The sequence below is a fragment of the Salvelinus fontinalis genome, chromosome 41 (assembly GCF_029448725.1).
Source record: "Salvelinus fontinalis isolate EN_2023a chromosome 41, ASM2944872v1, whole genome shotgun sequence".
Taxonomy (NCBI): Eukaryota; Metazoa; Chordata; class Actinopteri; order Salmoniformes; family Salmonidae; genus Salvelinus; species Salvelinus fontinalis.
Window position 1 is genome coordinate 16,283,106 of NC_074705.1, and position 288,358 is coordinate 16,571,463.

Genomic DNA, 288,358 nt, shown 5'->3' on the forward strand with positions numbered 1-288,358 from the left:
GAAAACCTCGGAAATATACCAGCATTTTGCAACCATACCTACAAGTCACATTATGCTGGCTTGCAAAGTGATGTGTAATTCCTACTGGAATCCAGCCAAAGTTAAAATTTCCAACAGTTGAAATATTTATTCACCCACAAACTGCATTCATAATGACTGCCAGTGATAGGACACAGTGTGAGGAGACTACCTAAGCCATTTCAACTGGAACAACCATTTCAGTAACGGGTGCAAAAATCTAACTAAATAGCATGTGTAGCATAAGATTAATGAATCAATCACTTAATGTACAAGCAAAAACAAAGATATTAAATACAATTCCCAAAAAAATCTACCTGCAATAGCACATGCTAGGAAAAAAAGTTAATTTGTTATCATAACTTAAAAAAATATAGTTGATGTGACTTCTCATTTAGTTTTGAGTCAGTACCACATAAACAATTTAAGCGCTAAGGACTTTTGATTTACTTGGGGTTCAATTTACTAGAAGTGTTTGAGTGAGAAATGCCTTGGGGCTTACAGTGTGGGGGAGAAAAGGTCCAACTCCGAGTCTACAGTGGTCTAAGTTTAAGATGGCATTAATTTCTTGATTCACAATCTAACAGTGACATATATGTCTGTACTGTCCCTCATGGGCTATATTTATAATGCTGTATTGACATTGTTTTAATGTTGTATTACTGGTAACATAGTTATAATCCTGTAAAGCTGCCCCCGACAAAACTCCTTAAGCATATCTACTTATCTGCTCGTTGGCTGGTGGTGAGCGACAGATATGCACGGCTTTAGAACCAGACACCAAATGACACAGCAGCACAAACCTCTAATTGTGTCCTCCTCGGCAACTGGCTACAGTGCCAAGTTCTCCAGCAGCTTGCATGTCTAAAACACTTAGGCCTACAATATTACGCGTTATATACCTAACTTATATTATAGCCCTACTGTAAGGTGTTGAGAAAGAGACCTTAGCTACTACACCACAGTGCCAATTTCTCCAGCTGGTTGTATTTCTAGAACAGTTCGAATAAGAGAGAGTCCGGGGCATTATTCCATAAGGTGTCAAAGCATAACAATAGCCACAGACCTATACAGAGCTATACCATACTATGCTATGATTGTTTAACAGTATTTCCTTTAGAAGTAGAACGACAAAAGGCTGGTTTAGATACCAAGGGAGACATTTGTTCCACCTCCCCCAAAAGCAACCCAGACTGTAACTGTATGTATGGCTATAATGATTTTCAGCACTGCTATTGTCTGCGGGTGTGTCCAATAAACTGCTGCTTTCTTACCATATACCGCAATATCACACTGTCTTAAATCTGATGCAGCTGTCTGACAATGGAAAAGTTTGAGAAAATGTTCTGATCCTCTCAAGTCTTATCTATGAATTGTTATGAAAATGTATCTGGAGGAGTGACAGAACACTGAAAATACACTTTATATTATTCCCTGGACCATAATAAATAATCAAAGTGCAAAGCTCTCATCAGTCAACAATTGTACGCTAAACTACATTTTGTTATCTTCCTTTTTATCAAGGGCAATAGTCGAGGCATTCACGTGTTACTGTACTTTTAAAAAAACATGATTTATTCGACTTACCTAACTGGGCGAGCGCTCTCAACTGCATCAAACAGAGAAACACAATGCGCAGAGATCCCGGGATTGACGCATGTGAGAGGCTGCAAACTGCGCAATCCATAGTAGCGGTTCACAATTTCACTGAAGGAAAAGATGCCACAACATTTCACAGATGTTAGATCCCATTTGAGAATCCTCGAAAGTTTTCAAAATGTTCTTGAGTGACAAAAGTGTTATCGTTTAGTTGTTTCAGAGCCGTGGTTCCTCAGGTTGTATTAACGGTTAAATCCGTGGGAAGTTTTAGAGCGTTCTTTTCTTTTCAACCAACTTTTCTAATCAAGACACAACAAGTTGCTCAGTCTTACAAGGAGGAGGGAGGACAGCACATCCCGCCTTCAAGTCCACATACTAACCCTTGGGGTGTAGGAGGACCCTCTTGAAGAATCCATACTGTGACAATAGTCTTTGGTAAATTCAACTGAGACAAAGCCTCAAATATTTTTTTGTGGGAAATCTAAACTTTTTTGTGAATAGACATGTTATAATATAATATTCAAAAATATAATTGACCAATTTATGATATTAGCTTAATTATCATTTAGATAATGTTGATTGAATCCAGGTTGTTGGTGTAATCTCAAAACTGATTTAGCCCACAGCTAAAGCCTAGACATTCATTCTGGGAACTAACCTGAGTCTTGGGAACTATTCCCCACATGCTCCTTTCTCCTTCTGATTTAAAAATGCTGCAGCTATGTTGTTTATTCTCACCCTGACTGACCAGCCAATAACACCGTAATCCCCTAAATGTATGTGAGCAGAATAGAGAGAGATAGGGTCATCCCACTGTCGATGCTGTGCCATAGAATGTGGCTCTGTCCCAATTTATAGTCATTGCTTTGTCCAGATGCCATCTATTAGACTTGGCTTGCCTTCATTCTAGCCTGCTCTGGAAGTAGAGCTGTGGCTCTGCTGAATGGCATGGCACTGCAGTGGCTCTGGATTCTCCCAGCCTCCCCCAGAAAGATGCCCTGGATTAATGGTTGGAGACAGTGGCCTGGGCTGGTCTAGCATGTCACAGCTCAGCCAACGAAGCACACATGTATGCCGGTGCGAGGATGGGTTCAGCTGTCCAACATGGTCTCTGTCCAATAGAACGTATGGAGGGAAAAGGGTTGGAGACATACTGCAGGGCAGGTGCCTCCCTCATCTTTCGTCTGCCTCTAACCCGATTCCACAAACAAACTACATTGAGTCAGAAGTTGTGTCCAGGCAGTCTCCCTGAACGAGATGCTACATGCCCTGTCTTAAGGGTTGGTGACAAACTGTAGGGCAGGTGCCAACTTCCACTCCTGTCATCCTCTGGATAACCCAGGCCTGGATGGAAACAGGACCAAAACATGGTTGGACAACTTGAATCAGAATTTAGTTTTTTGTTGAACGCAGCGGCAGCGGCTTGTGGCGCAGCGGTCTAAGGCATTGTATTGCAGTGCTAGAGGCGTCACTACAGACCCGGTTCGATCCCAGGCTGTGTCGCATCCGGCCGTGACCGGGAGACCCATGAGGCGGTGCGCACAATTGGCCCAGCATCGTCCGGGTTAGAGGAGGATTTGGCTGGCCGGGATGTCCTTGTCCCATCGCGCTCTAGCAACTTCTTGTGGCGGACCGGGCGCATGCCCGCTGACTTTGGTCTCCAGCTGTTTCCTCCGACATATTGGTGTGGCTAACTTCCCGGGTTAAGCGAGCAGTGCGGCTTTGCGGGGTCGTGTTTTGGAAGACACATGGCTCTCGAGCTTCGCCTCTCTCTCTTTCTCTCTCTCTCGTCCATACAGGAGTTGCAGCGATGGAACAAAACTGTAACTACCAAATGGATACCACGAAATTGGGGAGAAAAATGTCTGTTTGTTAAGAAATGCGACCCAGGAGCCACCCTCCCGTCTGCCTCACCCAGGCCTGGAACTGACAGCTCTACCATGAGTCAGACTATATACCTAACAGCCCATCTACCATGGGTCGTCCCAAATGGCACCCTATTCCCTACATAGGGCACTACTTTTGACCAGGGCACATAGGGCTCTGGTCAAACGTAGTGCACGATATAGGAAATATGAGGCCTTTTGGGATAAAGCCTTGAGTCAGACGTGACGTTGATGTGAGCAGGTCATTGGGTCAAAGACGAGATGAACCCTAATAGAAAGTTTACTGTCCTGGAGCAGGTTTTACTGGGATTGCTGCTAATCTTTACTGCTTTTCCTGTATGTGGACTTCGCAAGTCTGACAATACATACTGCTGCTGTTGTGGACTTGAGTCAACCTGCTGCAGAGGAAAAGCTCAATAGAGTACCCAGCCTCAGAAATTGCAGCCCAAATAAACGCTTCACAGAGTTCAAGTAAGAGACACATCTCAACATCAACTGTTCAGAGGAGACTGCGTGAATCAGGGTTCATGGTTGAATTGCTGCAAAGAAACCACTACTAAAGGACACCAATAAGAAGAAGAGACTTGCTTGGGCCAAGAAACACGAGCAATGAACCTTAGACCGGTGGAAATCTGTCCTTTGTTCTGATGAGTCCAAATTTGAGATTTTTGGTTCCAACCGCCGTGTCTTTGTGAGACGCAGAGTAGGTGAACGGAATATCTTTGCATGTGTGGCTCCCACCGTGAAGCATGGATGAGGAGGTGTGATGGTGCTTTGCTGGTGACACTGTCTGTGATTTATTTAGAATCCAAGGCACACTTAACCAGCATGGCTACCACAGCATTCTGCAGCGATATACCATCCCATCATTTGTTTTTCAACAGGACAATGACCCAACAAACCTCCAAGCAGTGTAAGGGCTATTTGACCAAGGACTGTGATGGAGTGCGGCATCAGATGACCTGGCCTCGGCAATCACCCGACCTCAACCCAATTGAGATGGTTTGGAATTAGTTGGACTGTAGAGTGAAGGAAAAGCAGCCAACAAGTGCTCAGCATGTGGGAACTCCTTCAATACCGTTGGAAAAGCATTTCAGGCGAAGCTGGTTGAGAGAATGCCAAGAGTGTGCAAAGCTGTCATCAAGGCGAAGGGGGGCCTCTTTGAAGAATCTTAAATATAAAATCTATTTTGATTTGTTTAACACTTTTTTTGGTTACTACATGATTCCATATGTGTTATTTCAGAGTGATGACTTCACTATTATTCTTTAATGTAGAAAATAGTAAAAATTATGAAAAACCCTTGAATGAGTAGGTGTGTCCAAACTTTTGACTGGTACTGTAAAAAACAATAATATAGGAGCAAGGTGGGCACTGTATATATTTTTTTATATATACAGTATACATTTTGCTTAGAAAACTTCTGAGGCCAAATAATATCACCAGTAGGCTGCCTATTGGGGAATCCTGCTATAGTGGCTAACCACTGATTTTACTGATGTCTAGCTAAAGTGAAATTAGACCCGTGTCTGGTGGAAATCCACACATCTCCGAAGATATTGCTTTTGATTTCCATCAGAAGAAACTTCATAACATGTTCATAGCAAAGAAGGTGTCTGATATCCAGCAGATGTCCTCCTGTAGCCTACTGTGTGGGTCTTCCTACCTTATGCCAAAGCTACTTCTCACTAGAACGAGCAAACGAACAAGAAGGTTGTGACAGGTTTTACACAGTGCCCACCCTGTGCCTACCTCCTTTCAAAGTGTCAGCTCCTGTTGTGTTCAAAGAAATGAACGCACCCTCCTCATTAGTTCACGTGTGAGGTCCGTTCTTGAGTGTTCGTTTAGACAGTTACTTTTCCTGTTACATAGCCTAAGTAGGGGAGACTGGGGTAGTTGTAGCCCTTTTGGGCTTTCTATAACTTGGTCCTCTCTAATGGTGTATCTTCACTAACTGTAACCTATACAATATTTACAAGCCTTGTCAATTTACACTCCAATTATTACATTATATCAGGGAAGTAAAACATTACTACAAAGAACATGACGTACTGTAACTCTTTTTTTCACCGGCTGCATAATCTCCTGTGGACAGATTCTGCTCAGTTGACCAAATTACACGAGATTTTACTTCTGGGTTATTACGAAGTTTCTGTCTGCATACCAGCAGCCAATTAACACAGCAAGGTCTGATGTTTCCATAATACACTGGAGTACATTCCTGGATCCGGTCTTCTGAAACAGGATCGGAAAGCAGAGCAGCATAGCCACCCCATATGATCTGAGGGGAATAGGAAGTTCGACTGGGGCGGATATTGGAGAGAAATGCTGCTTGTGTTCCTAAGGTTATATTCAAGATAATCTTTGAAAGACTGCTACTTTAACTTGAGCTGGCCAGGTTCTGGATTCCCGAGAATATATTCCAGAGGAGGTTTTGGCTCTGTCTTTTTAATCCACATTTGTGATCAAAATGGAGTTGTAGACTGGGGAGACGTACTCTCAAAGGAAGTATTATCACTTAACGGTAAATAGTGATTGTAGGCTTCCTGCTTGGCTGAGGAGAATAGCACTGTATAAGGTGTGTTGTGGGTGATTTAGAAAATAGATGCCTTTAGTCTAAGTATAGGGCCCATGACAAAACCCAGGTGTTTCTAGCCTTTTCATTCAAACGTTTGGGTCCATGTTTGTGATAATAGCTTATTCATTTCAGAGACTAAAAGTAGGTAGGTAAGGTTTTGCATTATTCATTAAAGAGATACTTCATAAGAAACCTTGAACTATAATTGACTCTTCCACAGAAGTCATTATATTGTCTTCTAACAATACCTCTAATTGGGGATAGATCCGGTCAATGAGTCCTGTATGATCATACGTTAAGTTCCCTCTCCTCGGTGCCTTGAAAACGTTGCTCCTCTCGACTGTGCTACCTAAAATAGTAGCCTACTCATGGAAGGTAAAGCTAACTTTACTGTCGAGAAGGCATTATCTCGAAGCCAATTGATGTCCTCTCGCTCCCTGAGAACGACAAAGGAGCTCCCAGGGCTAACGTTAGACCTTGAACAATGCCAGATGTCACATCGTTGTTTTCTCACAGTAAAAAGCTGACTGAATAATGGAATGTCAATAACAGCATTTTGCAACATATTGGATGTCAATTGTGCACGTGTAGTTGTTTTGAGTGATTTACAAAGTGGCATGGGTGGATTGATGAATCCACGTTGATGGATTTCTTCTTAGTTAGAAAGGAAGGGACGAGCCTATCTTTCAACGATTGAAAGTTTTCAAGTAGTGTTTACTCCCATGAGCGTCACCAACCAATGAAAAGTCAGCATTCAAGAGTAGCCTTCCATACAGCAATACAGGGTTCCCATCAAATAAGTACAACGTAAATATCACAACCCAGGCTACTTTCAATGTACATGTACATTATATAATAAGGTGTCTGCTAGCCATGAGTTTCTCTCACCTTTTCAAATGGTAAACTCCGTGACAGATTCTCAAAACTGTTTCTGACACAATCTGGATACTCTGCGTGGCCCTTGGTTAGAGAGGGTGGGAAAATCACAGGGAGGCTGACAACACAACCAGCCCTCTGCAGTGTGTGCTGGCAGGTGTGCTTTCAGATAAGGAGCAGCTAGTGGAATATAAACTGTGCCTAGTAGAATACAGAGGAGCTGTGAGACTAATTCCCCGAAGGAAAACCCAACCGATGTGCATGCAGAGCCGAGAAAATTATTCTGATCGCAAGGATACAGTACATTGAATATAGTAGTGCCCCACACAATCTCATGAGTGCTCATATTGCTGAAGTAATTTACTTTTCTCCATTGCTTTTGAAAATATCTGTTCGTGGAAACAAAATGTGATAATGTACAGTTTCCTGGTTTTGGTGCTGTGGCTTAACTGATGCAGTGATGCAAAACCACTTAGGGGACACATAGTGCCCCCTACTGACCCAACAATTACAACCCCCAAAGACAATCAACAGGTAAAGGAACAGTTCTGGGCCCGGATGCTATCGTTCTGATGATGAACTTAGCCTTAAGACGCTTTTGGGAAACTGGGCCCAGACATGTTCACTCAGTTGCAATGTTTTTTAAGTCTGAGCAAAAGGTCCTGTTTGCAATCAAATTGGGGAACCAGAGGTATACAACAATACATTTTTATATAAAAAACAGCAACACAATATATATATATATATATATGAGCAGTAGTGTATTTGAAAGGTCAAGAAACCACCCCATTTATTACATCTCGATGCACTGTACAGTTTTGTATAAAAGTACTACACGTAATATCTTGTCAGAAAATACAAGCCAAACTGGACATATATAAATCATATATAAAATTATAAAACCTCCGTTACATCTTTTATCGTCATTTGAGAAGGTAAATACTGTATACATGAATGTAGGCTGTGACACCATAGTACACTTTTTTTGTGGTCCTATCCTTGAAACACATTGATTATAGCGATCAGGTGGTAACAGTTGCGAGCTCAAAGCATCATAGCAGGGACTACTTCAGTTGAAGGAAAGCATTGAAGGGAAGGTCGTTTTCAGGTGCTGCTTTTTCAGTGCAATGCAAAAGATACACATCGCAGTGTTGCCTGATGATGCCTCAGACATGACACGGAAACAGAAAATTCTAGTGTGATATGGACATATAAAAATCCTTCTTTTCATTTTGTACATTTATACAGCTCATATAAAATATTATACCAATAGCGTACTGTAAAAGGCTATGCAACTGTCTCTCGTATAGTTGCCTCCAGTTTCTTTGGGAGTAGCTCGCTTCTCTCTTCGACATTGATGACGGGCGTCCGACAGTTCTGTCCCTGATCAAGGTATAACTTAGCGTATACTGGGTTGGAGTTTATGGCCTGGGGAAAGAAAGCACAATAACCAAAAGAGAGTATTACTTTTACACTAAACATGGCCAGGAGGAGCTAATAACCATTTCATTGGCCTACATGATTTACATTAACTAGATCAATTAGTTATTAAAATATTTAGTATCTTTCAGATGCCCAGCCTATTTGGATATATACAACAGTTGACAGTGTTAACGTGATAAAGTATTTTGCAGCACGCCCAGAGCCTATTGTTGCTTAACAAGCAAGACAAGGACACGGTCACCGACATCCCACCAGGTGACTGTAGACAAGCTCTAGCCACGTGGAACACCAGCAGATGGTTCCTTTCAATTATAAACTGGGTGGGCCGAGCCCTGAATGTTGATTGGCTGACAGCAGTATATCTATCAGACCGTATACCACGGGTATGACACAACATTTATTTGTACTGCTCTAATTACGTTGGTAATCAGTTTATAATAGCAATAAGGCACCTCAGGGGTTTGTGATATATGGTCTACATACAGTATCACAGCCCACTGGGCCTTATTGCTTAATTAAAACACATATTACACACATTCCGGGAGGAAGCCTTCACCGTGGCTTTCATGAATACAACATGAGATCCTGAATTGTCTCATAAACCCCACTATGACCCCAATGGCCATGGCTTTGTATCAATATACAGTAGGCTTTTATACAGCATCTGTCCCAGAGAGGACGGGAAGTTCACAGGGAGTTTACCTGTCCAGGAAGGATCTCCTTGGGGAGATGAACTCCTTCAGGGTGAACTAGCAGAGTGTGCAGGTGACTGGACCTCACACCAACACACCAACCCTACGACACACAATGACAACATGAACATCACACACAAACCCTACAACACATAATCATTACAGTTTAACCTTCCAGAATAGAATAGGATGAATCTTTGTCTATTGGCTACATGCCAATATCCACACTGGCATACCACTGAATCAATGTATCAGGCATGCGTTCAATGTAGTACGCCAGTGTGGGTATTGCGCAGCCCTTGTTAGTAACTCAGGGAAAAGGGAGGATACAGGAGTAAGCGTTTCCAAACCTTGTGCGGGTCCAGGGTGAAGCTTGGTTGAAGGTGATTCCCAGCATCAGAGTGATTGTCGTGGTCCACCTCATACATGTTGTACGAGGGGTTACCGATCTCTACGTTTAGCCCACCATTCGCCATGGGCTGCCGCTGGACTATTTTCCCCCTGTAAATCATAACATTGACGAGGTTAGGAGAGCATTATAAACCTTCATGACTGCTTACTACGATTAGCATGACCATCAATCACACAACAGAACATGTACAGTGCCTTCGGAAAGTATTCAGACCCCTTGACTTTTTCCAAATTTTGTTACGTTACAGCCTTTTTCTAAAATGAAATAAATAAAAAAAATCCTAAGAAATCTACACACAACACTCCATAATGACAAAGCCAAAACAGGTTGGTAAAAAACAGAAATACATTATTTGCATAAGTATTCTGACCCTTTGCTATGAGACACAAAATTGAACACAGGTGCATCGTGTTTCCATTGATCACTCTTGAGATGTTTCTACAACTTGATTGGAGTACACCTGTGGTAAATTAAATTGATTGGACATGATTTGGAAAGGCACACACCCATCTTGATAAAGTTGACGGTGCATGTCAGAGCAAAAACCAAGCCGCGAGGTCGGACAAATTGTCCGTAGAGCACCGAGACAGGATTGTGTCAAGGCACAGATCTGGGGAAGGGTACCAAAATATTTCTGCAGCATTAAAGGTCTCCAAGAACACACTGGCCTCCATCATTCTTAAATGGAAGAAGTTTGGAACCACCAAGACTCTTCCTAGAGCTGGCCGCCCAGCCAAACTGAGCAATCGGGGGAAAAGGGCCTTGGTCAGGGAGGTGACCAAGAACCCGATGGTCACTCTGACAGAGCTCTAGAGTTCTTCTGTGGAGATGGGAGAACCTTCTAGAAGGACAACCATCTCTGCAGCACTCCACCAATAAGGACTTTATGGTAGAGTGGCCAGACAGAAGCCAATCCTCAGTAAAAGGAACATGACAGCCAGCTTGGAGTTTGCCAAAAGGCACCTAAAGCCTCTCAGACCATGAGAAACAAGATTCTCTGGTCTGATGAAACCAAGATTGAACTCTTTGGCTTGAATGCCAAGTGTCATGTCTGGAGGAAACCTGGCACCATCCCTACGGTGAAGCATGGTGGTGGAAGCAGCATGCTGTGGGGATGTTTTTTAGCGGCAGGGACTGGGAGACTAGTCAGGATTGAGGGAAAGATGAACGGAGCAAAGTACAGAGAGATCCTTGATGAAAACCTGCTCCAGAACGCTCAGGACCTCAGACTGGGGTGAAGGTTCCCCTTCCAACAGAACAACAACCCTAAGCACACAGCCAAGACAACACAGGAGAGACTTCGGAACAAGTGTCTGAACATCCTTGAGTAGCCCAGCCAGAGCCCGGACTTGAACCCCAACAAACATCTCTGGAGAGAACTGAAAATAGCTGTGCAGCAACACTCCCCATCCAACACTGACAGAGCTTGAGAGGATCTGCAGAGAAGAATGGGAGAAACTCCCAAAATACAAGTGTTCCAAGCTTGTAGCGTCATACTCAAGAAGACTCAAGGCTGTAATCACTGCCACCGGTGCTTCAACAAAGTCCTGAGTAAAGGGTCTGAATACTTAAGTAACTGTGATATTTCAGTTTTACATTTTTTTATGAATTAGCAAACATTTCTAAAAACCTGTTTTAACTTCATCATTATGGGGTATTGTGTGTAGATTGAAAAAAAACGATTTAATCAATTTAAGGCTGTAACCTAGCAAAACGTGGAAAAAGTCAAGAGGTCTGAATACTTTCCGAAGGCATTGTCTGCTTAGAAGTCAAGACATACCTTTGCTTCCTCTTGCATATGAAAACCCCCAAGGCCATGGTAGTGATGAGAATCACAAGCAGAACCAGTGGGACAATGATGGCCATGCTTCCTGTAACACACAGAACAAACTATTCGAGTTATGTTCAATACGTAACATACTTCCCTCCTCTCTGTAGTGAAACAATACAATATGTTAACATTCAAAAAAGCTTCAGGGGTTGGAAAAATAACTTTCCAACAAGGTTCTTCATATGGGGACTGCATTTCTATGTTAAAGTCAGTCTATGGGGGTAAAAGGCTCAGTCTGCGCAGTTAAGCCTTGAGAGCAAGTCGACAGTGAAATGTCAGACTGCAGACCAAGATCAAATACCAATCTCTGGGAGGGTAGAGCGGTTCAAAGAGTCTGAAAAAGGTCTCCAAATCCAGACAACAGCACTTTAAAACTGAAAATAGACTGTTTTTTCTTGAAGGGATTTTGTGTCTATGTTTGTGTGTGTGAATGTGTGTGTGTGTGTACAGATGTAGGATCATAATTTGAGCCAGTTTGCTACAGCAGGAAAATAAACCTGCAGCAACAGGAAATATGAATTATTATCTGGATTATAATTAAATTTACGTTTTTTGTAGGGGTTGATACATTTTCCGTAAGGGCAAATCAAAAATGAATTTTCAAAATGGACATTACAAACTTTTTAAAACTCAAATACACCACAAGTTTGCAAATTCTAGGCAACAAAATAGTGATCAAATTAAGCTTTTACATCAATCTGTATGTTTCTGTGTGTATGAGAGAGAGCGAGCAAGCAAGAGAGAGAGATAAAGAGAGAGAGTCTCTTCACCACACTTTCCAATAACTACTCACCCCCGCTGATGTTGCCAGACAGACTGTTCTTGGGGGTAAGTCTCTCACACTGTGTACCTGACCAATCAGCTGGACACCTAGAAAAGTCACAATGAGTATGAATAGCTGTCTGTTGGTCAAACCAAGTAGCTTTAAAAGAAGGCTATAGTGTACACACACACACTATCAATTAGGGAGGACGGGCTTCTGGTAATGACTGGAGCGGAATCGGAGGAATGGTATCAAATACACCAAACACATGGTTTCCAGGTGTTTGGGGAAAGGGGGATTAGAGGTTGACCGATTAATTGGGGCCGATTTCAAGTTCTCATAACAATCGGTAATCGGCCTTTCTGGACGCCGATTATATTGCAATCCACGAGGAGACTGCGTGGTAGGCTGACCGCCTGTTACGCAAGTGCCGCATCAAAAGGACCTTGTGGCTGCAAGGAGACAAGGTAAGTTGCTTGCTAGCATTAAACGTATCTTATAAAAAACAATCAATCTTCACATAATCACTAGTTAACTACACATGGTTGACGATATTACTAGGTTAACTAGCTTGTCCTGCGTTGCATATAATCAATGCGGTGCCTGTTAATTTATCATCGAATCACAGCTTACTTCAACTCCGCTAAACGGGTTTAACAAAAGCGCATTTGCGAAAAAAGCACAATCGTTGCACAAATGTACACAGAAATATATATTTTTTTACATGCATATTTAGTTAAAAGAAATTCATGTTAACAGCCAATATTAACTAGGGAAATTGTGTCACTTCTCTTGCGTTCAGTGCAAGCAGAGTCAGGGTATATGCAGCAGTTAAGGCCGCCTGGCTCGTTGTAAACTCTGTGAAAACCATTTCTTCCTAACAAAGACCATGATTAATTTGCCAGATTTTTACATAGTTATGACGTAACATTGAAGGTTGTGCAATGTAACAGCACTATTTAGACTTAGGGTTGCCACCCGTTCGCTAACATACGAACGGTTCCGTATTTCACTGAAAGAATAAACGTTTTGTTTTCGAAATGATAGTTTCCGGATTTGACCATATTAATGACAAAAGGCTCGTATTTCTGTGTGTTTATTATATTATAATGAAGTCTATGACTTGATGTTTGATAGAGCAGTCTGAGCGGGGGTAGGCAACAGCAGGCTCGTAAGCATTCATTCAAACAGCACTTTACTGCGTTTGTCAGCAGCCCTTAACAATGCTTGAAGCACAGCGCTGTTTATGACTTCAAGCCTGTCAACTCCCGAGATTAGGCTGCCAATACTAAAGTGCCTATAAGAACATCCAATAGTCAAAGGTATATGAAATACAAATGGTATAGAGAGAAATAGTCGACGCATCATAATTCCTATAACTACAACCTAAAACTTCTTAATTGGAAATATTGAAGACTCATGTTGAAAGGAACCACCATCTTTCATATGTTCTCATGTTCTGAGCAAGGAACTTAAACGTTAGCTTTCTTACATGGCACATATTGCATTTTTACTTTCTTCTCCAACACTGTTTTTGCATTATTTAAACCAAAGTGAACATGTTTCATTATTTATTTGAGACTAAATTGATTTAATTTATGTATTATATTAAGTGTTCATTGTTCATTAAGTATTGTTGTAATTGTCATTATTACAAATATATATATATATATATGTATATAAAAAAAATCGGCAGCTTAATCGGTATCTGCTTTTTTTGGTCCACCAAAAAACGGTATCGGCGATGCAAAATCATAATCGGTCGACCTCTAAGGGGGAAACCTAATCAGTTGTACAACTGAATGCATTGAACTGAAATGTGCCCTTTGCATTTAACCCAACCCCTCTGAATCAGAGGTGCGGGGGGCTGCCTTAAATCGACATCCACGTCTTCGGCGCCCGGGGACCAGTGGGTCAACTGCCTTGCTCAGGGGCAGAACGGTAGATTTTTACCATGTCAGCTCGGGGATTTGATCCAGCAACCTTTCGGTTACTGGCCCAACGCTAGGCTACCTGCCATTCCATTTGCGCAGTTCCGGCCATTATTATGAGCCATCCTCCCCTCAGCAGCCTCCTGTGACACGCACCCATCTCTTAATTTCATCTCCTCATTTGTTAAAGTCTCAGGGAACATGCATAATTCATTCCCGCATCGAGTTAAAGGAAATAAGCATAATCTCACACGAAGTCTACAACCCAAATGGCACCCTATTTCCTGTATGTTGCACTACCTTTGACTAGAGCCCATAGGAATCTGGTCAAAAGTGGTGCACTATGTAGGGAATAGTGTGCTATATGGGACGCAGAAGGTTTGGATGTCATCCAGAGACAGTGATCCATTAGTAGTTACCTCTTTCCCCTCCCTTGCCCAGGGGATAGGAAGACATGCAATTACGCTATATGGAACCTGACAAGGGTGATCGCATGATGATGAAATGATATTAGCTAATATTAAATGGACTGTAAGCAGTATTTAATCAAACTTTCATTAGAGGGACTGCGGCTCGCTGCAGGTACCACATGAATCATAGTCCTGAAGGGACTGACAGCTTGTAGCTGACCTATAGAACCACACCGTTTGTTGCTTGGGAATATGTTCAGCTGCAGACGGACCGGGTTATTATCGGGTTTTCACGACATGTAATTGAGAGGCTAGTGCAAAGAGAGAAACGTCAGGTGCGTTTGTGCTGTGAATGACGGGACGGGGAACATGTGTGGTAAGGAGTTCTATCGTACAATATGTTAGACGAGAGACAAGAGGTGCTGGTGAGAGCCTGAGTTGGGGAGTGATGAGCAGAGCGGATGCTGCTGGAAAGTGAGACAGTGAGGGCTGGTCTCGGGAAATGGCAGGAGAGGAGGAGGGAAGGAGATGAGGAAAGGAGGAAGGAGGGGAAGGGAGTCAGGGAAGAGAGGAGGGGTAAAAGTCAGACCTACTTGCACTGGGGTTTGTTTAAGGCAGTTAACGTGCAAATCCCTGTATTCTGACAGTAGTTATCACACGGATTGGCCCGCTGGTCACAGCGCTGGTTCAAGAACCCAGGCGTGCAGCTGCAGCACAGAGAAATGATCGCCACATGAACGATTCATATATTGAGGAACACAGAGACAAAGTCTGGGTCTGAAATGGCACCCTATTCCTAAATAGTGCACTCCCTTTGACCAGGGCCCACATCTGGAATAGAGTGCCATTTTGGACACACAGATAAAAGAAGATAGAGCACAATACATTCTCACAGTCCACCAGCTCGGGCCATTGGAGGATACGGAGTATGAAATCGAACAGATGGAGCTAGGCCCTATTCCATCCTAGTGTTTACAGAGGATGTGTGTGTGTGTGTGTTCAGGTGAGAAAGCAAAGCGTTGTGGCAAGCAATCCATCCAATGTCACGCCAAGTGGGAGCAACATAAGTTCAACCATAGGAATAGCCTAAGATCGTTGTTTGAGATCTATAGCATGACACATATAGCCCTCTAGGTACGTGTCGTCTTTGTCCACCACCAACCCAATAAAACAAGCAACTGGATGACAAAGATAAAAGCAACAAACGAACAAAAACAATGAGCGGGAAACTGCTCATTCAAAGCTGTAGTATAGGAGGCAGTGGTATGTACAGTATCTGGGCATACAGTTTAAAGCTAGAATCCTTAATTGAAACAATAACAAAGCACCCACCCAACCTCTGTTTTGGTAATAGGCTGAGGAATGGGCCTGGAGAAATGTAACCACTCTCAAATTCAAAGACAGTGGATGCAAAGGCTATGGATGCAATGGCTGACCGTCCATCACAATTATAGTTTAACAATGTTTTAAGGACATACAGTTTGTTTACCTTTACATTGTTTACAAACATTGGAGTAAAATAAGATTATATTTTAGGTTCTGATGGGGTACGACAGTTGAACTAAGCTCATGAGGCATTTATAAGTTATATTATTCAAGAATCAATGGGTATATATTATTAATTTGGCTATGCAGACTGTAACACATGTATATTACTGAATATGATGAATTCCAAAAGTCCAAAAATGGATGACGCAACTAAGGATTGATCAACTTTGAAAAGCCTCTTGAGAGTGATGCAAGCCCTAGAAACAAACACAACCAAACGCCTCTGCATACTTTAATATCATTTGCAAGAGAAAAAGGAACACAAACCCTTTTACCTTGGGAAAACGTGGAACTATGCCACCTCAGTGTGAGACCTCAATGTTTTCTACTATGTCCCCATCTTAGTAGCCTGGGTCTAATCCAGTCTCTACTACAGTACCTGCTCTGTCTCTCACAGCAAAACCACACAACCACTTTCAATACCACTAATTGTATCAGTGACATGTGTGTGTGTGATACAACTGAAAGCAGAACGAAGACAATCACAATGGCTGCGTTTACACAGGCAGCCCAATTCTGATCTGTCGCCACTAATCGGTCTTTTGACTAATCAGATCAGATTATTTTTTCCAAAATATCAGAATTGGGCTGCCAGTGTATATAGCAGCCAAAGAGAGGTACAGTACTTTCTTTAAGAAAACTGATGACGACAATTGAAAGCAATAGAATCAATGGAAATAAAAACGGATTTACTGGCAGAACGGCAGACTGGTCTCAGGGTCCTGGCGACAGGTTCCTCCGTTGTAACAGTATCCATCACACAGCTGACAGGTGGCTGCCACTCTGCCGTTACTGCAGCTGTAAGGAAAGGACGGGAATACAGCGATGACGTCATAAAGCCTTACAAGCATATGTCTAATGCAGTTATAACGCCCTGATTCATTTTTCTATGACGCAATCCCTGAACCATGGAGACAGGAGAATGCTGACATGTGGTAGCATCCACAAACATATAATTCCTACAATGGATATTCCTTTCAAGTCAATGTTCCGTGATGGGTGGACCGGCCGTATTGAGTGTACCAATAACTAGCATCGGTCAAATGTTTCATTCTAGTAATTCTAGTCTGTAACATTGTTTGGATATTCACAGACTATCAGTAAAATGTCAACTAACTTTTAAACCCTAATCCTAACCCTAAACTAATCCTAACCCTAAACTAATCCTTACCCTAACCCCTGTTCTAACCGTAACCGTAGCAAGCGGTTGCTTATCAACAGATAGATTGTTGATAGTCCATCTTTACAGATGGTCATACGATCTGGACTATCTACTCAGATGATGCTTACTTGCAGGACACGTTGTCCGTCTCCGGGTTGACAGTACACGGTGCCCCTCGACACTGGAGACATCGGTCCACTTCACACTTCACTCCCTCGTATCTGGTTGAGCACACACACTCCACGTGGCTCTTGCTTGACAGAGTACAAGCCTTCGAATTGGTACAGTAGTGATGGCAGATATCTGGAACCAAGGTGGAGAAAAAGAAGCGTATTTATTTCATGTGTTACATTCCTGGTCTTCCACTGTATCAATCAGTGTAACATCAATTTGTTCAGCCCTTGAAACTGAGCTGTTTGCAAGAAAGCATCTTCTGGAGTGATTTTCCTGTCAAACGTATTTTAAACCACCAGAGAGAGGGTGGAGGAGACTAACAAAATATTCCAACTCCTCTTTAGTGTTGTGGTAATTGTGGAAACCACAAACCCCTCTCTTCTCATTGCGGAGACTGAATGCAACATGAAATATTGATTGATTGCTTGTCATAAAACAGGCAAATCTTTGTGTGTGTGTGTGTCTGACTCACGGTAGAGACAACGCTCCCCAGTGTACTCGGCCATACAGCGACACACTGGCTGGTTCCCCTTGCTGACGTCACAGGTGCCGCCATTCAGACAGTAGTTATCACACACCTTCCTCTCACAGACCGGTCCTGTGAAACCCACAGCACAACGACACGTAGGCCTCCCTGAGAAATATCGAGAGAGAGGCAGAGAGAGAGAGGCAGAAAGAGAGAGGCAGGGAGAGAGAAAGAGAGAGAAAGAGAGAGAGAGAGAGAGAGAGAGAGAGAGATGGAGGGAGGGAGAGGGAAAAAAGAGGGGAAAGAGAGAAGGGGGAGGAGGGAGGAAGAGAGAGAGAGAGAGGGGGGGGATGTATTTATTTGACATTCTATAGAAATTGGCAAACAATTGTGTTGCTGATATCAATAATCACAAGCATGTCCACTGTCTAACGTCACAATGGAAAAGCAAGCAAATACAAGGCAGATGTGATTTCTCTCACATTACACACAAAGGTGATGCCCACAAAGAGACTCCCGAGGTCCAATGTTTTCCAAACAGCCATGTCTATTTGCACTGGACGGATTTCAACTAGTTTCACACTGGTCCTATGACCGCTTGGAGAGCTTACATCTGAAATACAACATCTGCTGCCCGCTCCTGACTGGGATGAATAGAAACTTACTGTGTGTGTGTGTTTGCGTGCGTGTGTGCGTGTCTGACGTTCTTTCTCCCGCTGTTCCATCTGTCAGCTAAGAGGCAAGTTGTTATTGATATCGCCATGCCAACACTAACATTTAACTGTTATTTCACGCATTAATATTTGACCGCCTCATTTCCTGGCTTCAAACTCCTCCCCAAAAAATGTCCTCAGAAGAGAAAGAAAAGAGAGAAGTTTGATCTGTTGCCATTTATTTATATCTCTCCACTCTCAATTGTTAATTCGAGAGAGAGAGAGAGAGAGAGAGAGAGAGAGAGAGAGAGAGAGAGAGAGAGAGAGAGAGAGAGAGAGAGAGAGAGAGAGAGAGAGAGAGAGAGAGAGAGAGAGAGAGACTCACTCTGCATTTACCGTAACGGAACAGGGGACCTGGAATTTTAGGGACTTCAATGTGCTTTAACAACTGTTCAAAAATGGATAGCAATGCCACACGTTAAGCGTGTCTTGCATATTCACGGTGCTACCGTAGACGTCCTCGCTAATGCAATACCAAAGTGGGGCCATACATACTGCATTTTCAGATACATCTACAGCGTACATCTCTCAGGGGTAGTCAAACTAAAGAGGTTATTCACTGCACTTTCCTATGGCTTCCTGACACAGGAGGCACTGGCAAAAACAAAAAATTGCACTAATGTCCAATCAACAAATCCATAAAGCAAGGGATTCAAACTCATTCCATGGAGTGTCTCCTGATTTGAGTTATTTCCATTGCATTGGTGTCCAATTAAGATCTAGACAACCAGGTGTGGGGAGTTCCTAACTAATCAGTGACCTTAATTGATCCATCTAGTACAGGGGAGGACCTGCAGGCACACTGCCCTCCGTGAGATAAGTTTGACACGTGACGTCGAGCGATAGTTATTTAGAAGCAGATTATCAATCATGCAGCAGAACTGGCATCTGTGGGCAGGATCTCATTGGCTGTCAGGACAGGGGCCTCGGTCCCAACCAGGTCCCAACGCTCATTTCCCACAGTCACGGATGGATGAGCGCCCTCTCCTGTCCTGGAGGTCCCAGTGGAAGAGCAGGGAGCATGGCCACACACACACACACACACACACACACACACACACACACACACACACACACACACACACACACACACACACACACACACACACACACACACACACACACACACACACACACACACACACACACACACACACACACACACACACACATATAGCAGAAGGGGCTTACCTATGGAAGAGCCTGAGCATGTGCCCCCATTCTGACAGTAGTCTTTACAGTGGTTCACTTCACAGCGCTCCCCGGAGAAATTTGGCCAGCAGTAGCACCGCAGCTCCCCCTTCTCGTTGGTGATGCACCGTCCTCCGTTCTCGCAGGCGGGGCGACACAGCGCTCCTGAAAGCAAATGATGTAGGCCCACGTGTTAAGATTGAAACTATGGCAACCTTGACCTGCTCCCATTAATATCTAATGAGTGGATTAACTCAAGTTTCTGAAAGGCTGGAACTCAAATGGGCTTCACTGACTGTTCTATGCACAACTGCTTGTATGGTACCTTCACTTTCACGCCAATTTACTCAGCATATGAAAGATCCAGTCTCAGTTGGATCAAATGAAAGTATTGCAGGTTGACCAGGCCTACTGCACTGAGATGTTAGTGTCCCTGTAGTCTACTGTCCGGTGATGTTAGTGTCCCTGCAGCCTATTGTACTGAGAGGTTAGTGTCCCTGCAGCCTATTGTACTGAGAGGTTAGTGTCCCTGCAGCCTATTGTACTGAGAGGTTAGTGTCCCTGCAGCCTATTGTACTGAGAGGTTAGTGTCCCTGCAGCCTATTGTACTGAGAGGTTAGTGTCCCTGTAGTCTACTGTCCGGTGATGTTAGTGTCCCTGCAGCCTATTGTACTGAGAGGTTAGTGTCCCTGTAGTCTATTGTACTGAGAGGTTAGTGTCCCTGCAGCCTATTGTACTGAGAGGTTAGTGTCCCTGCAGCCTATTGTACTGAGAGGTTAGTGTCCCTGTAGTCTACTGTCCGGTGATGTTAGTGTCCCTGCAGCCTATTGTACTGAGAGGTTAGTGTCCCTGTAATCTCCTGTCCGGTGATGTTAGTGTCCCTGCAGCCTATTGTACTGAGAGGTTAGTGTCCCTGCAGCCTACTGTACTGAGAGGTTAGTGTCCCTGTAGTCTACTGTCCGGTGATGTTAGTGTCCCTGCAGCCTATTGTACTGAGAGGTTAGTGTCCCTGCAGCCTATTGTACTGAGAGGTTAGTGTCCCTGCAGCCTATTGTACTGAGAGGTTAGTGTCCCTGTAGTCTACTGTCCGGTGATGTTAGTGTCCCTGCAGCCTATTGTACTGAGAGGTTAGTGTCCCTGTAATCTACTGTCCGGTGATGTTAGTGTCCCTGCAGCCTATTGTACTGAGAGGTTAGTGTCCCTGCAGCCTATTGTACTGAGAGGTTAGTGTCCCTGCAGCCTATTGTACTGAGAGGTTAGTGTCCCTGCAGCCTATTGTACTGAGAGGTTAGTGTCCCTGCAGCCTATTGTACTGAGAGGTTAGTGTCCCTGCAGCCTATTGTACTGAGAGGTTAGTGTCCCTGCAGCCTATTGTACTGAGATGTTAGTGTCCCTGCAGCCTATTGTACTGAGAGGTTAGTGTCCCTGTAGTCTACTGTCCGGTGATATTAGTGACCCTGCAGCCTACTGTACTGAGTGTCTCTGCTCATTGAATAGCTAGCTGGTTGACAGGTAGGCATACTGTACCCAACACATTGGTGTCCTACTGTACCTGATGTGTTGGTGTCCCTACAGGTCCTGTTGATTAGCGTGGTCCCTTCAGGACAGAAACAGCTGGCTCCGGCAGGGTTGAGCAGACACAGGAAATCACAGCCCATCCTTAGGCACGGATTGGATACTGACACAGCCAATGGGACAAAGGTTAGAAAGCAGGGTCTGTGAGTTTGTGGAGCGTAGAAACGTAAACGACCGTGCTCTCTACCACTGTGTTGATTGAGTGGACCTGGTTGGTTGCAGTGAGCGTATTCTGTGCTGTCTGTTCATTTTACACTATGTAACACAGACAAAAGAAGGAATATCAAGATGACACGCACTAAGAGAAATTCCTGTTCTGTCATAATGAAAGGCTCAAGCTTTTCAAAGTCAAACATGAGATCCTTTAGATTGTGTTTAACTGAGAGAGAACAAGAGTGTGATCCTCTGGGCTGGGGCTAGGGCTAATGATGCATCAGGAAGGGCTTCAACTGGCCCTTAGAAGTGGCATACAGAGGCATGCAGTAGAGTTCCCACCAAATAGATGACTACATTGCCATTCAACTCTCACAGAACATCCACAGAACCAGACGACAGTAAACAAACAACTGTCAGTAGTCATTGGAGAGTGGAAATAGGAGAGGAAAGGGAGAGGGAGCCAGAGAGAGAGGGGAGAGAAAGAGAGAGAGGGGAGAGAAAGAGAGAGAGGGGAGAGAAAGAGAGACAAACACAGACAGACAGACAGACAGAGTGAGAGAGACAGAAAGAGAGAGAATGGGGAAAGAGAAAGCGATTGTTAAGGTGATTGTTAGCCTACCGTCTTGCTGTTTGAATCGGTGGAGGACCAAGATAATGGAGGGTCTCTCTACTCCCAGATGGAGTCGTTCCATTGGCTGTTTTCCGTACTTATGGACCCGGAAGACATCATTCCTCATCCCGATCCCATAGATATAGTCCTCAAAGATATCAATCCTTACAGGCTGGGAAAGACCTTGCGACAGAACAAGTGGAAACAACTGTAACACGACTGGTAAGGGAGAAAATGGGCCCCTCAATAATTCATCTGAATTCCAAATAATATAGAATAATATTTAGCAAAATGTTCTATTGCTCTACCCTCCACCCTTGAAGGGATGAGCCGAGCGCATTTGATAAGAATGACAACAACTTGAGGGAATGGACACTTAAAGAAGATGAAACCTGCAGAGTAGCCCTTTACACTCGTACCTGTATACGGGTTGAAAATGGCAGATTTGGACACTGATCAGCGTCTACACTGGAAAGAAGTGGCTGTCCAGTAACATTAACGTGCTATACAGTACATGACGTCAGAGCTCTGTATGGGTGTTGACTGACAGCCACTCTGAACTTGAGCACCGTACACAATAAGTTTCCCCCATCCCTCCCGCTAATTTGGCAACTTTAGCACATTTTGGGCTGTCTGAGCGAGGGAAATGCTGTAAATGAAGATGAATCAATGTGTTTTGAAAGACGAGATGTTGAGGATTATTAAAAAATACTGCTTTGATGGCAAAACACCTGTGAGTGCAAATGCGCGCTTCACATTTCGATATCATAAAAGTCATGTGATATACAGTGTCAACGTTTATGATCACTATGTTTGATGTACGGTTACAAGATGACCTGGCTTTATACCCGGGTTGTCCTGAACAGAATGACCACGCTGCGAACCACGCATGCAATCATGCCTCCTTCTATGCGCACCAAAATGACGATTTGCTTCTCTGAATTGCCTCGTATTTTATAATTTAGCTCGTCATGTTGGCAATAGAACAAGCTTTCAACCAACCATGCCCACCTGACCCAGATAACGATTTATAATGGACCATTTTTGGATTGCGTAAACAAGAACAGTAGTTGTGTAAAAGTCTGCTTCCTCTAATTCCTCAACGGCATAGCTAGCAGAGCTCAAAAAAGTACCTTAGTTATTTGACTTCATTGAAATTACTTAGGATCTCTGCACACTTTGGAAAGGTGTGAGGCCACTTGGGAACACCAGTAAGACCTCTCACTCAAACCCGTCATGTTTTGTCTTCCGTTGCACCTACCCCAAATTTTCCAAGAATATTCTCATGTTACTGAATTTATCCAGAGCATTTTTAGATTTAGTTACCAACAAAAATGTAAAATGGCCATAAATTTAACAGTGTAATGTTTGGATTCAGTCTTGTGTTAGGTCAACTGCTGTGTCATCACCTTTAGTCTAATAATTTCCCCACAATCTCCAAACAGTTCCCTTTGATTGCTACCATGGTTATGCATTTCCATATTTCTTCTGTAGGAAACATTTCAATTTAGCCCTGTCCACATAAGCCATTCTCAACGAGTGTAAAGGGTTAAGGACATGCATGTCTTCTGTGTTCGTCTGTGCTTTGCTCACCATGAGCACTGCTCACCGCCACCACAGAGTCCGATCCATCGAATCGAACGCTCCCGATCACAGACAACTCTGTATCAGCCCAGTACAAACGCTGGTTGAAATAATCAATGGCAAGTCCTGTGAAGTTGTAAAACATATTAGTCACTCTATATGAGCTGTGGGAAAGAGCAGCAAACTTTGCTTCGGACAAGCGCTGCATTCTATCAAAATGTATCACTCGACACTAAACGAAACAGGATATTGATTTGCCTAGATATGACATGTAGGAAATAAATATACAAGTACACAGCTCCATATTTCCTGCTTATGGGAACTTCCTGAAGGTATTGTTATATGTCACATGACCAGAAGTTTGAGATCACCCACCACTGGGTCTCCTGAGGTTCTTCTCCACTAAGATTCTCCTCATAGACCCATCCATGGCAGCCTCCTCGATGTGGGAGTGGTCTCCTACCACTGTCCAGTACATCATCCTAGAGGAAGTACAGGAAGTAAGTAAAGGAAGAATAGGTAATTATAGCAGGTAATACGGACAGGGCAGAGGATCAGGCATAATTTGCCGTCTGCCCAAATGTGTTATCTGCTCAAAGAAAAAATATAGTCACAAAATTGCCAATCTGATATGTGGTTGTTTTACCTAGCAACTTTAGTTGATTGCACTAATTGTCAATTGATAAGAGCGTCTGCTAAATGACTCAAATGTAATTCATGTAAGGATTAATCTTACCCTCGAGCTGGGTTAACAGTGATAGAGTAAGGCTCCCCGGCGATGTCTGTGATGAGACGAGAGCAGTTTGGCCCTGCCAGCTGGCCCACGTTGATGGAATATCTGAGCCTCCTCCAGTGGGCGTTGTAGTAGCTGAACCAATGCATCCTGGAGTGGTCTGTCCAGTAGATGTTGCCAGTCACCCAATCGGCAGATATATCCCTGGGCCTTCTGAAGTCAGGACACTGGAGAAGAAGAACGTGTTAACACGTTTACTGACATGACTTTCATACTCTAACCTGGACATTGACTTACAAACTGAAAGCATGTAGACACACACACATTCTCTCTCTCCCTTTCTCTCGCTCTCTCTGTCGAAATACACTACATGACCAAAAGTATGTGGACACCAGCTCGTCAAACATCTCATTCCAAAAGCATGGGCATTAATATACAGTTGGCCCCCCCTTTGCTGCTATAACAGCCTCCACTCTTCTGGGAAGGCTTTCCACTAGTTGTTGGAACATTGCTGAGGGGACTTGCTTCCATTCAGCCACAAGAGCATTAGTGAGGTTGGGCACTGATATGGGCAATTAGGCCTGGCTCGCAGGCGGCGTTCCAATTCATCCCAAAGGTGCTTGATGGGGTTGAGGTCAGGGCTTTGTGCAGGCCAGTCAAGTTCTTCTAAACCGACCTCGACAACCCATTTATTTATGGACCTCGCTTTGTGCACGAGGGCATTGTCATGCTGAAACAGAAAAGGGCCTTTCCCATTCTGTTGCCGCAAAGTTGGAAGCACACAATCGTCTAGAATGTCATTGTATGTTGTAGCGTTAAGATTTCCCCTCACTGGAACTAAGGGTCCTAGCCCGAACCATGAAAAACAGTCCCAGACCATTATTCCACCTCCACCAAACTTTACAGTTGGCACTGTGCATTTGTGCAGGTGGCATTCTCCTGGCATCCGCCAAACCCAGATTCATCTGTCGGACTGCCAGATGGTGAAGCGTGATTCATCACTCCGGAAAACACATTTCCACTGCTCCAGAGTCCAAAGCAGGCGATCGTTACACCACTCCAGCTGACGCTTGGCATTGCGCATGGTGATCTTAGGCTTGTGTGCGGCTGCTTGGCCATGGAAACCCATTTCACGAAGCTCCCGACGAACAGTTATTGTGCTGACGTTGGTTCCAGAGGCAGTTGGAACTCGGTAGTGAGTGTTGCAACCGAGGACAGATGATTCTTACGCACTACGTGCTTCAGCACTCACCGGTCCCGTTCTGTGAGCTTGTGTGGCCTACGACTTTGCGGCTGAGCCGTTGTTGTCCCTAGATGTTTCCACTTCACAATAACAGCACTTACAGTTGACTGGGGCAGCTCTCGGAGGGCAGAAATTTAACAAACTGTGCCACATTGAAAGTCACTGAGCTCTTCAGTAAGGCCATTCTACTGACAAATGCTTGTATATGGAGAGTGCATGGCCGTGTGCTCGATTTTATACACCGGTCAGCAATGGGTGTGGCTGAAATAACCAAATTCACTCATTTGAAGGGGTGTCCACATACTTTTGTATATATGGTGTCATTTCAGTTCAAGTGTCAAATCAGTGCTACAGTGCTCTTTGAAGTCACACAGCTCCTGTGCTCTGTCCCCTTCACTCCCTTTCCCAGGGCTCAAATCAAACCAATTAATGTCAGAGATATTGAGTGGCTGTTAGGTCCTGTTCCATTCTGGTCTCAAAGGCAGAGCAATTAAGTAGTATAGAGACCCTCTGAGGAAATTGTCTCGCTTTGCTACTCTCATGGCTGTCGTATGAGTGTGTGGAACTTGGAATTGCTACCATCAAAACGAATTTGATATATTCAAGGTTGCACTTTCAGGAGAAATAACAAAGAATATCAGATATTTTCTGTGAGTTATTTCCAAATGGTTTTAATATCAAATGAACATTTTATTTGTCATATGCGCCGAATACAACAGGTATAGACCTTACCGTGAAATGCTTACTTACAAGCCCTTAACCAACAATGCAGTTAGAGAAATAGAGTTAAGAAAATATTCACAAAATAAACTAAAGTTAAAAAAATTAAGAAAAAGTTACAAGAAAATTACCTAACAATAACGAGGCTATATACAGGGGTTAGCGGTACCGAATTAGTGTGCTGAGGTACAGGTTAGTCCAGGTAATTTGTAAAGTGACTATGCATAGACAATAAACAGTGAGTAGCAGCCAGTTGGTCTGCGCATGCTTTGAGTACACGTCATGGTAATCCGTCTAGCCCTGCGGCGTTGTGAATGTTGACCTGTTTAAAGGTTTTGCTCACATCGGCAACGGAAAGCATGATCACACAGTCGTCCGGAACAGCTGGTGCTCTCATGCCTGCCTTGAAGCGAGCATAAAAGGCATTTAGCTTGTCTGGTAGGCTCCCGTCACTGGGCAGCTCGCGGCTGGGTTTCCCTTTGTAGTCCATAATAGATTTCAAGCCCTGCCACATCCCACGAGCGTCAGTTACGGTGTTGTAGGATTCAATCTTAGTCCTGTATTGACCTTTTTCCTGTTTTATGGTTCATCTGAGGGCATAGTGGAATTTCTAAAAAGTGTCTGGATTAGTGTCCCGCTCCTTGAAAGCGGCAGCTTTAGCTTGGTGCGAATGTTGCCTGTAGTCCATGGCTTCTGGTTTGGATATGTACATATGTTCACTGTGGGGATGACATAGTTGATGCACTTATTGATGAAGCCAGTGACTGAGGTGGTATACTCCTTAATGCCATTGGATGAATCCAGGAACATATTGCAGTCTATGCTAGCAAAACAATCCTGTAGAGTAGTATCCGCGTCATCTGACCCCTTCCGAATAGAGCGAGTCACTGGTACTTCCTGCTTTAGTTTTTGGTTGTAAGCAGGAATCAAGAGGATATAATTATGGTCAGATTTGGCAATTGGAGGGCGAGAGAGAGCTTTGTATGCGTCTCTGTGTGTGGAGTAAAGGTGGTCTAGAGTTGTTTTTCCTCTGGTTGCATGTGACATGCTGGTAGAAATGAGGTATAAAGGATTTAAGTTTGCCTGCATGAAAGTCCCCGGCCACAAGGATTGTCGCTTCTGGAGGAGCGTTTTCTTGTTTGCTTATGGCCTTATACATCTTGTTGAGTGCGGTCTTAGTGCCATCATCGGTTTGTGGTGGTAAATAGATGGATACGAATAATATACAGTAGATGATAACTTTATTGGTAGATAGTGTGGTATACAGCTTAACATGAGGTATTCTACCTCAGGCGAGCAATACTTCGAGACCTCTTAATATTTGACATCGCGCACCAAATAGACACACACCCCTGCTCCTTGTTTTACCAGACGTAGCTGCTCTGTCATGCCAATGTACGGATAAGCCAGCCACGTCTCAGTGAAACATAAGATATTACAGTTTTTAATGTCCCGTTGGTAGATGGTCTTAATCGTAGATCGTCCGGTTTGTTTTCCAATGATTGCACGTTGGCCAATAATGCGGAGGGTAGTGGTGGTTTACCTACTCATAGGAAAATTCTTACAAGGCACCCCAACCCCCTCCCCCCTTTCTTTGTCTTTTCTTCACACGGATGAGCCTTGGGCCTTGTCTCGACAAGCAGTATATTCTTTGCGTTGGATTCATGAAAGAAAAAATCTTTGTCCAGTTCGAAGTGAGTCATCGCTGTTCTGATGTCCAGAAGCTCTTTTCGGTCACAAGAGACTGTAGCAGCAACATTATGTACAAAATGAGTTACAAAACTAACAAAATAGCACAGTTGGTTAGGAGCCCGTAAAACGGCAGCCCTCCCCGGCGCCATTATCACAGATTACTTTTATGAGTAATGGAGTAAAGTAACGCATTACTTAATTTTTTTTTATTGGGTAATATTATTAGTTCCTCGTCAACTAACACGTATGTTACTTTCAGAATCTCTGATTCTGATCCGATCTTGACTTCCTCATTTAGTTTTCGAGCGAGCGGAGAAAGGCTGTTTGGACAAATGTCAGTGCCTCCATGAAAATGTATAGAGGGCACACCTCTGATCGTTGCCATTGATCACTGCTGTAATAGCAAAGCCCATAAAGGGCTTTCCTGTCTAGTGGCAAGTGTGCTCTCTATACATCTATATGGGCCCGTGTAGCCTTTGTGCGGTCTATAACCAGAAGTGGTGGCTCGAGAGAGAGATTTTGAATGAAAAGATAGGAAATCTTTACAGATGTTTGGCTTAAAGTATATATGCCTAATTAAGCAGCCCATATGATAGGGAAGCACTAGCACAGGGAAGGTTTGCATGGCTTCAACATATTGTGTCATTATCCAAGGGACTGCCGACTCAGGTCTACTGGCCGTCTCTCTCTCGAGGGTAAACCCATGTGTCTCCTGGCATACTGGCCTTTTCTATGAATTTTTTTCTGTTGGTTAATTTAATTACACTTTAATACTATAGAATTTGCATGCATTCACAAATGTAGACTGCACGATCAATATGTTGTGTTTTTCTTTCATGTGTCTTGTCTAAACAGTATTTCTATCTCAGCTCCGTGCAAAGCGTTTTCAAATCTCAGGCTCTTGGATATATTTACATCTCAAGCTAACTCATGGATAGACTAACCTGTTCCCCCGCACATTGACTCTGTACCGGTACCCCCTGTATATAGCCTGACTAACCTGTTCCCCCGCACATTGACTCTGTACCGGTACCCCCTGTATATAGACTGACTAACCTGTTCCCCCGCACATTGACTCTGTACCGGTACCCCCTGTATATAGCCTAGCTACTGTTATTTTACTGCTGCTCTTGAACTATTTCTTATTTTTATTTATATTTTTTACTTATCTATTTATTACTTAACACTTATTTTTCTTGAAACTGCATTGTTGGTTAAGGCTTGAAAGTAAAGAGTTCACTGTAAGGTCTACACTTGTTGTATTCAGTGCATGTGACAAATACAATTTGACATGATTTGATTAGTCTTAACTTGTTTAGAGTACTTATAATGTAAATATATTGATTTCCCCTTCCTACAGCAGAGCAATTTGAAAGCCACTGATATCAATAGATTTCAGAACACGTTTTATAAGATACTAGCCTACTCCTGTGCCCCAAACTAAACCAAGGGTGCTATGATTGTACTTATGAGGAATCTTAATCTTAATATGAAGGTGGGGATCTCTGGGGGAGACACTGATAGACAGAATTGTTATACCTCTGTTACTATTAATGGCACTACATTATGTTTGTCCTCCATGTATGCACCAAATGATACATTCTTTTTTGAAGACCCGAAGCTTAAATTGTTAGACATCCCAGACTCAGTGACCATCCTTGGGGGAGATTTTAACTTGACTCTAGATCCAACTATTAATACCACCAGTGTTAATATCTTGGCACTCCGGGCACCTTCAAATTATATTAAGACCTTTTTAGATGACTTGAACCTTGTGGATGCCTGGCGCCTAACAAATCCTAGTACTATAGATGATCTTATTTTCTCCCCAACATCAGTCTTTCTCACAAATTGATTGTCTTCACCTCCCCTGAAATGTACATCCCATGCAGAGATTTTAACAATGCTGTTATCTGACCATTCTCCATTATTGATTTATTTTGAGATTTCTCCAGGATTCACAGGTTTTAAGACATTTATTTTTTTATTTTATTTTACCGTTATTTTACCAGGTAAGTTGACTGAGAACACATTCTCATTTGCAGCAACGACCTGGGGAATAGTTACAGGGGAGAGGAGGGGGATGAATGAGCCAATTGTAAACTGGGGATTATTAGGTGACCATGATGGTTTGAGGGCCAGATTGGGAATTTAGCCAGGACACCGGGGTTAACACCCCTACTCTTACGATAAGTGCCATGGGATCTTTAATGACCTCAGAGAGTCAGGACACCTGTTTAACGTCCCATCCGAAAGACGGCACCCTACACAGGGCAGTGTCCCCAATCACTGCCCTGGGGCATTGGGATATTTTTTTTTAGAGTGCCTCCTACTGGCCCTCCAACACCACTTCCAGCAGCATCTGGTCTCCCATCCAGGGACTGACCAGGACCAACCCTGCTTAGCTTCAGAAGCAAGCCAGCAGTGGTATGCAGGGTGGTAGGGAATTCTTAAACAAAAATTTGACTGGCATTAATGATTTCTTACAGGTTAATGCACAACCAGGGGTAGGCCCCCATACATTATGGGAAGTAACATTTACAACTGAGAATAAGATGGTGACTAGTTCTGGGGCTGAATTTATTCAATTGAAAGCGAGACAGAATGACTATGAGAATGAGGACAGACCGAGTAGGCACTTGGCAATGAAACTGACGCAAACTGAACATTTATCATCTATTGATGTCATTAGGAACAATAACGGTGAACTTTGTACCCCTCCCTCCCAAATGAATCATACTTTCACTACTTTTATTCCAATCTGTATACTTCTGAGTTTCCTAAAGACTCTAGGAAGATGTTGTCCTTTTTAATTGGTAAAGATAATACAAAGAAAGAAAGATGCGTTTTCAAAAAAAAAATGGTTCCATCATCTTTGAAATGCAAGAGAAAGGCCATTATATCATTATATCACTATTATATCTTATAAAAGGTGTTCTGAAAGGCCATTATAATTTGGATTTTGGCCACTAGACAGCAGCAGTGTATGTGCAAAGTTTTAGACTGATCCAATGAACCATTTCATTACTGTTCAAAATGTTGTATCAAGTCTGCCCAAATGTGCCGAATTGTTCAATTGATACATTTTCAAGTACATAGCTATAGAGAACATACAAAACATTTATGGTAATACAAATTTAAGTTTACACACTCACCACAAATGTCATAAACTATGGATAATTAGCTTCCCTACAGAAATGACACTCACCACACATTTAGATGGGAGGGGTGGAGGGGCAGACACAGCAGGAGTTTAAACTGTATAAACCAGTTCCTACATTTGAATATAACAATTTAATTGATCAAACAAAACTATGCTACATGTTATCTCTGGGACGCTCAAGATGACAAATTAGAGCAAGGTTACTGAATGTAAGTACATTATTTCCCTTCAGAGGTGAATGTATCAAACCAGTTGCGGTGATAAAAGTTTTTGTTGTTGTGCACTCTCCTCAAACAATAACATGGTATTTCTTCACTGTAATAGCTACTGTTAATTGGACAGTGCAGTAATATTAACAATAATTTAAGCTTTCTGCCCATATAAGACATGTCTATGCTTTGAAATGTTCTTGTCACTTACAATGTCATGCTAATCACATTAGCGCACGTTATCTCAACCGTCCTGCGGGGAGGGGGGGGGGGGCGATCCCGTAGAGGTTAATAGAGTCAGTCTATTAGATGCCCCCATCTCCTTGGCAGAACTGAAGACGGCCTTAGATTCAATGTCAAAATCCAAGTATCCCTCCTGAATTATTGTTGGCTGTGTGGGATTTAGTCGGATCTGTATTTCTAGACTCAATCAACCACTCGCTGGAGATTGGGACATTCCATAGGGACCCAAAAAACAGCAATTTTTTCCTTGCTATTGAAAGGTGTCAAGGACCCACTTGAATGTTCAAGCTACAGGCCCTTATCAATTTGAAATGCGATTTTAAACTCCTTGTGAAGGTCTTGTCAAAAAGACTAGAGACCTGCATATCATCGTTGGTTAATTCTGACCAATCATATACTGCCTATTCCATATTACAGACTCGCCGCTTTTCAATCACAAGCTTACGCTGTCCTCTCATTAGATGCAGATAAGGTGTTTGACCGTGTAGAATAGGCTGTTTTGGAACATGTTGGCTTCGGGTCATCATTAATTATATTGAACAACAATAAAAACAGAACATGTCAAGTGTTAACACCATGTTAACACCATCATGAGCTGAAATAAAACATCACAGAAATTTTACAGACGCACAAAAAGCTTATTCCTCTCAAATGTTGTGCACAAATCTGTTTACATCCCTGTTAGTGAGCATTTCTCCTTTGCCAAGAAAATCAATTCACCTGACAGGTGTGGCATATCAAGAAGCTGATGAAAACAGCATGATCATTATAGGGGTGCACCTTGTGCTGGGGACAATAAAAGGCCATTCCAAAATGTGAAGTTTTGTCACAGAAAACAATGCCACAGATCACCCGGGCAGTAATTCTGTCTGTAATAAAACTCATTCTGATTGGCTGGGCCTGGCTCCCCGGTGGGTGGGCCTATGCCCTCCCAGCCTCACCCATGGCTGTGCCCCTGCCCAGTCATGTGAAGTCCATAGATTAGGGCCTAATGGATTTATTTCACTTGATTGATTTCTTATATGAACTGTAACTCAGTAAAATCATTGAAATTGTTGGGTTTGTATTTTTTTTCAGTATAATATGGCCAGCACCTTATACACAGGCCCCACTGCCAGTGTCCAGATTGTCCTACAAAGATGCACATGGCAGGGTTGTTCTCTGAGTCCCGGCCTATTTCCACTTTAATTAGAACTGCTAGCCCATTATGCAAAATATGAACATTTAGCCTATTACGATAGGAAAGAAACAGTCCACCATATCTCCCTGCATGCTGATGACATCTTACTCTATTTGTCCAATGTCTCTAATTATACAGTGCATTCGGAAAGAATTCAGACCCCTTGACTTTTTACACATTTTGCTACATTACAGCCTTTTTCTAAAATTGATCACATTTTTTTTCACGTCATTCTACACGCAATACCCCATAATGAAAAAGCAAACAAATTTTTAGAAATGTGTGCAAATTTATGAAAAATAAATACCTTATTTACATAGGTATTCAGACTGTTTGCTATGACACTCAAAATTGAGCTCAGGTGCATCCTGTTTGCATTGATCATTCTGTGGTCAATTCTATTGATTGTACATGATTTGGAAAGGCACACACCTGTCTATACAGTGCCTTGCAAAAGTATTCAGCTCCTTTGGCATTTTTCCTATTTTAATTCATTACAACCTGTAATTTAAATGGATTTTAATTTGGATTTCATGTAATGGACATACACAAAATAGTCCAAATTTGTGAAGTGAAATTAAAAAAATAACGGAAAAGTGGTGCGTGCATATGTATGGTGCAACCAATTACCTTCAGAAGTCACATAATTATGTTAAATAAAGTAAACCAGTGTGCAATCTACGTGTCACGTGATCTGAGTATATACAGTTGAAGTCGGAAGTTTATATACACCTCAGCCAAATACATTTAAACTCAGTTTTTCTTTTTTCATCATTGCTGACATTTAATCCTAGTAAACATGTCCTGTCTTAGGTCAGTTAGGATCACCACTTTATTTTAAGAATGTGAAATGTCAGAATAATAGTAGAGAAAATTATTTATTTCAGCTTTTATTTCTTTCATCACATTCCCAGTGGGTCAGAAGTTAACATACACTCAATTAGTGTTTGGTAGCATTGCCTTTAAATTGTTTAACTTGGGTCAAACATTTCGGATAGCCTTCCACACAAGCTTCCCACAATAAGTTGGGTGAATTTTGGCCCATTCCTCCTGACAGAGCTGGTGTAACTGAGTCAGGTTTGTAGGCCTCCTTGCTCGCACACGCTTTTTCAGTTCTGCACACATATTTTATATAAGATTGAGATCAGGGCTTTGTGATGGCCACTCCAATACCTTGCCTTTGTTGTCCTTAAGCCATTTTGTCACAACTTTGAAAGTATGCTTGGGGTCATTGTCCATTTGTAAGACCCAATTGCAACCAATCATGAACTTCCTGACTGATGTCTTGAGAAGTTGCTTCAATATAGCCACATCATTTTCCTGCCTCATGATGCCATCTATTTTATGAAGTGCACCAGTCCCTCCTGCAGCAAAGCACCCCCACAACATGATGCTGCCACCCCGTGTTTCACGGGTGGGATGGTGTTCCTTGGCTTGCAAGCGTCCCCCTTTTTCATCCAAACATACAGCCAAACAGTTATATTTTTGTTTCATCAGACCAGAGGATATTTCTCCAAAAAGTACAATATTTGTCCCCATGTGCAGTTGCAAACCCTAGTCTGGCATTTTAATGGCGGTTTTGGAGCAGTGGCTTCTTCCTTGCTGTGCGGCCTTTCAGGTTATGTCACTATAGGACTTGTTTTACTGTGGATATAGATACATTTGAACCTGTTTCCTCCAGCATCTTCACAAGGTCCTTTGCTGTTGTTCTGGGATTGATTTGCACTTTTTGCACCAAAGTACATTCGTTCAGACAGAATGCGTCTCCTTCCTGAGCGCTATGACAGCTGCGTGGTCCCATGGTGTTTATACTTGCGTACTATTGTCACCACGAGAACACCATCCCCACAGTGAAGCATGACGGTGGCAGCATTATGTTGGGGATGTTTTCATCGGCAGGGACTGGGAAACTGGTCAGAATTGAAGGAATGATGGATTTCGCTAAATACAGGGAAATTCTTGAGGGAAACCTGTTTCAGTCTTCCAGAGATTTGAGACTGGGATGGAGGTTCACCTTCCAGCAGGACAATGACCCTAAGTGTACTGCTAAAGCAACACTCAAGTGGTTTAAGGGAAAACATTTAAATGTCTTGGAATGGCCTAGTCAAAGCCCAGACCTCAATCCAATTGAGAATCTGTGGTATGACTTAAAGATTGCTGTACACCAGCGGAACCCATCCAACTTGAAGGAGCCAGAGCAGTTTTGCCTCGAAGAATGGGCAAAAATCCCAGTAGATAGATGTGCCAAGCTTATAGAGACATACAACAAGAGACTTGCAGCTGTAATTGCTGCAAAAGGGGGCTCTACAAAGTATTGACTTTGGGGGGATGAATAGTTATGCACTCTCAAGTTCTGTTTTTTTTGTCTTATTTCTTGTTTGTTTCACAATAAAAAGTATTTTGCATCTTTAAAGTGGTAGGCATGTTGTGTAAATCAAATGATACAAACCCCCCAAAATAATTTTCAATTCCAGGTTGTAAGGCAACAAAATTGGAAAAATGCCAAGGGGGTGAATACTTTCACATGCCACTGTATAAGGTTCCACAGTTGACAGTGCTTGTCAGAGCAAAAACCAAGCCATGAGGTCGAATGAATTGTCTGTAGAGCTCCAAGACAGGATTGTTTCGAGGCACATATCTGGAGAAGGGTACCAAAAAAAATTCTGCAGCATTGAAAGTCCCCATGAACACAGTGGTCTCCATCGTTCTTAAATGGAAGAAGTTTGGAACCACCAAGATTATTCTTAGAGCTGGCCAAACTGAGTAATCGGGGGAGAAGGACCTTGGTCAGGGAGGGGACCAAGAACCCGTTGGTCACTCTGATAAAGCTCCAGAATTCCTTTGCTGAGATGGGAGAAGGACAACCATCTCTGCAGCACTCCACCAATCAGGCCTTATGGTAGAGTGGCCAGATGGAAGCCAATTCTCAGTGAAAGGGACATGACAGCCCGCTTGGAGTTGCCAAAAGGCACCTTAAGACTTCCAGACCATGAGAAACAAGATTCTATGGCCTGAATGCCAAGTGTCACGTCTGAAGGAAGCCTGGCACCATCCCTACGGTGAAGCATGGTGATGGCAGCATGATGCTGTGGGAATGTTTTTCAGCGTCAAGGTCTGAGAGACTAGTCAGGATCGAGGCAAAGATGAACGGGGCAAAGTACAGAGAGATCCTTGGTGAAAACCTACTCCAGAGCGCTCAGGACCTCAGACTGGGGCAAAGGTTCACCTTTCAACAGGACAACAACCCTAAGCACACAGCCAAGAAAATGCAGGAGTGGCTTCGGGACAAGTCTCTGAATGTCCTTGAGTGGCCCAGCCACAGCCCAGACTTGAATCCGATCGAACATCTCTGGAGAGAGATGAAAATAGCTAACAGAGCTTGAGAGGATCAGCAGAGAAAAATGGGAGAAACTTCCCAAATACAGATGTGCCAAGCTTGCAGCGGCATACCCAAGAAGACTCAATACTGTAATTGCTGCCAAAGGTGCTTCAACAAATATTGAGTATAGGGCCTGAATAGTCAAGTGATATTTCAGTTTTCAATTTTTTATACATTTGAAAAATTTCGAAAAACCAGTTTTTTCTTTGTCATTATGGGGTATTGTGTGTAGATTGATGAGGAATAAAAACAACTGAATCAATTTTAGAATAATGCTGATACGTAACAATGTGGAAAAAGTCAAGGGGTCTGAATTCTTTCCGAATGCACTGTATATCACACGTACTTGACCTCTATAAAAGAATTTGGCTCCTTCTCTGGCTATAAAATGATCCTAATGCCTCTAACCCCACAGCCAAACAAGTCACATTACCCTCTTTACCTATCACTTTAGAAAATAAGGGATTTACATAACTGGGCATTTCAATTCGATCCAATTTGAAAGTGATGGTTAATGAGAATTTCAGTGCAACATTGGAGAAAATAAAGATCTAAGTACAGTAGATGGTCTCCACTTCGTGTTACTCTTTAGGTTCTTTTTTTGTTGTTACTCTTTCTGGGAAGGCTTTCCACTAGATGTTGGAACATAGATGCGGGGATTTGCTTCCATTCAGCCACAAGAGCATTAGTTTGGTTGGGCACTGATGTTGGACAATTAGGCCTGGCTCGCAGTCGGCATTCCAATTCATCCCAAAAGTTTTCGATTGGGTTGAGGTAAGAGCTTTGTGCAGGCCAGTCAAGTTCTTCCACACTGATCTCAACAAACCATTCCTGTATGGACCTCGCTTTGAGCACAAGGGCATTGTCATGCTGAAACAGGAAAGGGCCTTCCCCAAACTGTTGCCGCAAAGTTGAAAGCACAGAATCGAGATCCACCAAACCCAGATTCGCCCGTCAGACTGCCAAATGGTGAAGCGTGATTCATCACTCCAGAGAACGCAATTCCACTGCTCCAGAGTCCAATGGCGACGAGCTTTACACCACTCCAGCCGACGCTTGGCATTGCGCATGGTGATCTTAGGCTTGTGTGCAGCTGCTCGGCCATGCAAACCCATTTCATGAAGCTCCTGACAAACAGTTATTGTGCTGACGTTGGTTCCAGAGGCAGTTGGAACTCGGTAGTGAGTTTTGCAACTGAGGACAGACCATTTTTACACGCTACGCACTTCAGCACTCGGCGGTCCCATTCTGTGAGCTTGTGTGGCCTACCAGTTTGTGGCTGAGCCATTGTTGCTCCTAGACATTTCCGTTTCACAATAACAGCACTTTTGCACAGCAGCACAGTTGACTGGGACAGCTCTAACAGGGCAGAAATTTGACTAACTGACTTGTTGGAAAGGTGGCATCCTATGAAGGTACCACGTTTAAAGTCACTTGGCTCTTCTGTAAGGCTATTCTACTGCCAATGTTTGTGTATGTAGATTGCATGGCTATGGGCTCGATTTTATACATCTGTCAGTAATGGAAATAGTCGAATCCACTAATTTGAAGGGTTGTCCACACACTTTTTTTCCGAATAGGAAACATCCTAGAATTAGTCTCTACTTTGCAAAGCCCCAAAAATGTTGAAGGGCTCTCTCTACCCAACATTAAACTCTACTATTGGGCATTTCAGCTGTCACTGAGTATTTGGCTTGAAGTGCCTTTGCGGAAAATAGAGGAGGCCAAGTCTCACCCAATTAGAATTCAGGACCTTCCTTCTTCTGCGATAAAGCAAAATACTGCCTCATCTTTTATGGGATCTATTGCAAAAAATACATTGACTGTTTGGTACCAAATTAATAATTATCTGGGCACAACTTGTAATTTTCACGATATCTCCTATTTGCAGTAACACTTTTCTTTATCAGGCTCTATGCCCTTTAACTTCCCTCCCTCCAAGGTAATCATGTTTTGAAGGATATCTTCAACCTGCAAGGGTTTCCTTCAAGATCAGAAAAAGTAATATTCTCTCCCTGGTTCTTCCGATTTTTATTTTATTTGATCTCAGACTCCATACAGTGTTGAAAACCTACAGGACCATGAACCAGGCTACCACTCTTTATTGAACTAAGTGATGTAATAAATGTACCCAATCTAAGGTGGGCAATTATATGCATAAGGTTTTGGAGCTGTGTACAAGTGAAGACTTTGGGTCTTTGAGTTCATGTTGTTGATATTTGATATGTTATTCAAGGCAGGAACATACCTGCAAGGCCCATCCCTCCTCTTGCTTGGTTGTAACCCTAGCATTTTGCTAACTTATGAAGAGAGGCGGATTGTTATGGCTGCAATAACAGCAGGCAAAAAAAAAACTATTCTAACATGCTGACCATAAATGTAACATATACATGTTATTCAATCATTGCACGCATACTGCTTGTGCGCGCCAAGAAGCGTCTGCGTTAGCAAGTGCTAAAATAGAAGTCTGTTCTATTTGTGATGCTGAACGCGGTGCAAGTCCTGCCTCTCCTGTCTCCTCATTGGTTTATAGAAGCAGATACCCACGTGCCATCTGCTCATTGGTTATACCCACGTGAGTGATTGAAATATGAACTGAGGTCGGTCGGTCATCATGGTAATGCTATGAAAGTTAGATGCCAATCGCCATATAAAGTTCAAAGAAGAAAAAGCCTGGAAGGAGGAGAGATGACTAGAAACGGTTGACCGTTTTATTTGTGGATTAATTGTTGGAGTAGAGGACCTTGTGCATTTCAGGTAAAATAACAACTCAACATTTATATCCCAGGACAAATTAGCTAGCAACAGCAAGCTAGCTAAATAGGACAAATTAGCTAGCAATAGCAAGCTAGCTAAATAGGACAAATTAGCTAGCAACAGCAAGCTAGCTAGCTAAATTGCCATACATTTTTACTGCTTTTCGACCTGTCCCCAAATTAATATAATTGGTTCAGAGTTTGTTTTGATATTTCAACCTGCATGTTGTGATCGCGTTTGGTAAGGGAGGACAAAATCAATTTGCGCACGTCTGAGCATGGTGTAAGGAATTGGTTTGAACTGGGTATTGCCCTTTGCAGATTTTGGTTGCTTATGTATTTTGACATTGCACAGCTGGAAAGAGCCACTGCCAGACTGTGCGGGGCCAAGCCCGAAACTCTGGTCAATTGGTCACATGCTATGTCCCACTTGCAAGAGCAAATTTAACAACAATGTTTGGTCTTGCGGATGGGAGATAACATTGTCCTTCTCTGTCTTTTTAAACAGTTTGTTTTCCTATGCGGCTCTGGTTTGGTAGCCTTTGAGAATAACATTTGAATAGACTGATTGAATTTGGAAACACAAACATATTTGTCTTTAAACTGTTTTGTTCTTTTTCATTTGTATGTTTTAGTTTTTTTACATCTTGTTTGTTTGTTTTCCCCCTGGACATATTAGTATGTATTGTATCTTGAAACTGTAATTGTCTAGGACATGCAAGAAAAACAAAACAATTAATGTTCGCAACAAAAAAGTGAAGCATCGCCATAGATGAAATGAGAAATTAGTGATCAAACCTGAGTTAGTAAGTAGCCTGTCTTTGATAGAAGGTGAACAGCTCGCCTTGCTCCCTCCGACTGTCAAACAAACTGCGAGATTTGGGGATTTTTTTTCACGAAAGTATCACAAAGTACTATTATGAGTAATGTGACGCATTACTTTTCATACAAAGTAATATATTACCTGTTCAAGTAACTAATCCCAACACTGTTAACATGCAACAGATTCATATGTTAATGCAAACCCCAAATTTCCCTATAGAGGTGCTGACTGAGGGTAAACTGTATAAATAATAAAGAAAGCCGCACACTAAAATATGCTCCCAACAATTTAATGGTTACAGCCAAATTGTTGGGAGCATATTTAGAGTGTGATTTAACAGAAAATACACAACATTCAGATACAGTAATAAAAATGATTACATTAAGTAATAACCCACCACCTCTAGCCCACTCAAACCATTTACTTACTATGATTCCGCTATTTGAATTGTTGGGAGCATGTTTAGAGTGTATACGGTATAATATACCTCAGCTTTCAGCCAATCAGCATTCAGGACTTGAACCACCCAGTTTATAATAAGTAATAACCCTCCACCTCTAGCCCAGTCAAACCCTTTACTTACTATGATTCCGCTATTTGACTTGGTGAGACTTCTGTCTACGATGTCTTTGTAAAACATTCCACCAGGGTTAAACTGTGTGGCCCAGACAAACTTGTGTCGGTGAAAGAGAGCGTCCATCCCAATGATTTTAGCATTGTCCTCAATGCGAGCATGCAGTTTCTGTCCGTGGCTCTGCTTAAACGGATAGACAAAACTTCGGATTTCAGTGTCATTAGCGACGTAGAGCACCTGATCCTCTGGTCCTGCCCGTTGAGTTCATTAAGGTAGAAGAAAAAACACAAAGGAAATAATATAAATGAAAAAGAGTGTACATTCCAGATTACAACACAATAAGCATATTCAATGTAGCTTCTACACAATTAGCATATTATAATCGAAACAGATAGTAGCAATCAGAATAATTGTGATGCATAATTGATCAAGCCTAATGAAGTGGAATTTTGATGTGATGTGTGAATATCAAATTGTCATGCGTTTGATTACGTACTGTACATGTAATCAAAATAGTCACGGTAAGCTCTTACCTTTGGTTATACATTCACCGTCGATTTCTTTAAAGTTACGGTCACATGTGCATTTGAAGGATCCTTTGGTATTGGTGCAGTAGTGAGAGCACATGCCAAACTGAAGGCATTCATTGATCTCTGAGAAATAGATAAAGAACGAAGGTTGTAATTCCCATACAGCCATACATGATTAAAAGAGGTTCCGTCACAATTCTGTCTGAGCTCTGTCCTTGAATATACAGAGATAACCTCTTAGGAGTAGTACCAATTCTATCTTTGACAGTTCATATCTCAAAACTAGCCCAACACATTTATCAAATAGAAAGAACAGGCAGAGTAGCTACGCTACACATTGCCATTGTCCAGTGGTCAGGAGCTATCGGAGCTTTTCTGCCGTGATAACGACAGACTTGACGCGATGGTGCATGCACTGTAAAGTGGGGCCTTCTTGCTGTCTGCTCTCTATTAGAATGGCAACTTCACATTTCAAACTCTTAGCCGCAAATGAATGCAAAATAAAAACCCTGCGACAGAGAAGATAAAAGGCGACGCCGTAGCTGTACCTTCACATTGCCTCGTCGTCTGGCTCCTCTGAAAGCCAGCCTTGCACTGACAGAGTGAATCTGTTCCTGTGTTATTGCAGAACGCGTCATCTCCACATAGACCCACTCTCTCTCCACATACCCCTGCCTTGGAAACCACTGTAGAAAACACGGACATCACAATAACCCATCACATATGGTGTAAGTTGGATGCTCTTTGTGCACAAAAAAAGGGTTCCAAAAGGGTTCTTCGGCTGTCCCCATAGAATAACCTTTATTGGTTCCAGGTAAAACCGTTTTTGGTTTCTACATGGAACCCAAAAAGATTCTACCTGGAATCAATAAGGGTTCTTCAAAGGGTTCTCCTATGGGGACAGCCGAGGAACCCTTTCATATATTTCTCTCTAAGAGTGTGCTTTGATTAATACACTGAAATTGTAACATGGTGATTTGAATAATAAAAACATCCATTAGCACAGTCAGTACACCACTTCCCTCTCATTCAGCTTTTGTAAATGGAGAATTCTACGTGCTGGGATTAAACATGCCCTGAGTGCACAGATGTTGTTAGAGCTGACAGTTCCCAAAATACATGATTTTATGCATTTTAGTTATGCTTTTAGTTCCGAATGTTCGATCCAGGAGAGAGCATTTATTTGGAAGATTATGTGGGACTTATCCTGCCTTCCTTCCTTCCTTATACAATCTTTCTTGGGAGTACTGAAACTAACTGAGCCTGAACTGAAATGATAGAGACAGATAGAGAGAGACAGATAGACAGATAGAGAAAGACAGATAGACATAGAGAGAGAGACAGATATATACAGAGAGGGGGAGAGACAAATATAGACAGAGAGGGGGAGAGACAAATATAGACAGAGAGGGGGAGAGACAGAGACAGATACAGAAAGCAAGGGAGAGAGCGAGAGAGAGCGAGGGAGAGAGTGCGAGAGAGTGAGCGAGAGAGAGCGAGAAAGCACGAGAGAGTGAGCGTGCGAGAGAGCAAGAGAGTAAGTGTGAGAGAGTGAGTGCGAGAGAGCGAGAGTGAGTGCAAGAGAGTGAGTGCGAGAGAGCGAGAGAGTGAGCGGGAGTGAGAGAGAGAGAGCGCGAGAGAGCGAGCAGGAGAGAGCGAGCATGAGAGAGCAAGAGAGAGAGAGAAAGTGAGAGTGAGAGAGAGAGTGTAAGAGAGAGCACGAGAGAGAGAGAGAGAGAGAGCGAGAGAGAGAAAGTGAGAGAGAGAGAGTGAGAGAGAGAGCGAGAGTGTGAGAGAACGCAAGAGAGAGAGAGAGCATGCAAGAAAGAGAGCGAGAGCGAGAGAACGTGCGAGAGAGAGAGCGAGCGCGATAGAGTGAGAGAGTGAGCGTGAGAGAGCGAGAGAGTGAGCGAGAGCGAGGGAGAGAGAGCGAGGGATAGAGAGAGAGAGTGCGAGAGAGCGAGCAGGAGAGAGCGAGCATGAGAGAGTGAGTGCGAGAGAGCGAGAGAGCACAAGAGAGAGAGAGTGGGAAAGAGAGCGAGAGAGCGAGCGTACGAGAGAGGGAGAGAGCGCGAGAGCGGGAGAGAACGCAAGAGAGAGCACGAGAGAGAGAGCGAAAGCATGCGAGAAAGAGAGCGTGCGAGAGAGAGAGCGAGAGCTAGAGAGAGAGAACGTGCGAGCGTGAGAGAGCGTGAGAGAGCGAGCGCGATAGAGTGAGAGAGTGAGCGTGAGAGCATGTGCGATAGAGCGAGAGAGTGAGCGAGAGCGAAGGAGAGAGAGTGAGGGATAGAGAGAGAGCATGAGAGAGTGAGAGAGAGTGCGAGAGAGTGAGAGAGGGAGCGAGCATGAGAGCCTGAAAGAGAGAGAGCGCGAAAGAGAGAGAGCGCGAAAGAGAGAGAGCATGAGAGAGAGAGAGAGAGAGAGAGAGTGAGAGCATGAGAGAGAGTGAGCGTGAGAGAGCGCGAGAGCATGCGAGAAAGAGAGAGCGAGCGTGAGAGAGCGTGAGAGAGAGAGCGAGCGCGATAGAGCGCGAGAGAGAGACAAAGACAGAGATTGAGATCGATATCGAGGGAGAGATATTTTGAAAGAGAGACAAAGGTCAACATCGAAGAGTGAGAGACTTTGGAAGCCACGTACCACCTTTACAGTCGAGTTCATCCGAGCCCCCGTCTCCACAGTCATCGAACAGGTCACACTGCAGCTCCTGCGCGACGCAGCGATGGTTACTGCAGGTGAACTCCACCTTACCACAGGGCCTTGGGGTCTGCATCACGTCTTCTGATCCAGGATACAGGACAAGCCAGGGGGAGAAGGAGAAGGTAACAGCCATGGGGCCAAAGACAGAACAGGCATGTTTCAACACCATAGCTAGGCTATTGCTATCTCCAGCTTAAATTTTTTACACTAACAATGATGGACGTGTGTGTGTGTGTGTGTGTGTGTGTGTGTGTACAGAACTCCCCTGTAAAATAGATATTGGTCTTAATGGGACTTCCTGCTAAAATAAAGGTGAAATAAAACATGTAGACAAAACAGAGGAGCTTTGTGATTCTGGGTTATTTGTGATCATCTGAATGATTTAAGTTCAAAAGTTAGCAGACATGATTGGACTCACCACAATCGTCTTCATCGGAGTTGTCCCCACAGTCGTCGATTCCGTTGCACACCTGCTCCGAGCGCAGACACACCCTGTCGTTCCTACAGCGGTAGGGTCTGCTCGGTGGACACGGCAGTTTAGCACACATGGCAGAGTCTTCATCAGAGTTATCTCCGCAGTCATCCTCTCCATCACACACCCAGATGTAAAGCTTACACAGTGTGTTGGTACAGATAAACTCATCCGCACGGCAAGAGTGGGCTGCTGCAAGAGAAACAACACAGTAGGAAACAACATGATTTTTCACCTAAATATGATTTTTCACCTAAATATGATTTTTCACCAAAATAGTTTTTCACCAAAAATATGATTTTTGGACTAAATATGATTTTTCACCTAAATAGTTTTTCACCAAAAATATGATTTTTGGACTAAATATGATTTTTCACCTAAATGCGATTTTTCTCCAAAAATATGTTTTTTCACCAACATATGATTTGTCCCCTAAATATGTTTTTTTTTAAACAAAAATAAGATTGACCTATTGAGTATTACTTGGGAGAGTAATACTCAATAGGTCAGAGGAGGGACCAAGTCACTATTGTTTGAGTCACAAGCAAGTCACAAGGTCCAAGTCTCAAGTCGAGCCCCAAATAGAACTGTCAATTAAAAAAAATACACATACAGTACCAGTCAAAAGTTTGGACACACCTACTCATTCCAGGATTTGTCTTTATTCTTTACATGGTAGAATAATAGTGAAGACATCAAAACTATGAAATAAGACACATGGAATCATGTAGTGACCAAAAAAAGTGGTCACTACATGTCAAGGCACACCCTGCCGGTGTGTATTCGTTAGTTGGATTCCGATTTCTAAACGTTTTGTCTGTTGCTAAACGTTTTGCAGTGGAATTAGACTAATGAATACACCCCTGTTATCAGAAACGATATAGAAAGAATATAACTTGAATCCAATATATATTTAGAAATGTGAAATACTGAAAACTGAATGAATACATTAATACATGGGTATTGGCATGTATTGGTCCCACTGAATTATTTGTGTCAGTTAGTTTATATTTATTAGTTGAATTTCATAGATGTAAATGTCAGGTAGCCTAGCAGTTAAGATCATTGGGCCAGCAGTAACCGAGCTGACAAGCTGAAAAATATGTCGATATGTCCTTGAGCAAGGCATTTAACCCTAATTGCTCCTGTAAATCGCTCTGGATAAGAGCATCTGCTGAATGACTTAAATGTAAATGCTTTGACATGTAGTGTCACTACACTACAGCAAAAAATATTTTAGATTTGAGATTCTTCAAAAAAGCCACCCTTGCCTTGATCACCACTTTGCACATTCTTGGCATTCTCTCAACCAGCTTCACCTGGAATGCTTTTCCAACAGTCTTGAAGGAGTTCCCACATATGCTGAGCACTTGTTGGCCGCTTTTCCTTCACTCTGCGGTCCAACTCATCCCAAACCATCTCAATTGGGTTGAGGTCAGGTGATTTTGGAGGCCAGGTCATCTGATGCAGCACTCCATCACTCTCATTATAGGTCAAATAGCACTTACATAGCCTGGAGGTGTGTTTTGGGTCATTGTCCTGTTGAAAAACAAATGATAGTCCCACTAAGCGCAAACCAGATGGGATGGCGTATTGCTGCAGAACGCTGTGGTAGCCATGCTGGTTAAGTGTGCCTTGAATTCTAAAGAAATCACAACAGCAAAGCACACTCACACCTCCTCCTACATGCATCATAGTGAGAACCACACATGTGGAGATCATTCTACTCTGCGTCTCGCAAAGACACGGTGGTTGGAACCAAAAATCTAAAATTTGGACTTCGCCTGAAATGCTTTTCCAACGGTATTGAAGAGTTCCCACATGCTGAGCACTTGTTGGCTGCTTTTCCTTCACTCCGCAGTCCAACTAATTCCAAACCATCTCAATTGGGTTGAGGTCGGGCGATTGCGGAGGCCAGGTCATCTGATGCAGCACTCCATCACTCTCCTTGGTCAAATAGCCCTTACACTGCCTGGAGGTGTGTTGGGTCATTGTCCTGTTAAAAAAACAAATGATGGGATGGTATATCGCTGCAGAATGCTGTGGTAGCCATGCTGGTTAAGTGTGCCTTGGATTCTAAATAAATCACAGACAGTGTCACCAGCAAAGCACCATCACACCTCCTCCTCCATGCTTCATGGTGGGAGCCACACATGCAAAGATATTCCGTTCACCTACTCTGCGTCTCACAAAGACACGGCGGTTGGAACCAAAAATCTCAAATTTGGACTCATCAGACCAAAGGACAGATTTCCACCGGTCTAAGGTCCATTGCTCGTGTTTCTTGGCCCAAGCAAGTCTCTTCTTATTATTGGTGTCCTTTAGTAGTGGTTTCTTTGCAGCAACTCGACCATGAAGGCCTGATTCACGCAGTCTCCTCTGAACAGCTGATGTTGAGATGTGTCTGTTACTTGAACTCTGTGAAGCATTTATTTGGGCTGCAATTTGCGGTGCAGTTCACTCTAATTGTCACGCCCTGACCATACAGAGCCTTTGTTTCTCTATGGTGTAGTAGGTCAGGGTGTGACTAGGGGGTATTCTAGTTTATAATTTCTATGTTGTGTTCTAGTTTATATTTTCTATGTTGGTGTTTTGTATGATTCCCAATTAGAGGCAGCTGGTAATCGTTGTCTCTAATTGGGGATCATATTTAAGTAGCTATTTTTCCCACCTGTGTTTTGTGGGATGGGATATTGTTTTGTGTTTGTGAACCACGTAGTCATGTTTAATTGTTAGTTTATTTGATTTATTTGTTTTTTGCTTTAGTTTCACTTTTCAATAAATATGTGGAACTCAACATCCGCTGCACTTTGGTCCCGTTCTTACAACAACTGTGACACTAATGTACTTATCCTCCGCAGCAGAGGTAACTCTGGGTCTTCCTTTCCTGTGGAGGTCCATGACAGCCAGTTTCTTCATAGCGCTTCCACAAATTAACTTTTAACAAGGCACACCTGTTAATTGAAATGCATTTCAGGTGTCTGCATCATGAAGATGGTTGAGAGAATGCCAAGAGTGTGCAGAGCTGTCATCAAGGCAAAGGGACGCTTACTTTGAAGAATCTCTAACACTTTTTTCTAACTACATGATTCCATATGTTGATTTCTTCACTATTATTCTACAATGTAGAAAATAGCAAAAAATTAAGAAAACCTTGAATGAGTAGGTGTGTCCAAACTTTTGACTGGAACTGTGTTTGTGTGTGTGTGTGTGTGTGTGTGTGTGTGTGTATACATTTGTGTGTGTGTATATACGTGTGTGTGTGTATATATCTATATCTACGGTATATACACAATGACTTGTTCAACTACAAATCTTTGTCTATTTATTGATGCTACCAGACAGCTTATTTTATTATTTTGTCTACAACACATGATGATTATGTAATAATTCATTTTAACAACAAATTCCAAATGCAAGCTTTATGAGTACATTATCAATTTCAAACAATTTTGACATACCAAAAGACCAGTCGTCCTATTCTAGTAATTGTTGCTTGATGCCACATCGATAGTGCTCTTGCAAAATAAACAGTTAATATTCTTTATTATCAAAATGTTTTTGAGTTGCATATTTATTTATGGCAATCCTCTCCATACAATTTGACATTGCTCTGCTCCCGATCCTATAGCTGTACAGCAAATTAGCAATCTGTTCACTAGCACACCCAACCTGTGTTGATTGACCGTTTGCTGGTCCAATCAGTGGGCAGTGTGTGTGTTTCACTAGCCAATCTGTTACACGTGCATTTTGCAAGTGCAATGCTGCGACTACTGTGTCTGACTGTGTGGAAATTAATTCACTGAGACTCTGTGCCTCAAAATGACTGACACACCTGGCCAGGTAATTTAGTCATCAGTCTCTAGTCAAAGTCGAGTCTTGAGGCTCCAAGTCGAAGTCAAGTCTCGAGTTCTTTTCTTTTCTATCAAGTCGAGTCTCAAGTCATGAAATTTGTGACTCGAGTCAGACTCGAGTCAGAGTTATGTGACTTGAAGCCGCAATAGGTTGAACTTGAATGCTTTTCTGAGAAGATGAGGGAACAGCTGTTTCTCTTTATATTGATTTAATACTGCAACCCACTTTCTACTTGCCTCTCCCATCCAGTGGTGTAAAGTACTTAATTAGTACTTATATATTTTTTTTCTTAAGTCGTTTTTGGGGGCATCTGTACTTTACTTTTTATATTTTAGACATCATGTACTTTTTACTCCACTACATTCTTAAAGAAAATAATGTACTTTTTACATTAGTTTTTACTTTTTACATTTTCTGACACCCAAAAGTACTAATGTTGAATGTTTATCAGAACAGGAAAATAGAAAATAGATGCACTTATCTAGAAAAAATTAAAAAACATCCCTGGTCATCCCTATTGCCTCTGAACTGGCAGATTCACTAAACACAAGTGCTTTGCTGGTAAATGATGTCTGAGTGTTGGAGTGTGCCCCTGGCTATCCGTACATTTAAAAAAAGAAAAGAAATGAGTGCTGTCCGGTTTGCTTAATATAGAGTATCTGAAATTATTTATACTTTTACATTTGATACTATATTTTAGCAATTACATTTATTTTGCTACTTAAGTATATGTAAACTAAATACACTTAGACTTTCACTCAATTAACATTTTACTGGGTGACTTTCACTTTTACTTGAGTCAATTTTTATTACGGTATCTTTACTTTTGCTCAAGTACTGTATGACAATTGGGTACTTTTTCCACCACTTTACCCATCAACATTTCCTCACAATTACAGAGAGCACTCTGACTGAAGAGAGACAGCAATGGACACACATTTTTTACATAATACTGACTGAGTGAATAAAGAACATTGTGTGTGTGTGTGTGTGTGTGTGTGTGTGTGTGTGTGTGTGTGATGAGCTTGTGCATGCGTGTGTGCATGTGTGTTCTCGGCTCACCCTGGACACAGTTATGCTCATCACTGTGATCCACACAGTCAGGCAGGGCATCACAGTGCCAGCGGCTAGGGATGCAGTGAGCTCTGTTCAGACACAGGAACTGATCCTCCCTGCACTCCCTCACACAGTCTACCTGTCGGCACAACACACACACACACACACCTCAAAAACAACAAACACAGACACCCCTGTCCGCCACCAAGCCATTCCACTGCCAGGTCTCAATATGGCTTGTCCAAGTCTTAACATTACATTATGATGTATGCGAAGAAGAAGAAACAGGAGAAGAATATTTTGTCCATTGTAATTTTCAGATGAACTGTGAATTAGATTTTTACAAAACATGACAGAGGGATGTGTTATAAACTGTGAGTTATAGGTTGAATTAATCAACACGTCCCCTGGCGCGAAATACTTGGCCTTTGGTGAGATTGCTTTAATATATAATGCATGAGTCTAGGATGACGTTGTTCTCTCCAGGGGACTCTGTTGGCTGTGGAGAAAGACCTTATTAAAGGAGAGGTAAGCTTCCACTGTATGGAGGTGACTCTGAACTAAGCATGGTTTTAATTACACTGAGATCCTACGGGACTCTGATGTTAGGAGGGAACAGGCAAACACTACCACACTACTTGTATCCAGGTATTTGAGAGATAAGGATATTGATTGCCAAAAGTAATCTTTACATTGTACACAGATGAGTCGTGCTGGCAATCATACAACAGCATTTCAGGGGGATTTCCCATGAAAATATGGACCAAGATAATTAGGACACATTTTCATATGTCGATGACCTTATGAACAAATGACATACATTATTAAAGGACAACAGACATGAAAGGTATCCTGAATTATCGCACAGATGATGGGGCTCAGAGGCTACTATCAGGGACTGCAATCAGGGCTTCATCAGAGAGCACTCACCTCATCAGATCCATCTGGGCAGTCTCTCTGGCCATCACACCTCAGGCGGGCCGACACACAGCCTCCCCCGACACACTCATACTCACTCAGGGCGCAGGACGGAAGGACCGCTGAGACAGATAACATAGCACTTTCGTTCAAAATGACTTACGGTACAGTGAGTGCATACATTTGTATTATGTGTAGTTGTTGAACCCACAACCTTGAGGTTGCTAGCGCCACGCTCCTACCGACTGAACCACGCAGGACCACACTAGACAAAAGAAGCTGACGACACAGACAATCCCCATTAAACCGGTGCTGAAAATACTTCTCAACTGGCCCACGACACCACCTGGTATACAAGTGCAACACAATGGCTGCAGATACAGAAACAGAGCTGCTTCAGAGGGTCCATTCTGAGTGCTATTCCTAGCGTGTTTTGGAGCACTTTGGACCCATCAGAGCAATTCAGTCTCATTCCCATCTGGACTCAATGGGAGAGAGGGGGGAAAAGCTTTTTCATGCATCTCGCGGTGTGGCGTTTCCAATTGGAGGAATTTACAGTGCAAGTGCAGCCACAGCTGTCCACAGGTACTCTCCATATGAATATATAAAGAAAGTACTCAGCTAAAATATTAAAAACAAGTTATTATGAGAGAGAGAGAGAGAGAGAGAGAGAGAGAGAGAGAGAGAGAGAGAGAGAGAGAGAGAGAGAGAGAGAGAGAGAGAGAGAGAGAGACCAACAAACCTGCACGTCTTTGTGTTATATATTTTCAACCCCATCAACCACAACCTTGATTTTCCTGTTTGTGACAATCTTAATGATGTTGCTAATGAATCGTTCCATTTCCAAATTACGCTTTGGCAATATGTACATTGTTAAATCATGCCAATAAAGCAACTGAATTGAGCGAGAGACAGACAGAAACAGAGAGAGAGAGATACAGAGAGACAGCGAGAGGGAGAGACAGAGAGAGAGAGCGAAGAGTCAGAGATCATAGGGAATTAGACCAAATTTCTCAATTGGTACAAAATATATAGAGTACTGCACACACTACAATTACTTAAATTAAAAAATAAGCTCAACTGTACACCTTAATGAGGCAGTGAATGAACCGAGAGAGAAAGCACGCAGGGCATTCCACGCCATTAAAAAACAAAATAAAATTGAAATACCTATTCAAATTTGTCTAAAACGAATTGAATGTGTCATTGAACCAATTGCACTTTATGGCAACGAGGTGTGGGGTCCACTTGCAAAACAAGATTTCACCCAATGGGACAAAAAACAAATTGAAACCCTGCATGGAGAGTTCTGTAAGATTCTCCTCCAAAACTACAAACAATGCATGCAGGGCAGAATTAGGCCAATATCGACTAATAATAAAACCCCAAAAAAGAGCAATTACGTTTTGGAAACATCTAAAATACAGTGACCCGCTCTCATATCATTAACAAGCCCTACAATACCAAGAGCTGAGCAAAGAAAAGAGTCCCCTCATCCAGCTGGTCCTGGGGCTGAGTTCACAAGTCTGTTCTACTAATACACTGAAGCCTCAGGGCCAGAACATCCAATCAATCAGAATAAAACAAATTACAAACTACATTACTTACAGGGAAACACAAGCACAAAGCAAAACACAGTGCTATCTGGCCCTAAATCGACAGTACACCGTGGCAAACTATTTGACCATGGTTACTGATCAAAACCTTAGAAAAACCTTGACAAAGTACAGGCTCAGTGAGCACAGTCTTGCAATTGAGAAGGGTAGACAGGAAAACCTGGCTCCCTGTAGAGGAAAGGCTGTGCAACCACTGCACCACAGCAGAACCTGAGACCGAGCTGCATTTCCTGACAAAATGTCAAGAACATAAAAAATGTAGAGAGTGTCAGTTCCCCAAATTCGAAACCCTTATTCAAGGTTTCAAAGACCTCTCTGATGAGAGTAGGCTACCCGTCCTGTTGGGGGAGGACGCCGAGAGCTGTGGGTTGGCAGCGCACTACATTGATGCCTGCCATATGATGAGGTACAGTGTCTGACAGACCAATCAACCTGCATATGTCCTCTATGCTTATTGTTATTGTTCAGTGTATGGTTATTTTGACACTTGATTATTGTTGTTACTGTTGTCCCATTGACAATAATGATTATTACTATTTAAATTGTGTTAATATTGTAAATCTCCAAAGTAAGCTTTGGCAATATGTACAGTACATTGTTACGTCATGCCAATAAAGCAAAATTCATTGAATTGACAGACAGACAGACAGACAGACAGAGAGAATGAGAGAAAGAGACAGAGACAGAGACAGAGGGAGACATCTCGGTGGGAGAGACACACAGCTCATTTTAATTTCACACCTGTAGTTAGCAGACAGGAGAGAAGGCCAGCTTGCTGATATTGCACCATCTGCTCGAGATGTGAAGTGCCTTGGAGCTACTCTGGCCTTGCATTTACTTCTCCACAAGAGTTCAAGTCTTGGCATGCATTCAACTCATGCAATGAAGCACAAAGGGATTACGAATCTTAAAATAAAAAGGTGAATGTCAGGATATACTACAGTGGAGTGAAATCTGTAATTGCGGTCAACTGAGAATTGGTTCACGTGCGGGAATAACTCTGTTCCTGAAGGTATTAAAGGTTATTTCCTAGCTTTCAATGTAAGACACTGTATCTACAGCCAACTGTATCTATGCTTACTGGTGACGTCGTAAAACGGCAACAGTTGCCGAACAGGAACAAGCACAAACGAACACACAGTCCCCCAATCACAAGGTGTGTGACACACACAAGCATGCGTTCCAACAGAGGGCGGTATTAACATGGTTGTAGGCTTTGAGTAAGACAGTGAAAGCAAGTCCCCACCTACAGCCGCAGCCAGCAACACCTATCCAACAGCTATACAGTAAGTAATCAAGTGTGTGTGTGCATGTGTACGTGTGTGTGTCCGTGCGCGTTTGTCTCTGAGCTCATACCAGGTCCTTGACAGTTCCTCTCATCCTCCCCCATCTTACAGTCCTCCCGGCCGTCACAGAGCCACTTGTTGGAGATGCAGAGGTGATTGAGACACTGGAACTGGTCCGCAGGGCACGAGCGCGTCTCACAGCCTTTTTCATCAGAGCTATCAGCACAGTCACTGTCACCATCACAACGGAAACGAGCAGAGATGCACTCTCCGTTGTCACACACAAAGTCCCTGGAGGGGCAGGTGGCTGGCTCTGAGAGGTGTAAGGGAATAAGGAACGACATTGATTTTAGGCGCATGACAGTGAAGCCTGTTTCCCCAGGACATTCCTCATCATACCAAGCAGAGGTATTTGTTGGTAGTTATATTAGGTCGCTTTGTTTTGCAGAGTCATGTCACACGACCTGGATTTGAACCTTTGAAGCGGTTTCATTGAACGTTCCCCTTTTCTTTTCATGTCAGATGATCCAGCATCATACTCAGACAATCGCTTTCATCTTTGGTACAGTTGTCACTTCTGGAGAAGGCTTTCAATACAGGATAACATTTTGCTACGTCACATGATTGCCCAAAACACAATGCTCTAGTTACAGTGTCAGGGAGTATTCAAGTTCTATAGTATTATACAAAAGTTCATTCCAAGTTCATTCCTTGCAGCCTAAACAAGAGACCGAAGGCGAGGGACTTACTGCAGTTCTGTTCGTCTGAGTTGTCTCCGCAGTCACTCTGTCCATCACACCTCCAGTGTTCCGGGACACAGTTGTTGTTCTGGCACCGGAACTCATGAGGACCGCATGTCTTCTCATCTAGGCACAGAAACAACATGACAGTCCATAAAGACGCAAAACAAGCAAAGTGTCTGAAACGGTAGCCGTGTTGATGTTTCGCATAGTAAGACACGACTTTACATCCTGTATACAAACGGCTGCTACCGTCAAGAAGAAAGACTAGGAGAACAGTAACTTTCCCGTCTTCTTTCTAAAAGGACAACCTAGTAATCCGTCTTTACATGTTGTCCCAACGCTGTAAAATCAGCGACGTGATTTCCTCTCATCTCTCCATCAGACTTTTAATCCAACTATCGGGAGAATAGATAAATTCATAGTGCATTATTAATTGACAACCACACAGTACCATGCTCGAGAGCTAATTCCCAGACTTAGTATGACATTAACAGAATTCAAATTTGACCTGAGCACACCGAGACAGTTGAATACTAAATACATTCCTTCCCATGCCTGAAAGATTTATATTCACATTCTAGGATTAAGAAAGAAAAATAGGATGCTGGGAATTCCCGGACTCGTATGTCGTTGCTTCTCGCCAGTGAAGGTACGTCAAAGCCAGTAAGTGTATACAATACGTGCTGTTAGTGTGTACGTCTCCTCTCGTGCTTAATATCTGCCAGGTTTGACGAGAAGAAACCTTTAAATATGACCCATAGAGAAAATTCCAAAAATGGAACGCCGACTGAAAACCAGAGAGAACGACTCAAATCATAGAGAGACCTTACTGTCATCCCCTCAATCCCCCTAAATGTCACCATTAAATGCACAGGCAGCAGTGGAAATGCCAAGGTCAATCCCTAGCAGTCCATTTGATGAGAGGAAGAGCCAGTAAAAAGACTTAACCTCCTCCAGCTAATCTCTGGCTCTGGCCATATTAACAAGTGCTTTATGAGCATATCAAAGACCAGTCAGCATTAATGAGGTGGTCATCAGTAAAAAAAAATGGCATTTGATGTCTGCGTAACGTTATCTATCACGTTCAATTTAACACGTTTGCGTTTGGCTGCTCAAAGATTGCATATAGTACAACGAGACACAAAGTGGAGATACAGATGTCCCCTTAGAGGAGGCCATTCCATTGAGATCAAAAACTGCTACAACAGACTAGACTGGACTACACTCTTAGAAAAAAAAAGTTGCTATCTAGAACCTAAAAGGGTTATTCGGCTGTCCCCATTGGAGAACCCTTTGAAGAAACCATTTTGGTTCCAGGTAGAACCCTTTTGGTGATTCTACATGGACACCAACAGGGTTCTACCTTGAACCAGAAAGGGTTATCTTATGGGGACAACCGAATAACCATTTTGTCTAAGAGTGTAGACTAGAATATAATATAACATGCATTGCCTTCAGAAAGTATTCATACCCCTTGACTTACTCCACATTTTGTTCTTGATTTTTGTTAGAATCAACATTGGCAGTGACACATGGATTGTACAATATTTGCACATTATTCTTTAAAAAAATCTTCAAGCTCTGTCAATTTGCCATTTTTTTATGTCTTGTATGGCAAGACATAAAAAAATACTTTTCCAAGCTATTTTAAGTCAAAACTGTAACTAGGCCACTCAGGAACATTCAACGTTGTCTTGGTAAGCAGCTCCAGTGTATATTTGGCCTTGTGTTTTAGGTTATTGTCCTGCTGAAAGGTGAATTCATCTCCCAGTGTAAAGGCTGTCGCTCTCCTCATCCTCGGACGAGGTGAGGAGAGAAGGATCTTCAGACCAAAACGCAGCTTGTGGGAAATAAGCCATCTTTTATTTATAAACGAAAAACTGATGATGATGGCAACACGAAAACAAACACTTTACCAAACTTTACAAAAAAACAAGAAAACGACGTAGAACGAAACCTGAACATAAACTCACATCACTAAACGTAAACTCACGGACAGGAACGTTACATCAAAACACACGAACAGCCAAACAGTCCCGTATGTGAAAATACATCGACAACGACGAAGACATCACAGGAGACAAACACCCACAAACAAACAGTGAGAACGCCCTACCTAAATATGACTCTTAATTAGAGGAAAACGCAAACCACCTGCCTCTAATCAAGAGCCATACCAGGTAACCCAAAACCAACATAGAAACAGATAACATAGACTGCCCACCCAAAACACATGCCCTGACCATAAACACATAAAAAACAACATAAAACAGGTCAGGACTGTTACACCCAGTGTCTGTTGGAAAGCAGACTGAACTAGGTTTTCCTCTAGGGTTTTGCCAGTGCTTAGCTCTATTCTGTTTCTTTTTATCCTAAAAAAACTCCATAGTCCTTGCAGATGAGCATACCCATAACATGATGCATTCACCACCATGATTGAAAATATAAAGAGTGGTACTCAGTGATGTGTTGTGTTGGATTTCAAATCAAATCACATTTTATTAGTCACATGCGCCAAATACAACAGGTGTAGACCTTACAGTGAAATGCCTACTTACGAGCCCCTAACCAACAATGCATTTTAAAAAATATATGGATAAGAATATGAAATAAAAGTAACAAGTAATTAAAGAGCAGCAGTAAAATAACAATAGCAAGACTATATACAGGGGGTACCAGTACAGAGTCAATGTGCAGGGGCACCGGTTAGTTGAGATAATATGTACATGAAGGTAGAGTTATTAAAGTGACTATGCATAGATGATAACAACAGAGAGTAGCAGCGGTGTAAAGGAGGGGGGCAATGCAAATATTCTGGGTAGCCATTTGATTAGGTGTTCAGGAGTCTTATGGCTTGGAAGCTGTTTAGAAGCCTATCGGACCGCTTGCTGTGCAGTAGCAGAGAGAACAGTCTATGACTAGGGTGGCTGGAGTCTTTGACAATTTTTAGGGACTTCCTCTGACACCGCCTGGTATAGAGGTCCTGGATGGCAGGAAGCTTGGCCCCAGGATGTACTGGGCCGTTCGCACTACCCTCTGTAGTGCCTTGCGGTCGGAGGCCGAGTAGTTGCCATACTAGGCAGTGAGGAAACCAGTCAGGATGCTCTCGATGGTGCAGCTGTAGAACCTTTTGAGGATCTGAGGACGCATGCCAAATCTTTTCAGTCTCCTGAGGGGGAATAGGTTTTGTCGTGCCCTCTTCACGACTGTCTTGGCGTGCTTGGACCATGTTAGTTTTTTGGTGATGTGGACACCAAGGAACGTGAAGCTCTCAACCTGCTCTAGATTTGCCCCATAACGCTTTGTATTCAGCACATGAAGTTAATTTCTTTGCCACATTTTATGCAGTATTACTTAACTGCCTTATTGCAAAAAGGATGCATGTTTTGGAAAATCTTCCATCTTTTCACTTCGTCATTTAGATGAATGTTGTTGATCCATCCTCAGTTTTCTCCTATCACAGCCATTAAATTCTGTAACTGTTTTAAAGTCACCATTGGCCTCATGGTAAAATCCCTGAGCGGTTTCCTTCCTCTCCGGCAACTGAGTTAGGAAGGATGCCTATGTAGTGACTGGTTGTACTGATACATCCAAAGTGTAGTTAATAACTTCATCATGCTCAAAGGGGTATTCAATGTCCCCTTGTTTTATTTATTTTGCCCATAGGTTCCCTTCTTTGTGAGCGATTGGAAAACCTCCCTGGTCTTTGTTGTTGAATCTGTGTTCGAAATTCACTACTCGACTGTGGAACCTTACAGATAATTGTATGTGTGGGGTACAGAGATGAGGTAGTCATAAAAATATCATGTTAAACACTATTATTTCATAGAGTGAGTCCACGCAACTTATGTGACATGTTAAGCAAATCTTTACTCCTGAACTTATTTAGGCTTGCCATAACAAAGTGGTTGAATACTTAATGACTCAGGTTTTTCATTTCTTATTCACTTGTAAAAAGTCAAGGGTGGTGTGTGATTGCTTTCTGAAGGCACTGTAGCACAATAGAAATAGAACAGTAGAACTCACCACAGTTGGCCTCGTCCGATCCATCAGCACAGTCCGGGTCCTCGTCACACACCCACAGGGCTGAGATACAGTGCATGGAGCTCTTACACTGGAACTGGTTGGCAGAACAGGTACTCTCAGCTGGGGAGGGAGACCGATGGCACAGGAGAGAGAGAAGAGACAGGGAGTTAAAACAGGTGTACAGTATGTCAACTCTGAAGGACAAAGATGAAAAGAAACGTCATCACGTATTATACAAAAATGACCAGTTAACCAGTCTATATAAAAATGGCAAAACCTGTAGGCTAATGCAACCGAAGGTACCAAAATGATCAAAAATGACCAAAACAATAGCAATACACATGTATTGTATTTCAATCAAATTCACACAAATCATGTTATATGTGGCATACAAAACTAGGGTGTGGAGCAATAGAGAAAGTACAATTATGAGTAAATTAGAATCATTTTCCCTCCACACCCTCCTTACGCCACAGTACCCTGACACGCAGAGCACAGCTTCCTCTTTCCCAACAGGAGGTGGCTAGAGCTCCAGCTGCATCTCTAAACCCTCAGCCCTCCCAGCATGATTAGCCCTGGTTAAACCTCCCTCTGTCTCACAAAGACATCCCCCTCAGCCCTCAGACGCAGGCTAAACCTCCTTCTGTCTGCCCTAATCTGCACCCTGGGTGAGACTCAGCTCCTGGAATATCCTCTCTGTCTCGCTCTGTCGCTAACACGCGCGCTTCATTTTGCCATGTAAAAACTGGCGCACTGGCATTTTCCAGCCCTAACGCCAGGGTCGACAATTTACCCATGTAATGTCAGCTGGCTTGCGCCGAGGTGGGAGGGGTGGAAATATTTGAGGTGTGTCCTTGAGAACGTGCGCCAATATGCCAATTTCAGTAACTGCACCTAGGGATATTTAAGGCCGACCAAAAGCTGGTTTTAGCGGTAAAGCAATTGGTAATGACATTGATTTTGCCAGAGGATTCGCACACAGTGGCCTTAAGTACATCACCAAGGCTTTATTGAAATATCATGACTATCAGAACACTCAGACATTCCCCTTTTTATTTATCTTGGACATTATTTTTGTCCAGCTTCTGTGAAACAATTGGACTCATTATGTGCTCTGCCCATTGCATGAAAGGTGTCAGCGAACGTAGGAAGTCTGTTTAAGAACACGTTATCAAAAAAAAAAAAAAAAACATTTGCCAAAAAATGTATCTTCCACTTTCCTCTGTTGGAACTTTAAAACCGCGGGAAATCGCGGGGAATTGGTGCTGAATCCGCTTTTAGGCTATATTTGCCTGTTTTGTTACCTTTCACTTGGCTAAGTCACTATGGCCAAATCAACGGCAATGATAGGCTACAGCTATATACATTGTATTTGGGAGTGGACATTCCCCCGTTCTCTTTATATTGGATCTTTATCCAGCTCCTGTGAAAAGTTTAGATGTGCATCAAACCCTCCATAGTCTACGTTGTTGCCTAAAATTCACAGTATATTCCCACGGGGAGCAATTGTGGTGCCTGTAACTGTATTTAGACATATAGCCTGTGTAAAACCAGTTGTTGTTTCGTTTTAGGAGAATTTGATTGGAAGTACTCGCTCTCTCTTATCAATTAGTGAATTTAATATTGCTTATTGACAACGTTTGGCATGCTAATGCATTTTACAGTAGGCTTATATCAGTGCAAATGCTATGTTAACAATATATTTCCAGATCGATGCCATGCAATTACTGTTCAAAACATGTTCAACATATTTATCAAATATGGGATAGGTCTACTTTTTGTTATTTTGTTTCTGTAGGCTATTTAACAAACTAGGCTATGATAGAGTTGATTACCACGCAATACATAAAATACCATAAATACACAATGTGAGCTTGGGACTATAACGTTCTATCTGTATTGTTGTCAACATTTTGTTATTCACGTGGCCTTGTTCTGTTCAATGTTCTCTACCTATATAGTACCATAAATATCCTAAATCATGTTGTTAAGTTAAAAAGAATACAAGATACAAATTGTTGACACCATTCAAGCCAATGAGGGTTTGGAATTCTACTGCCAATCATCTCAGAATCATATTTTTGCAGATATAACTTTATAGTCCCAAGCTCTCGACAACTTGAAGCAACCACATATTTAGCCATGGAGCATGTTCTGATTGGCCATTGAGAGGTCAAGTCTTGATACACCTTCTTCTTGTTTATTTAGTAAAACCCAGCCCTTCCACGCCACCGCCAGCCACTGCACTCATAAATCTGGTTGTGAAAATAGCAACAAATATTTCTGACCCCTCCCCCCCCCCATACCTATAGCTCTATCGCCAGCCATAGATTTACACTTGTGTTAGGTTTGTAGAAACAGAGCCTACAGAGAAACACTTTACTTGGTGCTGTACATTTCGCCAGCCAACCCGCAGCCCCCCCCCCCCCCCCCCCCCCTCACACCCTCCCCCACCCAGCTCCACCTTCCCCCAGCCTACCAGCGTTGCTCAACCCCCTGCTGGTGCAATTACCAGTATCTTCCTCTCTGTTCCTAGTGGCCTCAGGGCAACACGGCTCTACCACTGAGCCAGGCTGGGGCTGAATGGGACTGCAGCCAGAGACTCGGGAGGTGCAGGGAGGGGAAGGGAAGGAGATTAGACTGCTTCTAGGGCTGGAGCTCTGAGACGAGTCATTAACCCACCACTGTGATCTAACAAGGCGTTCATGGATGGTGTGTATGTATGTGTGTGTGTGTGTCTTGAGACCTTGCTCCAGTGTGTCTTAGAGCTGTCACTTTGATTCATGATGACAACCAGACAGGTGTGATTACAGGTACTTACTAAGATCCTCTCTCTGTCTCTCTCACAGACATGAGGAATTGTCTCATAACCTTTACCTGGTGCTGTAAATTTCAGACAAGTGAAAGAAGCACGCAGAAGTTCAGAACTTTAAAATGTCAAGAGAGAGGGATAACAAGCAGGGGATGAAACTCCAATCAACAGCCACAGTGAGGTCAAACGAGGTCAACTGAAAGGAAACACACATCCTTTTCTTATTATAACAAGGACATGTGGCTTTTATTAATAATGGACCTTCCTTGTGTCTATGAACAGAATTAACCAGGTATGGCAGTATGAACATAGAAGGCTGGGGGCTTTCTTATAATCCAAAGAGAATTGTTAACAGGGTGAATCATTGACCAAGAGTTGAAGATCAGAGGGGAAGTCACAGAGTCTGTCTGTTCAGAGTATGAGTTTCTCTCGACTGTTCTGTTCTTTTTCTCATTCGTCAAAGGGTCGTCTCTCCCGCTAAAGAAATGACCAGAGTGCTAACAACTAAAAGCCTTTTCAATACTTTATTATCTAAATCTTGCAGAGGCTCATTTTTTCATGGCCAAGTGAAATTGAAATCCCCCGGCAAAAAGTACAGCGCTGTCAAACTTTCCTCACGTAGTCAGCCTGTTCTTTAAGACCGCGTCTATAGAGATCCATCTATCTACAGACGATTTGATTCTTACGGCAGTCTGTCTCGTCCTCTCCGTCTCCACAGTCGTCCTGTCCGTTACAGCGCAGGTTCAGTGGGACGCACTTCTGACGCTTCCTGCATTTGAACTGTCCAGACAGACAGATGTAGGATTCTGTAGAAGGTATGAACAAAGGTGTTATCCTCAGCCGAAGGTAGTCTACAATGTCGTTTTTGACAGTTGTGGAAACTTTTGGGGCCGGATTCAGACTAGGATGGATCGTGTCATCATTTATTTATTTACTTTATATAACCAGGTAAGTAACGAGTATGCATTATCTTTTACAATAACGGCCAGAAATGTAAAGAAATTCACCACAGTTGGCTTCATCAGAGTTGTCCCCGCAGTCGTTCTCCCCATCACAGATAAACGGAGGCAGAGCACAGAGACCAGTCCCACACTGGAACCTCCCTGGCTGGCATTTAAACTCAGCTGTGAGGAAAGAAACACACACACACACACACACACATTGCACCGACTCCATAGAAACGCAGCTAGTGAACAAAACCAGGGAGAAGAGTTGTAAACATCTTCTGTACTGTGCAGTTAGTGTCCTGCTCCACTAGAGGGCTGTGAATTGATTGTGTAATTGTGCAGCATACCACCCTGCATACCACTACTGGCTTGCTTCTGAAGCTAAGCAGGGTTGGTCCTGGTCAGGCCCTGGATGGGAGACCAGATGCTGCTGGAAGTGGTGTTGGAGGGCCAGTAGGAGGCACTCTTTCCTCTGGTCTAAAAAATATCCCAATGCCCCAGGGCAGTGATTGGGGACACTGCCCTGTGTAGGGTGCCGTCTTTCGGATGGGACGTTAAACGGGTGTCCTGACTCTCTGAGGTCATTAAAGATCCCATGGCACTTATCGTAAGAGTAGGGGTGTTAACCCCGGTGTCCTGGCTAAATTCCCAATCTGGCCCTCAAACCATCATGGTCACCTAATAATTCCCAGTTTACAATTGGCTCATTCATCCCCCTCCTCTCCCCTGTAACTATTCCCCAGGTCGTTGCTGCAAATGAGAACGTGTTCTCAGTCAACTTACCTGGTAAAATAAATTTTTTTTTTTTTTTTTTTTTTGGTGTGTACAGAAAATGTGACAACTCTTACTGAGACCTTGTCAAGTGTATGTGTCTGTGTGTTGATGGTGACTCACGGCAGTCTGGAGGCTCGTCCGACCCGTCCCCACAGTCGTCCACCGTGTCACACTTCCACCAGAAGGGGATGCACTCATCTGTCCCACAGCGGAACTATAGGACACAACAACAGTAGCTTCAGATTTCATCATCATTCAGGAAGATTTTGGGACACTAAAGTCCCTTACTTGAATCTACAAGTACTAAAGTCCGAGTGTGTAACATGTCAAATATAAGCACTCCTCTAATTATTACCAAGGAAATATTCACTTACTATGACTGTGAAATGTAGTTGTCCCACCTAGCTACCTTAAGATGAATTCACTAACTGTAAGTCGCTCTGGATAACAGCGTCTGCTGAATGAGTAAAAGGTCAAATATTTCTGTAAGCAGTAGGAGAAAAAGGCCACTGACCTGGCTGGCTGTGCAGTTGGAAAGGCAGGTCTTGTTGTCTGCAGCCAGGTAGAAGTGGGTGGGGCAGGCACACCTGTAACCTCCCCCGGGGGAGAGGAGGCACAGGTGACTGCAGCCTCCGTTAGTCACCTGACACTGGTGTTTGGGCACTGCAACGAAGAAAGGGAGGGTAAAACCAACATCCACAGCTAGAGCCCTTTCCCCTCTGCTGTCAGCATCATTAGTCTGAGGGCACATTTGCTCATTACAATTAAAAAGAAACACCTCTCTCTCTCGCTCTCAAAGGCATGCAGACACACACCGAGTGTCTAGACAATTACCGTCGGGTTGGCGGAGAGGGTGGTAAACCTTGATGTTGTGGATGGCTCTCCAGTATCTGAGGAGCTCTGCTCCCTGAGCCCCGGAGGTCTTGTGGGCCCGGTTCAGCGACTTGGACTTCTCATCCGTCCAATAGATGACATCCTCAAACAGAGTCAGCGCCGTCACCTCCCGGATGTCTCGACTAGGCACTGGAATGGAACACACACTGATTAATCAGAGTCTGGAATACAGCCAGATCACACACACATGCACGCGTGAACACACACGCACGCACGCACACACACACACACAATGGATTAACATGCCACTTCTACATTACGTCCATCTGATACTGCTTTAGGAGGAATCTGCTGAACACACACACACACACACACACACACACACACACACACACACACACACACACACACACACACACACACACACACACACACACACACACACACACACACACACACACACACACACACAGCTCGTCCTGAATAATTGCTGTGACAAGCTGCCAGGCTCTGTGGTGTTTTATTGCAGGCAAAGAGAAGTAAAGACGTGACTAAATGGACTGTCTGTCTGTCTGTCAGCATGGCTTAGTAGAGCACGGAGTAGACTATAAGTACTACAGCTAATCACAAACTGGCTGTTGAAGATGAAAAACTGAAATTAAATGAATAATAAAAATACGTTGAGAATGTCGTGACTTCACTTTAATTAACCTCTACGGGATCGGTGTTCTCCTCACGGGACGGTTAAGCTAACGTAGGCTAATGTCTAATGTGACTGGCATGAGGTTGTAAGTAACATGAACATTTCCCAGGATAGACATATCTGATATGGGCAGAAAGCTTAAATTCTTGTTAATCTAACTGCACTGTCCAATTCACAGTAGTTATTTCAGTGAAAGATTACCATGCTACTGTTTGAGGAGAGTGCACAATTATGAACTTGAAAATGTATTAAAAAAAATACAATAAAATGCATGCGTTTTTCTTTGTTATATCGTTTACCAGATTGAATGTGTTATATTCACCTACATTAATTTCAAATATCCACAAACTTCAAAGTGTTTCCTTTCAAATGGTATCAAGAATATGCATATCCTTGCTTCAGGGCCTGAACTACAGGCAGTTAGACTTGGGTATGCCATTTTAGGCAAAAATTTATGAAAAGGGTCGGATCCTTAAGAGGTTTTTAAGCCTTGTTTAATAACATGTTTTGTTTGTGAACCAAATAGTATTGGGGGAAAATTGTGTTCGACCAAATGAATAACTCAAAAAAAGGTGAGAAAAACATTTATCTCATTTCTCACAGGTTGAATGCCAGAGATAGATAGCGACTCATTTCAATTAACACCTTGTTTTGAAGTGTATGAAACAGGCATATTAATGACTTGGCTCATGCTCGGTTTCTATGGAGTTGAATCAATCACGAACAAACCGCTTCACAGTAATGTCAAGGTTTTTATCGAAAGTCTGAAAAAGTACACTCAATTTTATTTGTATTTATTTATTTCATCTGTATTTAACCAGGTAGGCTAGTTGAGAACAAGTTCTCATTTACAACTGCGACCTGGCCAATATAAAGCAAAGCAGTGCGACACAAACAACAACACAGAGTTACACATGGAATAAACAAACATACAGTCAATAACACAATAGAGAAAGTCTATATACAGTGTGTGCAAATGAGGTAGGATAAGGGGGGTGGGGCAATAAATAGGTATATAGTGGCAAAATTATTACAGTATGGCAAATTAAACACTGGGGTGATAGATGACAATGTCAATGACAAACTGACCTTAAATAGGCACAAATTATTATTTGCAAAGCCAATTGAGATCAAATGTTGAGAGTTGAGAGATAGATACAGTAGACAGACAGACAGACAGGGACAGACAGGGACAGACAGACAGACAGAGAGCAAGAGAGAGAGACCAAGACCAAGGGCAATACTCAATTCACTGTCCCTTACCTTTGTGTCTTTTTGAACCGTCCATGTTTGAGAAGAGAATTTGATGCGAGTCAGCCCAGTAAAGTCTTTTTGCTGTGTAGTCGATGGCGAGAGCCGCAGGGCTGAACATGTCTGTGTCGCTGATCACCGTCCGGCTGCTGCCGTCCAAACCTATCCTCCCAATATGGGGATGCTCTCCACTGTCGATCCAGAACACGTAACTACAGAGGAATGAATACAGTTTTCAGCTAGATACCTTAGGCTACCACTCCGTTGGTCAAATGGGCTATGTGAACTGTGAATTGTGGTTGTCTCACATAGCCATCTTAAGGTTAATGCACCAACTGTAAGTCGCTAAATGACACAAATCATGTAAATCTAACTGTGTTTACTTCTCGTTATGGAGTAGTTTACGTGAGATATCGAACTCTGCATCAAAATGAGTACTAGACTTCAAAAAGCCTGAGCAGAAAGTTGGCTGCCTCAGAAACAAAAACGGCATAGGTACACTTACACAGTAACAAACTGATTAGCTGGTATTTCTTTTGACAGTCTGTGGTTTCTCTCGACAGACATAGCTAAATCTTGTTCTGGATTCATTCTCTCCAGATGATACTGTGACAGATAGTAGCACGTAGCATGATGTAAAGACAGATGGAGAAGATGGAGAGTTGTACATGCCCAGTGTCTGCATCCAGAGCCAGGTCAGTAGGGTTGTCCAGACCAGTGCTGACCAGTACCACAGGATAGAGTCCGTTAGCCTTGGACACCTCCAGACTCTTCTTCCTTATGTCGCACCAGTACAGGTTCTTACCTATCCAGTCCACGGCTAGAGCACTGGGGGTGGACGTCCTGTGGATTACCTGTGGGTTAGAGGAGAGGAAACAGGTAGGGACATTTTTATCTCAATATCAAATCATTTCTGAGTAACAACTAAGTACCTTAATGTGACTGTTTTCAATTAAATTTGTCAAATTTTTTTGGAGGGGGAAATCTTCGCAAAGAGCAATTTCTCAAGCAAGACTGGCTGCGAGCTGTCAGTGGGGAGTTTGGAAATCTCTTTCTTTTTGGTCTATTAACCAATTTAACGGCCTGGTGATGTCACCGTGACAGGCCAAATCTCCATCCCACCAAAACAGACCGACAAAATCAGGCAGTCTTTTCAAACAGCTGTTACCCAAAAGGACATCATCATTTTCCCAATTTCACAGTATTATTCCAACCTCATAGTGTGGAAGTATATATAAAACACAGGGAAATCATGTTTCCGACTGCACCGGGCCTTTAAAGCAACTCAAGAGGAATCAGAAAGCAACTCAAGATGAATCAGAAAGCAACTCAAGATGAATCAGAAAGCAACTCAAGATGAATCAGAAAGAAACTTAAGATGAATCAGAAAGCAACTCAAGATGAATCAGAAAATCACTGTAACCTGTTTCGTGGAGCCCTCACATTCTAACCCAAACAGTTGGGTTTAGTTACCCCGGGGTTAACAGTTGATCGTGTGAATGGAAGGTAAGCTAGCCCTGGAGTGATTTTGTCCACAATTAAGAAGATAGTGTGAAAAGCCCTAACAACTCATAACAGCCTTCTATGGGTCTGCACTGCAACAGTTCTAATATCTTCATTATAGTGATTACATTGGTCTAATAACTACAGAAACGGTCTCTACTCTGAAGCGTTTCGGCAGCAGTGAGCTAAAGTACGACTCAGACGGGAGTGATCCTGGGTGCAGTAAAGCTATAATGAGTCATTATCCCTGTATTAATGATAACGAGCCAAGGGGAGCCCCCTTAGGTACTCAGGTTCTGTTGGCACTCTAACGTCACCCAGACTCTGACCCTGGCCTTTGAAAAGCTAAATGGGGAGCCATGATAGGAGACCAGCCATGTTCAAGGACGCAAATACATGCACACTGATACGATCATTGACGTTGAGATACTGAGTCAGAGATCTTCCTCTGTGTGCCAATGTCACTGATTTAGGAGTGCAAAATCCCCCCCCCCCCCAGAAAAGGAAGCACATTCTGTACTGTATCTATGGTACATAACATGATCATAACAGGGTTCAGTAACACTTTTTGAACCGTTCGTCATAACAGTATGATGATATTGTCATAGATATGACAAAAACAAAACATTTCATAAAATACAGCTGAACCTAAACCAACAGCCATTGTTCTGTGCCAAACACCGTAAACTAATACTCATGTACGCCATCAACTACATCATGCGGTGAATTATTAACGGGGGGGGGGGGGGGTTAGGTCCAAAACAATAAAGTATGTCCGAGGTGTAATGAAAACAACCTTTTTACGAAGAAGGTGTGTCTAAGGAATTATCCACACTATACTGTACGTTGTATGACAATGGAATGCGTTAAAATCTCATTGTGCATTAGGCGCGACATGGCCATAATCACTCCTATAGAATAAATGTTTCATGTGCCTCGGCTCAACCTTCAGCCGGGGAAGACTGTCACCTTTAGTCACATTTAAACCGCTGCACAGCCAGGGTGTTTAATTCTAGATATATAAAGCACCTATAGACCTTCTCAACGTCTCATCTCTAACAGTGTAATCTTGCCTGGTGGTGGGGGGGGGGGGGGGGGGAAATGAGAGCGAGAGAGAAAATGGATAAAGTGCCTCCTTCCCTCAGGCTCATACATTAACCACTAACACCACAAGAACACTATCTCACCACACGCCTTCCTCGGGCTCATGTAGAACACGGTTGGGGTCAATTTGAATTGAAGACACTCAATTCAGGAAGTGATTTGAATAAATGACAAACGCGTCAACTTTTGAAATAAATAGCTTCTCCATGTAATGAACACGATGGGAGACAGAGAGCTGGTTTCAAGCGCAGGGCGCAGCAGGTGTTTATTGTAAAGGACCACAGGAGGAGGCAGGTAGCTGGGTCCAGGGGCAGGCAGAAGGTCATACACAGGGGGTACAAAAAGGCAACAGTACAGGCAGGGAAAAGGTTAGTAACATAGTCCGGGAGATCAGGCAATAGGTTGATAACAGGAAATCCGATAGGCTAAAGTACAGGTAGGGAATAGACAAAAGGCGTCGTTAGTGAGGCGGGTAAAAACTATCATACACGGGAGGAGTAAATCACAGGGAAACACAGCGCTCCGAAAGACATGTCACAAAACAAACAATACCTCACAGGGATGGGGTGCAAAGAACTGAACTAAATAGTGTGTGATAATGACATGCAGGTGTGTGAACAGGTGATCAGAATTCAGGTGATTGGGATCTGGAGAGTGAGATGCGTTCAGGGGATCTAGGTGTTTGAGAGTGTGAGCTGGAAAGTGAGCTGGAAAGTGAGCTGTGTTCAGGGGATCTAGGTGTTTGAGAGTGTGAGCTGGAAAGTGAGCTGCGTTCAGGGGATCTAGGTGTTTGAGAGTGTGAGCTGGAAAGTGAGCTGGAAAGTGAGCTGCGTTCAGGGGATTTACGTGTTTGAGAGTGTGAGCTGGAAAGTGAGCTGGAAAGTGAGCTGCGTTCAGGGGATTTACGTGTTTGAGAGTGTGCGTTGGAAGCAGACGTTACACTCCTCTTCCGTTTTTTTTGAGAAGTCATTGAAAAGAGATGCCCTTTTTTTCAATTGTTGAATTGGAATCTGTTCACTTCCTGAATTGAATAACTTCAATTCCAATTCACCCCAAACCTGATGTATCAGCCGGTACTCTACTGTACCTTCAGGTCGCTCCCATTCAGTCGCATTCTGTTTATCCTCCGTTGGTTTAGGGCAGGAGAGCTCGAGTCTATCCAGTAAATCAACTCCTTCCTGTAGTCAAAGTCCACTGCTATAATGTTACTGAGGCCCTGCGGGACACAGTCATAAGGTACATGTTGCACTGTTGTTACAAACAAAATACCTCATTACATATAGAGCAATTGCTTTGCATAATTGGTTGGGGAGAGACATAAAGGACATATAAGGATATGCTCAATGTACTCAAGTGAGATGATCAATAAAATGATTCTGTGCATAAGAAACCCATCCTTAAATATTGAGCTGGTTCAAAAAAAGGAACACTTCTCTTTGTGTGTCTTACCTGTTTTAAAGGAGTGTAATTGGATCCATCCGTGCTTATTTTCCTGATGTCATGATGGTCGGCCAGAATTAGGAAGGGCTCTTCAGCTGAAGAAAATACAAGAAGAAAAAAAAAATACAGCAATTACAATACACGACGACAACGACTAACAATATAGTCCGAAGAAATAATCTGATAGTGACGGTCCTGAAGAGTCACACATGCCTATGCAGGGGTGACTGAAGCAGTATGCTCTCAGAGATAGTGGCTTGCGAAAATATTCACTCCACTTGGCATTTCCCCTATTTTGTTGCCTTACAACCTGGAATTGAAATTTATTTTGGGGGGCGTTTGTAATCATTTGATTTACACAACATGCCTACCACTTTGAAGATGCTAAATATTTTTTGGTGTGAAACAAAACAAATAAGACAAAAAAACAGAACATGCATAACTATTCACCCGTCAAAGTCAATACTTTTTGCAGCTATTTTATTTATTTTTATTTTAAATTATATGTCCAGGTAGGCAAGTTGAGAACAAGTTCTCATTTACAATTGCGACCTGGCCAAGATAAAGCGAAGCAGTTCGACACATACATCAACACAGAGTTACACATGGAGTAAAACAAACATACAGTCAATAATACAGTAAAAAATAAGTCTATATACAATGTGAGCAAATAAGGTGAGATAAGGGAGGTAAAGGCAAAAAAAGGCCATGGTGGCAAAGTAAATACAATATATATATATATATAAATATATATATAGATATACAATGGTAGATTTGCAGTGGAAGAATGTGCAAAGTTGAAATAGAAATAATGGGGTGCAAAGGAGCAAAATAAATAAATTGTCACGCCCTGACCTTAGTTATCTATGTTTTCTTTATTATTTTGGTCAGGTCAGGGTGTGACGAGGGTGGGTGGGTATGCTTGTTTTTGTCTTGTCTAGAGTTTTTGTAGATCTAGTTTTTGTAGATCTAAGTCTAGGTAATGGTAGGTCTATGGTAACCTGAATTGGTTCCCAATCAGAGGCAGCTGTTTATCGTTGTCTCTGATTGGAGATCCTATTTAGGTTGCCATTTTCCCTTTTGGTTTCGTGGGTTCTTGTCTATGTGTAGTTGCCTGTCAGCACTCATTTTATATAGTGTCACGGTCGTTTTGTTAGTTTGTTTAGTGTTCTTTCTTCATTAAAAGAAGAATGTATGCATATCATGCTGTGCCTTGGTCTCCTCATTACAACGAACGAGACATAAATAAATACAGTAGGGAAGAGGTAGTTGTTTGGGCTAAATTATAGATGGGCTATGTACAGGTGCAGTAATCTGTGAGCTGCTCTAACAGCTGGTGCTTAAAGCTAGTGAGGGAGATACGTGTTCCAGTTTCAGAGATTTTGGTAGTTCGTTCCAGTCATTGGCAGCAGAGAACTGGAAGGAAAGGCAGCCAAAGGAGGAATTGGTTTTGGGGGTGACCAGAGAGATATACCTGCTGGAGCATGTGCTACAGGTGGGTGCTGCTATGGTGACCAGTGAGCTGAGATAAGGGGATATTTACCTAGCAGGGTCTTGTAGATGACCTGGAGTCCGTGGGTTTGGCGACGAGTATGAAGCGAGGGCCAGCCAACGAGAGCGTACAGGTCGCAGTGGTGGGTAGTATATGGGGCTTTGGTGACAAAACGGATGGCACTGTGATAGACTGCATCCAATTTATTGAGTAGGGTATTGGAGGCTATTTTGTAAATGACATACCCGAGGTCGAGGATCGGTAGGATGGTCAGTTTTACGAGGGTATGTTTGGCAGCATGAGTGAAGGATGCTTCGTTGCGAAATAGGAAGCCAATTCTAGATATAACTTTGGATTGGAGATGTTTGATGTGAGTCTGGAAGGAGAGTTTACAGTCTAACCAGACACCTAGGTATTTGTAGTTGTCCACATATTCTAAGTCAGAACCGTCCAGAGTAGTGATGCTGGACGGGCGGGCAGGTGCAGGCAGCGATCGGTTGAATAGCATGCATTTAGTTTTACTTGTATTTAAAGAGCAGTTGGAGGCCACGGAAGGAGAGTTGTATGGCATTGAAGCTCGTCTGGAGGGTTGTTAACACAGTGTCCAAAGAAGGGCCAGAAGTATACAGAATGGTGTCGTCTGCGTAGATGTGGATCAGAGACTCACCAGCAGCAAGAGCGACATCATTGATGTATACAGAGAAGAGAGTCGGCCCAAGAATTGAACCCTGTGGTACCCCCATAGAGACTGCCAGAGGCCCGGACAACACGCCCTCCGATTTGACACACTGAACTCTATCAGAGAAGTAGTTGGTGAACCAGGCGAGGCAATCATTTGAGAAACCAAGGCTATCGAGTCTGCCGATGAGGATGTGGTGATTGACAGAGTCGAAAGCCTTGGCCAGGTCAATGAATATGGCTGCACAGTATTGTTTCTTATCGATGGCAGTTAAGATATCGTTTAGGGTAGGGTTTGCAGGGAATAATAAAGGTATACTCTTTAAAAAAAAGTATGTATGTCTATGTAGGTATGTGTATGTATATATGTGTATATGTATGCATACGTGAATGGATATATATATATTTACCCCAAAAAATATGGGGGATTGGAAATGATGCAGACAATTACATTGGAAGCAACATTCTTTCCGCAATATTAAGCTGATCCACCCCCTCAAAAAAAATAAAAAAAAATAAAAAATAGATATCGTTTAGGACCTTGAGCGTGGCTAAGGTGCACCCATGACCAGCTCTGAAACCAGATTGCATAGCAGAGAAGGTGCGGTGGGATTCGAAATGGTCGGTAATCTGTTTGTTGACTTGGCTTTCGAAGACCTTAGAAAAGCAGGGTAGGATAGATATAGGTCTGAAGCAGTTTGAGTCAAGAGTGTCACCCTTTTGAAGAGGGGGATGACCGCAGCTGCTTTCCAATCTTTGGGAATCTCAGACGACACGAAAGAGAGGTTGAACAGGCTAGTAATAGGGGTTGCAACAACTTCGGCAGATAGTTTTAGAAAGAAAGGGTCCAGATTGTCTAGCCTGGCTGATTTGTAGGGGTCCAGGGGTTTGCAGCTCTTTCAGAACATCAGCTGAGTGGATTTGGGAGAAGGAGAAATGGGGAAGGCAAGTTGCTGTGGGGGGTGCAGTGCTGGTGACCGGGGTAGGGGTAGCCAGGTGGAAAGCATGGCCAGCCGTAGAAAAATGCTTATTGAAATTCTCAATTACAGTGGATTTATCGGTGGTGACAGTTTCCTATCCTCAGTGCAGTGGGCAGCTGGGAGGGGGTGTTCTTATTCTCCATGGACTTTTCAGTGTCCCAGAACTTTTTTGAGTTTGTGTTGCAGGAAGCAAATTTCTGCTTGAAAATGCTAGCCTTGGCTTTTCTAACTGCCTGTGTATATTGGTTTCTAACTTCCCTGAAAAGTTGCATATCACGGGGGCTGTTCGATGCTAATGGAGAACGCCATAGGATGTTTTTGTGTTGGTTAACTTCTTATGGCTGCATCCCGCTAACGGGATCGATATGACAACAGCCAGTGAAAGTGCAGGGCGCCAAATTCAAACAACAGAAATCTCATAATTAAAATTCCTCAAACATACATGTGTTTTATATAATTTTAACGGTAATCTTGTTTTTAATCCCAACAAAGTGTCCGATTTCAAATATGCTTTTCAGCGAAAGCACTACAAACGATTATGTTAGGTTACCACCAAACCACAATAAGCACAGCATATTTTTCCAGCGAAAGATAGCTTTCACAAAAAGCAGAAATAGAGATAAACTTAATCACTAACCTTTGATTATCTTCATCAGATGACACTCATAGGACTTCATGTTACACAATACATGCATGTTTTGTTTGATAAAGTTCATATTTATAACAAAAAATCTGAGTTTACATTGGCGCGTTACATTCACTAGTTCCAAAAACATCAAGTGATTTTGCATAGCCACATAATTTCAACAGAAATACTCATCATAAATGTAGATGATAATACAAGTTATACACGTGGAATTATAGATATACCTCTCCTTAATGCAACCGCTGTGTCAGATTTTAATTTTTTTTTTACGGAAAAAGCAAATCATGCAATAATCTGAGACGGAGCTCAGAATAATAGCCAAATTAGCCGCCATGTTGGGGTCAACAGAGACCAGAAAATACATGATAAATGTTTCCTTACCTTTGATGAACTTCATCAGAATGCAGTCCTAGGAATCCCAGGTCCACAATAAATGCTTGATTTGTTCGATAATATCCATTATTTATGTTCAATTAGCTACTTTGGTTAGCGCGTTAGCAGTAAACAATTCCAAAGACACAAAACGCATCCACTATAACGTGACGAAATGTCCAAAAGTTTCGTAACAGTCAGTAGAAACATGTCAAATGATGTACTGAATCAATCTTTAGAATGTTGTTAACATACATCTTGAATAACGTTCCAACCGGAGAATTAGATTGACTTCAGAAGAGCGGTGGAACGGAGGTCCTCCTCATGTGAAGGCGCGTGTTCAATGCGTGGTCACCTCATGGCAGTGATTACTAATTCCTGTCTCCTTCGGCCCCCCTTCACATTAGAGTCATCAATTAGAGTCATCAACATCTAGTGGAAGCCGTAGGAAGTGAAAACTCATCAATATCTCGCTGTAATTTCAATGAGAGCTTGGTTGAAAATCTGCCACCTCAGAAACAATTCAAACAGGAAGTGGAACTTCTCAGGTTTTTGCCTGCCATATGAGTTCTGTTATACTCACAGACATAATTCAAACAGTTTTAGAAACGTCAGAGTGTTTTATATCCAATTCGAATAATAATATGCATATATTTACAACTAGAACTGAGGAGCAGGCAGTTTACTATGGGCATCTCTGTGCACCTTTCATCCAAGCTACTCAATACTGCCCCTGCAGCCATAAGAAGTTAAGGGCAGTCAGGTCTGGAGAGAACCAAGGGCTATATCTGTTCCTGGTTCTAAATTTCTTGAATGGGGCATGCTTATTTAAGATGGTGAGGAAGGCATTTAAAAAAAATAACTAGGCATCCTCTACTGACGGGATGAGGTCAATATCCTTCCAGGATACCCGGGCCAGGTCGATTAGCAAGGCCTGCTCGCTGAAGTGTTTCAGGGAGCGTTTGACAGTGATGAGTGGAGGTCGTTTGACCGCTGAACCATTACAGATGCAGGCAATGAGGCAGTGATCGCTGAGATCTTGGTTGAAAACAGCAGAGGTGTATTTAGAGGGCAAGTTGGTTAGGATGATATCAATGAGGGTGCCCGTGTTTACGGCTTTGGTGTAAAACCACGTAAAACCACGTAAAACCAAAATTACAGCTGCAAGTCTCTTGGGGTAAGTCTCTATAAGCTTGGCACATCTAGCCACTGGGATTTTTGCCCATTCTTCAAGGCAAAACTGCTCCAGCTCCTTCAAGTTGGATGGGTTCCACTGGTGTACAGCAATCTTTAAGTCATACCACAGATTCTCAATTGGATTGAGGTCTGGGCTTTGACTAGGCCATTCCAAGACATTTAAATGTTTCCCCTTAAACCACTCAAGTGTTGCTTTAGCAGTATGCTTAGGGTCATTGTCCTGCTGGAAGGTGAACCTCTGTCCCAGTCTCAAAGCTCTAGTAGACTGAAACAGGTTTCCCTCAAGAATTTCCCTGTATTTAGCGCCATCCATCATTCCTTCAATTCTGACCAGTTTCCCATTCCCTGCCGATGAAAAACATCCCCAAAGCATGATCCTGCCACCACCATGCTTGACTGTGGGGATGATTTTCTCGGGTTGAGAGGCGTTGGGTTTGGGCCAGACGTAGTGTTTTCCTTGATGGCCAAAAAGCTACATTTTAGTCTCAACTGACCAGAGTACCTTCTTTCATATTACTTTTGGTGAACACCAAACATGTTTGCTTATTTTTCTCTAGCCACTCTTCCGTAAAGCCCAGCTCTGTGGAGTGTACGGCTTAAAGTGGTCCTATGGACAGATACTCCAATCCCCGCTGTGGAGCTTTGCAGCTCCTTCAGGGTTGTCTTTGGTCTCTTTGTTGCCTCTCTGATTAATGCCCTCCTTGCCTGGGTTTTGGTGGGCGGCCCTCTCTTGGCAGGTTTGTTGTGGTGCCATATTCTTTCCATTTTTAATTAATGGATTTAATGGTGCTGCGTGGGATGTTCATAGTTTCAGATATTTTTTTATAACCCAACCCTGATCAGTACTTCTCCACAACTTTGTCCCTGACCTGTTTGGAGAGCTCCTTGGTCTTCATAGTACCGCTTGCTTGGTGGTGCCCCATGCTTAGTTGTTTGCAGCCTCTGATGCCATTCAGAACAGGTGTATATGTACTGAGATCATGTGACAGATCATGTGACACTTAAGATTGCACACAGGTGGACTTTACTTAACTAATTATGTGACTTCTGAAGGTAATTGGTTGCACCAGATCTTATTTAGGAGCTTCATAGCAAAGGGGCTGAATACGTATGCACGCACCACTTTTCTGTTTTTTTAAGTAATTTTTTAAATTTCACTTCACCAATTTGGACTATTTTGTGTATGTCCATTACATGAAATCCAAATAAAAATCCATTTAAATTCCAGGTTGTAATGCAACAAAATAGGAAAAATGCCAAGGGGGGTGAATGCTTTTGCAAGGCACTGTAGCTCATCATTACTCATAAAGTCATTACTTTTAATGCATCGTCTCATTATCCTACTGCAGGTGCAGTAACGTTACAGTCAGAGGCTCTGGAGCTGTCAATCTTATACAACCACTGATTTCCTCCCTAGCTCCAAGCCCTAGTATATATCACCATCACAGGCTATTATTTGACTGGTCTCACGACAGGTACCTTCCCATAGAGATAGAACAAGTGGTTTTACGTCATGCATATTCTCTTTTATCTAATCAGGATCCTCGTTCTGACGGCAAGATAATTCCCCTGTGATTTCCCGAAGTCCCTGATTTAAAAAAAAGCAGGAAGGTGGGTGAAAGAGGAGCAGACACATGGGCAGATGGGTAAGAAGGAAGAGAGAAGATGGAGAGAAGGAATGGACGAAAGAAGATGGAGAAAGTGGTACCTTAAGCAGCAGAGGCACAGATACAAGGACGAGCGAGAGCGAGAGAACAAAAAAAGAACAGAAGAGAAAATGATGGAGGTAGAGAAAGAGGTATACCTGAGAGAGACCTGCAGCTGTGTGAGTTCTTAGCTGGCGCCTCGTAGCCGTCTGCACACAGACACTTGTAAGATCCGTATGTGTTGACACAGAGCTGGCTACAGGGGAAGTCGGATGAACACTCGTCAATGTCAACACACGTTTGGCCATCGTTCTTCAAGCGAAATCCCGGCCAACACTTGCACTGGATCGGACGTGAGGGAGAAATTGAGAGCCATTATTTTTCTAACAGAATCCATGTGTGGGCACTGAGGCACTGAATGAATCAATAGAAAAGTCACGGGGTACTGTCGCCATTGGGTTGGAGTGACTATGGACTATACAGGGATACAATGACACAAAGGGATTTAATAGGTTCTGAGTACAAAATCCATGGTTTGTTTTGTTGGCGAGCCACTCTGGTATGAACATCTTACAGAGTATGGATTTAAATAGATTTTTCTCTGACAACCTATGGTTTACAGCAACCAGGCAGATCCCAACCTATATACTGTACTGTATGTACCAGGGTCATGGTTATTAAGTTTGAATAGCACAAACAAACACATATGGTAAGCCAGGAGCAAAATGTTCTGGAAAACAGAACCTTTTCCATTCTGAGAAATATCAATTCCAAATAGTATGTTGATTTAGGTTCTGTTTGTTTTATTGTTAAACATGATAATATATGGAATGTAATAACAACGGTGAGAAATTTGCAAAACATCAATAAACAGTTTTCACTCAGCCTTAGTTTTATGTTGTAAGAGCTTAGTGGTTTACCATACTTAGAGCTATATCGTGTGTGTGACTCTGAGAAATAACCTTGTAGAGTTCATGACTTGTGATTCTCTCTGTGTGTGTGTGTGTGTGTGTGTGTGTGTGTGTGTGTGTGTGTGTGTAATTCTAAGAAAGCGAGCAGGGGTACCTTCCTACCTTGTAGCCCACAGGCAGGTTTTCACAGTCCTGTGTGCATCCACTGACTCGACGGTTCAGACACTCATTGACGTGACAGTTCCTCTCGTCTGACGCGTCCCCACAGTCGTCCCTCCTGTTACACAGGCTGGCCAGCGAGACACAGCGGCCGTTGACACACATGAAGAAAGAGCCGTTGCACAAGCTTTCTACAGGACAAAGTGGTACGTGTTAGATTCTAACTTTCTGTGAAAGCCAGGAATGCAAGACTCATGAATTCCCGGAACCAGATTTAGCCTAGTCCGAGACAAAAAAAAATAAAACCAAAAGAACAAAAAATGTTTGTTGTTGTTGTCAAGTACTAGGCTTAATCTGGGTCTGGGGAACCGGCCAACATAATTAAACAGTCAATTAAACATACTTCTATCAACCAGGAACGTGTACACATAGGGGTGTACCTGTGCCAGAGCACCTGCCCCTTTGCCCTCCTACTCGCCAACTTCCCGTCTGGGTGGTGGTATTTGTATATATTTTTGTACACAGTTTTAGACGTTGTTGTTCTGAACCCACTGTCCGAAATTCGTTGTGATGTCGTCAAGTTCGCCACCCCGCCAGTTGGTTGGTTGCGCCTGTTTGTCGGCCCTGTACGGAGTTCGTGCCCGGATTCCAAACATGTATGGCTTGAGATGCAGTCACCGGTCGAGTGTGTTTAGCCGTCTACCAATTATTATTATAATAATTGTTTATATATATTTTTTGCACTTTTACACTTTTTCCCCCCTAATTTCGTGATATCCAATTGGTAGTTACAGACTTGTCACATCTCTGCAATTCCCCTATGGACTTGGGAGAGGCGAAGGTCGAGAGCCGTACGTCCTCCAAAACATGACCCTGCCACACCAATGTGTCGGAGGAAACACCATACAATTGGCGACCGAAGTCAGCTTGCAGGCGCCCGGCCCGCCACAAGGATTCGCTAGAGCGCGACGGGTCATGGACATCCCGGCAGGCCAAACCCTCCCCTAACCTGGACGACGCTGGGCCAATTGTGCGCCGCCTCATGGGTCTCCCGGTCACGGCCAGATGTGACACAGGCTGGGATCGAACCTGGGTCTGTAGTGACGCCTTAGACCGCTGCGCCACTCGGGAGGCGCAAGCTACCTAGTTTAAATATCAACAGTACTGATACAGTAGCACAACATTTGATTAACACTTGATAACACTTGATTTACATCATCATCAATATTCGGCCTGGTTGGCTGATAGCCTACGTGCAGCAGAGAGAGGCAGAAAGACAGAAAGGAGCGGCTACATCTATGACCCTCCGACCCAACCTCATCCCTTCTTCAGTTGGGAGTTGCAAACGAGTGTCATGGCAGCAGCAACAGAGGTGAGTCAAGACGTTCATCCATGTTTCTCAAATGTCAAAGTTTTTCCAAAGAACACACTTCGAAGTGTTTGACTACTTCTCTGTATCGTTCCAAGGTTAAGTTTAGGCATCAACTCCGAATTCTTAAGGTTAGGCATTAACTCCGAATGGTTAAGGGAAGTGTTAAAGTTTGGGATAGGCGTAAAACAAAAATAAAAAAAAATAACCTATCGGTGGATTTAAACATGCATCCTTTGGGCACTTTGGAACCAGAGGCGGATGCTTCGGCCCATCTGCCATCCACGTCTCCAATGCCTACTTGAAGGAAACAGCGCTCGCTGTTGCCCCTAGTGGCTGGTTTCCACGGCATCTCCCGACGTCCTCAGGCATGGATGGACGTCGAATAATGCCTTGTACCATGGGTGACCTGCCTGACCAAACCACCATATACTAAAAATATCCACACAAGCTACTAGCCAGCCAGCCCATATATCATGAGTCAGAAGATCACAGATATTATATTATAAAGAGCATTGAAGATAAATCACAATCAGTAAACTGGGAGCCGGTGGGTTCATTTTGAGCACCTGCCCCCTGAAATGTCTGAGCACGGCCCTGCTATCAACTCAATTTGTATCAGCCCTGTTCCCAGCAGGTCTATGAGCACAACGTGTTCGTAATAGGCTCAAACCAGCCGGGACATGGTGAGACTGGGGTGGTCTGTACCTCTTCTCACACATACACACACACACACACACACACACACACACACACACACACACACACACACACACACACACACACACACACACACACACACACACACACACACACACACACACACACACACACACATACACACACACACACACACTTGTGTTGTATCAGATGAAAGGCTTGCCTGCAGCGGAACACTTGGGGTTGTGTGGCAGCTCGTCTGATTGGTCGAGACAGTCGGGATGGCCGTCACACTCCCACTGGACTCTGGGTAAACAGCGGCCATCTGTGCAACGGAACTCCCCCAGACTGCAGGACCCGTACTCTGTAGGACACAGGAGGCAAGAGGCGGGATGTGCAGTCAGAACACAACAAGAGGAAATGAGAGAGAGAGAGAGAGAGACAGAGAGAGAGAGAGAGAAGTTCTTACTACACTCCGGGGTCTCATCGGAGCCGTCTCCACAGTCATCATCACGGTCACAAGCGAACCGCTGTGGGATGCAGACCTGATTACGACACTGGAACATTGTCTCCATGCACGTGTTGTTGGGGGCTGTGATAAGAAATATGTGGAGGGAGGGCCAATTTGTTAATGAAATACCTGAGATTTTTTTCACACCATACACACCTCTCAAAAAGGATCTGAACTTCTATATGAATGTGGACATTATTTACAGGGTACACTATATATACAAAAGTAGGTGGACACCCCTTCAAATTAGTGGAATATACGCCTGTCAACCGTTGCTGACAGGCGTATAAAATCGAGCACGCAGCCATGCAATCTCCATAGACAAACATTCGCAGCAGAATGGCCTTACTGAAGAGCTCAGTGACTTTCAATGTGGCACCGTCATAGGATGCTACCTTTCCAACAAGTCAGTTCGTCAAATGTCTGCCTGCCCTGCTAGAGCTGCCCCGGTCAACTGTAAGTGCTGTCATTGTGAAGTGGAAACGTCTAGGAGCGACAACGGCTCAGCCGCGAAATGGTAGCCCACACAAAGTCACAGAACGGGACCGCCGAGTGCTGAAGCACATAGCGCGTAAAAAGTGTCTGTCCTCGGTTGCAGCACTCACTACTGAGTTCCAAACTGCCTCTGGAAGCAACGTCAGCACAATAACTGTTTGTCAGGAGCTTCATGAAATGGGTTTTCATGGTCGAGCAGCCGCACGTAAGCCTAAGATCACCATGCCCAATGCCAAGCGATGGCTGGAGTGGTGTAAAGCTCGCCGCCATTGGACTCTGGAGCAGTGGAAACGCGTTCTCTGGAGTGATGAATCACCATCTGGCAGTCCGACAGACGAATCTGGGTTTGGCAGATGCCAGGAGAACGATTTGGGGAAGGCCCTTTCCTGTTTCAGCATGACAATGCCCCCGTGCACAAAGCGACGTCCATACAGAAATGGTTTGTTGAGATCGATGTGGAAGAAATTGACAGGACTGCATAGAGCCCTGACCTCAACCCCATCGAACACCTTTGGGATGAATTGGACCGCCGACTGCGATCCAGGCCTAATCGCCCAACATCGGTGCCCGACCTCACTAATGCTCTTGTGGCTGAATGGAAGCAAGTCCCTTCAGCAATGTTCCAACATCTAGTGGAAAGCCTTCCCAGAAGAGTGGAGGCTGTTAGAGCAGCAAATGGGGGACCAACTCCATATTAATGCCCATAATTCTGGAATGAGATGTTCAACGAGCAGGTGTCCACATACTTTTGGCAATGTCGTGTATGCTTCAGGGGGAAATATGGTTTTATAGTACTGCAGAAGATGGAGGTCCGATTATTTTTATATATTTTTCTTATAACAGAAACGTATTGAGTCATTTCTGCTTTACAATGGGGATTCTGAATACACAATGACAAATGTAATTAGACATTTTTGCTTTATAAATGGGACTGAGTCTGACTATGCTATGATTGTTTTCTGTTTGGTTTCTGTCTGGAGGCCTTCAGAGGACAATACCCTATGACAGACACATTTTGAGACATTTGTGCTTTACAAAGGGGATTCTGAGTGACTAAAATATGACTGTGTGCTTTCGGGTTCGGAGGCCTTCAGAGGACAACACACTGTGACAAATATATATCGAGACATTTGAGCTTCAGAAAAAAAGGGGCTCGGAATACACTGTCAGACACACATTGAGGTATTTGTGCTTTAAAAAAGGGGACTGTGTGACTACACTATGACTGTGTACTTTCTGTCCAGAGGCCTTCAGAGGATAATACACTATGACAAACATGTATTGAGACATTTGTGCTTTACAAAAAGGACTTGGACTACACTGTTAGACACATATCATTATTATTATTATCATTATACTATGTGCTTTAGAAAAGGGAGTGACTACACTATGACTGTGATTTCTGTTGGAGAACTTCAGAAGAATATATTACCACAGCCAGCAGCAGAGAGCTCATCACTCCCATCTGGACAGTCCCTCTCCCCATCACAAAGCCAGTGTTTGGGGACGCAGGCGTACGACTCTGGGCAACTAAACAACCCTGGGCCACAGGTAGCCGTACCTGGATATGTACAATAGGAGTCGTGGTCAAAATGTTATTTTACCGAACTGAAGAATCTTTAGTCTGAGTGGCAGTCTGTTTTAGCTCTCTTACCAACTCCTTAAGGAATTGTCACGCCAAACATGTTTGGTATGATAATGAGTGACAAGGATTTGGCAAGACAGCAGAAACAGACTGGCACTCAGGCTACAGAATCTGCACAATTACAGTAATAGAAATTTAGATATTTACAAGACTTTGTGAAGAGTCTGTGCAAATATTACTGAAAAACATGAAATCCATATCTCTGTTTGTAGCAAATTGCTCATCCATATATCCAAGGATGTATCTCATAAAATGTCAAATATCTTAAATGAATCTTTCCCTGTCTCTTTTTTTGTTGTTGTACTTTTTATGCCTTTTTCTCCCCAATTTCGTGATATCCAACAAGAATTTATCTCATAAAATGTCAAATTAATCTTTCCCTGGCCCTTTTTTGGTGTACTTTTTACCCCTTTTTTGCAATACCCAATTAGTAGTTACAGTCTTGTCCCATCGCTGCAACTCCCCGTACGGACTCTGGAGAGATTAAGGTCGAGAGCCATGTGTCCTCCGAAACATGACCTCGCCAAGCTGCACTGCTTCTTGACACACTACCCACTTAACCCAGAAGCCAGCTGCAACATTGTGTCGGAGGAAACACCGTACAGCTGGCAACCGAAGTCAGCGTGCATGCGCCAGGCTTCCACAACGAGTCGCTAGTGCATGATGGGACAAGGACATCCCAGCCGGCCAAACCCTCCCCTAACCCGGACGATGCTGGGCCAATTGTGCGCCGCCTCATGGGTCTCCCGGGCGCAGCCGGCAGCAACACAGCCCGGGACGAACCCGGATCTGTAGTGACGTCTCAAACACCGCAATGCAGTGCCTTAGACCGCAGCGCAACTCGGGAGGCCCCTTTCCCTGTCCCTTTGATGTTGATTTATGGCTGTTATCTACATTTTCTACACACATTTGTGTCAACATAATGTAAATAAATTCAGGCGTGTTTTTTACCACAGATCTCTGCGCTCTCGTCCAATCCATCCCCACAGTCGTCCTCTCCGTCACAAAGCCACTGCTTGGCTATGCACTTGTTCTTAGAGCAGGCAAACTGGTTCCACAGGCAGGACAAGTCTAGACCAAATTAAATATAACATATTATATGGTATTTCATTGGGACAGGAAGTATGTAAACATCTTCACAATTAACCATGCAGAGAGCAGTGATAAATGAAAGATTTAGTACAGTAGTGTATGTGTGCAAAGTCCAAATGGGTCCAGGTTTCAACTGTTATAGAGTAATATCAAATTGCAGTCAAGTCACATACAAGAGAGAAGGTAGGTTTTTGTACAGAAAAGGTGAAGAAAATAATATCACATACGGAGGTGAAGGTAACCAATTTTGAAGCAAATTATTCTAATGCAGGTGGAAAATTATATCACTTTATCAATGTCATCTGTGAAATTAGATACACCAACGTGGCAAAACCATTCTCTCAGTCGTAAGCACTTTCAAAGTAACGCTTGCCTTACAGTCAAACCATGTACAAAGGAGTGCCAAGTGAGGTAAAAAGAATTCAGCCTTAGCAAGCAGACAGAGAGAGAGAGAGAGAGAGAAAGAGAGAGAGAGGGAGAGAAAGAGAGAGAGAGAGAAAGAGAGAGAGCGAGAGAGAGAGAGAAAGAGGGAGAGAGAAGAGGGAGATGAAAGAGGGAGAGATGAGAGAGATGAGAGAGGGAGAGAGGGAGAGCGAGAGAGAGAGAGAGAGAGAGAGAGAGAGAGAGAAAGAGGGAGAGAGAAGAGGGAGATGAAAGAGGGAGAGATGAGAGAGATGAGAGAGGGAGAGCGAGAGAGCGAGAGAGAGAGAGAGAGAGAGAGGGAGGTGAAAGAGGGAGAGATGAGAGAGAGAGAGAAAGAGGGAGAGAGAGGAGGGAGATGAAAGAGGGAGAGATGAGAGAGGGATAGAGAGAGAAAGAGGGAGCGAGAGCGAGAGATGAGAGAGGGAGAGAGATAAAGAAAGAGAGAGAAAGAATTGTCTGTTTATTTGTTTGCATTCCACATCAATTTTATGATGACACTGCGGAGCTGCTTCCTTTGCTCCTTGGGCATTCAGAGAGCAACCGTGAACAGTGACTGTGTGGCTGTATGGACAAGGTCAGTGTGAACTAGCCACACAAACAGCGGGCACCAACAACACGGTGTGCGCATCCAACCGCTACTGGCTGGGACTCGTTCAAATACACAGACGACGAGCAAATCCACAACAAATATGCATAGGATATTTGCTATTGCTATTCTGTTTGCGTTAGGACATCATAGTCTACTGCTCTGCCCTGATGAACCAACAGCAGGAGTGAAACGTCTCCGTCTGTCAGTATTCCTCAGGAGAGGCTTTGAACAGTGATTGTGGGAGATTTCCACATGGGGGTCGAATCAGGGATGGAAACATTGGACTCGGCAGGAGACACCCCTTGATTGTTTCCTTTAATGACCCACATGAACGAACCACCAACACTGGGTTATCTTATCTTCTTATCTGGCCGTATTGACCGAATGTATTGACCAGACACATCAGAGGATACAGGACAAGACGGGAAGCTGTTGAACCTAGAACTTCTCCGTTATATTTGGCCACCTCGAACTTTGTCAACACTTCCTGCAACGTAACGATCCAATCGTTCCTTTGAACAGAGTCATTTGAACGATTTAGACTCTCTCATCAGTGTCAGTGGGACACAAATCAGCGCAATGTGCTTGCTGAAAGAAATGTCATGTAAATAAATACTATAGAAAGATGTCTATCACACCACACTGGAATTCATCTGCTCCGTCTTCACAGTCTTTCACTCCGTCACACAGCCAGACAGCGTGGATGCAGTTCCCACTTGGGCAAGCAAAATGGCCTTCCTCACATCTCTTTCTGAGGGAAGGAGCTGGGGAGAAACCAGAAGCCGAGATACATTCAGAACAATCATTTGTTATTTTCAAAGTATCTTCAAATGCATTCCACTAGGCCTGGTGTCTGTCTGGTACACGGCCACGTCAACAGTAGCCGACAGAACTCGCATCACAGAAGAGAGAATAAGGAAGGAAAAAACCTACTCCGGCAGTTGGTTTCATCTGCATAATCCCCGCAGTCGTTGGCGCCATCACATATCCAGGAGGGTTGGACACAGAGGGAGGTAGAGTTGCAGCTGACGAACACTGTCTCCTTCACCCCCAGCATGTAGTAATCCAAGCAGCCTGTGTTGCCTAAAGGAGGTGGGCATTCGACCGGCATATCCAAAGGCTAAGGTTAGCGATTGGTATTCCTGGCTATACATTGTCGTATCTATAATAGTGTAGTGCCCTGATATTAATAACAACTAAAAAATAACTTCAAATTCCGGGGAGCGGATCTTCCATCGTCTATTTTATCTAACATTAAAAACACACATGACCAGGCTAGCCTACAGACCAGCTGTAGGGAAAGGTAATATTGTTGGGCCTTAACAAAGATAGTGTAGCGCCTTAACAAAGATAGTGTAGCGCCGTAACAAAGATACGGCATGGCGCTTTAACAAAGGCTTATCTTACTGCAGTTCTTCTCATCTGAGGCATCGGGACAGTCGATGATCTGATTGCAGCGGGCCGAGGCCGGAATACAAACCCCGTTCAGACAACGCCAGTCTGAGCCAGAGCACGTGGAATCTGGAGAGAAAATACAGGGCCGAAAAGAAAAAGATGAAGAAGCGAGGGGTGGAAATATGTTGTATTTGAAATCCATCTCTTTGGTTCCTCTATGAAATCTAACGGGAGGGACAGGAGTTTACCCTAAAGCTATTTATTCGTTTATACAGTAATAATGTAACACAGATTATGTTGTCTGTCAGACTGGGCATGTAATATTCATCCGATTCTTATTACTCACTGTTACAATAAACCTCGTCGGAATTATCTCCACAGTCGTTGACCCCGTCACAAACCCGCCTATTGGCCACACAGCGCTGGTTATAGCAGCTCTTGAAGCCCCGTCTGCAGTTTCTGTTATCTGGAAGAGAGGAAGAGGAGTAAAGAGGGAGAGGAAGAAAAAACGAAAGAGATAAAAAGACACTTTAGGAAGAGATTCGACCAAAGGGATTACATGACATCCACTTTAATAGTGTTCCTCTTCTCCTTCGTGGATTTCAGGAAGTGAGCGAGTCTGAACTCATTCTACTGGACAAGAACCCGGCGGGGGCTCGGTAGGGATTTTCATCTGAGCACTGGTGAACTAGTACAGTAACACATATATGGTGTTTACTCACCACAGTATTGCATTTTCTCATCCGACTTGTCTTTGCAGTGTGCTATTCCGTCACATGTCAGCTGATAGTCGATACACTCCCCGTTCCCACACTCAAACTCAACGTGGATATTACAGGAGGAGTTCTCAGCTGCAAAAAGAAGAGAAAATCAATATGTTTCTGATTGATTCCTCATCCAAACAGAAGGGTCTGCTTTCTGCTATATCCCTCCCAGACAGTCTCCAACAAACATACTTCTTCAATGCCCCTCACATTGCTTCATCTGACAGTAACAGGTGCCTATTGTCTATTAGCAAGACTTTCACATGGTCCTTTGAGCCGGATGCTGTTTCCCAATGATTTAGAGGGGAAAAGACAAGGTACTAGACTTACATACACATCTGTTATCTTCCAGCAGTAGTCTCTCTCCTCTGCAGCTACAGTTGACTGTGCCGTGAGGGGTCACAAGACAAAGGTCATGACATCCACCGTTCAGCACTGTGCAAGGGGACAGTTCACCTGGAAAAAAAGAGCATTATGGGTACTGTAGTACATCATCTTACAGAAAACACACATCAACCTCCAAATAAACAGGACAGTATATTGTTCCATTTTTTTATAATCCAAATGCCATGCTTTACTTCCTACTTGCAGTGCCTCCCATAAAGAGTTTCAGCTTCCAAATATTTGAAATCAAGCACTGAAAACTTTTCAAGGTCAGTGGTGTGGTAAAAAGGTAGACTTCTCTGTTGGGGACCCTCTTTGAACTGCGTTTGGCTCGGACAGTGGTATGGAGAGGTAAGCTATAAACCATGCCATCATGCTGCCCCCTTAGTACCCAAACGTCTGCTCTTTTCAGTCAGAGAGAGAGAGAGAGAGAGAGAGAGAGAGAGAGAGAGAAAGAGCGAGAGAGAGAAAGAGAGAGAGCGAGAGAGAGAGGATATATTTCTCTGCTCGAATGGTACAGATTCAGCTGAAGCACTGTGCCAAGCTTGGATTCTGGTGAAGCACAGGCCAGGCAGCATGGGGTAGTTTATGGCACTGGGGGTTGGGATTTTTGGAGTTGTTTATTCAATAACAGATTTACATCGAGTGGTAATTAATCAGGGAGGGCAGGTGGGGCTATAGGAAGTCTTGTATAACGTTCATGCCAAATAATCAAACTCAGCTACACAGGGTTGTAACCACATGCAAACCATCACAGGTTGCGATGTATAGAAGACTCTGTGTTGACAAGTGAGTTTTGCTTTGATGTACTGTATAGAATTCACTTACAATTGTTGGTGTTGTTGGAAACTGCAACAATTCCCATTGGCTGGTTGGGGATGTCGGCTCTGAGGACCTTGATGTCGCCACCTGTGTACTTATTGGAGCGTACCACCGCCCTCCGTACCCAATCAGACCAGAACAGGAAGTTCCCATAGATTGCCAGGCCAAAGAAGGTTCCTGGACCTGACTTCACAATCACCTACAGAATGAACGGAATAAGAAAATTGTGTTTTATGCTCATGTTTGAGTCATTAGTTAAGTCATATTAATTTCGATTGAAATACATCAACAGAACCTTGGACGTCACATACTCAAGCATGAGAAGAGGTATGAGACAGCTGGAATAATTTCCAAATCTGATGGTACACTCTTAGAAAAAAGGTTTCCAAAAAGGTTCTTCAACTGCCCCCATAGGATAGCCCTTTTTGGTTCCAGGTAGAACCCTCTGTACAAATGGTTCTTCATGAAACCCAAAAGGGTTCTACCTGGAACCAAAAGGGTTCTACAAGGAACCATAAAGGGTTCTTCATGGGGTTTTCCTATGGGGACAGCCAAAGAAGCTTTCAAGGTTCTAGATAGCATCTTTTTGTCTAAGATTGTACAAGACATAATCATTCTATTCAGAATAACATACAGTATATTTATTTTTTCTTTTCTCCTTACATATCTGTGTGAGCCATCGTATTCACATCGTTCAATCTTTCCCAGACTGCCATCGGAGAAGAAGAGTTTCTCAGCGGTGTGGTCGATGGTGAGTCCATTAGGTGTGAGGATGTCTGTGGTGACGACACTCTGGATATTGTTTCCCGACAGGGTGGATCTCATAATGCTGGGGTGCAGTTCATTCCAGTTAGTCCAGAACATCAGGCTGGGTCAGCAGTGAAAACAAAAACACTAGTGAGACGTTCACAGAAGCAAACGGATGGGATGCACCTCCATTCAATATATTGTAAACATCCGTCAACCATCAGAGTCTACACTGAATGATTATCTCCATAAAAAAAAAAAAAACATGTTTCCAGGAAAACGCAAATATGCTTTTTCCTATCTCTATTTTCTATAGATATAAACGTGTTTCGATCCTCTCATTCTAAAGCAAAATAATTGACACATTTTTAAGAACGCCTCATGTTCTTGGGAAGGAAAACCGGTGATAAAAGGGAGGCAGAGAAAACATAAAAGAACCATCCACCGTAAGACATTATGATCAGTAACGAATGGTGATCGAACACTTCTGACACAGAAGCAGTTATAAACCGCATTCCCCTGATAGCAGAAGTTTTCAATAGATTTGCTAACTGAGTACATAACACAACCCATATACCCAAGTGAGCATCTACTGAATGCCAATAAGGGTATGTAAGTGTGTATAAGACAATAGGTGCAGGGAAGTTTTAACACCTACTTCTGACACTCCTCCAGAGCCAGGTTATGTGGGTGGTCGTCCTCTGCCAGTGTGACCACAGCCTCTCTGGTGAAGGCCCCGGGGAGGCTCTGGTCCAGGCTGTGTCTGCTGACGGTGGCTGTGGTGGAGCTGGTCCAATAAAGCGAGTCCCAGGCTCCATGGTACGCTAGGCCCTCCACTGACCCCACATCTACACAGATGTAGATTATAAATAAATAAGATATTATAAACTGGTTACCAACATAATTAAAACAGTTAAAAGTATTTTTTTGTCATACCCGTGGTGTACGGTCTGATATACCACAGCTTTCAGCCAATCAGCATTCAGGGCTCAAACCACCCAGTTTATAACACTGAATATAACATTGACAAACACTGAATAACATTATCTGACTTTTGGTTGAGTAAGAAGAACTCAACAAACACACGTGATACTGTCCAACGCGGAGAGCGGATTTGTCTTTTCTTTCATGGTAAAGTAAGAATATATAAACTCAGCAAAAAAAGAAACGTCAACTGCGTTTATTTTCAGCCAGCTTAACATGTGTAAATATTTGTTTGAACATAACAAGTTTCAACAACTGAGACAAACTGAACAAATTGCACAGACATGTGACTAACAGAACTTGAATAATGTGTCCCTGAACAAAGGGGGGGGTCAAATTCAAAAGTAACAGTCAGTATCTGATGTGGCCACCAGCTGCATTAAGTACTGCAGTGCTTCTCCTCCTCATGGACTGCACCAGATTTGTCAGTTCTTGCTGTGAGATGTTACCCCACTCTTCCACCAAGGCACCTGCAAGTTCCCGGACATTTCTGGGGGGAATGGTCCTCACCCTCCGATCCAACAGGTCCCAGACGTGCTCAATAGGATTAAGATCCGGGCTCTTCGCTGGCCATGGCAGAACAGTGACATTCCTGTCTTGCAGGAAATCACGCAAAGAATAAGCAGTATGGCTGGTGGCATTGTCATGCTGGAGGGTCATGTCAGGGTGAGCCTGCAGGAAGGGTACCACATGAGGGAGGAGGATGTCTTCCCTGTAACGCACAGCGTTGAGATTGTCTGCAATGACAACAAGCTCAGTCCTATGATGCAGTGACACACCGCCCCAGACAATGACGGACGCTCCACCTCCAAATCGATCCCGCTCCAAAGTACAGGCCTCGGTGTAACGCTCATTCCTTCAACGATAAACGCGAATCCGACCATCACCCCTGGTGAGACAAAACCGTGACTTGTCAGTGAAGAGCACTTTTTGCCAGTCCTGTCTGGTCCAGCCACGGTGGGTTTGTGCCCATAGGCGATGTTGTGGCCGGTGATGTCTTGTGAGGACCTGCCTGACAACAGGCCTACAAGCCCTCAGTCCAGCCTCTCTCAGCCTATTGCCAACAGTCTGAGCATTGAGTGAGGGATTGTGCGTTCCTGGTGTAACTCGGGCAGTTGTTGTTGCCATCCTGCACCTGTCCCGCAGGTGTGATGTTCGGATGTACCGATCCTGTGCAGGTGTTGTTACACGTGGTCTGCCACTACGAGGATGATCAGCTGTCAATCCTGTCTCCCTGTAGCGCTGTCTTAGGCGTCTCACAGTACGGACATTGCAATTTATTGCCCTGGCCACATCTGCAGTCCTCATGCCTCCTTGCAGCATGCCTAAGGCACGTTCACGCAGACGAGCAGGGACCCTGGGCATCTTTCTTTTGATGTTTTTCAGAGTCAGTAGAAAGGCCTCTTTAGTGTCCTAAGTTTTGATAACTGTGACCTTAATTACCTACCGTCTGTAAGCTGTTAGTGTCTTAATGACCATTCCACAGATGCATGTTCATTAACTGTTTATGGTTCATTGAACAAGCATGGCAAACAGTGTTTAAAACCCTTTCCAATGAAGATCTGTGAAGTTATTTGGATTTTTTTGAATTATCTTTGAAAGACAGGGTCCTGAAAAAGGGAGTATACTCAGCAAAAAAAGAACATATATATATATATATATATATATACACTGCTCAAAAAATTAAAAGGGAACACTTAAACAACACAATGTAACTCCAAGTCAAAAACACTTCTGTGAAATCAAACTGTCCACTTAGGAAGCAACACTGATTGACAGTAAATTTCACATGCTGTTGTGCAAATGGAATAGACAAAAGGTGGAAATTATAGGCAATTAGCAAGACACCCCCCAAAACAGGAGTGATTCTGCAGGTGGTGACCACAGACCACTTCTCAGGTCCTATGCTTCCTGGCTGATGTTTTGGTCACTTTTGAATGCTGGCGGTGCTCTCACTCTAGTGGTAGCATGAGACGGAGTCTACAACCCACACAAGTGGCTCAGGTAGTGCAGTTCATGCAGGATGGCACATCAATGCGAACTGTGGCAAAAAGGTTTGCTGTGTCTGTCAGCGTAGTGTCCAGAGCATGCAGGCGCTACCAGGAGACAGGCCAGTACATCAGGAGACGTGGAAGAGGCCGTAGGAGGGCAACAACCCAGCAGCAGGACCGCTACCTCCGCCTTTGTGCAAGGAGGTGCACTGCCAGCGCCCTGCAAAATGACCTCCAGCAGGCCACAAATGTGCATGTGTCTGCTCAAACGGTCAGAAACAGACTCCATGAGGGTGGTATGAGGGCCCGACGTCCACAGGTGGGGGTTGTGCTTACAGCCCAACACCGTGCAGGACGTTTGGCATTTGCCAGAGAACACCAAGATTGGCAAATTCGCCACTGGCGCCCTGTGCTCTTCACAGATGAAAGCAGGTTCACACTGAGCACATGAGCACATGTGACAGACGTGACAGAGTCTGGAGACTCCGTGGAGAACGTTCTGCTGCCTGCAACATCCTCCAGCATGACCGGTTTGGCGATGGGTCAGTAATGGTGTGGGGTGGCATTTCTTTGTGGGGCCGCACAGCCCTCCATGTGCTCGCCAGAGGTAGCCTGACTGCCATTAGGTACCGAGATGAGATCCTCAGACCCCTTGTGAGACCATATGCTGACACATGCACATTTGTGGCCTGCTGGAGGTCATTTTGCAGGGCTCTGGCAGTGCACCTCCTTGCACTAAGGCGGAGGTACCGGTCCTGCTGCTGGGTTGTTGCCCTCCTACGGCCTCCTCCACGTCTCCTGATGTACTGGCCTGTCTCCTGGTAGCGCCTGCATGCTCTGGACACTACGCTGACAGACACAGCAAACCTTTTTGCCACAGTTCGCATTGATGTGCCATCCTGGATGAACTGCACTACCTGAGCCACTTGTGTGGGTTGTAGACTCCTTCTCATGCTACCACTAGAGTGAGAGCACCGCCAGCATTCAAAAGTGACCAAAACATCAGCCAGGAAGCATAGGAACTGAGAAGTGGTCTGTGGTCACCACCTGCAGAATCACTCCTGTTTTGGGGGGTGTCTTGCTAATTGCCTATAATTTCCACCTTTTGTCTATTCCATTTGTACAACAGCATGTGAAATTTATTGTCAATCAGTGTTGCTTCCTAAGTGGACAGTTTGATTTCACAGAAGTGTGATTGACTTGGAGTTACATTGTGTTGTTTAAGTGTTCCCTTTATTTTTTTGAGCAGTGTATATATATATAGTTGAAGTTGGAAGTTTACATACACCTTAGCCAAATATATTTAAACTCAGTTTTCCTGATATTTAATTTCCTGTCTTAGGTCAGTTAGGATCACCACTTTATTTTGAGAATGTGAAATGTCAGAATAATAGTAGAGAGAATTATTTTTTTCAGCTTTTATTTCTTTCATCACATTTCCAGTGGGTCAGAAGTTTACATTCACTCAATTAGTGTTTGGTAGCACTGCCTTTAAATTGTTTAACTTAGGTCAAACGTTTCGGGGAGCCTTCCACAAGCTGCCCACAATAAGTTGGTTGAATTTTGGGCCATTAAACCTGACAGAGCTGGTGTAACTGAGTCAGTTTTGTAGGCCTCCTTGTTCGCACACGCTTTTTCAGTTCTGACCACACATTTTATATAGGATTGAGGACAGGGCTTTGTGATGGCCACTCCAATACCTTTCCTTTGCTGTCCTTAAGCCATTTTGCCACAACTTTGGAAGTATGCTTGGGGTCATTGTCTATTTGGAAGACCCATTTGCGACCAAGCTTTAACTTCCTGACTGATGTCTTGAGATGTTGCTTCAATATATCCACATCATTTTACATTCCTCATGATACCATCTATTTTGTGAAGTGCAACAGTCCCTCCTGCAGCAAAGCACCCCCACAACAGGATGCTGCCACCCCTGTGCTTCATGGTGTTCTTCGGCTTGCAAGCGTCCCCATTTTTTCTCCAAATATAACGATGGTCATTATGTCCAAACAGTTCTATTTTTGTTTCATCAGACCAGAGGACATTTCTCCAAAACGTATGATCTTGCCCCATGTGCAGTTGCAAACCGTAGTCTGGCTTTTTTATGGTGGTTTTGGAGCAGTGGCTTCTTCATAGCTCAGCGTTCTTTCAGGTTATGTTGATATAGGACTCGTTTTACTGTGGACATAGATACTCTTGTACCTTGTGGTGGCTAATTTCTTTACTATCAAATGAGGAGAGACAAACTTATCACACAAGTCAGAGTTATACTTCAACTAAATCTTAAAAAATAAGAGCTTTGCAACAGCAATGACTTTCAACGATTCACTATTTCTAATGATCCGTTGAGAGTGGCAACACAAGGTGTCACGTTCCTGACCTGTTTTCCATTGTTTTTGTATGTGTTGAGTTGGTCATGGCGTGAGTTGGGGTGGGCATTCTATGTATTGTGTTTCTATGTTGGGTTTAATGTGTTGCCTGATATGGTTCTCAATTAGAGGCAGGTGTTTGACGTTTCCTCTGATTGAGAATCATATTAAGGTAGGCTGTTCTCACTGTTTGTTTGTGGGTGATTGTCTTCCGTGTCTGTCTATGTCGCACCACACGGGACTGTTTCGTTTTCGTTCGTGTATGTAGTCTGTTCCTGTTCGTGCGTTCTTCGTGTTATTATGTAAGTTTGTTTGTTCAGGTCTGTTGACTTCGTTTATTGTTTTGTAGTTTGCTCAAGTATATTTTCGTCTTCGTTATTATTATTAAAATCATCATGTATTCCACCTACGCTGCATTTTGGTCCAATCCTTCTCGCCTCTCCTCATTCGAGGAAAAATATGACGACCGTTACACAAGGGCTACTGAGATATTTTATATCAAAGATCCACCCCCTAGTCGACGTAACAAACCACAGATATTAGGAACAGTTCACAAAGTGAGACTTTATAAATGAGAAAGGAGTATCCCGTAGCCAGATAGCATTCGCTATCAATTATCGTTCAGTTTGGCCCCTAAGACGAGGTTGCTATCTTGTTCCTGTTACTCCTGGCACAAAAACACCAACTCATCCAATGGCATAAAACAATTGTCAACTCTAGACACTACCCCACACATCCTCCAAGGCCAAAGGAGGGAGTGACAGGCACACAGACATTGTGGAAACCAGTAATTGGTTCCCCATTAATCACACCATCCCTTCACATGGTTTAACAGATACATTTACATATGAAGACAATGTTCCCTCCTGTCCTCTTCCCTTTCTGATATTCTGCATAGCACCAGGGACATGTGAAAGACAAGCCTGACCACTCCCCTCTCTGGGCCCCAGGTGACTGAGCCCCAGGTGACTGAGCCCCAGGTGACTGAGCCCCAGCTGAGGGAGGAAGTGCAACTGCCAACACCAGAGTCCGAAGGGATACATTCTAACAACAAGTATATCACATAAGCATCTTATGCAGATAAGACATCTTAATTATCTATGTTAGACAACTAATTCTGATTCATCCACCACAACCTGTTTCCTCCAGCATCTTCACAAGGTCCTTTGCTGTTGTTCTGGGAATGATTTGTACTTTTCGCACCAAAGTACGTTCATCTCTAGGAGACAGAATGCGTCTCCTTCCTGAGCGGTATGACAGCTGCGTGGTCCCATGGTGTTTATAGTTGCGTACTATTGTTTGTACAGATGAACGTGGTACCTTCAGGCATTTGGAAATTGCTCCCAAGGATGAACCAGACTTGTGGAGGTCTACAATTTTTTTTCTGAGGTCTTGGCTGATTTCTTTTGATTTTCCCATGATGTCAAGCAAAGAGGCACTCAGTTTGAAGGTCGGCCTTGAAATACATCCACAGGTACACCTCCAATTGACTCAAATGATGTCAATTAGCATATCAGAAGCTTCTAAAGCCATGACATCATTTTCTGGAATTTTCCAGGCTGTTTAAAGGCATAGTCAACTTAGTGTATGTAAACGTCTGACCCACTGGAATTGTGATACAGTGAATTATAAGAGAAATAATCTGTCTGTAAATAATTGTTGGAAAGATTACTTGTGTCATGCACAAAGTAGATGTCCTAACCGACTTGCCAAAACTATAGTTTGTTTAACAAGAAATGTGTGGAGTAGTTGAAAAATTTGTTTTAATGACTCCAACTTAAGTGTATGTAAACTTGCTACTTCAACTGTATATATATATATAGAGAGAGAGAGAGAGATATCTGGCACACCTTGTAAAGGTTGTCTCATGTGGTGGTGTCGTGGAGGTTTCCACACAATGCATTTAGGCATGAAAGAATCCAGTGGTCAGCTGTACTGGGTAGCGATCAACACACTTGTGAATACTTTGATTTTAAACTGGTTGGGTCTGAATGTGGATAACCTTCATCGGGATACACCTGGATATCCCCGTGAATATATTTCATATTCCGCTGTAGCGAACAGTAGAGTTTCTTCCTGAAAGATAAATCAATGCCAAACTCTTTTGAATGGAACCTAACGAGCCTAGGCAGGTGTAAAGATGTCCCACTGTGCTAAGAGATGAACAATAGAAGACTGTTCACTGACAATAGCACAGACTAGGACATAAAAATCAACATTCACTACCAGTAAAAAAGAAAAGTAATACAAATAATTGAGAACACAGCCAGTGTACAAACAGGCAATACCACTAAGAAATCTTTAAACAAGCGAAAAAATCATATTCTCTTCATCTGCCCAAATGTATTCAGAATAAATTCTGCAAATAGGGTAATATCACACACTTGTTTGGACAAGGGATAGGCCTATATGGTTGACAAAAATATTATTTTAGGAGATGCTTAATTATCATATTCGTTAATCATTATATGGGAGTAGTGCTGGTGCTTTCTCCATGAGCTAGCCTCTTATAAGGACAACCATTATTGCCTTCCCTCTCCAACATCCAACCCCCTCTGTGATTTTGATCGATCTTCCTTCCCCGTTCCTGGTCAGTGAGATATATTTGAGCCAAGTCAGCATGGAGCCTCGCCTACTACACAGAAGCTACAGGGGCTATGGGGTGACGGGGATCTGCTGTCTATGTGCATTAGGGAACTATACTGCAACACCTCCGAGGCGTCTGTGTGTGTGTGTGTGTGTGTGTGTGTGTGTGTGTGTGTGTGTGTGTGTGTGTGTGTGTGTGTGTGTGTGTGTGTGTGTGTGTTCAGCTGATTCCTCCTAAAACATTATATCAGATGGACATACAGAAGAAATGTCATATCCATCTATTGACATTGATTTTCACTATATGTTTATCAGTGGAGGCTCCTCAGAGGAAGAAGGGGAGGACCACCCTACTCAGTGAATTTCATAAAATAAAAAATTATAAAATATTTAAAAAAGGTCTACAGTAGCCTCAACAACAGTCTGTAGGGTAGCATCATGGTGTAGCCGGAGGACAGCTAGCTTCTGTACTCCTCTGGGTACATTGACTTCAATACAAAATCTAGGAGGCTCGTGGTTCTCAAACCCTTCCATAGCCTTACACAGTAATTATGACATCTTCTGGAGGACATCCTCCAAACTATCAGAGCTCTTGCAGCTTGAACTGACATGTTATCCACTCAATCAAAGGATCCGAGAATGAATCTAGTACTGAAAGCATAAGCTGCAACTAGCTATCACTGCCGTACATAAAATGTGGTGAGTAGATGACTCAAAGAGAGAGAAAGACAGTGAATTTCATAAAATAAAAAAATGAAGGAGAAGCAAGAGAGGAAAAAAGAGAAAGTATTTTTTTTCACTTTCTGTTTCACTTTTTTAGCTAGCAAATGCAGCTAACTAGTTCAGTCTGCTGAAACACCCGGCTCAAACAGAGGGAGGTTGTGTTAGCTAGCTGGCTATGACTTTCCAACACAACCCTGGAACTCTTCCAAGTCAAGGTAAGCTTTTGGTTTGACTAATTTATTGCCACCGGGGCCCGCCGGTGTAACTGCTTACTGACAGTACACTAACGTTACTGCATGATCGTAGGAAGGTTTACTAACGGGTTAGTTCTATTAGCTATGCTGACCATGACGTTACTTTAGCTAATATGGTGACAATGACATAGGTTGTGTGTAGAGGTTTGCCTTGGAAATGTTTTTTCGCCTGGTCACATACAGCTGATGTGTTGTGCATTGAAGTCCACAAGCAAAGGGACATGGTGAGAGGAGGAGAGCACATAGATGCAAGAAGGAATACAACATGGCTGCTATGAAAGTGAACTGTGTTTACGCGTGATCAGGGGTGAATTCAATTTGCGGATTCTGTTGAAAAACGTTTCTTAAATGGAAGCAAACGGAACAAAACAGGGTTAAACATAACTGAATTTGTCCAATAGAAACTCTCGTTTGCAACAGTTGGACTAATGATTACACCCTGTATCAGCACGAGTGTGCAAGGTGGTATTGAATGTCACTGGCTGTCCATGTGTCATTGTCTGTCACCTCAAATGTGTCTCTTGACCTGTGTGCACCTACGTTGTAAACTTTCATTCATAGGCTAGGTTGTAGCAAGCTCATGATGAGTATAGGGACAATTTGAGTACAATATAGTTGCCTAAACCTACCAATGATACATTAACCTGGGTGAATGGAATATGAATGACAGTCATCCAATATGCTGTAATAGAAATAAGGCCATGCTCATGATTTTTTGTTGTTGTCATCCCTTATCTTAAACGGCACTGACCGCCACTGATGTCTATATAGGATGAGAGTAAAGGCGTCCTCATGCTTCCCATTCAGAACAATTCGTAACAGTTTGTGCTTATATTATGAGGACATTTTGTGACGATTTTGTTTGTTTTGTTTTGGTCTTCGGCAAGGGGTTTTTCGAGCAAGCCGAAGTCAGTAGCTGAAGTCTACACGCCTTCGTCGGTGATTGGTGAACAGTAGGGATTCCTCCATGAAGTGTTTGCTGTCATTAAACAAGTGTAACGACCTGGGTGTCGGGGGGTGTGAAATCAGACGCAGGAACAGCAGAGCTTCAATGCGGTGATTTTTAATTCCCAACCGGCAAACCAAAATGTCCAACACGGACTTACTGGGTGTCATAAACACCTGTCTACTAATACGGGAGACAGACCCAGTATACAATACAATACACCACTCCCGAAATCCACAGCTACAGACAAACAATCCCACACAAATAAGCATACAGGCTGGCTGACTAATAAAGCCACACTAATTACCAATTAACTCAAACCAGGTGATACAAATAAACACATAAGGAGGGGGAGGAAAAAGAGTCAGTGGCAGCTAGTAGGCTGGTGACGACGACCGCCGAGCGCCACCCGAACGGGAAGGAGAGCCTGCCTCGGTTGAAGTCGTGACAACAAGAGACGACTCGTTTTCATGAAAATATTTTCATTGAGAAATACTGCAAAATTGCGTGACTAAGATCTCCTCGGCAAAAACGTAAAAATGAATGACAGATTCTTACATTCATTCTGACTATGGCGTCTCAATATGGGCAAACATTACAATTGCTGTTTTTTTCCTCATTTTTCAAACAAAGTCTTTTAACGGAGTACGTGAGCACACTTGTTCAGTTCGCCTATAGGCACCAGCCAAACCGAAGCATACGGAAGTTTTAAGTCCCCACCATATGAGTAATGTTATCAACGTGGCACAACATAGGATGCCACCTTTTCAACAAGTCAGTTCGTCAAATTTCTGCTCTGCTACAGCAACCTCTGTCAACTGTAAGTGCTGTTATTGTGAAGTGGAAACGTCTAGGAGCAAACAACGACTCGGCCGCAAAGTGGTAGGCCACACAAGATCACAGAACGGGACCGCCAAGGTTGCAACACTCACTACCGAGTTCCAAACTGCCTCTGCATGCAATGACAACACAATAACTGTTCGTCGGTAGCTTCATGAAATGGGTTTCCATGGCAGAGCAGCCGCACACAACACTAACATCACCATGCACAATGCCAAGCGTCGGCTGGAGTGGTGTAAAGCTCACCGCAATTGGTCTCTGGAGCAGTGGAAACGCGTTCTCTGGAGTGATAAATCACATTCACCATCTGGCAACCCGATGGACGAATCTGGGTTTGGCGGATGCCAGGAGAAGGCTACCTGCCAGAATGCCAACTGTAAAGTTTGGTGGAGGAGGAATAATTGTCTTGGGCTGTTTTTCATGGTTCGGGCTAGGCCCCTTAGTTCTAGTGAAGGGAAATATTAACACTACAGCATACAATTACATTTGAGATGATTTTGTGCTTCCAACTTTGTGGCAACAGTTTGGGGGCCTGACCTCGAACACCTTTGGGATGAATTGGAACGCCTACTGCGAGCCAGCCCTAATCGCCCAACATCAGTGCCCGACCTCACTAATGCTCTAGTGGCTGAATGGAAGCAAGTCCCCGCAGCAATGTTGCAACATCTAGTGGAAAGCCTTCCCAGAAGAGTTGAGGTTGTTATAGCAAAAAAAGGGGGGACCAACTCCATATGAATGCTCATGATTTTGGTATGAGATGTTCGACGAGCAGGTGTCCACATACTTTTGGCCATGTAGTGTATTTAATCACAGTATTTATCGGTCTGGGCTGCAAAAGTTTTATAGAATAATACGTCTATTTCCCTGTTGTTTTAGTTGTCATTGCTGTCTCTTAATGTGTTATTTTCCTCTATTTCTCATGTTTGTACATCAGAAAGAAACAGAAATGGAATACATATATTTTGATGATTGTTGGACGGAATTTGAATTAGATGGCCGGAAAAAAGTGAGAGGAAAAGCCAGTAGTAGTCGGCTGTCCCTGACAGTGTGAATAGACCAGGTAATATGTCATGGTGGAACTGACTGAACGTATCTGTGGTGTTTGACGTTTCTGCGGAGTGATTTACAGAGGGGACAGAAGGGGTCAGGACATCACTTCCTGTTTGCCATCCATCACCTATTACAGTTGGCTGCAAACGAAGATGGATTTGCCCCCCTGTATGAGAGAGAAAATGCCAATACCAACTATCAACCCCACATCAAGTCTCAGGCCAACCCTTTTATACACCTACACCAAATTCCAGTCCTCTCGAGCTCAGTTGGTAGAGCACGGCCCTTGCAACACCAGGATAGTGGGTTCAATTCCTGGGACTACCCGTACGTAAAATGTATGCATGACTGTAAGTCTTTGGATAAAAATGTCTGTTAAATGGCTTATACAACATGAATACACCTACAGCTTCTCTATATAGCATTCCTTTCATCGTATGCATCTCCAGTAGAACTCGACAACATTTAATGTATCACTTCTGAAATCATTGCAACTGACATCTCATCTTGCTGTACAATGCAGTCTTTGATAGTTTTCTATCAGCAACAGAAGCAATAGAAATGGCAAAAGATCAGAGTTTCGTCAGACGTACAAAAGAGGCTTCAGTCGGCCTCTAAGTGTTGACATCAGTGGGACATGAAAGGCAGTCAGATTATGTGGGATCCCCCTGGTTTCACACGACAAGTAACAGTTTTAGCTCTTGTCAATGGAGAGTTGAAGACTTTTGAAATTGGGGGAAAGAAATGTTCACTACTTGAAACAGCAGCTTTACTTGCTCAGTCTTCTCTCTCATCTTTCTGAAGGCAGGGAGGAAGCTACAGTATGGCGCAGAAATAAAATAATGAACTCATTCAATGTGAAAGGAGGTGAGAAAAGAATGCAAGTACATTCTACAAGGATTTCCACTTCCCCCGTTACTCTTTGCTACAGATGTAGAATCTTAATCACTTAATCACAGCAGTGTATTTGAGGTTTAAAAAGGCTACTACAGTTTGTCATTACCACTTAGAAATTTCAGACTTGATTTGTCCCTACAAAAATTCACATTTCTTGTTGATGCAGGATTATTTTCCTGCTGTAGCAAATTGACTCAAATTGAGATCCTACATCTGTAGGTATGATAAACCAAACATTTTCCAGCTTTTCGAACAGTTAGTAATTCATTTAGTAATGGATAAATGAGCAGACAAACAAATACCACACTTTATCAAAGTGAACTTACTCTCAACAATCACTCTCCGTCCAGTCCAGTCGTCATTGACAACCTGTATATTCCCAAAGTGAACGTCACTATAGAAAATCCGGTTGGTGCCTCCAGAGTCCTGTTGTTGGTGATGAAAGGCCAGCGCTATCACATTCTTGAAGTAGGCATGGTTCTCATAGGGCCTGATGGGAGAGTTGAGGTCGATGTCGTCTGATAGGTGGATGCTCCTCAGGATCGACCTCTCAGAGTAGAGAAGGTAGCCATCGTACTGGTGACAGCTGAGACCGTCTAATCAAATGACAATGATTATGTAATTGAACCTTTGAAACTGTGATGAATTGAAATAAGAACCATTCGATGTGAAAAAAAACACAAAAATAAGATCAAACTTTAAAGCTACACACTTAACAGTAAAAATAAATAAATGTAAGAATAAAAAGCAAACAAGAGGCAATAAAAGAGATGAATGAAAACACACAAGATCACTGATTACCTTTAGCCAGGTAGCCGTGAGCACAGGAACACGTCCTCCTCCCACTGCCCTGGTGGAAACACAGCTGACGGCAGCCTCCGTTGTTTTGGCCGCACGGATTGGTTCCTGTAGGGAAGTCAACTACAGGGTCAAAGGTCAGAGGTCAAGTCCGGTTCTCCACAGTCTTATTGGCTGTCAATCTGAAATGTATTGTTTTGACCATAAGGAATAAGATTCCATTATGAAGTTGCAGTATCAATGTTAGTCAATATTCAGATATTACGTTTCTGTATTGCAAGAGGTTGAAATACCTTCACATTAACATGGGCAATCAGCAGTTGCTGCATCCATTTTTGGACATATTAATAAATGATTTGTATCTATTGATTCTTGAATAATATAACTAATAAATGCCTTATAAGCTTAGTTTAACTGTTGTACCCCAGCAGAACCCCAAATATAAGCTTGTTTTACTCCAATGTTCATAAACAAAATAATGTTAAAACATAAACTCTAATTTGAATATCATGGATATCCTTGCATCCATAGCACTGTTTATGCATTTGAGAGTGATAAAAATTTTCCAGCCCCATCCTTCAGCTTTTTACTGAAACAGTGGTGGGAAGAACGATGTTATTGTTTCAACTGCTGATTGGCCCTTTAATCTCGGGTCTATTCTAGAACACTTAACAAGCGCAGGTACTGACAGCCTGGTAAGAACATGAAATAATAAGGATGTGAAAATGAAGTTGAAACGTCAACCTTTCTCCCGTCCTCGGTTAAAGACTTTGACATCGTTCAAGTTGACTCCCAGGCCACTCCTCAGAGTCATGGCTCCCTCCGTTGGATAACTCTTGACGCCTCGGCGAATGGAGCCTCTGGCATGAGCCCTATGCACGCACGCACACATGCACGCACGCACGCACGCACGCACGCACGCACGCACGCACGCACGCACACACACACACACACACACACACACACACACACACACACACACACACACACACACACACACACACACACACACACACACACACACACACACACACACACAACAGGAAGAGGAGGGAGCTTGACACCAGGTAACAGGAAGTTTGACACAGGGATAATCAATGGTCCTCGACTAATTAAAACAGAAGAACTCATTAAAATACACTAGACAGCTGGTCTGACAGAAGGTGACGGGACCTAGCTACCCTTGTGGACGACATTGAGGTAGGTACGCACAATTTAAATAGAGAGAAGGTGTCTTTTCTAAATGTTCTGCCTTTTTCTCTATCAATTAGATTGGTATTTAAAGTGACCTTGTGGTGCAGGTGGTTAATCCAACAAGGGTAGAGCAGCTGGCGAAGGCTTCTATGGAGCCTGTTTGGAGAGACTGCACTATACTATAACATTTCTGGAAGAATAAATTACCTGTCAGCCCAGTATATGTAAGCCCCATAGACGGCCATTGAAAACAGATCCGCTGCGTTGCTGGCTGAGGATGACAGTAGTATCTCCCGGCCCTCTCCGCTCTCAAGGCTGATCCGCTCTATCTTGTCGGCGCGGGCGTCGCACCAATATAATTTATTTTCCTAGAATACAATGTTGAGAAAATAAACTTCATGTATATGATGGTGGGAGAGTATCATTCTAAAAAGATAACACAAAGCAGAGTGTAATGCCACTTCAGCCAGGAAGATCAGAGGGAGGCTAAAGTGCTGTGTGTGCACTCTGGGGGCCAAAAACACCTGGTCCTCCTGCTTGGCTCAGTGGGTAAGAGTGTGGAGCTAGCAACATCAACGTCATGGATTTGATTCCCTCTCGCGTCACAAATAATACAATGCCTGCACCCACTGATTGCCAATAACTTTGACGCCTATCTTTTTGAGATTTTATATTTTTTTTACTTATTCAACAAAATCTATCTCTCTTTTTGCAATTGTATTACTTTGAAATAATATAATAATAAAATGAAAATAATACCATATAATATAGCTCGGTATTTGTATGATTTATTTCAGTCTTTTTTGCTCATCTTTATCAAGGGTGCCAATAACTTTGGACATGAATGTATAGAAGCTCTTTTGGATAAAAGCATCTGCTAAATGGCATTCATTATTATATTTTATAAACTGGGTGGTTCGAGCCCTGAATGCTGATTGGCTGACAGCAGTGGTATATCAGACCGTATACCACGGGTATGACAAAAAAATACTGTTGACTGTTCTAATTACGTTGGTAAGCAGTTTCTAAAAAAGGCAATAAGGCACCTCGGGAGGGTTGTGGTATATGGCCAATATACTGAACCACGACTATGGGCTGTATCCAGGTACTCTGCGTGGCGCCTCGCCTAAGAACAGCCCTTAGCCATGGTATATTGGCCATGTACAAAACCCCCTCAGGGCTTATTGCTTAAATATACCTCATAGTCTATGGAGATCCCGTTGGGCCATGCTATTCCAGAGTTGACCAGAATAACTTGGTCTGATCCGTCCAGCCGGGCCCGACCGATGCAGGGGCTTTGGCCCCATTCTGTCCAGAACAGAAACCTGGCCAAGAGGACAACAGAAGGGTAAGAAGAGTCCACAGCCACCACCCCAAAAAACAATGTTCATACTTTACAGTCACCTCATACATTGACAGGAAATGCTTTGGGTTGATCGAACGTGTATTGCTCATAATCGGTAGACCCTTTTTTTGTTGCGATAAAGATGTATTTTTCAAGAGAGAACTGGACCAAGTCAGCAGCATCAACACATCAGTATTAGACACACCGGCACATGAGGAAAATGACATCAATAAAATAAGCAGCTCATATCAAACATGTACACAACACAAGCCAAAAAAAACCATAAGAGCTTGCAAAAAATTGCAGGGCCATAACAGTATCGATGCATAATTCAAGGAGGCTGAACTCCATGCTGGTATGGATGGACAGTGGGGTAGACATTTTCAACTCCCTTTCAGAATACTAATAGTGAGGCAAGCGGCTTGACCAACGTTCCAACGGTTATGACTTACTAACTGTGAACGCACCAATTATAAATCATTAAAAATAACATGACAGTATGCTCTGGCTCCAGTCTCCTCACACAAACTCGAATATCCATAGGGGGCCAGTTGTTGACATATTTCTATATTGGCTTTAATTTAAGCAATCAGCGTGATTGCCACATAAAGTTCTCTCTCTCTAACATGAGATCTCTGGGTAATGCATGCATACAATACTATGAATAATAGGGGTTAGAGAGAGACAACATTAATTAGCCCGGCGCAGGTGAGGCACAAGCTGTGACAGTAGACACACACACACACACACACACACACACACACACACACACACACACACACACACACACACACACACACACACACACACACACACACACACACACACACACACACACACACACACACACACACACACTCAGTGCCAGTAGACTCATCTCTATTCTCCTCAGCTGCTTATCCTGGTTCATTAGCATCTCTCATCAGGGGTGGAATCAATAGGAAAGTGCCCTGCAGTCTAAGCTGATGTGGGAAAATGGACCCGTCCTTTCTTTTCCTGTTATTAATGATTGAGAAGCTGAACATGTGAGACAGTGTAATCAGTTATGAATGCAGAGAGTGGGGAAATACTGTATTTATACTTTATAGTTTGCTTTGGATGAAGGGTGGAGAGTTGAGATTTTATTGGCTGGTAATTGCTTGATGTTGTATGTACATTTTGTTGTGTTACAGCCTGAATTTAAAAATGATTCAATTCATATTTTTTTGTCACTGATCTACACAACAATACCCCATAATGTCAAAGTGGAATATTCTGTTGTGGAAATGTTTTGAAATCAATGAAAAATGTCAAGCTGAAATATCTTGAGTCAATAAGAATTCAACCACTTTGTTATGGCAAGCCTAAATAAGTCCACGAGTAAAAATGTCCTTAACAAATCACATAAGTTGCATGGACTGATTCTGTGTTCAACATGATATTTATTGACTACTCCATCTCTGTACCTCACACATACAAAAAGCTCTAAGGTCCCTCAATCAAGTAGTGAATTTCAAGCACAAAGACCAGGGAGGTATTTCAATTCCTTGCAAAGAAAGGCATTTGTAGATTTTTTTAACCTTTATTTAACTAGGCAAGTCTGTTAAGAACAAATTCTTACTTACAATAATGGCCGACCAGGGAACAGTGGGTTAACTGCCTTGTTCAGGGGCATAACGACAGATTTTCACCCTGTCAGCTCAGGGATTCAATCCAGCAACCTTTCGCTACTGGACCAACGCTCTAAACACTAGGCTACCTGCTGCCCCTAGATGTGTAAAAATATAGAGGATACGTTGAACATTCATTTGAGCATGGTAAAGTTATTAATTGGGCTTTGGATGGTGTATCAATACACCCAGTCACTATAAAGATACAGGCGTCCTTCCTAACACAGTTGCTGGAGAGGAAGGAAACTGCTCAGCGATTTCACCACAAGGCCAATGGTAATTTTAAAACAGTTACAGAGTTTTTTTGATATGAGAAAACTGAGGACGGATCAACAACATTGTAGTTACTCCACAATACTAACCTAAATGACAGAGTGAAAAGAAGGAAGCCTGTACAGAATACAAATATTCCAAAACATGCATCATGTTTGCAACAAGGCACTTAAGTAATACTGAATACAAAGCGTTATTTTGGGACAAATCCAACAAAACCTGTCACTGAGTAGCAATCGTCATATTTTAAAGCATGGTGGTGGCTGCATCATGTTATGGGTATGCTTGTCATCGGTAAGGACTAGGGAGTTTTCTAGGATAAAAATAAACGGAATACAGCTAAGTACAGGCAAAAACCTGGTTCACTCTTCTTTCCAACAGGGGAGATGAATTCCCCTTCCAGAAGGACAATAGAATAAAACACAAGGTGAAAATCTACAGTGGAGTTTCTTACCAAGATGACATTGAATGTTCCTGAGTGGCCTAGTTACAGTTGAATTAAATTGGATTGAAAATCTATGGCAAGACTTGACAATGACTTTCTCGCAATGATCAACAAACATGACAGAGCTAAAATAATAAAATAAAAAATATTGGACAAATATTGTACAATCCAGGTTTTCAAATCTCTTAGAGACTTACCTAGAAAGACTCTCAGCTGTAATCTCTGCCAAAGGTGTTTCTATTTATTGTCTCAGAGGGCTGAATATTTATCTAGCCAAGATACAGTGCATTCGGAAACTATTCAGACCCCCAAACTTTTCTACATTTTGTTATGTTACAGCCTTATTCTAAAATATATTTTTTTTTTATCCCCCTAATTCATCTACACACAACACCCCCTAATGACAGAGCAAAAAAATGTTTTTAGAAAATTTAGCAAATGTATAATGAAAAAAAACTGAAATATCAAATTTACATCAGCATTCAGACCCTTTACTCAGTACTTTGTTTAAGCACGTTTGGCAGTGATTACAGCCTCAAGTCTTCTTGGGAATGACACTACAAGCTTGGCACACCTGTATTTGGGGAGTTTATCCCATTATTCTCTGCATATCCTCTCAAGCTCTGACAGGTTGGATGGGGAGTGACGCTGCACAGCTATTTCAGATCTCTCCAGAGATGTTCGATCGAGTTCAAGTCCGGGCTCTGGCTGGGCCACTCCTGCCTTGTCTTGGCTATGTGCTTAGGGTTGTTGTCCTGTTGGAAGGTGAACTTTTGCCCCAGTCTGAGGTCCTGAGCGCTCTGGAGCAGATTTTCATCAAGGATCTGCTCTGTTCATATTTCCCTCGATCTTGACGAGTCTCCAAGTCCCTGCCGCTGAAAAACATCCCCACAGCATGATGCTGCCACCACCATGCTTCACCGTAGGGATGGTGCCAGTTTTCCTCCAGACGTGACACTTGGTATTCTGACTAGAGTTCAATCTTGGTTTCATCACACCAGAGAATCTAGTCTAAAAGTCCTTTAGGTGCCTGTTGGCAAACTCCAAGCGGGCTGTCATGTGCCTTTTACTGAGGAGTGGCTTCCGTCTGGTCACTCTAGGCCTGATTGGTGGAGAGCTGCAGAGATGGTTGTCCTTCTGGAAGGTTCTCCCATCTCCACAGAGGAACTCTGTAGCTCTGTCAGAGTGACCATCAGGTTCTTGGTCACCTGCCTGACCAAGGCCCTTCTCCCCCGGTTTCTGTTTAGCTGGGCGACAAGCTCTAGGAAGAGTCTTGGTGCTTCCAAACTTCTTCTATTTAAGAATGATGGAGGCCACTGTGCTGTTGGGAACCTTCAATGGAGCAGAAATGTGTTGGTACCCTTCCCCAGATCTGTGCCTCGACACAATCCTGTCTCGGAGCGCTATGGACAATTCCTTCGACCTTATATAGACAAGTGTGTGCCTTTCCAAATCATGTCCAATCAATTGAATTTACCACAGATGGACTCCAATCAAGTTGTAGAAACATCTCAAGGATGATTCATGGAAACAGGATGCACCTGAGCTCAATTTTGAGTCTCATAGCAAAGGGTCTGAATACTCATGTAAATCAGGTATTTCTGTTTTTTATTTTTTTAAATAAATGCAACAATTAAAAGAAAACCTGTTTCAATGAGTCATTATGGGATAGCATGCGTAGATTGATGAGGGAAAAACTAATTTAATCAATTTTAGAATAAGGCTGTAAGGGAACAAAATGTGGAAGAAGGGAATACTTTCCGAATGCACTCTATATTAGTGTTTTATTTTTCATGATTTTTATAAACGTTCAAATTTGTTTTTTCTTCCACCAAAAAATTATAATTAAATCCATTTTAATCCCACTTTGTAAGATAGCAAAAATGTAGTCTAAGATTTCCCTATCCTGTAAAAGAAAAACATTGAAACGCCATCTCTTAAAACCTGTGAATCCTGGAGAAATCTCAAAATAAATCAATAAGGGAGAATGGTCAGATAACAGCATTGTTAAAATCTCTGCATGGGATGTACATTTCAGGGGAGGTGAAGACAATCAATTTGTGAGAAAGACTGATGTTGGGGAGAAAATAAGATCATCTATAGTACTAGGATTTGTTAGGCGCCAGGCATCCACGATGTTCAAGTCATCTAAAAAGGTCTTAATATAATTTGAAGGTGCCCGGAGTGCCAAGATATTATCACTGGTGGTATTAATAGCAGGATCTAGAGTCAAGTTAAAATCTCCCCCAAGTGTAACGTCTGCTCCCAACTCACACTGTCAAACACGTAAATCCCCTGAACGCAGCTCTCTCCAGCTCACTTTCCAGCTCACACTCTCAAACACCTAGATCCCCTGAACACAGCTCACTTTCCAGATCCCAATCACCTGAATTCTGATCACCTGTTCACACACCTGTATGTCATTATCACACACTATTTAGTTCAGTTCTTTGCACTCCATCATATTTTTACCCACCTCACTAACGACGCCTTTTGCCTATTCCCTGCCTGTACTTTAGCCTATCCTATTTCCTGTAATCAACTTTTTGCCTGATCTCCCTGACGACGTTACTAGTCTTTCCCTGCCTGTACTGTTGCTTTTTTGGACCCCCTGTGTATGACCTTCTGCCTGCCCCTGGACCCATCTACTTGCCCCCTCTTGTGTATGACCTTCTGCCTGCCCCTGGACCCAGCTACCTGCCTCATCCTGTGTATGAACTTCTGCCTGCCCCTGGACCCAGCTACCTGCCTCATCCTGTGTATGAACTTCTGCCTGCCCCTGGACCCAGCTACCTGCCTCCTCCTGTGTATGACCTTCTGCCTGCCCCTGGACCCAGCTACCTGTCTCCTCCTGTGTATGACCATCTGCCTGCCCCTGGACCCAGCTACCTGCCTCCTTCTGTGTATGACCTTCTGCCTGCCCCTGGAGCCAGCTACCTGCCTCCTGTGTATGACCTTCTGCCTGCCCCTGGACCCAGCTACCTGCCTCCTCCTGTGTATGACCTTCTGCCTGCCCCTGGACCCAGCTACCTGTCTTCTCCTGTGTATGACCTTCTGCCTGCCCCTGGACCCAGCTACCTGCCTCCTTCTGTGTATGACCTTCTGCCTGCCCCTGGACCCAGCTACCTGCCTTCTCCTGTGTATGACCTTCTGCCTGCCCCTGGACCCAGCTACCTGCCTCCTTCTGTGTATGACCTTCTGCCTGCCCCTGGACCCAGCTACCTGCCTCCTCCTGTGTATGACCTTCTGCCTGCCCCTGGACCCAGCTACCTGCCTCCTCCTGTGTATGACCTTCTGCCTGCCCCTGGACCCAGCTACCTGCCTCCTCCTGTGTATGACCTTCTGCCTGCCCCTGGACCCAGCTACCTGCCTCCTGTGTATGACCTTCTGCCTGCCCCTGGACCCAGCTACCTGCCTCCTCCTGTGTATGACCTTCTGCCTGCCCCTGGACCCAGCTACCTGCCTTCTCCTGTGTATGACCTTCTGCCTGCCCCTGGACCCAGCTACCTGCCTCCTTCTGTGTATGACCTTCTGCCTGCCCCTGGACCCAGCTACCTGCCTTCTCCTGTGTATGACCTTCTGCATGCCCCTGGACCCAGCTACCTGCCTCCTTCTGTGTATGACCTTCTGCCTGCCCCTGGACCCAGCTACCTGCCTCCTCCTGTGTATGACCTTCTGCCTGCCCCTGGACCCAGCTACCTGCCTCCTCCTGTGTATGACCTTCTGCCTGCCCCTGGACCCAGCTACCTGCCTTCTCCTGTGTATGACCTTCTGCCTGCCCCTGGACCCAGCTACCTGCCTTCTCCTGTGTATGACCTTCTGCCTGCCCCTGGACCCAGCTACCTGCCTTCTCCTGTGTATGACCTTCTGCCTGCCCCTGGACCCAGCTACCTGCCTTCTCCTGTGTATGACCTTCTGCCTGCCCCTGGACCCAGCTACCTGCCTTCTCCTGTGTATGACCTTCTGCCTGCCCCTGGACCCAGCTACCTGCCTCCTCCTGTGTATGACCTTCTGCCTGCCCCTGGACCCAGCTACCTGCCTTCTCCTGTGTATGACCTTCTGCCTGCCCCTGGACCCAGCTACCTGCCTCCTCCTGTGTATGACCTTCTGCCTGCCCCTGGACCCAGCTACCTGTCTCCTCCTGTGTATGACCATCTGCCTGCCCCTGGACCCAGCTACCTGTCTCCTCCTGTGTATGACCATCTGCCTGCCCCTGGACCCAGCTACCTGTCTCCTCCTGTGTATGATCTTCTGCCTGCCCCTGGACCCAGCTACCTGCCTCCTCCTGTGTATGACCATCTGCCTGCCCCTGGACCCAGCTACCTGCCTCCTCCTGTGTATGACCTTCTGCCTGCCCCTGGACCCAGCTACCTGCCTCCTCCTGTGTATGACCTTCTGCCTGCCCCTGGACCCAGCTACCTGCCTCCTGTGTATGACCTTCTGCCTGCCCCTGGACCCAGCTACCTGCCTCCTCCTGTGTATGACCTTCTGCCTGCCCCTGGACCCAGCTACCTGCCTTCTCCTGTGTATGACCTTCTGCCTGCCCCTGGACCCAGCTACCTGCCTCCTTCTGTGTATGACCTTCTGCCTGCCCCTGGACCCAGCTACCTGCCTTCTCCTGTGTATGACCTTCTGCCTGCCCCTGGACCCAGCTACCTGCCTCCTTCTGTGTATGACCTTCTGCCTGCCCCTGGACCCAGCTACCTGCCTCCTCCTGTGTATGACCTTCTGCCTGCCCCTGGACCCAGCTACCTGCCTTCTCCTGTGTATGACCTTCTGCCTGCCCCTGGACCCAGCTACCTGCCTTCTCCTGTGTATGACCTTCTGCCTGCCCCTGGACCAAGCTACCTGCCTTCTCCTGTGTATGACCTTCTGCCTGCCCCTGGACCCAGCTACCTGCCTTCTCCTGTGTATGACCTTCTGCCTGCCCCTGGACCCAGCTACCTGCCTTCTCCTGTGTATGACCTTCTGCCTGCCCCTGGACCCAGCTACCTGCCTTCTCCTGTGTATGACCTTCTGCCTGCCCCTGGACCCAGCTACCTGCCTTCTCCTGTGTATGAACTTCTGCCTGCCCCTGGACCCAGCTACCTGCCTTCTCCTGTGTATGACCTTCTGCCTGCCCCTGGACCCAGCTACCTGCCTCCTCCTGTGTATGACCATCTGCCTGCCCCTGGACCCAGCTACCTGTCTCCTCCTGTGTATGACCATCTGCCTGCCCCTGGACCCAGCTACCTGTCTCCTCCTGTGTATGACCATCTGCCTGCCCCTGGACCCAGCTACCTGCCTCATCCTGTGTATGACCTTCTGCCTGCCCCTGGACCCAGCTACCTGTCTCCTCCTGTGGTGCTTAACAATAATAATAATAATACAATAAACACATAAACAATAAACACCTGCGCTAGAAACCAGCTCTCTGTCTCCCATCGTGTTCATTACACCAAGGATGGTCACTGAGTCTGGGAAGTCTAACAAGTTACGCTTCAGGTCTTCAAAAAATGATTTATCAAAAGCATTTGGTGCATACATGGAGGACAAACATAATGTAGTGCCATTAATAGTAACAGAGGTATAACAATTCTGTCTATCAGTGTCTCCCCCAGAGATCCCCACCTTCATATTAAGATGAATATTCCTCTTAAGTACAATTATAGCACCCTTGGTTTAGTTTGGGGCACAGGAGTAGGCTAGTATCTTATAAAACATGTTCTGAAATCTATTGATATCAGTGGCTTTCAAATTGCTCTGCTGTAGGAAGGGGAAATCAATATATTTACATTATAAGTACTCTAAACAAGTTAAGACTAATCAAATCATGTCAAATTGTATTTGTCACATGCGCCGATTACAACAAGGGTAGACCTTACAGCGAACTCCTTACATTCAAGCCCTTAACCAACAATGCAGTTTCAAGAAAAATAAGTGTTAAGTAATAAATAGATAAGTAAAAAATATAAATAAAAATAAGAAATAGATAAAGAGCAGCAGTAAAATAACTGTAGCAAGGCTTTATACAGGGGGTACCGGTACAGAGTCAATGTGCGGGGGAACAGGTTAGTCAGGCTTTATACAGGGGGTACCGGTACAGAGTCAATGTGCAGGGGAACAGGTTAGTCAGGCTATATACAGGGGGTACCGGTACAGAGTCAATGTTCGGGGGAACAGGTTAGTCAGGCTATATACAGGGGGTACCAGTACAGAGTCAATGTGCAGGGGAACAGGTTAGTCAGGCTATATACAGGGGGTACCGGTACAGAGTCAATGTGCAGGGGAACAGGTTAGTCAGGCTATATACAGGGGGTACCGGTACAGAGTCAATGTGCGGGGGAACAGGTTAGTCAGGCTATATACAGGGGGTACCGGTACAGAGTCAATGTGCGGGGGAACAGGTTAGTCAGGCTATATACAGGGATTACCGGTACAGAGTCAATGTGCGGGGGTACAGGTTAGTCAGGCTATATACAGGGGGTACCGGTACAGAGTCAATGTGCTGTGGAACAGGTTAGTCAGGCTATATACAGGGGGTACCGGTACAGAGTCAATGTGCAGGGGAACAGGTTAGTCAGGCTATATACAGGGGGTACCGGTACAGAGTCAATGTGCAGGGGAACAGGTTAGTCAGGCTATATACAGGGGGTACCGGTACAGAGTCAATGTGCGGGGGAACAGGTTAGTCAGGCTATATACAGGGGGTACCGGTACAGAGTCAATGTGCGGAGGAACAGGTTAGTCAGGCTATATACAGGGGGTACCGGTACAGAATCATTGTGCGGGGGAACAGGTTAGTCAGGCTATATACAGGGGGTACCGGTACAGAGTCAATGTGCGGGGGAACAGGTTAGTCAGGCTATATACAGGGGGTACCGGTACAGAGTCAATGTGCGGTGGTACAGGTTAGTCAGGCTATATACAGGGGGTACCGGTACAGAGTCAATGTGCGGGGGAACAGGTTAGTCAGGCTATATACAGGGGGTACCGGTACAGAGTCAATGTGCGGGGGCACCGGTTAGTCTATCCATGAGTTAGCTTGAGATGTAAATATATCCAAGAGCCTGAGATTTGAAAACGCTTTGCACGGAGCTGAGATAGAAATACTGTTTAGACAAGACACATGAAAGAAAAACACAACATATTGATCGTGCAGTCTACATGTGTGAATGCATACAAATTCTATAGTATTAAAGTGTAATTAAATTAACCAACAGTAAAAACTTCATAGAAAAGGCCAGTATGCCAGTAGACACATGGGTTTACCCCCGAGAGAGAGACGGCCGGTAGACCTGAGTCGGCAGTCCCTTGGATGCTCACACAATGTGGAACAAATCAAGGGGTGTAAATACATTCTAACTGTAATGATATAATTCTACTATATAACCTTGCAAAGATCGTTTTATGACGTTCATTATTACTGGCTATCAAAATGAATCAAAACATTGGTTATTTGGTGGTCATTTCTAGGGAATACATTATGTAGATAGGATGTGTTCATTACATACCAAGCAGGTGGACTTTAAAGTGTTGACTGAAATGAAAGACTGTACACACCCTTTCACCGGGTGCACAGCAATGGCTTTGGGCTGGTCAAGTCCTTCAGCTATCACCACGGCTCGGTACAAGCCACTGAGTCGAGCAACCTCGATGACGTTGAAGTCATGGTCCGTCCAATAGATATTACCTAGTAAACAACACAAACATGACTTTGTACAGTGTTCAACCATTGCATTTACAAGTCAGTCAATTCATTACATTGCATGTATGTCTTAGTTGAGAAGTATGTCCTATGGCTCTTGTCTTCTCTGTATGTCCTACAGTTGCAGTCAAATATATTGGCACTCTTGCACTTTACAATGGAGCAGAATGCTCTGTTGTCTTTTTTTTATGGTTGAACTGCTATTTTTACGAGTGAGATGTTGCACTGTAAATGAGAATCACCTGCCTCCAACCAAATGAATTTCAATTCTGAATAATTTAGTCCAGGCAATTTGTTTTATACTTTGAAGCGAAAAATATCATTTGGATATTTTTTTCAAGGTCCTGTGCGGTTGTAAATCAAACAAATACATGTGTGAAAAACTTTTTATATATATATATATATATATATTTTTTAACTTATTTTAGAAGAAATAGTGAATCGTGCAAGGGTGCCTTCGGAAAGTATTCAGATCCCTTTACTTTTTCCACATTTTGTTACGTTACAGCATTATTCTAAAATGGACAAAACAAAAAAACTGAATAATCTACATACAATACCCCATAGTGACAAAGCAAAAACAGGTTTTAGACATTTTTGCTGATTAAAAAAATTATATAATAATAACTTATTTACGTAAGTGTTCAGACCCTTTGCTATTGCGCTCAGGTGTATCCTGTTTCCATTAATCATCCTTGAGATGTTTCTTGACTGGAGTCCACCTGTGGTAAAATCAATTGATTGGACATGATTTGGAAAGGCACACACCTGTCTATATAAGGTCCCACAGTTGACAGCAAAAACCAAGCCATGAGGTCGAAGGAATTGTCCTTAGAGCTCCGAGACAGGATTGTGTTGAGGCACAGATATGGGGACGAGTACCAAAAAAAATCTGAAGCATTGAAGGTTGCCAAGAACACAATTCTTGGAACCCCCAAGACTCTTCCTAGAGCTGGCCCAGCCAAACTGAGCAATCGGGGGAGAAGGGCCTTGGTCAGGGAGGTGACCAAGAACCCGATGGTCACTCTGACAGAGCTCTAGAGTTCCTCTGTGGAGATGAGAGAACCTTCCAGAAGGACAACCATCTCTGCAGCACTCCCCCAATCAGGCCTTTATTGTAGAGTGACCAGATAGAATCCACTCCTCAGTAAAAGGCACATGACAGCCCACTTGGAGTTTGCCAACAGGCACCTAAAGACTCTTAGACCATGAGAAACAAGATTCTCTGGTCTGATGAAACCATGATTGAACACTTTGCCTTAATGCCAAGCGTGACGTCTGGAGGAAACCTGGTACCATCCCTACGGTGAAGCATGGTGGTGGCAGCATCATGATGTGAGGATGTTTTTCAGCGGGAGGGACTGGGAGACTAGTAAGGATCGAGGCAAAGATGAACGGGGCAAAGTACAGAGAGATCCTTGACGAAGACCTGCTCCACAGAGCTCACGACCTCAGACCGGAGCGAAGGTTCACCTTCCAACAAGACAACGACTCTAAGCACACAGCCAAGACAACGCAGGAATGGCTTAGGGAGAAGTCTCTGAATGTCCTTGAGTGGCCCAGCCAGAGCCCGGGCTTGAACCCGATCGAACATCTCTGGAGAGACCTGAAAATAGCTGTGCAGCAACACTCCCCATCCAACCTGACAGAGCTTGAGAGGATATGCAGAGAATAATGGGATGAACTCCCCAAATACAGGTGTGCCAAGCTTATAGCATCATACCCAAGAAGACTCAAGGCTGTAATCACTGCCAAAGGTGCTTCAACAAAGTGCTGAGTAAAGGGTCTGAATACTTATGCAAATGTGATATTTCAGTTGTTTATTTTCAATACATTCGCAAAAATGTCTAAATTCTGTTTTGGCTTTGTCATTATGGGGGTTTTGTGTGTATATTGATGAGGGGGGAAAACAATGTAATCCATTTTAGAGTAAGGCTGTAACTTAACAAAAATGTAGAAGAAGTCACGGGGTCTGAATACTTTCCGGAGGAACTGTACTTGTATGTCCTCCTTTGCACTTAACATTGTATTCTCTTAAGTAAAGGTTAACTGAGAGCTCGGCTACTTACCTGCAATCCAGTCCACTGCAATCCCCTCCACGCGGCCGATACCACTAGTGACAATGTCCTCTCTCCACGTCTGATCTCGCTTGGCTCTGGATATTCTGTTCAAGCCCATGTCTGTCCAATATAACGTGTCATTTCCTATTAGGAAAATCAATTAATTGAAAAGGATTCATGTTCTTCCCTTCATTTGTTTTCTACAAACTATAATTAAAAATAACAATTAGAACATTGAAACGATAATGATTAATTTGCAATCCGAAGCATGAAGAATAGTCCAAATAATCACAAAAAAACTATGTCAATACACTCACCAGCATGGAAGTCAATCCCCACAGCCATCACTGAGCCTGTCACCGGCATCAAGGCTTCACTGTTATCACTGGGATCCAGGGATATCCCCCTGATGCCCTCGTGAACTGAGTACATCAGGAAAGACCCCATGCCTTCAAGTTCAAACACAAAGCCAAACCAATCAACTCTATGGCATTTACTGTACATGTAAAATGTGAGTCTAACCTTCACATCACATCAGGAAAGACCCTAGTCCGTCAAACACAAAAGAGCAACGCTCATAGACAACTCCAGATGTCAAAATCAGATTCACATCGTGGTTTTCATATGGCGTGCTCCCTTTTCAGTGTACTCCCACGAGAAGCCGGCACAGTACCTTCACACGACATGCGATCGGACTTGAGGTTGTAGCCCACGGCACAGGAACAGCTCCGTGTGCTCTCTGATGTTGGGAAGCAGAGCTGAGAGCAGCCACCATTGTTCTCCTGACAGAGATTCCTCCCTGCACAGCAGTGGAACATTACACTGTACATTTAACACGTAGGCACGGTCATTGTGTATGCTTGTGTATTCATTCAGGAAACAGCACAGTAACGACACAGTAGGACGACATGCATATTATTTAACTGAGCATGATGGGGGGAAAGCAGAGTTAGGCAGAGTACATCTGCATTGCATTACGTTCCCGATTATTTTCATGAGATTACAGTACTTCCACGAAAGCATGAGCACTTCCAGTGTGTGAGAGTGAGTGAGAGAGAGAGAGGACGAGAGCGAGAGAGAGAGAGAGAGAGGACGAGAGCGAGAGAGAGAGAGAGAGAAAGAGAGAGAGTTAGAGAGGGAGGAGAAGGGGAGAGAGAGAAGACTAATGAGACATGATCATACTCCCATGTGGTCTGTGTCAAAAAGATAAATGAAGTAGCTAATTGGTCAGAGGAAGTTTGAGGAGGAAGTTGAAAGATTTACATTTAAGACACCTTAATTGCCATTTTTAATACTAACAGAGATTGAGAGCCATCCTGATATTGGACGTGTCAATGACATGGATGGTACTGCCAATGACTGCTACACGGAATTCTTATTTCAATAAAGCTGTGTCTCAATGAAGAACCCTTATTTTTGGCCAGTTGGATTAAAAAAAGACAATTTCTTCTGAAACGTACATATACCAATAAAAAGCAATGTTGGTGCATTCTCAAGAGAGGATCAAATCACTTAGCAATTTCTAGTCAAAAGCATACAACAAAGTCTGACATGAGTGAAAGCATTGAGTAGCAGTCATACTCATTCCATTACCTGTCTGGCTGTCTTCGTCATACATCTTCATGTGAACAATCCCCGCGGTCTTGTTGCGTAAAACCACCATGTCCAGCCCACCTCTCTTACTGACGGTCCCCAACTGGGCCAAGTTGTCATCGGCCCACCACAGCTTGGCACCTGAACACAGGAAATCAATGATTGTTCATGACTGAATTGACAAGTATATTGATCAATCGGAGCTATTCAAAAGACCATGAATACTGTACGGTAGCAATAGTGGTTCTATGCTGTCTCTGTGAGTAACCCTTCAATCAAAAGCTAACGGCCCATTTGTTCATAAATAGTAGGCTATACACAAAGCACTAAAAATATCACTGGACCCAAATAACACATTGAGTGATTGCTTTCCTAGGTACTGTAACATACAATTGTAACTGAATCGAAGACATTATAGGAACTGTATAATACTGTATTATCCATAAGGTGTGTATAGCTCTCACTGTACAGTATTCCCTTGCTGATAAATACAGTAGGCCGGGGCTGACTCCTGGGATGCTCGTAGAAGAAGGGACAAGGAGGGAGCTGTGTAAAGGAGGACTTTCAGATTTCTTCCTCTGAGAATCGGGTGATACGAGACGGAGAGGATCTTAAGTTCATTCCCCTACCCATAAATCTTAGGGGCACAGGTCCAGGGAGGAAACAGAGGAACTGGGCCATGTGACATATTTTTTATAAGCCCGTGTACTGTATTTGCACCCTTGACCGGAAAAAAAATTCAAATGTTTATGCATGAGCCCAGTTCCAGCAAACAGGCAACGCTGAGGAACAGTCAGCCCGCCACAAAGGACATAGCACAGCGGCTCAGCAGTCAGAAAACCTCTGAAGCAAGACCAATCCTGGGCCTGTAGATAGGGAACTTAACTTTCTCTTCTTTTTTTTAACCTGTCTGCAGACTTAAATGGGGTACAGTACAATGGGCTTAAGCCAGACCATTCTTGGCTTTTGGCCTGCTGGACTACAGCTATCGACAAAGAACAGAATCTCCTCGAATGACGGGAGGATTGGAGAGCGTACAAAAAGACGGCGTGTTAAAACCACAGAGAAAAAATGGTCAAAACACATGAAACACATAGTGTAACCATGGTTGCATGCTTACACTATGGTTAAAACACAAGATAGGATTTGTATAAACAGCAGTCCCTCTGCCGGTGAATTACATCAAAACCAAACAGTATCCCCAACAGAATTACGGCATACCATACTGTAGATAGACAGATTGTACTTTAATATCCCAGAGGCTATTTCAATATCCCAAGCAGATAAGAGAGGTACTCTAAATTAAGGAATCATAACAAAACCAGAGCGAGAAGCCCATCAATAATGATGTTTCTCCCCTGTCTAACTCCCTGCAGGGTTACTCATGGGGAATAACCACTACAATATTAAATAGTACGATATTAAACAAATTAATACAACCATCTAATCGATATGAAAAATAATTATTCCACCCTGTTAATAGTATCATGAACTTTCTTGTAGAGCGTGGAGAGAACCCCCCCCCCTCAATGATCTGTACTATTAAAACATAATAGACGTACAGTATTAATACAATCACCATTACAGCTATAAGTAAACCTGGAACAGACAGTCAGTGAGCAGGATCTCTGAGTCAGAAAGCCTGGTTAGTGTTTTCTGTTTCTGTAGCGTGAGGCAGCTCTGTCGCCCATCACTGTAGAGGCCAAACAAGTGCTAGTGAAGCCAGAGAAAGTTCCCTAATGTATTCTGTCTGGATGAAGCATCTTATCAGATGGGATGCAATTTTAAACATGAATTGGAATAGTTTCAGAGACAGACATAAACAGAAATGGGGAAATGGCAAATAATACAATGCAAGAAGACAGCAAAGGTTCATCACTGTCAAAACCCCTTTTACTCATGTACTCCAGAAAAAAACAACGCCAAATCACTGGACTAGTACAAAATTCAATTTGGGCCGAAAATACCTTTATGAGCTGGAAGAGCACAACATATTTATATCAGGCACTTTCTAAGACAAAAGAATATGCACAGAGTCTCAGGGTAGCAGTGCTCATCCATAGAACCATGCTCCAGAAAGCAAAACTGATCCTAGACCAGCACTCTTACTCTGAGAGTCTTTGTGAACACGGGCCCGTGTCCTAAACTCTCGCCACTCACCCATAACAGCTAGGGCCGTGGCTTTAAGCAGCTCTTTCTTCATGGTCTCCAGCACTTCCAGACCACTGCCGTCCAGACTACACCTGTTGATGGTGCCGTTGCCTCCACTGATCCAATACAGCTTGTCTGATGTGTAGTCTATCGACAGGCCTAGAAGAGACATCATCGATTACAGTTACGATTGGCGTATTATTGGGTTGCTGCTCTACCAATCATCTCACTCAATATTGCAACATCGTTTGTTACCGGATAGTCGTACTACTGTTGTCGTGCAATATAAAATTGCAGAAGAGAACTGGTACTGGCCACTAAATGTGGATGTTTTGTATTGTGCATGTGACATTTACCAACTGGCTCTCTCTGGTTCTGTTGAATGATCTTGCTGTTGCTTCCATCCATGTTGGCCACGTTGATTGTGTTGCCATCTGTCCAATACATTTTCCTGGAAGGTAAAAACTCAATAGGAAAACAATATTTTGCATACAGAACACCAACACAAAAGTGCCTAATTTATCATATCATGTAACTAGCATTCATTTGACTATATCTTGTTATACCTAATCAATATCAGACATTGAACTGTATATAAGTACATACAAAAATCGAACCTTACCCTTTAGACGGATGTACAGTGAGACACTTGGGCTTCTCAATCCCGTGAACCACAGAGGTTTTCAGGGACCCGTCTAGCCTCGCCACGTTGATCTGTGTCTCGTCGCTTTCTGAACTAATCCAGTACAGGTTCCTGGAGAGCCAGTCCAGCGCCAGCCCTCTTACATTAACAATACCTGCAACGAAATCATATGCAGAAGACAACATCAATACGGTCACGTTCATCTCTTCAATAAAGTCATGTACGGAGTCTGTCGCTTGAACAACCTGACAGGTGCACTATGAATATTTGAACGGGTACCTATGAAAAGGGCGTCAAATGGACACAAAACAGTGTAACAGTCTGAGAATACATTTCACAACAAACATTTTGTTTCGTTAGTGTCCGAAAACCGATACGTTTCAGAACACAGAGGTGATCATCTTTCTCTACCTCCGGATATGATCGTCTCTATTGCGGTTCCGTTGATGGAGGACCGTTTGATGGTTTGTGTTTTGACGTCAGTCCAGTAGATTCGTTCCTCTGATGCATCGTAGTCCACTGCTGTCACCTCATCTATGTCTGGGACCGTCAGGGCTGTGATCAGGTTCAGGTAAGGGTTGTCAATGTCCACGCCACGGATCTCGGTTCGCCTCACATACAGGAGGAATCTCTTCAGTGCTGTTGAAGGACAAGAGAAAACTGGACGTTGACATTGCTTCGTGTAGCCTGCTTTCAAAGTTCAGAATCAAGCAGGTGTTATTGGTGGCCTTGCTATTCAACACTCAAACCCCCAGAGAATTTGAAATTCCATGCTCTTTCAATGTCATTGTAGTGTGAATATTATCACAGTCTTGTCAGACACCTTCTTCACTTTCCTTCTCAAAACAGCAGAAACCTGCTGTGTTTGGAAATGAATCACTTTTGAGGGACATGCACTGTAGTGTGGAGTGTGGAGGATATGAATGTGGAGGATTGTATGAATGAATGAATAGCTAGATAGGTAGATGGCGCGATGGCTGGACGGAGAGACTGATGTAAGGACAGACCGACTGACAAACGGATGAAGGGGTGAGGTTCACTCACTGAAGCAGGTAAAGTTGTCTGCAGATATCTTCATGAGGTGGGGGCAGGCACAGGACGCGGTGCGGTTGTAGTTGATAAGGCATAGATGGGAGCAGGGTCCACGGCCGCCATTCGCCTCGCAGGGATTTGAGGCTATCGCCGAGAGAGGGGGAGAGGAGGGGAAGTTTTCAATAGTCAACAAAATGTGGTTTCAATAATCAACTAGAGTGGTTTATTTTAATACAAGATTCTGATACTCTTAGAAGGAAACGTATTTGATTTGTGAAAGGCAGAGTCCTGTAAACGAACCCTACTGCCAAAAGTCCAGACAGAGAAAATGAAGCCAGATGAACCAATTCATGGGTTGCATGTTTAGTCACAATATCGTTTTGAACATTCATTTTTGGACTGATGCCCGACTAAGCATTCTACTCAATGCATCGTCAATCAGCGCCGATGAAGATTTCATCCAAAGTGTATTACAGTGGCTTGGAAATACGATGACATTCAAAAGGAGACAAATAATTAGTATGAAATCTTTTGTTATCATTTTAAGTTGCTGTATAATGTTAGCTAGCTAGCTAAGATTGAGGAGAGGCCAACAGATTTTAGCTAGCTAACATTAGCATTGTTTGCGATTTTTTTTGCAAGCTAATGACAACTTTGCCATCGGTCTAAAGTAAATTTGACAACATGATAACGCTGGTAAAGTTGTTTCCTGCTAAATATTTGACTACTTTAGCAATGTCATCGTATTTCCAGGCACTATAGTGTAATTTAGACTAAACAGTAGTCTCCGTCCAGAATGACTGGGTTAATCACCATTTCAGGACGACACTATGGCACTTTCTTATCTCTCAGAGAACTTTGGATATAGAAAGTGAAAAATATTTTGTGAGACACAGACGTCACAACAAATTTAAAACGCAACCATACAATAAATGATGAATTATGACCTAAGTAAACAAAACTCTTCAACCTGTCCAGCTGAGAAGGTTGTCTTTTATCAAAACATCCACTCTCTTTTCAACCTTGTCATCTTAACGTTTGAGACAGTGCGCTAGCCTACCTTGTGGTTGTCTGCTGGGGTGGTATATCTGAAGGTCAAATGGCTGGGCGCTGGTTTTCTGGATGACTGTCACATTGGCCCCTGTCCACTTGTTAGCCCTAGCTAGAGTGTTGGTCCTCCAGTCAGTCCAGTAGACACTACCTCCGTAGAGACAGACAGCGAAGGGATGTGACAGGTACTCATGTCCTTTCAGAATCTCTATCACACCAGTCCCATCGTACAGAGCAGAGAATATGGCATCAGACCTGTTGAGATGAAGATAGATGTTTGTCTATTGGAATCATTTGCTTCCACCAGCAGGGTTGGGGTGAATTCCAACTCACGTCAGCCAATTCAGGAAATCCTCATCTAAATTGGAATTTCAGTTGACTTCCTGAATTGAAATATAATTGATGGGGAATTGACCCTACATAGACAGTTACAGGCATATAACCCACCTGGCATCGGTCCATACGACCCTCTTCTCCATAAGGTCCAGAGTAAGACCATTAGGCCAGGCTCCTATCTCCATGTCTCTGAAGACAACATGGCGCCCTCCTCCGCTCATAGAAGCAGCCTCAATCCGAGGGAAGGTGGCGTCCCAGTCTGTCCAGAAAATAATTCTAAACCACAAAATAATCAAATAAGAATAATCATCCATGTGAAATGGATTAAGGATTATTCAGAATCAAATCAACCTCACCCTAAGGTCATTCATATCACCAAGATTTTGTAAGAAATGCATATCCTTGTTAAAGAGTACACTCACTCACTTTCACTCACTCACTCACTCACTCACTCACTCACTCAGAGATAACTAACCCCTGCTCAGGATCCAGAGCGATGGCTCGTGGGTGCTCCATTCCTCCGGCGATCAGTGTGGTCCGGAGCTTCCCGTTTAGCTTGGCCACCTCTATCTGATCTAAGTTGCTGTCGATCCAATACAGGTTCCCTGCTATCCAATCAACAGCCAGACCCTCCGGAGTAGCCAATCCATGTTGGACCACCACTTCAATCCCTGTCACACCTGTAAGGAACCAATAACAGTAAAGGACCAACACACTAACACATAAGAGGATGTGCTGAAACACAGGTAAACTAGGCTTTGGTTTAGGAAGTCTTCAGTGGAGTTGAGAGGAGAACTAAACATAGCCAATACAACACTTTCCCCATGACCTCAATTAAACATGAACAACTCAGCTTAACCAAAAATAAAAACAAATGTCCAACCAAATTCTATGTGTTCCTACCAGCAGAGTCTAGCAGCTTCCCTCTGTATATCTTATCCTCAACCACATCGGTCCAGTAGAGTCGACTCTGATTGAAGTGGAAGTCTAAGGCGATGGTGTTCCTCAAACCAGGAACTAGAAGGCTGTAGTCTCGCCTGTGGAGATCTATCCTCCTGATCTCATGGCGGATGGAGAAGATGATGAATGCCTCAAAGGGATCTGAGGAAGGAAACAATAAATAAGTCAAGAAATACATTTTTGATAATAAATATTGCATACTAATACAGATTCTCACACAAATACACAAATAACTGTCATGTTTGTTTGCTAGAATAGCAACTCATGTTAGTTTATTTTGTGAATAAGGTTATATTGAAATCAATAATTATGAAATAGATCGTCATTTCATTAATGAAGTTGTCTTTCATTTTCATATCACATTATCTCGTTTAGCTCATCTTGTCATAAAATGAGTACAGAAACCTTTGGAGGATTCATCTCCAACCGACAGTGTAACATTTTAGATGGGAAAAAAACGAGCGTATTCAACACAATTACCAGATGTTACTTTATATAACTGGGAGACATTGATGAAGAGAAAAAAAGGCCTATAAAGCCACAGGTGTATAAATGGCCAATATTCAAATGAATACTGATTCTTCCAAAGGTATTTAACTACTATATAAATGGAATATCACAAATAACTGATTTAGAATTTGGAATAGAATGTACAGTATTAACATAACCAATTTATCACATTGCTTTTTATATGTGGATTCATGGCACAAGGGTAAGGATGGCTGTCCCATAGAATAGAATAATATATGCCATTTAGCAAAACGCGTGCATACATTTTACTTATGGGTGCTCCCAGCAGGTCAAACCCACAACCCTTGGCATTGCAAGCGCCATGCTCTACTGACTGAGACACACAGGTACACAGAAATAGAATCAGAATTCTCGTTTCTATATGCGGTCCTTGGACAGTTCCATGGAGCGCAGGTATGTGTCAGAAAAACTTATCAGCCATGTCACACAGAGCTTAACACCAACTACCTGTACTCTGGCAGCTGTCCCCATCTAGTTCCAGCCTCCAGCCTGGGTAGCAGGAACACTTGACGGTTGCTTTGTACTGCTCACACACTTGGCTGCACTTGAGGTGTCTGGAGCAGTAGTCCAGGGTCTGGCACGTCCTGTTGTCTGGGCTTAGACTGAGCCCCGGCGGGCAGGAGCACGCCACGCCCCTCCCAGGAGCCACCGCACACTGGTGGCTACAGCCGCCGTTGCCCAAAATACAATCGGCTGAGATGGCGAGAGAAGGAGACGAAGAAAGGTGATGAGAGGTGAGCAGATTGATTCCGAGAACACAGACAGGTGTATGGAAGGAAAGTCAGAGAGTAGTGACGGATGGAGACCGATGTACCGCACGTCCTTGTCGACTAGTGACATAGGGGCTCGATACCCCGCAAGAAAGTGAACACAGCTTTCCTGTCATATCTGTCTCGCATCTTTTTTTCCTATGGACAAAGTGTCATGTGATAATCCCTGGGCAGGTCATTCATGTTAACATAAGGTATTCATCTGGCCTAACCCCATTGCCTAAGCCTGACCCTACTGCTACGATCATCTAGCCCATGTGGTCCAAACAAAAGGACGGTCTCTGTTCTAAACCATAATCCCCCTTCACTATTAATATGTCTCCTCTGTCTCTTCCCTGCCGTCTTTGGAGTGTTTCCAGAGGAAACTAAGGATCTTGGTCAGCAAGAGTTATATCCTCTCCAGCCTCAACAGCTTGTTCTCCCCGAGTTTCTCCCTGAGTTCAGCGGGGAATAAGAGGACAGATGGACGATGCCAAAGCAAGCACTGCTGCTGATTTACAACAGCTCAACACTGTCTGTCAACATACATTTGCTGGTCGGGCTAGAGGAGGAAGACAAAGAAAGTATAGAATTAAGTGGGGAAAAAAATTGAACGACATTTAATAATGAATTGAAGTGGGGACCAAGAGAACTGACTCAAGTGAGAGAAATAGGACCAAGAGAATTGGTTAGAAGTGGTTTGAACAAAGGTCATACCGCAGAAGTGTCCCTCGTCAGAGTGGTCAGAGCAGTCGTATCTCCCGTTGCAGATGCTCTCAGGAGGCAGGCAGACGGAGGTGTCGTTGGCACAGGGGTATCTGGGAGGTTTACAGGGCGATATCGCACAGCTTTCCTCATCGGACAGATCCTCACAGTCATAGTCCCCGTCACACACCCAGCTCTTACTGATACACTTGCCTGTGAGGGGAGAAATGGAGAGAGATGAGGTGATGAGGCAAGGGACAAAATTGCAAAAATCGAAATAATTTTGTCCTTATAAGCGATATCGTGAATGAAAACAAACCCACATTTCAACTCCAAGTACAAAAATAAGAATTGATTGTCCATTTTCTTGGAGAGAACAGAAACTATCAGAGAAAAACTGGTGAGAAAATGGTCATAGTGATACCTAAGCCTAAATTGTCAATACCATCGAATGAAGCAATTCTGCTGATTCTAGGTAGTTGGTCAAATGCTTCAAAAGTGACTGGAAATAGAAGCTTTTAGAAACAATTGCAGGAAATAGGAAGCAATTATTGGAAGCAGCGAGGTAAAAAGCACAGTCTCAGAGGACTCCTGAAAAGCTGAGGAATAAAAGCGCTTTAGGCATCAGAAGAAAATAAAGTGGATGGTGCAAGCAGAGAGGCAGCCCACCTCAGCTTTAATCTGTGGTATTGATGAGGAAACCCTGGAATAAATCCTGTTTACGGGGCTTGCAACAAGGCCTAATGAAAGGCTATGTCTTTGTCCCAAATGGCACCCTATTCCCTATATGGTGCACTAGTTTTGACCAGGGCCCATATGGCATAGGTTAAAAGTAGTGCGCCGTATAGGGAATAGGGTGCCATTTGGGATGCTGCCCTACATATTTTTAAAGGCTCCTATATATTTTCAAAGGCTATACTTTGTCAGCCTCGGCGTAAGGCAGTCAGCTTAGTCTGGACAGACACAGTGAATACAGATCAGAGCTGAGTCTGCCAATTATTTCAATTCAAACAACAGTGTGATGATCTATTGTCGGAGGTATGCTCTTTCTGTTCGCTTTAATTTGGGAGTGTTTTACAAAATACTGCGATTCCAATCGGGCATCCTAATGAAGCTGTTTCAGAATCCACGCTGAGGGATCTTTTTTTAACAAGCCTAATGCAATGGTCAATCTTAGCGCTGGCGGTAATCCGTTATAGCCTAGTTCGTTAAATAGCCTGCTCTTGAACATTTTTGCATTTCACACTGTACTATTTGAGTTGCTTCAATATGAAAATACATTGTTAAACATTTTCTATAGAATTCACACAGATATAGGCGCTAGCCCTACTGTAAATTGTAGTCTGGACATGGACATGCCAAACGTAGTCAATAAACTAGATTAACTAGGCTATTAATAAGCCCTGAAAAGACAGTGCATAATCAAATTTGAATGAAAACAAAACAGCCTGCTTTAAATAGGCTATGTCTAAATACAGTCATACAGTTACAGGTACCATAATTGCTCCCCGTGGGCGTATAATACAGACAAGGTAACTTAGACGGTTTTGCGCATATCTAAACTTTTCACGGGAGCTGGATAAACATCCAATATAAAGAGAAAGGGGGAATGTCCACTCACTGTTACACTGCTCGCAAATGTAACGTTTTATAAACGTCATGGAACCATCTTACAGATCATTTTTGCACTTCTACAGAAATGGAAGATGAAATTGCATTGCATTCAGTCATGTACATTCTCACCATAAACCCACGGACAGTGAATCTTTCTAATACGTTTTGTTTTTAATCGAATGACACAAAAAAGAATATATCTGCTTTTTAAACCAGCAACAATATTTCTAAATAGGATCGGGTCATGATATCAGAAATCGCTTCTCTCGTTCCATGGTACTGTGTGCACACGTAGGCCTAAATGTCTTCAAGCACAACATTTGCACGTCTATACAAAATATTTGGCTCCTGTCAATTGTATCGTGGCTCATGTGCGAAGAGGATTCTCCCAACAAATTGCAATTGATATGGCATTATAGGAGGATTGAATAGTTTGGAGGAGCGCATCTCTTCGGTAATCAAACGAGAGGCGCTCTTTGAAAATGGTGATGGACAGCCAACTGAAAAAGCGAAATGAAGTATACAGGTATGTGAATTGTGAATGATGAAAAAGCATGAGGGCAAAAACCTCCAAAATACTTTCAAGCACTCTCAGTAGACCAGGAGTCGCTGGTGCGCGATGAGACAAGGATATCCCTACCGGCCAAACCCTCTCTAACCCGGACGACGCTAAGCCAATTGTGCGTCGCCCCACGGACCTCCCAGCCGCGGCCGGCTGCGACAGAGACTGGGTGCGAACCCAGAGTCTCTGGTGGCACAGCTAGCGCTGCGATGCAGTGCCCTAGACCACTGCTCAGTAGACCATTTAAACCCCTTTATTCATAGGCTAGTTAGATAATGGCTGGGATAAAAATATGCACCTATGCGATGCTGTTAAACCAGCCTAGATTAAGGGGAGGGTAGGCTATGCTTGGTTTTAAATCAAATTAAACGTAATAGGGGGGAACCAATTGCTTTTTACGTTTCTAAATACGAGATTCACCGGCCAAAAAGGCATGTCTTTTCCATTGGCACTGGGCTTCATGGCTGGATAGGCTGTGCTTCCTCTCTCCAAAGCCTTGCCATTATCAACTGTGTTACCGCTAAGACCTGCTTTTTGTGCATCTTAAAACTCCTCGTGACATTTCATTGAATTTTGCATGGTAAGTGAATGATGTGTACTAAGCCTTTTAACAGCATGAGATCAGTGAACTAAGCTGGAGGCTTTTGTCATGTGAATTCTCCACTTTAAGACCAGTGATATATAACGCAGTGCACCGTACAGGTGATTCATATCAACTCCACTGAACTATTGGCCCAATAATATGAGCAACTTACATTGGGAGATGTGCAACTCCGAGGCCGATTTGATTTGCCACAACCATGTGGAACTGTTTAAGGAGTCACATAAAGTATCCTAAATATTCCTATCCTACTGGCATGGCTACACGATAAAGCATCTATAAGATGCCCTGCAGGTATCATAAAAGACTTGAAAAGCTCTCTGGCTTTTTCCTCGCCATTGTGTGTGAATTCTAACCCTGTAGGCTTATATCAGCTTACCCAATGTGTGCCTGTACACCAAGGACACAAATTAAGACCATTTTAAGGGTAATAACCAGAGATACATTCATTTGATTTATGTCTACGGTAATAACTGAGAGGTTGACGTTAAAAACATGGCCTGGGTTCATTTTGGGGGCAGAGTGTACAGTCCTGTATGCAGAGTACACACGGTACACAAAACATCTGGAGAGGTAGCTGCAGTACCTGAGATTTTACAGGTGAGCTTTTTGTGTAGGTCACAGTAGCTACAGTCCAGATGACACCATGATGAAAGCCGTGTAGCTTTCTACAGTTAAACGTGGGTATTTAATGATACAGTATGCACTGCATCAGAGCCACAGAGTACGCAGCGTTTCTTTTCTAAAGTGTTTTTCACAGTAGCTTGAGTGCTGTACCTGACGTTTGACAGGTGAACTTTGCGTGTGGGTCACACATTCTGCTGGTGCCTTCACAGGCTGCCTCGTCACTCCCGTCCTCGCAGTCCTTGTCCCCGTCACACCTCCAGCGCTCGGGGATACAGGTGCCACCGTCGTCCCGGCAATGGAACTCATCTCCGCTGCAGTCATCAGCTAATACCGAGGCTATAGGAGACACCGAGGTTCAGAGAGATAAACAGACATTTACAAATACAGAGTTCAGGTAGGGCTACGCACTTCAGCAAATAAAGACCTTCTTTCTTGGGTAAGGGCTATTTTTACAAGGATGGATATTGTACATCTCAAACCCATATTCCTAACCGCATCCCCTGAAGTGTGATGAATAGCATCCCCATTTCAAAGACTATATTGAGCATATTCTCTGACTACATTACACTTTCACAGATCTAAGACTTGAATCCGAAGAGTGTGATTCCCGTAAGGCAGATAGAAGAATGAGAAGTTAGTGTGTTTTTCCTCTCACCTGTCCCAGTGCAGGTGGTGTTCTCATCACTGTTGTCCCCACAGTCATCGTCCCCGTCACAGGCCCAGTGGTCAGGGATACACTTCCCACTGGCACACTGGAATTGGGCACTGGAACAGGCATGGACACAACCCACCTCGTCACTACCATCCCCACAGTCATCATCTGGGTGAGGTGGAAAGGGAGGATGGGGAGATGGGGAAAGGAGGGGGACAAGGGAAAAGGAGGGGGAGAAGGAGAAGATATGGAGGAGAAGGGAAAAGATGGGGAAGAGACGGAAGAGAGGGGGAACGGACAGAAGAGAGGGGGAACGGACGGATGAGAGGGGGAACGGACAGAAGAGAGGGGGAATGGACGGAAGAGAGGGGGAACGGACGGAAGAGAGGGGGAATAGATGGAAGAGAGGGGTAACGGATGGAAGAGAAGGGGAACGGACAGAAGAGAGGGGGAACGGACAGAAGAGAGGGGGAACGGACGGAAGAGAGGGGAATAGACGGAAGAGAGGGGGAACGGACGGAAGAGAGGGGAATAGACGGAAGAGAGGGAGAACGGACGGAAGAGAGGGGGAACGGACAGAAGAGAGGGGGAATAGACGGAAGAGAGGGGGAATAGACGGAAGAGAGGGGGAATAGACGGAAGAGAGGGGGAATAGACGGAAGAGAGGGGGAACGGACGGAAGAGAGGGGGAACGGACAGAAGAGAGGGGAAACGGACAGAAGAGAGGGGAAACGGACGGAAGAGAAGGGAAACGGACAGAAGAGGGGGGGAACGGACAGAAGAGAAGGGAAACGGACGGAGAGAGGGGGAACGGACGGAAGAGAGGGGGAATGGACGGAAGAGAGGGGGAACGGACGGAAGAGAGGGGGAACGGACGGAAGAGAGGGGGAACGGACGGAAGAGAGGGGGAACGGACGGAAGAGAGGGGGAACGGACGGAAGAGAGGGGGAATGGACGGAAGAGAGGGGGAACGGACGGAAGAGAGGGGGAATGGACGGAAGAGAGGGGGAATGGACGGAAGAGAGGGGGAACGGACGGAAGAGAAGGGAAACGGACGGAAGAGAGGGGGAATGGACGGAAGAGAAGGGAAACGGACGGAAGAGAGGGGGAACGGACGGAAGAGAGGGGGAATGGACGGAAGAGAGGGGGAACGGACGGAAGAGAGGGGGAATGGACGGAAGAGAGGGGGAACGGACGGAAGAGAAGGGAAACGGACGGAAGAGAGGGGAAACGGACAGAAGAGAGGGGGAACGGACGGAAGAGAGGGGGAATGGACGGAAGAGAAGGGAAACGGACGGAAGAGAGGGGGAACGGACGGAAGAGAGGGGGAATGGACGGAAGAGAAGGGAAACGGACGGAAGAGAGGGGGAACGGACGGAAGAGAGGGGGAACGGACGGAAGAGAGGGGAAACGGACAGAAGAGAGGGGAAACGGACGGAGAGAGGGGGAACGGACGGAGAGAGGGGGAATGGACGGACGAGAGGGGGAAAGGACAGAAGGGAGATTAGGAAACAGTGTGAGTGTCACAGCGTGGTTCAGAGAAGGTGAAATGTGTTCATCCAGCAAGCTGCTTCTTGAGAGTTCCATCCCATGGCATTTTCCCAGTAAGGGAAACTGGTTGAAATAATGTTGTTACAACCAGATTACAACCAATTCTGGTTGTACACTGGTTGTTGTAATGACGCCATTTCAAATCAGGCAATTTTTCCCACTGAGGTAGAAAATTGAACTGTAAAAAGAGAGTGTTCACAGAAAAATGCCACTCACCTGAGTCACAGTGCCATTTCACACTAACACACCTTCCATTGGAACAGCTGAACTGTGTGAGGGGCTCACATGTGGCGAAATCTGTTAAGAAAGAAAGAAGAAAAAATTGTGTTATTGCTGTAATTTTTTCTAACAAAGCACTTTTGATGACAGGAATTGATCAATTACGACTGTCCAGAATCACATAGGCCACACACCGCATGCACTGAAAACCATGCACTGAAAACCTGAAACAGTGTGGGTGAACATCTGTTATTATTACACATTAGATACAGGAGACATTGGCACAGTTATGTGAGTTGGCATTGCCTTTGAATTCTGAAGTTACAAAAATTGGAGTGAGCATTTAAGGAAGATTTAAGGAAGCCACGCAGAAACTGTAATTACTGTGAACACTGTCTGTCTCTGTTTGTACTTGTGAAGCAGTTTCTGAGTAGCGCCAGAGGTAACAGAAAAGGAGAATTCACAGCTATGTTTTCTAACAGACGGATCAAATTGCTCTTGCTGATTGTTTTGCAGACTGTGTCCTACTGCCTGTTACTTTTCCCTCTTATCTAAAGCCAGCGTAGAAGGTGATATCAGATCACAGTACATTACCTTGGTTTGACAACTCTGTGGTGATTGTGATATACAGTAATTGTAGGTGTATCCTCGCCAGAAGAGGGTGTATTTACATTGTGGGATACCAGACCTGGGAAAGGGTCGTTTGGGGTTCATGCGCATGTGTCGTGGCTGTCTTTGAACCTGTTTGAACTTGCATTTGTGTCTTCGGCTGACATGTTCAACCTCTCCCTGACATGTTCAACCTCTCCCTGACCCAGTCTGTAATACCTACAGCAGACCACCATAGCCCCTGTGCCCAAGAACGCCAAGGTAACACGCCAAAATGACTACGACCCCGTAGCACTCACATCTGTAGCCATGAAATGCTTTGAAAGGGGCTGGTCCTGGCCTACTTCAACACCATCAGCAGTTTTACAGCTAATTTCCTGCACATCTATACATTTCACCATACGATGGCGAGAAAGGTTTCCCGTTTTGAATATGATATCTGAGTGAGAGTGACTAACAAAATCCATGGGGGTCCTCCGGTCTGTAATTTGACCATGATCACTACAAGTTTAGATAGCTGGTCCCTAGACTAACTTACCAATATAAAAATATTAGCCCGACATGGCTAACTGTGTGACTGTCAGTGACTGACATAACAAGAGAAACACTGCTGATGCATACAAACAAATTTCAAAATGGCGTCTTGTGTACTAACTCTCAACAGTAAGGAGAGCGGGGAGGGGGGTTGAGCCAGTTGCCAATCCCTGATCTACATCTTTGAAAGCCAATGCATGCTATTGTTTCAGAGAAGGAAGACATAATTATCCCTCTCATGACATGGAGAGTCCCAGCTATTTCATATTTTCAATATTAAAAGCCTTTCTCTCCATCTCCATGTCGAGTTGTCTGCTCCAGAGGTTGTCAGAGCCCGCCCAGAGGGTAGCCTACATGCTACATTGAATTAACATGATGGGTAGGTCAAATACAAGGCGTACAGTGGAACGATATAATGCAAAGATAGAAAAAGTCTCAAAAACATTGTGAAGGATTTCTGAAATGTTAGGCTAAATGTCGATATCATTTCGATTTAAGTCAACCTATCCAAGTGGAAGGAACCAAAGGAGGGAAACCCATTGATTTGTCATGGCTGGAGTGTTAAGAAAATGCCCAGGCTAACATATCACGAAGGATGTCTTGTCCAATGGACTGCTTCATTCTAAGTAGTACGCCAGTATGAATATCTCAACACAGCTGTGACTTTATTTCATTTGATTGAACCTTTTAATGGAAACTTGTCCAGAAGCTCACCACAAGAGGCGATCTCATCAGAGTGGTCCCCACAGTCGTCATCCCTGTCACAACGCCAGGACTCGGGGATGCATCTCCCGTTCTCACAGGAGAACTGGTCCGCTCGGCATGATCCCGCTGAAAACATTAATAGCAATAATAAAATAGCATTTTATAACATTATTTTACGACACCGAAGTTCCCATTAGAAAAGCTACGTTTTTCTATTCTATTATGCAACAGTTCTATAGTACTTTTCATTACCAGTATGGTCTTAATAAGTACTTAAATAAAGTGCATTGACTAGGCCTAGCCTATTTCAGTGAGTGAATCCACACCATTATAGTACGGGACGTTTTTAAGTAATGTCTGATCTTTTACATTGACTGTTCATGTTCTGTAACATTTGATTCCACATAGAAAGCCAGCAGGCCATGTGTGTTGATAAATAAATGTATATAAAATATATGCCTTTATTTAACTAGGCAAGTCCGTTAAGAACAAATCCTTATTTACAATGACGGCCTACTCAGGCCAAACTCTAACCCGGACGACGTTGGGCCAATTGTGCCCCGCCCTATTGTACTCCCAATCACGGCAAGTTGTGATACAGCCTGGAATTGAACCAGGGTCTGTAGTGACGCCTCTTGCACTGAGATGCAGTGCCTGAGACGGCTGCGCCACTCGGGAGCCCTTTAGTGCTAAAACATCTGGATTTGGTTTCTCCGTGACTGGTCGTCCTAGAGAATTGGCTCGCAGTAATCTACTCACAGTAATCTATTTATTCAGAGATCAAAAAGTGAACGAAAAAAAGTGAAACCAGGATATCACTCATATAAATCGCCATTTTCTTTCTTATGGAATCATCCTATTCGTGTTCAGGATCGGCATTGTGTCAACATCTGGCAACTGAAACTCATTTATAAGGACAAAGTGAAACAAAAACATTTCTCATCTACATCCCCTAACAAAACCCCCAGGTCCCCCAGAGGAGGTGTGCATATCCTGGTCAAGTCTTCTGGATGGAGAAGATGATGAATTATCCCAGTATATAGATACATTCATGATGTGCAGTAGCACAGAGGCCATTGGGGATCTTTGACATTCGCGTCCCTCGCCAACACGGGAAATCACGCAGTAGTGCATGTTTAAGTCTGGTAAGGGTTGTCTTCTCTCTGAGTATTCTCCAATGGCCTCTGGTCTGACAGAACCTCTCCCAAATGACTATCTTGTTGGAGAAACTTGGAGATGACTTAAGTTTGTACTACAACATGGAATCTGGCGACCGCATCCTGGTCCATATGAGCTAGACGGGCCTCTAAGTAGAGCAGACAGCGGCATACCAGAGCAGGTGAAGTTGGACTCGTCCTCGTTGTTCCCACAGTCGTTGGTCCCGTCACAGAGCCACCTCTTGGGGATGCAGCGGTTGTTCAGACACTTGAACTGATCCGCAGGGCAACTACGATTATCTGTAATGATGGGCAAAATTGCATTGATATTTAGTCTTTGACGTAAACTGTCACGTAATCATATTAATGTGTTCATTATTTGTTACTTTTATTTCTTATTTTTCTTTAGGTATTTTTCTTAAAACGGCATTGTTGGTTAAGGGCTTGTAAGTAAGCATTTCTGTAACGGTATTCCTCCTCCTCTACAACCGAAGAGGAGGAGTAGTGATTGAACCAAGGCGCAGCGGGTTGTGATGACATAATTTTAATAAAACAAGACGGGGAAAACACGAAACGAAACCACTTGAAATAATTAACAAAAATAACAAAACAAACGTAGACAAACCTGAACTATACGAACTTACATATAACACTAAGAACGCACGAACAGGGAAAATAGACTACACAAAAGGAACGATGTACAAACAAACCGAACAGTCCCGTATGGTGCGACAAACACTGACACAGGAGACAACCACCCACAACGAACACTGTGAAACAACCTACCGAAATATGACTCTCAATTAGAGGAAACGCCAAACACCTGCCTCTAATTGAGAGCCATACCAGGCAACCCTTAAACCAACATAGAAACAGAAAACATAGAATGCCCACCCAAACTCACGTCCTGACCAACTAACACATACAACAAACTAACAGAAATAGGTCAGGAACGTGACAATTTCACTGTAAGGTCTACAGCTGTTGTATTCGGCGCATGTGACAAATACAATTTATTTTGATCATAGATGTTGGATAGTTAACTAGAAAGCATGACAGAAAAAGTCAGCCTAGCAATTTCAGTCTTGCATAGATGATGTATGTTGTTCATTTCAATTTAATACATATTTTGGGGGAATCAGTCTCTGGGACATGTCCTATTCTCCATAAATGCAAAATTATATGTTTTCTAACACGCAGAATAAGACCTACAGCAGATGTGCGGTTCCTCATCACTTCCGTCCAAACAGTCATCGTCCCCATCACATTTCCAGGAGGCCTGGACACAACGCTGGTTCCTACACTGGAACTCTTCAATCCCACATCTCTGTGGCTCCCCATGGTCCCCTGAATCTCCCAATGTGGCTGCAAGCACACACACACACACATCCACTTGCTGGCTCACCTTCACACTCCACAGAACATATTTCTCAAAAGAGCCACAACTGATGAAACATTTATTTGATGTTATATGCTGGCATTGAAAATCAGTACTGGCATATTGAGTTCTACATGGCCATATCTTAACTGCTGTCATTATTCCTATTGATTGCCTTGGTCATAGATGTGGAGCGTCAGGCTGAACGGGCCTTGTATGTTTGAGATAAGAGTGTATTTGACAGGGCTTACAGGAGCAGGTGAGGTTATTCGTGTCCAGGTACTGGTTGTCAGCGCAGGCACACACTCTGCTACCGGGAATGGCCAGACACAGGCTACCGCAGCCACCATTATTAACCCCACACGCATTGTCACCTAAAGATCAATTAGATAAACCAAAGTAGGCTAAATCCGATCATTTTTTTTGCAGCTGCAGCCTTTATAATGCAACATATTAGGAAGACAATAACATAACTCAAAACTGTAACACTAACATATATATATATAAAATCCTAGTTACAATGATGCTATTATACCAAATACTATATTCAAAACGTTCATAGATCAAAGCGGCTTAATGTCTGTATTCCTATCCGCATGCCAGTCAGAGCGACTGTTTACATGACTCGGCCAAAGGCAGAATCATCCAGACCCCGCTGCTATAAAAAGTCGAGAGCGACAACATCAGATGAAAACGGAACACTGTGTCTGACGGATCATTTGACATCCTCCCTTGATGTCGATGAAACTGTATTTGGAGAGGTAGGGATATGAAGAGTGGTAAAAAAAAGGGTCTGAGGTAAAAGAAGGCATATGAACAATTTGTAAAGGCTGAGGTGGGTGGCACCACGAGGTAGTGAGAGACAGTACAGACAGGTGCATCAATGTGCCAACCAATGACTGTTATCATGACAACCCCCGTGCAGCTGAATCTGAAAACATGGCCTGGGGCTACTATAAGTAGCTGTTAAAGGATTATAGTCGGTGTCCATTTGAGGACAGTCTCAACTTAAATTCTCATTGAATCAATCATTGGTCTCTGTCTTTGTTCATGACTCGTCCTCAGTGGCTATGAGAGGTTTGGTTGTAAGAGAGGGTTCGCACCAGACATACTAAAATATGCCTGACCCCCTACTGTTAGGAGCCTGAGTGGCGGAGTTGAGGCATATCAAATATGCTGAGACCAGACAAAATGGATTCACTGTTGAACGGATTTTCTCCCAAGAAAAGTGAGGCGAGCGAGTGAAAACATGCACAATTAGAAGCATCAATCCACGTAGAGCAAGCGTGACTAAATTCAAGTCCAGTAACTTTGTTCACCTCATCCTCCTTCGATTGTCTCGTCTGGCTGCCACGAAAAGCCCACACCTGCGGATCTGCGCAAAGTGTGTGCGTGCCACTGGCGATGCACTTTGCTGGACACGCTAGCTGTTCTCCGCCGCGCGTCATCACTACAAACGCATTCCGTCGTGGTGTTATCGGTTGACCTACTACTACTGGTAGTACCGGTAAAATGTAAGTTATGAATCGCAAATAGAGCTGACACACTTCGATTTTATCAATCGTTTTGACTTCAATTTCAATTTGGGAAAGACTCGAGGGAGAGCGGTAGTGATGGTCATTCCGGCTCTTTTCAGTGAGTTCGGCTCAGCACACCAAAATGAGCCGGCTCTTTTGGCTCCCAAACGGATCTTGAAAAAAAAAGATGTGTATTTTTTCAAGTCAAACAGTTTGCGATAGTTTGACTATGATTGGTGTTAAAATAGTTCTAATTAAATCATTAAATGAAATCATACTCTACCTCAACCACAATGTATTTAAAAATGCATTCGTTTTTTATGAAAAAGAAGGCTATTACACATGTGCATTTAAAGTATAGATTTTGAATGTATTTAAACAAAGTGCATATAAATGTAACAATTCAAAACGAATACAATCTGAACAACATAATAATAGAATATTGCACCATATCAAAGGAAAATAAATAACAATGTGCAAAACTGCAGCATCCCACTTAAAACATTAAACTGGTCCCTCTTTTCTCTCTCTTCTTTATTGTCATGTCATAACCAGCAGCACACAGCAATACAGACCATATTTTGCTTTTATGAGCGATTTGCATTCAGAAATGCAAGCTGCCTCACTTTCAAGGGGCTGATGCGGTTTCTTCTCTCAGAAATTATTTGTCCCGTTTTCGAGAAGACCCTCTCAGAGGGAACGGATGTGGCCCCTATGCAGATCTTTGGAGAAGGGGCTCCTCCAAATAGGATTTGACCTCAATTATGGCATCTCCTGAGGGATTCCTTCGTGCTGCATCCCCAGTTGCTCTCTCGTCAAACAGCAGGCATTTGTGGCACTACTGCTGGTGCTTCTGCTCCATCTGACCCCTCTTCTTCCTGTTGCCCTGGTGCCTGAGCCAGCTGACTGCTGGAGCTGTCCCTCCCTGCTGCTGAGGCTAACTTCTTAAACCTGGGGTCAAGTGCAGCGGTTTCTGATAGCACATGATTATATTCCATTTCTGTTATTTTATGAACATAGAGTGTCCATCAACTCTGTCACATGTCCTGTGGTTACATTTGCTTCTCTCTGGCGGCTGGCTGTGATTCACTGCAGACCCTTACACAGGAGTATCATTTTTGAGGCTGTCACATAGCTGAAAAGAGAGAACAGTAGTTCAGGTTAGTTCAGGTTCATGTTTTGTCTACTGATACTACATTCTCATCTACTGCTCATATACATATATAATACTGGATTAAATAATGATGTAGTAATAACTACTTACTGTACCTCTCCCCGCTGATCTCCACAGTGACCTGCTCAAAGGGTTTCAGGACTCTGCACACCTCCTCCACCACCTCACATTCCTCTTGGGTCAGAGCATCAACAGGTGCATTGACAATGGCCAGGGTAGAGATGATGGCATCCTTTGACTCAAGAAACCTTTTCAACATATAAAATCTGAATTCCACCTTATAGTGCAGTCTTGTTTAGGCCTCAGCTCAGTCATCCCCATCTGGCGTTGTGTAGACTTTAGTTTTTCAGCACCTACTGTGCTCCAGTGGAAGTATTCCACAGCTGCTTTCACTTTGTCCACAGTGGGCTTCATCACCTTCAGAGCATCTCTTACAATCAATGGATGATGGGTCCATTTGAACATTTTCATGGCTTTGGTTATGTTAGCTTTATTGTCGCTAACACAACAGACCACTTTTCCATCTACTTGCCATTCTCTGGCCACTCTCAACAGTTCCTCTGCCAAGTTCTCCGAGGTGTGTCTGTCACTGAACTCAAAGCAGTCCAGAAGACAGCTAGACATCGAAAAGTCTTCAATGAATTGACATGTAACCAACATGTAAGAAGTGGTTACCCTTGATATCCAGCAGTCAGTGATACGGCAAACTGCAGAAGCTTTCTGGACTCTTTCCCGCAGTGAAGCCTTTGTGCTCTCATGCAGTTGTGGAATACGTGATTTTGAAAGGGTTTTCCTGCTTGGAATTGTGTACGTTGGATTTAAACTATTGCTATAATTTCTAAAACCTCTGTCCTCCATGATCGAAAATGTCTGGAAATCGGTGGCAATCATTTTAGCCAATGCAATTTCAATTTGTCCTTGTTTTGCTACTGTTAAGGCTGTCGCTCTCCTCATCCTCGGACGAGGTGAGGAGAGAAGGATCTTCAGACCAAAATGCAGCTTGAGGGAAATAAGCCATCTTTTATTTTCAAAACGATGATGATGGCAACACGAAAACAAACACTTTAACAAACTTACAAAATAAGAAAACGACGTAGACGAAACCTGAACATAAACTCACATCACTAAACGTAAACTTACGGACAGGAACATACTACATCAAAACGCATGAACAGCCAAACAGTCCCGTAAGGTAACATACATCGACGACACGAGAGACATCACAGGAGACAATCACCCACAAACAAACAGTGAGAACGCCCTACCTAAATATGACTCTTAATTAGAGGAAAACGCAAACCACCTGCCTCTAATTAAGAGCCATACCAGGCAACCCAAAACCAACATAGAAACAGATAACATAGACTGCCCACCCAAAACACATGCCCTGACCATAAACACATAAAAAACAACATAAAACAGGTCAGGACCGTTACAGAACCCCCCCTCAAGGTGCGAACGCCGGGCGCACCAGCACAAAGTCCAGGGGAGGGTCTGGGTGGGCAGTTGACCACGGTGGTGGCTCCGGCTCTGGACGCTGTCCCCACACCACCATAGTCACTCCCCTCTTCTGTCTACCCCCTTCCAATGACCACCCTAAAACTAACTTCCCCTAAATAAACGGCCAGCACCGGGACAAGGGGCAGCACCGGGACAAGGGGCAGCACCGGGACAAGGGGCAGCACCGGGACAAGGGGCAGCACCGGAACAAGGGGCAGCACCGGAACAAGGGGCAGCACCGGGATAAAGACTAGCACCGGGACAAGGGGCAGCACCGGGACAAGGGGCAGCACCGGGACAAGGGGCAGCACCGGGACAAGGGGCAGCACCGGGACAAGGGGCAGCACCGGAACAAGGGGCAGCACCGGGACAAGGGGCAGGTCCCGGCTGATATATTCTGGCAGATCCAGGCTGAGGGACTCTGGCAGGTCCTGGCTGAGGGACTCTGGCAGGTCCTGGCTGGACGGCTCTGGCAGGTCCTGGCTGGACGGCTCTGGCAGGTCCTGGCTGGACGGCTCTGGCAGGTCCTGGCTGGACGGCTCTGGCAGGTCCTGGCTGGACGGCTCTGGCAGGTCCTGGCTGGACGGCTCTGGCAGGTCCTGGCTGGACGGCTCTGGCAGGTCCTGGCTGGACGGCTCTCGACGCTCATGGCAGGCTGACGGCTCTCGACGCTCATGGCAGGCTGACGGCTCTCGACGCTCATGGCAGGCTGACGGCTCTCGACGCTCATGGCAGGCTGACGGCTCTCGACGCTCATGGCAGGCTGACGGCTCTCGACGCTCATGGCAGGCTGACGGCTCTCGACGCTCATGGCAGGCTGACGGCTCTCGACGCTCATGGCAGGCTGACGGCTCTCGACGCTCATGGCAGGCTGACGGCTCTCGACGCTCATGGCAGGCTGACGGCTCTCGACGCTCATGGCGCTCTGACGGCTCTCGACGCTCATGGCGCTCTGACGGCTCTGGCTGCTCATGGCTCTCTGACGGCTCTGGCTGCTCATGGCTCTCTGACGGCTCTGGCTGCTCATGGCTCTCTGACGGCTCTGGCTGCTCATGGCTCTCTGACGGCTCTGGCAGATCCTGTCTGGTTGGCGGCTCTGGCAGATCCCGTCTGGTTGGCGGCTCTGGCAGATCCTGTCTGGCGGGCGGCTCTGGCAGATCCTGTCTGGCGGGCGGCTCTGGCAGATCCTGTCTGGCGGGCGGCTCTAGCGGCTCCTGTCTGGCTGACAGCTCTAGCGGCTCCTGTCTGGCGGATGGCTCTGTAGGCTCATGGCAGACGGGCGGCTTTGCAGGCTCATGGCAGACGGGCGGCTTTGCAGGCTCCTGGCAGACGGATGGCTCAGACGGCGCTGGGGAGACGGATGGCTCAGATGGCGCTGGGGAGACGGATGGCTCAGATGGCGCTGGGGAGACGGATGGCTCAGATGGCGCTGGTGAGACGGATGGCTCTGGCCGGATACGGCGCACTGTAGACCTGGTGCGCGGTGCCGGAACTGGAGGCACCGTGCTAATAATAAGCACCTTCCTACTAGTGCGGGGAGCAGGGACAGGGCACACTGTTTTCTCAAAGCCCACTCTATAACTGATGCATGGTACCGGCACTGGTGACGCCGGGCTGAGGACAAGCACATCAGGATTAGTAGGGGGAGAAGATACAGTGTGTACAGGGCTCTGAAGACGCACTGGTAGCTTAGTGCGTGGGGCCGGAACTGGAGGCACCGGGCTATATACACGCACTACAGGGAGAGTGCGTGGAGGAGGAACAGGGCTCAGGATACGCACTGGTAGCCTAGTGCGTAGTGTAGACACTGTAGGCACTAGGCTGGGGCGGGGAGGTGGCGCCGGAAATACCGGACCGTGGAGGCGTACTGGCTCTCTTGAGCATTGAGCCTGCCCAACCTTACCTGGTTGAATGCTCCCGGTTGCCCGACCAGTGCGGGGAGGTGGAATAACCCGCACCGGGCTATGTAGGCGAACCGGGGAAACCATGCGTAAGGCCGGTGCCATGTATGCCGGCCCGAGGAGACGCACTGGAGACCAGACGCGTTGAGCCGGCCTCATGACACCTGGCTCAATACCCAATCTAGCCCTACCAGTGCGGGGAGGTGGAATAACCCGCACTGGGCTATGCACTCGTACAGGAGACACCGTGCGCTCTACTGCGTAACACGGCGCCTGCCCGTACTCCCGCTCTCCACGGTAAGCCTGGGAAGTGGGCGCAGGTCTCCTACCTGCCCTTGGCCCACTACCTCCTAGCCCCCCCCCAAGAAATTTTTGGGAATTACTTACGGGCTTTTTGGGCTTCCGTGCCAGACGCGTTCCCTCATAGCTCCGGTTCCTCTCTCCGGTAGCCTCTGCTCTCCTCAGTGCCTCCAGCTGTTCCCATGGGAGGCGATCTCTACCAGCCAGGATCTCCTCCCATGTGTAGACACCTTTTCCATCCAATAAATCGTCCCATGTCCATTGCTCCTTCTTCTCCTGTCCCTTACTCCGTTTATTTTTCCCTTGCCGCTTGGTCTTAGCGTGGTGGGTGATTCTGTTAAGGCTGTCGCTCTCCTCATCCTCGGACGAGGTGAGGAGAGAAGGATCTTCAGACCAAAATGCAGCTTGAGGGAAATAAGCCATCTTTTATTTTCAAAACGATGATGATGGCAACACGAAAACAAACACTTTAACAAACTTACAAAATAAGAAAACGACGTAGACGAAACCTGAACATAAACTCACATCACTAAACGTAAACTTACGGACAGGAACATACTACATCAAAACGCATGAACAGCCAAACAGTCCCGTAAGGTAACATACATCGACGACACGAGAGACATCACAGGAGACAATCACCCACAAACAAACAGTGAGAACGCCCTACCTAAATATGACTCTTAATTAGAGGAAAACGCAAACCACCTGCCTCTAATTAAGAGCCATACCAGGCAACCCAAAACCAACATAGAAACAGATAACATAGACTGCCCACCCAAAACACATGCCCTGACCATAAACACATAAAAAACAACATAAAACAGGTCAGGACCGTTACAGCTACAGACAGACTTTGGCATAAACTGGTCCATAGAAGACTGCATTGCTGTGGGTCACGGAGTAGGCCTACTTGACTGAGTGGATACATCTCCACGTGTGGAGGTGCTGGCTCCAACAACTATCACTAGCAGGCCCGCTAGTTTCTCAAAGCTCCGCTACAGCTAGCTTCACAGTTGGGTGCACAGTTCACATATGCCGGTGTAGGTTGTGTGTAGAACCGTCTTTATATGAGATTTTGTTTTGGCAAATTCTACACTGTGCTCTAACATTGTCTACATTATTAAAATGCATCCAAATGCTACTGTGCTTCCGACTCATTTTCCAGCTGTTGTTTTCACAGCTGTCCTTCCTCTCTCTCCTCGGCTGCTAAGTGTGTGACTGTGAGTGAGTTGGCTCAGCCCTCCCTCACGCATCTTTGGTTCATTGGTTGACACTGCGTGTCTGATTGACAGGAACATTTAGGTCTATATTATTTTATTTTTTAATTCTTTGAATTAGTTAATTCTATTCATTTAAATCTTTTGATTATTCATATAGTATTTTTAAAAATATTTTTATAAATAGATTCGGCTCTTCTGATATGCGAGCCGACTCCCAACGTTCACCTACAAGAGCCGGCTCTTAGAGCCTACACGTTCGCGAACGACCCATCACTAGAGAGCGGACAGTGGATTATAACCAAAGAGACCCATATACTGGCCAAAAAAATAACACCAGATATTTTTTTTACGGTGTGTGGAGAAAAGTGAGGTGGTGCATCCGTTAAACAGTCATTCAACTTTGTCCGGCCTAAAAGGGAAAAATCAAAAGAGAATATTCTGATGTATTAACTGTCATGCATTTCAACCCCCCTGGCTGGAGCAAAGTCCAAGTTTACTACTTCTGCCAGTGTTGTAATTTCATCAAAGGTCCTCTCAGTTCACCGTCTCATCAGGTTTGATATACTGAAAAAACTGGTTTCACAGGGTTGAGAGTCACAGGGATCCTGTACATAATGATTATATCCCCTAGTCTCTGATATGTTTATATTACAAAAAGTGAGCCAGTCTTGTATTGAAATAGTTTTGGTGCATGACAATGATAGTGTGATCATGTATTTTACCTTGCTGCCTTTGAGCATCGTACACAGATAGCCCAAAAAGAGGGGGTTTCTCGCTTCTCATCAGAGCAACCTGCCCTGACTGCAAGTCCAGTTGGAAAATAGAGGCGTTCATGTAATCTGTCCAGAAAACAGAATTCTGGTGCAGGGAAATTCCAAAGGGATGGTTTAATTCTTTGCCGTTATACACCACCTTTGGATAAAAGAAACAAAGAACTTGTTAGACAATAATTCACAATTAAAAGTGACTTTTTTGATGGAGTCATGTATTTGCAACCATACAAATGTTGAAAATAAATGTACATATTCAATTGTTACTAGGCATATTTGTTGATTGTATAGTCTTAATCAGTAGAAAAGAACACTCACTCATTTACTAACCGTTCTGTGGGTACCATCGAGGGAGATTTTCTCTATGTGGTCATAATAAGCGTCGCACCAGTACATGTTACTGGAGCCATGGTCTAGAGTGAGTCCGTTAGGCCACAGGATGCCTGAAGTGACAAAGTCCTGCCGGTGGGATCCATCCATCCAGGCTTTCTCTATCTTGCCAACACTATCGTTCACCTCATCCTCCTCCCAGTCTGTCCAGTACATCCAGCTGAAAAGCAGAAAAAATTCATTATCAATATGATGGTTTAGCATAGAGAGGTAGATAATTTAGCCCAAATAATACTTAGTATACAAAACATTAAGAACACCTGCTATTTCCATGACATAGACTGACCAGATGAATCCAGGAGAAAGCTATGATCTCTTATTGATGCCACTTGTTAAATCCACTTCAATCAGTGTAGATGAATGGGAGGAGACGGGTTAAAGAAGGATTTTAAAGCCTTGAGACAATTGAGACAATTGAGACACGGATTGTGTATTTCTACCATTCAGAGGGTGAATGGGCAAGACAAAAGATTTGAGTGACTTTGAACGGGGTATGGTAGTAGGTGTCAGGCGCACCGGTTTGTGTCAAGAACTACAATGCTGCTGGGTTTTTCACGCTCAACAGTTTCCCGTGTATATCAAGAATTGTCAACCTACCAAAGGACATCCAGCTCACTTGACACAACTGTGGGAAGCATTCGAGTCAACATGGGCCAGCATCGCTGTGGAACACTTTCAACACCTTGTAGAGTCCATGCCCTGACGAATTGAGGCTGTTCTGAGGGCAAAAGGTGTTCCTAATGTGTGGTATACCCACTGTATATATATTTTTGTAAGACATGACACCGAACGTGTCAATATCAAATCACTCTTAAGTTCCCGAAAAGCAGCAGACGCTCTAGTCTGCTCTGAAGCTGTTAAGCCTCTCATACCAGAGAGCAACACACTACTTACATGTTTGCCAGAGAAGCAATTCACAGCATTTCAGTCCCCATCTCACCTTTAAGCTAGTTCTTATAATTAACTGACCGAAAAATGTGTCCAAACTCAGCTCCTTTCCTCAGATGGAGATTTAGGTTGCGGTTCAAATCCAATCGCACTTTGTCCCGCTATGCACATTTTAAAGGCAACGTTTCAGCATTTGCGGAGACCGCATTCAGGTAAACGCTGCATATGTCGTTGCAAGTGAAAATGACCTTTAAATGTCAAGCGCGCTCTAGCGCGGTTCTACCACTGATCGGATTGAATCCCGGCCAGAGTCGATTTACTCAAAACAGCAAAATTGGGTGCTGGCATCTTACGTACAAACCGATAGCTATTGAAACGTCACTACATAAGGTGACCTCATCAGGGTGTCAACTGTAAAAGACACACTCACCTGTGCAGAGGGTCCACCACGATCGTTCTGGGGTGAGACAGATCTCCTTCTAACAGAGTTCTCCTTGTCTGTGCAGCTTTCTCCAATCTGGCAACGTTGATTGTTTTCCTGTAGCCGTCATTTGTCCAGTACAAGTTGTTCCCTATCCAGTCCACTGAGATCCCCTCCACGTTATCAAGGTCTAGGACAGGATGTGAGGGGAAAAAAAGTAATGCATAGAATATGCTGTTGTTTTCCTCTACTTGATCATCCCCGGCAGGAGCGTAATCTATCACTGTCTCCAGATCCTCGTTAATGGAATCAAAACCCCAAAGCATTGTTCTTGAATCTACTGTAGCAGATATATTAATCACACACAACACAAAAGCCATGCAAAATAGTGCTGCTTACACAGAAAGCTTTTGGGTATTAAGAGATTGACCTAATTCGGGGACACAACTTTAAAACCTTTCAAAGTATGAATAACCTATGATTCATTTGTGTACAGAGGTGTACAGGTACATGCCAGGGATGAAAAGAAGACAAAGGACTTCTATACTCACATAATCCCAGAACTAAAATCTTGCGTAATTTCGTCAGATGCTCGATAATGTTCTGGGGGAGTTGTATGAGAAAATATACTAACGAGACTAGAGAAGTTTCCATCCCCTCTAAATGGAAACTCAACCAAAGCATGGGCCAAATTATATATATATATTTAACTAGGCAAGTCAGTTAACAAATTCTTTCGACGCTGGGCCAATTGTGCACCGCCCTATGGGACTCCCAATCACGGCCGGATACAGCCTGGATTCGAACCAGGGACTGTAGTGACGCCTCTTGCACTGAGATGCAGTGCCTTAGACCCCTGCGCCACTCGGGAGCCCATTCCAAAATTTGAAAGATGCGAAAACCTGTGAAATTGTGATTTGTCCAAAATATCTGCGCACCAGAAGAGAGTTCCTCGTTAGTCGTCACATCTCACAGTCAGTCTGTTGACGGCTGCTATGATACAATCTTATGTTACCTGCGTCTGTCCACATGTGTTTAACCCTCACATAACGTGATTGGCATGACTCTCAATGCATTAACTTAAAAGGTGCTATTTTTTGTCAACATCTGGAATATCTCATCTCAAGGTTACTTGAAGTTGTTACCTAACAAACAGAACCATCTGAATGCACTGACCATCTTTAAGGATCGTTTTTCGATTGGTCCCATCCAGTCTTTGTCGGCCAATCAGAAAGCTGGTCGTGTCGGCAAAGTATATGTGGCTGGTCTCTGCATGGAAGCCGATCGCCCGAGGGTTTACAAGATTGTCAATCTGTACCATGTGCTCAGCCTCCGACTTGCTATTCAGGTCCAGGCCTCGGATGACACCGGGTCTCCCTCGTCCGTAGAACAGGAACACCTCATTCATAGGCTCTGCAGAGAGAGGTTATAATGCATTATGAAGAGGGTGCTTATAGGAAGCGTGATGAATATTACATAAACAAACCACCAGCTACTAATCTTCTTTACCCTGAACACTGCCAGTGTGTAATTAATTTACATGATTATCTTTTCGTCCAACCAACACAGGAAATTAAAAATGGTATCCTAAGACAAGAATAATAAGCAAATTACAATGACCTAAATTAAAGCAAGAATTCGTTCTGCCGATTAGACCTTATCAAATCAATCATTCCCTAACTCCAAAACGAGTCTGTGCCAAAGCAACGCTTGAGACAAAGTTAACGGGGAGCATTGAAGCCGACCAAAACAAAGATGAATTTAGCTTTTTACCAGTCATCAGTAACAGGCAGAGAATGAGATGTTGTTTGGGTTGACTGTGATGTTCAGTAGACCTGACAGAGGAGCGCACTGGAGCAAAGTTGCAGACATTTGGTTCGCCTGGGCGCTATCACTAATTATAGAAGCTACTTTGCCCCCTGACTGACACTATGACCGTCAACACATTACATAATATGCCCTAATACGAACTTACTCTTGCAGGATTTTCTGTCACTTCCCAGTACAAAGCCTGTTCGACAGCGACAGGATCGGGATTTGTAACTTCCACTGAGCAGACACATGTGAGAGCATCCTCCTTTTCTTCCAGACGGATCGGGATCGCACGCATGGGTCCTGACTGCAGAGAGAGATAGGAGACGAGGGTAGATACCAGACACACGACACACACACACGCACGCACGCACGCACGCACGCACACACACACACACACACACACACACACACACACACACACACACACACACACACACACACACACACACACACACACACACACACACACACACACACACACACACAGCTATCTTCTAAACTTGCAAGAAACACTATATTTTCTTTTTACCTGTTGGTTGGGTGAGTTTATGGTAAACACGTATTCCCACAGAATTCTCCACGGTGGTTACAGTTTGAACGTCTGCTACCTTAAACCGATTTATCTGTAAAATGTCCACTTTTGTTCCTTTCGAGGGCTCGGTGCGAGCTGCAAACAAATAATCTTCAAAGAGTGATAATCCGTGGAGGTGCAGCAACTGGAAGACAAAGAGAGCAGTAGTGACAAGAGGAAGGAGGAGCACAGTGCTATAGAGCAACGCTAGGCTGCATTTATATGGTGCATTCATCTCAACTTAATCCCCAGGTAAACACCTTTGCCCCCAGCAAGCACATAACGTTCTGCGAATCCTATGTTTCTTAGAGCTTGGTGAGAGCGTGGTTGTCCTATGGTTGATTTACATACAATATTCCAACCACAGGAGGTTGGTGGCACCTTAATTGGGGAGGACGGGCTTGTGGTAATGGCTGGAGTGGAATAGGTGGAATTCCATTCACTCCGTTCCTGACATTATTATGAGCTGTCCTCCCATCAGCAGCCTCCACTGATTCCAACAATATTCTTGGAATGGTGCAGGATACCCAGCTAGCGCATAACATTCTGAGAACCATATGTTTCTTAGGTGGGAATTTCTGTACATCAGCATAACGTTTCCTCATGGTTCTATTTAAAGTAATGTTCTCAAATTGTTCAGAGAATGTGAAGAAACAATGTTTCTCTGTGGGAATTCCAGTACTTCAGCCTATTGTTTTCTACAGGTTTCCTCGTGGTTCTATTTAAGTCGTGTTCTCAGAACATTAAGAAAACTTTCAGTAAAAACCCCAAGAAAACATGAGTAATATTCAAAGAACGTTCTGAGTATGTTATTCAACACATACAGTCCGTACTCAGCGTCAACAAAACTGTCTGTCCTCTATCTTGTTAAGCGTGTTCAGCTGTGTAATTGGCCACACCTGATCCTAATAAGTGATTGTTTCCTTTGAAATGGGGTCTGTTTGATTCGACTAAAATGAACAGCTTCGTATGAGTTAAATAAAACATGGCATGCTACACTAGCTGCGTCCTGGCTTCACAGTGGAATAATTCCATGGATAGAAAACAGAAGGTTTGAATGTCACTGATGCCGTGCCACAATAATAAAAGACGTGTTTGCATGTCCTATCTATGCTTCGAGTTCAAAACAGTTAACCCAAACTAAGCTAGCAGTGTTATTAAAAGTCTTATTGAAACATGTTCTCAGAACATTATTTAATTACCTTCAAATAACCTATCATTTAGAAAACCATAATAAAACATTCTCAGAACCTTCCTGCAATCTAAAAATGGGTGTTCCCAGAAGAGGAAACATTTTCACATATGGCTTCCTTCCCAGAACCAATTGGAAACCAAATGTGCTAGCTGGGCCTGATCCTCCACTCCAATCTAATCCATTGGAAAGGCTGTGGCAAGGGGATACAGCAGCAGCAGGATTGTACAGTAGCATTGGTTGCGTCTCTTTCAACCCTATTCCCTCTCTCTGTAGAGCACCACTTTTGACCAGAATAGGATGCCATTTGGGACGTAACCACTGTCTCTATGTAAAAAGGAAGGGTCAAAGAATGTCCACACTCAGCAGAGTATCTACTCCACCACTTAACAAAAGCTTATCTCATTTGGACTATCTTATTGAATCCTCACAAATGACCACTAAAGGGAGACCAACTGGCATGCCCTTTGATAAAATAGTATATGGTTTCTCTGAAACAAAGAATGACTGAACATTGGAAATGGGAAGATCATAGAATAGCAGCTGTCACACGCTGTACTTACAGAGCTTTCATGGATAACGGTGTGCCGGTTGCACCCATTGTAATCCACCACTTCGATATAGTCCAGGGTAGCATCTGCCCAGTAGACCAGCTTTCTAACCAGGTCTAGAGTAACAGCGGTGGGCTTCTCTATTCTGTTCTCCACTATCCTGGTTCTGTTGGTTCCATCCATATTGCACTGTTCCAACTTGGCTGTACTCCCCAGATCCGTAAAGAACATTTTCCTGAAAAGCAAGTTGAATCCCAGGGTATAAAACAGTTTTTATAGAATCAAACCACAATTGAGAATCAATGTACAGTAGGCCTACAGTTTGGACTACGGATGGAAATTAGCTTTGTCGCTAACTCCGATACTTTAACATTATCATGTTGAACCTGAAACATTTGAATGATGTGCACTGTCCCATAAACACTAGGGAAAAGGTGTTGTGGAGAAATCAATTGTGGAATCACAATACAAACGCTTCCTCCTTATTATTCCTATTTCACATGCCAGTCACATACACAATTTATCACATGCAATGTTGTGCTGCAAATTGATGGTTTTCATTCAACCATATTTGAAAGCTCATTCGAACAGTTAAGTAGTGTTTTGTAATTAAATACATCAATGCCACCAATCAGAAAGCTATTCTAGGTGCAGTCAACCAAATGCAACACGCCAATGACTTATTTCAGCATCACGGCTCTTTTCAACAATGAGCCTCAGAACAGAAGTATGACTTCATGCAGAGTTCACCTTCACCCTTCACTTGTTTTTGATAAGATCCAGTATGATTCATCTATTAAAAACGTATCAAACCTAAAATTATTAATTTGAAAATTGTAATTGATCTATGCAAAACAAATGTATCCGATCATATCAGACTGAGACAATATCGCTATACGCTTTCCATTCATTTCTACAATCCAACTCCATTTTAGCGGAACACCAAAACATTTTAAGTTAACTAAGTGAAATCCATTGAAAATACATGAAACTCTTAAGATAGCACCCGTCTACATTCCCTTTGTCATCTGACAGATATCATAGGAGTAGACGGGAGTCATTTTCCCCTGAAGGGAAAACTAATGTATTGCCGATGATATCGCATTAATAATTGAACACATTGGTCCTGGGATATTACCCCTCTCACTGATGTTGTCAAAGCAGCATTGTTTGCGTGTGAGTGCAGTGAGTGGCACAGGAAGACAAACCCAATCTCCTAACAGCAAATGACTGCTAAGGTGCAGGAGCCACTTAAATCCAAGTCAGGAATACCACAGGTTTGGAAGTCTAAGCCTTAAAATAGACTCTCTCAAACAGCATCATATTCCCTATACAGTGCACATTTTTTTACTGAGGCCCATAGGGCTCTGGTCAAAAGTAGTGCACTATATAGAGAACTGAGTGCCATTTGGGACGCAGTCATAGTTTCTTTATCAGCCGGAGGCGGCACTCAGTTTTGACAACTGGTACAGCTCTGCATCACATACAAATACAGTCTGCTCAAATTGAGTTGTCAAATGTCGTGAGCTGAGTCTGTTTGATTTAAAGTTAAAAAATATATATATAAAAAAATCTGTAGAATGTGAAAGTAAATATAGTGGTGTCTGTTGCTGCTTTTAGAAAATGAAAATATATCATATGGTTCCACTACAATGAACCTTAAATCAAACAGAAACATATGTGTTGGTGTCGGTACAGCAGCTGATGGCAAGCTGAGGCATATTTAGACGGAAAAACCTTGCATAAAATGCATTTCTCAATTTCTCAACTTACCCCATCAATGAGTCTAGAGCAATTCCACCAGGGTTTTGAAGATCGAGACCGACTATTGTGACACATGCGTCGTCTTGTTCATTGCAGACATATATTCTTTCACTTACTCTATCCACAAAGTAAATGTTTTTTGTGAGCCAGTCAATGGCAAAATGTTCCACATCTACAACCAAATGGAAAAAAGTACATTGTGACTAGAGCAAACTTTTTTGTTAGAGCAGCAACATCCAAACCCTTATGATAGATATTTCTACATAAGTTGGAACGAAACTTACTCTCTAGATTCTCTCCTACCCTTACTCTTCGCATCTGTGAAAAGCCTTTTAACTTTGTCATGGTGGCACACCAAAGCTGACCGTTGGAGTCTGTAAATGAGATCCAACATAATGATTCTTCCTTGTAATAGAAATCCAACGTGTGAATCGTCTGATTAGTAGCCAAGGGCTTTAGGTTGGGTATAGACGACCCATTGAGGTGTGTGACTGTGATGTGTTCTGTACTCGCAATCAGCAATACAGGTGGTCTGTCCCCAGGATCTGAGCGAGAGAGAGAGAGACTGAAATTAGTATCCATCCATACATTCTTAAAGGATACTTATGGCATACAATCCAACAACAGAAACTTCCAAACAGAGCATCTGAATGAGGCTATAATAAGCACTTGTTTGCTGCTAATGACCCATCAGGCAAACATTAATTTGTTTCCAAAAATCTCTGATTAATTCTCTATAACAAGTTGATATAGACAAGCTTTTACAGGTGTCTATGTAGCTTTGACCGTTACAGTGCAAGTAGCATGTTAAAATGGTAGTATTCCACTATTCAACTGGTTTGGGACATTGAATTTACTGCCACTTTCACAATTACTGCTAATGTCCAGTCACTGTTTAGGTTCCATTATTTATGGACTACTTCAAAGGGGAAAGCCAACTACTGTAGATCTATTTCTAAGGGATGGCCAACTACTGTAGATATCTTTCTAAGGGATAACCCACTACTGTAGATCTATTTCTAAGGGATATCCCACTACTGTAGATCTCTTTCTAAGGGATAGCCCACGACTGTAGATCTCTTTCTAAGGGATAGCCCACTACTGTAGATCTCTTTCTAAGGGATAGCCCACTACTGTAGATCTATTTCTAAGGGATAGCCCACTACTGTAGATCTCTTTCTAAGGGATAGCCCACCACTGTAGATCTCTTTCTAAGGGATAGCCCACTACTGTAGATCTCTTTCTAAGGGATAGCCCACGACTGTAGATCTCTTTCTAAGGGATAGCCCACTACTGTAGATCTCCTTCTAAGGGATAGCCCACTACTGTATATCCAGCAGGAAAGTAAACAAAGGATTGTCACCGGGTGTTTTACAACTGTTATTGACCTAGGAGACATATGGGTGCTGAAAGCATGGGAAATGTAAGGAGGTGTGTGTGTGTGTGTGTGTGAGTGTGTGTGAGCGTGAGTGTGAGTGTGCGTGGCCTGGACTTCTATTCACCCATGAAGAGTGTGATTTACCAGTCAAAGGAAAGTTTAGCTCACACGGTACTTGAGTAATGGAAGTAATGCTAGTCATAAATCAGGGTTCCCTCTCTTGCTAAATCCTTTCCTTTAATGGTTATGTCTTAAAGGGACACTTCAGGATTTTGGCAATGAAGCCCTTTATCTTCTTCCCCAGTCAGATGAACTCATGGATACCATTTTTAATGTCTCTGCGTGCAGTTTGAAATAAGTAACTAACTAACAATAACACAATTGCAAACTAGCATTAGCGCAATGCCTGCAAGTCTATTGTAAGTGCTAGCATGCTATCAGATGCTATAGACATCCAGTCATTCCGCTAACACCAGTTAGCATTGGCTCACAAAACTACCTCTAACTCCATTCATATGGATGTAGAGACATACAAACGGTATCCATGAGTTCATCTAACTCTGGGGAAGTAGATCAAGGGTTTCATTGTCAAAATCCTGAAGTATCCCTTTAACACCCCTCTTGTATTATCTGCAACAATTGTAAAGTTACCTGATTGAATCATCACACTATGTTGGCCCTAAGGGGTAAAGTAACACAGAACAGCAGAGACATGTAGACATGAAATAGCTCAGGTCGTGTTACAGGTCGGCAATACATGTTCACCAGATGAGTCTCCAATAGTGTCACTTCCTGACCATAGTTCTTATGTGTTTTGCTTGTTTTAGTGTTGGTCAGGACGTGAGCTGGGTGGGCATTCTATGTTGTGTGTCTAGTTTGTCTGTTTCTATGTTTGGCCTAATATGGTTCTCAATCAGAGGCAGATGTTTTGTGTTGTCTCTGATTGGGAATCATATATAGGTGGCTTGTTTTGTGTTGGGGATTTGTGGGTGGTTGTTTCCTGTCTCTGTGTTTTCTCTGCACCAGATAGGGCTGTATCGGTAAGCCACATTTGTTATTTTGTATTTGTTAAGTGTTCACGTTTATTGTTCGTATTAAAATCATGTTGAACACGAGCTACGCTGCGTCTTGGTCCGATCCCTGCTACACCTCCTCTTCTCATGAAGAGAGGGAAGGCTGCCGTTACAAATACAAAGTTCAATTCATATTGATTAGATGGAAACTCTTGGTTTACTTCATGAAACAACACATTCTAGAGGTAAAACCTCTCCATCAAAGACATGCTGCATACTAAAGCCACGATACATAATTCATCCTACCGATCTTGGCTTTGCAGGACCTTCTGTTGGGTTGTAGGATGTATCCATCTGTACAGCTACATCTATATGATCCAAAGGTGTTCATACAGGTCTGGCTACATGTATCATATACTGTGCAGTCGTCGTGATCTACAGTGAGAGGGCAAGAAATTGTTACAAACTAAGTGCAGTTCAAACATGACCTAAATACAGTGCATTCGGAAAGTATTCAGACCCCTTGACTTTTTCCACATTTTGTTACGTTACAGCCTTATTCTAAAATTGATTGAATTGTTTTTCCTCATTAATCTACTACACACAATACTCCATAATGACAAAGCAAAAACAGGATTTTAGAAATGTAAGAGGAAGAGTCTTGGTGGTTCCAAACTGTTTCCATTTAAGAAATGCTCAAGGCCACTGTCTTCTTTGGGACCTTCAATGCTGTAGAAGTGTTTTTGGTACCGTTCCCCAGATCTGTGCCTCGACACAATCCTGTCTCGGAGCACTACGGACAATTCCTTCGACCTCATGGTTTGGTTTTTGCTCTGACATACACTGTCAACTGTGGGACCTTATACAGACAGGTTTGTGCCTTTCCAAATAATTTCCAATCAATTGAATTTACCACAGATGGACTCAAATCTAGTTGTAGAAACATCTCAAGGATGATTAATGGAACCAGGATGCACCTGAGCTCAATTTCGAGTCTCATATCAAAGGGTCTGAATTCTTATGTAAATAAGGTATTTCTGTTTATTTATTTCTAAAACCTGTTTTTGCTTTGTCATGCGGTATTGTGTGTAGATTGATGAGGACATTTTTTTTTATTTAATCCGTTTTTTAATAAGGCTGTAACGTAACAAAATGTGGAAAAAGGGAAGGGGTCTGAATACTTTCCGGTACATAAACCTGGTTTAATATGGCCCCAGAAAGACATCTCAAAAGTGTCACCTTCACACACAGAGTACAATCTATGTGTGTCCATTTAGCAGTTATTCCAGAATGATCCAAATATGACTTACTGTGTTGTCGAACATAAAAGCGCTACCATTCTTTTTTTTTGTCATCAGTTTGTTAATATCCGCCACTCATCCCTTTGATTTAGATGAATTGTTGGCTGTCGGTCCTTACCTCTGCAGGCTCGGCCATCCTGTTCCACCTCGAAGCCGTCTGCACAGAAGCAGAACGTCATGTTTCTCATTATGACACAGCCGTACTGACACAACAACTCTTGGCACTTTGGCTGGAGTTCTGGAAGACAAAGTAAAAAAAAACATTGTTGTGTGTAGGTGGTTGACATTGCCATGGAAATAGCAATGACAGGTGGTATGTCATGTTAATACGTCACTAATGTCTCTGGGCTTTCAGACTTGAAGTTTCTAAGTTGAAATGTCATTTCCTTTCTTACTGCCAGCAGAAGGGGACGAGGTGTGAAAGATTTGAACCCCCCGAAAGAGGGCATAGACACCCTTTTTAAGTAAATTATTCCGATCTCTTTGTTAGCTGTTTATCGTTTGGTGTGCATGATTTATTTCACAGCGATTTCAGAAAGTGAATTGCTGTTTAAAAGCTGCTTATGTTGATACATTTCTCCGAATTAGACGCCACTTCAAGGTTGCTGTCAACAGGAAATCAGTTAAGTAGAAATGTAAGGTCCATTGTATGTAATTAATTACTTCCTCCAACAGCAATAACTGCTCATAATCACATGCATCAGTCAAAGAGCTGTCCAAGGCTACATCCCAAATGGCACCATATACCCTATTCCCTATATACTGTATTGCACTAATTTTGACCAGAGCCCTGGTCAAAAGTAGTGCACTATATGGGGAATAGGGTGCCATTTGGGGCACACAAGGGGCTTCCTGCTGTTCTGTCAGCATCTCTCTACACCTACCTTGTATTTATTGTTTCACAAATTGGTGGTAAAATTTAAGTGATTTATATTCTTGCACAACATGTGCCACTGCCACAAATTGCAATGACTTCAATACCCCAAAAATAATTCAAAAGCGTTTATTTCCTCATAAACCTGTCAGTGGCTAACCTTGGGAGTGTGAAGCAGAGTTATATCTATTTATGTCAAGCAGGCAAGAACGCTAGAGTCATCAGACACAGCGTTTATAAATCAATTACTGTCAGTGAACTTCACTTGAATTTACATGCATTCACTTTGATACAAGTCTCACCTTTCTGTACTGAAACATTTCCAGGCCAGCTCCATCCCATCTCCCACTGATTACAAACAGCCTCTTCATTCTCCCATGATGCCTCACCATGTGGGGGACCTCACCACCACTAGGGAGTCGACCAAAACTCATAATGACTTTTCCTTCTATGAAAAGTAATATGGCTGTTCTGGTGGTGTTTGAGTAATATGGCTGTCCCCCAATTCCCATCGTCTGTACTCCCCACAGACATGGTGATGGTCCCCCACATGAATGTACATGGATGTGGGTAAGGGCTCCACTGCTGTGAGGAATTGTATGGACGCTTGTGTAGACTGGGGAGCTTTTGCTCAGAGTGTTGTTGTAAAGCACATCTGTAAACAACCCATCCAACTACCTCATCCCCATACTGTAATAATTTATTTATCTTGCTCCTTTGCACCCCAGTATCTCTACTTGCACATTCATCTTCTGCACATCTACCATTCCAGTGTCTTCTGCACATCTACCATTCCAGTGTCTTCTGCACATCTACCATTCCAATCTTCTCCACATATACCATTTCTTCACCACCATGGCCTATTTATTGCCTTACCTCCCTTATCTTCCCTCATTTGCACTCACTGTATATGGACTTTTCTTTTTTGTTTATTCCATGTGTAACTCTGTGTTGTTGTATGTGTCGAACTGCTGTGCTTTATCTTGACCAGGTCACAGTTGTAAATGAGAACTTGTTCTTAACTAGCCTACCTGGTTAAATAAAGGTGAACTAAAAAAAATTATGAAAAAAAGGTACAGAGGTTTATAGTGACCCTCTCCTAGTGGTGAGATGGATCACCTCAGGGGGGCAGCGTCCTAGACCTCAACCCCACAGCATCCCCATCAACCCCAGGCAGATCCGACAGCTCTATATCTTGTTTACTGATTCCCATAGCAAACACCTGTGTCTGGTCCTGTGTCTGGTCTCTGGTTAGTGGAGCACGACGATGGCGGAATCACCTTGAGGATTCACTGTGTGAGTTATGCGGCTGTAAATTTACCACAGCACCATGGCAGCGGAGCACTGTCAGGTGTCTTGTTTAATGGCCTGTTTCACAGCCAAACTACATTACCGGGAATCAGAGAGGCAAATAATGCCTAGCGTTACTTAACTTTTCACTATATTTTCACTTAAGATTAATTTCAACATTTTTTACAGAACATAATCTGTAAATCTAAACTAGTCAAGATGTTTTGTATATTTTGGATAGAATGCCAACACACCACTATGGCTTCCGGTTTAGCATGTGAATGGACAAGAAGCTCGTGGACAAGGCTCTTACGCATTGGTTCATTTTGCCAAATTTGTACTTTGCATTCCACTTTCTTACATATCATATTTGATTGGTGAGTTCGTGAGTGAACTTTTTGATTGAAACGTCACACGACCTGAGGAGCAGAAGACCTGTAAACTAACGTTTCAACCGCGATGGCAAACGTGAATGGTAATGGCGCCGACTCCAGTCCAACCGTTATAGAGCCTCATGCGGTCACACTCCCCAGAGATCTTCAGAACCTCCGTACGTTTCTGGTCTCGGAAATTACATTGCCACTCAGCAGAGCTTTCCTTTGTTTAGTGTTTTCTTTTTTTCCCTATTCTCTTACTGAAGGACTTTTAACCACTTTATTACGCCCTATTGATCATTCGTACATGTACAGACACTCTTTTTTGTAACAGGGTAACAAACTGTGGGACACTTATTTGGCCATCCTTAAGACATATTGTATGTGTTGCACTGATTGAAGACTCCCTGTGACAGGACAGTTCCGTTTCACTGTTATGGGGTCTTTGTTTTGGTTATCTGTTGACCTACTTTACCGCTTTGTGAATGCCTTTTCAAATGTATTTCACTACTGGTGCTATGGAGCCTCTCCGCGTTAGGATAGGAAGGTTTTCTGTTTATATGCACCGAAGCTGGGGAAGGAGACTTTGGGTTGGGGTGGGAGTGGAGGGGGAGTGACCTTTTTTGGTCCTATTTTTGTATTTTTTTGTGTTTGGTTTTTATCTTTGGTTTTTTCATCAGTTTTCTCTGTTATCTTTGCAAATGCTTGGTCTGTTTTCACACCTTTTTCATTTCAATATTTTAGATGGCTAACAACGCGAATAATAGTAATATAGGAATAGGTAGTCCTAATCCTATAAAGTTATTATCTTGGAATAAAGCTTGAATTTACAATCTGAATTCAATCCCTTGTCCACTACAGACGCAGAACGGTCACTATTGCTAGTGGAACCTACTATGAACATGGCGACTGGGCAAGTCGTCTGCTCACACACCAATTAAAATGCAGAGCTGCTACCTGTCTGATTCCCCAAATTAAAGATTCCTCTCATAGCTTGATTTCTGACCCTACGGGGATCAATGACACCTTCAAATCCTTCTATTCCTCTCTGTATACGTCTGAATTTCTATCAGATACTGCCAATATGGCAAAATTTTGGGGTGAACTGGAGATTCCCACAGTTGAGGCTGAAACTGCAGATGACCTTGATTCCCCTCTCAGCCTTGAAGAAGTTATTCAGTCTATCAAGTCAATGCAGAGCAGCAAAGTTCAAAGGCCTGATGGGTTTCCAACTGAGTTCTTTAAGAAATGCTATACCAAGTTAGCCCCTTTACTTGTATCTATGTATAATGAATCACTTGAATGTGGCTCATTGCCACCTACCCTAACACATGCTTCTCCTTAAGAAGGGGAAAGACCCCACTTCCTGTTCTTCAATTAGGCCCCTAAGTCTTCTTAATGTAGATGTAAAGGTGCTGGCGAAGGTGATAGCGAGGCGTCTGGAAGTAGTTTTACCAAGACTCATATCACAGGAACAAACCGGCTTAATAAAGGGCAGATATTCATGTTTTAACATTCGGATGCTGTTTAACATTATTTATTCTAAACAATTCTCCAACTCCCCTGAGGTGGTAATCTCTCTAGACGCAGAGAAGGTATTCGACAGAACTGAATGGGAGTACCTATTTGCTGTTCTTAAAAAATTTGGATTTGGGGACAGATTTTTGCTCATGAATCCGTCTCTTGTATACCTCTCCCCAGGCCAGTGCCTGTACCAATGACACCCATTCGGATTATTTTGCCCTGGAACGTGGGACATGCCAAGGCTGCCCACTGTCCCCTTTATTATTTGCCATCGCCATTGAGCCCTTTTCAGTAGCTTTACGGGCATCCTCCTCTTTCCAGGGTGTAGCACGGCAATTAGTTGAACATAGAGTATCAAATAATCTGCATATAATGATAACCTATGTAAACAACGCTGTAACCTGTTTACCTTCTATCCTTTCTATTCTAGAGAACTTTGGCTCCTTCTCCGGTTACAAGCTGAATCTCCAGAAAAGTGAGTGCTTCCCAGTCAATCCAGAAGCGCAACAGCTCCAGCAGACAGACTTGCCCTTTCAACTTAGCCGCTCTGGTTTCAAATACCTTGGAGTGAACGTAACTCGTTCATTACATGCTCAAACTTTGCTCCCCTTCTTGCGCAAATGAAAACTGATTTTCAGAGATGGGGTATCACTTATAGGAAGGATTAATGCTGTAAAAATGAACAGTTCACCCAAACTCCTTTATCTATTTCAATCTATCCCGTTGTTTTTACTAACGTTTTTTTAAAGTCAATCAATCAGGCTGTTACCACGTTTATCTGGGGAGGAAAGGTACCCAGTCAGTAGATCTTTACTTCAGAGATGCAAGTTTAGTGGAGGGCTGACACTACCCAATTTTGTATACTGTTACTGGGCAGCCAACTTTCAGAAATTGCCATTCTGGTTACATGCTCCAGATACCCCATGGTGCCACCTAGAGGCACATTCTTGTATTTCTGCTTCTCGTCCTGCTTTACTCTGCTCTTCTATCCCAACATACACCTCTCGCTATACTCACAATCCTGTAGTGCTTTCCACACTTAAGATTTGGTACCAGTTTTGATGGCATTTTAAATTCTCCTCTGCATCTACTATGGGTCCTATTGACAAGAATCACTTATTCCCCGCTTCCCTAATAGATAATGCTTTCTCTCACTGGACAAGGAAAGGTATTATGTCCTTCCAAGACTTTTCTAGTATTTTTTCTAGTTTTCCCAACCTGGCCTCTAAATACTCTTTGCCTCCATCTCACTTTTTCCGTTACCTTCCAATTAGGCATTGTGTCTCCTCCCAATTTTCTGTCTTCCCTGCTCCACCCCCTTGCCAACCCTGGGATGGCATATTAAGTTCTCCTATTACCTCGATAGAAAGCAATCATTTCTCAGATATATCTGCGTATTTTGTCATTGGACAAACCCTCCACCAACAAAACTAAATCTGCTTGTCAACGGGAAATGGGTGTTGAATTTACACAGGAGTGGTGGGATGAGGCGTTTGATAGAGTCTTGGTGGTTCCAAACAACTTAAAGTTTTACATAAAGTTTATTTTTCCAAATCCAGATTGTCTGAAATATATCCAAATGTAAATGATGATTGTGATAGATGGCATGTCTCACCATGTGACCTTAGTCACATGTGCACTCAATGCTCCAAACTACAAGATTACTGGGATTCTATTTTTATAACTTTATCTGAGGTGCTTGAAATGAACCTGCAGCCATGTCCCTTGATAGCTGTTTTTGGTATTGCATAAGACTTGTTCTCCTTGGACCCCAAACATGCCAATGTTGTTGCTTTTACATCCGTATTAACTCAACGTAGAATTATTCTCCAGTGGAAGTCTGCTCAGCCCTCCTCTACTTCCCAATGGATCAACGATGTAATGTTCCTCCTAAAACTTGAGAAAATGTATTATTTCCTTAGGGGTTCCAATATTACATTTGTTAGAAAATGGCAACCATTTATATCATACTTTAATGGCTTGCAGAGGCTCCCCTCTGATGAGATGCTTTAAGGTTTCCCAGTAGGTATTACCAGTAGTCATTACATAATAGGTACAGTCATCAATATAATACTATCCAGTCCAAGCACGTTTGTGTAAGGTTTACTGATCATTTATTTATTTCTGGTTTTGTATTTGGAATCTGTATTGAGTTGTTTGTATATTTTTTCCCCCCTGTATTCTTGATTGTTTATTTGTTGTGATATCTCTGTAGAATTTTTGTTTTCTAGGACCGAAATGAGGGAGGGCGTGGGGTGGGTTGGCTATATGGGGTGATCAGGGTGGGTGGTTGGGAGAGGGTTGGGGGCAGGTGGTTGAGAGTGAAGGAATTGATGTGGGTGGAAGGGGTAGGGCGGAGATGTAGGGAAGGGAAGGGACTAGGGGGGTTGGGTGGATGTGTTGTGTGGAGGAAGGGAGGGAAGGAGGGGGGTCGGAATATGGTCAAATCTTTGCACTTACATTGATGCACAGTGGGGCAAAAAAGTATTTAGTCAGCCACCAATTGTGCAAGTTCTCCCACTTAAAAAGATGAGAGAGGCATGTAATTTTCATCATAGGTACACTTCAACTATGACAGACAAAATGAGAAAAAAAAAATCCAGAAAATCACATTGTAGGATTTTTAATGAATTTATTTGCAAATTATGGTGGAAAATAAGTATTTGGTCACCTACAAACAAGCAAGATTTCTGGCTCTCACAGACCTGTAACTTCTTCTTTAAGAGGCTCCTCTGTCCTCCACTCGTTACCTGTATTAATGGCACCTGTTTGAACTTGTTATCAGTATAAAAGACACCTGTCCACAACCTCAAACAGTCACACTCCAAACTCCACTATGGCCAAGACCAAAGAGCTGTCAAAGGACACCAGAAACAAAATTGTAGACCTGCACCAGGCTGGGAAGACTGAATCTGCAATAGGTAAGCAGTTTGGTTTGAAGAAATCAACTGTGGGAGCAATTATTAGGAAATGGAAGACATACAAAACCACTGATAATCTCCCTCGATCTGGGGCTCCACGCAAGATCTCACCCCGTGGGGTCAAAATGATCACAAGAACGGTGAGCAAAAATCCCAGAACCACACGGGGGGACCTAGTGAATGACCTGCAGAGAGCTGGGACCAAAGTAACAAAGCCTACCATCAGTAACACACTACGCCACCAGGGACTCAAATCCTGCAGTGCCAGACGTGTCCCCCTGCTTAAGCCAGTACATGTCCAGGCCCGTCTGAAGTTTGCTAGAGAGCATTTGGATGATCCAGAAGAAGATTGGGAGTATTTCATATGGTCAGATGAAATCAAAATATAACTTTTTGGTAAAAACTCAACTCGTCGTGTTTGGAGGACAAAGAATGCTGAGTTGCATCCAAAGAACACCATACCTACTGTGAAGCATGGGGATGGAAACATCATGCTTTGGGGCTGTTTTTCTGCAAAGGGACCAGGACGACTGATCCGTGTAAAGGATAGAATGAATGGGGCCATGTATCGTGAGATTTTGAGTGAAAACCTCCTTCCATCAGCAAGGGCATTGAAGATGAAACGTTGCTGGGTCTTTCAGCATGACAATGATCCCAAACACACCGCCCGGGCAACGAAGGAGTGGCTTCGTAAGAAGCATTTCAAAGTCCTGGAGTGGCCTAGCCAGTCTCCAGATCTCAACCCCATAGAAAATCTTTGGAGGGAGTTGAAAGTCCGTGTTGCCCAGCAACAGCCCCAAAACATCACTGCTCTAGAGGAGATCTGCATGGAGGAATGGGCCAAAATACCAGCAACAGTGTGTGAAAACCTTGTGAAGACTTACAGAAAACGTTTGACCTCTGTCATTGCCAACAAAGGGTATATAACAAAGTATTGAGATAAACTTTTGTTATTGACCAAATACTTATTTTCCACCATAATTTGCAAATAAATTAATTAAAAATCCTACAATGTGATTTTCTGGATTTTTGTTTCTCATTTTGTCTGTCATAGTTGAAGTGTACCTATGATGAATATTACAGGCCTCTCTCATCTTTTTAAGTGGGAGAAGTTGCACAATTGGTGGCTGACTAAATACTTTTTTGCCCCACTGTACATTTTGTAAAACTTAAATAACTTTAAAAAAAAACACACATCACAACTATCTAAACTAACATTAGGGTGATGAGATATTCCCAGTGCAATGTAATGTCTCATGTTTCCATGGAAACGTGCGTTGCATCTCTCCCGCTTTGCCTCTCATTGGGAGTGCATGGCTGTACTCTTGAGTAAAACCTCTTAACTCACTCACTGATCTCTTATGATTAGTAGCTAATGTCCCATCTGCTATTGTCATCCTCAGACCATAAATAAGCCACTCATGCCAACAGAAACGACCCAAGATGAGGAGCTGAGTGGAGCTAATGCACTTATGTATCCAACCACAGTGTTTGTACAGTATGCTCTTTTTAGAGACTGTTTAGGGCCCATAGACTTAAGGAGTAACTTAAACACAATGCATCCTCATCCCTTTACAGAAGTTACAATATGGCTTATTGGACCATTATTCACAGATAATTGGTCAATCTGGATGTATTTGCAATAACGTCTTCTGCTCTAACGATACAGCATAAAGCAGTAAACAAACTTCTCTGCTTGTCATCGTCTACTTGTCATGCCTGAACAAAATAGATGTAGATATTTTCCTTCGGCTCACTTCTCTACACGACAGGATCCATTAAGTGCTCTATCTGTAGAGCTGACTCTTTAAGTTGGCAGTTTATTCTATGTCTTTTTATAAAATGCCGGTTTATTCTATGTCTTTGTACATTCCTATTCTTAACTCTTTTCTGTGAATGCAGTATTTATTCAACTGCTTTGTATTCAGAGGAGAAACAGGGAAAAGTGGGCAGAGCCGAATACTGTAGTTGATTATTTCCACTGGGAGATGAAAGAGTTCACAGTGAGGCTTTTCATAAATCTCTTTTCTGCAACACCTGCAACGGTTTAGTTGTTGTTGTTGTGTTTTAAGTGTTTCACGGGACAAGTAAGACATATGGCAACCTTCGAGGTTAAGCTGTAAAATGTCGTATACTTTGTAGGCTTTGTACAACAGCCATAGCTGTTTATGAAACGTGTATCATAGTTTCCTGCAATTACGGCATCATTCTGCTTAACAAAGTCACGCGAAATATGTTTCCTTGAAAGAAGTAGACTAGTCCTAAAAATAGTCCTCAGTATCATGAATATGGTAATGTGATTGCAGTGTCATAGCACATGATGAATCATTCAAACGATCAAAGATGCCGTTCAGGTTTGAAGAACAGTCTTTTACACTAAGGTTGATTGAGGACTCTTTAGCCTTGTTCACACTGCAGGCCTTAATGCTCAAATCCGTTTTGTTTTTCAAATCAGTTTTGGAATACTGACTGTCCAAACACCAAGTTACAAGTAACCAAATCGGATTTGTGTGTGTTCAGACAGCAGTTATTTGCTGACTTGTCTTAGAAAATACGGGTGTGTGAACACTGGTGTAAGCTGATTGGTGGTGGAGCTTGCGACTCCCATCACTCAGAAGTTATGTAGTAAGCAAAGGTGACAACAATGGCTGCCACGGACGTTTCCAAGTTACTTTGAATGTTCAACATCATAGTGTAAGAACACATTTCAAGCCTCAAAGGATAAAATTATCCAACTTTCAAAACAAGTCCTTTTTGGCTAGCCACAGCAGTCAACTAGCTAGCTAGGTAGCTGTTTAACTTTCTAGCACATTCACTAATGTGTTTGTAAACAATAAACTAGCTAGATAGCTACCACATGTACTTTTCAAACTGTCAACAGAACTAGAAAGCAACAAGATATGCCAAATAACAATAAAAAAAAAACTCTTGAGGGCAGATAAATCCGATTCAAATCTGATTAGGAATCAGATATGTATCTGATTTCAAACCACCTATGAAGGTGTTTTTAAATATCCAATGTGTCTTGAAATATCCAATTCCATGTGTTTTTTGGCTGTTCAGAATGCAGGATTGAATTTGAATCACTTAAGCTGCCTGTATAAATTGGTGCTATATACTGAATATATATATATATATATACAGTATATAGCACCAATCTATATATATATATATATGTATATACAGTTGAAGTCGGAAGTTTACACACACTTAGGCTGGATTCATTAAAACTCTTTTTACAACCAATCCACAAATGTCTTGTTAACAAACTGTAGTTTTGGCAAGTCGGTTAGGACATTTTTCCAACGAATGTTAGCAGACAGATTATTTCACTTATAAGTCACTGTATCACAATTCCAGTGGGTCAGAAGTTTACATACACTAAGTTGACTGCCTTTAAACAGCTTGGGAAATTCAAGAAAATGATGTCATGGCTTTAGTAGCTTCTGATAGGCTATTTGACATAATTTGAGTCGATTGGAGTTGTACCTGTGGATGTATTTCAAGGCCTACCTTCAAACTGAGTGCCTCTTTGCTTGACATCATGGGAAAATCAAAATAAATCAGCCAAGACCTCAGAAAAAAAATGTAGACCTCCACAAGTCTGGTTCATCCTTGGGAGCAATTTCCAAATGCCTGAAGGTACCACGTTCATCTGTACAAACAATAGTACACAAGTATGAACACCATAGGACCACGCAACCGTCATACCGCTCAGGAAAGAGACACGTTCTGTCTCCTAGAGATGAAAATACTTTGGTGTGAAAAGTGCAATCAATCCCAGAACAACCGCAAAGGACCTTGTGAAGATGCTGGAGGAAACAGGTATAGAAGTATCTATATCCACAGTAAAATGAGTCCTATATCAACGTAACCTGAAAGGCTGCTCAGCAAGGAAGAAGCCACTGCTCCAAAACCGCCATAAAAAAGCCAGACTACGATTTGCAACTGCACATGGGGACAAAGATTGTACTTTCTGGAGAAATGTCCTCTGGTCTGATGAAACAAAAATAGAACTGTTTGGCCATAATGACAATCATTATGTTCTGAGGAGAAAGGGGGACGCTTGCAAGCCGAAGAACACCATCCCAACCATGTTGTGCAGGAGGGACTGGTGCACTTCACAAAATAGATGGCATCATGAGGAAAATAAAATAATGTGGATATATTGAAGCAACATCTCAAGACATCAGTCAGGAAATTAAAGCTTGGTCGCAAATGGGTCTTCCAAATGGACAATGACCCCAAGCATACTTCCAAAGTTGTGGCAACATGGCTCAATGACAACAAAGTCAAGGTATTGGAGTGGCCATCACAAAGCCCTGACCTCAATCCTATTGAAAATCCTATAGAAAACCTGACTCAGTTACAGCAGCTCTGTCTGGAGGAATGGGCCAAAATTCACCCAACATATTGTGGGAAGCTTGTGGAAGGCTACCCGAAACGTTTGACCCAAGTTAAACAATTTAAAGGCAATGCTACCAAATACTAATTGAGTGTATGTAAACTTCTGACCCACTGGGAATGTGATGAGAGAAATAAAAGCTAAAATAAATAATTCTCTCAACAATTATTCTGACATTTCACATTCTTAAAATAAAGTGGTGATCCTAACTGACCTAAGACAGGCAATTTGTACTAGGATTAAATGTCAGCAATTTTGAAAAACTGAGTTTAAATGTATTTGGCTAAGGTGTATGCAAGCTTCTGACTTCAACTGTATATATATATATATATATATATATATATATATATATATATATATATATATATATATATATATATAGCTTGATATTTAAACATTATGATTGATCCATAATGGAGACTTATTGTGAATATACATGAACTATACAAAATAAAGAATCAAGAAATGATGTGGACAAAATAAAAGTTATTCTTTGTCCCTCTTGAGTCACCGTAGCAGCAACATAACCAGAAACAATTCCTCAAACTGTCAGAATTAATCTAAAATACACTAGTATTCAGACCCCTTGACTTTTCCACATGTTGTTAAGTTACAGCTTTATTCTAAAATAGATTAAATAATTTTTGTCATAATAAATGCACAAGCTGTATCGACCGGGAACATATGGTAAACTTTATTCACCAAATTCTCACCAAGCGCACCAATTTTCAATGCTCTCAGAATAGAAGTAACTTCCAGACTGATTTGGAGCATGTAACTATGCCAGCATACCAAATGGTCCTAATTATTTTCCCCAATCATCACCTAATTAAATCACCAGTTAACTTTTTTTATTATTTAAATGTTTTTTTTTTGTTACTGCACCTGGTATTTCCAGGGGGTCTCCTGCCACAGTACTAACCAGGCCCGATCCTGAACAGGCGTGTTCAGGGTGGTATGTCCGCAAGCGTATTGTTTTACCCTGTTTCCACCCAAAATTAGGTCCCTTGGGTCATTTCTGCAACTCCTCAATGGGCTCGGGAGAGGCGAAGGTTGGGCTACGCATCCTGCGAAACATGACCCACTTGTCTGCCTACTTCTTATCACACTGCTCGCTTAATCCAGATATCAGTTGCACCAATGTGTCTGAGGAAACACCGTTTGACTGACGACCGGAGTCAGCTTGCAGGCAACCGGCCTTGTCACAAGAAGACGCCAGAGCACTGTGAGCCAAGGAAATCCCCACTGGCCAAACCCCTTCCTACGCCAGACAGCGGTGGGCCAATTGTGCACCGTCCTATGAGGATTGAACCTCAGGCTGTATTGGTGCATGGTGCAGTGCTTTTGACTGCAGTGCCACTCAGGACCCCCTCAAAATTTCCAGTTTACTATTAGGCAATTCATCCTCTGTTTGGATCAGGTAGTTGATGGGATAACGTTCTTGGCTAGTTTTCATATTAATGATAGTGACACTTTATTCACAACTTATTGTTGTCATGAGACATTTATTTCGTAATCTGTACATGTCATACATTGCAGAGTATGATGTCATGTTAATGTGTGTACTTTCACTGTATTGCTATTTGGAATGCTTTCCAAGTTTTTCACAAACAGTGATGTGTCATCAACTGTGAAACGGACTACGATGATGGGGCCTGACCTGTCCAGCTAAGTCACACACTTTCTGATGGAGGAGATGGAGGACTCCACGATGGGACAGCCGGTACTCCTGGAGACTGATGTCACACCCTGGTGGGAGGATACCTTCTACGAGTAGAGCACCAAGTCTCTAATGACCATGGACAAGAAGTGCATGCAGGCCAAGCAGACGGCGACCATCTTCTTGAGTCTCCACCGTGTCCTGGCAACCATCTGGGTGGTAACTATTACATGGACTCAATGCTGTTATTTTTTTTAAGGTCTAATCACCTCTCTCCACATCTTTCTCTGGTTCCTCTGATTGTTTTCTACAATGCAGAGTATCCACAGTGGGGAAATTGTAGTGTAAACATTTGAGAAGGTGATACTCTTGACCAGTGACTTGCAGGCACTGAGACCCAGCATGATGACTCCACAGGAGGCTGCTGAGAGGAAGACGGCTCATAATCAATGTCAATGGAATGGTGTCAAAGGAATGTTCGCTACCATTCCATTTATTCCGTTCCAGCCATTACTATGAGCCCGGCCTCCCCAATTAAGGTGTTGATGATCAGGCTGTTGATTGTGGCCTGTGGAATGTTGTCCCACTCTTCAATGGCTGTGTGAAGTTGCTGGATATTGGCGGGAACTGGAACACGCTGTCGTACACGTCGATCCAAAGCATCCCAAACATGTTCAATAGATGACATGTCTGGTGAGTATGCAGGCCATGGAAGAACTGGGCCATTTTCAGGTTTCCAGGAATTGTATAGAGATCTTTGCGATTTCGCGCTGTGCCTTATCATGCTGAAACATGAGGTGATGGCGGCGGGTGAATTGCATGACAATTGGCCTCAGGATCTCGTCACAGAATCTCTCTGCATTCAAATTGCCATCGATGAAATGCATTTGTGTTCATTGTCCGTAGCTTATGCCTTCCCATACCATAACCCCACCGCCACCATGAGGCACTCTGTTCACAACGTTGACATCACACAATGCCATACACGCTGTCTGCGATCTGCCCAGTACCGTTGAAACCACGATTCATCCGTGAAGTGCACAGTTCTCCAGTGTGCCAGTGGCCATTGAAGGTGAGCATTTGCCCACTGAAGTCAGGTCAAGACCCTAGTGAGGACAACGAGCACGCAGATTAGCTTCCCTGAGACAGTTTTTGCAGAAATTCTTTGGTTGTGCAAACCCACAGTTTCATCAGCTGTCCAGTCTCAGACGATCCCACAGATGAAGAAGACGGGCTGGCATGGTTACACATGGTCTGCGGTTGTGAGGCCAGTTGGACGTACTGCCAAATTCTATAATACGATGTTGGAGGCAGCTTTTGGTAGAGAAATTAATATTACATTCTCGGGCAACAGCTCTGGTGGATGTTCCTGCAGTCAGCATGCCAATTGCAGGCTCCCTCAAAACTTGACACATCTGTGGCACTGTGTTGTGTGACAAAACTGCACATTTTAGAGTGCCTTGTATTGTCTCCAGCACAAGCTGCACCTGTGTAATGATCATGCTTTTAAGCAGCTTCTTGATATGCCACACCTGCCTTGATGACAGATATGCACACTCTTGGCATTCTCTCAGCCAGCTTCATGAGGTTGTCACCTGGAATACATTTCAATGAACAGGTGTGCCTTGTTAAAAGTTGATTTGTGGAATTTCTTTCCTTCTTAATTGTGGATGGATTATCTTGAAAAAGGAGAAATGCTCACCAACAGAGGTTTAAACAAATTTGTGCACAAAATTTGAGAGAAATAATCTTTTTTGTATATGGAACACTTCTGGGATATTTATTTCAGTTTATGAAACATGGGACCGACACTTTACATGTTACATTTATAATTCTGTTCAGAATAAATTGTCATGTTTGGATTGTTTCAAGAGTTCATAAAGAGCTATGAATTTTGATATATTCTATTGTACGGTAAGTGCTCTGGATGTATTGTTACAGGGACACTGTGTTACGCTGAAGGCAGATAGTGAAAAGAGGGGCGACACGGGTGTGCTCTTATCATTTTAATGTAGCTGACTAGATTAGAATCTTGGTATGATTTCCTGCCTATTGTTTTAACTAGCAAAGTGCAAAGAAATGTTAATTCAGGCTGGGCGTGAGTTTCTGCTTGAATGTTTTCAAAGTCAGTGAATTCGTTCATACTTTGAGGACTTGTTAGTAAGCTCCTCTGTGTATCACACACGTAGTGTTTTCTCTTAGAGATTCTTTTGAATTGAAGATATATGTAACCACGTTAAGTCTTACGTAGCTGATAGTCATTTACTTTGTAGCATATCGTGTATTCCATGTACACTGGAATTGTTTGAGTGTTCATTCTTTTGTGACTAATAAATCCTATTAGTTGAATTGAGTAAATGCACTCCTTGTTTTACAGAGTAATTAGTAAGTATATTGGTAAATATAACTTACACTAAACATAGTCTGTGCTTGGGTTCCACCTTGATATCCCTACATGACACAATAAATGAACGCTAGAACATTGGTCGCCAGGATTACTGTAGCTATTTGTATCTGGTCTCTTAATAATTGCATAACCGTGCAAAATAGACACATGTTCATTATAGCCCTACTAAGAGGTGATGTAAGGCTAGATCCTCCAGAAATGTGCAGGGCCTGCTGCATTTATTCACATGATAATGAGGTCAGATTGATGAATGTCGTTTATTATTATATTCAACATCATTTCGTTCAACTACACACTCACCTCGACAGTGTACTCCTTCGTCATATCCGTCCTCACAATCTCTCGCTCCATCGCAAAGTTTATTGAAGTGGATGCACATTTTGGAGCCAATGCACTGCATGTGATTCGGCGGACATCTCACCAACTCAGCTTTTGTACCTAAAATGAGGATTAAAAAAATATAATCGGTTCAAAGTAATATTCTTGATTTGGTCATCAACATGAAGGTATTGTGGGCTTATGAGAGCCGGTAAAGTTAAGCTGTCTTTCCCAAAACAAAAGACACAAAGATGTATTTGGTCTATGCTAGACTGTCTTTAACGAGACTATTGTGTTGGTGGTATACTTTTACCATCCCCACATGTTCACCCCACCATTGCTTTAGTGTTGTCAAACATATACCGTGAATGTTTTCTTTAGAGTTGGTGCTTCATGGTTAACACCCAAGGTTTCCCTCACCCTCTTTCCCTGTGGAACCATTCCCTGTGGATCCATTTTTATGATCCCAGCAAGAGGCTCATATATAATTTAGAAAATGTGAAAAAAAGATATATACAGTACCAGTCAATAGTTTGGACACACCTACTCATTCAAGGGTTTTTCTTTATTTTCACTATTTTTTACATATATATCAGTACAAAGTATTTTTCATAATTTTTTACGTATACTGTATATCAGTACAAAGTATTTTTCCTAATTCTTTACATATATATATATATAAGTACAAAGTCTTTTTTATAATTCTTCACATATATATCAGTACAAAGTATATTTCATATTTTTTTCAAAGCAGTCTAGAATCAGTTTGTAATTAAATCACACAAAGGGTTCATTTATTATATCCCACAGGGCTACTCAACATCTATTATAATCACTAAAGCAGAAAGCAATGTCTCGGCGAACCATTATTTGCTTATTGCAATACAAGAAAAGAATCTACTGTAAATCGTATCTAACCTGATAGTCTGCAGCTATACAAATATATCACAGAGCAACCTTACCTCACTACTATTCCTCCATTATAGAAATGTGCCATTTTTTATGATTCTACAGATAACAGACAGAACAGGTAGAGGGCAGAACACACACGCATCCCCCACCAAATCAAACCCACCACAACCCCCCCCCCCATGCTCTGACAGAGCCCCACCCCAAAACCAGACTTATTAAAGCAGACATGATATACAATGAGAGCTCTAATTTAACAAACCTAACAAAATGGTCAAGCTACACGCTGGGCAGTAGCGTTATAGGTTCGGGGGTGTGTCGGAAATATTTTTGCTATTTTCACAAACACAATTATCGGAACAGTTGCTGGCAGTAGGGAGAAAGGGCTGGGTCTTGATGAATTAACAAGTTGTCGGTGTGTCGAAGCTTGGAACCTCACTGGCCAATCAGGACGTGCTCCATGGCTAAATATGCGGTTGCTTCAAGGTGTATGTTTACGGTCTTTTATGTATTGAATCAACTCCAATTCCAATGTTAGTCCATTATAGTTTGTTAGACAGCTTATAGAATAAAAATAACAAAATGTAGACCTATCCCATCTTTGCTAAATATGTTAACCTGAACCTGTTTGCAGTCCATATTGTTCTAAGTAATTGCATGGCTTCCATGTTGAAATATGTACAGTGCCTTTGGAAAGTATTCAGACCCCTTGACTTTTTCCACATTTTGCTACGTTACAGCCTTATTCTAAAAAAAATCCTCAGCAAACTACACACAATACACCGTAATGACAAAGCGAAAACAGGTTGTTCAAATTTTTTGCAAATGTATCAAAAAGAAAAAACAGAAATACCTTATTTAGGTAAGTATTCAGACCCTTTGCTATGAGACTCGAAATTGAGCTCAGATGCATCCTGTTTCTATTGATCATCCTTGAGATGTTTCTACAACTTGATTGGAGTCTACCTGTGGTAAATTCAATTGATTGGACGTGATTTGGAAAGGCACACAGAGATCTACTGTCAACTGTGGGACCTTATATAGACAGCTGAGACAGGATTGTGTCGAGGCACAATATGCAGCATTGAAGGTCTCTAAAAACACAGTGGCCTCCATCATTCTTAAATGGAAGAAGTTTGGAACCACCAAGACTCTTCCTACAGCTGGCCGCCTGGCCAAACTGAGCAATCGGGGGAGAAGGGCCTTGGTCAGGGAGGTGACCAAAAACTCAATGGTCACTCTGACAGAGCTCTAGAGTTCCTCTGTGGAGATGAGAGAACCTTCCGGAAGGACAACCATCTCTGCAGCACTCCACTAATTAGGCCTTTCTGGTAGTGTCCAAACGGAAGCCACTCCTCAGTAAAACACAGATGACAGCCTGCTTGGAGTTTGCCAAAAGGCACCTAAAGAATCTTCAAACCAAGATTGAACTCTTTGGCCTAAATACCAAGCATCACGTCTGGAGGAAATCTGGTACCGCTCATCACCTGGCCAATACCATCCCTGCGGTGAAGCATGGTGGTGGCTGCATCATGCTGTGGGGATATTTTTCAGCAGCTGGGAGTGGGAGACTCGTCAGGATCGAGGCAAAGATGAACAGAGCAAAGTACAGAGTTCCTTGATGAAAACCTGCTCCAGAGCGCTCAGGACCTCAGACTTGGCCAAAGGTTTACCTTCCAACAGGACAACGATCCTAAGCACACAGCCAGGACAACGATCCTAAGCACACCGCCAAGACAACGCAGGAGTGGCTTCGGGACAAGTCTCTGAATGTCCTTGAGTGGCCCACCCAGAGTCCGGACTTGAACCCCATCGAACATCTCTTGAGAGACCTGAAAATATCTGTGCGGCAACGCTCCCCATCCAACTTGACAGAGCTTGAGAGGATCTGCAGAAAAGAATGGGAGAAACTCCCTAAATACAGGTGTGCAAAGCTTGTAGCATCATACTCAAGAAGACTTGAGGCTGTAATCGCTGCCAAAGGTGTTTCAACAAAGTACTGAGTAAAGGGTCTGAGTACTTATGTAAATGTTATATTTCAGTTTCTTATTTTTAATAAATTGTTTAACATTTCTACAAACCTGTTTTTGATTTGTCATTATTGGGTATTGTGTGTAGATTGACATGTGTAAAAAAAACAATTTAATCAATTTTAGAAGAAGGCTGTAACGTAACAAAATGTGGAAAAAGTCAAGGGGCCTGAATACATTCCGAATGCACTGTAGGTGTTAGAATATCAAAGCCTTCATCAAAACCCCACTCTCACATTTATCTCACATTTGAATGTGTTACCTGAGCGTAAAAAGTAACACTTAAAATGTATGAAAAGGTGAATTTTTCTGTGAAGAAACAATATGACTACAGTTGGTTTTTAAGTGAATTCAGACCGGGTTTAATGTTGGCCTTTTGTGTCCCACAGAAGGACTTGTTTGTTTGCCGTGTTGTAAAATTATTCAGGGGTGATTCAACGGATCGTTTCTCTCCCCTCAACAGTAAACAGGCAGCACACCTTGCCAGGAATCTCTCTAATATGGTATGTGTCATGTTCAGTGGTGAGCAGCAAAGTAGGTGTCCAACTCTGACTGTCACAATATCAAGAAGTTCCACTGCTGATATTAGCTGTCCTTTTTGTCAACTTTATGATGTTTGAAGCTAACAACTCATACATTTTCAATCTAAGTGTTGATTTATGGCACATAGCTGAAGACTTCATTCAGTGATATCTACCTAACTGGTGGCAACCTACCATGAGTTCTCATTAGAATCTATTTGACATTTTAGTCATTTAGCAGACGCTCTTATCCGGCGCAATAAGGGGTTCATGCCTTGCTCAAGGGCACAACAACAGAATTTTCACCTGGTCGTCTCTGGGATTCAAACCAGCAACCTTTCAGTTACTTGCCCAGTGCTCTTAAATGGTAGGCTATCCTGCCACCCCATATTTCTTGCACGTTTACTATTCACTGCCTGTGTGTTTTGGGTTGGTGATACAAATTTGTTAGGCTGAAATTAAGGCCATTGACATTCCGTGATGTTAACAGAATGTGACTGATTTGTTTTTAATAATTGTTAGAACATCAAAGCCACTCTCACATTTAAAAATACATTTCTGGGAAGAAACAAAGTGATATTTTTTGCAGTGACAGTTTTTAAATCCAACCCAGACTAATGTTTTTTTTTGCCGTGGTGCACATTTTAATGTGTTACCCTGAGGGCTCTATTTTTGGCCGGTGTTAAGGTGGCGCTAGTGTCAAACTCAAGTTAGTTTGCAATATCGTCATGTAAAAACTGGCGCACTGGCATTTTACATTTACATTTACATTTTAGTCATTTAGCAGACGCTCTTATCCACAGCGACTTACAGTAGAGTGCATACATTTTAAAAAAGTATTCAGAACACTTTACTTTTCCCACATCAATCTACCCGCACCCCATAATGACAAAACAAAAAATGTTTTTTAGAAAATGTTTTAAATAAAAAACTGAAATATTACATTTACATAAATATTCAGACCCTTTACTCTGTACTTTTTTCCTCCACAGAGGAAATCTGGAGCTCTGTCAGAGTGAACATCGATGTCTTGGTCATCTCCCTGACCAAGGCCCTTCTCCCCCGATTGCTCAGTTTGGCAGGGCGGCCAACTCTAAGAAGAGTCTTGGTGGTTCCAAACTTCTTCCTTTTAAGAGTGATGGAGGCCACTGTGTTCTCTGGGACCTTCAATGCTGCAGAAATGTTTTGATACCCTTCCCCAGAGCTGTGCCTCGACACAATCCTGTCTCGGAGCTCTAGGACAATTCCTTCAACCTCATGGCTTGGTTTTTGCTATGACATAGCTGTCTGTATAAGTTCCCACAGTTGACAGTGCATGTGCCTTTCCAATCAATTGAATTTACCACAGGTGGACTCCAATCAAGTTGTAGAAACATCTCAAGGATGAACAATGGAAGCAGGATGCACCTGAGCTCAATTTCGAGTCTCATAGCAAAGGGTCTGAATACTTATGTAAATTAGGTATTTATGTTTTTAAAATGTTAATATATTTGCAAACAATTCTAAAAAACTGTTTTCGCTTTGTCATTATGGGTTATTGTGTGTAGAAAAACATGTATTTCATCCATTTTAGAATAAGGTAACGTAACAAAATGTGGAAAAAGTCAAGGAGTCTGAATACTTTCCGAATGCACTGTATATATGCACTTTTCATCAAATGAATGTGTTTTTCCCTCAGTAAACTTTGGTAAAATAATCACAGTGATTACAATTTGCTTGTTGTGTTGCACAGAATTAATGTGTTCTTAGAAAATATCCCATGATGAACAACTTACACAGAAGTTCAGATGTTTGCATGAATAATCTTAGCAAGTTAGGATACAATCAAGAATTCTTCCATACTTGTTCGTCAATTTAGCTTTTCCTGCTTTTCCTGCTTTTCCAAACCACAGATTGCACAGATACAAACAAATGGAAATGAATCAAATGATTTGCATATAATAGTTATTTAGTTAGGACGTGGGCAAGTCAGGCTAGCTCAGGACAGACCCACTAACATACAGCACAAGTCCAGGTTCAAAGACAAACAATGACAGCATGGCCTTTAATGTTGATTTAATAAAAACTGCATATCTTGCAGTTTAATACCACAACGCTATGCTACATTACTCTGACAAAACTCCCTCCTGCAGGTGCCAATCCTCCAGGGGAAGAGATAATGTACATTCACAAGCCATTGAGTTTTATTTGATGCGTCTGTGTTGGTAAAGTCACCCAAACATATTTTCATTAACACAAGGTCCTTACATCGAGTAGTATGTAAGGGTAAGTCCTTACATCGTTTACAACTTACATTCACTTCAAATCTGAATACTTTCCAAATGCACTGTATGACACAACAAAGGACAGCATTTTTATTTTATTTAACTAGGCAAGTCAGTTAAGAACAAATTCTTTTTTTTCAATGGTGGCCTAAGAACAGTGGGTTAACTGCCTTGTTCAGGGGCAGAACAACAGATTTTTACCTTGTCAGCTCAGGGATTTGATCTTGCACCCTTTCGGTTATTAGTCCAACACTCTAACCACTAGGCTACCTGCCGCCCCATTGTTGTCAGATAGAGCAGGACTCCTTCAGTAGACCAGCGATCTCAGGCTCCTAAACTGAGTTAGATGATGGTTGAGGATGGTGATGCCAAGTGATGCCAGATAATGGTCATGCCAGATGATTTCTATCAGGAAGTCTGGTCTCATTGATCAAAAAGCAGCCGGTGCTGAGGTGCATTTTTTAAAGCCAGCTAGCTAGCCAAACCAGAGTCAACCTGGCATCAGTCCTGCAACTCCATGGGTAAAAACAACCAGATACTGCATATCCAATCAACAACTCAATGACAAAAAAAAAGTGAATAAAAAAGAATATATATGTACAAAATGTACAAAGTTCTGTTTAGGCTGCCTTCCGGCGCTGTTTTTATAATTAGCTGGCAAAACAGAGTTTCAGACTTCACCCGAAACAACATCGATTCAATATTTACAATATAAATGGATCAAGTCATTAAAAACGAAAATATCAAATTCTGAAAATACACACATTTTGAAGTCGCGCCAAAGCCCGCTGAGGGAGTGTCAGTTTAGAAATGGCTGTCAAAACGAGGTATATTTATTTTTGGAGAGAAAAGGATCGAGGACAAAAACAAAGTTTAAAACACATAAACAAGCAGCTTCTCTGAAGGCCTAGCAGAGCAGCACAAAAGATGCTGTCAGAAGTTTAAGTGCCTGACAGCCAAGAAATGTCTTCAATGGGTCTGTCTGTATCCCTTTGGAGATCAACAATTTAGAACACCTGCACTATACCCAAACATAGTATAACACTACAACAATACATGGCAGAATTGTACATTGACAATTACATTGGTAATCAAACATTTTAGGTAATAGTATACTCCTCAACTTGAGTATCAACAAACTATGTAAATAGACTATACTGTAAATAATTAAATGTATAAATCAACTATGTGGTTTAAATGGCTTTCCTACAATCAAATAAAAGAAGTCTGTAATATTATAATGATAATTTATCAGAGGTGAACAAACATATTACTTTGGTTAGTTTTTTAAATAGATTTGCTCGAAATAACTGCATGGGCTCATAGAAACAGACCCAATAGTCATGTTTAAGTCTTCTACACCCTGTTCCTGAAAAGGAAACTTTGCTGAGAACGTTGACAAGTTCGCCACCTCCTTCTGCCTGTCAGACTCACAGTCTGTGATCACTAGGAGAAGTGACGTGCTTCGCTCAAGATTTCAAACCTTCACAAGAACTAGAGCAAGGGCAGGTCAAGTTTTTACATTAGAACAAGCTGAAAAGGAACGTTTTATGGTTTGGTGAACAACAATTTATCAACTTTATTAAATTCCGGGTAGTGGCCGTCTAAAATCTGTTTTACATTTAGCCCAATCCATTTTTTGCCACATGTAATTTTCTCGCTCAACTAATTTGGATGTTCTCAGTCCACAACAATGCTTAAATCACATCAGGAGTCTACTTTTTTGGAGAGTCTAAAGAGTTTCCACTCTACTTAAAGTGTGCAGAGACTGTTGTGTTTGGCTAGCAGTGTTTTTGTAGCCTATTACATTTACATTTTAGTCATTTAGCAGACACTCTTATCCAAAGCCACTTACAGTAGAGTGCATACATTTTATTACATTTTACATACTGAGACAAGGATATCCCTACCGGCCAAACCCTCCCGACCCTATGCCAAATGTGCTTCGCCCCACGGACCTCCCGGTTGCGGCCGGCTGCGACAGAGCCTGGGCGCGAATCCAGAGACTCTGGTGGCGCAGCTAGCACTGCGATGCAGTGCCCTAGACCACTGCGCCACCCGGGAGTCCGATGTCCTATTGCACATGTGATGGCAGAGTTGGCCCACCCTATTAATAAAAATCATCATGATATAATTTTGCCAGGTAGGCCTACTTTGCAGGCAACATTTAACTGGGATGGTTTTTGGGAAAGCCTTTGTGTTGTAGCTAACTGGCTACAGCATAAACAGGCGCATTCCCATCATGCTGTTACTTCTTCCGAAAGTTGCAGGAAATAAACTATAAACTACTGCAATGAATAACTACTTTTCTAATAAGCTCAATTAATTAATGTTCAACTAAGTACAAAAATGATGTATATATTGTTCAAAATGTCTGGATTCCGTGATTCCGTCCGCGTTTTCCCGCATCACATATTTATAGTATACTACAGTTTATACTGAATGGAGGTGCCTCAGTATAATGTATTACTGGATTCTCAATTACAGTCTGGTACTTCACAGGGATCATTGTTCTGCCAGGAAAGTGGCCTCTCATAATCTCATGTTTTTTCTCAAATTATTCACCCTGCTTTTTTTAATCAATAATTTCTGCTGGTAAATATCAGAAAAAGAACAGAGCAAAGACTCAAGCAGTGTCACACAGTTTAAAAGCTCCAAATGATAGTCTGTCCACATGGAAGATGAATAAATAATTAGTCGTGAAAAATTTGGCAGGCAGAATTTAAACTATATTAAGCTGTAGCTATCTCCCATGGGGCCCAATTGAGTGCAATTTTGAAGAGGAGCTAAGCCCTTATGCCTTTAGGGCAACTTTCAGCACTGGGACTCCCATTCAAAAGAATGGCTGTGGATCTTCACAGAGCTAGCTATAACTTTGATGCCTATCCACTTGATGTCGGCTATCTTAACAAACATAGAAACAAAACCATGAGAACCTGAAATCTATTCCTTACACACAACTGTAGTCCACGTCTCACTTTCCAAGAAAAGAAGATGCATTGCATCACCTGCATTTGAGGGTCGAACCAGAGGAAAGCATGCTACCATAACAGCAGGATATAGTCTGTGGTACCTTCATGATTGTTTTCTTAGGAGCTTCATTCCTTGCGCCCTGCAGAGATAGTGGGCAGGACACCTCGCCTCATAAAAGCAAGAGTCACTATAGATTCATCTGCTTTCACAACAAATGAATTATTTGTGTAGGAAAAAACAAGAGAAGAGAGACTACCTCAGCAGAAGAGGTTCAAACGGAGCTGCTCCACTTCGCTGTGTCTTACCATCCCAGGGTGAAACCGTTGCTTTGTAAAAACTCCTTCTGCAACCTCTAAGTCAGATGTTGAATAGTGTTGTTGTTTGATAGCTTAGTACACATAATAACATACCACATGTTATAACCACATAATAAAAAAACTACTTTGTAGCTCACGTTCTCATTAGCTCAAACTGGTTTAAAAGTATTGAGTCATCTGTCTTGGAACATTTGGTTCCTGGTTTCAGCCAATATAGAAACACTACAAATAATAGCCTAGAGATTAAAAAACAAACACTTTCTGACTTTCCCAGTACTTTCTCAGGTCATTTTCATAATGTGCACCTCTGTAGCTATTGGATAAATGTCTCATATCATTGACTATTAGGAGCTCCAATAAATCCTTAATCTTTCAACCTTTTAGGATGCAAAGCAGTGCAGGCAAACTTAACAGGAGACAAATCCATGTCATCTTTAAATGAACAAACCTTCATTAGGAACCTAACGCAACCTTCCATTCTGCAGAAGGTCAGGTATTTTTCCCTCTACAACAGCCGTCTATCAAGCAATTATCAACACACACACACACACACACACACACACACACACACACACACACACACACACACACACACACACACACACACACACACACACACACACACACACACACACACACACACACACACACACACACACACACGCACAGTCTGTTGGAGTCAGAGTCCTGATCCTCTGAATAATTCCCCCACTAAGAATACATTAATAATTTATTGGGCTCATTAAAAAAATTCAGAGTGGATTTCACAGTTATGCTACTTAATATTATTTCCCTTGGCATGGACTGGTCCTGTGTGGCTCAGTTGGTAGAGCATGGCGCTTGCAACGCCAGGGTTATGGGTTCAATTCCCACGTGGGGACCAGGGTTCAATTCCCACGGGGGGACCAGGATAAATATGTATGAACTTTCCAATTTGTAAGTTGCTCTGGATAAGAGCGTCTGCTAAATGACTTTAATGTAAATGACTGAAACACCTTTAAAGCAGGAGTGCTGTGTGCCAGGTTATGAGTTTTGTTTTTGGCTTTGGGACGGTCAGTGTTTCAGATAGATTTGTTCATACAGAGCAGTGGTTCCCAAACGTTTTATAGTCCCGTACCCCTTCAAACATTCAACCTCCAGCTGCGTACCCCCTCTAGCACAAGGGTCAGCGAACTCTCAAATGTTGCCTGCCACACACACACGATACGATACATTTATTAAACATAAGAATCAGTGTGAGTTTTTGACACAACCCGGCTCGTGGGAAGTGACAAAGAGCTCTTATAGGACCAGGGCACAAATAATAATATAATAATAATCAATAATGTTTCTATTTATTTTGCCATCTTACATATAAAATGTTATTTCAATTAAAATTAAAATACATTTTGGGGGGGCTTTGTATCATTTGATTTACACAACATGTCTACCACTTTGAAGATGCAAAATATTTTTTATTGTGAAACAAATGAGAAATAAGACAAAAAAAATGAAAACTTGAGCGTGCATAACTATTCACCCCCCCCCCCCCCCCCCCAAAGCCAATACTGTGTAGAGCCACCTTTTGCAGCAATAACAGCTGCAAGTCTCTTGGGGTATTTCTCTATAAGCTTGGCACATTTAGCCACTGGGATTTTTGCCCATTCTTCAAGGCAAAACTGCTCCAGCTGCTTCAAGTTGGATGGGTTCTGCTGGTGTACAGCAATCTTTAAGTCATACCACAGACTCTCAATTGGATTGAGGTCTGGGCTTTGACTAGGCCATTCCAAGACATTTAAATGTTTTCTCCTAAACCACTTGAGTGTTGCTTTAGCAGTATGCTTAGGGTCATTGTCCTGCTGGAAGGTGAATCTCCATCCCAGTCTCAAATCTCTGGAAGACTGAAACAGGCTTCCCTCAAGATTTTCCCTGTATTTAGCGCCATCCATCATTCCGTCAATTCTGACCAGTTTCCCAGTCCCTGCCAATGAAAAACATCCCCACAGCATGATGCTGCCACCTCCATGCTTCACTGTGGGGATATTGTTCTAGGGGTGAAGAGAGGTGTTGGGTTTGCGCCAGACATAACGTTTTCCTTGATGGCCAAAAAGCTCAATGTTTGCTTTTTTTTTCTGGCCTCCCTTCCATAAAGCCCAGCTCTGTGGAGTGTGAGGCTTAAAGTGGTCCTTTGGACATATACTCCAATCTACGCTCTTTGTTGCCTCTCTGATTAATGCCCTCCTTGCCTGGTCCATGAGTTTTGGTGGGCGCCCCTCTCTTGGCAGGTTTGTTGTGGTGCCATATTCTTTCCATTTTTTAATAATGGATTTAATGGTGCTACGTGGGATGTTCAAAGTTTTGGGATATTTTTTTATAACCCAACCCTGATCAGTACTTCTCCACAACTTTGTCCCTGACCTGTTTGGAGAGCTCCTTGGTCTTCATAGTGCCGCTTGCTTTGTGGTGCCCCTTGCTTAGTGGTGTTGCAGACTCTGGGGCCTTTTAGAACATATGTATATATACTGAGATCATGTGACAGATCATGTGACACTTAGATTGCACAAAGGTGGACTTTATAACTTTATTTAACTAATTATGTGACTTCTGAAGGTAATTGGTTGCACCAGATCTTATTTAGGGGCTTCATAGCAAAGGGGGTGAATACATTTGCACGCACCACTTTTCCAAATCATTTTTAAGTAATTTTTTTCATTTCCCTTCACCAATTTGGACTATTTTGTGTGTCCATTACATTAAATCCAAATAAAAATCGATTTAAATTACAAAATAGGAAAAATGCCAAGGGGGTGAATACTTTTGCAAGGCACTGTAACTCTGCAATGTTGGGTTGTATTGGAGAGAGTCTCAATCTTAAATCATTTTCCACACAGTCTGTGCCTGTATTTAGTTTTCATGCTAGTGAGGGCCGAGAATCCACGCTCACATAGGTATCTGGTTGCAAAGCGCATCAGAGTCTTAACAGCATGATTTGCCAAGGCAGGATACTTTGAGCGCAGAGTATTGTCACGCCTCTCCTCGTCCGGGGAGGAGGAAGAAATAGACTGCCGTTACAAGTATCCTGCGGTTTGCAGAAGAGGTTCTCTTCCTTAATTGACCCCCCATAAACGTAACGGACATATACCAAGAGCTGGGCCAGGCCCGCCACGTTTGTTGACTCATCCAGCTGTAATGCATAGAATTCACTGGCTTGTATGCGAAGCAGTAATTGTTTCAAAACATCTCCTGCCATGTCACTGATGCGTCGTGAAATGGTGTTGTTTGATGAGGGCATTGTCTGTATAGTTATTTTGGTCTTTTCCCCCAGCATTGTCCCAGCCATATTAAGTCCTCCACAATAGTATGGGGCATGCCTGTCCAAGCCACTCGGTAGCTCACCTTACAAGACGCTTTTAGCACATTCTTATTAATGGTATCTGTTGCTTTTATACATGTCTTACTACTTGACAGTCATCATAATTCTCGTTCAAAAAACTCCTGTGGCTTATTTTTCAAATTGGCATGTTTTGTTTATATTTTTGTTGTTTTGTTTATATATTTTGTATGTTTTATTTGGCATACCCCAGTTTGGGAATAGCTGCTATAGAGGATGGGATCACAAACTGATCTTGACAAATCTCTCACTCTCTCTTTCTCTCTGCTACATGACTAATTTTGTGTAGTCACGAAGCGAAGGTAAAAGGTCGCTGTTTGCTTGTAAGACAAAGTATCAATGACTGCCCTGCACAACAGCAGTAAGAGCAGAATTGATTTAACATATACCTGGACCTTTAAACTCCGCATTGATCCAATTCTCTTTGGTTCTCTGCTGACATCACATTCAACAAATACGAACAAACAACTTTCCCATGGTTGTTGTTGTTGACCTTGCGATGGCTTGTATTACTTTCCGCCAGTGATCATGTCCAGAACTTTATTAACCTTTGAACGTGTATGGCACTATTCAAAAGGAAAACAAACACAATGGCATCCGAGGGTGTCGTTATCCATCCTTGAGGTTTATTTGACACAACTTTTCAAAATAAAAACACCTACAGTACCAACAATTACAACACACATACCCATTCAAGGGTTTTTCTTTATTTCTACTATGTTCTACATTTTACAATAATAGTGATGACATCAAAACTATGAAATAACACATTTGGAATCATGTAGGATCCAAAAACGTGTTAAACAAATCAAAATAGATTTTATATTTTGTATTCTTCAAAGTAACCTCCCTTTGTCTTGATGACAGCTTTGCACACTCTTGGCATTCTCTCAACCAGCTTCATACGGTAGTCACATGGAATGCATTTCAATTAACAGGTGTGCCTTGTTAAAAGTTCATTCATAGAATTTCTTTCCTTCCTAATGCTTTTGAGCCAATCAGTTGTGTTGTTGACAAGGTAAGGGTGGTATACAGAAGACAGCCCTATATGGTAAAAGACCAAATCCATATTATTGCAAGACCCAGAGGTACCTCTGCTGCAGAGGATAAGTTCATTCGAGTTTTAAATGCACCTCAGATTGAAGCCCGAATAAATGCTCACAGATTTCAAGTAACAGAAACATCTCAACATCAACTGTTCAGAGGCCTTCATAGTCTAATTGCTGCAAAGAAACCACTACTAAAGAACACCAATAAGAAGAAGAGACTTGCTTGGGCCAAGAAACACGAGCAATGGACATTAGACCAGTGGAAATCTGTCCTTTGGTCTGATGAGTCCAAATTTGAGATTTTTGGTTCCAACCGCCGTGTTTTTGTGAGACGCAGAGTAGGTGAACGGATGATCTCTGCATGTGTGGCTCCCCCTGTGAAGCGTGGAGGAGGAGGTGTGAGGGTGTGGGGGTGCTTTGTTGGTGACACTGTCTGTGATTTATTTAGAATTCAAGGCACACTTAACCAGCATGGCTACCACAGCATCTTGCAGCGATAAGCCATCTCATCTGGTTTGCCCTCAGTGGGACTATCATTTGTTTTTCATCAGGACAATGACCCAAAACACACCTCTAGGCAGTGTAAGGGCTATTTGACCAAGGAGAGTGATGGAGTGCTGCATCAGATGACCTGGCCTCCGCAATCACCTGACCTCAACCCAATTGAGATGGTTTGGGATGAGTTGGACCGCAGAGTGAAGGAAAAGCAGCCAACAAGTGCTCAGCATTTGTGGGAACTCCTTCAAGGCTCTTAGAAAAGCATTGCAAGTGAAACTGGTTGAGGGAATGCCAAGAGTGTGCAATGCTGTCATCAAGGCAAAGGGTGGATACTTTGAAGAATCTAAAATCTAAAATATATTTTGATTTGTTTAACACTTTTTTGGTTACTTCATGATTCCTTAACGTGTTATTTCATAGTTTTGATGTCTTCACTATTATTCTACTATTGTATAAAATAAAGAAAAACCCTTGAATGAGTTGGTGTGTCCAAACTTTTGACTGGTACTGTATGGGATTGAAGTAGTACTACCTATGTAATTATTAGGTAGAGAAGTACAGTGCTGTGTAAAAATATTTGCCCCCATTCTAATTTTCTCTACTTTTGCATATTTTTGATACTGAATGTTATCAGATCTTCAATCAAAACCTAAAATTAGATAAAGGAAACCCGAGTGAAAAAATAACACAACAATTGCATCCTTATATTTATTTCATAAACAAAGTTATGAAACACCCAATGCCCCTGTGTGAAAAAATAATTGACCCCCTTACACTGAATAACTGGTTGTGCCAACTTTAGCTGCAATGACTCCAACCAAACGCTTCCTGTAGTTGTTGATCAGTCTCTCACATCGTTGTGGAGGAATTTTGGCCCAATCTTCCATGCAGAACTGCTTTAACTCAGCGGCATTTGTTGGTTTTCAAGCATGAACTGCTCGTTCCAAGTCTTGCCAGAACATCTCAGTTGGGATTAGGTCTGGACTTTGACTAGGTCATACCATAACTTTAAATGTGTTGCTTTTTTAACCATTTCATGCGCACTTGATTGTGTGTTTTGGATCCTTGCCTTGCTGCATGACCCAACTGTGCTTCAGCTTCAGTTCACAGACGAATGGCCTGACATTCTCCTGTAGAATTCTCTGATACAGAGCCAAATTCATAGTTCCTTCTATAAAGGCAAGGCGTCCAGCTCCTGAGGCAGCAAAGCGGCAGGTAGCCTAGTGTTTCGAGAGTTGGACTAGTAACTTAAAGGTTGCAAGATCTAATTGCGAGCTGACAAGGTAAAAATCTGTCGTTCTGCCCCTGAAATAGGCAGTTAACCCACTGCTCCTAAAAAAGCATCCCCAAACCATCACACTACCACCACCATGTTTGACCGTTGCTATAAGCTTCTTACTGCGAAATGCAGTGTTTGGTTTTCACCAGGCAAAATGGGACCCATTTAGTCCAAAAAGTTATACTTTCCACTCATCTGTCCATGGAACATTCTTCCAAGAGTCGTGATGATCAGCCAGTTGCTTTTTGGAAAACTTGAGTCAACTTTTTGGATGAGATGACTATCAGTATCAAAAATATGCAAAAATAGAGAAAATCAGAAAGAGGGCAAATACTTTTTCATGGCACTGGTTCCAGAGTTGCTTAAACAAAAAACTATACTTTTGTATATGCAGTGGTTTTCTAAGGAACCATAAAAACCTAATACCGTTAGACAGCACCAATGGGCAAAGTGTGACCGAAGGTTTAGAATCATCATTCGTAACCCTGGGAGCCATAGGATGTTTAATCCTTTAAAAGCGGAAACATTAATGACATTTTTCTTCAGCTATACCACACACACACTGCCCCCAACAACACATACACAATCACTGCCCACCCCAGAAAAAGTTTATTTCCAAAATGTTATATCCACCCATTTTTCACATTTGTGTTTTTTCCCCAGAAATGATTGCTTGTGGGTACCTTCATGTGTGTGTAAAATATAACTGTTCTCAGATTTTTCATTCATTGATGTTAGGTGTGTATTAAAATCTATATCAATTGTCTAGCTGAAATGGAATGTTCATATAATGTATATTTGGCTGTGATAATGAGGTTGTCTCAACTAGATATCTATTAAAAAAAATCTATATTGTCTTATCGCTGCAACTCTCCAACTGGCTCGGTAGGCGAAGGTCAAGTGCGTCTTCCTAAACACGACCCACCAAACCGCGCTTCTTAACACCCACCCGCCAGCCGCACCAATGTGTCGGAGGAAACACTGTTCAAATGACGACCGAGGTTAGCCTGCAGGCACCCGGCCTGCCACAAGGAGTCGCTAGAGTGCAAAAACAACGCTGGGCCAATTGTGTGCCGCCCGATTACGGCCAGGGTCTGTAGTGAAGCCTTTTGCACTGCGATGCAGTGCCCTAGACCGCTGTGCCCTTCAGGAGGCCCTTCAACAAGCTATCTTAAGATGAATGCATTAACTGTAAGCCATTCTGGATAAGAGCATCTGCTAAATGACTAAAATGTAAAATATAAATAGACATTTCTTTGGGGCATGGACTACAAGGTGTCGAAAACATTCTACAGGGATGCTAGCCCATGTGTAAAGCTCCTCCTCTTCGTCTGATGATGAGTGTTCATAGTAAATTTAATCAAATAAACTGAACACTGAATGACAAAAAAACAACAAAGAGAGTGAACGAAACGAAACAGTCCTGTAAGGTGAAAAAACACAAAACAGGAAACAACTACCCACCAACACAGGTGGGAGCAGGCTACCTAAGTATGGTTCTCAATCAGAGACAACGATTGACAGCTGCCTCTGATTGGGAACCATACCAGGCCAAACACATAGAAAAGGACAGCATAGAACAAAACATAAAATGCCCACCCCAACTCACGCCCTGACCAAACCAAAATAGAGACATAAAAAGGATCTCTAAGGTCAGGGCGTGACACCATGTTGACTTCAATTCTTCCCAAAGTTGTGTCAAGTTAGCTGGATGGATACAATATATAGAATTTTGCATAGGATAACCATTTTGGGTTCCATTTAGATCCGTCTGTGGAAAGGGTTTTACATGGAACCCCAAAAAGTTATACCTGGAACCAAAAATGGTTCTTCAAAGGGTCCTCCTACGGGGCCAGCCAAATAACCTGTGATGGACATTTTTAGGTTTGTGCTTTTCTAATAACCAATTTCTGTGTTCATGCAAGTGACTGATTGAACGAATCCTCACTATCAGTATCTGCAATTTGGCAGTACGCCCAGGAACTTGTTTTGAGAAAGGGATATCTCAGTTTCAAGGTCTCAGCTTAGAGAAGAAGCCTTGTGAGGTATTGGTCTGTCACATGCATGGCCCAGTATTGGTCGGTCACATGAAGGAAGCAAACTTTAATGATTAATTCATTATGAATGATGAATAAGCTAAATCATGCAAATATAACTTGTCTGTTCATAAGAGAATGAACGGGACTGCCCCGGGTAGATCTCCTGATCGACATGTGTACTTGGTGCATTAAGTTTGATGGAACCTCTCCAAAGCACTGATGATAAACAATGATTCATTTAAGAATGTCTTTGAGTGTCCCTGTGTAGAATTTCCACGACAAACCCTTTAGGTTCTAGGTAGCACATTTTATCTAAGAGTGTTATATGAGATATGTATGTAAAACATTTACATTTGACATTTTAGTTATTTGGGCACTTATCCAGAGCGACTTAAAACAGTTAATGCATTCATCTTAAGATAGCTAGGTGAGACAACCTCATTATCACAGTCAAATGCACAGTGTACAAACATTCCATTCCAGCTAAACAATGGATAAATAACATTTTGCATAGGACAACCCTGTTTTGGTTCCAGGTGGAACACTTTTTGGTTTCAGGTAGAACCCCTTTAGGTTCCATGTAGAACTCTCTGTGGAAAGGGTTCTACATGGAACCCCAAAAAGATCTACATGTAACAAAAAAGGGTTATTCAAAGGGTTCTCCTATGGGGACAGCTGAAGAACCCTTTAAGGTTCTAGATAGCACCTTTTTTCTACGAGTGTAATATCCTCTAATCAGGAAGTTACTTTAAATTATTGCATAATATACAGTATTTTGAAAGCAACTTGTTTGTTGCTTGGCATCCATCGCATTGGCTGGATCAATTATGCTATAAGGAGAAATTATTGCATGGTTAAAAAGTAAAAACTGCTAATTCATTTCATGGAGCATGAATACAGATATTGGTGCAACACCTAAAGCTGAAATCCTTAATGGTGAAACTGCCACTGTAACAGTACTGCTTCCGTCCCTCTCCTCGCCCCGAACCAAGGACCCGTTGCACACATCAACAACTGACACCCACGAGGCATTGTTACCTATTGCTCAGAGCGAGTGACGTCACCAATTGAAATGCTATTAGCGCGCACCCCGCTAACTACCTAGCCACTTCACACCGGTCACACCACGTTGTTTGCGATACTACAACAACAAAGAAGTGACTGCAAACAATGAACATGTTTTCTCCCCTCGGACATCATTGCACGCACGATAGAAGAGCACATTTTTTTATTTATCATCCTGCACGACGGTCCTCAGCTCAGCAACAAAAACAATAACAATGGTGGTGGGGCGGCCAGTGCTGCTGTTTCCCCCGACTGCAGATTCCATCTAAACGGTCAAAAACGGGTAAATCATCTGACATTACACAAATATGCTGTACTACAGAGATAAAACAAGTAGCAAAGCACACAAATTAGACTTCTTATCATGTACATTGCTATGGCAGAATTGTCCACACATTTCCATGGGAAATATGTCATTAGTATGTAAATTATACCTTTGACTGATTTACCAAATGCAGGAACAAGTAGCTGTAATGACAAGTCTTTAAAGCTGGATTTAGGCCCCACACAATCTCCATACGAATGAACTTTCCTCAAGAAGAAATTCAAAAAACTCCACTGTCTAAGACAGTCTTGAGCAGAGAAATCTTGAGCAGAGCAAATGGATTCCTGTGAGAATTAATCTAGAGACAATGGTTACAACGCATATGTCCTCGTCATTTCTATCGTTTAAAAGGATCATTAGCGAAGAGAGGGTATGTTCCATCCTTTCCCTATTCATCTGTTTCATCACTTGTCACATACTGTAGATATTTTCCTCCCCTCATCCCTCTAGCCCTCCATCCAATGTCAAGAACATAAATTAATCTATTACCAATAGTTTGCAGCCCATCGCGGCTAATTTAGCAGTAACACTTTGGGAGATCAATCTTCCCTTCCAGATGACAAATTTGGCTAGTCACCTGTTCTGTTCAGCTAGCCCGCCGGTGCCATTCAATTTCACATTCTGTCTCTGTACCCCAGGCAGGCTCTTTCTCTCTCTCTTTCTATTTCTCTCTCTCTCTATAAATACATATATCCCTCTCTCCCTCTCTTCTTATCCTTCTCTCCCACCCTCTACCCCTCACTACTGTCTCTCTCTCTACCTCTCCCACCCTCCACTCTCTCTCCTTCTCGCTTTCTCTCTACACCCCCCCCCCCCCCTCTCTGTACCTAATCTAGAGGCTAATTACCACTAGAGGTGATGAAGGGACGCAGGTTTAAATTACACTACATTAATCAAACCGTCCTGAAACAACACATCATTTGAACACTCATTAGATTGAATTAGATGAAAATATCGAATCCTTCCCTCTTTGCAGACTGGTCAGTTGATCTAAAGTCTATCTAGAAAACAGCCTGTCCAGGAAATGTACAAATAGTGGATCCTAAAACATGTAACTATCTCTGTCTGACACTACCATTAAGGGTAAATAAGAAGGCTAAATGATCATGCAGACTAAACAAAGTCTGGTAAATAGTGTGTCCGAATGCAAATGCACCGAGTTGGCATTTGGCAGTCATGCCATGTATGCATGTATTGGTACTTTAGTTAATGTCGTCAGAGGGGATATGCATAATATCCTATTGTGGTGAGATAGCTTTGTCTGCCCTATTCACTGCCAGTTTTAATGCATCACAGCTTGACAAATCCAGGAAATTAGACATTTGTTGCAACCGGGGTAAAGCCCCTTTAGGAACCATGCTATGAAACGCACTACTGCAGACATCCGAGCCCACCCCTACTGCTCCTGCCTTCATCTTCTCCCTACACCTCCTCCCTTAACCTCTTTTCATTAACAAAGCACAAAGCTTGCTACTCAGTGCGCACATCTCCCCTGACTGAACAATGCCAATTCCTTGTGTGGTGTCCCCAACATGTAATCTATTGAATATGTAATTATTGCATTGCATTATTGCATATTGCACATAAGCAAAATAAAACACTGCAGTTTACACAGATCTCTAACAGTCCTGTTCTGTTCTGACAGTCACATTTTGTTGTTTAAGGCTATTTGAATCAAATGAAAGGTTTATCTTAATTATCTGAAAAAAGTGTTGTCTGGCAGACCATGTTTGATTAATAAACCAAATATATTTGCTACAAGAACTATTTCCTAATTAGAATGTGTCATTTGTTGATGTCCTGACAATGAAAACACAACATTTTAAAACCAAACAGAAGTAACTAAACTTCTCATTCAAAACGTCTCTATAAACACAAGCTTTAAGCTTTTTCTACAAAAAACTTCTGGACACTGAACAGCCAAACTTCAAACGTCATATGGTGATGTGGAACGGAATTGAATGCTAAACAGAGAAAAAATGTCTTTGTTTCACACTGAGTGGTGATGTGATGTTTCCTCTGAAGGCTTGCTGGGAGCAGATGGCGATACAATGTGAGGACAGGGCCATTAGTGAAGTCTTCAGTGCTTTGGACACTTTGGAGCTGTCTGTTTAATAGGAGGATTGGGGACCACATGCACACGCATACACACACGCATACACACACGCACACACACACACATACAGGCACACACACATACAGGCACACACACACACACAGCACACACACACACAGCACACAGCACACAGCACACAGCACACTGCATAAAGGCACACTCATACCCACACACACATGTACAGACACACACGTGTACACATGTACACGTACTCACACACAGACTCTCACTGCCTGCAGGCATGAGCCAGCATCGTTATATGGCTACCGACCAGCCTCAGTCTGTAAAATGACATGCCCACAAAGCTCACAGGTGGCCGAGAGGCAGAAACAGACAACCATTCCAGCATATTGGCACCACATCTTGCCGCTTGTTTGTTTGCCATTGGCGTTGTCTAACTGTCTATATGAGCCATTTGCTGCCATCACAAACCACTTCGCGACCAAACAGAACACATAACAATTGTATGGTTTTGAAAATGCAACGGAACCATGTAGCTGCATATATGGTCTCATTAGAATATGTGGAAATAGCAACATTTAACCGCTGAAGTTTAAATGGCACTGTAACGCTCGTCGTTAGGTGGAAGAGAGGAGGACCAAATTGCAGCGTGGTATGTATCCCTATTTAATAGAATTCTCTTCAATATGAACAAAACAATAAACTAAACTAAACTAACGATGCTACAGTACTGAACATGTGAACAAAAGAAAAACCCAATGAACGCAACGAACAGCAACAATCACCCACAAACAAACAGTGAACACAGCCTATCCTAAATATGGTTCCCAATCAGAGACAACGTAAAACACCTGCCTCTGATTGAGAACCATATCAGGCCAATCAGACACATCTAAACCAATGAGACACAAAACATGAATATACCCACCCAGCTCACGTCCTGACCAACTAAACAAATACCAAACAAAGGAAATAAGGTCAGGAACGTGACAGTCACCCAATCTGACATATTATGTCACCGGAGGTGACATTACGCAGCTAGGCGATGATACAACTCTAATCTCCACAGAGTATTGAGTTGGGAAATGAGATTGTAATACAGTTGGATTACCACAGACTGTGTAAAGTCTTTGAACTAAATCATTGACTTTTGTGACTGTTATGCTTCATGAGGCCAGTGTCTATTTGTTGTGCAGCTCCCAACTGTGCCCAAACTGTGTTTTAGTCACAAACAAACAGCCACACAGCTTCCACGCAGAACATTTGGTTCTCCACTTAATAAAACGTGTGTACTACTGTTTGTTTTTTTGAATATCAATTGGATGTATTGCTTGACCAGTAAACTGTGAAAGGTCAACTCAGTAATTTGAAAAACATGAAGAAATACCATTGTATCGAAGTACTAAATTATTTATATAAAACAGAGTAGATACAGCAGATGGCTGGTACCGACGAAAGGATATTGATGTTGAGTTTAGGTTTAAACAATCAGACAGATTAGCCACTCAACCATTTTGCCATTTTGTAGTGGAGCTTGTCGAGAGCTTCAAGTTCCTCAGTGTCCACATCACTAAGGACCTATCGTGATCCAAACACACCAAGACAGTCGTCGTGAAGAGGGCATGATAATGCCCCCTCCTCTTCAGATTGCTGAAAATATTTGACATGGGCCCTCAGATCCTCAAAACGTTCTACAGCTGCACCATTGAGCTCATCTTGATTGGCTGCAGTGTGTATGGCCCAGTACATCGCTGGGGCCGAACACCCTGCCATATCAGACGCTTTCAGAGGAAGGCCCTAAAAAGACTCCGCACGGTAAGCAGTACTGGAACGCCAAGTCTGGGACCAAAAGGCACCTGAACGGCTTCTACTCCCAAGACGTAAGACTGCTGAACAGTTAATCAAATGGCTACCCTGACAATTTATATGCATGGACACCCTTCATTATTTATTTCTTTATCTTAATTGTTTTGCATTGACTCCCTTGCACTGGCTCTATGCACACTCACTAGACTCTACCCACACACTCATACATACTACACTGACACACACACACTACATACGCTCACACAAAACACACACAGACACACACAGACACACTTTCACATACACTGCTGGTGCTCTGTTTATTATCTATCCTGATGGCCTAGTCACTTTTACCCCTACCCACATGTGCATACTGTATTACCTCAATCACCTCAACGTCCTCGTACCCCTGCACATTAACTCGTACTCGTACTCCTTGTACGTATATAGCCTCGTTATTGTTTTTATTGTGTTACTATTTCCTATTTTATTTAGCAAATATTTATCTTACTTTTTAACTTCGCATTGTTGGGAACGGGCTCGCAAGTAATCATTTCACTGTAAAGTCTACACCCGTTGTATTCGGCGCATGCGACCAATACAATTTGATTTGAACTGACTTGACAGTACAAAGGTAGCAATATACAGGACTGATCAAGGCAGATTACAGATTACAGACGAAAATAGCATCAATAGGACAAACACATGGTTTTTGATATTTGTATAAACACATTTGGGAATAAAGCTGTAAAAGCAAAGTGTTCTTAAGCAACAGATTTTTATGACTATGCTCTAAACATGTTTAAATCTCAATAAAACCTGGAATTGAACTTGAAATCTAGAAAATCACAACCTTTCTCTTTGCTTTTGATCTGATCAATATTAAATTGCCGTTTCAATCATTTGACATTATGTGCATGGACATCATTTGAGCAGTAAGTTCTCCCTGCTTATTTGGGTGGCGGTGCTCGGTCTGCACTCTGGACCTTAACTTTATTTTATTCATGCAGCGAAGGAGAGACAGAGAGGCAGTAAGGATAAAGACCACTTAGCAGCAAAGTAAGAAGAATCCTGGTGATTGATGACATAAATGGAATACTGATCTGGGTGTTGTTGTGAATATCTAGATTTCAGAGTTCATTATCTCAACACATTTAAGTAGGCTAATTACTATTTCAAGGACAAGGAGGATAGAGTATCAACTTCTCCTAGTGAGATGGTTGTTATCCATTTTCAAACAAAGGACCGATGAAATAACCTCTGTATCCCCTTTTCTAACTATGGATTCAGGGATGGTGCATTACAGAACAAATGCGCATTATAGTGTTACAAAAAAATGTGGGCTTAATTCATTGCAACCTGATGCAACCTAAGCTTACTGCTCTCTCTCTCTCTCTCTCTCGCTCTCGCTCGTTCTCTTTCTCTCTCGCTCTCCCTCTCTTCTTTTTTCCTTCTATTTCACTCCGGGCACTCAGGAGGATGTGTGCCCATGCAGAAGCACAGTACAGACTTTTAAGGGGTCCGTCAGGAATGACTTTTCATATAAAGAGGTACAATTCAAAGAAATTATATTTTGTTTTTCTGCAGTGGAGATGGCCCACATGCATACATGAAATCCAGGACACACACGCACGCACGCACGCACGCACGCACGCACGCACGCACACACACACACACACACACACACACACACACACACACACACACACACACAGGATGTCGCTATTAAGCACTGGAATATATTGTGATGCAGTGATGATTTATTACAGTCTGACGAGGGAACAAAGCAACCCACTTGGAGAATAATTAGAAATGGGATGAAACACAACATCATCAATGTTTACCCTCTTTTACCCTTCTATAACTGTGATTACTTCATTTTTTTGTTGCTAAATAATAACCAAAGTCAGATCGAAGATGACACCTGCTAGAGGAGTCTAGACAGCGTAAAGTCTGAGGTACTGGTTGAGAATAGGTCATAAGGTCATAAAGTCATAAACATAGCACCACAAGGTCATAACACCCTAAGGTCATAGAACCATAAGGTCATAAGGTCACACAAAAACAGTATTATACTGTCCTACAATTGCATCAAACAAGTATTTAAACTTCAAGCTACCATCTAGGTCATTTTGACCCCAGAGGCAAATTTTTGATCATAGCCCAAAGGTGGTTTATTCAATTGTTCCACATGTTGCAATGACTTTGTCAATCGACTTGTTGTCACGCCCTGGCCTTAGTATTCTTTGTTTTCTTTATTATTTTAGTTAGGTCAGGGTGTGACATTGGGAATGTTTATGTTTTGTTAGTTTTGGGTGTTGATATGGTAAAGGGGTTATGGGGTGTAGTATATGGGTTTGTGTTGAGTGTAGATGTCTAGCGTTGTCTATGTATGTTTAGTTGTCTAGGAGAGTCTATGGTTACCTGAATGAGTTCCCAATTAGAGACAGCTGATTTCGGTTGTCTCTGATTGGGAGCCTTATTTAGGGTAGCCATAGGCTCTCATTGGTTGTGAGTAATTGTCTATGTAGAACGTTTGTAGCCTGTATGTATGTGCACAACGTTTGTAGCTTCACGGTCGTTTTGTTGTTTTGTTCGTTTTTTGTTAAAGTGTTTCGTGTTTATTTTTGTCATCTTTTTTAAAATAAAAGAAGATGGCTTATTTTCCAACTGCTGCGTTTTGGTCCGTCAATCCCCCACACGATCGTGACACTTGTTCCCAACAAATCTAAATCATTGCTTAGTGTTTCGGTATCAAGTCCTTTAGGGTGATTTCGACCCCAGCCAAAAACACCCAATTCTGCCTATAGTAATTTTATAAATAGGACATTTATTTGAATCTAGGTTTCTCTGGAGACATAATTACAAGTTATCCATACCCCCAGAGGGTGAAGTGGGACCTGTATCAGTGATTTTGACCAGATAGACAGATCATCTGCACAGATATGTACTCGCCTGAGATGTACTCGCCTAAGATTGTACTTTTCTATACCATGTATCGTATGACTGTGTACAAAACCAAAATCACCTTATTTTTGTGCATATAAAATACTCCAAGTGTATACAAAGTATGACAATGGTATAAATACTTGCAATTCAGACCTCTGATATGCTCTGAATCTACATACTGTACAGTAAATAGCTGTATTGGTGTACATTCTCAGAAAAGTAGCTATTCCAGGGCAAATCTAAAAAAGTATTTATTTGAATCCAGGTTTTGTTTCGAGACATACTATTAAGTTTTTTATACTTTTGTACCCTTATTTTACCAGGTAAGTTGACTGAGAACACATTCTCATTAATATAGCAACGACCTGACTAGAATACAGTATATACTGTACACATGAAATTAGTAAAACAGTGCAGATGTCACGCCCTGACCATAGAGAGCCCTCGAGGTTCTCTATGGTGTAATAGGTCAGGTCGTGACTAGGGGGGTTTCTAGGTAGTATATTTCTATGTTGGTGTGTGTGTATGCTTCCCAATTGGAGGCGGCTGATAATCCTTACCTCTAATTGGGGATCATACTTAGTGTGTCCTTTTTCCCACCTGCTATGGGGGATGTTGTTTTGTATGAGTGTCTATGTGCCCTATGTATTTCACGATTGTTATATCTTTGTTGTTTTGGAAGTTTCACTATCATCCAAATGTGGAACTCTACTCACGCTGCGCCTTGGTGCAATTATTCATACGACGGTCGTGACAGCAGAGAATCAGTGCTATCCGGGATGCTTAGATGTTGCGACATTGGATTTTTTTGTGACCACAGAGAGTCAGGACAACTGTTTAACGTCCCGTCCGAAAGACAGATTTTGTCATCAGAGGATGGAGGGGGACCTGTATTAATGATTCTGACCAGATAGACAGATCGCCTGCAGAGATGGAGAACCTTAATGTACTCGCCTATGACTATAACTGCGTAACTAAGTTTGACCAGATCTCTAGACTGAGTGAAGGATCTATGTACGTTTGAACATCTTGAAGAACAATCTGGCCTTGTACTATCTCCACCCGGCACAGCCAGAAGAGGACTGGCCACCCCTCAGCCTGGTTCCTCTCTAGGTTTCTTCCTAGGTTCCGGCCTTTCTAGGGAGTTTTTCCTAGCCACCGTGCTTCTACTGTTCATCTACATTGCTTGCTGTTTGGGGTTTTCTCCTGGGTTTCTGTATAGCACTTTGTGACATCTGTTGATGTGAAAAGGGCTTTATAAATCCATTTTATTTATTGATTGACCATGTACAAAATCTAAATTACCTCAGATATATGCTTAGTTGCAGTCAATACAGCTCATAAAGGTATGTCAGTGGTAAGCATCCTTGGTAAAACTGTAAAACAGAAACCTGCTACCCTTAAATGTACACATACGGGGTGCATTTTCACACAGGTTTTAGCCCAGTGTTTTACCCAAACTGCAGAAACATTTGTTTCCATGCTGGCCAGCACCCGTGTCTCACTGCACTCTTATAACTAAACAAAGAAAAGGCTTCTATTTCTTGCTTCATATATGGCACCCCTAAAGGTTCTATATAGGAACCAATTTTGGTTTATATTTTTCTAGGAGTATGGGCCATGGATCCGGCGGACCTGCTCTTACCTGGGACCAAAGCCAGGCCACTGGTACTTTTCATCTGCATTTACATCACAATAGCTAACTGTGAACTTTAACACCTTCTCACAAAGCAACTGTTTTGATTATGCAGAGGTTGTTGATTCTGCTCTTCATAAGTCCTCACTGTCAGCCCTAGCTATGGAAACACAATTTCCCTAGTATAACATAATGGTGTATACACTAGTGTCACACTGGTGTTACAGTTGAAAAGCAGCATTAATGCTGTGTTGGTGTGTATTATCAGAAAAAAAAATATTATACCGAAAATATTTTATAAATACCAGAATTCCTATTATATCCTCCAATATTCTATATGTGTAACTTATTATGCTATTTTGGGTGCTAAACCATTCGGTTTGAAGTGAATTTGAGGATTTGGGTATGCTTTTTGAAACATCCTGTCATAGGCTGTACCAGCATTGTTTCAATAACCGCAATGCTAATGCTGACTGTGGGGTAAGTTACATTTAAAAAACGAAGCCATATTTTTGGTCAATGTCTCCCAGGACCACTTTTTAAGTGAATTTAATCACTTTTTGTCAGTAGAATTCTGTATATTTTAAATGTTGTTCAACGGCCTCTTTAAATGGCAGTCTTTGGTACCACATAAATATTATAAAATAAATATTTACTTAAAAATTCTGAAAATGAAAATTTAATCAAATGATGGTAAATATGTTTTTTTTTTGTACTATTGTGTATTGCACATTGGAAAACAGCTGCACATTTTCTAAAGAATATGAATATGTAATTTGGCTAAAATAACAGTCTGTTTTGGTTAGGGTTAGTTGATATTTAATTAGTTGATATTTTGTGATTGTTGCTTTTTCCAAAAGTTTATTCTTGGGATCAAAATGATGGTAATGGTAATTTGCATGGTAATCGATGTATGTAAATGTAAGGGCTGTTGTCCTCCTCTTCCTCGGACGAGGAGAGGAGAGAAGGATCAGTGGACCAATACGCAGCAGTAGGAAAATAAGCCATCTTTTATTGAATACGACGGCAAAACGAAAACAAAACACTTACAAAAATACAAAATAAGCAAACGACGTAGACGAAACCTGAACATGAACTTACATAACTAAACGTAGAACTCACGGACAGGAACAGACTACATCAAACGAACGAACAGCCAAACAGTCCCGTATGGTACAGACATCGACGACACAGGAGACAATCACCCACAAACAAACAGTGAGAACACCCTACCTAAATATGACTCTTAATTAGAGGAAAACGCAAACCACCTGCCTCTAATTAAGAGCCATACCAGGCAACCCAAAACCAACATAGAAACAGAAAACATAGACTGCCCACCCAAAACACACGCCCTGACCATAAACACATACAAAAACAACAGAAAACAGGTCAGGACCGTTACAGTAAAATATAGTAGTAGCTTGAGGGTTGAATGTGTAACAGTAATAGTATAATATAAATGTATGTCACAATTTGTCTTGTCTTTTAGAAGTAAGAGTATATTATTTGAGTTACTTTAAACACTTTGCCAAATGTGCATTTAATTGTCCTATACCACCTTACATTCAAATATTCAGGAAATGACCTCCAAGACAAACATTCATTCTGTGATTGATTTTAAAGTGTCACCTCTCAGCATATCAGAAAAAGCAGGTCAGAAAAAAAATATTTAACCATTTAACCTTTGTAGAGGAGAGATCCTTGAATTCCTCCTAGTTTAGACACACATAGGCCTATAGCCAGGCTTTGCTTCAACACTCATCGGGGAGAGAGGAGGTACAGTAATATTTAATAGGCTAAAGTCTCCACTGCTATTTCTCTGGAGGATACGGTGCCTCAATTCATATCTGAGTCCTTGGAAGAAAAGTTATTACTGGGCTTTCGTCCCAAATGGCACCCTATTCCATACATGGGCCCTGGTCAAAAGTAGTGCACTATGTAGGGAATAGGGTGCCATTTGCACGATTCTGAGCTGTGACATTGCATTGGTCCAGCTACATTGGAATGGCCCTACTGGTCTGTTGGGATGATGAGCACAGAAAGCTTCCTTCCACTTAACCATGAAGGAGATGCATAGATAGAGCTGCCAATGTGTGGCATGATGTACTTATGATGTACTTTTACACACTTAAATGTTGAGGCTCAAAACGCAGCCGTGCACCGTAACTGTACAGTACATTAGGTAATGTACCACAGCCACCAGAGCCGCAGGAAAACTTGTTGCGAGACAAGCATTTACCCCAGTTGTTTTCAATCTGGTGTTGCGTCGCCACACCACTTTCAAAGCAGCAGCACCAAACACGTTGACCAGACATATTCATTAGTTTATATCATAGATACTTTTTGCAATGGAAAAGAAAGCATTGGACAAGTTGACATAGCACCTCCCCCACCTAGATGTTCTTTACCATTCGGCCATCAGATTTGCCACCAATGCTCCTTATAGGACACATCACTGCACTCTATACTCCTCTGTAACCTGGTCATCTCTGTATACCCGTCGCAAGACCCACTGGTTGATGCTTATTTATAAAACCCTCTTATGCCTCACTCCCTCCTATCTGAGATATCTACTGCAGCCCTCATCCTCCACATACAACACCTGTTCTGCCAGTCACATTCTGTTAAAGGTCCCCAAAGCACACACATCCCTTGGTCGCTCCTCTTTTCAGTTCGATGCAGCTAGTGACTGGAACAAGCTGCAACAAACACTCAAACGTGACAGTTTCATCTCAATCTATTCATTCAAAGACTCAATCATGAACACTCTTACAGACAGTTGTTGCTGCTTGGCGTGATGTATTGTTGTCTCTACCTTCTTGCCCTTTGTGCTGTTGTCTGTGACCAATAATGTTTGTACCATGTTTTGTGCTGCTACCATGTTGTGTTGCTACCATAATGTGTTGTCATGTGTTGCTGCCTTGCTATGTTGTTGTCTTAGGCCTCTCTTTATGTAGTGTTGTGTTGTCTCTCTTGTCATGATGTATGTTTTGTCCTATATTTATCTTTTTTATTTTTTTATTTAATCCCAGCCCCCGTCCCCGCAGGAGGCCTTTTGCCTTCTGGTAGGCCGTCATTGTAAATAAGAATTTGTTCTCAACTGACTTACCTAGTTAAATTAACGTTACACAAACAAACAAACAAATACTACTCAACTATTGCTGTATATATTCTGTCCTACGAATTCTACAGATATACTAAATATTTTATCCACATACTGTCCATAATGTCTATATTGCCTTAACATCCCATCACATACAGTACCAGTCAAACTTTTGGACACACCTACTAATTCCAGTGTTTTTCTTTATTTTTACTTTTTTGTACATTGTAGAATAATAGTGAAGACATAAAAATGATGAAATAACACATATGGAATCATGTAGTAACCTAAAAAGTGTTAAATAAATCTAAATATATTTCATTTATTTGAGATTCTTCAAAGTAGCCAACCTTTGCCTTGATGGCAGCTTTGTACACTTGGCATTCTCTCAACCAGCTTCATGAGGTAGTCACCTGGAAGGCATTTCAATGAACAGGTGTGTCTTGTTAAAAGTACATTTGTGGAATTTCTTTCCTTCTTAATGCGTTTGAGCCAATCAGTTGTGTTGTGACAAGGTAGGGGTGGTATACAGAGGATAGCCCTATTTGGTAAAAGACCAAGTCCGTATTATGGCAAGAACAGCTCAAAATAGTAAAGAGAAACGACAGTCCATCATTACTTTAAGACATGAAGGTCAGTCAATACGGAAAATGTCAAGAACTTTTAAAGTTTCTTCAAATGCAGTCGCAAAAACCATCAAGCGCTATAATGAAACTGGCTGTCATGAGGACTGCCACAGGAAAGGAAGACCCAGAGGTACCTCTGCTGCAGAGGATAAATTAAATAGAGTTAACTGCACCTCAGATTGCAGCCCAAATAAATGCTTTGCAGAGCATTTAGACACATCAAATGTTCAGAGGAGACTGCGTGAATCAGGCATTCGTGGTCGAATTGCTGCTAAAGGACACCAATAATAAGAAGAGACCTGCTTGGTCAAAAAACACGAGCAATGGATATTAGACCGGTGGTAATTTGTTCTTTGGTCTGATGAGTCCAAATTTGAGTAGGTGAATGGATGATCTCCGCATGTGTGGTTCCCACTGTGATGCCAGGAGGAGAAGGTGTGAATGTGCGGGGGTGCTTTGCTGGTGACACTGTCAATTATTTATTTAGAATTCAAGGCTTAACTTAACCAGCATGGCTACCACAGCATTCTGCAGCAATATGCCATCCCATCTGGTTAATGCTTAGTGGGACTATCATTTGGTTTTTAACAGGACAATGACCCAAAACACACCTCCAGGCTGTTTAAGGGCTATTTGACCAAGAAGGAGAGTGATGGAGTACTGCATCAGATGACCTGGCCTCCACAATCACCCGACCTCAAACCAATTGAGATGGTTTGGGATGAGTTGGACCGCAGAGTGAAGGAAAAGCAGCCAAAAAGTGCTCAGCATATGTGGAAACTCCTTTAAGACTGATGGAAAAGCATTTCTCATGAAGCTGGTTCAGAGAATGCCAAGAGTGTGCAAAGCTGTCATCAAGGCAAAGGGTGGGTACTTTGAAGAATCTAAAAAACATTTTGGTTTGTTTAACCTCTCTAGGGTACGTGGGACGCTAACGTCCCACCTGACCAACATCCAGTGAAAGTGCAGGGCGCCAAATTCAAACAACAGAAATCTCATAATTAAAATTTGTCAAACATACAAGTATTATATACCATTTTAAAGATAAATTTGTTGTTAATCCCACTACAGTGTCCGATTTCAAGAAGGCTTTACGACAAAAGCATACCATGCGATTATGTTAGGTCAGTACCTAGTCACAAAAAACACAGCCATTTTTCCCGCCAAAGAGAGGAGTCACAAAAAGCAGAAAGAGATAAAATGAATGAAACCTTTGATGATCTTCATCAGATGACACTCATAGGACTTCATGTTACACAATACATGTATGTTTTGTTAGATAAAGTTCATATTTATATCCAAAAATCTCAGTTTACATTGGCGCGTTATGTTCAGTAGTTCCAAAACATCCAGTGATTTTGCAGAGAGCCACATCGATTTACAGAAATACTCATAATAAACATTGCTAAAAGATACAACTGTTATGCATGGAATTTTAGATCCACTTCTCCTTAATGCAACCGCTGTGTCAGATTTAAAAAAAACTTTACGGAAAAAGCACACCGCGCAATAATCTGAGTACAGCGCTCAGACACAAAATCAAGCCATACAGATATCCGCCATGTTGTGGAGTCAACAGAAGCCAGAAATAGCATTATAAATATTCACACCTTTGATGATCTTCATCAGAATGCACTCCCAGGAATCCCAGTTCCACAATAAATGTTTGTTTTGTTCGATGAAGTCCATAATTTATGTCCAAATACCTCCTTTTTGTTCGCGCGTTTAGCCCAGTAATCCTAATTCATGAGGCGCGATCACTAGGTCCAGACGAAAAGTCAAAAAGTTCCGTTACAGTCTGTAGAAACATGCAAAACCATGTATAGAATCAACCTTTAGGATGTTTTTAACATAAATCTTCAATAATGTTCCAACCGTATAATTCCTTTGTCTTCAGAAATGCAATGGAACGGAAGCTAACTCTCACATGAACGCGCGTGGTCAGCTCATGCCATGCTGGCAGACCTCTGACTCATTCAGATCTCATTCCCCCCTCCTTCACAGTAGAAGCCTCAAACAAGGTTCTAAAGACTGTTGACATCTAGTGGAAGCCTTAGGAAGTGCAATATGACCCCACTTCCACTGTATCTTGGATAGGTAAAGAGAAAAACTACAAACCTCAGATTTCCCACTTCCTGGTTGGATTTTATCTCAGGTTTTTGCCTGCCATATGAGTTCTGTTATACTCACAGACATCATTCAAACAGTGTTAGAAACTTCAGAGTGTTTTCTATCCACATCTAGTAATAATATGCAAATCCTAGCATCTGGGCCTGAGTAGCAGGCAGTTTACTCTGGGCACACTTTTCATCCGGACTTGAAAATACTGCCCCCTACCCCAAAGAAGTTAACACTTTTATGGAACTTTTGACTGGTACTGTATATATTTTTATACTCTGAACTCCGACATTGCTCGTTCTAATATTTATATATTTCTTAATTCCACTTTTAGATCTATGTGTATTGTTGCGAATTTTTAGATATTACTGCACTGCTGGAGCTAGGAACACAAGCAGTTCGCTACACCCACAATAGCATCTGCTAAATATGTGGATGCGACTGATAAAATTTGATTTGATTTGACTTGGTTTCTTTCTTTGCTCACGCTCCTCTCTAGTCTGTGGAATCTGACTTTGTGGCTGTGTTATCTCATGGAAACTCTCCTTTTCTGCCTGCCTGGTCTCCTGCCTCATAATAGAATGAACACACATTTTCATGGAAAACAAGGCACAGCTGAAGTCTGAAGTTTACATACACCTTAGCCAAATAGATTTAAACTCAGCTTTTCACAATTCCTGACAATAAATCCTAGTAAATATTCCCTGTTTTAGGTCAGTTAGGATTACCACTTTATTTTAAGAATGTGAAATGTCAGAATAATAGTAGAGAGAAGGATTTATTACAGCTTTTATTTCTTTCATCACATTCCCAGTGGGTCAGAAGTTTACATACACTCAATTAGTATTTGGTAGCAGTGCCTTTAAATTGTTTAACTTGGGTCAAACGTTTCGGGAAGCCTTCCACAAGCTTCCCACAATAAATTGGGTGAATTTTGGCCCATTCCTCCTGACAGAGCTGGTGTAACTGAGTCAGGTTTGTAGGCCTCCTTGCTCCCACATGCTTTTTCAGTTCTGCCCACAAATGGTCTATAGGATTGAGGTCAGGGCTTTGTGGTGGCCACTCAAATACCTTGACTTTGTTGTCCTTAAGCCATTTTGCCACAACTTTGGAAGTATGCTTGGGGTCATTTCCATTTGGAAGACCCATTTGCAACCGAGCTTTAACCTCCTGACTGATGTCTTGAGATGTTGATTCAATATATCCACATCATTTCCATCCTCATGATGCCATCTATTTTGTGAAGTGCACCAGTCCATTCTGCAGCAAATCACCCCCACAACATGATGCTGCCACCCTCGGGATGGTGTTCTTCGGCTTGCAAGCCTCCCCCTTTATCCTCCAAACATAACAATGGTCATTATGGCCAAAGAGTTCTATTTTTGTTTCATCAGACCAGAGGACAATTCTCCAAAAAGTACAATCTTTGTCCCCATGTGCAGTTGCAAACCGTAGTCTGGCATTTTAATGGGGGTGTCGAAGCAATGGCTTCTTCCTTGCTGAGCGGCCTTTCAGGTTATGTCGATATAGGACTTGTTTTACTGTGGATATAGATACTTTTGTACCGGTTTCCTCCAGCATCTTCACAAGGTCCTTTGCTGTTGTTCTGGGATTGATTTGCAATTTTCGCACCAAAGTACGTTCATCTCTAGGAGACAGAACGCGTCTCCTTCCTGAGCGGTATGACGGCTGCGTGGTCCCAAGGTGTTTATACTTGCGTACTATTGTTTGTACAGATGAACGTGGTACCTTCAGGCATTTGGAAATTGCTCCCAAGGATGAATCGGACTTGTGGAAATCAACAACAACAAAAAATCTGAGGTCTTGGCTGATTTCTTTTGATTTTCCATGATGTCAAGCAAAGAGGCACTGAGTTTGAAGGTAGGCCTTGAAATACATCCACAGGTACACCTCCAATTGACTCAAATTATGTCAATTAGCCTATCAGAAGCTTCTAAAGCCATGACATAATTTTCTGGAATTTTCCAAGCTGTTCCAAGCTGCACAGTCAACTTAGTGTATGTAAACTTCTGAACCACTGGAATTGTGATACAGTGAATTATAAGTGAAATAATCTGTCTGTAAACAATTGTCGGAAAAATTACTTGTGTCATGCACAAAGTACATGTCCAAACCGACTATAGTTTGTTAACTTGTTTGGGATAGGGGGCAGCATTTTCACTTTTGAATGAATGGCATGCCCAGAGTGAATTGCCTCCTACTCAGTCCCAGATGCTAATATATGCATATTATTAGTAGTATTGGATAGAAAACACTCTGAAGTTTCTAAAACTGCTTGATTGATGTCTGTGAGTATAACATAACTAATATGGCAGGCAAAAACCTGAGAAGAAATCCAAACAGGAAGTGGGAAATCTGAGGTTTGTAGTTTTTGAACTCACCCCTATCGAATACACAGTGGGATATGGGTTATTTTTCACTTCCTAAGGCTTCCACTAGATGTCAACCGTCTTTAGAACGTGGTTTTAGGCTGCTCATGTGAAGGGGGGCCGGTGGGAGCTGTTTTACTAAGGGGTCTGCCTACAGCCTCGTTCTCAGTCATGCGCTTTCACTTGAGAGGTAGCTCTCGTTCCATTGCAATTCTACAGACAATGGAATTCTCCGGTTGAAACAGTATTGAACTTTTATGATAAAAACATCCTAAAGATTGATTATATACTTAGCTTGAAAAGTTTCTTTGACCTGTAATATAACTTTTTGAACGTTTCGTCTGAATGGACCAGATCACGCTTTTGGATTGTTTACCAAACGCCCTAACAAAAGAAGCTATTGGACATAAATGGACATAAATGATGGACATTACCGAACAAAACAAGCATTTATTGTGGAACTGTGATTCCTGGGAGTGCATTCTGATGAAGATCATCACAGGTAAGTGAATATTTATATATGAATAATATGAATAATGTTGACTACCCAACATGGCGTATATTTCTCTGGCTGGTTTGGGCTCTGAGCGCCGTTCTCAGATTATGCTTTTTCCGTAAAGTTTTTTTTAAATCTGACACAGCGGTCACATTAAGGAGAAGTGTATCTAAAGTCTCATGTATAATAGCTGTATTTTCATCAACATTTATTATGAGTATTTCTGTGAATTCGTGTCGCTCTGCAATATCACTGCATGTTTTTGAACTACTGAATCTAACACGCCAATGTAAAATACATTTTTGGATATAAATATGAACTTTACCGAACAAAACATACATGTATTGTGTAACATGAAGTCCTATGAGTGTCATCTGATGAAGATCATCAACGGTTAGTGATTCATTTTTATCTCTATTTGTGCTTTTTGTGACTCCTCTCTTTGGTGGGAAAAATGCCTGAGTTTATCTGTGACTTGGTGGTGGCCTAACATAATAGTTTGTGGAGCTTTCGCTGTAAAGCATTTTTGAAATCAGACACTGTGGCTGGATTAAAGATAAAAAAAATTATAAAATGGTGCCTAATACTTGTATGTTTGAGAAATTTGATTTATGAGATTTCTGTTGTTTTGTATTTGGCGCCCTGCAATTTTATTGGCTGTTGGCGAGGGTTAACAAGAAATGTGTGGTGTGGTTGAAAAACAAGTTTTAATGACTCCAACCTAAGTGTATGTAAACTTCCGACTTCAAATGTATGTCTTGCACCACAATAACTTTCACAAATACAGAGACAAGCAGGCATCATGACATCGGTCTTTTTCAAATAGTTAGAGCATAGTGATACCTACTGTTATGAACTGGTAATGCAGGTTTGGTTAGAATAGAGTACAAGAGAAATGGGGGATATTATTTTCAATGAAAATGTTGAAAGTAGTTGATTTAATGATTGAATTTAATGATTGAATGATTGAATTTGAAAGGCAATCAGTTCCTACAGTGAGCACAAGGGAACCAACCTTTGGTGGGCCAGACGGAGACAGGACAATAACACAAGCTTATTTGTTTTAAGAATTGTGTTCAATGTAACCCTCCCTGCCTTGTTACAAAGTCTACCGTGTATAGTGTTACATGTAACCATGCCTTACATAAAGCTTAAAGAATGAATCATTGCAGAAGAGCACTGTAATCAGATGAACAATAAAAGGTTTTATGACATAAAATTACAATATATATATATATATTTTTTTTTTTCAAAGTCTCCTAATCAACATTGTGTGTGTGTATAGAGTGAAATTAACATTTAAAGACATTGTAACAATTGTTTGCATAACACAGCCCTGCTATAGTAAACTACAGAGTACAGTGCCTTCAGAAAGTATTCACACCCCTTGACTTTTTCCACCTTTTGTTGTGAGATTTAGTGTCACTGGCCTTTTGTCACGACTTCTGCCGAAGTTGGTCCCTCTCTTTGTTCGGGCGGCGTTCGGCGGTCGACGTCACCGGCTTTCTAGTCCCCACCGATCCATGTTTCATTTTCGTTTGGTTTTGTCTTCATCATACACACCTGATTTCTATTCCATTAATTATGTTCCTTATTTAACCCTCTGGCTTCCCTCTCTGTTTTGTGCGTTATTGTTTGTCATGTGGGTTCGTGTTCTTTGGATTATTTTGTGTTTTCCTTGTTGGAACATTATCTTTATTTTTGAGTAAACTTTCTGACTATACTCATATCTGTGTCCTGCGCCTGACTCCGCATTTTTTCCATTCACCAACACCCTCACACCTTTGTTGTCCAATGTAGTTGTTGTCTCTGGCTCTTTTGATATCAGATTCAGAATTGAAAAATAACAAGGCTTGTGGTAATTAGAACGGGTTTTATCCACCTTAGACCAGGATTGTTTCCAATTCACATAACCCGACAAGAGAAAACACAGCCCTATAGTCATAGCACAGATAAGGGAAGCGATCTATAATAATAATATTTTGTCATAGCCTACGAATAGTACCCAGAGTTTTACCTGACCAGGTCATGAGACCAGGAAAAACTCCATGCCCCAGAAGAAAAAAACCTCATTTTGCCATAACATTTTTTAAAACCTGTGGTGTCACCTCTGCCAGCCACTAAAAACATGTATGCAAGGAACAGATCTATCTCTGTCTGAGTACGTTTACTCCATATTCTCTATCATTAAGACGCAATTTGGATTTGCTAAGGCAGTAATGGAGTTGTCAATATTGGATTACCTTTATAAAACTGTTGATTGTGGATGAACTGTAATGATGTTGGTCATTTATGGTCGATCTAGTGTTTATTGGATGTAAAGGTCTTCCCGCAGTAGCCTAGCCCATATTTCAGAGGTTTATATTGGTCAAGCAGGCTAAACAGATGAGCATGTAATGAACAAGCTGACCAGATGGATTTCATTAACCAGTAGCTTAGTGGACATACTGATGTTGAGCAGGTATACATGTATTTGAGTATTTGGTACCTTTGTTTTTTTTGCGTGATTGATTTTTTCTTTGATACATTTTCAACTGCATATAGCCCTAAACATTATCAATCAATTATGAATTCATTCCCATCTGTTATAAATCTATTTGAACAAGCCTGTATTGTTAAGGCTTTGCAACAAAATGTTTAATGTGGGTGGGCTATAAAGTTAAAACAGCAAAAGGAAAGTGGAAGCCTAACAAATGCTCAATTATACAATATCAAATAATCACGTTATTGGGGTTAAATCACTGGATGAATAGAGCAGACTTCTGTTCATCTTCTGCATCATGCATGTTATCTATAATAATAGCATACAAAAACTTCAACCCGAATTCGCATTATTAGTGACAGTGCACATCACACACTTAATTCAGACATTTGTAATTCAGAGATTTGTAACAAGCCCTGCTGAACAACATAACACATAGGCCTGCGTGACAAAAAGCCAAGGACAAGGTCATAAAATGCTTTTGGAAATCTATGATTTGTGATGTGATGATGATGATGATAAGATACTAATAGATGGCTTTTCGACAGTAATAGCACAACGTGAACTTGTTTTTACCTTGATCTGCATCCGCAGTTGTCAGCATTTTAGCAATTTGAAATAATCCAGATATGGTCAAAAAAGCTAAAATAAAGTCGGACATCGTTGCGGATCTAAAACTGGCCGCAGCACTTCATTCACTCACGTCCTGGTCCGGTTATAACGTTCAGAAATGTCAACTGTAGATAGCCACTTCGCTTGTCACGCAAACCTTTGCGGTTTACCTTTACCTCTTCCCAGCTGTATGTGAGCGAGTGGAGGACACTGTGAAAGCGTGAGAGATAGAAAAGGTAGGAGGGGAGGAAGGCGGGAGGAAGGTAGGGCTACCGGCGCGTGGAGATAATGTTTCTAACACTTTTCAATACTGAGGGTCTACATGACATAGCCTGTCCTCTCATTTGTAAACGTGACGATGTTTCTCGTGAGTGAGAGAGAGCGCGAGCGCGCGAGAGAGAGAGCGCGACCATAATTTAATTGACAGTAGGGAATTACATACATGCATATCTCTTCACCTTAATCTACAGTAGTGTATTCTAAGAATTGTCAGTAAGATTACTGACAATTCTTAGAATATTGAGGTACACAAAACTCAGCACTTTTAAAGGGATAATGTGTTCCAGAAGAATAATCCATTTAGTCCAGGGTTTCCTAAACTCAGTCGTGTAAAGTACTTATGTAAAACTACTACTTAAGTCGTTTTTTGGGATACCTGTACTTTACTTTACTATTTATATTTTCGACAACTTTTACTTTTACTTCACTACATTCCTAAAGAAAATAATGTACTTTTTACCCCATACATTTTCCCTGACACCCAAAAGTACATGTTACATTTTGACAGGAAAATAGTCCAATTCACATACTTATCAAGCAAGACAACATCACTGGTCATCCCAACTGCCTCTGATCTGGTGGACTCACTAAACACATGCTTTGTTTGTAAATTAATGTCAGAGTGTTGTAGTGCACCCATGGCTACCCATAAATAAATGAAAAACAAGAAAATGGTGATGTCTGGTTTGCATAATATAAGGGATTTGAAATGATTAATACTTTTACTTTTACTTTAGATACTTAAGTACATTTTAGCAATTCCATTTACTTTTGATACTTAAGTATACTTAAAACCAAATACTTTTAGACTTTTACTCAAGTAGAATTTTACTAGGTGACTTTCACTTTTACTTCAGTCATTTTCTATTAAGGTATCTTTACTTTTACTCAAGTATGACTTTTGAGTACTTTTTCCACCACTGTCTAAACTCGGCTTTGCCCCCCCCCCCCCCAAAAAAAAACAGGCACGGGGACAATGAAAACGACCTCGGACCGAGTTCGGGTAACTCTGATTTAGTCCAGTAATCAGAGTGACAAAGGGCTTCTTCTCTGCAGGGCCATTGTGAATATGAAACCCTCTTTAGTCCGTTAAACGTAATAATTTGTTTCCTCTCCTTTTGTCTCTCAGTCAAGTCCCACCACTGTGCCTGCCAGATCTTAAACTGTAGTGATTCAGCCACTGTCTGATCTCTCTGGTTTGGTTTCCCCTGAGGAGATACAGCAGGATGGTCCCTCCATTCTCTCTATTAGACTGCGGCAGCCCCACTCTCCATGCTCTTTTTCAAATATGGAATATGCAGGGCCAGGGGCAGCCTAACGACACAGATAAAATACCCCACCTAATGTGGATGTAATAATGTATTGTAATTGAAAAACCATTCACTGTATGTCCATGCAATGTGTGTGTGTATGTCAAATGTCAAATAGGGGGTGCTTATATTTGTCCTCTTTCACTGCATGTACAAGTGGACAACCTGTACGAGTGTCAGGACATGGAAATGTGTTTTTTGCATATCCCACTCCCCTTGAGACACCCTCAGAGTGGGATCACAGCCAGGGATCCCATCTCATCACATCCCGTCTCATCCCGTCTTTCACTTTTCAGGGATTGTCATTCCTCACCCATATGCCCCTGATTGTTTATAGACTTGTGCTGGGTCTGGGGTACTGGTACGGTGGCAGGCTCCTGAATTTCAATCGAGCACCACAAAGGAGGTCAGTGTCCTAGGAGGGAGTTAGCTAGCTGAGTGTTCCAGTCCCCCGGCGTAATGGATGAACAGAAGCAGCTGCTGCCTGCCTTGCTAACTGTCTTATACTACACTGGTGGAGCCAGAGCCTTACCAGTGAAGCTTACAGTACAGTCTTAGTCAGAAGACAGACAGGTCCAGAGTGCAAGGGCCTTCTCCACCCCCTCCTGGGCAATCACAGAGGTGAAGTACTGAAATTACAAATGACATCCAACATACACAACCAGACACTCTTGTGGAAGGCTAATGTACCCAGCTTGTCTAGAACTGCAGCTTATCCTCACCCATAGATGTATTTCCACTCCCTTGTCTTGGCTTATGTGATATTTTAGGTTCCTTATTATCATGTTCATCCAAATGAATAGTGTGCGGTACTTTGCTGCCCCCTACAGGGCTTTTTATTTTCATGTACACACAAACACAGAGAGAGAGAGAGAGAGATTTCACCCAGTATTTCACGACTGGGTGAAATACCAGTGTGCCATCACAGCAGCAATATTTGTGACCTGTCGCCCCAAGAAAAGGGCAACCAGTGAAGAACCAACACCATTGTAAATACAACCCATATTTCTGTTTATTTATTTTCTCTTTTGTACTTTAAATATTTGCACATCCCTACAACATTGTATATTGACATAATACGACATTTGAAATGTCTTTATTCTTTTGGAACTTCTGTGAGTGTAATGTTTACTGTTCATTTTGATTGTTTATTTCACTTTTGTTTATTATCTATTTCACTTGCTTTGGCAATTGTAACATGTTTCCCATGCCAATAAAGCCCTTGAATTGAATTGAGAGAGCGAGTGAAAGAGAGCGAGAGAGAGAAGATGAAAAAGAGAGGACAAAAGACAATAAGAGAGACCAATTCCAGCATCATTGTCTAGAAGGCTAGCTGACAACCAGTCAATAGTGCTCAGTAAGGAGGTCATGTAGCCCATAAAGATGTGTTGTACTCCATGTTTCTGAAGAAGAGGGCCCTGGAGACCTGTCCCAGCACAAAGCAGAGGCAGCAGAGAGCACCCCTCTTCTTACAAATGAGCCACAGAAGAGTCCATTAAAACCATGGAGGTCAGCACTTGTCAGATCCCAACATACAGTACAAGCTATCCAAGACCTTCAAAATATAGCTGACATTGAAACAAAATACAGTTATCTGTGTGAGTAGACTGCAATGGAGTGGGGGGGAGAAAGAGGAGAGTGGATACACTCTAAAAAGTACAAGATTTATTTACAATTGTATTGTGCAGATGTATAGATAAATGGATCAATACATGTGTATGGTGAGTTTAGATATTTTTACAATGTGAGATGCTTGGGCTTGTTTGAAGAAGAGCAGATTTGTTTGTGGTGAAAATACAAAAGCAGCAAGGTTACCTCTGGGACAGCTCCATTGTATACTACAACAAACAACTATTCCCTATGCAGTGCACTACTTTTAACCAGGGCCCATATGGTTTGGGTCAAAAGTAGTGCGCTATTTACAGGGAATAAGGTGGCATTTGGGAACGGAACCAACCTCTGGCTCAACCTCCCCTTCTTCAGAATTGACTACTTCCTACATGAGACTTTTTAAAATTTAATTGTCAGACAGATATCCCTCCCAAAGCAAAACCAAACGTCCAAAATGTGCCGTTTATAATATGTAGAAGCGAAAGAAATATGCAAAGGCTTATTATGACGTTTGAAGGGTTTGTGTTCGACTACCCTTTTTGACTGGTGACTTAACGGAAGATTGGTTATCTGCTATGACACTGTTAAGCCAAGGATCAACTCCTGCTGTCTGCAGCATTGAAGGGGGTGATTTGTTCGATGCAGTCTACCATTGGGATACATGCAGTGGTGTAGCACAAGGCCATGAGGCAGAGAGAAACCTTTGCAGTTTTATAGCTAATATCATGCTGTTCTACACATTTTGACATGGCGCAGTGAGGTCGCCTAGGCAAAGAGCTCCTGTGCATTTTGTAAATATTTAATATTTTGTATTCATTTTTTGTTTAAATCTTTTAATTCGTAATTTGCTTTTGAATAGCTAAATCAGTAAAGATTAAGTGTGGGTTACATCTATATGTTTCCTGCCCAGGAATTTGAAAATCAGCTCTTTCAACATAGCTACTGTATGATGTAAGTTTTCTCCTGTGGTACTGTATGTCAGTAGTAATCTTAAAGATGGATAAGAGCAAGAGAAATGTGGTGAAGGAGGATTGGAGTTGAGATATTATTCAATATAGTGTAACGACCCGGTATTGTGTTCTGTGTTTGTGGGTGTGTTATGGTTCTCATGGCTACTAGCAGGGGTTAAATATGTCAGGACAGATGGAAAGGTTGGGGGGTATGATGGGAAATCCCGCGGGGTTTGGAAATGCATAAATAGGGATTACTGTCTCATCTCTCTCTCTTCTGTTCGGGCCTTGATCTGTTCCTATGAGAGTGACCCTTAACTCGACATGGTATAATTGTGTACGTTCGGCATTTAGCGGCGTGGGCTGTGGCCTGAACAATAGCCCAGTTTAGGAATAAACCTGTGTTCTGACCTGCACACCTAGAGTCCGTCTCTTTTCTCTTTATGACCCAGCCGGGTCATTACAATAGTAGCGTTGTCTTCCTCTTCATGGTGCTGAAAATCCTCTCTAAATTGATAATGGAGCTATCGCCCTGCAGGCTCAGTGCTGATTCCTTCTATTCATTAACTAATTAGAACTGGCAGAGGAAATGTCCACTATGAATGAAGATGGGAAATAGGTAACACTCAACTCCTATAGACTGACAGGTTAAATAGGCACCATCAGGAGACTTCCACCAGCTTGCCATGGAATACCGTAGTACACTAATAAGTAGGAATATTAAGCATTGTGTTGTCTATTGTAAACTTGCAAGAAAGGTGGATCACGTTATAGACTCCATTCGCTATCTGCTCGCGCACGTTAGGCTACGTTATGTGAGCTAACGTCTAGCTAGCTAGTCGCCATTTCGCCCCGTTGCGATGGACCGTTTTCTGATCAAGAGAAAAGTGCGGGTAGAAAATCCAGACCCTGTCTCCGAGGGGCCCAAAGAAGAGGGAGATAAGAAAGATGAGTCGGGGACAGAAACGTGTGAACCACGACGTGAGGGAGCACCAGAGCAGTTCGTCGCTGCTAGCCACCGCTCCCTCTGATTTAAACCAGTCACCTGTTGAAGAACCAAGGCGCCCTCTTCTTCGGCGTTATCCAGCCACAAAAGTTGGACAGCGGGATCGCTACTTCAATCGTAGATGGTATGAGGATTACACATGGCTGGAATATTCTATTTCAAAGGACCGTGCTTTCGGCTTTGCATGCCGCCACTTTCAACGTCCAGGAAACCATGGTGGAGAGAAGGCGGCATTTACCCTCGATGGCTACCAGAAGAACTGGAAGAATGGGACAAGTTCGTTCAAGACACACGATGCTAGTGTGGAGCATAAATATGCAAAGAAAGTGTGGAATGAGTGGACTATTCAGAAAGAGTCTGGCTCAACAATATGCAATGCTCCAAGTGATGGACATTCGAAACTAGTCCGAGACAACAGAGAGTATATGAGAGCAGTTGTGGAGTCATTGCGTTACACTGCATACCAGGGACTTTCAGAGAGGAGACATAGACAATTACATGGCTGTCAACCTGGGAAACTTCCATGAACTTTTACAGGTCATAGGCAAACTGGACAAAATAGTTGCAACGAAAATCTCAGATAATACTAGAAATGCTAGTTACACGCATCATGATATACAGAATGAAATACTGGGTTAAACCCTCGACTCAGAACCCGTGTCTGCCATGTCCATACACGCAGAAAGAACCAAGGCCCTGGATGTCCAGAAGATTATAGACTCGTTTGCACTGAACCACAACAACAGCCGCATCGTCCTTCTATAAAACAACACTTGGTAAGTAACTGAAAGGCCTTTTATTTATTGACGGAGTGCGCCTGTCCGGTGGTGCGAACATGATTCAATCATGCTGATCTGGATGGAACAAGAAGACGCAGCATATTGTAATGAAACAGGCAGGGGAAGCAGGTCTCGAACCCTCGACCTTCTAGCCCTTCTAGCCCGAGGTCCAGCGCGCTATCGACTGTGTATGCTCGAGTGGAAAAGTCGATTTCCGAGCTTATAAACCCAGGGTCGTTACACTACTCCCTCCTTTCAAAGAGTGCGTCCTCGTGCCAGCTTGCGATTCTACGTCTTACAGGAACGCGCTCACCGGCCAAGCACACGCACTGTCGTGAATGCAAGGTCCGATCACTTCTGACACCATTGTAACGAAACAGGCAGGGAAGCAGGTCTCGAACCCTCGACCTTCTAGCCCGAGGTCCGGCGCGCTATCGACTGTGCCGCAAAAGCGTGCTCGAGCGGCAGAGTCGATTTCCGTGCTTATAAACCCAGGGTCGTTACAATATTGTCGGCCTACAAGGATTTTTACAATAGAAATATAATCGCTAAGATTGTGAGGATAGCCAGCTCGTTTCACACCATGTATGTACAGTTGACAGGCATAGGGTAAATGCACTTCTCGTTGTGGCTGCACTGGATATGGATATATTGGATATATTAAATGGATAGACATTTCATCCATAACAGTATAACCAATGCACAGCAGGACGCATGTATATCGTCGGCCAACAAGTGCATTTTTTGTTTGCAATAGAAATACAATCACTAAGATTGTGATGATAGCCAATTCGTTTTACAAGTGTGCACAGTTAACAGGCATATGTTAAATGCATTGCACTTCTCGTTGTGCCTGCACTTTGGATATTATTAATTTCATTTCAGACGTTGTGATAGCCATTTCACCCGAAACATTATTACCAATGCACAGTTGTCTGATTATGCATATGGAATAAATGCACTTGTAAATAGTCATGGAAATAGTCTATTTTCTTAGCACCCCCACGTATTGGTCAAGCCCCCCCCTTTAGCACCGGGAGAGAGAAAATCCTGGCGCCGTGCCTGACCCCTGTTTCCTCTAGTGCGATTTATTCTGTGCCCTGTCCAATAAAGTTAAGATAACTTTTCGCGACATGCTGACTAGAGGTCTGTCAACCAATTAGATACAAGCAACGGTGTTCTTCCCGCCTCAATGACCTCGGGTCACCACGTACCTCTGCCCAATCGAAAGTACTAACAGACATTATAGGCTGTAATGAAAAGTAACACATGACAGTCAATAAAGGAAGTAGGTCTACAAAGGAAGTAGATCTACATAGTGCCTCTTCTTCACCCATATTGGATACAGGTGTTGTTTACAGTATCGATAATAAAGCTAGAAAATGACATGTAGTACACTAGGCTGGAATTAATGAAGTCAACCTCACCAGTGAGTTTATCTTTGAGGTCAATGATTAGCTAACTTCGGATATTTACAGAGGGGTGAAAGAGCACTTGTGAATGTGTCCATTTTAACTCAAACTGATGAAAGAGACTGGGATATATTCAACTGAAATTGGAAATACTTGCTTTATCTGGTAATGACCTAATTATTTAATTCTTTCTCCGCTTTGAATTGTCATAATTGAATATATTGAACTTTGAAATGCAGGCAGTGGTTCCGTGCGTGCGTAAATGTAATTTGCCAACTTTTCGAAACATTTCAGGTGGGTATATAGCCTGTGTAGATAGTACACATACTGTAGGACTAGCTTTGTTTGAGAACTATTTGTAAATTGCATATTACTCTAAATCATTTTCCTTTTTTCAACTTCAGTAATGGACCCATTTGACGCCATCTCTCCGCGCAAGGTTCTGGAGCGAGTCTCTACTCTGCTGGGATGCAGCCAGACATCGAATGAAGTAGCCACATATCTGGACAATCACGACGAACTGAAACATCTACGTGAACAGTTTCTATTACCCAAAGTTTCAGAACTCCCTCCTTGTAAGTAAAATGGCAAGCAGGCGTTTTAATGTTATGCAGGCTTTTTATGCACTGGCTAGTTGCTTCTCCATCTCCCCATAGCAGTCTGTGGAGTGTCATGAAATTATTATCTTATGTGTAGGAAAACCTCTGTCCTTTACTAATTTGTGGCCGGAGTTGTTCTGGCTACAATGAGCCTTGCTTGCCCCAAGTTAGTGGAAGGAATTTGCTGCCGTATAGTCACTATTGGGAGCTCTTTCTAGAGCACCCACTTAAATTGTGCATAAGAGCACTTTGAAAAAATGTTTAACTCTAGTGAGAAATATACTGTATGTGATTATTGAAAGCATCTGAGTTTGCCTAATTTACTATCATCCTAAATGAAGATAGTAAATTTGGAAAAATAATTAAATATCATCTTCAATTAAGATATTTAATAATTTTTCCATATCTAATTAATGTATATTACTCTACTTTTCATGATGTGGACAGTATGTGTTACTACATTACACAAGCTGACGTTTTGACCGCATCGAATTGGAGGGAATTCCACATGCTTTTTACCTCAGATTGGTGATGTTAGTATAACAGTTCTATAGTCAACGACACAAAATCAATTGCTTAAAATATATCAAAGTCTTTAGTTTTGTACTGTTGATATCCTATGCTGGGTCGTGATTTGTCAAAGTTAACTAACAGAAAAAGTATTTTAATTGTTTGTTCCCTTTTCCACGATGGCAGCCTCCTAAAATCAACATCCGCCATTGCGAAACATGGGTATAAGCCTTCTACACGTTCTTGTCTAGCCAACCATGTATAGGTTACGTTTCCGTGTGGCCTTTGAGTCGTGTTAGTTTAAACAGCGCTACTCCCAAACGTTTGCCTCCTCTTCTATTGATTTCAGTGTGATATCGATGGAAGTGATTAACAAAAAAAGTGTTGCATTACACTTACCACGTTGGCGAACCACTCGAAACAAAATGCAACACTTCAAAATGTAGCTAGCTGTTTTCTACAAATTGTCCTCTAACCAGTGATGTACACATTATTCCCATGTTCTGTGTGGTTTTTGAGCGGTGTTAGTTTTAACAGGACGTGCAACCTCATCTCCCCCTTGCGCAAATAATTTAAACGTGATAATCGATACTGTGATTTTTAAACATTTTATTTAACCTTTATTTAACTAGGAAAGTCAGTTAATGAAATAAAATGTGTATATTTGTATTTATTTGTAAACTCATGTTCATTTTATATTAGGTTTTAGTTGAAGATCTGATAACATTCAGTATCAAAAATAAGCAAAAATAGAGAAAATCAAAAAGGGGGCAAATAATTTCATGGCACTATGTGTAGATGGTACATTATAGGTTTTCAGTATATCACAAATTGTTTCTGCATATTGGTTATTGATTTGGACACATTAAAACTGTCTTGACATTGGGCTATGTCTTGTCATTAAGAAGCAGCAACAGCATAATTTAATGTAAGTTTTAGGAATATACACTACCGTTCAAAAGTTTGGGGTCATTAGCAATGTCCTTCTTTTTGAAAGAAAAATCTGCCGTTTCCAGCTACAATAGTCATTTACAACATTAACAATGTCTACACTGTATTTCTGATCAATTTGATGTTATTTTAATGGACAAAAAAATGTGCTTTTCTTAAATAAAAAAGGAAATGTCTAAGTGACCCCAAACTTTTGAACGGTACTGTAAATGGAAATTTCAACATGAATTTCCAATGCTACTGTACTTAATCAGGTAAAAACTGCTTAATGAGTCTGTAAATGTGCTGGGATTTATTTATTTTGATGATAAGGTATACCAGAAATCACCAAAATGGTTTTGCCCTGCCTATACATGTAGGTCTACAAGATCCTACATAGTGAGGAAACGGCCTGGCTGATCGGGTATTAGGTGGTCGGAAGATATTGCAGCTGGAAGAGAAAATTGGGTTGAGCTGAATAAAGGAGATGACTAAGCACTTTCATTTAGCTAAGTGTTTGAAAGTTGAATCATTTTAATGACATATTCTTCAACTGTATAACAAAGCCTCTTTCTGGGGCCAAGAACTATGCCATGATTTGAACAAGGCAGGGAAGCTTCTTAGTGAAAATGTGTGGATCGATTGTGCTAATGCACTGTTAATGTTACCCTAGCTGACCTAACGCTTGTGGATGGCACCAAGGAATGCATTTACTTTGTGGGGAACTCACTTGGCCTCCAGCCCAAAATGGCCAAGAAGTACATTGACGAGGAGTTGGATAAATGGGCTAAAATGTGAGTTGTTTCCCCCAATGTCTGCTTTATGACACTGAATCAGCTCAGCTAAAGTTTGTTGACTATTTCAAGTACAGTAATGGTCATTCGAGGATGACAAGTCCCCTCCCCCATGAGCCTTTCTCTTTTAATGTAATTGTCCTAACTTTTATCTGTGACATGTGTATCCTGTCCTTGTAGCTGTGAGCGTTGTTGTAATATTTCTCTGTGTTCTGTTTTGCAGGGGGGTTCATGGCCATGTGCAAGGCTCTCGACCTTGGGCCTGGGCGGAGAACAGTATAGAGGAACTCATGGCTAATGTGGTTGGTAAGTTCATACAAAAACACATGTCCAACGCATGATCAAATACAATGCATTACCATTCGACATTCTATGTTAGTTTTATGATCATAACAGTTAACATGAGCTAGGGCTGAGATGGGGCTATTTAACGATGCATGTCGGCACCTTTACAGGCTTTTTGCACTGATATGCGACCAAAGGGATCCAATACACAGTCGTCATGGTTCCCTTTTTCACACAGCACTGTTAAAAGCCTGTAATCTCCAGCTCTCATAACGTTCATGGTTAAATTGTCAGGTAATTTTGATAGCTAATTATCGTTCTGTCTGGCTGTTGATGATTCATGACATAGACCTCCGATCTGTGACTGGTTTTAAAAGGTAATTGCACCCTGGCATTGTGCCATATTTGCAGTGAGCAAAGTACAGCCAAACCAAACAACTGAAGACCGTTATGCTCCTCGGATGTCTTTTTTTGTGTGGAAAATGTAGGTTATCTTATTGCCAAATTCTATTAGGTAAAAATGTGTCCTAAAGTTATGTCAGAGCAATGGGAATTAAATCTGTGTGTTTGCGTACATGCGAACAGGGGCTAAAGCTGAGGAGGTTGCCTTGATGAACGGGTTAACGGTTAATCTGCACATTCTGCTGGTAAGATAATGTCAAACTTTTATACAAATCTCCAACGTAAACATACATTATATACCGCGACTTTACATCAACAACATGTTACATATTTGCTTTGCAGCTGTCTTTTTACAAACCTACAGCAAAACGTCACAAAATCCTTCTTGAGGACAAGGCTTTCCCCTCAGACCACGTGAGTAATTCTAACGACACAGAACGTGTTTTAAACCTACAGGATGTTGGTGTAATGACTGCAGGTCCTTTTTTTTTTTCAAAGTCATTTGCATTCTTCAACTGCATTTCAACCACAATTCATGTTTTTGACCTAAAAAGACACCGTTTGACAGGTGTATAATACTTGAGTGTCCAGGGCCTACTCTCCATCATTTATCCTGTCGTAATAGAGTAGTCCACTGTTGTTATTCCCACCACATTGTATCTGTTGTCTCTGCGTTGGTGGAGGAGAGTGTGGTAAATTGGCCCACTTTTTTTTTTTTTTTTTTTACCATGTTCATCATGTGTGATTTCTTTAGTATGCTGTGGAATCTCAGATCCAGTTGAAAGGATATGACCCTAAGCAGAGCATGCTGCTGATGAAGCCCAGACCGGTAAAAGTAGTCTTCATTTTTTTTCTATAATCCCCTTTGATTATATATATATATATTCAATCTTAAATACTAACTCTTATATGCACCTTTCAAGGTACCCAAGGACATTGAGTATAAAGAGTAAAATTGAGTGTTGAGAAAGAGTTCGTTTACAGTTATTAAAAGTGACATTTATTTATATTTATTTATTTATATGATCAACTGCCGTGTTTTCTACCTGTCAGGGCGAGGAGGTGCTGAGAACAGATGACATTCTGGACACGCTAGAGAAGGAGGGAGATTCCATTGCAGTGGTCCTGTTCAGTGGAGTGCAGTACTACACCGGACAGCTCTTTGATATGGCCGCCATCACTAAAGCTGGGCAGAAGAAGGTGAAAGGACTACTTTAGAACCACTCCTGTCTTTTTATCACCTGCACTGAGACCCTAATGTTTGTGTTTAAAGGGGTGGGTCTTTTTGGGAAATGTTATTTCAACTTTTGAATTCGTTCTTGATTGTCTACTTCTAAACCCTTTACAAATCCCCATAGAGCAGGGTTCCACAACGCCCAACTCACCCCCTGCTGTATATACAAACCTATGTGGACACCCCTTCAAATGAGTGGATTTGGCTATTTCAGGAACACCTGTTGCTGACATGTATAAAATTGAGCATACGGCCATGCAATCTCCATAGACACAAATTGGCAGTAGAATGGCCTTACTGAAGTGCTCAATGACTGTCATCGTGGCACCGTCAAATTTTTTTAACCTCTTTTTCTCACCAATTTCGTGATATCCAATTGGTAGTTAGTCTTCTCCCATTGCTGCAACTCCCGTATGGAGTCGGGAGAGGCGAAGGTCGAGAGCCATGCCTCCTCTGAAACACAACCCCGCCAAGCCGCACTGCTTCTTGACAGACTGTTCTCTTGACCTGTTGAGGACAGAGGGCGCTGTTTTCACTTTGGGGGAAAATCGTGCCCAATTTAAACGTCTTCATACTCAATTCTTGCTCGTACAATATGCATATTATTATTACTATTGGATAGAAAACACTCTCTAGTTTCTAAAACCGTTTGAATTATATCTGTGAGTAAAACAGAACTCCTTTTGCAGCAAACTTCCTGACAGGAAGTGGAAAATCTGAAATCGATGCACTGTTCTAGGGCCTGCCTATTAAAGTCCTTGATATTTATTAGTTTAGATGCACTTCATACGTCTTCCACTAGATGTCGACAGGCAGTGAGAGAAGAAATGGATTGTGTAACTTGATCTGGGGTCGAATAATAGCTCTCGGCATGACGTGTCACCAGTTTCCTGTTTTCTGGAGAGCGCATGAAGGGACCTGGATTTGCCTTCTGATAAGCTGTCGTTATGGACGACTAATATCTCCGCCTTTGATTTTATTTGATACATGTGACAATATCATCGTAAAGTATGTTATTTCAATATAGTTGAATCAGATTATTGAAATTTTTTCGGGAGTTTTGCCGTGTTGCGTTCTCTTCCGTTTGTTGACGATGGAGAGATTTGCGCCACTTGGCAAGTGTGCTTGCTAAATCGAGAGGGGAAAAGGCCGTTCTAAAACCAAACAACAATTGTTCTGGACAAAGGACTCCTTGTACAACATTCTGATGGAAGATCAGCAAAAGTAGGACCCATTTTATGATGTTATTTCATATATCTGTCGTACATGTGAACTAGTAGTTTGCGGCCAGGTTTTGGGCACGCTCTCGCCATAACGTAACCTGCATATCGTAACGAAGTTATTTTTAGAATTCTAACACGGGGATTGCATTAAGAACTAGTGTATCTATCATTTCCTATACAACATGTATTTTTTTATTATGTTTATGAATAGTTATTTGGTCAGAATATGTGTCAGAAAAAGTGTCAGAAAAATATCCAGACGTTGTGGGAAAAAGATGCTACGTTAGCACAATGTATAACCACTGATTTCAGCTCTAAATATGCACATTTTCGAACAAAACATAAGTGTATGTATAACCTGATGTTATAGGACTGTCATCTGATGAAGCTTATCAAGGTTAGTCAAAAATTATATATTTTGCTGGTTTATTCGCTATCGCTAATGTGCCTATTGCTATCGCTAACGTGCCTTGATGAATGAATGCGGTAGTGTAGTAGGTTATTGTAGTAAGCTAATATAATGCTATATTGTGTTTTCGCTGTAAAACACTTAAAAAATCTGAAATATTGGCTGGATTCACAAGATGTTTGTCTTTAATTTGCTGTACACCGTCGATTTTTCAGAAATGTTTTATGATGAGTATTTAGGTATTTGACGTTGGTGTCTGTAATTACTCTGGCTGCTTCGGTTCTATTTCTGACGGTAGCTGTGATGGTAGCTGCAATGTAAAACTGATTTATACCTCAAATATGCACATTTTTCGAACAAAACATAGATTTATTGTATAACATGTTATAAGACTGTCATCTGATGAAGTTGTTTCTTGGTTAGTTTGGTTGGTTCTTGGTTAGTTAGGTTGGCTTTGTGCATGCTACCTGTGCTGTGAAAAATGTCTGTCCTTTTTTGTATTTGGTGGTGAGCTAACATAAATATGTGGTGTTTTCACTGTAAAACATTTTAAAAATACACCTGGCGACCGTGTCAGCGTGCATGCGCCCGTCCCGACACAGGAGTCGCTAGAGGACATCCCGGTCAGCCAAACCCTCCTCTAACCCGGACGAAGCTGGGCCAATTGTGTGCCGTCTCCCGGTCGCGACACAGCCTGGTATCGAACCTGCATCTGTAGTGATGTCGCTAGCACTGCGATGCAGTGCCTTAGACCGCTGTGCCATTCAGGAGGCCTAGTTCGTCAAATTTCTGTCCTGCTAGAGCTGCCCCATTCAACTGTAAGGGCTGTTATTGTGAATTGGAAACGTCTACGAGCAACAACGGCTCAGCCGCAAAGTGGTAGGCCACACAAGCTCACAGAACGGGACCGACGAGTGCTGAAGTGCGGAAAAATCGTCTGTCCTTGGTTGCAAAACTCACTACCAAGTTCCAAACTGCCTCTGGAAGCAACGTCAGCACAATAACTGTTTGTCGGGAGCTTCATGAAATGAGTTTCCATGGTCAAGTAGCAGCACACAAGCCTAAGATCACCATGCGCAATGCCAAGCGTCGACTGGAGTGGTATAAAGCTCGCTGCCGTTGGACTGAGTGAGAACGCGTTCTCTAGAGTGATGAATTACGCTTCTCCATCTGGCAGTCCGACGGGCGAATCTGGGTTTGGCAGATGCCAGGAGAACACTACCTGCCCCAATGCTTTAATGTTTTTGTCAAATATTATCTCTATTTGGGCTTCTTGCAGTCAATTTGTAGTCTACAAATTATTTATTTATTTTCCGGCCTCTGACCCACCGCTCAAGAAAAAAATTGACCTACGGCTGAATCTATTTTATGATCCCATGCCTTCTTAGAGGGTACCCCAACATGATCTGGATGGTGTTTTATGAAGGTTCAATTTAGACGGTCTAGAGAGTAACACTGCTCTCTGGTGTCAACTGTGATACTGTCACTACATTGTGACAAGGAAGTGAAGTCTTTGTTTATAATCAGTGGTTAAATTGGGCTGGAGTCACACCCACCTACCTCCCTTCTAGATTCTATTTTTAAAGTGAACCCTCATATCAAAAGGGTGCGTAAGCTTTATCTATACGTTATTAAACTCGCACAATTTGGATTTCCTGAACTCTTAAGAACCAATGGGAAGAGGATTTAGGTGAACAACTTTCAGACAACTTGGCAGAGTATACTTCAGAGAATACATTCTTCATCTATATGTCTAAGACATGCTGTAATTCAATTTAAAATAGTTAATTGGCTGCATTGGTCAAAGGCAAAATCATCCAAGATTAGACCAGAAATAGATCCCACTTGTGACCGATGTCTGCAGGCTCCTGCTACTTTATTACACGCTTTGGGCAGGCCCGAAATTGACATTTCTGCATATCAATTTTTGAGACGTTTTCTAAGATATTGGAGAGACCTATAGAACCTTTTGTGTTTTTTTGCATTATTCAGAGTGGCACCAAAGGAGGCCCCACAGGAGGCCCATCGAAACAGTTCTATGGAGTGGCACTACAGGAGGCCCCTCGACAGTTCTATGGAGTTGCACCACAGGAGGCCCCTCTAAATAGTTCTATGGAGTGGTACCACAGGAGGCCCCTCTAAACAGTTCTATGGGCCACATTCTTGCATTTACGTTTCTTTTAGCTAGACGTTGTCTACTTTAAGTGGAAGGAATGGGTTTCCTTCTACTTTTAACCATTGGATAAATGACGTTATGCAACATCTCAAGCTTGAGAAAATATGCTACTCCGTTAGGGGATCGGCAATTACATTTTCTAATATCTGGCAACCTTTCCTATCTTTTGCAGAAGACATGGACCAGCTAATTTCACCCAGTTAACTCCATAAACCAACCCAAATTAGAATTTGTATAATTATTTAATACTTTTTTCTTATCTTTATTTTTTTACTATTTGATTATATTACTCATTGTATATCATGTCTGCTTTAATAAGTCTGGTTTTGGGGTGGGGCTCTGTCAGAGCATGGGGGGGGTTGTGGTGGGTTTGATTTGGTGGGGGATGCGTGTGTGTTCTGCCCTCTACCTGTTCTGTCTGTTATCTGTAGAATCATAAAAAATGGCAAATGAAAAAAAACTTGGGTCTGGAGCTACCAGGAACCGGGCTCCTGCACATTGGGTCAAAAGGAGAAACGGACAGAGCCGAACTCCAGCAATTTAAGGTTTTAAAGAAAAAAATAGGAGAAACCAAGGTTAGGGTTAGGTTTGAACATATTGATGAGGTTAGGGTTATGCAAAGTTGGGGTTAGGGTTGTGGTTGAGGCTAGGGTTGAACTGGGATGTGGACATGAAGGATGGCTTTGAATTGTGGATGAGGGTTAGAGTTGAACCAGGATGTGAACATGAACATAGGATTAGGTTTAGAGGGGCTCCTCTGAATTCCTAATTCAACCTCTATTTATAGTGGATAATGGCCTTTCTATCCATTGTGTATAGTCAAGTTATTTCATCATGCTTCTATTGTATAATGTTGTTATTACATTGGCTTTTGAGGTAATGAAGCATGTTATTTAAAACCAAAAAAGCATTTTGTCTGACAACAGCTGCTCCAACAGCGTCCTCTGTTGTCAGGGATGTGTAACAATTTGACGTGATTGGCTCGCAGGATTTGTCTGCATTCACCTCATGCAAGTGTGTGACGCCCATTTGAATTCACTCCATGCTGAGAATGACATTTGTCAAATAAACAGCAGTGCGTTGACAAGGAAATCTAAATGATGACTCTCAGGAGATGTCAAACCAAACACACACACAGGGGGAAGCCTTCCCTCTCTGTCACATTTAGCAGGGCAATCAAAACAACCAGACTTAGAGTCCTAATGATCCACACAATAATACCCCCACTAGGAATACATGAATCATTTATGAAGTTTATCTTAAAAAGACACGCACACGCAAACAAACACTCACAGACACGCCGATGAACTGCCTCTGAGTCCTGCCTGCACAGCTCCGGCCTGCTGCCCTTAGCATCTGGCATGACGGTGCGTTTTTGCTCTTCCCACAGGGCTGCTACGTTGGATTCGACTGTGCACACGCAGTGGGCAATGCAGAGCTGAAGCTGCACGACTGGGGAGTGGACTTTGCCTGCTGGTGCTCCTACAAGGTCAGCATTGGGGTTTGTGTGGCGAAATCAAGGGCAAATGACCTGCTGGCAGTGGCTTCACTGTGTCCTGTCCAACACCCGCTGACACAGGAAGACCACAATATGTGGGGTAGAAATTGTCTTGTTCCCGCTTAATATTGCCAACAAGAATTTTCTTGCAGTTATCGATGCCCATTTGAAATATTGTAGATTATCCTTGGTCTTGAATACTGTAGATAATAGGCAGACAGACTATGCAATTCGTTGAGAGTTATTTTGTATTCATGTGTAGTATGTGAATTCTGGAGCTGGTGGACTGGCTGGAGCTTTTATCCATGAGAAGAATGCGCGTACAGTCAAGCCCGCGTGAGTACGACAGTGCAGTACAGCTCAGATTTGTGTTCATGTTGACTGTTATATGTCTTAACTACTTGTTACTTTCTCTCTCAGGCTCATGGGATGGTGGGGACATAACTTGAAAACAAGGTTCTGCATGGATAATGGTATCAACATATTTGTGATCATGTTCTCATTTTATTCCCTATACTGGGACACATTACAGAATGTCGCTTCAAGTTGGCATTGTCGGTTTCTAAGCAGTGATATCCATGTAGCTTGATTTACACTGACATCTCTTGGTCATATTAGGGTATTACAGAAAATGGGTTATACCATGTTCATTTCACCCTTTGAGTCAAGCCACATGAATTCATCACGAACATCCTACATTTTTTCTTACCATAGAAATGGATCTACTACCTGGTATAAGTGGCTTTCGGCTATCAAACCAACCCATCCTGCTGGTGTGTCCACTGCAAGCTAGTTTAGAGGTGACTGGAACCAATTTGGGTTTTTCATATCGATTTCATACAGCAAATATTCGAACAAGTTTGTATTCATCTCTCAAATCATGGAATTTACAAGTGACCTGTAAAAGGTTGTAACTGTTGTTATAACCAGGGTTGGGGTCAATTGCATTTCTATTCCAGTCAAACCAGGAAGTACACTGTAATTAAAATGCTCTTCAATGCTTTTCAAGTAGGAGAATTTGGAATTGGAATTTTGGTTACTTTCTGAATTTAAATGGGATTGACTCCTGCCCTGGCAATAACTGTTCAGTTGTCAATCTTTGCCAATACATCCAGGTCTTTGCTATGACCAGTATGACAGCTCTGAGGAAGAAGTCCAGACTTCTGACTGGTTACTTGGAGTGTCTGATCCAGCACTACTACAATGAGGACAAGGCCCAGCCTCACAAGCTCTACGTCCATATCATCACTCCCTCCCACCCTGAGGAACGAGGCTGCCAACTCTCCCTCTCTTTCTCGGTCCCCATCGCAGCCGTGTTCCAGGAGCTGGAGAAGAGGGGCGTTGATGTGAGTGGCTTTATATATACAATAGTAGTACAGTATTGGCGAGTTTCCTAGACCCATATTAAGCCTAGCCTGGACTAAAAAGCGCTGTCTAAAATAAATACAAATTCACTTCAAAAAAGTAATAATTAATTGACCATGCTTTTTAGTCCAGACGTGGGCTTACGTTTAATTTGGGTACGAAACACAAGCCCTTAACATGTATGCTGAACAAAATATAAACGCAACATGTGAAGTCTTGGTTTCATGAGCTGAATTTTTTTTCTCCAGACGCACAAAAAGCTTATTTCTCTCAAATGTATGTACATCCTTGTTAGTGAGCATTTCTCATTTGCCAAGATAATCAATCCACCTGACAGGTGAGGCATATCAAGAAGCTGATTAAACAACTGCAGCCCAGGTCCTCCATACCTCCTTTATGTCTGTAATAAAGCACTTTTGTGGGGGGGGAAACTAATTCTGACTGGCCCTCCCAGGCCCACCCATGGCTGTGCCCCTTCCCAGTCATGTGAAATCCATAGATTAGGGTATAAATTAATTGATTTACTTCTATGAACTGTAACTCAGTAAAATCTTTGAAATTGTTGCGTTTATATTTTTTGGACATTATAAATGTGTTTTACGCATGAGTATACGTACATAGATTAAAATCTATATTTTGTAATGGACTGTTTTGATCTATTCTCTCCATGCCGTCAGTGTGACATGAGGGAACCCAACGTCCTGCGCATCGCTCCGGTGCCGCTGTACAACTCCTTTAGTGACGTACACCGCTTCATCACTGTTCTAGGATCAGCTCTGGCTGCCGGCAAAGAACTACAACAATGATAGAAACAGTCTTTTATTGTTACCCGCCCTTTCAGAGTGTTTTTGACAATGCAGTATAAAAACATACTGTTTTTATTGACAATGTGCTGGAGTCATTGACAGGTTTTCTGAACTACTGTCCCAAAGAATTGCAATACATTTGGCTAGGCTACTCAATAAAACTAAATTGGTTGGAATTATATCCCTACTCAAAATTTTGTGAGACAAGTTTGTTACTATACAATGTCAAATAATAGTACATTTTTTGGGAATCGGAGTCAATGCTGAGACCAAGGTCTCTTTTCCAGATGAGCTCTGTATAGCTCGCATCCACTACAAGAACATGGTAATTGCTTACGGAGCTGCAATAGGAACTGCCCCTGCCTACCTTCAGGCTCAACCATACACATCAAAATACAATAAACACATTAAACTACAACTCACATGCAAATGAAAATGACAGGACAGAGAAAAGCTTGGACTGGGTTGAGCCGGAGCTGCCCTTCCGTGGGTGGGGGAGGGCCAATAGACTAGAGGTGGCAGAACAGAGTCCTCGTGTTGGGGTGTAGGGAATGAGCAGAGCATGAAAGTAGGGAGGGGCAGTTCCTCTTGCTGCTCCGTAGGCAATACCATGGTCTTGTAGTGGATGTGAGCTTTGACTGGAAGCTAGTGGAGTGTGCGGAGGAGTGGGATGACATGGGAGACCTTGGGAAGGTTGACAATCATGCGGGCTGCAGCGTTCTGGGTAAGTTGCAGGGGTTTGATGGCACAAGCGGGGAGCCCAGCCAACAGCGAGCCTGGATTTGGACCTGTGTGTAGGGTCGTACTCTACGGATGTTGTAGAGCATGAACCTGCAGGAGTGAGCCACTGCTTTGATGTTTGCAGAGAACGACAGGGTGTCGTCTAGGGTCACGCCAAAGTTCTTTGCACTCTGGGAGGGGAACATGTGAGTTGTCAACCATGATGGAGAGGTCTTGGAGCGGGCAGGCCTTCCCCGGGAGGAAGAGCAGCTCTTTCTTGTCGAGCTTGAGGTGGTGGGCCGACATCTAAGCTGAGATATCTGCCAGGCAACGCAGAGATGCTTGACTTAACCTGGCTGTCAGAAGTGGGGGAAGAAGAAAGGTAGTTGAGGGTCATCCACATAGCAATGACAGGAGAGAGCATGTGAGGATATGACGGAGCCGAGTGACTTGGTGTATAGAGAGAAGAGGAGAGTGCCTAGAACCGAGCCCTGGGGGACAGTAGTAGTGAGAGTATGTGGTGCAGACACAGATTCCACGTCACCTGATAGGAACAGCCTCCAAGAGTGCATAGCCTGAGACGCCCAGCCCTGAGAGGGTGAAGAGGAAGATCTGATGGTTCATGGTGTCGAAGGCAGTGGATAGATCTTGGAGAATGAGAACAGAGGAGAGAAAGTCAGTCCGGAGAGCCTCCGTGACCCAGAGAAGAACAATATTGGTTGAGTGACCTGTCTTGAAGCCTGACTGGATAGTGTCAAGAAGATCGTTCTGAGGGAGATAGCGAGAGAGTTGGTTAAAGAAAGAAGTGATACCAGTCAGAGGGGTCAATCAATCAAATGTATTTATAAAGCCCTTTTTCGATCAGCAAATGTCACACAGTGCTATACAGAAACTCAGCCTAAAACCCCAAACAGCAAGCAATGCAGATGTGGAAACACGGTGGCTAGGAAAAACTCCCTTGAAAGGTAGGAACCTAGGAAGAAGCCCAGAGAGAAACCAGGCTCTGAGGGGTGGCCGGTCCTCTTCTGGCTGTGCCGGGTGGAGATTATAAGAGTACATGGCCATTTAATGCCAGATTGTTCTTCAAGATGTTCAAAGATGGATGACCAGCAGGGTCAAATAATAATCAGTGGTTGTAGAGGATGCAACAGGTCAGTATCTCAGGAGTAAATGTTAGTTGGCTTTTCATAGACAAGCATTCAGAGGTCGAGACAGCAGGTGCGGTAGACCGAGAGAGTCGAACAGCAGGTCCGGGTACAAGGTAATGTCCGGCAAACAGGTCAGGGTTCCCCAACCACAGGCAGAATAGTTGAAACTGGAGCAGCAACACTACCAGGTGGACTGGGGACAGCCAGGAGTCATCAGGCCAGGTAGACCTGAGACATGATCCCTAGCCCCACGGCACATGGACTATTGCAGCATAGATACTGGAGACTGAGACAGGTGGGTCGGGGGACACTGGCCCCGTCCGACAATACCCCGGACAGGGCCAACCAGGCAGTTTATAACCACAACCACTTTGCCAAAGCACAGCCCCCACGCCACTAGAGGGATAAACAGACCACCAATTTACTACCCTGAGAGAAGGCCGAGTATAGCCCACGAAGATGTCCTCCACCACAAGAGCCCGAGGGGCCGCAAAACTGGACAGGAAGATCAAGTCTGACTCAACCCACTCAAGTGACGCATCCCTCCTAGGGACGGCATTGGAGAGCACTAGTAAGCCAGTGACTCAGTCCCTGTAATAGCGTCAGAGGCAGATAATCCCAGTGGAGAGAGGGGAGCCGACCAGGCAGACAGCAAGGGCGATTCGTCACTCCAGTGCCTTGCCATTCACCTTCGCACCCCTGGGCCAGAATTCACTCAATCATAGGACCTACTGAAGAGATGAGTCTTCAGTAATGACTTAAAGGTCAAGACTGAGTCCCTCACATGGATAGATCATTCCATAACAATTGAGCTCTATAGGAGAAAGCCCTGCCTCTAGCTGTTCGCTTAGAGGCGGCCTGCTTCTTGTGACTGTAGTGTAGGTGTAGGTATGTACAGCAGGACCAAAACAGAGAGATAGGTAGGAGCAAGCCCATGTAATGCTTTGTAGGTTAGCAGTAAAACCTTGAAATCAGCACTAGCCTTAACAGGAAGCCGATGTAGAGAGGCTAGCAGTGGAGTAATATGATTCGTTCTAGTCAGGATTCTAGCAGCCATGATTAGCACTAGTTTATTTACTGCTTTATCTGGGTAGCCAGAGATTAGAGCATTGTAGTAGTCTAATCTAGAAGTGACAAAAACATGGATTAGTTTTTTGGACAAAAAGTTTCAGATTTTTGCAATGTTACGAAGATGGAAAGAAAGCTGTCCTTGAAATATTCTTGATATGGCCGTCAAAAGAGAGATCAGGGTATAAAGTAACGCCGAGGTCATTCACAGTTTTATTTGAGACGACTGTACAACCATCAAGATTGTCAGATCCAACAGCAGATATCTTTGTTTCTTGGGACCTCGAACTATTATCTCTGTTTTGTCCGAATTTAAAAGTAAAACGATTGCCTCCATCCACTTCCTTATGTCTGAAACACATGCTTTTCCAGGGTAGGATATTTTGGGCCTTCACCATGTTTCATCGAACTGTACAGCTGCGTTTCATCCGCATAGCAGTGAAAGTTGACATTGTGTTTCCAAATGACATCACCAAGAGGTAGTGTACATATATACATATAGTGAAAACAATAGTGGTCCTAAAATGGAACCTTGAGGAACGCCAAAACGTACAATTGATTTGTCAGAGGACAAACTACAGAGATTAACTGATATCTTTCTGACAGATAAGATCTTAACCAGGCAAGAACTTGTCCGTGTAGACCAGGGGTGGGCAACTCCAGTCCTCTTGATTGGTGTCACACTTTTTCTCCATCCCTAGCAAACACAGCTGATTAATCAAATTGCATTCTAAACTGAAGATCATGATTAGGTGATTATTGGAGTCAGGTGTGTTAGCTGGGGCTGGGGCAAAACTGTGACACCAATCAGGCACTCGAGGACTGGAATTGCCCACCCCTGGTGTAGACCAATTAGGGTTTCTAATCTCTCCAAAAGAATGTGGTGATCAATGGTGTCAAAAGCAGCACTAAGGTCTAGTAACACGAGGACAGATGCAGAGCCGTGATCCGACGAACCATTAAAATGTAATTTACCACCTTCATGAGTGCAGTCTCAGTGCTATGATGGGGTCGAAAACCAGACTGAAGCATTTCATATACATTGTTTGTCTTCAGGAAGGCAGTGAGTTGCTGCGCATCAGCGTTTTCATTTTTTTTTTTGAGGTATGGAAGATTCAATAGAGGCCGATAGTTAAAAAGATATCCAGGTCAAGGTTGTGCTTTTACAAGAGAGAATTTACTGCTGCCACTTTTAGTGAGTTTGGTACACATCCAGTGGATAGGGAGCCATTTATTATGTTCAACATAGGAAAGCCAAGCACAGGAAGCAGCTCTTTCAGTAGTTTAGTTGGAATAGGGTCCAGTATGCAGCTTGAAGGTTTAGAGCCCATGGTTATTTTCATGAATGTGTCGAGATACAGGATTAAAAAACTTGAGTGTCTCCATTGATCCTAGGTCTTGGCAGTTCTGTGCAGACTCCGGATAACTGAGCTTTGGAGAAATATGCAGATTCAAAGAGGAGTCTGTAGTTTGCTTTCTAACGATCATGATGTTTTCATCAAAGAAGTTCATGAATTTATCACTGCTGAAGTGAAACCTGTCCTCTCTTGTTGAATGCTGCTTTTTAGTTAGCTTTGTGACAGTATCTAAAATAAATGTTGGATTGTTCTTATTCTCCTCAATTAGGTTGGAGAAATAGGATGATTGAGCAGTAGTGAGGGCTATTTGATATTGTACAATACTGTTTTTCCAAGCTAGACGGAAGACTTCCAGTTTGGTGGAGCGCCATTTTCGTTCCAATTTTCTGGAAGCTTGCTTCAGGGCTCGAGTATTTTCTGTATACCAGCGAGTAAACTTCTTGTGAAAAATGTTGTTTGTTTTTAGGGGTGCGACTGCATCTAGGGTATTACGTAAGTTTAGATCCTTAGGTGGTTAACCGATTTTTGTACTCCGACGTCCTTGGGTAGGTGGAGGGAGTCTGGAAGGGCATCTAGAAATCTTTGGGTTGTCTGACAATTTTTGGCCCAGCTCTTGATGATCCTTTGTTGGGGTCTGAGCAGATTATTTGATGCGATTGCAAACGTAATAAGATGGTAATCCGATAGTACAGCATTTTAAGGAAAAACATTTAGATCCACAATATTTATTCCAAGGGACAAAACTAGATCCAGTTTTGACAGGGATTATCCAGTTGCTGTACATTTCAATGACCTGAAGCATGACATTTCCACCTTTTAGATTTTGTGGCATAGAGAAAGTTCAGATATCAGACAGGGGAGGAGATATTAATAATACTCTGAGTAAAAGAGAATGTTTTTGGATTTTCACCCTACAGACATTATTTCCTAAAGGACTTAATGATGAAATGCCTATGTATGTTATGTTGTGAATTTGAACATGAAATATGTGTCTATTGTAGATTATTCTGCCGTTTTTTGTACGATGTACCCAATGACTAATGAAAACTTGCTATGTCCTCATTGAGGTTTTACAGACGTGTTCAATACGCCTTATTTATACACTTTTGTAATATTTATGAATTGCATATTGTTATATTTGGTAGCACTTATTTGTTTTTCCTTTGCCTCCAAACCCCTTCGATGTGTAGAACGGATATGGGTGGGGCCAGGTCTACATAAGGGTACAATTTTTTTTTAAATCACAAAAGCTCTGACGAAGGCCGTGAGGCCGATACGTAAGCTTATTGAATATCGGTAATACTATCAAGAGCAGTGTGCGGTTTCCTTTTTCCTTCATTTTGGTCAATTTAAATTTGCTGTCATAAATGTTAGCAACACCTCCGCCTTTGCGGGATGCATGTAAATAAATGAGATGCCCCATTTAACACAGTAAATTCATGAGGCTTGAGCCATGTTTCAGTCAGGCCAATCACATCAAGATTATGATCAGTGATTAGTTCATTGACTGTTGGTTTCTTGAGGAGGGGAGTGACTCGGGACATTTTGAAGTCAGAGGGGACGCAGCCAGTGGTCAGGGATGAGTTAATGAGTGAAGTGAGGAATGGGAAAAGGACTCCAAAGATGGTTTCCCCTCCAGGGAGGAGGGGATTGGGTCGAGCGGGCAGGTTGGTGGGTGGCCGGACTTCACTAGTTGCAGCATTTCATCTGGAGAGCGAGGGAAGAAAGAGATCAAGGCGTAGGGTCGTTCTATTTGAGTGGGTCCAGTGGCTCAATAGGCTAAGTGAATGAAAAGTGGATGTCGTCTAGGGAGGGAGGGGTGGACGATTAAGGAGGAAGGAGTTTCCTAGAAGAAGCCTATTTTAATTCTTCATTTCTTAACTAACTCATCACCATGCTTTTTGAAAGATAGCTTTTCTTCAATCCAGATGCTCAAATATTATAGGCAGGGACATGATCAATGATGGCACCATCCAAAGTAAGTATGAATAAATCATCAGATGCGTTTTTACGTGATTTGGAAAATAACATATACTTGGTGTTACTTGCATTAAGTACCAATTTCAGTTCAACAAAGGCTTTCTGCAGGGCAATAAAGACAGATTCAAGTTCTGAAAGAGCCTGGTCAGCTGTGGGGGCAATAGCATACACCACAGTGTCATCTGCATACAGGTGAAAGTATATATTTTTTTACAGATAATCCAATATTTGGTCATTTAAATAGTGAAAAGAACCGGACCAAGAATCGATCCATGTGGGACACCCTTTGTTATGTCAAGAAACACTGATTTTTACACCGTTAGTAAAAACACTGTGTTCTGTCCTTTAAATAATTTTCAAACCAGCTACACACAGTCTGGTCCAGGCCAATTGATGAAGCCTCTGAATAAGTAATGAATGAGCCACAGTGTCGAAGGCTTTAGACATGTCAATGAAAAGGACCACACAATGTTTATTTTTATCTGGTCTGGAACCTGACTGGTGTACATTTAGAATATATTTTGTAGTTAAAAAGTATCTAAGTTGAGTATTTACCAAGGTTTCTAGAATTCTTTCTGGTCAGTGGTGGTTGGTGGTATTTATTTTTTATTTTTTGAGCATGGTCTTGTTTCTATTACAGCATATTGGATGACTGTCACTCATTCACCAAGCTCAATGTAACATGGATAGGTTTAGGCTACTTACTGCATGATACTCAAATTGTCCATATAACTATCACGAGGTTGCTACAACCTGCCCTATGAATGAAAGTAAACAACAGGTCGAGAGTAATTTGAGTAATCAAGATGACAGCCATTGACACATTTAATACCACCAACAGTTGCGAACTAGAGTTTCTATTAAACAAATTCAGGTAATGTTTATCCCCGTTTCGTTCTGTTTGCTTCCATTTAAGAAACGTTTTTCAACAGAATCAGCAGAATGAATACACCCCTGATCACACAAACACAGTTCACTTTCATAGCATACAGATCATTGTGTAAATCCTTCTCGCATCTATGCACTTTCCTCCTCTCAGCTTTTCCCTTTGCTTGTGGACTTCAGTGCACAACACATCAGGTGTCTGTGACCAGGTGAAAAAAACTTTCCAAGCCAAACCTTCATATCATAACCGGTAACCACTACACAAAGACTACATCGTTGTCACCATATTAGCTAACGTCAAGTTAACAACATAGCTACTAGAACTAACGCGTTAGTAAATCTTGCAGTACACCGACGGGCCCCGGTGGCAATAAATTAATAAAAACAAAATCTTACCTTGACTTGGAACAGTTCCAGTGTTGGATATCCATAGCCAAACAGGTAACATAGCATCCCTCTCTGTTAGAGCCAGGTGTTTGAGTAGGCTAAAGTAGCTAGCTAGCTGCATTTGCTAGCTAAGTAAGTGACAATAAAAGTGAAAACAAAAACAAAAATGAAAACACTCTCACTCGCTTCTCCTTAATTTTTGAAGAAATGAATTTGTTCAAAACTGTTCAACTATTGTCTTTCTCTTTGAGCATAATACTACCACATTTTATGCACTGCAGTGCTAGCTAGCTGTAACCTATGCTTTAAGATTCATTCTCTGATCCTTCGATTGGGTGGACAACATGTCAGTTGATTTCATTCTGTAAGAGCTCTGATAGGTTGGAGGACGTCCTATGGAAGTTGTCATAATTACTGTGTAAGTCTATGGAAGGGGTTGAGAACCTCGAGCCTCCTAGGTTTTGTATTGAAGTCAATATACCCAGAGGAGGACAGAAGCCAGCTGTCCTCTGGCTACACCATGGTGCTACCCTACAGAGTAATGTCAAGGCTACTTTAGACCTTCATTTGTGAATATATTTAGTATAGTTTTATCTAAAATTACCAACTTTTTTTATGTTACACTATTTTTATTTTTATGAAATTTACTGAGGAGGATAGTCCTCCCCTTCTTCCTCTGAGGAGCCTCCACTGTTGCTAGTGTAGAGAGTTTGAAAATGGGGAGAATTATTTAGGTCACACTGGTCACCACCTTTGTGAAGGGGGAATATATGGGCCGCCTTCAAGACCCCCCTTCCAGACCTTGCCGAGATAAAATGCTGATTAAAAACATCATTTATAAAAAAAAATCTCAGTAGTGATGCCAGTCTGACACAACTTTCTTAGACAAGGAAGGAGAGTCATTTCCACGCTTTAGACGGATCACCAGCAGAGTCTGAGATAGAACTTAAAAAGTATCTAGGTTTAGCTTTCTTGATTGAGGAAGTTTCCTGATAAACTGCCAATAAGATACAGTCAGTTTTTCTAGCCTTGGCCCAAGCCTGATTTATCATCATAACAAGATCTGAATGTTCTGTAGAGAACCAAGGATTTGTTATATTTTTTACTCTAGGGCGTTTAACGGGAGCGTGTTTGTCCGCCAGAGAGATAAAATAGAAATAGCACTCCCCCCATATTTTGGTTAGGCTTGTGTCTGCCCTCCCCATGCACCCCCAACCCATATTTTGGTGAGGCCTGCCTCCCCCCTCCCATGCACCCCCACCCCATATTTTGGTGAGGCCTGCCTCCCCCATCCCATATTTTGGTGATTCTTGCCTTGCAGATATGCATCCCAGCCCGCCCCAGCATGGGGTGTGCAAATGGCATGATTTCATGATTTAGAAACTCCATCCTTCTCCTTCCTGCATTACACACCTCAGTAGCCTGCAGTCCACTTCCTAGCAATTAGCGCTCACTTCATTACATGTTGGGTTGTTCCTAATGTAGCTCCTGTGTTTATGCACTATTACCTTGATGGATGTCTATCCCACAATTAGACATAATTGGCATATCAATATGCAGAAGCTAAATGGATTAACCTTCTCTAAAACTAATGAGCACTCCCATGACCAGCTGGGGAATGGACCAGAATTAGCATTTGTCATTTTTGGGGGTTTGATGATAGTATAGAAATAAATAATTTAATAAGGGGTTAGGGGGGTATTTCCTTTGTCTTTGGTAACTTAACCCCAAGATTGTATGCATGTAAAATATGTATTAAATGTAGAGATAATCTACTAAGTAGCAGGGATTGTTGATAGTATTGGTTCATGCAGTAACATATTAAAACAGGCAACATGAAAAGGTATGCACAACAATGCTACAATACTACTAACAACACTGTACTACCAGTATACTGTACATCCTTATACCATTGGAAATATATCGGATTCCCTGATTCCTTCTAGTCTAGTTGCTAGTTTGGGCACCGCTCCAGTGAGAAGCGTTAGCTACCTAGCTGATTAGTTACAGAGAATATTGACCGACCAACCTGACTGTGTTCAGTACCTTCTAACCCTGATTTCCGTGCATTCATTTTCAGAACTCTTTGTAATCTAATCACCGACAGCAGCCTAGGTGGTGCTGGGTTTGGTTGCTGGCAGGGAATGATTTGTGGATGTTCCTCTACATACCCTGAAAATCCAGGAGGACGCATTGATTTGCGTTCTCTGCCAGATTCCCGTATTGAGGGGAGATGTGTGTGTGTGTGTGTGTCAGCTGAATCACCATCAGCAAAGAGTCTTGTTAAACATCTGGCCTCTGACACCAGGGAGACTCAGATACCGGCAGCTTTAGCGGAGCGATCCGTCTACCGTGCCAAACGCCGAAACACATCTGACAACCTACTCAAGTAGCAGCATACTGCATGATTCATTCTGGATATACTTTCTTCTTTTAGGAAACAGAAGTATTGGAAGAAGAGATATCATTGCAGTGCTGCAGCATTATAAATGCTGAAAGAAGAGGAATGATTGCCTTGTTGAAATCATGGTATATTTTATCACTTGTCGAAGTGGGTGAAATATTTTTGACAAAATACGAAGACGTATAAGACAATGGTTATTAACCATATGGAATAAATATGATATACTAATGCTGTACATTTTTGATCAAATCAGCCTTGACTGTTTAGCTCAGATTGTTTGTGTCAGAAGATTCAGAAACACCTCCTTCCTTTTGCACCTAGCCTCTTCCAGGTTATGACCCATCCGTCTCTTTATATTAGGCCTGGGGTATTGTTGCAGGGCTCATTACATACACTGTCTGTGATATGAGCTTGACGTTCACATCAAGTGACAGATGTAAAGCTTGACTAATTCACACTGACACTTGGCATGAAGGTACTGAAATGGCAGACTTCGTCCCCCACTGTTTGTGTTGTTATACTAAGCAACTTATTTGGACAACCGCTGCTTCAGTGTGCACAGACGTGGTGGATTTGAAATACTTAAATTTTGTCACTTTTGTCACATTGTTTCTCGTTCCCCCTCTCCCTCTTTCTACAAGGACATGTTAAACTAGCATAGCGGTGGTCCTGCCAGCAGACTGCAGGTACAGTAATAGGGATTGAGAGCTGTATGCGTCAACCTTAATTACCTTAAATAGCAGCCCCTCGGGCTTCTTTTTACACTCCGTGTGTCTCTGATTTGACAGATTGAAAAGGTAGCTAGAGAGGCGAGGTATGAGACTTTTCAGCCTATGAATTAATTGTACAGGAACTAAACCATGACCGCCAACCCCAGATAGGGAACTTTAGTGACCAGAAAGGTCTGGTCACACTATTGTAACTAGCTTCACTAAGGACTGATTCCTTAGTCGTATTCCTAAATAACATGCAGTAATAGTTACCGGTATTCAACTCTGTCTCAAGCTGGTGACCTTGTTCTGAGCATCATAGTGGTTTGGAAATCAAATAAGCATTGTCGTATACAGTACATCTCAAATCATGCCAATTTACCTGGTCTTACATGTTCCAGGTTCAGTTTGAAGCATTGCACTTTAATCCCACTCATTTAGGTCCCTTTTCAGTCTGGCGGCAGCCATACCAACTCTGTGAGAAATGGACAATAAGTTGCAGCTTCAAGTTATCAAAGAGATCCATCAAAGGGCTTTACACTTTTCAAGAAGTGGATAAAAGGCTAGTTTTCAGCCAGAAAAGTAGCTTGTTGGAAGAAAAAAAAGAGAAACAGCTTCATAAATAAGAGAAAAGGAGAAATAAGAAATAGAAGGCTAAATAGAAGGGAGTGCTTAAGAAAAGAAAGCTGGCTGGCGTTTCTTTTTTCATGTTCAAATGATTTCAATCCCAAATCACATCCTATAACCTTGTTAGCATCTGAGCTGATTTCCATATTAACAACCTCTTCAGAACCTTCAAAGTCTTGAATAATTGACAACAAATGAAATGTTTTGATTGTCGCCGGTCGGCACATAGTATGTTTAATGTTTTATATGTGGCTGGCTGCTTCCTCCTAGCTAATTATGCAGATGATGCATTTGTCGGCTAGCTAGACCCCCGTCCCTTCCTGTCCCTCCCTGCCCCTTCCTCTCCCTCCGATCTATCGGTACTTGGTTCAACGTTTTCAGACTGGAGCGCACACACGCATGCATACTCGCGCACACATACACACACACACACAAGCTAGTAATTAACTAGAGGAATGCTCAATGACCTGCACCAGTCAAACATCTGCCAATAAAACCATTGTTTAGCCACAGAAGTATTGGGATAATTAACATTTTAAATGAGCTCTTAGTTAAAAAGCGAACAGTCTTATTCATAGTGATGGTGTTGTAATAGCTAGGTCAGCATTGGAGAGGACTGAGTTATTGATGACACACACACACACACAGTTATTGATGACTGTCTGTCAAAGCCATTTACTGCATTTAATCTACATTTCTTAGTATGATGTGATTATGTGGACAGTACACACAGAGGAGGGGTAGAGTTACAGTTAATATAACATGGATTGATTGAGGATACAACTGCTGATATGGAATGACAGCGATCATGTCCAAAGGAGACAGATAGCGAGAGAGCTTGCGTGTGTTCTATAAGTGGATGCATGTGTAAGCTTATTTGTGTGTGTGTGTGTGTGTGTATCCATATGTGAGTGTCTCTGCATATACTGTATGTGTTTGAAACAGATGAGAGTCAGTGCCCAGTCAGGTCTGAGTATGTATCCTGAAGACACTGTCAGGCAGGATTGATTTCCACTTTCCCATTTTATACAAGTGTTCCTGTAATACAGCTGACCCCCACATTGCGTTACCTTGTCATTCTGCGAGACAGATCAAAGAGAGGATGAGCTGGAAATAGCCAGACTATGACCTTGAACTCAGAGCAGAACGGAGGAGTGACAGAGGAAGTGAGGAGCACAGCACACACACACACACACACACACACAGAGCAAAATAGGAAAATTCTGTTAATGATTATTTTGCCATGGGAACAGTAGAGGGCAGACCAACACTGTTAAAAATAGGAAAAAATGGCTGGTTTTTGGCTGACCACAAACACATTGGGTTTCTCTGAAACATAGTGTTGGGTTTGACATTCTAAGTCTCAACTGACCTGGCTGTATACAGATATATATGTTAAATATCAAATATATTTGTTAAATGTAGAAATTATATCATGATTGATACATATAGTGAACTACACTCACTGTACAAAACATTACGAATACCTGCTCGTTCAATGACATAGACTGACCAGGTGAATCCAGGTTAAAGCTATGATTCAGTGTAGATGAAGGGGAGGAGACAAGTTAAAGAAGGGTTTTTAAGCCTGAAGATAATTGAGACACGGAATGTGTGTGTGCCATCCAGAGAGTGAATGGGCAAGACAAAATATTGTGGTTCCTTTGAACGGGGCATGGTAGTAGTAATGACGGTCAGTGCTGTATAAGATGAGACAGGACAATTTTTGGTATTTTTATGAGCATGCCCTTTTTATTTCTATTACAGCATGATGGATGACTGCCATTCACATTCCATTAACCCAGCACAATGTAACATCGACAGGTTTAGGCTACTACATGATACTAACATTTTCCCTATACCCATCATGATGTGGCTACAACCTAGCCTACGAATGAAAGTTTACAACGTAGGTGCACAGGTCAAGAGACATTTGAGTAATCAAGGTGACAGACATTGACACATTCCATACCGCCTTGCACACTCTTGCCTTATCTTGCTGATCTTTGGTGTAATCACTAGTCCGACAGTTGCAAAGGAAAGTTTCTATTGGACAAATTCAGGTATGTTTTTCCCGCTTGTGTTCCATTTGCTTCCATTTTAAAATAAGTTTTAATCGGCGGAATGAATACACACAAACACAGAACTAGCAGTCTCATATAAAGGGCATGATTACTTTGCTCGTTACATTTATAATTCCTTCTCTCATCTACGCTCCTTCCTCCACTCACCTTTGCCCTTTGCTTGTGGACTTCAGTGCCTGTGACCAGGCGAGAACCTTTCCAAGCCAAACTTTCATACCGTAACCGCTACACACAGCCTACACTGTTTTCACCATATTAACGTCATAGACATAGCTACTAGAACTAACGTGCTATCATGGAGTACAGTATACAGTATACAATCATGCAGTACAGTATACAGCAAGCAGTTTAGCAGTTTCACCAGTAGGCCCCGGTGGCAATAAATTAATGAAACCCAAAGCTTACATTGACTAGGAAGAGATCCAGTGTTGGATAGCCCTTGCCAGCTAGCTAACATAGCATCCCTCTCTGTTTGAACAAGGTGTTGAAGTAGTCTAAACTAGCTAAATTCATTTTCGAAGTCAGTGAAAGTGAAACAAAATACAGTTACATACACTTATGTTGGAGTCATTAAAACTAGTTTTTCAACCACTCCACAAATTTCTTGTTAACAAACTATAGTTTTGGCAAGTCGGTTAGGACATCCACTTTGTGCACAACACAAGTCATTTTTTCCAACAATTGTTTACAGACAGATTATTTCACTTATAATTCACTGTATCACAATTCCAGTGGGTCAGAAGGTTACATACACTAGGTTGACTATGCCTTTAAACAGCTTGGAAAATTCCAGAAAATGATGTCTTCAGAAGCTTCTGAGAGACTAATTGACATCGTTTGAGTCAATTGGAGGTGTACCTGTGGATGTATTTCAAGGCCTACCTTCAAACCCAGTGCCTCTTTGCTTGACATCATGTGAAAATCCAAATAAATCAGCCAAAACATCAGAAAAAATATTGTAGACCTCAACAAGTCTGATTCATCCTTGGGAACCAATTTCCAAATGCCTGAAGGTACCATGCTCAACTGTACAAACAATAGTATGCAAGTATGAACACCATCGGACCACGCAGCTGTCATACCGCTCAGGAAGGAGATGCATTCTGTCTCCTAGAGATGAACGTACTTGGTGCGAAAAAGGCAAACCAATCCCAGAACAACAGCAAAGGACCTTGTGAAGATGCTGGAGGAAACAGGTACAAAAGTATCTACATCCACAGTAACACGAGTCCTATATCGATATAACCTGAAAGGCCGCTCGAAGCCACTACTCCAAAATCGCCATAACAATTCCAGACTACGGTTTGCAACAGCACATGGGGACAAAGATCATTCTTTTTGGAGAAATGTCCTCTGGTCTGATGAAGCAAAAATAGAACTGTTTGGCCATAATGACAATCGCTATGTTTGGAGGAAAAAGGGGAAGGCTTGCAAATTGAAGAACACCATCCCAAACGTGAAGCACGGGGGTGGCAGCATCATGTTGTGGGGGTGCTTTGCTGCAGAAGGAACTGGTGCACTTCACAAAATAGATGGCATCATGAGGATGGAAAATTATGTGGATATATTAAAGCAACATCTCAAGACATCAGTCAGGAAGTTAAAGCTTGGTCACAAATGGGTCTTCCAAACGGACAATGACCCCAAGCATACTTCCAAAGTTGTGGCAAAATGGCTTAAGGACAACAAAGTCAAGGTATTGGAGTGGCCACCACAAAGCCTTGACCTCAATCCTATAGACAATTTGTGGGCAGAACTGAAAAAGTGTATGCGAGTAAGGAGGCCTACAAACCTGACTCAGTTACACCAGCTCTGTCAGGAGGAATGTGGGAAGCTTTTAGAAGGCTACCCGAAACGTTTGATTCAACAATTTAAAGCCAATGCTACCAAATACTAATTGAGTGTATGTAAACTTCTGACCCACTGGGAATGTGATGAAAGAAATATAAGCTGAAATAAATCATTCTCTCTACTCTTATTCTGACATTTCACATTCTTAAAATAAGGTGGTGATCCTAACTGACCTAAAATATTTTCTTTCTCTTTGAGTCAACTAATCACCAAATGTTATGCACTGCAGTGTTAGCTAGCTGTAGCTTATGCTTTCAGTACTAGATTAGTTCTCTGAACCTTTGATTGGGTGGACAACATATTAGTTAATTTCATGCTGCAAGAGCTCTGATAGGTTGAAGGATGTCCTCCGGAAGTTGTCATAATTAGTGTAAGTCTATGGAAGGGGACGAGAACCATGAGCCTCCAAGGTTTTGTATTGAAGTCATTGTACCCAGAGGAGGACTGAAGCGAGCTGTCCTCCAGCTACAACATGGTGCTACCCTACAGAGTTCTGCTGAGGCTACTGTAGACCTTCATTGCAAAACAGTGTGTTTTAATCAATTATTTGGTGATGTAAATATATTTAGTATAGTTTTATCAAAAAATAATACTTTTTAAAATATTTAACAATTATTTTTTTATTTTTTTATTCACTGAGGAGGACGGTCCTCTCCTTCCTCTGCCGAGGAGCCTCCACTGGCTAGTAGGTGCCAGGCGCACCGGTTTGTGTCAAGAAGTGCTGGAGTTTTCACGCTCAACAGTTTCCCTTGTGTATCAAGAATGGTCCACCAGCCAACTTGACACAACTGTTGGACGCATTGGAGTCAACATGGGCCAGCATCCCTGTGGAACGCTTTCGACACCTTGTGGAGTCCATGCCCCGATGAATTGAGGCTGTTCTGTGGGCAAAAGGGGGCAGTGCAACTCAATATTAGGAGCGCTCTTAATGTTTTGTACACTCAGTGTATATGATTTAAAGCAAACTGTAAAAACAGACTGTCAAATCTGCTCCTAATAAGATAAGAGTCTTACAGAAACTGTAACATTGGAGTTCCGACTACACCAAACCGAGAGAGAGAGAGAGAGAACAGGAGGGGAATGAGAGCCAGAACGGGAGAGCCCCAGCTGTGAGAGACTGCTCTCTCTCTCTCTCTCTCTCTGAGATATTTGGTTCATTATAGTTCCCTGGAGAGTATGCATCCTGTGAATGAGGCCCATTGCCAGGCCTTTGCTTGCATTGTGGTGGAGTGAGACTGAGTGAGAAACTGTCTTTAGGACACTGTTTGGCAGTTCCACAAACACATTTCCAAAAGACAACAGTAGTGCTGTGAGGGAGGTCGTGTTGGAGAGGACATGTAGTTGTGGATCTGTGGACATCAGAAGCGTGTGGATGAGGTGCTGTTCATGGTGGGAATAGAACTCCAATCATGCTGTCATCTATATCAATGACCTACTATAATGGTGTTTTAATCAGGGCATGGTTCATACATTGGCCTTTCACTGTAACACATTTTTTAAAATATTTTTCGGAATATTTTCGGGGAATATTTTTTCACAAGTACAGTATATTCTTCTTCATTTCCATAGCTTTGAACACTCAGATTTTTACTGTGTCTCATTTAATTTAGCTCTAAGGTTTGTAGTAGTCTATTTTCTTCTCTCCCCTGCACAATTATCTGTCTCTAATATTTCCCATTGCTTAAGCTCGCTGACGATTTTGGTTAGGAACTCATAAATAATTTACTGAAAGAGCGGCTGGAAATTCATGTGCAATTTGCAGCTGCTAAAATCCGGCTATTGTTTCCTGGGCTGGTCGACAGAACTACAGATAGAATCTTAGAATGTTAGACAGTCACTTTGTACAACATGATCTAAAATTCTAACAGTCCCTCCCTGACAGGCCAGACAATCATTAGTGGGCGAACTGCAAGTCACTGTCCACTAAGGGCTACAAGCTGTCTCCAGCTATCATTTTATATATCAGAGAGACCCACATCTTCCTAATATATTTTGATACTGTTTGGTCACATTTACGCTGTTTCACCGTGAAAGCGTGTTGGATTAAACAATGCTATGTAATGAATAATTTAATATGAGCATTATGGCATATCCTATTTGCATCAACTGCAGTCTCCCTACTACAACACATTTTCATAAATACATTCAATATGAACATTTTGACTTTTACCCCACCAACCTAATTCTTCATGAAGGTAGTTTTACTGATTTGATATGATTATTTTGAGAACTGATTTGCCCCTGAAATAATCCTGAATGTCCATGTTAAAGTGTGATATTGTTTACCGTGGTTCTTCTGGGGGAGAGGCTGAGTCAGGGAGTTAAGGTTAGGGATATAGCATGGGGGGCGAATAGTCCCCGCCAGCAGCTCCAGGTGCAACCTATCCCTCAGTGGCTCCACGGTCCGGGTAAATGCACCCTCACAGTTTGATCTCTCCTCCCCTGGACAGGTGGCCAGTCCTCTGGTTCAGAGGTTCCCCCTTCCCTCTCCCATCACCCTCTCTCCCCTCTGTCTCTCTACCCTCTGTCTCCCCTCATCCTTCTTCCCCTCTGTCTCCTCACCCAGCACCCCTGAATCTGATACACTGTGGGGAACCCAGCCAAGCCTGGCAGCGGATAAATGACCCCACAATCCACCATCTTAACAGTTGTCGTACGCAGCAAACAGGAGACGGCTCTATAGTAGTGTGTGCTTGTGTGTGTGTTTGACGGCTATGGGGAAATAAAACAACATTTTCTCCCCAGCAGCTCCCAGCTCCCTTCCTATACCCTGACCTATTTTGAGGATGTATCTCTTAGCAGAAAGATTAAGGCTGTTTAATGGTAGGTGACACAGCAGTGTCCTGCAGTGATTTTCTTGCTTAATCCTTAGCATCTTCGGTAAAAGAGCTTTCAGAAGAAATTTTGTGAGTTTTTGGCATGTACCCCTTGAGGGAATGCGGGATTGTCAGAGAGCATTTTTCGATTCTTGGAAGCTATTCCTCAGGAGAGTCATGGAGGGCTTCTCCCTTCAGTGAGTTAGTTAAGAGAGTCAGGAATAGTTGCCAAAATAATTCCACCTAAAGCTCTGTTGGAAATTACAAACTGTTTCTTCTATATTAGTCTGTCACCTTGCCTCAAACATCTCTGGAAACACTATAAAACGAAGACCACTGAAGTGAAGCATTTCCTTACGAGGGGCTCTTAAGAAGAGGAGACTATGTCCTGGGGCTATTTGGTGCCATGCTCAGAGACTCACAGCTGAGGCCAGGGGATGTTTAGCAGCTACTGGGCTGTGACCATGTTGTGGAGCTGCCTGTGTGTGCCATGGAAGCAGAATCAGATGCCCACTCTGGCCCTTATCCTATCCTCCTCTCAGGAATTAACAAATACAACAAAATAGTATTTTCTTGCCAAACAAATGTGAAGTTAAATGCCAAGCTTTCTCAAAGTTGTTTTGTCAAATCAAATCATCAAATCAAATGTTATGGTTAGTAGATGTGAATGCGAGTGCGGCGAAATGCTTGTGCTTCTAGTTCCCGCAGTGCAGTCATATCAAACAGGTCATCTAACAATCCACAACAACTTCCTAATACACACAAATCTAAAGGGGTGAATGAGAATATGTACAAGTAAGTATTTGGATGAGAGTGGCCGAGCGGCATAGGCAAGGTGCAATAGATGGTATAAAATGCAGTATATACATGTGACATGAGTAATGTAAGATATGTAAACATTATAAATAAAATACAGTATTTACATGTGATATGAGAGTGTAAGATATGTAAACATTATTAAAGTGACATTATTTAGAGTGGCATTGTATAAAGTGACTAGTGATCCATTTATTAAATTGGCCAGTGATTGGGTCTCAATGTAGGCAGCAGCCTCTCTGAGTTAGTGATGGCTATTTAGCAGTCTGATGGCCTTGAGATAGAAGCTGTTTTTCAGTCTCTTGGTTCCAGCTTTGATGCACCTGTATTGACTTCGCCTTCTGGATGGTAGCAGTGTGAACAGGCAATGGCTTGGGTGGTTGATGTCCTTGATGTCAGTGAGGGCAGGTAGTTTTCCCCCGGTGATGCATTGTGCAGACCGCACCACCTGCTGGAGAGCCTTGCGGGTTGAGGGTGGTGCAGGGCTGTGATACAGCCCGACAGGATGTTCTCGATTGTTCATCTGTAAAAGTTTGTCAGGGTTTTGGGTGACAAGCCAAATTTCTTCAGCCTCCTGAGGTTGAAGAGGCGCTGTTGCGCCTTCTTCACCACACTGTCTGTGTGGGTGGACCATTTCAGTTTGTCTGTGATGTGTATGCCGAGGAACTTAAAACTTTCCACCTTCTCCACTGCTGTCCCTTCAATGTGGATGGGGGGTGCTCCCTCTGCTCTTTCCTGAAGTCCACAATCATCTCCTTTGTTTTGTTGACGTTGAGTGAGAGGTTGTTTTCCTGACACCACACTCCGAGGGCCCTCACCTCCTCCCTGTAGGCTGTCTCGTCGTTGTTGGCAATCTAGCCCCCTACTGTTGTGTCGTCTGCAAACTTGATTGAGTTGGAGGTGTGCATGGCCATGCAGTCGTGGGTGAACAGGGAGTATAGGAGGGGGCTGAGCACGCAGCCTTGTGGGGCCACAGTGTTGGCCACAGTGTTGAGGGTCAGTGAAGGGGAGATGTTGTTTCCTTCCTTCACCACCTGGGGGAGGCCCGTCAGAAAGTCCACGCCCCAATTGCACAGGGCGCGGTTGAAACCCAGGGCCTCCAGCTTGATGATAAGATTGGGGGGTACTGTGGTGTTGAATGCTGAGTTGTAGTCAATGAACAGCATTCTTACATAGATATTCCTCTTGTCCAGATGGGATAGGGCAGCGTGCAGTGTTTTTTATTTATTTATTTATTTCCCCTTTATTTAACCAGGTAGGCCAGTTGAGAACAAGTTGTCATTTACAACTGCGACCTGGCCAAGATAAAGCAAAGCAGTGGGACAAAAACAACAACACAGAGTTACACATGCGATAAACAAACGTACAGTCAATAACACAATAGAAAAATCCATATACAGTGTGTGCAAATGTAGTAAGATTAGGGAGGTAAGGCAATAAATAGGCCATAGTGGTGAAATACTTACAATTGAGCAATTTAGTGTGATGGCGATTGTGTCGTCTGTGTACCTGTTGGGACGGTATGCAAACTGAATTGGGTCTAGGGTGGCCGGAAAGGTGGAGGTGATATGATCCTTGACTAGTCTCTCAAAGCACTTCATGATGACAGAGTTGAGTGCTACGAAGCGGTAGTCATTTAGTTCAGTTGTATTTGCCTTCTTGGGTACAGGAACAATGGTAGCCATCTTGAATCATGTGGGGACAACAGACTGGGATAGGGAGCGACTGAATATGTCCGTAAACACACCAGCCAGCTGGTCTGCGCATGCTCTGAGGACATGGCTAGGGATGCAGTCTGGGCCAGCAGCCTTGCGACTGTTAACACGTTTAAATGTCTTACTCATGTCGGCCACGGAGAAGGAGAGGGGGGGCCCTTAGTCCTTGGTAGCGGGCCGCGTCGGTGGCACTCTATTCTCCTCAAAGTGGGCAGAAGGTGTTTAGTTTGTCTGGAAGCAAGACATCGGTGTCCGTGACGTGGCTGGTTTTCTTTTTGTAGTTCGTGATTGCCTGTAGACCCTGCCACATACGTCTCGTGTCTGAGCCGTTGAATTGCGACTCCACCACCTTGTTCCTGTGGTTTGGTAGTCTTGATAAGGGCAACGTTAGTATTAACATTGTAATACATAGTCAGGTAAATTAATTACCGTGGCCTCCCGAGTGGCGTAGTGGTCTAAGGCACTGCATCGTAGTGCTAGCTGTGCCACTACAGATCCTGGTTCGGTTCCAGGCTGTCTCACAGCCGGCCGTGACCTGGAGACCCATTAGGTGGCGTACAATTGTCCAAGTTAGTTTGGCCGGCCGGGATGTCCTTGTCCCATTGCGCTCTAGCGACTCTTGTGGTGGGCTGGGCGCATGCACACTGACACGGTCGCCAGGTGTGTGGTGTTTCCTTCAAAGCATTAGTGCGGCTGGCTTCCAGGTTAAGCAGGCATTGTGTCAAGAAGCAGTGCAGCTTGGTGTGGTCGTGTTTACGAAGACGAAAAATAATAATATTACCAAATAATTCACATAAATAACATTTCAAGATATACTATCTTGTATACTGTACTAGTTGATCACATAGTACAACTATAGAAAACATGTTAACCTCCATGACACTAGAATACAGTATGTTGATGTTTATACTGAATTATGAAGTAGTACAGCTGGAGAGCAGACTCTGAGGTATCCCAGCCGAAGAACAGCAGGCCAGGTTCAGAGAAAGAAATAGAGAGCAAATTGTCTGGTCAGTTGCTACTCCTCTCTTTAAGATATAAGGGGTTGACCTCTATTATTCCATCTGTAAGGCCTGTTGCTCTCCATCTGTAAGGGCAATGTAATGTAATGGCTCCAGGATCTAGGAACTTCCCCCAATCAAATGTTCTATTAACCCAGTGCCATGTTACCTAATTGAGACTGGATGTGGTTAGATACACCAGTTTGTCATTTCTACTTATGTTTGGTAATGTCCCAGCTAGCACATAACGCTCTGAGAACATATGTTTCTTAGAGCTTGGTGAGAGCGTGGTTGTCGTATGGTTATTTTGCACACAACCTTCCCACGTTCTGGGAATGGTCCAGCATAGCTGCTTGGCTTTGGAACATTCTCAGTACAATTAAGGAACTTGACAAAATAACTTTATTTTCATGTTATTTCATTGATTTACCAGAACGTTTCCTAAAAGTTCAAACGTGGTTACATTTAATTACATTTTTAGTAATGTTCTAGGAACGTTCTCCAACTGGTTTGACCTTGGGAATGTTCTCAAATAGTTCAGCGAACGTTAAGAAACAACGTTCTTCTGTGGGAATTTCAATACAATTTCAAAACTTCAGCATAACGTTTCCTACAGACTTCCTCATGGTTCCATTTAAACCAATGTTCTCAAATTGCTCTGAGAACGTTAAGAAACAACGTTCTTCTGTAGGAATTTCAGTAATTCGGCATAACGTTTCCTACACGTTTTCTCTTGGCTCTAGTTAAAGTCATGTTCTCAGAAAACTTCCCATAAAACCACATTCTAAGAAAGTTATTTAAAAACATATGCGTTCCGCTCTCAGCATCAACAAACTCTCTCTCTCTCTCCTCAATCTTGTTAAGTGTGTTCAGGTGTGTTGGCTGCGCACACTGATCTTAATGAGTGCTTATTTGAATAGACTAAAATTAACAGCTTTGTATGAGTAAAAAAAAACACGGCATGATACAGTAGCTCCATCCGCAGTGGACTAATTCCCTGGATAGAGAACAGAAGATCATAGTTTCGAATATCGCTGATGCCGCGCCACAATAAAACATGTATGTGTTTGCAAGATTAATGCCTAAGCAAATTCATTTCCATGTGTCCTATCTGTGCTTCAAATGGTCAAAACAGTTAACCTAAGCTAGCAGTGTTATTAAAAGTCTTATTGAAACATTCAGTGAAACTTTCAAGTTATTCAAAACATCCAAATAACCTATAATTTCTGTTCTCAGAACAATTAAAAAATGTTCTGTTTTACCGGTCAGGAAATGTATGGCTTCATTCCCAGAACCAATGGGAAACCAAAAACGTACTTTTCCACAACTTCCAAGGAACCAAATGTGCTAGCTGGGGTGCTATTATGTGGTATTTACTGCAAGCGTCATATCAGGACATTTCTGACAGTTTGTGTAATTATTTAACAACTTCTGAGATTTTATATTTGATTATGTTCAGATTAGATTGTCTTTTTGTTCTGAGAATGTAGACTTGTAAGTAATGCTTTGGATTTCCTCATTTTTAAGCAAGTTGAGATATAGGGGTATCTCAACTTGCTTAAAAATCAGGAATATATATATATATATAAATCTGATATGTCCATTTATGTGTTATGCAACAAATTATTTATGTTAGAGATGCTTAATTTAGTGTGAACATTTAAATAGCCATGTTAAGTGTCATACAATGTACCATTTAACCTCAGACTCCCACACAAATGATAAATTATAAAGTTAATTTGATTTAATGTTTCTACTCCATTTCAACATATTTTTTGTTTCTTCAGTGAGGATAAAGACCGTCAAATATATTGTTAAATAGTTATGTTGCTTATGCCCCTTCCTGATGGTGTGTGTGAGTGTCTTATCTCCTTGAGAGGAGTAAAATGTTCTAATCTGGTCCCCAATAGACTTAAACTCTATCTCCAGTACGTTAACTGTTGTTCAGCATAATCCCAGAAACCAGCACCCGGCAAGTAGGTCATGTGGTCATGTTTGTCAAACCCAGCTGAAGTGAACATGACATTTTTCCTGGCTTAATTCAGAATAAAAAATGCATGCGATTTTGAACTTTAGATCTCCGGAGAGAGGCGTAAACAAGTATGAAATTAAGTGTCTTTTGAAATGCTGGGCCAGGGACGTGAATCGAATTGAGACGTGCGCATTATTCACGTTTACTGCCTTCGAGAAAGAGAGCGAGAGCGCGAGAGAGAGAGAGAGAATATATATATATATATATATATATATATATATATATATATATATATATATATATGTGAATATGGTACAATGAATGGGGATGACCAGTATAGTAATTATATAATATGTCTAGTATTATCAATACTCTTTAGAACTGCGTAGATTACAAATATTGTGGACCTCTGTAGCTCAGTTGGTAGAGCATTGCACTTGCAACGCCAGGATAGTGTATTCGATTCCCGGGACCACCCGTGCGTAAAATGTATGCAAGCATGACCGCAAGTCACTTTGGATAAAATAACCTGCTAAATCTAGTATGTTATTATGGTATATTGCGAAGTCATCACGCCTGCAGTCCTTGGTTCTATCCCAGTATAGAACCAGAGTTCTCTTAGCTGTCTCATTAGGAACAGCTAACTATGTTTGTCCCCATTTTAACAGTAGGTTACTCTCGGGTCATATTAATACCCAAGAAACAGAAAACATCCTGATAGCCCCCGGGATACTTTACCATCAGCCAGTTAGTTGTAGAGCAAATCTTACATTTTAATAAGAGCTTAATAATAATTTAATCTTGCCTTATTTGCAATGCACATTCAAGCCTAATACAAGTCTATTATGTGTTTTTAAATGTGTTTGACATTCAGTAACTGGATGACTGGTTGACTGGAGCACTGCTTTAACAAGGATACCATAATGCTCAACCATCAGGCCACAGAGCATGGATAATGGTGCGCTCCTGGGTTCAAATAGTATTTGTTATCATTTAAATACTTTTAGAGTTTGATTGGGTCTGCCTGAAGAGCTACATCATAGAGGTTTGCATTTTTGGGGACTCTTTAATTGGTTCCATTGAGCCAGGGAAGCTCAATCAAGTGCTGCAAATGTGTTTGAAATAAAACAAATACTACTTGAAACCCCATCGGGTACGGTGGACTGGGCTGCTGCAGTCAATTCTAGGACCACCTGACAGACAGTGTGACCTGAACAGACCAGACCAGACCAGTGGAACCTCCAGCCAGCCTCCCGATGAGGGATGGAACAGAGCAGGAAACTACAGGCCTTATCAGTGGAAATGATCCTGCAGCAGAGAGATACGTACAGGATTAGATGTTATTCCATTGTAATTTCCTCTGTGTGATGAATGGGTCGAGATACAGACCTTATTGTCTGTAGCCCTTTGAAGACCTCTCTGATTGTTACTTATCATCCATTTGCCATCAGGGCCTTTCTGACACATGTTAGCAATTGCTCTCTGACCGAAAGCATTCTGGCCCCACAGACACACACCATACACACACAAACACTGAGTCACACAATGTATAATATATATTTTGTATCCCAATGGTTCTGTCAACTGTGTTGTAGGTACATCCGTCATAATGTAACGTCCTGACCAGAGTTCTTATGTGTTTTGCTTGTTTAGTGTTGGTCAGGACGTGAGCTGGGTGGGAATTCTATGTTGTGTGTCTAGTTCGTCTGTTTCTGTGTCCAGCCTAATATGGTTCTCAATCAGAGGCAGCTGTCAATCGTTGTCCCTGATTGAGAATCATATATAGGTGTCTTGTTTTGTGTTGGGGATTGTGGGTGGTTGTTTCCTGTCTTTGTGTTTTGTCTGCACCAGAAAGGACTGTATCGGTTTGCCACATTTTGTTATTTTGTTATTTGTTAAGTGTTAAGTGTTCACTGTTTATTAGTGTTATTAAACATGTTGAGCACTGGCTACGCTGCGTGTTGGTCCGATCCCTGCTACACTCTCTCTTCTAGTGAAGAGAGGGAAGGCTGCCGTTACACATAAGCTACAAACTGTGTGTGTACAGCAGGTTGATGTTGGTTAGCCACTGTGAAAGCAGACCCTTTCTATGACAAAACCCCACAGCTGAGCTGCCACAGACAGACAGGGAAACAGAGAAGCACCGATCTCTGTAAAAGCCATGCAGCTGTGTCAGGTAATTTCACAGCCACAAACCCATGGTGTGCAGTCATGTTCCCCTGCAGCACCCCAGCCATGAACTAATTCATTACCTGTCTGAGACAGCCGTCGAGAGGACCGGGGACACGAGCGGTGGTGGGGGATGAAACACCGAAACACCTTCTGGAAACGCTAGCGTTAAACAAGCTATTTAGGGGGAGATATGTCTCCTAAACGCCACAGTGAAAACAGACAGTGATGTAAAGCTCCCAGTGAAATGGTTCGTCCTGGTCCTGGAGGCTAGAGGAAAGAGAGAGAGAGAGAGAGAGGAGGAGAGGGGGATGGAGAAAAAAAAGACCTATTGTGACAGACCTGGGTATCCTCAAATAGAAGCTAACCCGGGGAGGCACGCCAACTCACCTTGTAGCAACAGCAGTCAGAACCCCCCCCCCCCCCCCCCACACTGGCTCACCTCTGCTAGTCAGGCTGGGGTGAGGGGAACTGAGGGGAGCGAGGCCGCGAGCTGTCTGCCGTGACATTGCAGCGTTGCAGGGCTGGGGGAAGGAAGCTGGGGGGGGGGGGGCTGGGTGTCTGACAATGTGTCCCCCTCAACCTCCCTGCTGTGTGATAGCTGTCAGGGGGTGTGTGGGGGGACTGGGCCGGACCTGCCAGCACGCATCTGGCTGACAGGCGACTGGGAAGGTGCACTGCAAGCGCACGTCACTATCAATAACCTCTGCCGTGGACGATGGGTCAGGGACATACCCCTGGTACAAAACATACAGTCACCATGCACTCTCTGTGTTTGTGTGTGTGTGTGTGTGTGTGTGTGTGTGTGTGTGTGTGTGTGTGTGTGTGTGTAGTGGGGGCGGGGGGGTTGTCACCTAACACAGAATGATGTTTGCTAATACTGAGAGTCGTGAATTCATTTGGAAAAATACAGTGTATGAATAAATAGTAGTTTAGACTAACATGCAGGAGTACACACTATGAGATGAGGCAATATACTGACAAATAGATGCCGGTGAGAGGGGAGAGGTGGGACGTCATATGCTCAACTGTATCTTATTTGCCTGTTTGCTCACTCGGTCGATGGCAAACAGACAGACAGAAGTACACGCCAGTTTTGTTAGGTCAGTTTGAGAGAGAGAGAGTGGGAGAGGGGGTCGGGGAGGGCGACCGAGGGGAAGATGAATGATGCATTATGAGTGCTTACAGTCAACAGCCAGTCAGTCCACCACGCTGTCTAACATGTAGATCTGTTACAATCATTTCCAGAAAGTGAGGAAATCAACCTGAGTGTCTGTGAGACGTGTATTCCTGGCACATCCGGCCACACACACACACGGGCACACACCCACACACAGACATTCTCCCATACTGCCACAGTAAACAGATAGAATAGGTAAGCTCTGTAAGATGAGAGAATGTCAATGACGGCTAACACAGAAGCTCCAAACCACGGATCGATACATGACATTACACTTGGCTCTCTGAAAAGGGGCCTGTTTCAGTCTGTGAATATTACAGAACATCTTACTTTACAGTATAGTTGACACCTCCCTGGCTTTCCTTTTATTTCACCTTCATTTAACAAGGCAAGTCAGTAAAGAACTAATTCTTATGATGGCGTGTGTGGCGATAAATGCGTTGGTACCCTACATATTTACTGAAGTAAAATGTACAATTCTCAGGAGTAACACTAGCAACACCCAATCATTAGCCCTTTTTTTACCTCATCTCATTCATGGAATATGTATTAGACGTTTTACTACATTTTTTTCTGATTGCTTATCTTATCTTGTCTTTGAAACTATAGGCTATTTTTGCAAAACTCTACACACTAAGAGCAAAACCTTACACCAAACCAGCAAAACATTATATGTCTCCAGCAAAAGCAAACAATTCTTGCAAAACTCTTCAAACTCTTAAAATATATATTTTTTCTTCTTCAATACAGTACACACAAACCATCATTTGAATAAGCACACGAAGCACCAACTACGCACTGATAGTATAAATGAAAAACACTTGTGGCTTTTGCTTTTTCCGCGTGCAGGGCAGAGCAGTTTGCAATAAAGTTTTGTCATACATGTAGTAAACACACATACACACAGGTATCCAAATGTGTAAAGTATGGATGTGTGTTCCCGAACATAACACACTATCAATACAAATAAGGGGGAAAAGTAAATTATTTCTTCTCAAAAATGTTCTAACACTCCTCAAACAACAGTAGAAGAAAACAAAAACATTTGTGCTAGAAAAAGAAGAACAGGAAAAATTTTGGCTACATCTCGCCTTTGTGGGTCTTGCCATAAGACTTCCTCCACATCACATGTGACGTTGTCTTGAGCTAGGCAGCTTGGGAAGAGAGCCGTATCCATGCCTGGCATGACCCCTGATCCATGTCTCCACAAGTCCCCTCTATTGCCTGTAAAAGGGGTACGCGTTGGTGGGGCTGGCGATCCTACACCTTCCACGCCATGCAGAGAAGAATTCTTCATCAGGATTCAAGAACGGAGAGTATGGGGGGAGATTGAGTGCGATGAAAAGTGGGTGACTTGTGAACCACAGCAGCCCGGTGGAAACTAGATGATAACGTACCTGACCATTGAGAGACTTATTATTCTCTATTTTGGTTAGGTCGGGGTGTGACTAGGTTGTTTTATTTCTATGTTGGCCTGGTATGGTTCCCAATCTGAGGCAGCTGTTAATCGTTGTCTCTGATTGGGGATCATATTTAGGCATACCAGGCCAACATAGAAATAAAACAACTGTGTTTGTGGCATCTTGTTTATATGTAGTTGCCTGTGAGCACTCCATAGCTTCACGTATCGTTTGCTTTTTTTATTGTTTTGTGCGTTTCACGAATAAAGAGCTGTGGAACCCATATCACGCTGCGCCTTGGTCCCGAAAGTTATTTCGACGATCATGACAGAAGATCCCACCACACCAGTACCAAGCAGCGTGCCCAGGAGGAGAAGGTATCCTGGGCTTGGGAGGAGATCAAGGAGGAGAAGATATCCTGGACTTGGGAGGAAATAATGGGGAGGACATGAAAGCCTTCCTTGGAAGCAGACGCAAGGAGAGAAGGGAAGACAGCGACGACGCCGCGGTTCGCAGCCACAACGATAGCCACAAGAACAGCCCCAATAATTTTTTGGGGGGGGCACACAGGGTGGTCGGCGGAGTGAACCACAGCCAATCTGGGAGAAGATGGAGAAATTGGAGGAGAGTGAACGGAGAGAGTCAGAGACCGTCAGTGAGTTGATGGAGAAATTGGAGGAGAGAGAAATGAGAGAGTTGTTGTGTTGGTGTATGATGCACGACATTCGCCCTAAGGAGCGTGTCATCAGTTTGATGCCACCTGAGTCAGCTCTCCGTACTCGTCCTGAGGAGCATGCTAGCAGTCTGGTAAAAACTGTGCCGGCTCCACGCACCAGGTCTCCAGTACGCCTCCACAGCCCAGTACGTCCTGTGCTAGCTCTCCGCACTCGCCATGAGGAGCGTGTCATCTGTCCGGTACCATGTGTGCCGGCTCTATGCACCAAATCGCCAGTACGCATTCACAGCCCAGTACGTCCTGTGCCAGCTCCCCGCACTCGCCGTGCGAAGTGTGTCATCTGTCCAGGACAATTTGTGCCGGCTCTACGCACCAGACCTCCATTATGCCTCCACAGCCCAGTACGTCCTGTGCCTGCTCCTCGCACTCTCCCTGAAGTGCATGTTCCCAGACCGGTACGTCCTGTGCCTGCTCCTCGCCCTCGCACCGTAGTGCGTGTCACCAGTCCGGTGCCACCTGTGCCGGCTCCACGCACTAGGCCTCCAGTGTGCCTCCCCAGTACGGTACGTCCTGTGCCTGCTCCTCGCACTCGCCCTGAAGTGCGTGTCACCAGTCCGGAGCCACCTGTGCCAGCTCCACGCACCAGGCTACCGGCGACGGTCCCCAGTCTGGGACCTCCTGCGACGGTCCCCAGTCTGGGACCTCCTGCGACAGTCCACAGTCCGGAACCTCGTGCAATGGTCAACGTTCCGGAACCTCCAGCGAGGATCAACGGTCCGGAACTTCTAGGCTAGGCGGCCAGTCCAGCTCCAGAGCAGGAGCCTTCCTCTACGCCGATGCCCAGTCCAAGCACAGCGTCCAGTCCAGCTCCAGGGCAGGAGCCTTCCTCTGCACCGGTGCCCAGTCCAGGCATGGTGTCCAGTCCAGCTCCAAGGCCGGAGCCTTCCTCTCCGTCGGGGCACGGCGTCCAATCCAGCTCCAAGGCCGGAGCCTTCCTCTGCGCCGATGCCCAGTCCAAGCACAGCATCCAGTCCAGCTCCAGGGCAGGAGCCTTCCTCTGCACTGGTGCCCAGTCCAGGCACGGCGTCCAGTCCAGCTCCATGGCAGGACCTTCCTCTGCGCCGGTGCCCAGTCCGGGCACGGTGTCCAGTCCAGCTCCAAGGCCGGAGCCTTCCTCTGCGTCGGGGCCCACCGGTGCCCAGTCCAGGCACGGCATCCAGTCCAGCTCCATGGCAGGACCTTCCTCTGCGCCGGTGCCCAGTCCAGGCACGGTGTCCAGTCCAGCTCCAAGGCCGGAGCCTTCCTCTGCGTCGGGGCCCACCGGTGCCCAGTCCAGGCACGGCGTCTAGTCCAGCTCCATGGCAGGACCTTTCTCTGCGCCGGTGCCCAGTCCAGGCACGGTGTCCAGTCCAGCTCCAAGGCCGGAGTCTTCCTCTGCGTCGGGGCCCACCGGTGCCCAGTCCAGGCACGGCGTTCTACCCGGCTCCATGGCAGGACCTTCCTCTGCGCCGGTGTCCAGTCCAGGCACGGTGTCCAGTCCAGCTCCAAGACCGGAGCCTTCCTCTGTGTCGGGGCCCACCGGTGCCCAGTCCAGGCACGGCGTCTAGTACAGCTCCATGGCAGGACCTTCCTCTGCGCCGGTGCCCAGTCTAGGCACGGTGTCCAGTCCAGCTCCAAGGCCGGAGCCTTCCTCTGCGTCGGGGGCCAGTCTGGGCACGGCGTCCAGTCCAGCTCCAAGGCCGGAGCCCTCCTTTACGTCAGTGCCCAGTCCAGGCACGGTGTTCAGTACTGCTCCAAGGCCGGAGCCTTCTTCTGAGCCGGTGCCCAGTCCAGGCACGGTGTCCAGTCCAGCTCCAAGGCCGGAGCCTTCCTCTGCGTCGAGGGCCAGTCCGGGCACGGCATCCAGTCATGCTCCATGGCAGGAGCCTTCCTCTGCGCCGGTGTACAGTCCAGGCACGGTGTCCTGTCCCGCTCCAAGGCCAGAGCCTTCCTCTGTGCCGGTGCCTAGTCCAGGCCAACTCAGCTCCATGGCCGGAGCCTTCCTCAGCCCCGAGGCCCAGTTCGGGCACGGCGTTCTACCCGGCTCCATGGCCGGACCCGTGATGCTGGCGGATCCGCTAGCAGAGTGGGTACTTCGCCCCGCCCCGGAGCCGCCACCGACGCTAGATGCCCACCCGGACCCTCCCCTATAGAGTCAGGTTTTGCGGCCGGAGTCCTCACCTTTGGTGGAGGGGGTACTGTCACGCCCTGACCATAGAGAGCCTTTTAAATTCTCTATTTTGGTTAGGTCGGGGTGTGACTAGGGTGGGTAATCTAGGTTGTTTTATTTCTATGTTGGCCTGGTATGGTTCCCAATCTGAGGCAGCTGTTAATTGTTGTCTCTGATTGGGGATCATATTTAGGCAGCCATTTCCCCACTGTATTTTGTGGGATCTTGTTTATGTGTAGTTGCCTGTGTGCACTCCATAGATTCACGTATCGTTAGCTTTTTTTTGTGTGCGTTTCACGAATAAAGAGATGTGGAAGCCATATCACACTGCACCTTGGTCCGAATGTTATTTCGGCGATCGTGACACGCACACTTTGTTATGTTGCCACCACGTTGTCTTGGGACGTTGATGATGGCACGGTGTCCGATGATATTTCTGCTGCGTCCCCTTGTTTTTGCAAGGTTGAAACCTGCCTCATCCACATATATTAGCTCATGATGCACTGCATCTGCTTCTAGCTCCATGACTCTCTGAAAGAGACAAGACAAAACAATGTAGCACAGTAGGAAAAGAGAGGGACCAGTCAATATGATGTAGCACCATACACTTACCAATGATAGGTCCAGATCCAGATCCAGGACCAATGATAGGACAGTACAGCTTACCGGCACATATTCATACCTCAGTTGTTTTACACGGTCTGAGTTTCTTTCGAAAGGGGCTCTGTACAGCTGCTTCATCCTAATTCTAATGCGTTTCAGTAGACGAGACAGAGAGACTCACTCTGTTGATGTTTTGGAATATGGTGTTATCTGCCATTATGTGGTCCTGCAGTTCTCTGAGTCTGATGCAGTTATTTACAATGACCATATTTACACCTTCCCTGGGGTGAACAGTTGACCTCTTCCACCAGATACTGGTTTTCTTGCAGTTCGGTAAAAACATTTGAATGGTTTCAGTGATAGATCCTTCTCATTATGAAAGTTCTGTACATATTACTGTACCAGTAAGACTACAGCACTTATAGTTACTTACCGGTTCTCATTTCGAAATATTCCGATGATACCTGCAACAGTATAGCGGCTCAGATTTGGTTGAACCCGTTGCCCACCCTAACTCATGCTCATTCCATGGTTGACAACATGGTCAACCACAGTCGCTCTGATTTCATCAGTTATTGTGTTCCTGACTCCCCTTCCTCTTCCCCGTCCTCTCCTTCTCCCCCGTCCTACTTCACCTCTTCCTTCTCCTCCTTCTACTCCTCCTCCTCTTACTTCTTCACCTACTCGTCCTCTTCCTCCTCTAGTTCTCCCCCCTCTTACTCTCTGTCCAATATTGGCCTCCGTTGTTGTCCAAACCAAATGTTTACCTGTGGCCTATTTATAGTGCTCAAGCTCTGATTTGTAAGTGAACTCATTATCTAAAAGGGTTTTCACATGTGTCAATGTGGAAAGGCAATTAGATAGGAAATGTGGAAAGGCAATGTAGAGACCAATGTTTACAGTTTTGCTAGAAGTGTGATATCAAATTGTAAACTGTGTGTAAAGCAGTGAGTTGTGTTTACAGTTTTGGAAAAAAGTGTGTTATAGAATTACAAACTGAGGGTAAAGCGGAGAACGTGCGTTCAGTTAGGCACCGTTGGTAAATGCATTGGCTACAAGGGTTAATGGTTTCAGAGATAGTGCTTCAAGAATCACTGTTAGTGTTTAAGCATTCAGAAAAAAACTGTAATATGCAATTTAAATGCATGATTTGAAATAGCGTATTACAAAACTGCTTTTGACTGATCTAAGCGATTAATTCTAAGCGCGTTAACTAGTAATAACTCATTTGGGACTGTGGTAGAAACAATATTTTTCTGAATGAAGGCCCATGTGAGATGATTATCCACATCCAAACCCAACATAGTGTCACATCACATAGTGTTTAAATTGACACCGCCATAGTGTCCTCTGTCAGGTTCCTCTCCTTTCTACTGCTGTCAGATTCCAAACTAGAAAATTAACAGGCTTTGATTCCGAGGTTCCGAGAAGCTCATCCCTTCAAAAGCCAATCAAAATGTTTACCAGAACGGTCGTCGGGTAAAGAAGTTTAAAGTGTATGACTTTAATCCGCAGTGTAGCCAGGGCTCTGATGTGGTCCTTTCGTGACAGCGACACACACACACACACACACACACACACACACACACACACACACACACACACACACACACACACACACACACACACACACACACACACACACACACACACACACACACACACACACACACACACACACACACACACACACACACACACACACACACACACACACACACACACACCTCCTCAATGATGAGCTCGTCTCTGCGCTTTTAATGAACCGCAGGGCAATTATCAAAGCCTCCCAGTATTGATCTCCCCTTAGTGAGAGGTCCAACAGCCACCAGCCTTACACACACATGTTTTAAGTCACTTTCATCCCTGTTCATTACAAAGACCAGACACCATGAAGCCAGTGTCAGGCTCAAGTCCTATTCCTCGGCCCACGCTCATGTACAGTTACACCACATACAGCAGTGGTGGAGAAGTGTTGATGTCCAGTGTGTGTGTGTGTGTGTGTGTGTGTGTGTGTGTGTGTGTGTGTGTGTGTGTGTGTGTGTGTGTGTGTGTGTGTGTGTGTGTGTGTGTGTGTGTTTGCAAGACAAGAGCATGAGAACATACCCATGATTTCTCAGCCTTTGCGGAATCTCTCATTTTTTTACACTGACTGACCTCCATGGTTGCTGTCAGTGCAGTAATGTCGAGGTATACAACATGTCTCTGTTGTTTAACTGAAAAATGAAAGCTCCAGTCATTTCTGGGTTCTAAAATCAGTTGATACTTTGCACAATCTTTGGGCGCCTTCTTCCAAACATCCATATATCCAGGCTGTTCATGCTTAGTATTTACCTTCCCTATCCATGGTGTACATGGACCAGTTTTTGCGTTGCCACCTGTCACAAACTCTCATTTATAAAGTTACCAAGTTCACTCCCTCCTCCAAACAATGCCAAAGCTGTGAGAGACTAAGTGTTATATTCACGCCGAACGAAATGTAAATATTTTGAGCAAAAGTTTTTTTGTGTAAATTAAGCTGTTCTGTCATACAATATACATACAACCTCAATTGTTACCTTTATGAAATCACGGATAGTATTTACGCCGGGGTCAGCGTGAGGGATAACGACATCAGTGCTATGTCTGTAATATTATGAACTGCTCAGGCTGAGACAATGTTGTATGTATACAGAGTTTATATGAAAAACCTGTTTATATTGCAAAAGAAGAGTATTTTACAAGATTTTCCCCTGTGTTTATTTAAATGTCAAATATTTATCTCCCCCTTTGCCTCACGGCAAAGCTGGTGTGTCCAAAGCAGTTGTATAAATCACCTAATGCCGAGTCACAGCCATTTCAACAGCATGCAACATTGTGTGGATTTATTAAGCATTGTATCAAATCTGTATTTATGGCTTATTTTGATGCAGCTGTTCTGAAATTCCACGTAGATTAATGTCCATTGGTGTTGATATTGATTGGTTGGTTGGAATCATTCTAGACGCGGAACCGTGTAATTCCGGCCATATGAACACGCTGAGACAGGTTTCTCATGTAACTCTTGTCTTAAACCTTAATGGGCGTCCTTTGAAAATGGTACATTTTCAATTATTATCACTGTATCTGTCGCTAGTCCATCTGTCAGCTGTGGTTGGTAAAGTAGCGGGATGGAGGATGCACATGGTTATGGAATGTATGGACCCCTCTGTAATCTTCAAAGTCTGTAATCTCCCTAATCTCCTCAGAGCTAGACGTATCTTTATGACTTCCACACGCATTGTGTAACTTCAGTAGCTCCAAAAACGCACAGGGGTAAAGACAGTGTACCTTTGAAGATTTAAGTTGTGCTCAAAATGGCACCCTTTCCCCTAGATTTGACCCGGGTCCTGGTCAAAGTAGTGCACTACAAAGTGAGTAGGGTGCCATTTGGGATGCAGACTGATTCTTTCATGCTCGCTATATTATTCATTTCTAACAGTTGTAGGAGAACACAGAAGACCAATCATGGGGTTTATTAAAGTTATTTTTCTATTTTGTTTTCCAGTGCCTGTTATTTGGCCCTCTCTTCAAAGAGATGGTTTTTAGCCACAGGAAACAGAGAACGTTTCAAATGACCATTTCAAAATGGCCTTTCCTACAATTGTTTCACAATTAAGAAGATGAAGTACAACCATTTGACACGTCTTTCATTCCAAAGAAATACCATCAGCTATTGGATTGCAATTCATTTTTGTGTGTGAAAAACTTCGTACAAGATTAGGACGCAAGTGAAGAATTGTTTTTATTTATGAAATTCTTTTTGCATAGTTTTACTAAGGTTTCTCAGTCAAGTATCGCTCGTTGTTATTACACGCACAACAGAGTATTCTGCATACTGAGCCTCATCTTTTAGCCTTTTGTTTATCATTTTTCTAGGAGAGCTTGGTCTCTGGTCATTTTGTATTTATTATTTATATCTGTTTTCGAACAGATTTGATCTATTTTATAATGACATAGAAACCACCTACATTTTCTCATGTCTTTAGATGGATGTCTCTTACGCAACATTTCTTTGCTCTTTTATAATGTGAACCCTACTGTTAAATACTCTGTTCGTAAACTTCTATTAAACTAAAGGCCAGATCGACCAAAAAGGAGAGATTATAAAATGTTAAGGCCTTTTCAAATGGTACCTAAGTGGTGTATCATATAACCAATATGCCTTTTTATGGATTAGTAGTTTATTCCTTTTTATGGAACCTTTCCCAAAACCACACGGACTGGGCTTCAATAAATCCAGCACACTGTGAATTCTGGTTTGCAGCACTGTATGTGTGGCTCGTCTCCAAGCGCCTGTGGTCTTCCTGTTTATTTGTCCTGCAGCGCAGGTTTAGAGTGAGGTAGGTCTGAGGACTCCAGCTGAACAAGGGTAAACACACTGTCCTGGGAGCCGTGGCAAAAAGTGGATATTTCTACTCAAGACGGATTTCAACTGGCCCAGAGAGCCGACCTCTTTAAAACATTGGGCACTTTCTCATAGTCCCTTGTGCTGGGCTAAAAAGTGTTTTGTATATGTCTATTGACAAAAATATTCCTGTGTTATGGCATGTGTATACTAGGGTTTATGTAAACTAAAGAACACTAGTACTTTGGCAAGTAACATCAACATTTTTAGACAGTGTTCCCTGCAAATCTCTCTGGATATTGGAAGAGCAGTTCCAAAACAAATGCTCATTTATAATCTATACTCTCACATATCCTCCCAGTGTTATCTCAATGAAGATCCCTCTCTCCCACATGATTACACTTTGTCCGCAGAACATTTAGGTAAGACGCCTACTAAGCTGTGTAAGCTACATAAGTCAACTCCTGAAATAGGTCACCGGACAAGAGGCAAACGTCAGACGTATTATCAACTAACTTTGTCCCAAGCTCACAGCAACAGGCCCTTACCGTAATCCAATCAAACCCTCTCATACTCATGCAAAGAAATGAAATCATTGACTACAACAGACAGGCAGTCCCTCCAAAATAGAGATTGTTCACCGCCACCGGATGGAAGTCAGGGACTCGAGACAAGCCACAGCCGCACGGCTGCTAGTCTAGGTTCAAAAGGAGAAAAACAACATGCCACAACTATATAAAGACAGCTCGGGTCCATGTTTGAGTTTGTCGCTATGTGAAAGCCACTCTAGGCAGCCAGTGCACTCTGACCGGTGGTTGTGGCCTACAGGCCAGGCCAGTCAGGCTGTAGGGGAGAAAGGGGATAGGGGGCCAATCTGCTGTGGGGGTCTGGGACTAGGAACCCAGCCAGGGTCATGTGGGTGACTGTATATGTCCTAAAAGCAAACTGTAACCTACTTTTCCCCTCAGTCAGAGAGACTTCTGGTTGGCTAGAGGAAACTCTCTCTATGTTGCAATGTCAACAGGAGAGAAACAGTGACGGTACACACACGTCTCTAAAAAGTAAAAAGGTTTTCTATGGAAATATTTTAACACAATCTTTGCTAATGGTTGCATGAATGCTATATTTGGGACTAAACTGCTGTGCAATTTAGGTCCAGTTTATCCCTTGTTTCGTCAACAGAAATTCTAAACATAACATGCAAGAATGTACAACACTTTGCTTTGAAATACTTATAGTTCCCAGGTCAAAACGTATTCATTATAAACAACATTTGAGCCCTCACAGGATGGTCTGTTCAAGTCCACACGCAACCTCTCAAAGTGTACTATACTGGCTGTTGAGTTCTGTCTGCTGGCGTTAACAGTATGAGTATGTAACGACACTGTTAGCCTTCTAGCGTTAAGACAAGATATCCTCCACATAAGATCTTCGTCCATTTGCTATTTTGTTTCCAGGGTAAAGAAGGAGATGTTAAACAATATGACGTTTCAGCTTCGACCACAAACACCCAACCACCAGCCAACCCTTTAATTGAGCTCCCAGCTCTTCCCCCCCCCCCCCCCCCCCCCCCCCCCCTTCACATACACAGAAGTAGCTATTAGAGATTGGCTGAAGAAAAAAAAACATTTCTGGAAGCCAAATGTGCACTTCTTTTGTGGTGAGAAATATGCAGATCAACACAGCATCAGTAGTCATGTTAGGGCCAGGCCAGGGCGATGTTAAACTCCCTCCAAACTAATCCTGCTCCGTCCTGTTCATCGCTGTATATCACCGGCATCTGATAGACCCTCTGGCGAGTCCATGGATTCCCTTTCCTCTCGCTCTCAAATTCACATTTTATTTGTTACATGCGCCGAATACAACAGGTGTTGACTTTACTGTGAAATGCTTACTCATTATACTCACTTAATTTCATGTGTTGAATATTACATCAGTGACTTAAAGTACATCTCTTTGCGTAGTGCATCCAAGAATGTTTAAGGAAAAAAAATACTATATCTGTATGTGCGTTCATGTCCAAGAGTATTTAGACATCAGCCTGGTAGCCAAGCCAGACAACGGTTGCATTAGAGTTGGGAAATGTTGGACAGAGTGTGGTCCAGAGACTGTAGCCTATTATCTGTCTTTGATGAGAAGAGCAAAGAGATGCAAAGCCTGGCTGGAGACACTCTTAGTCTCAGCAGGACATGCATGGGGCAGAGATATGGGTTATACAGACAGTACAGAAGGAGGATATCAGTGGTGTTGGTGAAATGATAAAACCTCAGAGGTTACGATCGAACAGAAACAGGGGGGTGCTCCTCTGGCGTCAACACATTTTCCCTCTGAAAGTTTCAGGGATCATTTTGTACTCTTTCATACCCAGTGTGTTTCATGCCTTTTCCCCCCAGCGTGATATTCCTCCTTTCTTTGGTTTGTCTCTCTGTGATTTCTTCGAGTTTGGTAAATATGTGTTTTTCGTAGTGATTTGGGATGAGAGGGATGTGTCCTTTTGAAATATTGTATTGTCACTGCTGTGAGCAAATGGAACTGTTGCTCATCGGTCTATTGACAATGTAGACTTTTCTCACAGAATAAATAAGAGAAAGGGAAATTAAGACAGCTTCCCCAATCACCTAACATGCTTAAGACTTCATTGCTGCTGAGTGGTACTTTACTGTTCCAGTATTTTGACTGGAATCTTAATGCAATGAGGATTAAACGGATTACAACATAATCTTGAATAATCCAAAGTGCTATGGACAGAGAAAGGCTTGTAATAACGGTATAAACCCGTCATGAGGTCTGACAACATTGCCAGTCAATGCTAGGATTAAATATTTGTGGAAAAAGTTTCAACTAATGCCTTAGCATCACAGAAAGTACAGTCCAGAAAGAAGTGGGTAATTTAAGAGACATACCTCTTAAATGAATAGCTGGCCATCTCCCGTAGGAGAAATGCTAACAGGAGATGAAGGGTAGATGGTTCTAACAAGATTCAGTTCTCTTCATTTTGGTTTTTGATTACCAATGCTGAACAGGTTCATTATACATGTAAAGCATCCTAGGTTAGTGAAATGCTAAGAATCGATTTTCATTAAAGGGCTTTTCAAAAATTCCATCAGCTTGTCCATTACTTAACCTATGAATATATTTTTTAAAGAGTTAAAGAAATGTGGTAGCTATTTCTCGTATATATTAAGGATTATGCAAAAATATTTATCTTTTGAACTAAAACCGGCATTCATCTGTGATATTGACATGATGTTTTGACATTTTCCAAACTACAGTTTCTTTAAACCCCTTAATTACTAACCTTCACTCAATAAGATATGCTAAGTTATGTTATTAAGGCACATTACTGTGTTTTGCGGTAGGCTTAGTTATGAATACAGATATGTTGATGTTGTGAAGCATGGAAATGGTAAAAGTTCAGGTTTATGTACATGCAATGATATAGCAATGTCCATAACTTCTTCAAAAGAACAGATAACCATACCCATGACAAATAACAAATGTAGTTGACAGTTGTTTTCACAAAATTTCACACCTTTACCTGTGGTATATGGTCAATATACCACAGGTAAAGGCTGTTGTTATACACAACACAACGCGGAGTGCCTGGATACAGAATTGGCCATATACCATAAACCTCCGGTGTGCTTTCTTGCAATTATAAACTGTTTGACCAAAGTAATTAGTCCAGTAAAATTAATTGTTTTGTCATAACCATGGTATACGGTCTGTTATACAACGGGTGGGTCTAATCCTGAATGCTGTTTGGTTAAAAACGCATTCCAGCCGGTTTCTATTCCACAAGTTACAACAGGCTAAATCTATGACGTTAAAATGCTTATTTACTCTGTTCCATCTGACTGTGCAATCCGCTGTTTCATCAGCCCAGCCAGGCATTTTATAAACTTAATCTCCACTATTAAAAACATCTAGACATTTAGTTTTCAACAGCGGAGAGTTGTATAAACCTTGCTGTCTGTCTATTCCGACATTTGCAACATTGTTTCAATATTCAAATTCGATCTCCTGCGGTGTCACGCCCTGATCTGTTTCACCTGTCCTTGTGCTTGTCTCCACCTCCCTCCAGTTGTCGTCCATCTTCCCTATTATCCCCTGTGTATTTATACCTGTGTTCTCTGTCTGTCTGTGCCAGTTTGTTTTGTTTGTCAAGCCTACCAGCATTTTCCCCTTGCGCCTGTCTGTTTCTAGTTCCTGTTTTATAGTTTTCCCGGTTTTGACAATTCTGCCTGCCCTGACCCTGACTGCCGTTCTGTACCTTGTCACGCCACACTGGATTACTGACCTCTGCCTGCCCTTGGCCTGTCATTTTGCCTCCCCCTGTTCTAGTAATAAACTTTTGTTACTTTGACACTGTCTGCATCTGGGTCTTCCCTAAAACGTGATAAGTTTACCTAACCAAAACATCAGTCCTAGCTTGTTATTTTGAAAATCAAATTCAACAATGCCAATAATGTTTTCAATTCAACTTTTACTTCCAAACGCAGCTCAAACATAGAACATGTAAGAATGAACTAAAGCCATTTTATAATCATTTTTATAATAAAAAATATTTGAAAGAAGAGATGCGATTACATATTTATTGAATCATCAAACATAGAACATGGAACAATGAACTAAAGCCATTTTATATTTATAATTATAAACTGGGTTATTCGAGCCCTGAATGTTGATTGGCTTACAGCCGTGGTATATCAGATCGTATACTACTAGTATGACAAAACATACTTTTTTGTTACTCTAATTACATTGGTAACCAGTTTATAATAGCAGTAAGACACCCTGAGAGCTTGTGTTATATGACCATTATACAGTACCACAGCTAAGGCTGTGTCCAGGTACTCCGTGTTACGTCATGGTAAGAACAACCCTTAGCCATGGTATATTCGCCTTATACCACACCTCATCTGGCATTAATTATACCATGGAATTGTTGTTTTGTCTTTAAGGGCATTCTAGAGTGTGCATTATTTAAGTAATAATGCCCAAGAAGCCAGTGTATGGAACATACAGTATATTGGCACGGGTTATTAGGTTATCCTCCAAACACCGGCTTCGAGGGCATTATCACTTTTATACGGATGACCAACATATTCAAATAATGTTTTGAAATATTTTCATTAAAAACTTTATTTTGATGAAATTATTCACGCTACTTCATCCTTCCACAAGATATAATCCCGACAGATATCTAGGGTTGCTACTCAAGCCAGCTGGTTGTTTGTTCTATTGGTTCAGTTGCCAGAGACACGACCCAGTCATTCAGTCTTCTTGTTCTGTATCTGTATCTTTTTGTTCTGTACCCAGTTGTTCGTTCTAAATGTTCCATGGCCATACCGGCTGGCAACGTTCCTATCCCTTGCTTGCTAGCTAGCCAACTACGGCTAACTTAGGCTACAGTCATGTCAAAAAGTGCTGCCAGAATAACAGCAAAGTTGCAGAATTTACATTTGTTTAAGCTGTTTTCTAGTGACATTTATTTGGAAACATCCATAACAAAGAGCTAATGAGGCGCGATTTCACCTGGCATAGAAAATGTGCTCACTCTGTTGTTCAGCCGTGGCATAGCAGCTGTGGACACTGTTGTTCAGAGGAGATAGCCGACAACACAGCTAACACAACCACTTCAAACTGAAGCTGGAAAGAATGCAAACTAGCTGCACTTCGTTTCGTTTGACGAACCCCGTTCTGCTAGCGGAACACCTCGCCAACAGCCAATGAAATTGCAAGGCGCCAAATTCAAACAACAGAAATCTCATAATTCAAATTTCTCAAACATACAAGTATTAGACACCATTTTAAAGATACACTTCTCGGCGAAAGCACAACATATCATTATGTTAGGTCAGCACCAATGTCACAGAAAGCATACAGCCAATTTCAAACCAAAGAGAGGAGTCACAAAAAGCAGAAATAGAGATAAAATTAATCACTAACCTTTGGTATTCTTCATCAGATGACACTCCCGGGACAACATGTTACACAATACATGTATGTTTTGTTCGATCAAGTTCATATTTATATCCAAAAACCTCAGTTTACATTTGGCTTTGCCTCCAAAACATCCTGTGAATTTGCACAGAGCCACATCAATTTACAGAAATACTCATAATAAACTTTGATAAAAGATACAAGTATTATGCACAGAATTATAGATATACTTCTCCTTAATGCAACCGCTTTGTCAGATTTCAAAAAAGCTTTACGGAAAAAGCAAACCATGCAATAATCTGAGTACGGCGCTCAGAGACCAAAACAAGCCAAACATATATCCGCCATGTAGCGCAGTCAACAGAATTCAGAAATAGCATTATAAATATTCACTTACCTTTGATGATCTTCATCAGAATGCACTCACTGGAATCCCAGTACCACAATAAATGTTTGTTTAGTTCGATAAAGTCCATAATTTATGTCCAAATACCTCCTTGTTGTTCGCGCCTTGAGTTCACAAATCCAAATTCATGACGCGCGATCACTAGGTCCAGACGAAAAGTCAAAAACTTCCGTTACAGTCCGTAGAAACATGTCAAACGATGTATAGAATCAATCTTTAGGATGTTTTTAACATAAATCTTCAATAATGTTCCAACCGGAGAATTCCTTTGTCTTTAGAATTGCAATGGAACGCAGGTCGCTCTCACGTGAACGCGCGTGGTCAGCTCATGCCACTCTGCCAGACCTCTGACTCATTCAGCTCTCATTCGCCCCCACTTCACAGTAGAAGCCTCAAACAAGGTTCTAAAGACTGTTGACATCTAGTGGAAGCCTTAGGACGTGCAATATGACCCCACAGACACTGTATATTCGATAGGCAATGAGTTGAAAAACTACAAACCTCAGATTTCCCACTTCCTGGTTGGATTTTTCTCAGGTTTTTGCCTGCCATATGGGTTCTGTTATACTCACAGACATCATTCAAACAGTTTTAGAAGTTCAGAGTGTTTTCTATCCAATACTACTAATAATATGCATATATTCCCATCTGGGCCTGAGTAGCAGGAAGTTTACTCTGGGCACGCTTTTCATCCGAACGTGAAAATGCTGCCCCCTAGCCAAACAGGTTTTACAAAATGATGCCAGCTGATTCATGATTTTGACTGGCTGAGAAACGCTGCCTGCCTGTCTGTCTGTCTCGTCCTGACTCCCAACTCGTTCGTTACTATGGGACAGCAGGAGATCGAATTTGAATATTGAAACAATGCTGCAAACGTCGAAGAGACAGACAACAAGGTTTATACAAATCTCCATTGTTGAAAACTAAATGTTTGTCTAAAATAAATGTGAGATAATGTCCAGATGTTTTTAATAGTGGAGATCAAGTTCATAAATTGCCTGGCTGGGCTGATGAGACAGGGGATTGTGCAGTCAGATGGAACAGAGTAAATAGGCATTTTAATGTCATAGATTTAGCCGGTGGTAACTTGGAATAGATACCGGCTGGAATGCCGTTTTAACCAATCAGCGTTCGGGATTAGACACACCCGTTGTATAATTCCTTATAACGGATGGTGATTCAGCACAGTCGAATTCAATGGTTTTAGTTCACTCTTACATGTTCTATGTTTGATCTTCTTTTGAAAGTTAAAGTCGAATTGAAAACATTATTAGCATTTTTTAATTTGCTTTTCATAATAGCAAGCTAGGACTGATGGTTTGTTTAGCAAAACTAGCAGGTCTGTTCTGTTACTAAGGCAACTAATGTAGCTATCTAGTAAACTTGATAGCTTCTTCAGTGGATGTTGAACACGTCTACCAGCAAATGAACACATTTCTAGAGGCAAATGTGTTAAATTATAGCCATGGTGTAAAAGGGATAATCAACTTGGGGCTCTATGCATTTCAAAAATGTATATTGTAGCTCTGTGGAAGGTTAGTTCCACTTCGCTAGTTTGTTGTGGAACATAGCTTCCATGTCGTTCATTATTTTCCATAGAACATATAGCCCCTCGTTGATTATCCCTTACATATTTGTAAATTCCATAATTTTACTTTAGATTTTGCATGTATTATTTTTTATTGTCAGATATTACTTCACTGTTGGAGCTATGAACAAAGCGTTTTGCTACAATAACGTGCAATAACGTGTATGCAACCAATAACATTTTATTTTATTTGAAATAAAATATTCATAAAATTTTGATGAATAAGATGTTCACACAGTATTGCAAGGTGATTCTCTTCAGCTAGAATGCATTTCTACCTACATGCAAGCTTGTGTTAGAATGTATTGGATTTATTTTTCACTATGTTGAGAAGAAAACATCTCATTATCAGCGGTCTGCATTCTGAGGTAATTTATTTTTATTAAACTGGCAACTTTTTGTTAGCAGTTGTTGCTATAGATCAAATCAGCAATCATATGATTCATATCTTATCTCTTTTCTATTCTTCTCTTTTCTTCTCTTCTCTTTTGTTAGTAAGATTCTGAAAATGATGCTTCATCCTTTATCCAGTTTTTCATCAACAACACATCATTAATTTGAATAATTTGTGATATTTTTAAACACATTGAATTTCCTTACATAGCAAAATCTTGAAATATATTTTTATTTTTAAAGACCGATTTAGGTATGATAATTATATGTTTTTCTATCCGAATACTGTATTTGATGGACTGTAAAAGCCACAACTCACAAGCACTTTACACAGAGGTTTGATGAAGTCACAGTGCTGCCACCCAGTGTAATTCTTCAAAACAGCACTTTTTCAACCCCCCCCTATCCTACCCTGTCAACTCAACTAATGAATCCCTTCACAAAGGTATATTACTATACCTCCACTGTATCTTATGTTTGAGTAAAACAATGATAAGTCATGAAAAAGTTGGCAGTTGGCACTTCCACCTACTGTAGCCTACGAACTCCTAATTTCTCAGTGTAGACATTAGTCTCAGAACCTAGACAGTTTATTTTCCTGCCTATGAGCTGTAATGAACTCGCCCCCCAGGGAACCACTCGAGGGGAATGTTATTACTGTCTCAGAAATGTGCAGCACCTTCTTTTTAAGTGGCATAAAAAGCAGGAAAACTACTGTCAAACAATTAAACTGAAGTGAAGTCCCAAGATTGGAAAAAAACAACTGGTGGCGATGGAAATGTGGGTCAGAAAGGTTTACTTTAGGATGTGAGAAAGAGGAGGGGGTGGGGGATGGATGATCTGGCTTCTCACTGACTGCAAGTTATGTGAATGTTATCTGCTGCGGTAGTAAGAACAAAAAAGACCTGGGACCTTTTCCATGGTGAATGCATGGGAACCAAAATGACGACTTTGAATGATAAGGGGGGAAGGGGGGAGGGAGAGAGATGAAAATGTGTATGAATTACTCTTACTCTTCTTTCCTACGTGGGAAAGGAATAGCTCAGCTGCCTGGACAAAGGATGCAATAAGTCTGTAAATATGTCATCTCATCTCTCTTCTTTCTAACGTTTTTCCCTGAGCCCTTTTCCTACCGATTGTTACAGCGAATGCCAGTGCTTCATTAGTAGTCACGTTTTAAGAAAGTTGAATAATGAACGTCTCTTCTGACCTGACCTTTGTGCAATGTTTGCAGTTCTGGCGTTGAAGATGATTTTGTCATATTTATGAACTCTCAAGAGGTGTATTTTCAAAAAATATCTTAATATTTTATCAGATATTTCAGAGTTAACAAGTATCAGCATTTCATAGAAAATATTGTATGGCAGATATTAGTGTGTGAATTTTCAGATGGCTGTATTTTTCCCCCTAAAACATGTGTAACTTAACATGGTGCCTGCCTCCCCAAAAAGTCAGTTCATGTTTCTATTTCACTTCCACTTTTTTCCCCCAAATAACACAGCAGCCCCATCCATTGTTCCTTAATTCCGTCAGTCAGAACAGCATCCTCACCAGTCCGGATGGCTTTGACATCATCAAACTACAGCGCCAAGGCAGGTCGGGACCCTGAAAGCGTTGCACTTCATTGTCAGCTCTCACCTTTGTGTGTGTCTGTCTTTATGTCTTTAGGATTTGTCATGTAACAATGTGTCAAACATGCCCTTCATGAGCCTGTCTGGGAAATGGTGTTCATCAAATGAGGTTCCCACAGGAAGTCAAGAGGTAGGGGGGAAAGAGCAGGAAACAGCATATCAAGCAGGCCCCTGGAAGGATTGTGATACATCTAGAGGAAATAAAATAAAAGCTGTCTAGTCATTTTGACATTTTACATGAATAGGCAGAACAAGGTGCATTTGCACACAGTCAGGTATATTTTAATTTGTGAAATTACTGAGTTTGGCTTTATAGGTAGAATCACACATACTGTATCCAAAGACATGAAGCAAATAAATAAAAAGTAAAGTGCTATCAAGTTAACCATGGTGCAACATATCTTCCAAACTCTACTGGGGTCTCATGTCATACCCATCAACTCAGATCTGCTGAAGAACCCCTCATTAATTTACAATAGGCAACCACAAAGAAGGGTAGCAGAGTTTGAACTAAAATGTCATAAATCGTGGTCTTTTTTCCCTAAAGGTCTCATGTAGACTGCTTCAGTGTTAGTTACTGTACAGTACAGGCCTCTTATTGATGGTTTGTTGGGACCCTCTCCTCTCCTCTCCTCTCCTCTCCTCTCCTCTCTCTCTACCCCCCTCTCTCTCGCTCTCTTTCAGAGCCATGCATCCATGATGGCCTAACCACCACACCAGAAGACTTTTTGTGTTTCTGCACACTTTACAAAATAGCTATAAGCCTGTCATGGACCACATCAAAGTTCACTGGTCCGTCAACATTTACGGCGAGATAAAGACAGAGAGGGGAAAACTCCGGGCTCTGGGGAGAATTCCTGAAAAAGAAGTAAGCGAGCAAGGAGTGTTTGCGAAAGAGTTCTTATGTGTGTTTTCTGCGGTGACAAGTCGAAGTTGAACAGAAAAGACTTAGAGCATGCAAAGGGAGAGCAGTGTGGAGCACATCAGGCCTCTGTGACATGATGAATCGGAGCCTTGACGAACACAATTGGATACGGCAACCCCCTGGGTTCAAATAGAGCAGCGTTTTGCACTTTTTTCCTTAGTTGGGGGAGCAATATCACAAGCTCAGTTGGCTCAGATGTGTTGTAACAACACACGCTTTGGACATTCAGTTGAAGAACTGGGATTTCTATCTGTTCTTCCATCTCCCATCACTGACAACACCCCGAACTAATAAACAACATGGGATTCAGTAACATGCAATTGCTTTCTTTGAAATCGTACTGTATGGGCGTAAGAAGAATACTGCAGAGTGGAATAATTATAATCAAAAGACCCTAATGATCATCCACCTACACTACTCCTACTATGTGCAGGGAAATATGCACATTCTGTCACAGATTACCAAGGGTGCTTCATTACGACGTGTTACGCTTCTGTGAAGTTTTGCCATGACATTGACCTCCATCATTTCTACAGGGAGATTGCTCCTTATTTGTCCATAGTTACCTTTGAGCTGTACATTTTAGCTAAGTGCTGCAATTGAAATAATATATTAATGAAGGACAGCGATATATCTATCATTTGAATCCATACGGAAACAGTCACACGTCATTAAGCAAAAGTGGATTCATATAATACTTATTCAAGCTACGTTATCTATTTTAGTTGGCAAGTGAAGTACAGATCCTATGATCCAAGCCGTCTTCCCATCATATTCTGGTTTCCACTTATGTGTCACCTGTCCTAGCAATTATAGCTGTCCTCTGACCAGAACATGTGACTTGACTGGGGAAGACGAAAAGGCATCTATCACTGTAGTGTCCGATGCCGTTGTGTCATGGTCACTCTCGGGGTAATGGAAGTGACATGAGTGGAGATCGGTCGCTCCGTGTCTCTCAGGGAGAGATCCTACAGCAGATATATGACAAAGAAGGATCAGTGAGTGTATTCTATAAGGGCACAAGTCGAGACCCAAATGCAGACACAGGAGGCAGATGGTTGAGCTCCGATATTTATTATAATAAAGGGAGCAGGCAAAGGCAGGTTGGGGACAGGTGAGAGTTCATAAACCAGGTCAGAGTCCAAACAGTACCAGACGATAGGCAGTCTCGAGGTCAGACCAGGCAGGGGTTAGAAACCAGATCCGAGTCCAAAACAGTACAAGGGGATAGGCAGGCTGGTTGTCAGAACAGGCAAAGTTGTCAGGCAGGCGGGTTCGGAGTCAGGACAGGCAAGGGTTGAAAGCAGGAGGATGAGAGACAAACAGAGACTGGGGGAAAATAGGAGAAAGGAAAAACGCTGGCAAACAAGACGAAATGGCACAGAGAGACAGGAAACACAGGGATAAATACACTGGGGAAAATACGCGACACCTGGAGGGGGTGGAGACAGGCACAAGGACAGGTGAACCAGATCAGGGCGTGCCAGAATTCTGCTTGTACTCAATTCACTTAGAATGGTGCGTTTGAATATATTTAAGTACCTTGAAAAACTCACGTGCAATTGCAATTTGGAGCTTATTGAGTTTGGGATTTTTTTTGATCCGCATTTTAAAATGAGTTTAATATTTAAGTTACATTCTCACATGTATTTGTGATCCATAAATGCGTTTCGTTTTTTTAAAGTCAAAAGTTCAAATCGCACGAGATGTAAGTGTCTAAGTGTGAAAGTGTAACTTTTACAACACAATTCACACAGTGTTTTGGCGTCGGTGACTGTACCCGAGCAGGGATAAAAAGATTTACTGTGGGGAGAATGTGAACACTGTGTGAACAGCATATACAGTATAGCCTATGAGGAATAGTTATGGAATGTGATGGAATACCTGGGTTGGGTTTCAGAGGCAGCAGGTGTTTTCATTTTTTCACCATGTAAGGGTTTGACCACCTGTTCTCACCCTGCTAGTTATTCCAGTGGGTGGACTCATAGCTTCCCCCAGGCCCGGAACCAAGGGCAAATCTGCTTGAGGACGAGCAAAAGACGCAGTGTGTGTGTGACGTGTGCATGTGCTTGCATGCATGTGTGTGTGTCTCTCTGTGTTCACTGCGTACATGTTTTTCCATGTTTTTTTGTCAGCCATACACTTGTCAATGTATTTGTTCAGGCAACTCAACTGCACCATCCCAGTGAGCGCTGTGCACCACTGGCTTTTTTCCCTTTAAAAAGGATGCGGTGCTTGCTTGAATGGTTGCTATGTCCAAGCCCAGTGCTTTAATCCTGCCCTGCTCTTCCTCTAAGCAGGGTGTTAACTTAATCCCCCTCATTTAGGCAGCTGCACTGCCGGAGGAACTGAGAGGGAAAAAAAGTTATAATTCTGTGACTGACACTTTCAGCTGTTGTGACATCGCCTCTGATTCTGCTTTACACCATCTTAAGATACAACTCGACCTCCGTGTACTACCCTGACCTCCTTGGGGATATTTAAAGCAAGGAGGAAAGTAGGTATTTATACATACAGTGCTGTACATATATAGTGTAGGCCTATTGTTCATATGCATGCACTATTCTTGCAATCGAATGTATAATCCATAAATAAATACAAAATGATCGAAAAAGGGAACGACCTTTGCATTTCTTGAAAATACATCTCCTTTGCCTAAAATTCTCAATTCCTTTCTTTTCATTTTTGGGATTTGTGTGTATTGTTTGTATTGTTAGGTATTACTGCACTGTTGGAGCTAGGAACGTAAGCATTTCGCTGCCCTGCGATAACATCCGCAAAATATGTGTATGCGACCAATAACATTTGATTTGATTTAATGATGCTGAAACATCGCAGAAACATCACAATTTACAATCTCCACGAACATCTGAGCTGCTGTAGTTACTCCCTTACAGACAAAACACATGATTTCACATGAAATTTCACATGTGAAATCATATGAAAACACGTGTTTTTGGAACACTTCATGTGATCACGTTTTCACATGTGTAGTTTCATGTTATCACATGTTACTTTACATGTTGTCTGTCACCTGTTATCACATTAACTTCACATGTGATCACGTGTTTTTGGTACACTTCACGGGCTTATCCGTGAAATTCTCAAACATAACAAATGTTTCGAGGGCATCACACATCACAGCCAGCTCAGTGGTGGTAACCTAGCCTACTGTATCATCCCACCTAATCTGCCTTCTCTAGCTTATAAACGTTGGTAATAGGTCTCAATTAGACCAAGAGGAAAGATAACACAATATGGCTGACACAGGCCTCTGGAATGTTGTCAGGAGCAGGGTCAAAATCTGACAAATAGACAAAGACAAATAACGGTAAATTACTCCCAGTGTGCCTCTTCACTGTCACATTGCTTGTTACCTTGAGCACTAAAAGGTATTTATCTGATTCGCCCTCTGGGTTCTCTCTCTGAGCCGTTTAACTAGAACCCTGTAGCTAGCTTCTACAGGCCCTAATTGCGGAGCGACTCTCTGGAGCTCACTTGGCAGAGTGCAGGTGCGGCATCCAAGAAAAATAATTGAACAAACAATTATAATGTGGATTCCCACACCATCCTGTACGCTACAGTCTCTGGCTCTCTAGCTGGAGACAGGATGGCTGGAGGCCTTTGCGGGTTGTCAGAGGGCTGCGTATTGACTATTTATCTTCGCCAATACAAGTATACCACGTCTTCCTACGCCTTCGCTGTAGGAGTGAGGGAAGCGTTGAAATTACAAAAGATCTTTGGTCGAGCGGTGTATACCCTGGCAGCCAGCGCACTCTGAATACCATCCTGCACCCTGAGAAAGAATGAGCGTCCCTGCAACTATGTGAGACATTTATCACTCTTCCTTTTTTTTCTGCATTTGGAAAAACAATGAGTAGTTCCTGTCTAGTGCACCTGAAATGTAGCAGTCAGTGTCCCTGCGATGTTGACACGGCAAACTCAGGAGAGGAAGAAGAGAAGGAGGACCACCTTAAACTCACGGCGGGTGTCAACTTGTCAACTTTTACTCCTCAGCCCATTTGACAACATCAACATCTACTGGACCCCAGTGCCATGTCTGTGGAAAGATCCCTGTACCCAAAACAGATGGAAGAAACCGAATCGGCCTGTCAGAAAAGCTGTCCATCCTCAGGTCATTGTTATTTATGTACTCGGTACCAGAATTGCTCCGTTGTTCAACTGGCTCTGATCAAATAAAAGAGGGAAGGAAACTAATGTTACATGGAACAAGTCAATCGTTTGTCCCCACTGTAATCATTCAATGTCTACAAAGCTCTGTGGTTGGTATGTGAGTAATACGGGAAGCTGACTGGAAAAAAATGACTTGGATAAACGTTTTAAACCATGTCATGAGGAAGAGTGCAAATAAAATAAAATGTTATTCGTCATATGGTTCGTAAACAACAGGTGTAAACCGCTGAAAAGTGCCAATTTTGCCTGTTTCCATTTGTACATTTCCTAATACTGCAGTATCGAGCAAACATAAGCCATGAACAGACTTCAGATACTATGGGTTATGATAATTAAACATAAAGATACATATTGCCAGACATACAGTAGAGTAAAGAGTACTGAAATACAACAGTGGGGTAGAGCATTACTCTTATAGTTTCTCAACCAGTGGAGGCTGCTGAGAGACGGCTCATAATAACGGCTGGAATGGAGCGAATGGAAGGGCATCAAACCATGTGTTTAATGTATTGGATACCATTCCACTCATTCCGCTCCAGCCGTTACCATGAGCCCGTCCTCCGCAATTAAGGTGTCACCAACCGCCTGTGTTCTCAACCCTCTGTACCAAATCTTTCACACAGTTAATTTGATTTCTCTATCTCCAAGGACTTGTTCTCTTCCCAAAGTTGTTGTTGGTTACCCCCCCCCCCCCCTCTTTCTCCTTCTTCTCTTTTCTCCCTGAACATGTAGACGTTGGCATCGGTTCTGTAAAAACAGATGGAAGCTGAAATGAACACATCTTGTCTTCTTGTTATTCTCCAGTCTTTTTATTTGCAATGCTGCCTGTGAGTGTGAGAGGCGGCAAGGCCAGGGAAGGTGTGTGTGTGTGTGTGGCCAGTAGCACCTGTCAGGAGTGGTAGTAGCAGTAATATTATGTGCCTAATTAGCTAGCACACAAGGAATTTGGTCACACGAACAAACGAACGAACGAAGGAACGCGGCGGATCTGTGGGAAAGGAAAGAGTGTGATTAGACATTGTTGGCACCTACTGTACACTCACTGACTACGCCATATCTTGTTTCCTTAAGAGAGAGACAGAACGAGAGAGAGACAGAACGAGAGAGTGAGAGAGAGAGGGGAGAAGAGTCCCTCAGTCAGATTTTCTCCCTGAAAAAAGGGGGGCATGTTTTGACAAAAGCTGCCTCATGTATGTTTATTTTTTTAAAGATTTATACAGTGCATACTGTATATTGTATAGTGTACATTTGCAAGCTTTACACCCCCCCACACCCCCCCACACACACCACTGGGACAGCCCTGGCCCTGTGTTTTCACCCAGCCGTCGATATCCTTCCCTGCACAACATGGGAAGCCATTAAAGAGGAGCATCGGGATAAGTGCAGAGACTACAGGCTACAGCCTAGAGCCCAAGGTTTTCCGTCCCGCCGCAGTCCACCGAGCAGCCTCCCCAACGCACTCCGAACGAGGCTGCCAGTCTGCCACACGCTGCACGGCTCAACAGGGCGCCTTGCATAGGTTTGACTTAAAACCCCTGTTTAAAATGCCACTCTTCTCATGTGGATCTGACCCTATCATTGCATTTCAGCGCAGCATAGATTTTTGGACAAATTTTGAGATACGCTTTTGTTCTAAAAAGGATTCAGAAAAAGATGGTGGGGTATGGGCTCCGAATTCAGACTGCTGTAAATAGGGTGTTATACCTTTAACTGTCTCGGGGACTTAACATGTGCTAGTCTTGACTCTTCAGTGGAATTTGCTTAGGCATTGATTGCTCATTAAAATCATATCAAAGTGTTGATATGCAGGGAATATTCAGAGAAACAGACATGAAATTTAAATAATTTCAAAATGATTATGTCAAGGTTTACATCATTTCTATGTAACTCCTACTGATAATGTCCACTGTGTCTTTGTCATAGGAAAACTAATAGAATGTATTAATCAAACCGGCTGCCACATCTTCACAGTTTGATAGGGGGCAGGGGGAGTTGAGAAGAGTTGGACTTCTAAGACTGTCGAGGGGATGAAAATTGCATAAGAAATATACACGACCTTACTGTAGACTATCCCGAATCATAAAGATAACGACAGCACTTTTGCACACAACACTAAAAGGGAACAAATGTGTCTTTCATATTTGCCATGAATACAAAATTCCTGCCCCCCAAAAAACATGAAAAACATCAAATGAATAAAACAAAAGAATGGAAAATGATAAAGGGCCACTGTCATGCACTGTCTTTGTATAACACGTAAGTAGGAAATATGTGTGATGTCAAAAGCCTTTCCATTTTATCTGCCGGGTACAGCAGCGATTGTAGTGTTTCCATCAAGCCCCCACTTCAATAATTGAAGAGAGTACGGACATCACCTGCTGAGCGCCCAAATCACTGCTCTACTTTGAACAAACTGCTGTGACATTATAGCATTAGGCATGGCAACGCCGGCATCTTCGAAACATAGATAGAGAAACAAGAGAAAGGAGATGGATCCATCTGAGCTGAGGAGAGCGAAAGAGGAGCGCCTCAGGCTGGAAAGTAATGAGCAGATTTCCATGGAGGGTTTTAGAGACCCACTTGTTAAAAAATGGTTTCTTGTCTTAATACATCCTAAAAGTGTAATTTACTTCCAAAAGAGAAACAACAAAGGCACTCGTGACATTCCTGTCTGTGAAAAAAGGAAACACTTGTAAGGGTTGATATGCCTCGTGCTTTTCAGACGGCGGAGGGCTTGTCAGTTTCTTCTTTTCTCAGGTGGCCACGGAGCCCCTCAGATCTCCACCGATCCTTGATTCACACAGTCACTACGTCATTGAAAGTCTTCCGACGGTTTACTGAAATTAGAGAGCTTTCCGAATCAATTAGGACATCAATGGAGCTGAACTTTCCTGTGTTGAATACATATAGTGCTATATAAAAAGGACACTTATTGTGTGTAATAAACAGGGGTTTTTCAGTGTTGGAAACCTTGTCAGTTTGATACTAGAACATACAAACTATCGTTTTCAACTATAACCACGGCATTAGACAGGAAATGCAGTACATTCTATATATAAAAGGTCTCTATTTTCTAAGTATATATTTTTTTAATTCAGAGAGCATTAACACATCGGCGAAGGTTTATTAAAACATCTGAACATACACATTTTGCAAGTATAATTATATATTCCAAGTAATTCCTTGTTGTCTTCTGCAGAAGAAGGTACATTAACACCAAATATAGGTCTCCTATTAAGCTGAATGTTATTTCACTGTTTATCTCAACTTGTGCCTAAGGGTTCTACAGCTCTGCCATCTCTTTAGTTCCCCCATTAGGACATTTGTGAAGTGAAAATTAAGACTTGTTTTGCCTGCTGCCAGAATATTTGCAATATCCAAAACCCAAACACCAAAGATGGTTTGAAATATAATAAAGCTCTTTGAAATTAACCACATTCTCTAATGTATTGCCATACCGAGACAGCAGACCCCACTTTGCAGTACTCACACAATACTGATCTATACAGTTACAGTTTTCCTCGAAGTTGTCTGTTGTTAGATATAATCATAAGTTGATCAATTTTGATGCAAAGTTATTTAAACATCGTCGTAGATGCGCTGGTTCTAGTTTGTGTGCTTTTCCTCTGCTTGCCAGATCCCCAGGCCGTGCTGTCTGTGTTTGTCTTTCCATACAGGGATTGTTGTTGCTCTTAGAGGCGAAGAGACAGAGGGGGGGAAAGAGACTAGCCAGGGAACCCTAGAGCCAGGACTCTTCCTGAACTGAACCCCGGGTCAGTCTACACCTTAGGTAAAGCAGTTCCACTCCTTTCTCCTCCAGGGTGAAGGCTGACTGGTGGAGCAGGAGGAGGAAGGAGGAGAGGCAGGAGAGGAGTCAGGATGAGAGGCTGGAGAGGAGGCAGGAAGGGCGGCAGGGGAGGGTACCCCCGTGTCTTGTGTAATCAACATTTAGAGAAGAGCTGGAGGCAGGACTTGTATTCCCCGCTGAGTGACAGGCAGCGCTCAGAGCGAGGATAAAGCTCTACTCTCCATCCCAGCATTCCAAGGGTCAATATAGTCTGCCTGGGATTGCAATTTTGCAAATGAAATAACTCATAACTCAGAGAGCCCAAAAATTTGAAGGAACTTAATATCCTCTTTACATACATTTTTTTGAAATATATGATGACAAATTAAACAATTTACAGGATTGTAATTGTTTCTTGTTTATGTTTCTTACTCCTCTTAATCTCAGTAGAAACAATACTATTTGTTCAGTCTAAGATATTGTAATGTGAGGTTTGTTTTAATGAATATTTCTCATAAATATTAAATGGATGTTCCATTGGAAATGCAACAAGCTTTAAAAAAAAATGCAGTGATGAGACACACAACAGTGTAAAATCCAATAGTGATCCACCTGACTAATTAACTGTGTATGTGACCATAGCAAATAACTACAGGCAACATGTGAGCCCCTCAAATGGCTGTTCCCCCAGGAACTAGAGACCTTTTCATTGTTCACAGAGGAAATAATCAATAATTTCCATAATTCTGAGCATATAAACAGAGTGAACCAGCACAGGAAACAAAGCCGTGGCCTGGGCAGCGCCAGCTACAGCCTCGACCCGCCCCACAGGCTCAGCCTCTGAGGCTGCTGCCTGCCCATGAGAAACACAACACCACCCAACTGTCTAAAAACAGCCTCTGCAGCTGGTGGCACAAATGCATCTCTCAGGCAGCATTCAGAGGCCTCAGTCTGCGCAGTTTACCGCGCTAAATGTATGGAATCAGCCACATGCTAAAAACTACAATTACAGGTGATATACAGAATGAAATCACAGGGCTGTTTTTTTTGTGGAAGAAAATTGTCCTAATGACCGGTTTGGCGGTTCAGCGATGGGAGGGGATAGGGAGGGAAGAGAGAGGGAGGGAGGACGGGAGGGTTGCGTCTCTCCTTTTTTTCTTTGCCCATGATGGGAATAGCTGAAACAGCTGCACCTGCTGATGCGCCGTGCTCTGCAACACTTAATGATATCGGATGATATCATTAGGCAAAGTGTTCACAAACAGATGTTGAGCCGCTGCCTAAATAGTGTCAGCTGAGCCCGCGCATCCCGGAACAGTATTATTTATATAGAACATTTAAGTTTGTTATGTTAATAACCCTGCTATTAGCACGTGGGTGTTGTGGTAGGAATACAAATGCCACCAATAGGGCCATGCCAGGAATCACAAAATGCCGAATTAAATACGTCTCAGGAGCTCTCGGGGTGGCGGATGACTGGAGTGAGTAGCATGTAGGGCTATGTTTAGGTCTATTGTTTGCCTTTTCTCCTCAACACCTAACGCCTTATTTGAGCAAACATCTGAGGAGGCAAAGGAAGGTGTGTGTGTGTGTTAGTCTGGCGGGAATGCTGTGGAAGTAGTTTCACTAGCTCAGGTACCTTGCACCGTGGCAGCATTAGGAAGAGAGGTTGATGTGTTTGACCTGTGAGAGTCTCAGAGCAGTTCGTATTATTCTGTACGAAAATCCAGAATACTCCATTTAGTATGATATGTTATGTTTCGTATGGTATCTATTAAACCATCATCCATTTCACATGACACAGTATGTTACTAATTACAATTCATATGATATGTTCAGAATTTTAATTCCTACAACATGCAATTCGTACAATATTTTACGAATTGTAAAATGTATGATATGTTACGAATTCCAATTTGTTGCGTCTGAAGTTAGCTAGGTGGTTAGGTGGCTAATGCTTATGTTAGCTAGCTCTAGGAATTAAGCTTTTTAAGGTTAGGGTTAAGGTTATGAGTTAGGTTAAAGGGTTAAGGTTAGGGTAGGGTTAGAGGAAGGATTAGCTAAAAGGGTTCATGTTAGACTTAGGGTTAGGGGAAGGGTTAGCTAAGATGTTTAAGAATAAGGGAAGGGTTAGCTGTCATGCTAAGTAGTTGCGAAGCAGCTAATTAGCTCAAATGCTAAAGTTGTCCGTGATGAGATTCAAACACGCAACCTTTGGGTTGCTAGACGTTTGCATTATAAACCCACCCATCCACCCACAACCAACCACCCATAACCAACCACCCACCCACCCACCCACCACCAACCCTGACCCTGACCCCAACCAACCAACCTCCTTTTGTATTTGCCTTAAGTAACCTTCTGTCTGATGTAACCATACCAGACGTAACATATCATAATAATTTGAGTGTCCCGGATTTACATTTACTATGTTATGTGTAGTCTATGAGACCAGTCTGGTGGGAGTTGTTTGGCTGACTAGGGGTCAGAGTGGCGAACAGATAGAGCTCATCTCTCTGTATGTTACGTGGGATTAAACAATAAGAGGAACGAGACGATAGAGAGCACCGACAGGCACTCTGGAGGTAACTCAACATGCTGTGACCTTTTGAGGTTCAAATATACAGTACCTTGAAAAAGCATTCAGACCCCTTGGATTTCTTCACATTTTATTGTGTTACAAAGTGAGATTAATACGGATGTAATTGTGCATTTCTTTTCTCTCAACAGTCTACACACAATACTCTGAAATGTCAAAATGGAAGTAAAATGCTATATATTTTAAAGATGAATATAACATTCATAACTAAAATACAATTGTTGCATAAGTATTCAGCCCCTTTGCTTAGGCAAGCCCAAATTATTTTACGAGTAAAAAGTGGCTTAACAAATCACATAATAAATGACATGGACTCTGTGTGAAATAATTGAGGTTGACATGATTTTTGAATGGCTAATCCTTCCTCTGTCCCCTATGCATACAACATTTTTAAGGTTCCTCAGTCAAGTATTGAATTTCAAGCACAGATTCAACTACAAAGACCAGGGTGCATTCATCCTTCTGAACTGAGCTGCAGGACAGGAATGAAACTGCTCAGGGATGTCACCTTGAGGCCATTGGTGATTTTAAAACAGCTACAGAGTTCAATGTCTGTGATGGCAGAAAACTGAGGATGGATCAACAACATTGTAGTGACTCCACAATAATGACTTAAATGACAGAATGAAAAGAAGAATACAAATATACACAATATTTTCTTGCTCCAAAACATATATCTTGTATGCAAGAAGGCACTAAAGTAATGCTGCAAAATGACAGAAAAGGAATAAACTTTTTGGCCTGAATGCAAAGCCTTATGTTTGGGGCAAATCCAACACAACACATCACTGATTAACTGCCTCCTTATTTTCAAGTATGGTGGTAGCTGCATCATGGTATGGGTATGCTCGACATTGGCAAAT

The 288,358-nt window shown here is 42.8% G+C and overlaps 2 protein-coding genes and 1 long non-coding RNA gene across 10 annotated transcripts; 2 read left to right on the plus strand and 1 right to left on the minus strand.

Moving 5' to 3' along the window:
* Positions 1-7,717: 7,717 nt before the first annotated feature.
* On the minus strand, positions 7,718-210,646 carry LOC129840671 (low-density lipoprotein receptor-related protein 1B-like). 7 transcript variants are annotated; one of them, XM_055908708.1, is made up of 90 exons: positions 210,268-210,646; positions 171,349-171,486; positions 155,712-155,831; positions 154,599-154,727; positions 152,186-152,446; positions 151,911-152,073; positions 150,150-150,372; positions 148,353-148,539; positions 147,984-148,127; positions 147,185-147,421; positions 146,018-146,198; positions 144,640-144,859; positions 144,262-144,451; positions 136,176-136,298; positions 135,759-135,911; positions 134,721-134,846; positions 133,399-133,515; positions 131,539-131,619; positions 129,775-129,939; positions 129,270-129,455; positions 125,728-125,928; positions 124,709-124,954; positions 123,674-123,871; positions 123,246-123,450; positions 122,882-123,046; positions 122,445-122,689; positions 121,397-121,528; positions 120,764-120,991; positions 120,332-120,506; positions 120,066-120,160; positions 119,719-119,868; positions 117,559-117,699; positions 116,639-116,764; positions 116,283-116,414; positions 115,975-116,109; positions 113,761-113,890; positions 103,705-103,831; positions 102,714-102,874; positions 102,057-102,184; positions 101,316-101,420; positions 100,841-101,110; positions 88,536-88,725; positions 87,794-87,998; positions 87,137-87,329; positions 86,255-86,380; positions 85,883-86,011; positions 85,507-85,626; positions 85,173-85,286; positions 84,699-84,848; positions 84,404-84,529; positions 82,613-82,732; positions 81,449-81,577; positions 79,480-79,602; positions 79,234-79,374; positions 76,985-77,172; positions 76,070-76,253; positions 68,910-68,995; positions 68,548-68,676; positions 65,526-65,707; positions 64,866-65,065; positions 62,900-63,088; positions 62,580-62,728; positions 62,186-62,279; positions 61,352-61,468; positions 61,031-61,150; positions 57,533-57,652; positions 53,513-53,629; positions 52,834-53,076; positions 49,874-49,983; positions 48,950-49,082; positions 43,979-44,221; positions 43,501-43,641; positions 41,412-41,549; positions 40,867-40,986; positions 40,343-40,584; positions 24,355-24,578; positions 23,994-24,100; positions 23,628-23,744; positions 22,044-22,217; positions 21,246-21,371; positions 19,694-19,858; positions 17,796-17,957; positions 17,278-17,452; positions 16,681-16,785; positions 15,033-15,146; positions 12,129-12,205; positions 11,285-11,375; positions 9,443-9,593; positions 9,103-9,195; positions 7,718-8,385 (listed from the first exon to the last, which is right to left on the minus strand). In XM_055908708.1, the coding sequence occupies exons 1-90, from the start codon at positions 210,350-210,352 to the stop codon at positions 8,245-8,247; spliced, it is 13,857 nt and encodes a 4,618-aa protein (XP_055764683.1). In that variant the 5' UTR covers positions 210,353-210,646; the 3' UTR covers positions 7,718-8,244. The 7 variants fall into 7 exon arrangements, with proteins under 7 accessions (XP_055764683.1, XP_055764682.1, XP_055764680.1 ...); XM_055908707.1 differs by having other exon boundaries at positions 43,501-43,638; positions 43,979-44,224; XM_055908705.1 differs by having other exon boundaries at positions 43,504-43,641; positions 43,979-44,224.
* Positions 148,072-160,180, plus strand: LOC129840672 (uncharacterized). Its single transcript, XR_008757240.1, has 3 exons — positions 148,072-148,152; positions 148,478-148,646; positions 160,086-160,180. It is a non-coding gene; the product is annotated as an uncharacterized LOC129840672 (long non-coding RNA).
* Positions 210,647-217,520: 6,874 nt separating the features above from the next.
* LOC129840289 (kynureninase-like) lies at positions 217,521-230,062 on the plus strand. Of its 2 annotated transcripts, none has more exons than XM_055908055.1 (14): positions 217,521-217,815; positions 218,055-218,225; positions 220,363-220,483; positions 220,707-220,789; positions 221,354-221,415; positions 221,513-221,584; positions 221,925-222,005; positions 222,224-222,370; positions 227,603-227,701; positions 227,973-228,046; positions 228,131-228,183; positions 228,425-228,510; positions 228,826-229,056; positions 229,753-230,062. In XM_055908055.1, the coding sequence occupies exons 2-14, from the start codon at positions 218,057-218,059 to the stop codon at positions 229,879-229,881; spliced, it is 1,407 nt and encodes a 468-aa protein (XP_055764030.1). In that variant the 5' UTR covers positions 217,521-217,815; positions 218,055-218,056; the 3' UTR covers positions 229,882-230,062. The 2 variants fall into 2 exon arrangements, with proteins under 2 accessions (XP_055764030.1, XP_055764031.1); XM_055908056.1 differs by having other exon boundaries at positions 217,522-217,815; positions 221,925-221,999.
* The last annotated feature ends 58,296 nt before the right edge of the window (positions 230,063-288,358 follow it).

Coding starts and splice junctions, on each gene's coding strand:
- LOC129840671 (XM_055908704.1), bottom strand. CDS start 210,352: ATGTCCGACTTTATTTTAGCTTTTTTGACCATATCTGGATTATTTCAA. Junction 101,111..101,315: donor TCACGGCTACCTGGCTAAAG/GTAATCAGTGAT, acceptor TCATTTGATTAG/ACGGTCTCAGCTGTCACCAG. Junction 22,218..23,627: donor GGCGGTGAGCAGTGCTCATG/GTGAGCAAAGCA, acceptor TTCTGTCGCAAG/GTCTTTCCCAGCCTGTAAGG.
- LOC129840289 (XM_055908055.1), top strand. CDS start 218,057: ATGGACCCATTTGACGCCATCTCTCCGCGCAAGGTTCTGGAGCGAGTC. Junction 228,047..228,130: donor GCGCGTACAGTCAAGCCCGC/GTGAGTACGACA, acceptor TTTCTCTCTCAG/GCTCATGGGATGGTGGGGAC. Junction 228,184..228,424: donor AAGGTTCTGCATGGATAATG/GTATCAACATAT, acceptor TTCTTACCATAG/AAATGGATCTACTACCTGGT.